The sequence below is a fragment of the Cervus canadensis genome, chromosome 10 (assembly GCF_019320065.1).
Source record: "Cervus canadensis isolate Bull #8, Minnesota chromosome 10, ASM1932006v1, whole genome shotgun sequence".
Lineage (NCBI taxonomy): Eukaryota > Metazoa > Chordata > Mammalia > Artiodactyla > Cervidae > Cervus > Cervus canadensis.
The window spans coordinates 77506719-77726994 of NC_057395.1; the positions used below are offsets into that span (position 1 = coordinate 77506719).

The 220276-nt window shown below is 51.5% G+C and overlaps 1 protein-coding gene and 3 long non-coding RNA genes across 11 annotated transcripts; 1 reads left to right on the forward strand and 3 right to left on the reverse strand.

Moving 5' to 3' along the window:
• The first annotated feature begins 10633 nt into the window (after positions 1-10633).
• On the forward strand, positions 10634-19949 carry LOC122448616. Of its 2 annotated transcripts, none has more exons than XR_006271692.1 (5): positions 10634-11277; positions 11389-12073; positions 12204-12440; positions 13116-13951; positions 15923-19949. It is a non-coding gene; the product is annotated as an uncharacterized LOC122448616 (long non-coding RNA). The 2 variants fall into 2 exon arrangements; XR_006271691.1 differs by lacking the exon at positions 15923-19949 and adding an exon at positions 14177-14495.
• Positions 14781-16188, reverse strand: LOC122448617. 2 transcript variants are annotated; one of them, XR_006271694.1, is made up of 4 exons: positions 16146-16188; positions 15893-16042; positions 15653-15731; positions 14781-14905 (listed from the first exon to the last, which is right to left on the reverse strand). It is a non-coding gene; the product is annotated as an uncharacterized LOC122448617 (long non-coding RNA). The 2 variants fall into 2 exon arrangements; XR_006271693.1 differs by having other exon boundaries at positions 14785-14905; positions 15617-15731.
• A 13473-nt stretch (positions 19950-33422) lies between the features above and the next one.
• On the reverse strand, positions 33423-192144 carry NFATC2 (nuclear factor of activated T cells 2). 6 transcript variants are annotated; one of them, XM_043480067.1, is made up of 11 exons: positions 191631-192144; positions 155256-155753; positions 150945-151116; positions 110932-111134; positions 109883-110055; positions 95263-95403; positions 81510-81565; positions 80726-80852; positions 78810-79499; positions 45244-45331; positions 33423-37816 (listed from the first exon to the last, which is right to left on the reverse strand). In XM_043480067.1, the coding sequence occupies exons 1-10, from the start codon at positions 192011-192013 to the stop codon at positions 45288-45290; spliced, it is 2487 nt and encodes an 828-aa protein (XP_043336002.1). In that variant the 5' UTR covers positions 192014-192144; the 3' UTR covers positions 33423-37816; positions 45244-45287. The 6 variants fall into 6 exon arrangements, with proteins under 6 accessions (XP_043336002.1, XP_043335999.1, XP_043335997.1 ...); XM_043480064.1 differs by having other exon boundaries at positions 155256-156264; positions 191631-191921; XM_043480062.1 differs by lacking the exon at positions 191631-192144 and adding an exon at positions 174826-175192 and having other exon boundaries at positions 155256-156264.
• Positions 134391-142760, reverse strand: LOC122448618. Its single transcript, XR_006271695.1, has 3 exons — positions 137785-142760; positions 137749-137753; positions 134391-134400 (listed from the first exon to the last, which is right to left on the reverse strand). It is a non-coding gene; the product is annotated as an uncharacterized LOC122448618 (long non-coding RNA).
• Positions 192145-220276: the final 28132 nt, after the last annotated feature.

Here is a 220276-nt window from a genome sequence, read left to right on the forward strand (position 1 = left end):
ACAGTGCAGTGCCCTTAGCCAGTCCGTCCGTATGACCACGTCATAGTGCGAGACACCTTGAATCAGATTCCCTACTGGGCCACCAACAGGCTGTGCAACCTTGAGTGAGTGGGTGTGCACCTCTGGACTTCCATTTCCTTGGGGTAAAAGGGCAGCAAGAGAGCCAGCCTTCCAGGTGCACCATGAGGCTGCGGTGACGCCCACGAGGCCCCTCCACCAGCGTCAGCCAGTCTGCACAGACATCCTTCCACCCGCCTTGCAGCAGGGGGCCAGACTTCCACCTCCCACCCACCCTGGAAGGTGACGGAGGATGGTGCCAGAGAGGTTCAGGCCCATTACTGCGACCACCCAGCTAGGTCAGAAGAAGCAGGCGGGGTTCCAGGGATGTACACGGACCAGAGCATGTGGCAGTGGTGTTTTTGATGATGAAGATGCAGAAGCAGTCTGGATGCCACTTCTTGTGAGATTCACTGAACAAGTCACAGCGCTGCCACAAAGGGGAACGCACTGTCTGTTGACGCCTGCCTTTACGGGAACTGTGGGTTGATCGCTCAGCTTTCACCCCCGCTTCCCCTTTCTTCTTGGCAGCTCCACCGCGTTAGGTGGATGCAGGCTTCCCAGGTGCGCTCGTGGTAAAGAATCTGCCTGCCAATGTGGGAGACACAAGAGGCAAGGATTTGATCCCTGGGTTGGGAAGATCCCCTGGAGGAGGAACTGGCAACCCACTCCAGTATTCTTGCCTGGAAAATTCCATGGACAGAGGAGCCTAACGGGCTACAGTCTATGGGGTCACAACGTTCATGGGGCTGCAGAGAGTCAGACGTGACTGAGCTCACTTGCACCCATGCCTTTCTAATGTAGCCTTGAGACCCCAGAGAAGCCGACCCCACCCCTGGGTCCAGCAGAAAGCTCTAGTTAATTGAGCTCAGGGATCAGCAAACACATTCAGTAAAGGACCGGATAGTAAATACTTAAGTTTTCTCAGGTCACACCAGGTCACAGCTAACTCTGGTCTGGTAGGAAAACAATGCAGACGACACATGAAGAAGCTGGTCTGTGTTCCAGAACTCTTTACTAACAAAGCCAGTGGGGCAGATGCGGCCCGTGGGCAGTAGCTGCCCACACGGCCTAAGCCAGTGGTGAATGTCTAACCCACCACTGTGACGGGTTCAGTAACAAGCTGGTCCCGCAGGACCAAGCCTGGCCCTGGTGGGAGTTAAGGGTCTGGTCTTGGATGAAGGACGCCTAGGCGACCCTCTGTGGTCAGAGCAGGGCTCTCAGAGGCGGTGACCATGGATCTGGGACCTGAAGGCCGAAGAGGCAGTCACTCAGAGCGGGGGCTGGGATCCCAGGTGCAGGCGATGACAGGTGGAAAAGCAGAAAGGCTTTGTTCTCAGGAAGAGGCTGGGTACCTGGCGTAGAGTGAGGGAAGGCGGGAGAAAAGGCCAGTTCTGGACCCGCTGGCCTGGCAGGGGCATGTGCTGTGGTCTAGTGGGCCAGGAAGCCACTGGAGAATTCATCGAAGGGTTTCAGTAAGGGGGGTGTCATAGGCCCCGAGAAACACCCAGAAAGTTACAGGACCGATGTTAATGGTTCTTACTGCTAGGAGATAACTATTCACTTGCTGGTGTCCCAGCTGGTAAAGAATCCCCCTGCAATGCAGGGGACTCGGGTTCGATCCCTGGGTCTCAAAGATCCTCTGGAGAAGGGAATGGCAACCCACTCAAGTATGCTTGCCTGGGAAATCCCATGGAAAGAGGAGCCTGGCAAGGTCCATGGGGTCACAGAAGTCCCTAATTGGGAACACTGGAATGTCCATCAACAAGGGTACGAAGCAACCAGATGTGGCATGTCAGTACAGTGGAATATTTGTGTGTTGTTGTTTAGCCACTAAGTCGGGGCCCACTCTTTGCAACCCCATGATTTGTAGGCTCCTCTGTCCGTACATGTTGGCTGTTCCCGGTGACATCAGAATCCCTGGGTACCCACCATGGAGGGCAGCTCAGTGAGATTCAAAGTGAGTCCAAGGTGGGCGTGTTACCTTCATAACTGAACCTTACTGGGAACGCTGTCAGCCCCCAGGGACGGGCTTTCTGCCAGAACCAGAGTTTGCTCTGAATGCAGTAAGAAGACACAGGCAGAAAGAAACCCAAACGACCGCGGGACCCCTTCTAATGTGAGTTACTTTCCCGGATTAGCCAGCCGTTTACCCTGAAAATGGTGACTCGGAAGGAAAGGGGAAGGTGGTGCAAAGCCTGCAGTTCCTTCTCCTGTCGGTGCTTCCTCACTCACCAGTGAGCAGAAGGTGAGGAGTGTGTGCAGACGTGCCAAGCAAGGAGTGAGGGACACGCGCGCAGGATCCAGGGCCCACGGGCTCCAGGACCCGCTGTGGATTCCCAAACCCGGTCGAGGTCAAGTCCTGCAGTCAGCTGTTCTAGCCTTGCTTCTGCTTCGGCAGATTCAACCAACGGGGGATGGTGGGGTTTTTTTTTTTTTCCTAATTGAAAAAAAGATCCATCTAGTCGAAGCTGTGGTTTTTCCAATAGTCATGTATAGGATGTGAGAGTTGGACCATAAAGAAAGCTGAGTGCCGAAGAATTGATGCTTTTGAACTGTGGTGTTGGAGAAGATTCTTGAGAGTCCTTTGGACTCCAAGGAGATCCAACCAGTCCATCCTAAATGAGATCAGTCCTGGATGTTCATTGGAAGGCTTGATACTGAAACTGAAGCTCCAATATTTTGGCCACCTGATGCAAAGGACTGACTCATTGGAAAATACCCCGATGCTGGTAAAGATTGAAGGCAGGAGGAGAAGGGGATGGCAGAGGATGAGATGGTTGGATGGCATCACCGACTCAATGGACATGAGTTTGCGCAAAGTCCCAGAGATAGTGAAGGACAGGGGAACCTGGTGGGCTGCAGTCCATGGCATCACAGAGTCGGACACCACTTAGCAACTGGACAGCAATACGTGGACTTGTGCAGTTCAAACCCATGTTGTTCAAGGGTCAACTCTGAAAGAGCTGAGTTTGTTTTGTATGATTTTCACACTTCCGGTCTGGGTGGAATACACGTGCTTGTACGGGCCAGGAAATAGAAGCTGTGTGGCTTTGGTGATTCTGCTTATAGGGTAAATGCTCTCTGTTTGTGTTTAGAATTGGGATTGTACCATGTTGAGATTGATGGCAAAAATACATGCCATCTGTGAATTTAATATCATACGAATTTAATATGATTTAATACAATCAATCAAATTAAAATGCTTCCCTATACTGAGAACGTTAAATAGCAAATATAAAACACTCTAACACTTCAGGACCACAGAAGAAAGGCAAAAGCTTTCTATCTTAGTACCTTTAATACCTGTAGCCGCATTCTTTTCCTGCTTTTTGAACACGGGCCCCGCATTTTCACCTTGCTCTGGGCCCCGCATGTTGGGCAGCGAGTCCTGTGTATTGTGGAGAAAGAAACAAGAGAAGAAGTGGTCAGGGGCACCGAGCCCTGCTTGGCCGGCAAAGGACTGGCTCTGAGCCCAGGCCTGGCCTCCCCCCACCCACGTTTGCAGAGAGGAAGGAGCTGGGAGATTTGTTTGCACTCAACTCACTTAATCAAGTGGCCGGGCAGGCATCAGCAGTAACTTAGACTTTATCACAATATTTTCTTTGGCTCCTGGCTTCACCTTGAAGGTGAAGTTTGGGGAGGGGGGTGGCGGCTGCTCTGAGCTCACTCCCTGGGGTCCTTCTGGAGACGTGTGAGCACAAAGAAAGCTCATTCTTCTGCTCTTAAAAACAATCAGGCCCTTTCCCTCTTTTATTTATTTTTTCATTTTAAGTCCAGTTTAGAAAGAGCTGGGGGCCGTGACTCAGTCCTTCCCCGCCACCCCTTGGAGAGGCTGCCGTCGGGAGCTCAGGGCCCAGCTAATCTCCGGGAGCGGTATTTACGACCCTCGGGGAGGTGGAAGGCAGACACTGCAGCGTCACAGTAGCCAGGAGTTGTGGCCCTGGGGTGGCCCGCACCCTCCTGGAGGGTCAGCCTTGCCAGCGCCAGCTCAGCTTCCCCAGAAGGCTCCTCAGCTTCTGGGCCTGGCAGGGCTGGGGAGCTTGGGCGGCAGGTGTCCAGGCGAGGGGTGATGCCAACAGCACCCTCCAGCGCCTTCTGTGATGCTCCCTCTCCCAGGACCACGTGGGAGCAAGCACACTCTGGAAGGAAGCCTCGTGCCTGGAGAGTCCTCAAGGATCAGCAGGAAAGGAACTCAAAGCAAGAACACTGTCCACTCCAGACGGTGGGATGATGTCACCCTCTAGGAAGTGGGGCTGTGGCATTTACTCCTTGGGCCATTCTGAAGCTTTCTCCAACATGGCCATCCAGCACAGACAGGGTAGAGGAGGGAACTTAGCTTTGCCATCCCTAGCAGTGAGCTTGAATGCCAGCCCACAGTCTCAGGAGGCCACGTAGAGGTGCTCCATGCATGTAAGTTACACTTATGATCAAGGTGCCCCAATAAATGTCCTCATTTTTAAATGTCAGGGTGTCAGAGACAGTTGTTTGCCCCCCCCCCCCAGAGTGATTTTCTCCTTCTTCGATAATGGCATTTCTGGATTTTAGCTGGGCTCGTGACTGTCCTGAATAAACTACACCTTCAGCAGCTTGGCCAAATGACCAAGCTCAGGCAAGTGGGCTGGCTCTGAGCTGAAGTGATGTGGGAAGCTGCCAAGCCTTGCCCTCAAAAACAGAACAAGCCGTCCCCTGCCCACTTGCTGCTGGCTGAATGCAGGCCCAGGTGACGTGATGGTGAGCCATGGTGGACCTTCTGCAGGGTGACACTCTGGAATGGAGACAGAGAAACAAGAGGGAGGGAGCCTGGGTCCCCTGGCTCCATGCAACCTCCATAGCCATCTGCTTATCCTTGAACTGTTTTCAGAGAGACAGAGGAAATGAGCTCTTCTTTAAGATGCTATTATTTGCAGTCTCCAGTCTAGCATCTGGACCTGTATCCTAAGCAATTCCTTTGGCAACTATCTCAAGTTTTAAAACAACTTGTGTGGGCTGACACATAACACATCCATGTGTTGGATACTACTGGTGGGACCACTATAGTACAACCTCTGCCTTAGATTTGGAAATCTGACCTGGGTGGATAGGACAAGAAAAAACATCAGTTTGGTTAGAGAGGATGAATTCATAAGAATAATAATTAGAAGCTCAATAATCTATTGGGAGCTATCTATTCCAAGACTGGGCTAGGTCCTTACCTTGCCTTATAAGTTTGTTTTCTATGTCTGTGAGTCTTTTTCTGTTTTGTAAAAATAAGTTCATTTGTATCATCTTTTTAGATTCCACATATAAGTGGTATATGTCTTTCTCTTTCTGGCTTACTTCACTTAGTATGATCATGTTGCAGTTTTTGTCAAAGAGCTTCATCCATGTTGCTGTAAATGGTATTATTTCATTACTTTTTTGTAGCTGAGTAATATTCCTCTGTATGTTCATCTTTTTTATCCATTCATCTGTTGATGGACATCTCGGTTGTTTCCATGTCTTGGCTATTGTAAGTAGTGCTGCAATGAACACTGGGATGCGTGTATCTTTTCAAATTATAGTTTTTGTCTTTTCCAGAATACGCCCAGGAGAGGGATCACATGGATCACATGGTAACTCTATTTTTTTATTTTTTAAAGGAATATCCACACTGTTCTCCATAGTGGCTGCAGCAAATTACATTCCCACCTTTGGTATGGGGGAGTTCCTTTTCTCCACACCTTCTCTAGTATTTGTTGTCTGTAGACTTTTTACTGATGGCCATTCTGACCGGAGTGCAATGATACCTCATTGTAGTTTTGATTTGCATTTCTTTAATAATTATGATGTTGAGCATTTTTTCATGTGCCTGTAGGCCATCTGTATGTCTTCTTTGCAGAAATATCTGTTTAGGTCTTCTGCCCATTTTTTGAGTGGGCAGTTTGTTTTTTGATACTCAGATATATGAGCTGTTTGTATATTTTGAAAATTAATGCCTTATTGGTAGCTTTGTTTGCAAGTATTTTCTTCCATTCTGTAGATTCTCTTTTCATTTTGTTTATGATTTTCTTTGTTGTGCAAAATCTTTTAAGTTTAATTAGGTCCCATTTGTTTATTTTTGTTTTTATATCCATTACTCTAGGAGATGGACCTGAAAAGATATTGCTGCACCTTATGTCAAAGAGTGTTCTGCCCATGTTTTCCTCTAGGAATTTTATAGTAGCCAGTCTTACATCTAGGTCTTTAATCCGTTTTGAGTTTGCTTTTGTATAGGTGTTAGAGACTATTCTAATTTCATTCTCTTACGTGTAGTTGTCCAGTTTTTCAGCACCACTTATTGAGGAGACTGTCTTGTCTCCATTGTATATTCTTGCCTTCTTTGTCATAGTTAAATTGACTATACACGTATGGATTTATTTCTGGACAAGGTGGGCCCTTTTAAAGATGAGGGTTTATGACGTTGAGTATGAAGTAAGACATGCTTCACCTGGGGCCAACAGGAGGCATGGTGACCTCCCACACAATACAGTCTAACCACCTACCTCCTGTGCCAGAGACGGCAGAGAGGCTGGGATACAGAGGGGGAAGGGGGTCTGCCCCCTGAGCAGACGCACAGGTAGTGGCGGCACCGGGCTTCAAGAGAAGTGTCACTGTAGGCAAAGCAACAGAAAGAACAAGTCTGCAGAGGGCCCAGGGATCCCCGCACTCGTGGGCTGGATATCAGAACTCCCCCAGCTCCTCTGTAAGCAGCTGTGATGGGGGAGATGCCCAAAGGGTCCCCAGGCGTGCTGTGATTGGGAGAGGAGCCTGGTCGCCAGGGCAGAGGGAAGGGGAAAGCACACACCCTCTTCCTTCCGCGGCTGCACCCAGAAGTGGGAGCCTTTGCTGCCACCACCATCCCGTTGGCTGGAATTTGGCCACACGGGCGACCCTAGCTGCAAGGAGGGTTGGGTCATGTGGTCCTTCTAGGCGGCCACGTACCCCGTAAAAGTGGGAGTCCGAGCGCCAGAAAGGAAGGCAAGTGTTAATATCAGGCGATCAATACCAGTTCTGCCACAAGGCTAGGAGAGAAGAGAAAATGGAGACCTCTGTCACAGACATGGGTTTGGGGGTAGAAATAAACCGCCCCTTCTGGGGGAAAGATATGAAAACATCCATCACACACATGGTTAATAGCTTCATCAGTATCTCATCTCCTTCCTCCTTCCTAAGAGGAACACTTCTTTGGTCAAGATCACAAGGTACTGGGCTATAAACGTCAATCTCCCAGTCTCCCCTTGAGACCATGGATTTGAGCAGAAATCTGCTGGGGATTTCTGGAAGAGCTTTCAACCTTCTGATAGAAATGCTCTCCCTTCTCGCTTCTCCGGTCGTCGTCGTCTTCCTCCTGGAAGCTCAGGAGTTTCTGCAAGTGCAGCGGCATCTGTCAACTAGGACGAGCAGGTATCCAGGGGGAGCCTGAGTCTTAATCATGACACTGAGCCCCTACCATCTGTGGACCGCCTACTGCAGACCTCCTTCTAGACGAAAAAGCAAACCCTTTGTTTACTCCCCTTTGCTCCGGCAGTTTGGGGTCTCCCTGGCCTGCCTGTTTGCTCTCTGCCCTTATAGGGAGGCTTGCTGGTAGGTGTGCTTTGCCCACATGTACACCGTTCATGGCTGATCCCACCATCCCAAGAAAAGGCCCCTTAGGGAAGGAAGAAGAAACCCGTGTTTCTGACAGTCTTTATCTTGATCCTTTGTTGTAAACGCAAAACAACTTTCAGGGGATCTCAGGACATTTGGAGAAAACAAACATCACAAAAGGGAAGGATCAAAATTGATAAACTGATTACTTTGAAGTAAGGAGAGAGTATTCAAAGAGGTGAAGAGGAAGTATTTTCATTCTACTCTGAATCTTAGGAGGATTCAAGAGACTGTTGCATCCACGAGAGCAGGTTGTTATGAAAATGGAGCAATCAGAGAAGCAGGAATCAAGTTTGAGAATGAAAAAGAGGGTTACATTTAAAAATTTCCATGAGTGGACTGAGAAATAAGACACAGCCAATGATGAAGTTAGTGATCTGGAGTACGGAATTGAAAAAAATCTCCCAGAACATAAAGAGACAAAGTTGGAAAATGTAAGAGAAAATTTGAGACAAGGAGGATAAATCCAGGAGTTTCAGCTGCTGTAAAATGGGATTTTCAAAATAAGAGAGAGAGTGGAGGGAGCAAATAATAAAAGAAGTGAAAGGAACATTTCTGGGCACTCCCGGAAAGACTTGAGTCCTTAGGTTACATGTTTCACCTGGTTCCATTTACGATGCATACCCACAGACATCCAGGGAAATTTAAAAACATTAAGAATAAAAAAGCTACTCTACAGGCTTTTGGAAATCATAATTTTTAAAGTGATAAGTTACCAAAGATTGAGAACCAGATTAACACCAGATTTGTCATCTACCTGGATGCCAGAAGATGATGGGGATATGAATTCCATGTTCTGAGGGTAAAAGATTCTCAAAACATGTATATTACCATATGTGAAATAGATGACCAGTCCAAGTTCGATGCATGAAACAGGGCACTCAAAGCCAGTACACTGGGACGTCCCAGGGGGATGGGATGGGGAGGGGGTGGGAGGGGGTTTCAGGACAGGAGGACACATGAGCACCCGTGGCTGATTCATGTCGACGTGTGGCAAAAGCCACCACAATACTGTAAAGTAATTAGCACCCAATTAAAATAGATAAATTTTAAAAAAAGAATATTTCATGAAAAAAAGTCTCAATCTAGGGTTCTTTATGTAGCCAAACCAAATAAAGATATTCTTAGGCATTCAAGAATTTAAAAATTCACCATCCATGTACTCTATTTGAAAAAGTTATCCAAGGATTTATATCAACCTCCTGAAAAAAAAATCTAAGAAAGAGGAGAGCATATATATTATTTAAAAGTGTTAGTTGACAGTTATACAGAAGAGTCAAAAAGAATACTAGAAAGAAACTAGAAGACTGTGGGTTAGAACTGACACTTGGAAAATTCTCTTTTGAGCGGTAAACTTTCAGTGACTCGGAATCACATTTCGTTTTTCATGGATCCCTTCACACTTAATACTGTTTACTGGGTGATGTTTCAGTGTTGCTTATTGGTTCACAGTTTGTAGAGTCAGCCTATTGGAAATTCTATATTTTTTCCAGCTATGGTTTTCCCAGTAGTCATGTACGGATGTGAGTGTTGGACCATAAGGAAGGCTGAGTGCCAAAAAATTGATGCTTTTGAATTGTGGTGCTGGAGAAGACTCTTGAGAGTCCCTTGAACATCAAGGAGATCAAACCAGTCAATCCTAAAGGAAATCAACCCTGAATATTCATTGGAAGGACTGATGCTGAAGCTGAAGCTCCAATACTTTGGCCACCTGATGCAAAGAGCTGAGTCACTGGAAAAGACCCCGACGCTAGGAAAGACTGAGGGAAGGAGAAGGGGGCAGCAGAGGATGAGATGGTTAGATAGCATCATTGACTCCATGGACATGAGTTTGAGGAAACTTCGGCAGATAGTGAAGGACAGGGAAGCCTGGTGTGCTGTAGTCCATAGGACTGCAAAGAGTCAGACACTGCTTAGCGACTGAACAACAACTGACAGTTCAAAGAAGACTTGGTTCTAAATTCTAGAACAGAATAATGAGGAATAATAGTAACACTGAGACAGTTTATAGCAGGTACTATTCCAAGCACTTAGCATGAATTAACACTTTTTATCTGCATGAAAACTTTGTGAAGCAGAGACTATCAATATCCTCATTTTTACTGATAAGGAACGTGGAACACAGAGAGGTTAAGTAACTTGTCCAAAGTCATCCAGCAAAAAGTGGCAGAGGTGGGATTTGAATTCAGATATACTGACCTCAGGGTCTGCGAAGTAAAACTAAGGTAACTAACACGCTTAGGAGGCAAGAGGTAACAACAGACTGAAGTCAGAATAACTGCACTAATTTCTTTATCTTTCAATGGAAGGAACTGTTCAATACCATCTAAAAGAATCCGTCTGCAATGCGGGAGACCTGGGTTCAATCCCTGGGTTGGGAAGATCTCCTGGAGAAGGGAATGGCAACCCACTCCAGCCTTCTTGCCTGGAGAATCCCCAGTGGAGCCTGGCGGGCTGCAGTCCATGGGGTCGCCAAGAGTCAGACATGACTGAGTGACTAAGCGCAGCAAGGATGAATAATCCAGAAGGAGAAGTAGACATGTTGTTAAAGGAAAACTACCATCAGAAAAACTAGAAAACCTGAGCCAAAAATTGACGCCCCTGGGGAGGGGGCGGGAGGGGCCTCTGGTGGAAGAAGACTTCTCGTGTTACACTTTACTTTTTGCGCTCCGCCCCCTCCCCTCAACCCCGCGCAGATATTTATATCCTGAGGTATTACAGTTGTCTTCATGTTTGCACCTAATACTTCTTTTTTATTGTTGAAAAAAAAAGTTTTATTATGTATTATTGCTATCGTTTTAGAAACAAGTTCAATTTCCCCCAAATTAATTCTCTCAAAGTGTTGCATCATCTTGACAACCCCGAGCGGAAGCCGCGCCTTTTGGAGTAACGCTCACGGTTGGGGGGCGGGAGGCGGTCTGGAGCCCACCTCTGGCAGCCAGCTCAGCCTGTCCGCTCAGTTGTGTCCCGTCAAGCCTCCCTCCCACTCTCCCACTCCCGGGAAAAGTCTGTCTGGCAAAGTCTTCCAAGTTCAGAACCTTGGCAGACGCAGTTTTCCAGAAGGAAGCCCACGACCCCCGGGAAATGGCTGTTTGTCCCTTCCCCACAGGGCAAGGGTGTTGGATGGCAGGCCCTGGGAGAAGCTTGGCCCAGGAGGAGGACTTGCTGACACTGCGACTCGAGCCATCAGCGGGGTGTTGGGGACATTTGTGACCCCCACCGCCCCCCCCCCCCGCCCCGCCTAGGTCTGGCAGCGTCCTCCCGCGCCCTGGAAGGCCTTGGGGGGTGGCGGTCCCTGCAATGTCGGGGTCTCTTCACGCCCCCCCGCCCCGACTGCTCCCTGGGTCTGCAACCTCTTGGCCTCCTGTGTCCCCCACTCATCAGCGCCCGGCTCCCAGAGCCCCCTCTGGAGCCGCGGATCCAGCCGCAGGCCCGTGGAGGGTTCCAGATTCTGACCGAAGCGACTGCATCGCTGTGGTTCTCGCCGTGAGTCATGGCGGGTCTGCACCGCCTTCCTATCTGGGGAGCCGGAGATGCCTTTAATTCCCTCCAGCTGGGCCCTGCAGGGCTGAGGTAATCTGTTCTGGCGCAAGAGGAAAGCAGAGAGTTTGTTGTGTCTTTGTTTCATTCAAATGGTTTGGATGATGACTCACTCAATTTCTTCTCTCTTTCTTTTTAAACCAGGGCACCGTCTAGAAGTCGTTTCTGATTAGACGTTGACCTCAGAAGTATGCGCGCATCATTTTGAAAACATCCGCCAGCACCACAGAAACCGACCCTGGAGGAGAAGGGACGCGGCGGACGCAGGCCAGGCCCGGGGCCCTCCCACACGGCCTCGGGGGCTGGGGGGCCGCCGGCCTCAGTCAGAGTCGGGGTGCCGTCCCCCATCGGCTTCCCGGAGGCCCGCACGGACCTGGGGCCAGCCGGGGGCGACAGGGACGATCGTCGTGGTCGTGGTCGTTCTCATGTGACGCCGGCCGATATTACTGAGTCATTGCAGACCACGGCGTTCTCACGGAGCTGTCTGTCCTAGCAGCGTCCTGTCAGGCAGGCACCCCTGGAGTTTGTGGTCTGAGTGGCGCTGTCAGTACGTCTCAGGAGCTGGGAGGTCAGAGTGGAAGGTCAAAGCTCCTGACCCACTTGGGCGGGACTATCTGGTGGCAGAATCGGAGGTCCCATTAGGAACACAAAGCCCGAAGCAAAGCCTGCTGAGCCCCGTGGGAGAAGCTGTGAACCGGAGAGGTGGCAAAGGGCGGTCCGAGGTGGTGAGCAGGCCCTGAGTGGGGTTCAAGGTCAGCGGTGATAGGAACGGGGAGCAGCAGGTTGGCTACACGGGCTGGAGAGCAGCAGAAAGCTGAGGTTGACCGAGGTCAGTTGTGTGCATGCGTGCTCAGTCGTGTCTGACTGAGACTCCATAGACTGTAGCCCGCCAGGCTCCTCTGTCCATGGGATTTCTCCATGGTAAAAATACTGGAGTGGGTGGCCGTTTCCTTCTACAGGGGATCTTCCTGACCCAGGGATCGAACCTGTGTCTCCTGCATTGGAAGGCAGATTCTTTACCCCTGAACCCCCTGGGAAGCCCGACCACAGTCTTGGTTCTGATTATCTGCTGTCCACTCTGTGGTCTGCGAAGACAGGTGGGAATGAAACTTTCATTTCCCCGAGGGCCTGCAGGCTGTTGGAAGGGACCAGACTGGGAGCAGTCGCCTCCAACCAGAGGACTCTGGGAAGCTCCGGTGAGGGGCGGCTGTGGCCTCGGGCAGGGTGGGGTGGGGCCTGCACGGGAGGGAAGCGAGCACCTGTGTGTTTAGCTGAGAGCCACGCCTGTGGGGAGGACGGTGGCTGCATTTGGCAGGGGTGTGGGCTGGGGGAAAGGGGGACTCCAGGGACTCCAAAAGGTGGGATAGAAGATACTGTGAAGGTCTGCTCATGGTAGCAACGATGACTGACACAGCCAGAGGGGCCTGTGCCTCAGGGAGAGGCAAGTGCCCCAGAGGCCTGGAGGGCCGAGCTGACCGCTCCACCTGTTGGAGCAGCTCCTTGGATGGCGCCCCTACTGTCCGCATCTTGTGAGCCCCCCTGTGAGGCGTTTGAGTATTGATGAACCAGTGGCTAGTGGTCAAGAATCCTCCTGCCAGTGCAGGAGACACAAGAGACGCGGGTTCGATCCCTAGGTCAGTAAGGTCCCCTAGAGGAGGAGATGGCAACCCACCCCAGTCTTCTTGCCTGGGCAGTCCCATGGACGGTGGGACCTGGCAGGCTTCAGTCCGTGGGCAAAGCATCAGGCATGATTTAGCATCTAAACAACAACAAACCACCTGTGAGTGGCCAATGTGTTTCTTTCTGGGGTGGCTATAAAAAATTGCCACAAACTGTCAAGCTTAAAACAACCAAAATTTGTTTTCTTTCAGACCTGGAGGCTGGAAGTCCAAAATCAAAGTGTCCACCAGGCCACGGTCCCTCTGATGGCTCCAGCTAGGGAGGCTCCCTCATTGCTTTTTCTAGCTTCTGGATGCTCCAGAGATTCCTTGGTTCGTAGCAGCCCAACCCTAGTCTCTGCCCCTGTCTTCACGAGGCCGTCTCTGGGTCTCTCTGCCTTTTCCTCCTCTCAGACGGACACTGGGCACTGGGTTGAGGCCCCACCCCCACCCCCAGATAATCCAGGATGATCTTGAGGTCACTGATAATGCCAAGGACGCTTTTTCCAAATAAGGTAACTTTCACAGGTTCCTGGTGGACACTCATGGGGTCTGAGGCGTGCATGCATGCTAAAGTCACTTCAGTCGTGTCTCACTCTTTGTGACCCCATGGACTGTAGCCCGCCAGGCTCCTCTCTCCATGGGATTCCCCAGGCAAGAACACTGGAGTGGGTTGCCTTGCCCTCCTCCAGGAGGTCTTCCCAACCCAGGGATTGAACCCGCGACTCTTACATCTCCTGCATTGGCAGGTGGGTTCTCTACCTCTAGCACTGCCGGGAGGCCCCATTTAACCTGTGACGGTCAGTAATGCCTAATTCCCCCCATTAAGTGGGAGCTTCCTGAGAGTGGAAACTGCACCTCCCTTCCTTCCCAACTTCCTCCCTCCCTCCCCTCCTTCCTTCCAGAAATGTCGAGGGAGCACCAGGCACAGTGCTGGGCCCCGAGGAGACTGAAGCAATGCAAACATGGATATGTTAGCTGCCTTCACAGAGCTGACTTTGCAGTGGGGGAGACAGACCCAGCAGACACAGACACTACACAGGTTGCAGGTATTTCTGCAAAGGAAAGCAGGGAAGGGCAAGACCAGCAGGGCTGGGGCCTGACTAGGGCAGGATGGGTGGACCAGCTGCAACCAGGAAGGGCAGGGAAGGCTTCCCGGGAGATGTGACCCTTGGGCTGGACCCCAGATGCTGAGACGGACCAGGCTGGAACCTCCCCCACACTTCCGGGCCTAGTGTGATCTTGGCCAGTTGCTGCACCCCTCTGTGCCTCAGTTTCCTCGTAGGTAAAGTGCTGGCAGCAACGACACGGTTTCCTGGAACCATCCCGAGGGCTCAGGGAGTGAACCGTGAGGTTCCTTCACAACCACAGCGTTCCTAGAACTTGCTTCATAAGCCACAGCTAATCCCGAGGAATACTTAAATGTTAACGTTCTTACACACAAGCAGAGCCGTGCACCAAAAAATTTTGTTAATAATCTGAGAAATATTTATTAAAAAAAAACAAAGACCCTAAAAGTAGTGATCATGCGACATCCTGAAACATCTTAGAGCTCCTTGTGTGCGTGCTCAGCTGCTTCAGCCGTGTCCGACTCTGCCACCCCGTGGACTGTAGCCCATTAGGTTCCTCTGTCCATGGGATTCTCCAGGCAAAAACACTGGAGTGGGTTGCCATTTCCTTCTCCAGGGGATCTTCCCGACCCAGGGATCTAACTGGAGTCTCTTAGGTCTCCCGTGCTGGCCACTGGAGCCGCCTGGGAAGCCCCTGAGAGCGCCCTCCTTGTTTGAATCAGGTTGGAGGCTGGCATAGAAACCCTATTTTCTTTAGGGTTTGGGGCTTTAAAATCTTCAGAGAGGCCTGGCAGATGTCCTGGGGGATGTTGGCCAGTGTTTTGGGCAGAGCGAGCTGCGTCCTTGGGAGCTCGGGACCGGCTAGCAGAGCTGGGGGCTCCTCCTACATCGTGTTGACGCGGCAGATGGACGGAGGTCAGGCGGAAGGTGGTCCTGGAGGGAGATGCAGAGGACGGGCAGAGAGGGGCCTTACAGGAGGCCCAGGGGGAGCCCCGGGCCCAGGGCCAGCATCGCCTCCCGCCTGGGCCTCCGGGACGCGTCCCTCTAGGGGGCAGCAGGGCTCCACCCAGCGTCTCTGCCTCGGGAAACGCTCCTCGTCTTACTAACAGAATGTGCCCCAGTATCCGCATCAGGGAAATTTCTGCACAGACTTGGCCTTGGCTGGGCTCAGAGGATGTCTCTCTTCACCTTCGGATGTTTAAGGGGGAAATGCTCATTAGGAAGAAAAGCATTTAATGTCACGGTAACACGTGAATGGTTCCGAAACACAGAAGCCGACAGCTGTACCCACTTAGGGAGCACGTTGGGGTTCCAGCTGGCAGGAGCTCACCCCCCTCCAGCCTGGCCTGGGAAGGAAGCTGGATTTCTAAGACTCATAACATTCACAGGGAGAAGACGTGCGTTTCCGCACTAGTGCTCGTGGCCAGGTTCGGGTTTTTAGACCCTCCAAACAAACCTCCTTGAGCGGATCTCCCCCACCCATCTTAGGGGGCACCTCGTCCTCGTCCTCTTGCTGGGGGAACCAGGACAGCCCCCGGCTGTGTTCTGATGTAACCCTGTGACACTGTTGATCTGAGGTTCCTGGGCAGCACCCCCTCACGGTGTGGCCTCGTGGTCCCCTCTGGGGGCAGGGGTTACGGGTACCTGCATGGGGCACACACGGACCTGTTCAGGTCCTACCTCTGCCACTTCACGCTGTGTGGGCATCATCGGGGGCCCTCCTGGAGCCTCGCACCTGGCCTGAAAAACAAGGAGAGACCTGGCCCGCAGGGTGACTGTGATCAGGGCTTCGTGGGGTGCCAGGCACGCCCTGACACTCACCATCATGCCACCAGCCACCCTACCAGCTCCCACCCACCTGCCTATCCAGCCTCCTTGCCTGACCAACCGCTTCCCTCCTCCGTGGCTCTTGTCGCTTACCTCCATCCCTTCTGTGTCCACGGTTTACAGTCTGTCTCCTGCCGGAATGTGCGCTCTCCCCTGCTGTGTCCAGAACACACCCCCAGCGTCACTGAGGAGTACACGTGGAGCGAGCAGGCGCTCTCACCCAGCTACCCGGCCTCGGTTTCCCTGGATGTGCAGTGAGGGTGGAGCGACTGAGCCAGGCATCCAGGTGCTTCTGGGTGGATCCTGCGAGCAGACCCGAGTAGAAGCACCTGGCCCAAGCACTCACCAGATACACGCTCACATCCCTGGCTGTCGGATTTCCAATGTTGTGTGTGGCTTTTGTGAAAAATCCTTACCGATGGTTCATTTTGTCCAAGCCAGTAATTTTCTATTTTTTTAATTTATTTGTTCATTTTCAGCTGTGCTGTCTCCTCACTGCCGCACGGGGGCTTTCCCCTTGTGGTGGCGTGCGGGGGCTGCTGAGTTGCGGTGCGCAGGCTTTGCATTGCGGCGGCTTCTCCTGTCTCAGAGCACGGGCTCTCGGGCTCATGGGCTCAGTCGTTGCGTCTGCCAGACTCCAGAGCACAGGCTGGGTAGTCACGGCATGCGGCTTGGTGGCTCCACTGCATGTGGGATCTTCCCGGATCAGGGCTTGAACCCCTGTCTCCTGCCTTGGCAGGCGGAGTCTTTGCCGCTGAGCCACCAGGGAAGAAGCCCTGGCTGGGGCTTTATAAACAGTCAGGAGAAGCACCACCCCCAGCTCCCAAGGGCAGCCACCATTTATAGAGACTCACCTGGTAAGGCCTGTGTGGGGTCTTTGCACGTCGAGTGTTTCTGCACAACAGCTGGGGGAGGCCCAGGGAGGAGAACCCTGAGGGCCAGGGAAGTGGGCTCATGGGCCTGTGGAAGTGACGCGTGGAGCTTAGGACTGTGTCCGCTCTCCTGAGCGAAGCAGGTGGGGGCGCTTACTGGGGGAGGAGCTGATCCGTGGTGGGTTACAGGCACCCCCACATGGTGGCCAAGAGCCTGGGCTCCCGAGGCACCCGCGTGGAGGTGGCCATGAGCCCCAGCTGGGCTGCTTTCCCGCTGGGCGGCCTCAGCAGGCGACTTCACACCTCTGAGCCTCGGTTTCCTGTCAGGAGGGGTGACGGGCGCCCGTGGTGAGAGCGTCACAGGCACAGCCCTGAGCGCTGTTACTGTGCCGAGTTCAGAGCTGAGTAGAGGAGGCGAGGGCAGCACAGTAACAGCCCCTGAAGACATCCACCTAGACCCTGGAACCCGTGAATGGATGCCACCTGGAGAGCGGGGTTAAGGTTGCAGCTGGAATTAAGCTTGCTAGTCAGCTGACCTCACGGTCAGGAGACTGGCCTGGGGGACACGGGTGGGTCCAGTGGAATCATAAGAGCCCGTAAACGTGGACGAGGGAGGCAGCGAGGAAGGCTGGACCTGCCTCTGCTGGTGATAGACGGAGGAAGGGGCCGTGAGCCAAGGAGTGTGGGTGGCCCCCAGAAGCTGGAAAAGGCAGGAAAAAGCCTTGAGCTTCCAGAAGGAATGCAGCCCTGCCATCACCTTGACTGTAGGCTTCTGACCTCCCAGACTGTAAGGCGATAACGCTCAGCTGTTTTAAGGCATAAGTTTGTGGCAATTTGTCAGTGCGGTGACAGGAAACTCAGAGGAGGGGAAGGACCCATCTCAGGAGGCAGGCTACAGCCGGGCTTCCCTGGGGGGCTCAGTGGCAGACTCAACCTGGGTCTCCCTCCTCGGAGCAGAACTTAGCAGTATTAGCATCAGTTTAAGACCGCTGATGGGTGTGTGTGTATATGTGTGTGTGTGTGTGTGTGTGTGTAAAAGCTTGTAGAACCCAGGCCCTTTGTAAATGAAAAGACTGTCCAGATCATCAGTATTTCAGAGTGAGGTGTCCCCAGAATTAGTCCTGAGCAATGTTCTGCTCCACATGGCCCCATGGGTCAGCCAGGTAAGAAATGCTTTGTTTCCACCTTTTAAACAGCTGTGGTACTCTTCGTCTCTGAGAGATTCTGAGGCCTGCAGCAAAAAGCAAGAAAAGCTTTCTAACTCCAATTCAGCACTTCCAAAGATATCATACCATAAACCTGCTTCCCCCAGTCTCCTCCCTATGGAACATCTGCTAACAGCTCACAAAGTTTGTGTTTGGTGGACGGGCTAATCTAATCAAATCGATTCATGAGATAAATGGAGAAATCGAAGCCCAACAAGGTGGAGGGGCACTGGAGAAGCAGTGCGGCTCAGAGCGCAGAACGTGGGTTTCGGAGTCAAAGAGCCAGGGCTGTGCAGCTGGGCTCTGCTGGAGTGAGTTGCATGGACCTGGGGAAGTCATGCCACCTCTCAGGGCCTCTGATTCCTGATGAGTAAAATGTAGGTAAGAGAGCCTGCGTGGCAGAATACTGGGAATGACTGTCACCATCTATTTGGGCTGTTATAACCAAATACCATGGTGGCGGGGGTGGGGAGGGGTGCTTGCGAGCAATAGCAATTTATTTCTCACAGTTCCAGAGGTTGGGAGTCTGAGAGCAGGATGCCAACATGGGCAGGTCCTGGTGAGGGCCCTCTTGTAGACTGCAGACTGCCCACATCTTGTGTCCTCATGGGGTGGAAGGAGAGCTCTCTGGGGCCTCTTTTGTAAGGGCACTAATCCCCTTCATGAGGGCTCCACCCTTAAGACCTAATTACTCCCAAAGGCACCTCCTAACACCATTACATTGAGGGCCAGGATTTTAGCCTGAGTTTTCAGTCCATATTCATGGCCTACTGAAGTGGCTGGCACCCAGCTGGTAGGTTGTTAGGGAAGAGTAGGTACTACTATTTCTTACAAGTTTCCTGTTGTTGCCACAAGTCACCACAAACTTAATGGCTCATGGGACAAATTAATTATCTTACATTTCTGGAGATAAGAGTCCTAAAGGCAAGATGTCAGCCGGGCTGTTCCTTTTGGAGGCTCCAGAGCAGAATCTGGCCTTTTCCAGTTTCTAGAAGCTTCCTGTGTTCCTTGGCTCATATCACTCAGCGTGGGGGTGACGGCTTTCTCTGTTTTTATTTCTGGTTTAGGTAGACAGGGGACACCCAGCTAGTTTAAATGCTGATGCCCAGGACCCAGGAGAGGGGGGCGTGAGGATAAAGGGGAGCAGTTGACCAGGTGCTCAGTGGGCGGGAGGAGGCTCCCCCAGAATCCCCACGTGGGGGTGGACAGCCGCCTGGGAGGAAGGACCCAGCGTGGGGAGGCCTGTGGCCCGTGACCAGGACGGGTGTGCAGCGAACATGTGGGCACCAGCTCTGGGTGGGACCGGCGGCAGCCTGGGGACCCCTGGATGGGTCATATGGGGCTTTACATTTATGAGTGATGCGGTCCGTTTGGCACCTCAGAACCAACGTCTGGCAGCTGAGTGAGTGGGGAGGAGCAGCACAGAGACCAGTAAGGAGGCCGCTGTTCAGACCCATCAAGCTGTTAGGGACAGCGCTGACAAGCATCCTCCTGCTTTGCGGAGGTGCTGGGGGAAACTTGCGTTGTGACTCAAGATGGGGAATGTTCTGAGATGTATGCTTTGAGGTTTATTTTTGTAAAACTTTTTTTTTTTCTGGATGTGGGCCCTTTATTGAATTTATTACAAAACTGCTTCTGTTTTATGTTTTAGTCTATAGGGGCCACAAGGCATGTGGGATCTGAGCTCCCTGACCAGGGATTGAACCCATACCCTCTGCATTGGAAGGCGAAGTCCCAACCACTGGATCACCAGTGAAGTCCGTTTTGAAATTTAAAAACACAAGATCTAGGGTGGGTGTCCACAGCCTCCGGGCCGAGGACCGTACCTCCTGTCAGATCAGTAGTGGCATTAGATTTAGAAATAAAGTGAACAATAAATAAAATGTGCTTGAATCATCCTGAAACCATCCCTCCAAATCCCATTTTTCTGTGGAAAAATGGTCTTCCATGAAATTGGTCTCTGGTGCCAAAAAGGTTGTTGTTCAGTCGCTAAGTCACGTCCAACTCTTTTGCAACCCCATGGACTACAGCACGCCAGGCTTCTCTGTCCTTCACTGACTCCTGGAGTTTGCTCAGACTCATGTCCATTGAGCCAGTGATGCCATCCAATGATCTCGTCCTCTGTCATCTCCTTCTCCTGTCCTCAATCTATCCCAGCCTCAGAGTCTTTTCTAATCAGTTGACCGAAAAGGTTGGGGACCACTGATGTAGAGGACAGACTGGGCTTGGATCCTGACTCCCTCCCAACAAACTATGACCTCGGGCTGGTTACTTGACCTCTCTCTAATAGTTAATTGCCTGTAGCTGTGTAACAGATTACCTTGAAATTTAGCAGCTGAAAAGAACACATCATCTCACAGTCTCTCTGAGTTGGGAAGCCAGGAGCAGCTTAACTGGGGCCTCTGCTCAGGGTTACTCATGGGGCTGTGATCAAATAGGAGGCAGGGCCAGAGGCTGCTGAAGGCCTGACGGAGTGGGATCCACTTCCAGGCAAAATCAGCGGCTGTTGGCAGGGTTTGGTTCTCCCTGGGCTGTGGACTGAGGGCCTCAGTTCCTCACTGTCTGAGGCCAGATGCCACCTTGAGTTCCAAATGGAGTTTGTCAAGCAGGCTGGTGGAAAATTGAGTCTGGAATTCAGGGGTAGGATCCAGGCAGGTGATATAAATGTGGGCGTCCTGGTCACATGGATAGTATTTAAGTGATTGGATATGGTCATCAAGGAAACCAGGGCAGATGGAAGAGAGGTCCAAGAGCTGAGCCTGGGTGTATCCCAATGTTGGGAAGATGAGGAGGAACCAGCGATAGATGGTGAGGAGAGGCCAGTGGAAAAGAGGTGACTCAGGGGCCTGGGGCCAGTGAAGGAAGCATGTCAGGAAAGTAGGAGGGCTTAACCCGCTGGTGCTGCTAACCATTCCAGTGAGATGACCGTAGATGTTGAACACTGATTTAATAATGACCTGGGGTCACTGATGACTTTGACAAGGTACCATCACCGGATGGAAGGTGATGGAAGTAAGTTGAAGAGAGAATGGGAGAGGAAAGGCATGGGAGAAAGTGGACACATACAGCATTTCAAAGAGTTTCACTGTAAAGGAAAACAGAAATAAGACAATTGCTGAAGGGGGAATTGTAGGATTCACAATTTTGAGATAGGAGAAACAATTGCGTGTTTGTATTTTGATCAGAATTGTCTAGTAGAGAAGGAGGCTGGGTGATGTCTTGAGAAGGTGAGAGGGAATGGAGGAGGGCATCTAAGAAAGGAACGGGGTGGTTTTCCAAGTATCTGCAAGGCAAAGCCAAGCAAGCACAGGGGCCCTGATGCTGGTGGGGCAGGTGTGGTGGTAAAGAGTTCATGGCAGCTCCTTCTGCTTCCGTGTTCCTCCCCAAATAGGAAGAAAGGCTGGGAGAAGAGAGGGAGGGTGGCCGCAAGCGGCCCTGGGAGTTCATGGAGAGAGAGGGCATGTGGAAGAGTCTAGAGTGGAGGACAAGGAGAAATGGACTCTGGTGTCCAGGCAGTGATGGTCATGGGTCTGCAGTGCGTTTATGTTTTTCTGTGGCCACGTTCCTGGGCATGGAGGAAACAGAGCATTGGATTTAACCAGCTTGGGCGGGTGGGGGCGATGCTGGGCTGTGGGATTTAAGCTGGGGAGGGGGAGGCGGGGGCACGTCAAGGGAAAGGCAGAAGTGGGGAAAAAAAGGTCGGAAGGCAAAGGATTGTGGGTGGCAGGTGGGATGTGGGGTGACTGGAGTCGGAGTTAGAGAAGACAGTGTGAAAAGGAGGGGTGCTTGAGACTGAGACGGTGTCGGGTGGGAGGCGGGGCTACAGTTATCAGCATTCCGAGCGCTATGGGCCATCGACGTTCCAGGACTGGGCATCACCTGGGCCTCGGCGGACATGCGGGGTCTCTGGCCCCACCCGAGACCTGCTGAGTCAGACTCTCTGGGGATGGAGCCAGCAATCTGCGTTCCCGTCAGCCCTGCCCCCAGCCTTCTGATGAGCACGCAGGTTTGAGAACCACTGCTCTAGGGTAGAATGGCCCATGGAGGAGGACAGTATCACAGGACCAGAGTTGGAGAAAGTCAGGAGGGTGAGAGCATCGTTTGAGGGAGATGAAATTGCTGAAAATTAAGACGGGGTACAGCAGAAGTAAGTGCCCAGACTCAGGACCTGCAGTTACTAAGAAATGAGGACAGTGGCTGGGTGGCGAACAGTCTAGAAGTGGCAAAAAGAAATCGTAAGGAAGCCACCTACCCTGGAGCCCAGTGATATAAGGGTGGTGGAAGACAGGCAGCCCCTCTGAGGGGCATCGAGGGCAGGACCGCGGCTCCCCACAGACGTCCACTGACCCCTGGCACTTGTGCGCATGTTACCCTACACGGCAGTGGGGGACTTGCAGGTGTGGTCGCTAATCTCCGGGTGGAGTGACTAACGTGGGTTATCCAGGTGGGCCCAATGTAGTCAGGAGCGCCCTTATAAAAGGGAAGCCGGAGCCGCAGCCTCAGGGAGGACGGCCGGGCGAGGCGGCTCTAAGATGGCGGCTGCCGGCTCTAAGATGGCGGCAGGCCCACAGGCCGGAAAGCGGACCCTCACCACGAGACCTCAGGAGGGACACGGCCCCGCGGGCATCTCGAGTTGAGCCCAGTGACACCATTTTGGATCTCTGACCTCCAGAACCGTAAGATAGCGAATTTGAATCACTTTAAACCACTGCGTTTGTGATCATATGCCATGGACGTCTGTGAGAGAAGCGGGGGGCCTTGGGAGGCGGGTGGGTTTCCAAGCAAAAACACCAGGCATTCGGGCGGGAAGGGCTGACTGTGTGGGGTTTTGTTCACTGTGGGCCATGAGGTGTGGCGAGCAGAGAAGCCGCGGCCATGTTTTGGGAGCTGGGGTGGGGCGCAGGAGGGGGGAGATGCGGGGCGTTTGAGAGCCTGACATCAGCAGGGTTAAAGGACGAAACGCGCTGAGGGTGCTGAGTGACGGGAAGGGGCGGGATCTGGGGCCCCCGCTTCTGGGCGCTCAGAGGGGCCCGGGCCCACTCTGGGAGCCTGGGTCCCCGTCGGAGTAGCCGAGGTGTCCGTGGTGCAGAGGTCAGAAGGACCCTCCGCGAGGCCGGGGTGGGAGGCAGCAGCGCCCACGGCCTGCCCTGGCCCGCTTCGCGTCGTCTGGAGAATCAACGGGAAGGTTGGTCTGGGAGCGGCGGGGCCGCAGGTGTGTCTGCGGAGGACCAGATGGAGGCGAGCTGCCGCCCAAGCGCGTCCACAGCATGACGGGCAGGCAGGAGCGCCTTACCCGCCGCAGGTTCATCTTGTCAAGCAGACTCCCCGGGGAGGTCGCGGTTCGCCTTCGGCCGGCCGCCCCGCTCTTACCTGTCCCCAGGGAGCCGTGGAGCCAAAGCAGCCAGCTTTTTACAGGCGGCAGGGCCACGGGGAGGGGGGGGGCGGCAGGATGCCAGAAGGCAGAAAAGAGCCTGGCGGGCTTGGGTTCCAAGGAAGGATGGTCTTTACTGCCGTCCGCAGCAAAGGGAGCTGGCTCGCTCTAGGAGCCAGCCTGGAATCGTCCACGGATGTGTAATTAGAAGTGAATAAAGAGAGACATATGCGACAGGAGAAAGGTCTCTCTTGAGTCAGATGTTTGGCTTTTTAAAATGTGTTAAATATTAGGAAATGATGAATTTTCCATGCATTCCGGATGAATCCATTGTTCCTAGTGTCACTTGCGTGTGTGAAATGTGGACGTGTTTGTTCATTCTGCACACACTTCCGGAGGGCCTCCTGAGGGCAGGGTCTGGGCACATGGCACTGAACCAAAACAGACTGTCCTCGCCCTCATGGAATTTACAGGTGTAGGAGGCAGACTGTAAACAAGCAGATGGTTGGAACAGTCGGCGGGGTGGCAAAGAGTCGGACAAGACTGAGCAGACACGCACTCAATATCAACTCCAGTCCATTTCTGCATCTGTCGTGGTGGGGGTGCGTGTGTGGACTGGGAAGGGTAGATCCCACATTCTGTGAGGCCAGGGAAGCCTTCTGAGGGTGAGATGTTTGACTGAGGACCCAAGAGATGAGGGCAAGCAAGTCCACGAACCTCGGGGTCAGAGAGTTTTGGCTCTTAGCAAAGCCGAGACAGAGGTGAGATGGGTTGGGACAGGGTGAGGAACTCGGGACGGGCTGATGTGTGGCCAGAGGTGAGTCTGGTGAAGTGGTGAGCAGGGAAGGTTATCGTAAGTCTTGACAGAATTCCAGATCATTCTAAACGTGAAGGGAAGGTCTTGGTCCTGTGACTGGTGGCTGCTAAGCCTCTCAGACCTAAGTGACTGAGCTGGCTGTTATTTTGAAATTTAAAAAGTGATACCAGCGAGATGACAGAGTAGGAGTCTTCTATTGTCGTCCTCCCACGGAACCCCGATGTCTTCTTCAGCTTTACTGAGGTGTGACAAATGAAATTGTAAGATATTTAAAGTGTACCTCATGACGAGATGATAAAAACTGTGAAAGGATCTCCCATTAAATAACACATCCATTACCATTATTTATTTATCCATTACTTTTATTTATCTATCTTTGATTGCACTCTGGGTCTTCATGGCTGCATGCGGTTTTCTCCAGTTGCAACGAGCAGGGACTACTGTCTAGTCGCAGTATACAGCTTTCTCTTGTTACGGAGCACAGCTCTAGGCGCCCAGGCTTCAGTACTTGCAGCTCTTGGACTTAGTTTCTGTGAAGCATGTGGGATCTTCCTGGCCCAGAGATCAAACCCATGTCCCCTGCATTAAGAGGCAGATTCTTTACCATTGGACCACTCAGGAAGTCCCATCTACTACTTTTTTGGACTGCTGTATCGTTAGCTTATTTCAGTGATACAATGGCGATATGCTCTTGGGGCTTCCCAGGTGACTTAGTGGTAAAGAATATGCCTGCCAGTGCAGGAGAAGAAGGAGACTTGGGTTCAGTTCCTGGGTTGGGAAGATACCTTGTAGCAGGAACTGGCAACCTGCTCCCGTATTCTCGCCTGAAAAATTCCATGGACAGAGGAGCCTGGCGGGCTCCAGTCCATGGGGCTGCAAAGAGTCAGACACGACTGAGCACACATGGACTCAGTAGCAACTTCAGTCACTGTGTTACATTAGCTCCTCAGAACTTGATTATCTTGCAGTTGAAATTCTGTACCCTTTTACCAACCCCTCACTATTTCCCTCACCCCCGGAAACCACTTTTTCTGTTCCTAAGATTTTGACTTTATTTTCTGTCATAGATTCCATATGTAAGTAAAACCATGCAGTGTTTGTGTCTCTGTGTCTGTCTTATTTCATTAGCACAATGTCCTCCAGTTTCATAGTTGTTTTTTATTTTATTTTTATTATTTTTTTTAACACCAAAAACATTTTGTATTGAGGTGTAGCCGATTAACAATGTTCTAATAGCTTCAGGTGAACAGTGAAGGGACTCAGCCGTACATACACCATACGTGCATCCATTCTTCTCCAAACCCCCTCCAGTACAGGCTGGCATGTAACATCAAGCAGAGTTCCACATGCTATACAATAGGTTTTTGTTATCACTTTAAATATAGCACTGTGTACATACATGATCTTCCCAAAGTCCTTAACTATCTCTTCCCATCCTCCCCACCCCCGCAACCATGAGTTCGTTTTCTAAGTCTATAAGTCCCTTTCTGTTTTGTAAGTAAGTTCATTTGTATCATTTCTTTCTAGATTCACTTATAAAAGATGTCATATATTTTTCTTCTCTGACTTACTTCACACAGTATGGCACTCTCTAGATCCATCCACATTGCTGCAGATGGCCTTATTTCATTCTTTTTGATGGCCGAGTAATATTCCATCGTGTATATATGTGCATATGCATACATATATACATATATATGTACCACATCTTCTCTATCCATTCCTCTGCTGATGGAGATTTAGGTTGTTTCCATGTTTCGACTATTGTAAACAGTGCTGCGATGAACATTGGAGTGCATGGATCTTTTCAGGCCATGTTTTTCTCTGGATATATGCCCAGGAGTGGGATTTCAGGGTCATATGGTAGCTATATTTTTAGTTTTTCTAAGGAAACTCTATACTGTCCTTCATAGCGGTTGTACCAATTTACATTCCCAGTGACATACAGGAGGGTTCCCTTCTCTCCACACCCTCTCCAGGATTTATTTTTTGTGGATATTTTGATGATAGCCATTCTGACTGGTGTGAGGTGATAATCTCATTGTAGTTTTGATTTGCATTTCTGTAATTAGTGGTTTTGAACATCTTTTCATGTGCCTATTTGCCATCTGTATCTCCTCTTTAGAGAAATGTCTATTCAGGTTCTTCTGCCCATTTTTTTGAGTGGGTTGTTTTGATGCTATTAAGTGTCATAAGCTGTAAATTTTAGAGACTAATCCCTTATCAGTCACATCATTTGCAGATATTTTCTTGCAGTCTGTAGGTTGTATTTTTATTTATGGTTTCCTTTGCTGTGCAGTAGCTTCTAAGTAGGTCCCATTTGTTAGTTTTTGCTTTTATTTCCATTATTCTGGGAGATGGATTAAAAATGATGTTGCTGTGATTTATGTCAGAGAGTAGTACTCTGCCTATATTTTCCTCTAAGAGTTTTATAGCGTCCAGTCTAACATTTAGGTCATTAGCCCAATTTGAGCTTGCTTTTGTGTATGGAGTTAAGGAATGATCTAATTTCATTTTTTTACATGTGGCTGTCCAGTTTTCCCAGCACCATTTGTTAAAGAGACTGTCTTTCCAACATTGTGTAGTCTTGTCTCCTTTGTCATAGATTAATTGACTAGGTTAATGGGCTTATTTCTGGGTTTTCTATCCTATTCCATTGGTCTATATTTCGATTTTTGTGCCAGCACCATACTGTTTTGATGACTGTAGATTTGTAGTATAGTCTGGGAGCCTGATTCTTCCAGCTCCCTTTTTTTTTTTTTTCCTTTTTCAAGATTCCTTTGGCCATTTGGGGTCTTTTATGTCTTCATACAAATATTGAGATTTTTTTGTTCTAATTCTATGAAAGATGCTATTGGTAATTTGATAGGGATTGCACTGAATCTGTAGATTACCTTGGGTAGCATAGCCATTCTGACAACATTGATTTTTTTCAGTCTACGAATGTGGTATATCTTTCCATCTGTTTGTTGTCTTCAATTTCTTTCATCAGCATCTTATAGTTTTTGGAGTACAGGTCTTTTGTCTCCTTAGGTAGGTTTATTCCTAGGTATTTTATTCTTTTTGATGCAATGGTAAATGGAATTGCATCTTGAATTTCTTTCTGATCTTTCATTGTTAATGTATAGAAATGCATTAAACTTCTGTGTATTAACTTTGTAACCTGCAACTTTAACTTTACCAAATTCATTGAGTTCTGTCTTCCAGGTTACTTACCCATTCTTCTCGTGTATTGTTCACCTCTGTTTGTTTGTTCTTTAGTTCTTCTAGGTCCTTGGTAAACATTTCTTGCATCTTCTCAATCTTTGCCTTCATTCTTTTTCCGAGATCCTGATTTATTTTCACTGTCATTCTGAATTCTTTTTCTGGGGGGTTGCCTATCTCCACTTCATTTAGTTGTTTTTCTGGGCATTTATCTTGTTCCTTCATCTGGGACATAATCCTACTTCTTTTCATTTTGGGTCGCTTTCTGTGATTGTGGTATTTGTTCTGGAGGCTGATGGGATTGTAGTTCTTATTCCTTCTGTCTGACCTTTGGTGGATGAGGCTTGTGCAAGCTTCCTGATGGTAGGGATTGGCTGTGGGGAAAGCTGGGTCTTGCTGTGGTGGGCAGGCCATGCTCAGTAAAACTTTTAATTCAGTCCTGCTGATGGTGGAGGCTCTGCTCCCTCCCTGTTTGGCCTGAGGTGACCCAGTCCTGGAGTCTGTCGGCTTCTATAGTAGGGCTGTTGGTACCCCCAAGAGGACTTTGCTGAGACGCATCTCCCACGACTGCCACCGCCAGTGCCCCCACTGCCGTGGCAGGCCACTTCCGGCCCACCCTTCTGCAGGAGACCCCCAGACACTCACAGGTAGGTCTGGCTCAGTCTCCTGTGGGGTCGCTGCTCCTCTCCCCTGGGTCCTGGTGTGCACAAGACCCTGTTTGTGCCCTCCACGAGTCTGTTTCCCCTCGTCCCATGGAAGCTCTGCAGTCAAATCCCACTGGCCCTCAGTCAGATTCCCTGGGAATTCCTGGTCCCCAGGCTGGGGAGCCTGAGGTGGGGCTAAAACCTTCACGGCGGTGCCAGAACTTCTCTGGTATTACTCTTCTCCGGTTTGTGAGTTGCCCACCCAGCGGGTATAGGATTTGATTTTATTATAATTGTTCCCCTCCTACGGTTTCGGTGTGGCTTCTCCTTTGTCCTTGGATGTGAGGTATCTTTTTTTGGTAGGTTCCAGTGTCCCTGTCGATGGTTGTTCAACAGCTAGTTGTGATTTTGGTGCTCTGGCAGGAGAAGATTGAGTGCACATCCTTCTACTCTGCCATCTTAATCTCCTCCAGTTTCACAGTTTTTAACGTATCAAGATAACCATGTTGTACGTCTTAACTATACACACTTTGTCAATCATGCCTTCATAAATTTGGGGAAAGAAAAAAATGCAAAGGGAAGTCAGTGTGCAGACAGGGCGGGTGGGTATGAGCCAGGGTGGCCAGGGCATGAAGGTAAAGGTGGTCCAGCAGGCCCGAGACAGAGAGGTGGGATTCCAGAGATGGAGCCACCAAAGCTTGCTGATGTGTGGAGGCCCAGGGACATGAAAGATCCAGCTGCTTAGATGGTGTTGTCATAAACACGTGTCATAAAACAGGGTGTGCTAGAGGATTGGGGCTAGGCAGTGGAGAGAGGAGATTGAAAATTAGGGAGGTTGGGGGCGTGTTGAGCTAGAGATGCCTCCTGATTGTCAGAATGGAGAAGTCACACAGACAGTGTGAATCCAGAGCAGGTATGTGAGGGAGGGTGTATGTAAAATCCAGTGCCATTACGGTCCTATGAATGCTTTTCCTCAGGAACTGTCCTGAAGGTATTAATTGCAGAGAGCTCTTGATCAGATCTCCATGGCAGCCCTGATGTTTTGAGAACCAGCGGATACCAGCAACCTTATGATCTGGGGTGTTTCATCAGTAGCTCATAGAAAGCCCTCAGCTGCTCCCTCTGACCTCCACTTAAAAAAAAAAAAAAAAAGCTAAGATTCGATTGCCGCCATACTTTGTGTCTGGAGTTCAACGCAGAATTTTATTTCTTGGCTGTGCTGGTACCAGGTTGCTGCACGCGGGCTTTCTCGTGTGGTGAGTGGGGGCTGCTGTCCTTCTCTGGCCCGTGGGCTTCTCTTGCTGCGAGCATGGGCGCTAAGGCATGCAGGTTTCGGTAGCTGTGGCATGCCAGTTTAGTCATCCCTAGGCATGTGGAGTCTTCCAGACCAGGGGTCGAATCTGTGTCCTCTGCGTTGGCAGGTGGATTCTGCTTTAAAAAATCTGTGAGTGTGGCTATGTCTGTGTCAGTCGCTCAGTCGTGTCCGACTCTGCGACCCCGTGGACTGTAGCCCGCCAGGCTCCTCTGTGCATGGAATTCTCCAGGCAAGAATACTGGAGTGGTTTTCCATTCCCTTCTGCAGGGGATCTTCCTGACCAGGGATCAAACCTGAGTCTCCTGCACTGCAGGCGGATTTACTGTCTGAGTCACCGGGGGAGCCCGTTTATTTTTAACTGGAGGAGAATGACTTTACAGTTTTGTGGTGGTTTCTGCCATATATTAACGTGAATCAGCCATAGTTACACATATGTTCCCTCCCTCTTGAACCTACCTCCTGCCTCCCACCCCATCCTACTCCTTTCAGTTGTCACAGAGCACCAGGTTGAGTTCCTGTGTGGTATAGCAACTTCCCACTAGCCATCTATTTTACACATGGTAATGTGTATATTTCAACGCTACTCTCTCAATTCGTCCCACCCTCTCCTGGCAGGCAGATTCTTAGCCACTGGACCACTAGGAAAGTCCCAGTGCAGAATTTGAGTTTAAAAACTCTAGTAAACCAAGAGTTCCCAAAAAGTCCTGCGGTGAAGCAAGGGTTTCCATCTCTTTGGTGATAACTCTGTATTAAGCCACTTACCAGGCTGGACTTGTGAATTTTATTGGGAGAGTGGAAGCAGAGACAGTTTAGAGTGGGAGCCCTCTTTGCAGGAAGCTTGGTCCAGCTCATCGCAGCTCCCAGGGCTCCTCAAGCAAAAGAAGCTGCTCTGCTCTCATCTCCTAGTGGTGCCTGTGGTCTGTGCCTCCATCACCGGGTTATTTCACAGTCAACCTGCCCTCGCCAGGAAACCCGTTTCCTTCCCTTCTGTGAACCTGAGAAGGTTGTGTAGGAGTCAGCGTTGTGTTTTCTCCTGGAAGCTCTGTTTCTTCTTTAATTTCCCACGTGTTATAAGCCAGTGTTACACTTCTCCTCAGCACAGACGTGTACACCTCTCTGCTTCAGGGAGCAAGGGACATCAGCAGAATGTAAAGTCTCCCCAGGGAGGGGAGGTTGGATGCCCCAGGGTGTGTTTCCCTTTTGTTTCAGGATTTGAAAGTTGGATAAGTTCAAGTTTGGGGCTTTAACTAGTTAACTAGTTGGTTAACTAGCTATCCAGTTAGAAAAATTTAAGACCTATCATCAAAGCTCTGAATGCTTCCTTCCAGATATTGGGGAATTGAAACCCACCTTTGACTATTAAGTTTCCCAACATTTTAACTAGTAGATGTATTAATAGTTAACATGCATTAAGCTCTGCCTGTGAAACAGGGACTATTCTTAGCTTCATTTTACATCTGGGGAAACTGAGGCACAAGCTGAATTTGTTTACCAAGCGTAGCTCACATAAATGTAGAACAAATTTATTTTTTAAACGGTCATATAGTTTTATCTATATAGGTTTATATTTTGTTTTCTGCTTCAGATGATTCTGGGTCCTATTCAGGAAAAGGGACATGAGGTTTTCAGAAGGTGAGTGAATTTAAAGAGAACCAGATGTATACAGGTACAGCAAAAATCGTGAAGGGGCAGAGCTGCTGCTAGGGTGAATGTGGGGGTGGGTTCCTGGAAAATATTTCTGGTGGGACTCTTGTATTTATAAGTGATTTGAGTCATACTCAAATCAACATTTCATGGGCTTCTCCGGTGGCTCAGTGGTAAAGAACCTGCCTGCAATGCGGGAGAAGATGCGGGTTTGATCCTTGGGTCGGGAAGATCCCCTGGAGGAAGGCGTGGCAACTCACTTCAGTATTCTCACTGGGAAAATGCCATGGACAGAGGAGCCTGGCAGGCTGTGGTCCATGGGGTTGCAAAGAGTCGAACACAACTGAAGCGGCTGAGCATGTGCACATGCAAATCAATATTTCAGCCCCGTTCTGTTGGCCCAGCCCCACACGATCCCATGAAAGTGAAAATCCTGTGCTGACCATTAGGAGCAATCTGCTCACCAGGAAGCTCTTCTGGAAGCTGGCTGGGCCCCATAGGTGTGGGTCCTGGAGCTCTTTGGGATGTCTGGCTGACCTTGTGCCCTGAAGGAAATGGATGAGATGGCCCCATTAGAGGGGGGACCAGGGGCATTTCAAGCCAGCAGTCATGCAAGACCCTGTGTATGCTTGGGATGCCCTAGCCACATGGAACAGCTGGTTCCAGGCACTGGCAGGGGCTTGGGAAGTCCCCAAGAAGGTATCCCAAATGCAGGCTATGGTGGGGTGGAGTGGGTCCCTGAAGCACAGGGCCTGGGACAGGGACCCTGCTTCCCTGGGGTTTAGGGGATGCACTGAAGAGTGGGATGACCTTTGAACTGTATTACTTTAAGACTTTTAATAGCAACCTTTTCCCAAACCTCATAGATGCTTTAGCTATAAGGAGAAAAAACTGTTATAAAGAGGAAGCCATCCGGAAAATTCTAGTCTTTATAATATCCAATTCTGCTTGTGGGTTTGATGGTAAAAGATAATTTGGGGGAACTTGGGGATTTTGTAAAACATTCCAGCCAGGAGACTGTTTCGCCTTCCAAGTGACCAGCGTAGCCCAGTTCCCTGTAAGAGCTCTGGGGCCCCCTGCGAGCTGGCCCAAGGTGGCCACCATGCTACTTCTAAAGGGGTCTAGAGACACGTCACAGCTGAGCTGCAGTGGGGGAGCAGGGAGGGGATAGGGCAAATCCAGACCGAGCTCACGGCTGTCACCTTGGGATTCTGATGTCAGAGGTCGTGGTTCCTTCCACACAGCCTCCTGAGCATTGGAGGTGGTGGTTTAGTCTCCAGGTCGTGTCTGATTCTTGTGACTCCATGGACTGTAGCCCACCATCTGAACCGCCAGGGAGGTCCTCTGCAGAGTATTAGGAGTGTCTTTTGTATGCTAATGAGATGGTTGGTGGTTGGGCCCCTAGAGAGCTGCCAGAGGGGACTGGCTGCTGAAAGAGGCATGATGGAGGGTTGAAATCTTCGGCCCCGGAACCTCCAGAGGGCAGAGAAGGGCTCTGGTCACCTGTGGCCTGTGATTTAATCAGTCACACATACATAATGAAACCATGGTAAAAATCTCTAATGACTAGGCTTGGAGAGCTTCTGAGTTGGTGAATCGAGGTGCTGGACGGGGAGGGTGATGAGCCCAGAGACGGCAGAGAAGCTTTGAGCCCCTTCTCCAGATCTTGCCCTATGCATCTCTTCCATCTCTTCCAGAGCTGTATCCTTTATAATAAATCTGTAAATATAAAGTGATGAGGAGTTCCCTCTTCCATCATAGCTCAGTTGGTAAAGAATTTGCCTGCGACGCAGGAGACCCTGGTTCGATTCCTGGATCGGGAAGATCCCCTGGAGAAGGGAAAGGCTACCCACTCCAGTATACTGGCCTGGAGAATTCCATGGCCTGTACAGTCCATGGGGTTGCAAAGAGGCAGACACGACTGAGCGACTTTCCCTTTCAACACATGCAAACTACCTTTTGGGCTTCCCTTCTAGCTCAGTCAGTAAAGAATCTGCCTGCAGTACAGGAGATACGGGTTCGATTCCTGGGTTAGGAAGATCCCCTGGAGAAGGAAATGGCAACCCACTCCAGTATTCTTGACTGGAAAATCCCATGCACAGAGGAACCTGGTAGATTCCCAGTCCATGGGGTCGCAAGAGTCTGACACGACTTAGCGACTAAACCAACCACCACTAGTGATTAAGAAAGTGCCTTGCAGTGCAGGGGACTCAGGTTCGATCCCTGGTCAGGGAACCAAGGTCCCCCTGCCGTGGCATGCATGCAGCTGCGGAGCCCATGAACCACAGCAGAAGGTCCCGCCTGATGTGACAGAACCCTGCGTGCGGCAGCGAAGACCCGACGCAGCCTAATGGATACTTTTCTGAAAGTGATAATAAGCATCAGGTCAGAAGTAAAATGGGTAAGTGCCGGTCTCATAGGGCTGAGACGAGCAGGAGAGCCACGCATGGTTCATGCACACAAAAAAAACAGTCCCTGCTGTATGAACTCAGAATGGAAGGGGGTATTTGAACAGCATCTCTATAGAAGAAGAGATACACCCAAGGAGCCATTGCTTTCAACAGTTTTATTGCTAAACTATCATGATACAAGCCGTATAAAAATACTTTACATATAGCAAAAATAAACTACATTAAACTGGAGATTAAAAACATTTTGCATAGGAATGTGATGTATTCAAACTCCTTTTTAACAGTCAAGATTTTCAAAATCTTTAAGCCTTCCAGCACCACCCCGGGAGAGAGACTTTTTATCTGTTGGAGAGTTAACAAGGACATTCTTAACATCTTCTCCCCTCTGAGGGCTCAAGAGGCAACAGCGGTGAGTGAGGTTCTTTGACAAGATGTGTGTCAAGGTGCTCAGCTTGTCCCAGCCACGGCCTCCATCAGTTCAGGCCAATCAGCGTGCTGAAAGCACCTGCTAATGGCATCATTTGCATCTAAAGCCCGAACTGGCAGGCAGAGTTTACTCTAATTGGCCAGCAGCTGCTTAAGGGCAGGGTTTTAATCCTTTCTTCCGGCACTCAACACCCCAGCTTGTATTTTTGAGAGGGGAGCTGGCTTAGGGAGCACAGCTAGCTCACCAACCACCAGAAAAGTTCGTATTCAAACAGAATTAAGACAGTGGTGTTGGCTATAACTCAAGACACTCATGAAAACTGAAAGAAGTTGATGTTTGGGATCAGTTTCATGTGATGCTTCTTTTCCTTAGGCAGTCACTGGAATGCAGGAAAACCGTTTGCATCGGCTGGTTTGGCTCCATGAGATTTAGTGCCCAAGACCCAGGGTTAAGATGTGTTGGGGACCCACTAAGGGGCTGGCCCTCCGAGAGTGAGCTCAGGAAGGCTTACCCCAGCTTGTCAAAAATGTCACAACCCCTGTGCCTCTTGTGAATGTTAAGCAAACAGTTGTTAACCAGACCCTGACATTCTTTCAATTCTGAACAAATAAAAAGCACTTGGAAGGGGTTTGACATGAAAATAAACACACCCAAGCCTCCCTTTAGTTCAGAGTGACAGATGAGAACACATCGGCTTCCGATCTGTGTGCATGTGACAGCTCCCACGCCGGCCAAGGCTGGCTTCCTGGGAGGGATGGCTTGACCACTGGATGCAAACAAGAAAGGCTGCGTCCACGCGTCCCCGACCTTGGAAGGAGTCGCTGGGATTCGCCAGCGTGGTGTCTCTGGGTTCCCCAGAGTTCTCACGCCCCTTGGGTGACGTGTCTGTCTGCCCGGATTGAGTCGGCTCAGTCAGCCTCAGCCTGCGCTCGTGTTCTGTGGATAGGAGCCTTTTTAGACTCCCCACTACAACACGGGCAGTTCCGTCACCTCAGAATCACCTCCTGGTCACTTCCTGGGGCCCGAGACACTGCCCAGTGCCCAGTGACAGAAGGCGGCTCAGAGCCGAAGCTGGCAGCATCCGCAGGCAGCACCCAGGGCCGCCGCCTCCCACGAAGCCATCCCGCCCCTGCCTCTGGATGTGGCCTCTCCCAGGACGGGAGACACGGGCTCTGAGGTGGGCTGCTTTTGTTTTGTTCTCCTGGAATGAGTAACACGTCTTCAGGAATACATCCTCTCTCTCAAGGAAAACAATCCTCAACAGGTATGCAAAAAGAGACATTTAAAAAAGATTTTTAACCACTTATAAATATTTTCTAATTCCAACAAGGATGTGATATTTTGAGGACAGATACAAAGCATAAAAATACAGATAAGAAAATAAAATTTAATACCATACTCATTAATTTGGGGTTGCCATTATATATTATCAAGCAGCAGTTTTTTGTACAATACAGGAAGACTCGCAAACTTTGGAAATATACTACATTCAGCAACAGGGCAGATTGCTGTTGGAAGGGTTATCTATTTACATGACCTTGGATGTAGCAAGTGCAAACCTCCACCTAACAGATCCTTCTAACACACGTGCAACACACCCATCTTGACAGTTTAGACATCCTTTTTCTCTCTCTTTGAGGCCCTATTGCCTCTTCCCATACTGAAAATATTTCACGAACAGTTTACTTGGCGAAACGTCCCCCTGGCCTCTGTCACTGACAAAACTTTCTTGATTGCTGTCACATCCTATTACACGTTCTCTTGCCTGTTTATGTCTCAAATCTAATGCTTCTGTTTCCCTTGTTATTTGGTATAGCTGTTTATGAAAGTGCTTCCTATAATACCCAGCTAGGATGTCTTCGGAAAAAAGTGTGTGTCTCACAGACACAAGCACATACACCTATACGTACAGAATTCTGAGCTACTAGGAGGCCCTTTGCACTAACATGGTTAGAACAGTGACGGAAAACGCATTAGTCCTTTTTCACCTCATGCACAATGCAGCTGAGCGACTTTGCTACAATAGCAGGAAGGCACTTGGGTAAAACATTCAGATAACCGAGGAAAGGCCAAGTTCCCTCATGTGCAAAAAAAGAAAAATGGCTCCCAGCCAGGTCAAGTGAGAATAGACTGCTTACCAAACGCTTGAGCCCCTTCCCCGTGAAGTCACTATTGCTGGAGAGTTCTTTGGGTAAAGCTGCTTAGATAAGGAACTCTTTACCAGTGAGGAAGAATTTTGCATCCCAGAAAGTCTGCATCTCGCAATGGCGGTCAGCTTCTTACTGATACTGTTTGTTGAAAAGAATTTTGCTAAACTCTGCCTGGGGTGGGTGGGAAAAGTCCCCGTCCTTGGGGGAAAAGAAATGCAAGGTCCTGACCGAAAGGGGACAGACACGGCTGCAAAGGCATTGTGTTCTCTCTCTGGAGCCCCAAAGACAGCAGCCCAGGTCACCAGGTCCTGGGTTCTGGTCCAGCTGTCAAAAGGTTTTCCCTCTCTGGGGAGACTTGACAACAAAGCCAGGACTTAGAAAACCCATGGGGAACCCTAAGTGCTACCCATCTCAACTCTACAAGGCGGCAGGCCTGATCAAAGCCTTTTGAAGACTGCTAGGAATATTTACACTCCAAGCCGATTAGGGGAGAAGCAATTAACATCTGAAAAGGAATCCCTGGCCTGTCCTGGGTTTCTGCAATTAGTGTAAACAAACATCTGTGTGATTAAAAACTCACCTGCCAAGAACTTGGAGTGTTTTATTTGTTTGCAAAAGTTGCCCTAAGGGAGACAGACTCTTGTGGGTGCACTCCACAGAAACAGGATGGGGGCGTACACTGCGTACCCCTTCTGAGTGGTCTGAGCCGAGAGCCTTCAGATTGAGGGCTGTGCAGGGAGTGGGTTTGCTTCTATTTAGGTCACTTTTGTGCTGGATGAAGCAGGTGATGTAGATGTGTCTTTGGGGGTGGGGGAGAGGGGCAGGTTTCAATGGTCCAGGTAAAGGTAACCAGCGAACTCTGGAGTCAGATCCCTAGCTGGTGTGTCCCACTTTGAGTCTAGGCCGGACAGGGGATTCAGCGTTCTTCCTGGAGGAACCCACCCACTGAAACACTTGGACCTGCCAATGACCACACTTCACTTAACAAAGATACCTGCGTGGTTTTGGGTTTTTGTTTGTGGGTTGGGGGTTGCTTCAGCCCTTCTGCCATTCCTTCTCAAAATTCAATGCACATGCTTGAGATTCTTCTTAACTATATTATGGAAAAGCGCTTGGGCTGTTGGAGAAAAGTACGTGGGGAGAGCAGAGAGTTGTGAAGCTTGTCCGGCTGCAGTGGACGGCGCTCTCCCCGCAGCTGGGGTGAGGCCCACCAGTCCGATGCAGGGGGCAGGGCAGCTGGCCGAGAAGCCCCCCCTCCACCTCCAGCCAGCTTTTTGAAAGCAGAGAAGGTGGGGGGAGGGGGACATACACATGTCATAACTTAAGGCCAAGAAGTTTTAACAGGTAAACTTGTATAAGCCAGATCGGGTTTGTTTTTTGCTTCAGAAGCAGAAAATCTAAAAACCAAGCTTGAGCTGTGGCCCATCCACGGTGAGGCCCATGCGACCACTAGGTGAGGATGGGCCGCTTCTCTGTTTCTCTCCAGCCTGTCAGCTAAGTCACGTTCCTTTGGTTGCTCTGTTGAAGAACCTCCTTTGCTTCAAAAGGTACAAGAGTTGTATTGGTGACCCAAGAAAGTGAAGGCGAGGGCTGGGGTTCAGTTGCCACACCCTCATCTTCTGTTCCAGCGGCCGGTCTTGTTCAGAATGTATCTGGGGTCAGCAGGCACTTAAGGCTTGGATGGGACACCATCAAAGTCAACGGAGATGCTCTTTGGGGGTTAGAGCAGGACCCGGGATGCAGAGAGAAAGGCGGCGAGCTCAGGGATGAAGGTTAGCTTTCGGCGGGTACTTGGCCCTGCCCGCAGCCCCGGGGCAGGGTGGACGCTGGGGCGGAGGGCCAGGGGCCATGGGAGGCTCCAGGGTCAGCCTTGTGGATGGACGGTGTCCTGCTAATGACTTCTACGTCTGATTTCGGGCGGGAGGTCCTGAAAACTCCTTCCTGATAATTTCATTGACTACAAAAGAAAGAGAAGGGGCAAGTGAGATGGCAGGAAAAACACGAATGTGGTCAGCTTTCTAGAACCTAATTCAAGCGGGCTGTTTTATAAAACAGGTTTTTGTGCTTTGCGATAATACATTCGACAACTTTTAACATAAGAAATGCCTTCCCACATTGTGACACCCCCCCCCCCCAAAATGATGCTGTTTTGTGGTATGGGTTTGTTAGTGAAAATTGCCCACATGGTGACATTTAAAACTTGTGATGGCAGGAATGGAGCTGGGCCACAGGGAAACACAGTCTCCTTTTTTATTGAATGCACTGAGGTGCTTTACTTATACCAAACTCTGTCTGTTACTGGGACGTCCAGAAAACACCCACTGTGTGACCAAAACACAGCTTGACCCACAAAACCTACAGCTCTCAAGAGGGGCCTTTAAAAGGGGAGTGGGCGGAGCCACCACAAGGACTAAGCCGGCAGTGCAGACAAAATCTCCCATCTCTTCCAGCACAGGCGGGAATTCCACCCCTCACCCCTCCTCCTTGGTCAAACTATGAGCCTTCTCAAGTACCAGCGTCCTCCAGGGACTCTGCAAAGTTCCATCACCCGCTGCCCCAGGAGACACTGGGGAATCCGCAGGGAACCAACAAGGCGATGCCAGCCACTGGCGTCAGGGAACTAGCCCTCCTCTCCCCTCCTCCCCCTCCTCTCCTCTCCTCTCCCCTCCCCTCCTCCCCCTCCTCCCCCTTCTCTTTCCTCCTCCCCCCTTCTCACCACCTCTCTGAGGCACCGGCTCTCAGAGTCAGGACCAGGACGGGAAGGTCCTGGGAGAATGGCAATCACAAAAAGCCTGCCCTCAGCGTTCTTGGGGAAAGCTGCCGTCATCGGCAGCCGGACGCCAGGCAGGCTTGTGCACCGCCCTCAAGGGTGTGTGTGCACCTTGGTTATTGCAGCTGATTGTGGGGACTGGCCCCAGGGGCAGAAGCGGGGGGCAGACCCCCTGGGACCCCTTCAACGGTAGATGGATCCCCCCTCCCCGTTCCAGCACTCAATGTCTTCCCACAGGCTCCTCCTCCTGTGTTTTCTCATCTCAATCTCATCCTGGAACTGCAGAGAGGTGAGCAGCAAGGGCTGTCAGGTGTGTGCAGAGCCCCCTCGTGGTCACGCCAGGCCCCCCTTGGGTTCAGGGTGCTTTCCCTTGAAAACCCCCGCCAGGATGAGTCTGCAGCGCCCAGAATAAGGAGAGAGCAAACAGCTCCCTCACTGAATGGGCTGTGACCTCACCTCCCCGCACCTGTGTTCTCGTGTGCAGAGTGAGACTCCTTATGGTGTGTACGTCTCGGGAGTGTGAGGATGTTGGGCTCCTCGCATGATGCCAGGTACCCGGCCCTGTGTAGCGGTCAGCTCTGATGGGTAGTGATGCCCCCATGCTTCGTGCTGGACAGTAAACCCAGTGCTTTGCATCAGCGGGCTCCGTTTGGGGCAGAAATGAATTGGGCATCCTTCCTGTTCTTCAGATGCCTGCCGAAAGCAGGTGCAGGGACAGGTCAAGAGTTCAGGGTCCAGAGCCAGGCGGCCGGGACTGGACACCCACCTCTGCCACTTCCTCACTGTGTGAGCCTTGCCTTAGTGATGGAACTGCTCTGTGCCTCAGTTTCCCCCTCTGCACATTGTATAAAGACATGCCCTTCTGTCTACAGTTGTTGAGGTGCTTAAGTGAGAACACAGAAAATTATCCCAGTCCCCAGCGTATAGCAGATGTTGGTGTGCAGACTAGTATGTGCAGATGTATATACATATGAGAAAGTGACACAGGATCGATACATTAGAGTGACGGCCGGTTCTCACGTGCAGGAATGGGTCCATTGACAGGGACTCAGAGGATGACTACATGCATTCAGCTAACCAGCTCTGTCTGGGCACTGTGTACCAGCTGCCAATGCCTCCCAGGGGCCCCGAACCAGGAGCTGGCTGCAGAAGCCCCACCCTCCACCCTCCTCCCCGGCCTCTGGGAAAGCATGCGGGGCTGGGGGCCCTGGGCGGGGGCGCCAGGCAGGAGTGAAAGCGCGGTGCCAGGGGCGGAGGTGGGGCTCGGTGCGGCTTCACGCGAAGCTTTTCAAAGCCCGGATTCTGAAGGGCTTCCTGTTTTCTCAACCTAGGAAACCGAGAGGAGTCAATCCTCAATGGAAACTCTCCATGGCCTCAGTTTTCTAAAAATAACGGCTGGGCAAAACCGCCGGCAGAGCTGTGCTCACCAGAAGGGTCTGGGGGCCGGCTTAGGAGCTGGGGGGCGGCCAAGCCCCCCGCCCGGTGGACAGGGGCCACCCCCGCTCTCTGAGAGCGTGCGCAGCTCTCAGCCTGGCGGGCGCTGTGCCCCGGGCCCCGCGGGGCGGGTGGGGGCGTGCAGGCGGGCCCCTCGCGCCCACGCCGCCTCTCTGGGGAGCAGAGCCTTTCTTTTCTGAAACCTCAGCGCTCCGCCCCTGCCATGGATGAGGACGTTCTCTCGAAGAGGCGGTGGGGGTGGTGCCCACGGCTTTGTCCTCACGGGGGTCTGGCTAAAGCGTGGACTCCACGTGCCTCGAGGGGGGTCTCGCCTGGACCACCTCACCCCGACTTGAGAGGCCCCACCTCTGCGACTTCGAGCCCTGGGGTGGAAAGGAAGAGGGGCTGCTGCGCTGCGCTGCCTCTGGATGGATCTCATGTCAGCAGGGAGCCTCCCCCTTGTATCCCCAGGCCTTGCCGCCTTTATCTGTCCCATCTCAGCCCACCACGCGCTTTGCTGTCGCTATTCAGTTGCTAAGTCGTACCCAAGTCTTTATGACCCCATGGACTGCAGCCCGCCAGGCTCCTCTGTCCGTGGGACTCACCAGTCAGGAATACTGGGGTGGGCTGCCATTCTCTTCTCCAGGGGATCTTCCAGACCCAGGGATCGAACCCACGTCTCCTGCATTACAGGCGGATTCTTTACCCCTGAGCCCCCAGGGAAGCCCCCACTACGTGCGGAAGGTCCCCTTTACCCCAGAACCCTGCCCTGGGCCCCCGTTTCCCCTGGTCTAGTCCCCACTGTGACCTCGCCTCCTGTCGCCCTCGCCCACGCCCCAGCCAACCACAGGCTTCCACTCTGCATGCTCCCCAGGCCCTTGCGTGCCTCCTGCCTCTGCCCGTTTGCGGGTCTCCCCGCCTCTTCTACGGCTTTTCCTCTTCACTTCACTTCACTCAAGGCTCTGCTTGGCCCCCAACCCTGGGGACAGTCGGCAGCGACCCCACCCTGCTTGTTGCTCAGTCTCCTCCATATACCAGTTCCCGGCAGTTCACTATCCTTGTTCTTTAGTTTTCTTGTTCCCTCACAGCACCCTGGGCTCCTGAAGATGCCATGGCACGTGGGAAGCACTCAGTAACCTATCAGTGAGAAAGCGGAGCTTAGCAAGAGGCTCAGTAGCCTCAGGACACTGTCCACACTGGGATTTGGCTCCAGGTCTGACTCTGAGATCTGAGTGTGGAAACCACTCTCCCCGGTCGCTGCCATCAGCACGTCCTTCATCCCGCGGACGTCCTGAGCACCCACCACACGCCACCTCTTCTCCCGCCTCTTCCCAAATCGGCCGTAGGCAGTTCTCCAAACGGCCCCTCTCCCTGCCATATCCTGCCTTCCCTCCTGCCCGTCTTCCTGCCTATCACCTTTGCCCGGAAGCCGCCATACGTGCCTAGGTCCTGACTCCCTCCCAGAAGCAAACACTGAGTCCTCCAGGCACTCTGCCCCTCCTGGGCCACCTCACCCCGTCGCCTGTCTGCTCGCTGAACTGTGCGCAGCACCGCGCACCTTAGCCCACCACGGGGCCTGCACCATCAGCCTAGGCCACTTGGTTTCTCTCTCAGCCAGCTGACAAACGGGTTGTTGGTAGGTTGTTTGCCTGGAGCTGCTTCTCCATGAAAGAGTATAAGCCATTCACTTTTTTTCAGAGCTACACGCCAGGCACTGTACCAAGGCCTCGGTTACTTCTCAGACTACACCCAGCAATACACTCATCCTCATTTTATAGATGGAAAAAGACAGGTGGTTACCCGGCAGAGCAGGTGAGGGGGGAGGGATCAGGGTTTGAACCCACAGTCCATTTTATTAACCTGTACATTAATTACATGGCTCCACCATATGGGTAAAGAGACTGTGCTGTGAAGTTTGCTAGCCATCACCTTTCTTCTGGGGCCCTGGAATCCTTAGCATCATTTCTATGAGTCAGAAAAGACCAGGGCAGCCTCTGCGAGGTGAATGAGCAGAGGCGTGTGTGCTGAGTGGTTAGGTGGTCACTGAGAATCACTTTCTTGGAACAGAATTGAGGCCAGCAGTGTTCAGTCTGCCGCAAGCACCCCTGACCTTTTGTTACCCTTACAGAGAGGGGCCGTGATGAAAACACAGATGTCGAACATGGCTACAGCCTCAGGGTGACCTCTAACCTGACACCCAGGGCTGAAACCAGACAGAAAAGACAGACAGATGTAAGTTTATAAAAATTATATGTTTTTCTTTAAAAGTCCATAAAAGAAATCTGTAATGTTTTCAGGTTACATGACAAAGGTCATTCATATGTAAAGAGATATTACAAATCAATAACAATCCTAATAGCTACAGACATAAAAAGAATATAGCAGGGGTTAATGAACTCTTTCTGTAAAGGGCCAGATAAAAATATTTTCAGTTTTATTATAGCCCCTTACTCAACACCTCAGCTCTGCTTTAAAAAAAAAATGTAAAGCAGCCAGATAATATGTGAGCAAATGGGCATGGCTGTGTGCCAATAAAACTTTAATGAAACAGGCCGGGGGCCGCATTTGGCCTGAGAGATAGTTTCCCAGCTTTAGTATACACACCAACGGTAAAGAAAAAAAGGAAAGCACTGTATGTTTTCTTTCCCTACTTTTCAGGGGTACCACTCGGGGTAATCAGTGCCTTTTACTAGTATTGTTCATCAAACAACTCTGGGTTGATCAGTGTTAAATTTCTTGAAACTGATTTCTGCTAGCATCCCACTCTGCCCCAGGAATTTTCCGGTTCACTTGGGGCCCGGACACCTGCATGCTGAGTTCCTTCTCCTAACCAAGCTCGGAGGTGCTCCAGCTTCAGCCTGCTGGAGAGTGGCCACTCAGAGTCCCACACAGAAACCCACACAGATATAGTGGAGGTGCCACTTAAGACTTTCCAGGGAATTTTGACTATTCTAGGCTTTCTTTCCTTTAACTGCTGACTTTGGAACTTAATCCCCTGAGAAAGAAGCACCGGGAAGGAGGGGACGGGCCTCATCCTGTTTCTCTCCCAAACCTCAGGCATGTTTTCCCAAGTCTGGTCAGACCGTGTGCGGGCCCTCGAGAGCCCGGGGCAGCCAGAGAGTGGCTCCCAGAGCAGGGAGGCAGCGCGCTCGAGCCCAGAGGCCGAGTCTGTGCACTTCGCTCTGGAGCAGGGAGGCAGCGCTCGAGCCCAGGGGCCGCGTCTGCGTGCTGACGGGGCCCACGTGGGGCCAGGTGAGGTGGCTGGACTCCAGAAGGCCCATGATGTGCCCTCTGGATGCTTTTCCCCCTCTTGCCCTAGCTGCACTCAGGGAAAGCCACTCTGAAGGCCAGGTGTGACCTCCAGAGCTGGCCTGCTGTGTCCTGAGCACCCGGCCTGACTGCCCCACGAGCCAGGGGAAAGGGGGCCGTTGGCAGCGTGGGGTGTTGCACCCCTCGGCTTGCCTGTGACTCGGGGTTCACACAGCTTTTCACTTGCTAAGCGCCTCCGTGGCCTTTTCTCCCCCCCACCCCCGGCCATCCCCACGGGCTCTGGGGTAACTGAGAACTGGAGAAGAGCTTTCTAGAAGGGCCAGGCTTAGAGGTTCAGTGGAAAGGACAAAAACCCCCTTGACGAGGCCTGTAGCCCAAAGCCGTGGGTGGGGTCTGAAGAGTTACGTGATGGTAAGTCCCCTCTGAGGCCATGCAGAGCAAAGGCAGCCTGCCAGCGTTCCCAGGCCCCTGCGAGGTCACAAGCATTGCCAAGTTCTAACATCAGGGAGGGAAGAAGCACATTCAAGAGGCTCTTTGACAACTGGCCGAGTCTGAACACTGATCATTGAGCTGCATTTTTGTCATCCTGGCCCCCGGATGCCAGGGGGGCCCAGACTTCACGGATGGGACTCCTGGTTCCCGCTGGGCATCCAGGCAAGGGTGACTGGTGTTAATGCTGCCTTCTCACTGTCGATGGTGTTTGAGAGTCCCTGGTGGGGAATGTGCTGGGGAAACCCTCCCCCTGCTAAGGCTCCTGCTGCTGTTGGGAAGTGTTGGTGCATCTTGGCGGGCACTGTCCTCTGGGAAACAGGGCTTGGGATGTCAGCTCCGCTGTGTGTGCTGACAGAGGTGACATCGGATGGTCATTTTCACTGGGTTTTCACCATGGGACGTGTGCTGCTACCGAGGCCTCTGGGTCTGGCCTGTGATGGAGTGAACCCACTTTCACCGACAAATGGACAATTAACACATCGTTGACCACAAGATTTCTACAGAAACTAATGCCTGTGGCTGTAATACGTCTCTGGTCAATAATGTATTTAAAAAGTCACGGCCCAGTAGAACGGCAAGAGGCTGATGAGCCAGAAATACTGGCACTGGCTGGCCTCTGGCAAGTGCTCCCCGTGTGCTGGTACGGCATGCCTGCCTGAGTCTAAGCACCTGCCGGGCAGTAAATGACAGCAGCTGAGGCACAGGCAGGCGAAGGCGCCGTCCCGGGCGGCTCTCCCCCCCCAGGGCCGCCTGCTCCCATGCAGTCACCTGGGCTCCTCTGCACAGGCCCAGAGCCCAGGGTTGATGAGGGCCCCCCTGAGCCCAGGGGGAAAGCCACACCCAGCTCCAGCCTACTTCCAGAGCCGGGTGTCACATCCAGAAGTCGAGTGGTGGGTTAACCCCTTCCAAAGCAGGTAAGAAGGCCCCTGGGGGGAGGTGGAGCTTTGCGTTGACGACATCAAGATTGGAGAGGACCCAAGTACTGGGCTCTTCCAGAGGCTTCTGATCTACCTGCCCCCCTCGCATTCCCCAGCGTGGGACGCCCCGCCACTGCCGGAGAACACCTTCCCTCCCTGGGCATTGAGCACAGCGTACAGAGCCGCCAGGGAGCCGGCGCAGGGTGGGAGCAGAGCCCCCGAAGGCTGGGCCCGGCTCTGCCGCCTCCGCCCTGGAAGAGGGTGCTGGGTCCCCTGGGAGAGCATGCAGGCACCCCACACCTCGGAGCCACCCCCTACGCCCCGGCCTCCGAGAAGCTCAGCTATGTCCCCTGGGGGTGGTGGGGTCTAGCCCTCGAGTAGGAAATGTTGGAAAATGAGAGGGCTTTCAGGTGGTAGAGTCTTCCTTTAATTAAAAAAAAAAATCAAGTTAAGGAAACACACAGCTGGAAAACAAAAGGAAAGGCAGAAGATATCAATTACCTTTAACTTTGATTTCTCGGATCAAAGATCACAGTCATTCTGTTTCATAATATGTTTTGTATCCAGCTAAGGTGTGTGTCTATCAGCTCTGAAAAAGATTTGCAAAACCATTTTTGAGAAGAAAAAAAATCACCTTCAACCTCTATTACGCTTCCAACTCATGATAATATTATCCATGTAATGAGTAGCTGTTGACCCAGCGCCTCTGAGAACCCAGAATAGAACTCAACCCTCTGGCCATAGTTTAAGCCCCAATTCTGTATGGTGCCAGAATTCACCCCAAACCAGGGTAGTATCACTGCGATGAGGGACTTTATACAAAGAAACAGGGATCTCTGAAATCAAAGTTGATCAGCAAAGATAATGGTAGTTTGTTTTTTTTCTCTAAAGCAAGACAAAAGGACTGTACTGCTGGTATGCCATGCAGACTCAAATCATGGCCAACCAAAGAGATAAAATAACACTAGCAGATCAGAAAATCAGAATCTGATGATGCAGCTACTCAAAATGTAACCAGCCTCCTTCAGGCTTTTCTGTCTATGCTACATTTGACCCCTGCTTCCTCCGCAAGAGAGAGACAACCTCAGTGGGCATGCAAATTCTTATAATTGTACACTCTCTTCCTGTTTTTGTCTGGTTGACAAGTTACTATTTTTATAGCCCCTGCCCAGCTGAAGGTGCTCAGCGAGGAGAGGACAGCTATGTATCTTACAGGCATTCAATTATATCACATGCTCACTCCATTTTAAATAACCCCGCTCTGTAGCTATAGCATGCCTACAGCTTTCAAAGCACCAGTTTTCTCAATTCCTCTTGAAAGTGGCTGAGTTAGAAGACCAGAGTGCGTTTTGAGTGCTTGATTCAGAAGTATTTTCTGGGATTAGTTTCTTGCAGGGAATGACCTCGCCTTTCTCTAGATGCAGCCTTATTTCATCCTTAGGTAAACCAGGATAGTCTCTCAAAAAGGCATGAGCGCCCTGAATGCTCATCTGCAAGGCAGAGGACACACAATAGTGAGATCTCGTCTGCAGTTCCCGGCCTGGATGCCCACGTGATGGGCTCCAGGCAGGGCTGGTCTGATTGGGACTGGCTGGGTGAGGCACGGGCTGCTGCTCATCTGCCCTCTCCTCCTCCGCAGTGGCTGTGAACACAGTTTGGACCATGCGTTTCAGGCCCTCTCCTGGAGTGGAAAAGCCCACAGGCGGCTCCCTCACCATATCTTTTCTCTCTACTGCTACACACTGGCTGGTTTCAAATCCAAGGCAGAGAGCTGTCTGACCATTCCCGGCTCAGGGCCCTAAAATGACCAAAGGACTGTTTTCAGCCCAGACCTCACCCCTGAACGTCAGACTTAGATATCAGACTGCCCATGAGGCATTCAAAACTTCACAGTCAAAACCCAACTCCCGATCGTCACCATCATCGCCCCCAGCACCCCACTCCACTCCTTCCATCGTAGGAAACATACCCGCCCTCCTTCCGGTCGTTCAGGTCAATCTTGGTCACAGCCCACATCCTCTCCATGGCAGATGCTCCTGGATCTACCCTCAAAGTCTACCCAGAAACTAACAGCCTCCCCCACCTCGTCTGGCCCCCGGCACTGGCCCTCCCCCTTCCTTGTGCCTCTGTGCGGGGCTCCTGGCCCTCCCCCCAGCTGCAGCTGGTCCTGCTGGCACTTCAGGCACAAGTGGCCTTAGTGGTTGCTCCTGGGAAAAAGCGGCTCCAAGGTGCTAACATGGCCGAGATGTGTGCACTTTATCCATCCATTCAAGTGGGCTTCCCTGGTGGCCCAGCTGTAAAGAATCCACCTGCCAATGCAGGAGACACGGGTTTCATCCCTGGGTCGGGAAGATTCCTAGAGAAGGAAATGGTAACCCACTCCAGTATCCTTGCCTGGAGAATCCCATGGACAGAGGAGCCTGGTGAGCTACAGTACATGGGGTCGCAAAAGAATTGGACACAACCAGTCCATCCTAAAGGAGATCAGTCCTGGGTGTTCACTGGAAGGACTGATGTTGAAGCTGAAACTCCAATACTCTGGCCACCTCATGCGAAGAGCTGACTCACTGGAAAAGACCCTGATGCTGGCAAGGATTGGGGGCAGGAGGAGAAGGGGATGACAAAGGATGAGATGGTTGGATGGCATCACCAACTCGATGGACATGGGTTTGGGTGAACTCCGGGAGTTTGTGACGGACAGGGAGGCCTGGCGTGCTGTGGTTCATGGGGTTGCAAAGAGTTGGACATGACTGAGCAACTGAACTGAGCGACTAAACAACAGCTACCTGTTCAAGTTGCATTTAGCGGGGATCAGGTACCATGTACATGTCCAAGGTCACACCCTTGGAGCCGCACTTTTGAATCAAGGTGAAACCCCCGCACCAGTGGCGGGTCCCCCGGGAGCCCAGGGGTGCTCCAGCTCCATGCCCTGTCCCCCTGACAGGGGTTGAGAGAGTTCATAAAGCATCACACTGATTGGTTTGATTGCAGACTTTTGAGGTGCAGCTTCCTGCTCAGTTATGAATTTTCACCTTGGATCGTCTGCTTATTGGTGTAAGGCAGGCACCAGGAGCCAGAGGTAGGGCCTGTTTCAATTCAGCCAAGACCTTGACCACAACCCCCCCCCCCCACTTTGCAGGGGGCTGCCCGCGCCCCTTCCTTCCTCCTCAGTTATCTCTGGGGCTGGGGCTCTGATGCCCACTTCTCAGGTCAGGTTACTGAGGCAGAGAAGGATGGAGTGGGCCATCCAGGAACCGTCCCGGCTCCGTGGGTGCTAGTCCTAGATCAGGACTTTTCACACGCGTGAGATCATCGGGCTGCCCTGGGGACGGGGTGAAAATGCAGTTCTGTAGCAGTGTGACGCGAAGTCTCACAACCTCTGCCTGAGCCTCCGTCTCCCACGCAGCGAGGATCAGAACGCCTCCTGGGAGACACTGCTGTGAGGGTGGAGATGACGGAGCTGCCTCAGTCACAGGCAGCTGTTTATCAGCTCAGCCATACAGACCGTAAAGAAGAAAGACGGAAGGACGAGAAAAAGCTGTGGAGGGAGACAGATCAGCCCAGTCCGTCCTCCCCAGTAACCAAGAACACAGCTGTTTCCCTACATGTCTAAAGATGAAGTTCACGCCACTAGTCAGCGGTTAGTACCGTGGCCACTGGGAGAGAAGGCAGCATTTATGACACGCCCCCTCGGTGACAGCTAGAAACCGGCCCAGACTCGGGGAAAGAGGCCTCTGGCCCCGGAACCTGTGAGGCTACCGCTGAGGACCAATAGGGTGATGGGGCATTTTTCCAGTCCTCAGCATGAATCAGTGAATTGTCCTGCTGGTCTCGTGGATTTAGGATATGGGTTAGGAGTGGTTCACTGATTATCACAGATAATTAACACAAAAGTGCAAGGTGTCAGCAGACAAAACACAAACTCAGTCTGTCACCCTGACAAGTTCTACAACAAGCTTCCAGCCTCCTGAGAGCACAGGCGCACCTCTGAAGGGCATGGCATTCAGTGGGAAGTCCCGTATACCTCTGCGTCGGAGGAGGTAGGCTGCTGTTTGTGGCGGCTGAGTCACGTGAGTCGTGTCCAACTCTGCGACCCCAGGGACTGTAGGCCTCCAGGCTCCTCTGTCCAGGGAAGTTCCCAGGCAAGAATACCAGAGTGGGTTGCTAATTCCTTCTCCAGGGATCTTTCCAACCCAGGGATTGAAGCCATGTCTTCTGCATTGGCAGGTGGGTTCTTCATCACTGGGCCACCAGGGAAGCCCAGACTGGTCTTGGTGGTGGTGGTGACTTCGTCGTTAAGTTGTGTCCGACTCTGCGACCCCACGGACTGTAGCCTGCCAGGCTCCTCTGTCCATGGGATTCTCGAGGCAGACTGGTCTTAGGAACGTTCAGTTTAATGATTTTGTCATGGAAACTCTAGGGTCCCTCCCAACCAGTACAGAATGCGCTACCATTTTCTCCATATCCCGCTTTTTCCATGATCACACATCAACTTGCCATCTAGGGAGAAACTTTCTCTAAGCTTCTCTCAGCCACGCTGCCTACCAGGGAGGAACCAACTCTATCAACCTGAGACCCAAGCTGAGCTCATCTGCCCCGTCCTTTCCTCCAACTCAGCAGAATTTCTTCCGATTACATGTAGCTAAAGAGGCACCTCTCCTATCAAGCAACCGCACGGCTTCTAAGGCAGCAACCACAGGCAGGAAAGCATTCTGAACAAACCACGCGCGCCGCCTCGTCCCCTGCCACCTCATCACAGCCCTGGCCCCAGAGCTCTGCCGAGCGGCATCAGCCACAAAGCAAGCATTGCACCGTGGGCCATTGCCTTTAAAACAAAAACAGAAGCAAAAGAGAAGCACTTGTTACTCCATCCAGTTGAGATTCGGGAGAGAGTGATCCAAACCCACAGCTCAGCCTGCAACCACAAATGAGATGATAAAATAAATACCTAATTGTTTGGGAAGCCAGCTTTGTCTTTGGAGGTTAGAGGGATTAACCAAGCGTTTCTGTGAGCGTGCGTGTCTCCTTCGCCTTGCCTGTGTGGGAGAGGGGACTGAGGTGGGCCAGACAGGCTCGGTGGGGAAGAGGGGAACGCGGGGCGAGAAGAGACCGCACCATCCTGAGCTGCGGTCCTCGCGTCACAGAAGCGCACAGAAGTCCCCTGAGGCCTCTCAGACAGAGTCCAAAACCGCAGGCCTGCCTCACGGCTCCTGCTACTCAGAAAGGCTTCACTGGCTATTTGCTGAATCACCTAGTCTCATCTCCACCTTATCCATCAATTCACCTTCCAGATTGTTCTGTGTCCTGCCACACGTGTCATGACCAGCTGACCACACCCCCCACCCCCCCAACAAGGAGGACACCTTACATTTATCCATGTGTTTGCAAAGCCTGACTTAAGCCCACCTCCCCCAAGGAGGCATCCTGACCACTTCATGCTCCCTCAGGATTAGGCATTTGGTCCTGAAATTGGCCCCCGAGAGTTTTCAGTCACATCTGTCTCCCTCTCGAGGCCCTCAGCCCAGCTTGGTGTGAGAACTGACGGCCCTCACTGTCCGTCCAGCAAGTGCTGTCGCCACATGCATCTGGCAAGCCCACACCGTGGAGCCCCCGTGACAGGCAGCGCCGGGCGGCTGGGCGACCGCGAGACACACCTGGGCCCGGGTCCCCAGCCGCCCCGTCCAGGCCACGGAGCCACTGGCCGCCTGGAGGGGAATGCCGGCAGCCCAAGGGGGACCCGACCCTGCCCCTCTCCCAGCGAGAGTCACAGGCCGGGCCTGGCACAGACGGCCCGCACCTCCCAGACCTCCTGGAGTGCCCGGCGAGAACTGTGTGTGTGACATCACAGCGGGCGCCCCTCAGATACCGCAGCTCTCCCAGGACACGCGAACAGAAGCCTAACTCCTGACTCAGGCCCCGCGATCAAACCTTCACCTTGCTCGGGACAGCACAGTCCGCGCTAGGGACGCAGCTGTGTCCCCCGGCTCGCCATGGGGAAGCCAGGACCCCCAGTGTGGTGCTGTTTGGAGGTGGGCCTTTCCAGTCTCTGGAATTCTGTTGCAACAGCTGCTCTGCCCAAGACTACTGCTCTCTGACACCTCTGAGTGTGCCCCCAGGGCGGGCGTCCGCCAGCATGGCACCCAGGGTCACAGTCGGGGCAGGGTGTGAGCAAGAAGCAGGCGCGATCGCGGCCCCAGCGTGCTCCCCAGTGCCATACACACACCCCAGCGAAGCCGCCTCTCCTCCCTGCCACGCACCCAGCGTCTCTGCGCACAGCCAGCCTCGACTGCGGCCCGGCTCCTCTGGCCAGAGGCGCCCCTACCCCTCCCACCCTGACCTCACCCGTGTGGCCTTTCTGTGTCTGGCGGGGTCATACGTGTGGAGGGTGGTGACCACGGCCGGCCTGGTGCAGGGGCTGAGCGCGGCGGGCAGGGACCTACACCCGGGACAGAGCCGCAGGGAAGCATGCAGCGGGGAGCCAGGCTGCCGGGGCCCAAGGCCGGCCAGCTCGGCCCTGCCGCAGACTCGAGGCAAGCCTTGACCCACTCTGCACCTGCCCTGCAGAAAGTGGGCGATGCTGGTTCTTGATCCGAGAGGGAGTTTTACCAGTTTTAGAGGGAATCAGTGAGTTGACACAGGTGCTGTAAACAGCATCCAGCATGTCGCGAGCGCCCCCCACACACATTCACCAATGGAATGGGAGCCCATTGGTTTCACGTCTTGGACCTCGGTTTCCTCATCTGTGAAACAGGTGCCTCTTAGAAAGATGTTGGCCAATGCATACAGTCAGAGCAACGCAAGTTAACAGAAAACCCCGTGATGGCCTCCGTTCCCATGAACGTGGTTAGTGTGTACTAGTCTACCTCACAGAAAATATTTGGTTAACAGATTGAATTGATGGGTGACCAGGCCACCTTCTCTCACCAAAGCACTTTCACCTTGGAAGCCGCTTCTGAGTTTGCAGCGTGGGTGGGTCTGAGGTCAGGCCCCCAGAGATGCATTTTCACATCCTGCCGAGAGGTCCCTCCCACCCCCACCCAGGCCGCCCTCCACGGTGCGCTGGCTGACTGGGCCAGCGGCACGCACGGCGGCCTCTGAGTCACCAACCTTCTGCAAGCCAGAGGCCCCGGAAGCTGAGCTCCCAGCAGCCCCAGCATCTTAACAGCAAGACCGCACGGCCCACGAGAAAAGTGCTCCACCTGGTCCCAAACTGTCCTCAGCTCTCGGGATGAGTAAACATGGCACTTCTGAGGCTCCAGTTTCGAGTAAGAAGCTGAGGTGCTAACTGGGAGGAGGGCAGGTCGGTGGCTGGCAGCCAAGAAGGTGCCAAGCACTGAGGCGGGGGAGGTGCCCTGAGCCGAGCCAGCCTCCGGGGACACGTGCCCGCGTTCACAGAAGCGTAGCGTTAGCTGGGCCAGGGTGAAGCCTGCCCTTCCCTTGCACATGGTTACCATGGTGATGGCTCCTGGTTGGCCAGGAGGGTTAGCATGGCGCAGGCTAGAAGGACCCTGTATCTTGAAGCTCAAGACATGGCAACATCAAACCCTCAGTGGGTTGTCGTCACCCCGTGAGCAGGGGCCTCGTCTGCCTCTCACTGCCATAACCCCAGCACCAAGGAGAGCCCGGCACACAGTAGGTGCTCAGTAAATGTTCAGGGCGAGACAGCTGAGTCAACGAATGAAACACAAACTCCTGACGTTTGGATTCAACCAGACTTTGCCCAGTTAGTTCTGGTTTCTGATGTCCTCCAGAGGCTGGTCTGAAGCTCCAGTTAATAGGAAGGTTGGAGGTCAGCTGTTCTGGTTAGCTGCAGGTGAAACCTTCTGAAGTGAGAGATGGCAGGACGTCCCTGGTGGTCCCAGGGTTAAGAATTTGCCTTTCAATGCAGGGGAGTAGAATAATAATTTTACGCAGTAGAATAATAATTACCATTGTTTTTAAAATTTGTATCACACTTTCTACAAAGCACTCCACATATAATTATTTAATCCTCACTGTAATCCTACAGAGTAGGTATTAACTGTCCCCATTTCACAGGTGATGAAACTGAAGCACGGAGAGATTAAGATAGAAGGGTCATGCGGAGCTTATACAGATGCTAAGTCACAAAGTCAGAATTCAAACCTACCCAGTCTGCCTCAAGCTACTGGAGATGGGAATTCTTTTGTAATTATCATCCGGCAGTCAGAACTTGCTTCTTTGAATGCACCTCTGAGCAGAAACTGGTCCTTGGGAGACCCCAGCTTTTATCAGGGTTACACAGTGGAAGTCACTCATCTAGTATTCAAGGAAAACAGAGTGCACCAACATAGCATGTTTACTGTAGTTAATCTAGGGGATGAGATTTAATCAAAGAGTGGCTTGGCCCCTTTGGGACCACAAGGCCAAGCCTGGGGTACAAATCTAAAAGCTGAGATGGTGCTAGATATTCCTAAGACTGAATGTACAGCCAAGGCCTGGGGTTCAGTGAGAGATGGCAGGACTTCCCTGGTGGTCCAGGGGTTAAGAATCTGCCTTCCAAGGCAGGGGATGCAAGTTCGATCTCTGGTCGAGGAACTAAGATCCCGCGTGCCATGGGGCAGCTAAGGCAGCGTATCGCAACTACTGAGCCCACGCGCTCTAGAGCCCATACTCCACAACAGGAGATGCCCACGAGCCGCAATGAAGAACCCTGCAGCCAAAACAGAGAGAGATGGCAGCCCCCCAGGTGTGAGTAGCGCCATCCCCGCTTGCTTCTGTTGGCAGTAATCAGCAGAAGAGGGAAGCTGAAGCCCGCTCCCTACAAAACCACCACCGACCTGTGTATCCAGACCTGAGAGAACCTGAGCCTCCCCGTGGTGTCAGAACTCTGGTCCTGGCTTTGGCTCTGGCGGCATAGGAGGTGCCCTGTCTCCATCTCAGTCTCCACAGGCAGGGGCCCGTCTGACGAGATCAGGCGATCCCAGAAGGTGACAGAGATGAGTGGCTGCCCGGCTGCAACTACCCACAGCTGGACGCCCGCTGGCCCTCTGTAAGAATTCCATTTGGATGAACTCTCACCAGCCAGCAGCAACCCACTGCTGTGACCCACGGATCCCACTTGGCCTCCCATCCCTTTAAGGTCGAAGGATGCCTTTCCCTTCCTCACTGTCCTCGGCACCCCCGTCCCAGCCTGCCTCCTACACTCCAGACGCACCAAGCGTACTCCTACCCCAGGGCCCTTGCACTTGCTGTTCCCGCTCCAAGGATGCTCTTCCCTTAGATATCCGCAGGCCTCCCTCAGCAGGGTCTGTGCTCGCGTCACCTCTGGGACGCTTCCCTTCTGGAACAGCAGGCCCCCCTCCACCATGCTCCATGCCCCTCGGCCCTGCCTCACCTTTTGTCATAGCACTGGTTCTACCTCGTGTTATCATCGGGGTTGAGACCATGAGCTCAAGGAGAGCAGCATGTATTCCCTGCAGCATCCCCAGCAGTGAACAATAAACAGCTGTTGGATGAATGTACGAATGAAAGAAGGAACAAACGAATGGACAAACTGTGGCTTCTGAGTATTGGTGACCCAGTGTTGACTTCATCGTGGTCAAACGTGGGGTGCTGTAATACCCGTCTCTGCAGAGCAGATGCCAAGAGAAACTGAGAAGTCATGTTTTGCTGTCCTAGGGAAGAGCCGGCGGCTCTGAGCCGTGGGCCGCTCTCTCTGTCCCCCGTGGGCTCCTTGTCTGACCGGTGGAGTCCTGGCTCCAGAGCCCCACACGGACCACGACCCCCAGAGCACCTCGCCCTGAGCTCTGTACGCAGTCAGCATGTGAGACGCCGCCGCGAACAGGCTTAAGACACGACCGTGGGACCTGGGACCCTCAACCTTTGTTTTCCACTCTGTCCAGCTTTGAGGAGGAGAAACTGTTTCTCCATTCGTGAGCGTCTCTCTTTGGAGCGCATTTCATATGCCAGCTGGGATGTGGCTACAAACTGCCCATGAAAAGACCTTAGCAGGAGGCGGGTTTTTAAGAGCAGCCTAGCCTCAGGAAACTGGAGACACTTAAGATACGAGGGTCAGCTTTCCAGCTACAGCCCTCGTCATCCCAACCCTGGGGACGCGTCCCCTGGGGCCGCTGAGCTTCGAGGGGAGGAGGCGGGTGTGGGGACCGTGGTGATGAGCTTGTGAAGTGCAGCGCAGCCCATATGGCAGGGCCAGGGGCCAGAATGACAGCAAGCCCCTGCGAGAGGGCGCGCGCTTACTTCTAACAGATGCCCTTGAGCAGGTGTGAGAAGGACCCCATAACCACAGAATCCTGTACCGCATCCATTTCCCCAACTTGAACGAAGAATTTCATCTAAAGTTGACATCAGGATTCAATGCCATTCTGTCAAGCCTGACAAGCTGACCCTCTTAACATGTCTGCAGAAAAGCCAAAGACACTTACTGGGGAACGACCAGCTGGTGACTAAACCTACCAGAAATCAAGACTATTACAAGGCAGCTGTGATTAAGAACTGTCACCGGGGACAAACTCCTCTATGGAGCAAAGCTGAGACACCAGGAAGGCGCCGGCACTCACTTGAAAACGCTGTTTACAACACCAATGGGGTAGAGGCCCGCAGGGAAAGGATGGGCTGCTCAACGGATGAGCTGGGACCACCCCTCATCCACACAGAAAGCAAGGAAATGAGAACCTTACTTTGTTTTGGGCACAACAATTGAATTCAGGTGGATCACAAACTTAAGTGTGAAAGGTTAAGACCGTGATGTAAGTGGAAGACAATACAGAAGCGTCACTTTCTGTCATCCAGAGAGAAAGGGACTTCCTAGACCAGTTCTTCCGGCTCGAGGAGCTTGACAATCGATGGCAGGCTGGGAAAAGTGCTGACTGCTGGGCCCAACACTCGTGTTTCTGACTCAGCAGGTCTGGGGGTGGGCGGGGCCCAAGAATTTGCACTTCTGACACACTCCCGAGTCACACAGATGCTATCGGTCCCGTGACACATTTTCGGTAGCACCATCCCAAACGATGCTCAGAAAGCGCAAACCTTTTCAAAGATAAATGTAACTACAAGTTGCTGTTCGTGGAGAGATAGCATCTCACCCACACGAGTTTTGCAAACACTTGAGTAATTGTACAGTATCAAACGGTGGGAGGATGCGGAGCCAGGGAATGACTTCTCTGAGGCTGATGGGAGTATAAACTGGTACAACCGCTTCTGAAGACACTTTGGTGTTGTCGACTACATGGCAGAAGTGTACGCCCAGTGACCAAGCAATTCCACTTGTAAGTACAACCCAACAAACTCTTCTGTATGCAGAGAAAGGACATTCTGGAAAGCACTGTTTCTACCAGCATAGAGGGGGGAACAAAAAACCAGAAACAACCAAACGTCCACAATCAGTAAGTGGATTGATGAGCTCTACGCTGGACGACCACACGGCAGAGAAAAGGAAAGAAGTGCAGCTGCAAAACCAGCACCTGTGAATGCCGCAGACGTCATGTTGAAGGAAAAAGCAAGTTGCAGAAAACCAGTTGCAGCGCCACTGCGTTTATGTAAAGTTCACGAGCATGAAGGCTTGTGCAGCTCAACATCTTGCTGAGAGAGTCAGAGAAGTGGTGAAATTAATTTTTTTTAAAGCAAAGAGACAAACACAAAATTGAGTGCGGATAGCAGTAAATCTAAGGTGGGAGGGAAGAAAAAACATTCAAAATTCTGTGCTCCAGGGAGCGCAACCTGGTGGTGTGTGACCACCTAGGACGAGGCGCGTGGGGGGAGTTCAAGAGGGACGGGACACGTGTGTCCTTAGGGCTGATTCTCACTATTGTCTGGCGGAAGCCAACACAATATTGCAAAGCAATTATCCTCCAATTCAACATTTAAAAAAAAAAAAATAGTGAAAAGAAAAGCCTCTGTGCTCAGTCCAGGCTTGGAGCATCGTGGACATGGGCACTGCAGGAGAGAGACGGCAGACCCAGGCCCGTCTGACGGAGGAGCACCCCACAGCTCAGGGGGGAGCCTCGCCCAGGGCCAGACCCAGCCTGGTCCGCGCTCGCTTCCCTGCTGATCTACAGGAAACGCCGAGGACAGAGCAGCAACAATCGAGGGGACCCAGGAGCTGCAGCCAGCAAAACCCAGGCTGCGTGCCAGCCGCCTGTTTCTCCAGGGCAAGGACAGCAAGGGGAGCAGATGATGGGCATGCTGCGTGCCAGCCGCCTGTTTCTCCAAGGCAAGGACAGCAAGGGGAGCAGATGACGGGCACCCGGACAGTGAGAGGGACAGAAAACACATTGCAATGGTCAAGACAAACCGTGGGGAAAGGGCGTTGATGAGGCAGTGGAGAATCTGAGCATTGAGTTTGACAGTGAAGAATTACTTCAACAAACTATATACATCATAGGCTTTCCAGGTGGCACAGTGGTAAAGAATCCTCCTGCCAGCGCAGGAGACGTGGGCTCAACCCCTGGGCGGGGAAGGTCCCCTGGAGGAGGACATGGCAACCCACTCCAGTGTTCTTGCCTGGAGAAGCCCATGTCAGAGGGCTCTGATGGGCTGTAGTCCATGGGTCACAAAGAGCTGGACTTGACTGAGTACACACACACATATGTGTATAATAGAATATATGTCTGTGTGTGTATAATTAAATCACTTTGTTGTATATCTGCAGCTAACACAACATTGTAAATGAACGATACTACAATTTAAAATTTTTTTAATAAAAAAATTTAGCCAAAAAAAGAGGTTCACTGTGAGAATGAAAATCAGAGAAAAGTTTTTAAAAAAGACTCCTCTTGATGCAAATACAAAATATTTTAGAAGGCAGCAGAGTACAAAGATAATGGTTATGCTCTTTTTCTTTATACTTGGGGTAGGTACACAGTATTTACCTGTATTATTTTTTTATATCTTACGTGTATTTAATGAAGGCCGTCTGGCATTTAAAGGATGGGAGGGACAGGAAGTGGGAGACGCGCGGAAGAGGAGGGAGGCGGTGGGAGACACGCAGAGGAGGAGGAGGTGATGGGACGGGAATGCAGCGAAACCGAGAAGGAAGAGGAGACAGACTGCCGTGTGCCTCCGACCCAAGAAGCAGCCCGGGGAACAGCGGCGGCGTGCCTGTGGGGGAGCAGAGGAGGGGCTTCTGGCACTCATGGGACAAGGGAAGGTCACCTCCTCTGAGAGGCCCTCCCAGATGGCCCTGTCCGAAGTCTCCTCTCACGGCGTCTGTGTCTCTCCTTCAAGGCGTGTCTCACCATCAGAAACACATTTCTGTCGTATTTACTATCCCTCTTCCCCGTTAGACCGTAAGATCCATCGGGCAGGGACCGCCCTCAATCACCCGGCACCTGTCAACTGGCCTCAGCTGTCGAGGAGTCGTCCTCTAAGCTGGCACCTTCTGAGCGCTTGCTCGGTGCGGGGTCCTGGCCTAAGGAATCTACATGCATTAACCAGTCAGCATTCACAAGGCTCCCTGAGTGGGTGGTGGTATTATTATTACTCCCATTTTGCAGTTCAGTAAACCAAGAACTCAGCTGAGGGGCCTTGCTCAGAGTGACGGCCCGCAGGTAGCCGAGCCAGGACTTAAATGCAGGCAGGAGTCCAGGGCTCAGACTTGGAACCGCTCTGCCCTGCCTGCCTGCCTTGCCAGTAAACGTTGGTTTAATGGTAAAGACAGAAGCTTTTTGTTCAGACCTGAAATGACCAGAGTTAACCGTTGAGGTCCAGGGAGGCCCTGGCTGGATCAGCTTGGTTCTCCTGCGGCCACTGCAGACCTTGGGCTGTCCCTCGGCAGGCCTGATTTTGGACGTGTGGCCGCGTTAAAACCACAACGCGAGTTACCAAGGCAGTGCCCCCCGATGTATCCTCTGCCTGCTGCAAAGTAGCAGTAGGTGCTCAGCAAAAGCCTGGAGTAGAACTGACTGTATTTCAAGAATTGAGGCCAGAATATGCCAAACCTTCCAACGCAGAAACTGGAGGTGCCAGTGTCTACGTGGAAACATCCCATCCTCTTTCTCCCCGAGAGATCCATCGGCCTGAATGAGCCCCCATGGGAATTCGGGGCACCCAGGGGTGGGGGCCCTTGTCCTACCAGTCACCCCTATTTGAGCACCTTTCCTTCCTGCTTCCCTGCCATCAGCCAAACAGACGGGCCCCTGAAAGTCCAGCAGATCCCTCAAGGCAGCCAGTACCCTGGTACCCCAGGGCTGCGATTTAGAGTTTGAATTTAGAAAGCTTCCCAGGGTGGTCCTAGCCATGGACAGGTGCCAAGAGCCCATGGCCAGGTGACCCCCATGACCTGCACTCTGACATCAGACAGCTAGGGGCTGGGGTGGCAGACAGCCGGGGCCGAAGTCCTTCCCCAGACCCTTCCCCCTCGTCAGAGGAGAACAGGAGGCGGGCGGGGGTGGGGGGGCGGGTACCCTCTTCTCTGAAAGAGGCCAGGGCTGAGCGGGAGAAGGGGTTTCTGGGCTGAGGCGTGAATTTCTCAGAAGCCTGGCAGCCTGGAAAACACAGGGCTGGTTTCTGTCTTCTGTCCCCAGAAACGCCTGGAGCCCCGGTGGGGAGGGAGAGCCCGGCCAGGCCTGGGTGCAAACACGGCGCCGCTCACACAGGGAAGGCCCAGGCCAGCTCGGATGCCCACTGAGGGGCGTCCCCGGCCACCAGCTCACGCGCTCCGCCTCGCGCCTCCGGGAGGACGGGCGCTGGGAGGCAGCAGGGCTGCCTGTTGGCCATGAAAAGGGGGAGCGAGCCTGTGGGTGTCTCTGCTACAAGAGGGCTCCAGAGTCCAGAGGGCGCCCCGGCCGAGCTCCGCAGGCCCCCGTGTGGACGGAGGGCAGGTCGAAGCTGCGCCGGCCCGGCGGAGAGCAGTTGCCCAGCCCGCTCCTGCGGTTGCACAATCGTTTCCATGGCACTCGGTTTTGCTGTCACAACAACCCCGGGATGGCCCAGCGCTGGGCAGCGCTGCCGGCTGGAGGCGAGCAGTGGATTTTCTCGCAGGCCCCGAAGCCAGCACATATTTGAAGGCCTGCCCCGGCCCACTCTCTGGACTCGACCTCTGTCAAGTCCGTGGGGCGGTCGGAGGCCTGGAGAGCGTGGCATCGGGGGGAGCAGGGGCCTGGGGGCCTGCTGGAGCCCCCCTGTGTCATCCCCACAGGGATGGGGCCCCTCACTGCCTCCCCACCAAGGGCCAGTGGGACGCCCAGGGCCTCAAACTCCAAGCTGGCCTTGCGATGCCAAGTGAGTGAGATGCCCCCACTGCTCCCAATAAACATAAATACTGCTGTGAAGGTTGAAGCTGGGTGCATGCTAAGTCACTTCAGTTGTGTCGAACTCTGTGTGACCCCATGGACTGCAGCCCACCAGGCTCCGCTTTCCGTGGGATTCTCCAGGCAAGAATACTGGAGTGGGCTGCCATGTCCTCCTCCAGGGGATCTTCCCAATCCAGAGACTGAACCTGTGTTTCAGGACTCCTGCATTGGCAGGCGGGTTCTTTACCACTATGCCACCTGGGAAGGTGACTGACAGATATCTTAGGCTTACAGGCATTTGATTAAACATCTACCACTTCAGTTCTGTGGTTCTTCCCCCTCATCTCTCAAACCTTTTTAAAGGACTTTTGCAAAGCTCAGAGCCCTTGGTTCCAAAGCTGGAGCGATAAGACCTGATTCTAGAACTTGGGCACAGGTCCTCGCCCCAGATTTTATATGCTGTCACACCTTGCTAGCAGTTGCTCTGGACTTTATTTGTACTCCTGAACTCCCAAAGAAATGTATGGCATCTTTCCTCCAAAAAAAACTAGATAAAGAATATCTATATTCTTTACTCACTGTTATTCAGTTATTCACTGGCTGTGTGATCTTGGGCCAGATACGTAACCTCTCTGGACTAGTTTCTTCATTTATAAAGCAAGAATAATTATAGTCCATGCCTCATGAGGCTGTTGTGAAGATTAAATGAGTTAATGATGTCTTAGAAGAGTGCCTGGAATATAATAAGTGATATCTAAATATTAGCTTCTATTATTATTAAAAAGTAGTAGTACCATTGTGGTTTTATGATGAATAGTTTTAAGCCATTTAAGACCCAGGCAGTATATAATCTCCATTTCATTCTGGGATATTCATTCAGTTCCACAAACATGTGGTGAATATCTTATGCGCAGGGGGCTGGGCTGGACTACACAAAGTGGACTTTAGAAAATGCTGGGAGGGGCTTACCTACTGTGTGCAAAGTCAGCCCAAGGGCAGCTGGGGTACAGACAAGTTAGAGACATTGGTCCTCACCACCCAGAGCCTTAAACTTGAGCGGGAGAGAAAAAATACACAGAAACACCTGAAAGGTATACGTAATAAACAGCAAATGCAAGGGACCAGGTGTGTCTCCAGGACTCACATGAAGAGGAAAACCCCATGGCTGCAGGGAGCAGAGAGCTTGTCAGTCTCGAAATGCTGGTCAGGTTTCAAAAAGCATCAGAGAGAGGGGAGGACGTTCTAGGCAGAGGCGATGGCTTGGGCACAGGTTCAGAGGCAAGAAAACCTCAACACAGCGACGCGTTCTCCACTCAAAGCCAAGCGGGGTGGACGAGGATGGTAACACGTCCCAACACTGGGAGATGCATCTGCAGGCATAACTAAGCTTTCTATTTCTATATCCCCATTTAAAAATATTTAATAGCTTTTAGGGTCATTGCTAGGACCTGAAATGTGTCCCTTCCTTTTATTTTTTCCCTTAATTTTTTAAAAGTAAACACATGCATACGGCAAAGACGAAAAAAATTCCAAACCATAAAAAACAAACAAGAAAAGGTCCCTCTTCTACTCTTGTTTCCAGCCGCTCAGTACCCCCTCTCTCATTATCAGATATTGAGGTTGCTTCTGCTGGCACGGACAGGACTGCATCGACCTCTCGCACCCTACATGCAGCACAGTGTCCAGAGGGCCCGGGCCAGCATCCCCGACCACGAGGCTCACTGTGAGGCCTGCACAGATGGCCTCAGCCGGAAGTACTGATCAGCCAGTAGAGGAGGGTCGGCACGACCCTGGAGAGAGCAAGCTGCCGAAGCCGACAGGTACTCGGGAGTATCAGCGATGTGGCTGACCCTCCTACATGCACTCTTCATACATCACTTCATTTAAACCTGAAGTACTGCTACTACTCCCATTTTACAGATGGGGAAATTGAGGTCACGGACATTAAGTCACTTGCCTACGGCAACATCTCAAATTCCTTAGGACAGATAGGGGAGAGGGGGCAGGAACAGAGTAGGGTCAGGGAGTGAGCTCACTTGAGCACTGGCCAAGTCTGGGTTTCCCGCCGGGTGTCCACACACAGTGTCCAGGAGGCAGTCAGATCCACGGGTCTGGAGGGAAAGCTACTTTTCTGATGTCTCATCAGATACACGGAGTGAAAGGCCCAAGATCAAGGCTCCATTCTGTTTATGAATGGAATCGAGATCACTCTCTTGCACGCTTCCAACAGCTCATCCCCTGAGCCTCAAGCTTTGAGACCTGAGACCAATCACAGCCTCGCTTCTCAGGCTGGTCTCACAGCCCTGATTTCGGAGATAATTAGTCTCTGCCTTCCAAAGGTGCTTATTAACTGGGAGGGCTTGTTGTTACATTATAATTATTTCCTATACTTGCCAGTCTGTCAAACACATATCCAGACTGCAACCTTCCACCTGCCAGCAGCTTCCCTTCCCTCTAAGAATCAAATCCGAACCTCTTGCTATGGCCTCAGAGGCCCTCCGAGGTCTGGCCTGCCCTCAAAATCTCATCTCCTGGTCGTGAATCTCAACTACCCCAGGCCTCTCTTCTCTCCTCCACACGAACCAGCACTCAGACAGGCTGTTCCCTCTTCTGGAATTCCCTGCCCCTCCGCCAGGTCTCAACTCAAGGTCCTGAAGGAGGCTGTCCCTGATGGCTCCGTCTGAAGATACACCCTCCTCTATCTTCACTTTTGAGTTTTACTCAGAGCACTGAGCCCATCTGAAATTCGTATTGGTTGTTGTTCAGTCGCGTCCAACTCTTTGCAACCCCATGGACTGCACCACGCCAGGCTGCCCTGTCCTTCACCATCTCCCGGAGCTTGCTCAAACTCATGTCCAATGAGTCGGCGATGCCATCCAACCATCTCATCCTGTCATTCCCTTTTCCTCCTGCCATCAATCTTTCCCATCATCAGCGTCTTCCAATGAGTCAGTTCTTCGCAGCAGGTGGCCAAAGTATTGGAGTTTCAGCTTCAGCCCCAGTCCTTCCAATGAATATTCAGGACTAACTGCCTTTAGGCTGGACTGGTTGGATCTCCTTGCTGTCCAAGGGACTCTCAAGAGTCTTCTCCAACACCACAGTTCAAAAGCATCAATTCTTTGGCTCTCAGCCTTCTTTATGGCCCAGCTCTCACATCTGGCTTCTGATTAACATCTCCCCGAGAGACTTGGTCCCAGGAGGGCCTTTGTCTACTGCAGTCACTATTTCAGCCCAGCTCCTGGCACAAAGCCCAGAAGACAGTGGGTGCACAGTGAATGTCCATTCAGAGAAGGAATGAATGAATGGGCAGCAGTTGATTAAAGGTAAACCAAGAAAACAAATGCCCCAGGGAGACGCTTCCTGGCAGTTCCCTGAGGCAGCAGCCTGCCAGCTCCATGCTAGAGGAGGCCTTCCCCTGTAACTGTGGGGCACACAACAGTCTATAACTTGCTTTTCACACATGCCTCGCCCAAGGCCATAAGCAAGGAAGAGGCCACGTGGGGCTCCGAGTCAAGCTTCCTCTGGTAACAGCTCTGATCAACATCTTCTGATCCTGAAGCCACTGTCCTGGGCACTCACCAGGGAAAACACTGAACGCGGCCAGGAAGGAGGTCCCGGGGGCTTCCCACACCCTGCGGGAGCCCAGAGCTCTCCAGTCTATGAAACAGAGCTTTAGGGTCAACACTCAACATTATGAGGCAATTGTTTCCACCAGAATCAAGCACTGACTTCTGACTGGTGGTTCTTAACTGGGGGCAGTTCTCCTCCCAGAGAATATCTGGCAGTTACAGAGTCACTGCTGGTTGTCACAGCTGGGGTGTGTGGGGGCTGGGGTGCTACCGGAATCTGGTGAGTGGAGCCCAGGGCTGCTGCCAAATGTCCTGTGGGGCACGGGACAGGCCCCAGGACAAATGAGCGGGCCCCCAGTGTCAACAGCAAGCTAAGAGACCCAGGTTCAGGGAAAACAGTAATAAATGTTCTGGGGTTCCTGGACTGATGAAGAGAAGCCTCCCGGAATTTGAGGAGAATCAGCAATAACTGGACGTGTAAGGCCTCTTCCCTCTTCTGCTTTAGATTTTCTTCATAGACTATAACCGCCTGACATTATTATACACAGCCCTCCCCATCCATGGTTCCACAGCCACAGAGTAAACCAACCATGGATTGAAATACTGGGGGGGGGAAATTCAGATAGTTCTAAAAGCTAGGCAGCTGTTTACATAGCATTTACCTTGTATCAGATATTACAGTTAATCTAAAGGTGGTTTAAAGCATCTGTGAGGAAATGTATAGATTCCATGCAAATACAACACCATTTTATATAAGAGACTTGAGGAGGTGTGGATTTTGGTATCTGCGGGGGGGGCGGGGGGCGGTCCTGGGACCAAGTCCCTATAGATACAGAGAGAAAACTGCATCTTTATTTAGCTATTTGTTTTGGTTCCCTAACTGGGAGGTAAGCTTCTTAAAAGCAGGGACCTTTATTATGCACTGCTCTGTCCCCAGGAGCTAAAAATTGCACTTGGCATATAGGAAGCATTCAATAAATGTTTGTGGAATAGATGAAGATAACTCCTAAGAATATTAAACAAAACAAAACATCCAGCCTCCTTTTGTATCTTTTTTCCCTGAAATCCATTCTCCCCGTCGTCCACTAGCTCTCTACACGTGGTTGTGAAGGTGCTCAGTCAAGTCTGGCTCTTTGCGACCCTGTGGACCGCAGCCAGGCTCCTCCGTCCATGGGACTCTCCAGGCAAGAGTACTGGAGTATTCCTGTTGTTGCCTTTTCCTTTTCCAGGGGATCTTCCCCACCCAGGGATCAAACCCCGGTCTCCCGCGTTGCAGGCAGACGCTTTACCCTCTGAGCCACATGCACCACCCTCTGCACGTGGTTGGGTAAATATAAAAACTACATTTCCCAGCCTCCTTTGCAGCTCACTGTGGTCATGTGACAAGACTCTGGCCAATGAGGCACCAGATACAGGGCTAAATGCAATTTCCAGGTCATGACCTTAAAGGGACAGGACATGCTTTTCTTTCCCCCCTCCCCACTTTCCTGCATCCAGGAGCCATCTCAGACAGTGCAGATGAGGGTACCACCCTAAAAATGGCAGAGTGATAAGAAAGAGCCTAGTCTTGGCACCAGGGGACCAGAATACCAGCCCTGGATTGCTTATGTCTGTGCTGTTACATGAGAAAGAAATCATCTATCTAGTTTAAGCTACTGTTCCTTTGGGTTTCACTTACAGAAGCCCTCTACATTCTCATCAATACATGTTTCCCCTGCCCTGCAAACGACTTAAACCACACAGTGCTGCAAGGAATATCTCAGCCAGCTGGCACTCAAGAGCTATTTTATGATTTTCCCCTTCACACACATAGGGAATACAACTCTCAGTTTACATATAGAATTCTTTCTTTCCTGATGCCTCAGAATATCTGAGCACACTGCTTCATAAGCCAGGGGGAGAAAGGAGAGGAAGTCATTTAGATCCATCAAATAATAAGGACAAAAGAAACAAGAAAAAAAGCCCATTAAAATCTTAAAACATCAATTATGTTTCAATTTATGAGTCCATAATGGTACTTTTAAAAAAAAGTCCTTAATTGATCACCACTGGAGGATGTTAATGAACCAAACCATTATTTTAAAAACTGGTAAATAGAGGGAAAGAATCCAGCATTCATCCTGCTCTTCCTATATGAATTCTACCATTGTTGATGAAGGAAAGTTTCTCTTTATAGAACTTTTCCAGCTAACAGAGAGGAAGGGAAGACAGAATTAGAACAGAATATGACCACTTTACGGATGTGAGACTTGGACCATAAATTAGGCTGAGAATCAAAGAATTGATGCTTTTCGAACTGTGGTGCTGGAGAAGACTCTTGAGAGTCCCTTGGACTGCAAGGAGATCCAACCAGTCCATCCTAAAGGAAATCAGTCTTGAAAATTCATTGAAAGGACTGATGCTGAAGCTGAAGCTCCAATACTTTGGCCACCTGAGATGAAGAGCTGACTCACTGGAAAAGATGCTAATGCTGGGAAAGACAGAAGGCAGGAGGAGAAGGGGACGACAGAGGATGAGATGGTTGGATGGCATCACTGACTCAATGGACATGAGTTTGAGCAAACTCTGGGAGATAGTGAAGGACAGGGAAGCCTGGCGTGCTGCAGTTCATGGGGTCGCAAAGAGTTGGACAGGACTTGGCAACTGAGCAACAACAATCACCACTTTGCAATCACTGCACCACTGAATCCACGCAGTTCAGTACTGACCATCGTCAGCTGGTAACACGACCGAGAAGAGGGCAGCTGATACCCTGCACTTCCCGACAGAGAGATGCCCCCACTACGAAGCAGTCTTGCCCAAAACAACTAAACCCAAATCCATGAAAGCACTGGAACTGACTGCCAACTTACAGAAAATACAGAGGACAGAGGGGCAGGCTAAACCTCACCATGGGGACATAACTGGTAAAAGCTGGACTGTGAGAAATTTTACAGGATGAACAATCCAGTCTTATTCAACAAATAAATTGCTAAATAATAATAATGATGATGATAAAATGAAAAAAAAGGTCCTGCCATTTAATCTACAGGGGAAACCTCTGAATGACAACAGTCTTAGACACCAAAGGTATCCACGGGCACCGTGTGGGCCTGGGCCGAATCCTGATTCAAACTATAGAGTAATAAAACAAGGAGAAAACCTTTACGCTATGGGTGAGATGACTGAAACTTTATGCACCAGGTATTTCCTGATTTTAAGAAATTTTCATTAAGTTTCATGCACATTAGTGGTATATTATGAGTATTTTCAGAACCCTTTTCTTTTAGATACACACACTGAATCTTTACACATGAAATTATATGGTTTTAGTATCCAGGATTTTTGATGTAGAGAATTTGCTTCAAATTATTATTGTGAAATGGAGGTCGTTGAAGCTGGAGGTGTAGAACAAACCAGATTGGCCATGAGTTGGCCACAGTTGAAGCTGAGGGGTGGGTAAGTAGGTACATTGTGCTACTCTATATCTATATATATGTATTTATAGCATTTTCATCCAAAAAAGTGTGTTTAAATCTTACCTCCAGCCACAAGGAGGGGGAGGAAAGAAAGAGGGAGCTGACACCTCCAAAGCCCCGCTGCGCACCAGGTGCTAGGCTAGGCAGCCACAGATCTGAGTGGCACTTCCCAGGGGACTGGTAACAAAGGCAAACGCCAAACAGGTCTGATGGAGACCCTGTCTGAGCGAGGTCAGCCAAGTGTAAGAGGAACGGCAGTACTGACGTGCTGGTAAAGAACGAGGGACGCTCCATCCATCGTCAGGAGACAGGAGGGGGTGGGGCGGCTATGGACAAGTGTGTCCTCTGTCTAGAGGAGGGGGTCTCTACTTAGCACCAGCCTTGACTTTGACTCCAGGTAGCCGCCATGCAGAATGTGGGGCTTAGGGCAGCCAGATCTTTGGATTTTCCAAGGAAAGCCGGAAATCTGTATTTTTATGTGCAATCTCCTGGTTTTTAAACGTTGGCATCTAATCCAAATATTTTTTTAAACACTGCGTGGGCCAAACAAAATATGTGCAGGCTCAATCCGGCCCATGGAGCACCAGTGGGCCGTCCCTGTGCCAAGCCCTGAAGAGACCACAACTCAGTCCAGCTGTGAGACGTGGAAAGGGTGCATTCATCAACGTTGGGTCAATTCTTTTTTAGGCTTCCAATAAAGCTGAGCATTCAAAAGACACCATCTGCTTCCAGAAATCTATAAGAACCGGCTGCGGAACATTTCAAAGGCGTTCCCCACGTAGTCAGCTTATGCAACAGAACCTCCACTCTGCCCAGGGTTTTGGAAACTTAACAACCAGGGAGCGGCCTTTCAACTTTCCCGGGATGGTGGAACTAACGGGCTTCAGATGAAACCCATTTGTTGGTCTGCAGCATGCCTGGGACTTAAGTCCAAACCGCCTGCAACAGACAATCTCGTCATAAAATCGGGTCGGGGTACATGGTGCTCGTTGTAAAATGACCGCGGCACACACTGTTTCGCTTGCCTGGCTGGAGATCTGATTTCATGGCAGCTGAAAGGGATGCCGCCGATGTCATCCTGCCGCCAGGAAGGGGCAGGGCTGGATCTGAGGACCTGCCCAGACTCCTTCTTCACACTCCACTCTCAGGGTGCCTTGACTTCCCCTCGAGAGAGAGACACCTGACATCGTGGATGAGCAAAACAGGCCCCAGCCCTGCCCTTACAGTCACAGTCTCAGCTAACCAGATCCCAGGGTCAATAACAAATTAAAGAGGTGTCAGGAATGTGGTGGAGAAGAGCCAGAGAAATGGTTTCATCATTTCCCAAGAACAAAGCCTTTCTCTTCTTGCTTTTGGAAAGGAATGAAAAGTAAAAGAAAAATGGTGCTAAAATAAAAGTTGAGTCGGTCCACAGCAAGAAAAGAGAGTCCAGAACTAGGCTTGGGGATGAGAAAAGACAAAATGCACCCAAATCTCAACTCTGTGGAGTTGAACAAAACCAGGGCTATTTCATTAAAGAAAGGTGACTTTTTTTTTTTTCCTATGAAGATAAACTTTACTGTTTATCTGAAATGGCTCTATTGATACAGGATAAGGTAGGGAGTACAAAGTAGAAATTTAGTATGAAAATAAGATTTGATGGACTGTCCCCCTCCCATATAGTTCATAGCCTCAAATAACTAAATCACTTTTCAAGGTCTAACTTTGCTAGAGACAAATGAATTACAGCTCAAGCTGATACTGGGGAGTTCTGTGTTTTTTAAGACAGACACGCGTTCTGGATGATCTTAGATGATGGCCTGGGATGAGGCAAGATCCATCACAAGTACAGTCCTGCATGAAATGATGTTACAGTAATTACCCAGTTGCTCATAATCCTGAAACAAGCCACGTCTCCAGCCTGCCCGGCACTTACACCAAGGGAGGAAGTGAGCCTTAGCAGTTTCTGCAGGCTGTGCTGTACGAATGAAAGTCTAGAAGAGCCTTGGAAAGAAGGTCTGGATGCTCACCTCCTCGTGTATCTTGCTTAACTGATCACCTTATTCCTTCACCAGGATGTTCACCTGTTACCACCAGACCATAACCTCATTTTGAAGGTGGCAACTGAACGCAGCACAGTTAAAACTGGGGGTCTTGGTGGCTGACGGGGGGGCCCTCAAATGACACCAAATAATATCCTTGGTCCTCTTTCTGGGGCCTGGTCTGCTCTTTGTGGGTCAGAGGCTGCTCTGGAATGCGGGCTGAGTGGACAGCAAGTCTGAGAATGGACTTTCTTGTGGTTTGGTAGCATCTGACCTCAAAATGCAAGAGTACATTCCTTTGAAAACATCTGCTTTGCAGAATCTCAAAAAGATGGCTGAGCACTTCTGGGTCTGGAGTCAGCTGGAAGGTGGCCTCTTAAATTTTCATAAGGCAGCAATGCAAAGTAGGCGTGATTTGGGATGAAAGGACAGCTAAGAGCCACAGCTAGAAGCTAGAGGTTCTCTGAAGGTGAGAAAACATCAGGAGGGGCGAAATCACAGTGCCCCTGGGACAGAAGCCTCTCCTGGGGGAGAGGGAGGCAGGCCTGCCACCGGCTCAGGGATCGTCAACCATGAGTTCTCACAAACTGTGTGGGCGTGTCTCTCTGTTGATGTTGTTCAGACCCTGAGTCGTGTCCAACTCTCTGCGACCCCATGGACTACAGCACACCAGGCTTCCCTGTCTGTCACTATCTCCTGGAGCTTGCTCAAATCGTGCCATTGAGTCAGTGATGCCACCCAACCATCTCATCCTCTGTAACCCTATTCTCCTCCTGCCTTCAACATTTCCCAGCATCGGAGTCTTTTTTAATGAGTTGGCTCTTTGCATCAGTAGCCAAAGTATTAGAGCTCCGGGGTTGAATATTCATTGGAAGGACTTCTCTCTAGGCAAGCAGTTTTCTGGACTTGGGCCCTCTCCAGTGAGACTCTGAATTCCCTCTGCTGAATTAACAAGAAGTAGCCCAGCCGGGTGACAAGGACCCAGGCTGAGAGTCAGCCTCGGGGCTCTTCTCCAGAGCCAGCTCTGCCCCTCCTGCTACATCTGTCCTCGTCCAGTCGGGCGGCTAGAACAAAACAGTCACGTGGGGGCTTATAAACAACAAATATTTGTTTCTCACAGTTCCAGAGGAAGAGAAGTCCAAGACCAAAGTGCCGGCTGATACGGCCTACTTCCTCCAAGATGACAGCTTTCTCATCCCCGCCTCACACGGTGGAAGGGAACTAGAGGTCTCTTCTCTAAGGGCAGCGACCCCAGTCATGGGGCTCCATCCTCGAGACCTGAGCACTTCCCAAAGGGCCCACGGCCTAAAGCCATCATACCGGGGGATACGCCTCAACCTATAAACTGAGGGGGACGCAAACGCGGAGCCCACAGCAACGGCCCAGAATGGATGACGGTGGTGGCAGAAAAGAATACGAACCACTGGGCGCCCCACGCACACTCAGGGGCCACAGTGCTGTCCTTACAGGGATGCTCCCATTGCCATGCAGTCACGCTCAGAGTCGGGGGCCACTGTCATCAGCCTGAGGTCACAAAGGAGGGAAGCACTGAGGCCAGCCTGAAAGCCAGGGAAGACAGTTCCAGAAGCTCTATAGCCAGCAGGCCCCGAGTCAAAGCTGGACCCTCGGAGCAGACATCCCATTCCTGAGGGCGGACCCCAGCCTGCCCGCCCGTTCCCTGCGGGACGGTGTGTAAGCTCTGCTTGCGATAGCGAGACACCCATCCCCGACCGCGGGGGCCTGTGGGCAGGTTTCGCTCCCTTTGGTAGAACCAACGGGGAAGAGAAGAAGATACATCTGCATGTGCTCACGATTACAAACGGAAACCATGGCGCGCACTCCCAGTCGGGATGATACATCCCCAAGGCGGAGGATGGTCTTCCATCACAACGCCTGTGGTCCTGCAAAGGGCCTGGAACAAAACAGGTATTGCGATTGACAGTTCATGGGGGTGGTGATTAGGAAAAAAATTATTTTAAAAGGGGCCTAAGTGGAAAGGATGGCATTAATGATTAAAAAAAAAAATAATAAGAAACACTACTCTAGAAGGCTTGAGAAAACTGGTGTCAAGGAGCAGAGCAAAAATGGAAGAAGACTTCGCTGGATATCTTTTTGTATCTTTTTTCAAGCGTGTGGACATACTGCCTTTATAAAATACAGGTATCTTTTAATGAACTTTAAGAAAGACGGCTGACCGAAGCCTTCAGCAGAAGCCTGGACTCCGTTGTTGCCCACAAAAGGTGTGTGAATTCAACCTGGCATTGGTGCTTTCTGGTGCCCTGCCCAGCCCGAGGCTACAACACCCAGATCACACTCTCCGTGGTGCCATCAGCCAGGCAACCACTTTGCTCAGCTGTCATCGAGGCAGAGAATCCCTGCATGTCAGCCTCCATCAGCGCCGCCGCCCCCAGGGACACTGCCCGGAAGCCCAGCCCTCCTGGGCCAACGCGGCAGCCGGACACACGGTCGTCTTCAGCGGCGGGCGGGTTGTGGCAAGGACAGCCTTGCCGTGGGCACTAAGCAGCCTCAGTGGAAGCCCCCCGACCTGCCAGACAAAGCCGTGCCGGGCACGTGCGCTTCCCCACTTCCCGCACGGCTGGAGGGCGTGCCTGTCTGTCCGTCCACCCTTCCCTGGCCTGGTTCTCAGGCTCTGGCACATTGAGCCTCTGGGTAAAAGGCTGGGACCCTCGGCCAATGGCACAACCAGGAAAACTTGGGCCTGACGTTCGTGCTCCACTAGGCATGCAGAGCAGGGGGCACGGGAACGGGGACTTCCCTGCTGGCCCTCGGCCCAGGGCATCGGCCCCTTGTGCAGGAAGATGTCCTGCGGCCCCCGAAAGCCGCTTGGGAAGGAAACCTTGAACCCGTGCACTGGGGCTCTGTCCCCCCTACTCCACGTGGAAGAGACAGGGCCTAAGGGCACATGGGCTCATCACCAAAGACCAGAAGAGCCGATTTTTATTCTCTTACGCAGACGTATGGTAAAAATTTTGAACCCTGTCCTCCGAGAAGTCAATTAAATTCACAAACAGAAAGAGCAGCTAACATTTATCAGGGAGTACACTCTGGGCCAAGCCCTGTTCCTAAGATATGACATGCCTTAACTCAATACACTCTCACTACCGCCTTATGAGGGAGGAGCTGGGATCATGCCCATTCCATGTATGGGGAAACTGAGGCACAGCTAAGCTAGTTGCTTGCCCAAGGTCACAAGTAAGTATGAAGCCTACTATTCAAAGCTCCATTCAATGTGTCTTACAGAGATGGTAAGTAAGTCCTGAGAACCAGGAACAAGGGAAGGCGAAGATTCAAACAAGGCCAAATGGAGGTCAGAGCACTGCGGGCAGACTCCTGTCCCACAAACATTTCGTGTGGCCGGCTGCACCTCTGGCTCTACTGCCTGGCAGCCCCAGGCAAGCACCTCCACGGAGAATCACGCAAGATGTGGCCAGCTCCTTCCCGTGCACCCATGCCATGCCCAAGTTTCAAGAAAAAGCTCCTGGGGGCTGCCTTACCGCCATGGGCCGGTTTGGGGCTCACTCTAACCTGTCCAGCTCTCTCGCGGGGCAGGAAGAGAGCAGGCACCAGGGAACTGAACCTGAGCTGTGTCTGGGCCCCAAGGTGAACAGTGCGTAGACCCTCCGCTTCTGGGGGCCGGAAGGGCAGCCACTGAGAGTCACAGATCAGCGCCTTCTCTGGGGCTTTTTCCTACCTTCTGTCCACGTGGAGGAGTCTCATCAAACAAAAAAGCATTAAAGTGACCAAAATAAAGGCCAGGCTGCAGAAGGCACCACAAGAAACCTGAAGGGAAGCAGGCTCTTAGGATGACCACTGTTACTATCATGGGAGCAAGTGATAACTGCTGAACGTCTTTTAGGAACCATATTTACAAGCACAGACCTTAACGTGTGTTTGGCAGCCTGAGTATCTGAGCGGGAGATGTAGTTTTCAGGGGGAGAAAATAGAGTCCCAGAGAGTTTAAGTACCTGGTCCAAGCAGGGGTCAGAGCTGCTATACCTACATAGCCTGCTGCCCCTGGGTCTGCAGTCCCCCGTAACTGGGCCTCTTCATCAGAAATGAGAGCTGGTCCCAGAGTCAGAAGATGCAAAGTGAACTACCCTTCAAACCGCTCCACCCTGCACTGTGGTGGGCGTCGCAACCGGTATGACCACTTTGGAAAACCATCTGGCAAGGGCTCCACTCCCGACCCTCTGTGTGGAGGGCAAAAGAAGAGTTTGAGAGTGTTCATACCGCTTCTCCGTAAAATGAGAAACAGCCTGGTCCTCTCTATCAACAGGAACAAGGACTCAGAGGCTGTAGAAAATTCCCTCCATGGACAACAGAGTGAATGAACCTCAACTACCCCCAGGATTGCTGGATCTCGGCTGACGGAAGGGAGCCAGACACAGGGGAGCGTTGCTGCGTGACTTCTGTTTCTGCAAGAAGGCAAAACGAACTCCCAGGGTCGGAAGGCAGGGTCACGGCGCCTTTGTGGAGAAGGCAGAAGACTCCTTGTGGGGGGCTCCTGGGCTCTAACCAGATCTGGTGGCCTGGTAGTCCAGGTGGTTTAACTACATGTCGGCCCACCTGGTAAAATTCAGCATACACCACTGATTTCCGAGTGTGCCTGTATTTCAATATGTAGAAATAATTAATGTATTTCGAGAAATGATTTTTTAGTTCCTACGAAGAATAGAAAAGTGGATTCACAACCGGACAGAATGATGTGCTCTTCTGACATCTATAAACACACACACACACACACCATCTGCCATCCTTAAAAGCCACTGGCAGAGGCTCTGGCCATCACTGAGACCTCATCCTTCTCCCTAAGATAAGGGGACGGAGGATCTCCTTTGAGTCCAAGCCTCCCCACCGTCCCTGGCGTTCTTGTCTGCGGCAGCGTCTCGAGGCTGCCGGCGCAGGCTCACCACCCTGCCCGTGGCAGGACAGCCTGAGGACCTGCAAACCCGCCGCTCTTTGGAGACCCTGCTTCCCGGAGCCTCTCCCGCCAGCCTGCCCCCAGCACGCACACACACTGCCGCATGCAGGTGCCCTGGGGGTGAGCGTGCAGCCGCCCCTCAGTTCTGGGCAGGGAGCGGGGCTCAGAACTCCCTGTAAACTCACCCCGTTCTGGCAGTTATAGTTCCGTCTCAAACCACCGCACTACGGAGAGGACGCGCAAGGCAGCATTTTGTAAAATGTGCCCCACCCCGCCCCTGCACACTCCCCCCAACACTTGCCACGGGGCTCACTGCCTTTGTATCGGGGTTTGTCTAAAAGGAAGCAAACCCCTTGTTTTCCATCTCTCGCCTCCCTACTGTCCACTGTCCTAAAGGCAGCCAGTGACGTCTTCAAAAGGGAAATCAGTTCACAGTGCCCTCTGGATGAAAACCCACACCTCTGAGCTCACAGCCTCCGCCTGCGGCCTCCGTTCCCTGAAACAGCCTCCCTCAGACCTTCCCTGTAGCCCACCTCTCAGGGCCAGCACCGCCCCCAGCCGGCCACACTCTGGCTCCTGGCCTTGCGTGCGCTCCCTCGTGGCTTTCTACCGCCGTCCGCAAGACGCTTGCCTGTTACCTTCTGTGCTAACGTCTGCCTCCTTTACCCAGAAAACACCCCATGAGAGCAAGGACTTTTGACTTGTCACTAGCGCACCCCTGAGTCCCAGGACCATGCCTGCTACAGAAAAAGAAAGAAAGTGAGGTCACTCAGTCGTGTCCGACTCTTGCGACCCCATGGACTGCAGCCTGCCAGGTTCCTCTGTCCATGGGATTTTCCAGGCAAGAGTACTGGAGTGGGCTGCCATTTCCTTCTCCAGGGGATCTTCCTGACCCAGGGATAGAACCCGCATCTCCCGCATTGCAGGCAGACTCTTGACCATCTGAGCCAGCAGGGTACAGTGAAGATGACCAGTTAAATCAGGATGGAGGAGAGGGGAGAGGAAGTCAGGAGGAGAGGAGCCGGACGGGTAGGGGCAGGAAAGGAGGGAGGGAAGGATTTGCTCAGGGCTCAGATCAGGCTACTGTTTTGAGCTGAAGGTATTTCCCAGGTACAGCCCGGGGCTTTAGAGCAAGAAGTCAGTTACAGAAGGGGACAAGTGAGACAGAGAGAGGGAAAAAAAAAAAAAAAAACCAACAGTGAATGTGTGTGCAAAGCATGCATTTCAGAAGAATGGTGAAAGAAAGTCTGGGTCCAGGCAGGCACACAGCAGAGGAGTGAGGATACATTGGCCCTGGAATATCACTTATTTTGCTAGCTCAGAAAGAGACTTTTGGAAAACGCCTCGAGTCCTTGGAGTGGAGAAAGCAGAAGCTGCCTTTTGGAGTTCCAAGGGAAAAAAACGGGGGCCAAGACAGACAGCGTCTGTGTGCAGGAATGCAGTTTGGGAAGGAGAGCAGTGGGACCAGGTGGGACGCAGACCAGATGCGCCAGGGTCGGGAGCCAAGGGTCGGGGAGAGAGCGCCAAGGGTCGGGGCTTCCTGGGACCACGCGAGGCGGTGCGGCCACTGCTACGGTGACGCGTCTGCATTTGGACCCGAGTCCTCCGTGGTGACCCCTTCCCTTTCCAGCTGCGGAACCTTCCATTGACCCTCAAAGCACATCAGCCCAGCTCTCACAAAACGATCGAGGAAAGTCAAGTCTGCCAAAATCCCAAGGCAGAGGAATGGCATCTGAGAAACAGCCCCCCACCCCCGCCCCCAGGAGCACCTTCTGCTGGAGTTCGGGCAGCCAGAGTGTATTCTGTGTGGGGATCTCCACGGGGGAGTTGATCAAAGGGATGAAAAGGACTGAGCAGGCCTTCCAGACAGACTAGAGAGATGACCCCGGGATTTCCAGTTTACCGGTCAGGAAGAAACGTCAGAGAGCTGACCGGTCTGAACCCCACCTTCACGAAGTCAACGGCAGAGCCTGAGAACGTTCTGTGAGTACACCAGCCAGAAGGCGTCTGCGAGAGGGGCGTCAAAGCCAGCAGTTGGCAGACAATGCTATAGCCCTCTTCCTGGCGGCTACCGCGGCGGGGCAGGCTGGGCTCAGCCCTGAGCACATGACGGCCACACGGGCGCCTTCCCGTTGAAGGGCCCGGGGCTGGGCAGGGCCCTGGGGACGCCACCAGTCAGGCAGAGCATCTCACCAGCGGTCACGGGGCTGCCTTCTGGGGCCACAGGGGTGGAGATCGTCCCCGGCCCTGTGCCCCACTCTGGCCCCAGGAATGTGAAGCCTGAATACGGCACACGGGACGGGGCAGGGCTGGCTCTGAACTCAGAGGCCTCCGCGTTACTCTTCCCGAACGTCAGGGGACGGGGTCCCAGGCCCACCAGGCTGTACACTCAAACCCAGTGGGAGCAGCACCCCTGGAGCTGTCCAGGTGATGGAGCAATTCTCTCTTGGCTTAGAAAATAAGAATGTCCACGAGGCCAGCAAAGGCTCTGAGAAGCCCTGCAGTAAACAAGTGCCATAAAAACTTGGTTTTATCAAGTGCTTCTCCCCTTTTCCAGACACGGAACCTCGTTTCAGAGAATATCTCCTAAAATTCCAGGGAACTGGGCTTATGGTTTGTTGTTTAGTTGCTCAGTCGTGTCCAACTCCTTTGCAACCACATGGACTGTACCCCGCCAGGCTCCTCTGTCCGTGGGATTTCCCAGGCAAGAATACTGGAGAGGGTTGCCATTTCCTTCTCCGGGGCATCTTCCGGGACCAGGGATTGAACCTGTGTCTCCTGCATTGGCAGGCGGATTCTTTACCACTGAGCCAGCAGGGAAGCCTGGGCTTATGGAGGCTGTACTTAAGAAAAGGCTCCACCCGGAGAAGCAGGTTCACTGTATTTGGTTCTCCAAGACAGCCCTAGAGCTGACTCGTGTTACTGACCCTCTGGGAGGCCATCCTCACCCTGACCTTGAACCTGCCTGTGTTCAGAAAGACACTCAGGAGGGCCCAAAGGGTCTCCACGCTCAGCTGCTTCCTCCATAACACAAGCCTCCGTCTGGGGCAACAAGAGGTGCTCAGAGCTTACTCGTGACCCTGGGTCCTGATACATGACAGAGAACCAGCGACTAACCCCCTTCTCTTTCCAAGATGCTCGCACTGGTCTGTGTGGGGGGAGGACGGGCAGGGTGGGAGGGGCCGGCACATTTCCTGCTCCAGAGACCGAAGCAGCACGGAAAGAGTCAGGGGAGGACAGCTCCAGCCCCTGCTCCGGCATCACTTATTCATGGAGCGCCTCTGCCTGACCCAGCCCCGAGCAGACGCGAGGAATGCGGTCGGGTTACAGCCCACTTTGTCCATCTCAGGAGGGAAGGCACTCCACACCAGTGCAGCTTCCTACACGATAGCCCCCATGCAGCTAAGCGCAACGCTTGACCTTCGCCATTTCGGGTATACATCGTTTTGAGAATGGATGGCGCCTGGGTCTCTCTTCTTAAAACAGCACAGCGCCCCTAAGTCAACCTGTGTTTGAACGCTCAGGACCAGACAGACAGCTCAGTGACTAACTCAGCAGTATTCTGAGGTCACCTTTGTAAGGCGCTTGGGGCAGGCTGACTCTAAACTAAGAGGTTCTCAGGACTTTTGCCGGATACATTTGGGGGGAAGTTTTTGAAAGATAGTTTTACTAGAGAGGGGACGTGGAAACTACAAGACATCGCAGATTGTCAAAACTTTGCATAAAGTCAGTCAACAGTCTCTGAGTGAGCGTCCTGCACTCACTGTGTCTGACATCTAGCACCCGGTCTTTATGATAACTGTTGTGGCTATTTCGACGCTTTTTGCCTTACTTCCTACGCCTTGGGTGCATTCCCGAGAGTAAATTTTCCAGAACAACTGACATTTCAGGGTGTCTCAGATGCTGTTGCCACTCAAGGGTGAGCTGCAGATGCCAGCCAGTGGGATAGGCTTCCCTTCTCTCATGCAGAAATCCAAGCCACCTGTTTCCGTCCTTCCCCAGGGAAAGGCCGCTCTGCCCACCCCGCCCTCTCTGCCCCTGCAGTGGCACCTGGCTGGTCCTAGGTGAGTCTTGCCAACACAGCTTGCTCTTCCTCGCTGCGATCATAGACCAACATCACCCACACTGCCACCCCCAACACATCTGCCCCCCGGCTGGGCCCTTCCACCCGACTCGGGCACCTACAGACACATAAAGCTGCCTCTGCATCTGTCCTTTGGCCCCCCCAGCCCCTCAGCTGGGCTCACCACAGCGGAAGCTCGCTGCTTCCCCGCATCAATGCGCGGCTCTGTTCCACGGGCACGTGGTGGAGACCGCCTGCAGCCTGCCCACGAGCCCCCATTCATGCGCCCTTCCGAGGCAGCCACCCTTCAAGATCTCCCCTTCCCTCCACCCAACCCCTCCCCTAAATACACAACAGAAGACTATATAGTGGGAGGTGTTTTTTTTTTTCTTCTTTCTCTCCAGGAATAAAAGCTTAGCTTTCCTTCCTTTCTGTTGCCCTATCCTCGGTCTAAAATTAGCAGATGGAAAGAGAGTGGAAGCAGTTAAAGGACCCGGTTTGTGACCCGGGGCACACTCCTGGGGTCAAAAGTGCCCTCATTTGCTCTTTCTGTTGCCATGGTTGTGGGAGGGGGGCAACTAAACCCCTAACGCCCACCCCAAACTCCTGCTGGGCAAGGATTCATGCACAGACTTGGGTGAGGCCTTAAAGGTCATCTTATTCAACTCCCTTCATTTAAAGAGGGGGACACCGAGGCCCCAGACAGGTAAAGGCGGCTACCCCGGCCATACAGTCAGCTTGCTGGGCAGGGGGGTTGGCTACAGGGCACGGAACTCACGCACAACGAGGAAGACAAGCCCCTTACCGTCATCCAAGTAGGTCTGGTCCAAGTTCTGCTCCTGTTTGATCGTCACGCCCGCGGGTAACACTTCCTTTTGGTCAGTGACCGGGGGTCCGTTTTTGGCGGCTCTCTGGCTGGGGGCGTTCTGCTGCTGGATGACGGTGGGGTAGGAGCCGGGGCTCAGCCTCTGGCCCTGACTGCCGGGGGGCGGGCCGGGCCTGGCGGGGCCAGGCGCGAAGTTCTCGCAGTACACGATGTGCTGGAACTCCTGGTGGCTTCCGCAGCGCAGCGGCTGGTTGGTGGGCGAGTAGTGGATGACGGGCGAGGCCTGCTGGTTGGCCGGGCCGGAGTGCAGCAGCGCCGCGCCCTGGCCCTGCGCGCCGGCGTGCACCAGCACGGAGCGGTGGGCGTCCGCCAGCGCCAGCGGGGCGGCCATGAGGGCGGGCTGCTGGTAGCCCAGCAGCCCGGGGCTCAGGCTCTTGCCCCGCTGGTAGAGGACGGCCGCCGGGTTCTGCTGCTGGTAGCGCGCGTCGGGGGACGAGAGCCCCGAGCGGAACTGCTGGCAGGGAGCCATGGTGGCCACGAGGCAGGAGGGGGGCTCGGCCACCATCGGGTGCTGCGGGTAGTACGGCTGGCTCCCCAGGCCCCCGTGGGCGGGGCTGCAGATCAAGGCGGGGTCGTACTCATCAGTGGGCTCCGTCTTGATGGCCGGGACTGCGAGAAGAGCACACGGGGCAACCTCTCTTAGCGCCACCAGCGGGGGGCACGGAGGATGGACGGGGGGCGGGTGGGAGCACAGCCTTGGGAGGCCAGACGGGCGGGATCCAAGACCTGGGCTCGGGCAAGAGGCTCCCCCTGTGCAACTGTCTTAGGTTAGAAATTTTACCTTGGATGGCCTTGAACTATAGGTCTTTCTCTTAGGGGAAGGCGGCTGGTGGCTTCCCACCAGCCCTGGGATGTGTGCTGTCTTTTCCCCCAAAGGGGAGAGCTCAGACAAGAGCCTGATGTAAAATTATGCCTCTGCCTCCTCCGTCTGCCCTGGCAGCTCCCATCCCTTCTCTGCCTGCCATCCTTCACCACACTCAGCATCCTCTGAAATGTCTGTGCACTCCACGTGCTGTTATTATCTCAACCCCCCACTAGAGGATTCTTGGGTCTTTTTTGTTCAATGCTGTGACCCCAGCACCCTGAATAGTTGTTAATGTTTAGCTGCTAAGTCGTGTCCGACTCTTTGGCGACCCCATGGGCTGTAGCCCGCCAGGCTGCTCTGTCCATGGGATTCTCCAGGCAAGAATACTGCAGTGGGTTGCCATTTCCTTCTCCAGGGGATCTTCCCCGCCCAGGGATCGAAGCTGGGTCTTCTGGATCCCAGGCAGATTCTTTGCCGTCTGAGCCACCAGGGAAGCCCACCCTAAACAGTACCTGGCACTGAGTGGGCAAAGGGGTGAATGAAACATGGCTCTCGTTGCCCATCTGGGGATGGCGGTGCTCAGTGGGAATGAGGCCTCCTGGCCTGGTCATCCGCCCAGTAACTGTTTATCTGTCAAGTGACCACCTACTGTGGGGTCCCTAAGGATCTGGATTTTACAGCATATTCACTTTCTGCCTCTATTATGGTCAGATCTACGATAGAGGAGTCAGCAACCTTGCCATCTTCCAGTAAACAAGCCTGCATGTGCCCCATTCTTATTCTGCCCTTGCAAAGAAAAATAGTAACAACAACAGCTAATATCATGGATGTAGACGGTCCCAAGCACTTTACGTGCATTTGATTTCTATAGCTCTCATAAGGAAGGTGCCATCTGACAGATGAGGAAGCTGAGGCTCAGAGAGGGTGAGTCACTTGCCCAAAGTCGCCCAGCAGATCACAGGCGTCCTCACCCGCACACAGGCAGTGCCGCCTCTTCACGCCCAAGGGGCCTCCAGAGAGAACTCCTTACCTGGGTGGTAGGTAAAGTGCTGAGGCTGGCTTCGTTTTCTTTTCCCGTTGATGACATAGAAGTTCACCTTCACCGAAGTCCGAATGTGCTTGTTCCGATACTCAGGAATCTCAACAAAAAGCATGTTCTGAAAGAAAGTTGTCAGTAATTTAACTGCAACCGCAAGTAAATTCCTATCCAAGGTCCTAAGCACAGTAAGCCAGCCCATCTAAAAGGACTGGTCGGGAGGGGTACATTGGGAGTGTGGGGTTAACAGATGCACAGGACTCTACATAAAACAGACAAATAGGATTTGCTCTATAGCACATGGAACTGTATTCAATCTCTTGTAATAATCTATAATGGACAAGAAGTTTTTAAAAGAAGAATATGGGTATATGTGTATACACGTACATAACCAAATCACTTTGTTGTGCACCCAAAACCAACAGCATATTGTAAACCAACTATACTTCAATAAAAATAAATAAAAGTAAAAAGGCTCAGGACATTTCCTGCAGGCTTACAGGCAAAATTCTAATTAAAGGGAACTTGACTTTTCAGCTGCAGCAAAGATGACTTACTACTTACTCTATCAAAGTATATTTAAGATGTCACTGTTACAAATCAGAGGGTCTGACGCTCAGGAAACATGCAATTCACTCGTCAAGTCAATACCCACTAAATGCCTATTTGGTCCACAGCACTGGGACGTTGATGCAGGAAGGAGAGAAAAGAGGGAAAGAGAACACCAGGGTGTGGGGTGGACAGGACATCCATCTGGTCAGCATGTCTGGGTGCTTACAGGCTGGCTCTTGTCTTTATCCACCGTGGCCTCCATCTCCCAAATTTGCTGCCCATCTGGAAAAATTTAGAAATGACAGACTTTGAAGGAATTCTTAGCAACCGAAGATTTAAGACAAAAACTCACCAACTTATACCGATCTTGGCTTCTAAGTTTGATCACTTCAGTAAAGTACACCTGCATGTCTGCATTAGGTGTGCATGTATGTACATATACGTATTTTTGTTTCTATAAACGCACATTTCATTTTGCAAAGAGAAGGCACATGGACAATAGAAAACTGGGCAACGCTACAAAATCAGGGAAAAAATAGAAATTGTCCATCATCCCAAAACCATTATCTTTTTTTCTCTACATTTAAATATCTTCATCTTTCTTTAAAATACAAGGATTATTATATGCTTTACTTTATAATATGCTTTGTTCAACCAAAGACTATTTCCAAAATGTTCTGCATATGCCAAGACTTGGTCACAGGGGCCCCATTACAGACCCGTGGCTGTCCCAGACATGACTTCTCCATCGTCTGAGAACACAGGTGGCTCACATATTCTGTCCTTGGAGGTTTAAACAATGTCCTGGCTCGCGAGGCCTGGGAGAGGGAGGGAACACAGGCGCCCACCCTCCACCTTTTAGTCAACAGAGAGCCTGGCTCTCACGTGACTCATCACAAGAGGCGCGGAGAGGTTTCGGTGGTAAACCCTCCTTCCCTGGAGCAGGGCACTGGCTCCCCAGTTTGAGGCCAACAAGTTGGGCCAAACAAAACTCTGCGTTTGCAAATAATAGATTTCTTTTGCTGACCACCTACATCAGCCAGAGGGCAGTTTGGGGCTGAAACAAATCATTTCCACAAGTGTTTCCAGGGTGTTTTGTGGAGCACTGGCTCTGAAGAATATTAACTGGGTTTATGAGAAAGGAAAGCAAGCTCTACCAGCTAGTAAGCATTTGGCAAAGGCAGAGTCAGGCAAGTGGATTTCTTTACTGCAGGACTGCTCAGAGCCTTTAATCTGCTCAGGTGTAGCATTAACTCGCCAAGGTGGGCTGGGTATGTACCGTGTCCCGACATTTGGCCAAAGGACCCCCACCTCTCTTTGCAAGCACGGTGATTAGCAGCTTCTGTGATAGGTTAGATTTGAACCATGTAGTCTTGGACCAGCAGGTTTACCCAAAGAAACCGAGTTTCCAAGCATTATTTCAACTTGTAGAGGACCTATTTCCCAACATAATAAGTAATAAAAACTTGTGATTGCCACCAAAGCTGATGCAATCAAGATGATCTGCAGAAAGAACAAGCACTAAGCCGACTTGAGCCCTCTCCAACAAGTCAGCCTGCATGTCCTGAAATGATGAGGGGAGACACAGGTTTATGCCCAAAGGGAAGAGATCCCTGCGGAGGGAACCAAGTTAGAGTTGCCACCGTCTCACCAACACCCAGCACATGATAGGTGCCTAGTAAACATTTCATGTCTGAATGTATTAAAGTGTCAGCAGCTCCAAAGGCTGCTGACGGGGGCAGGGAAAAACCAGGAGCTGACATCAGCTGCTGCTCAAAAGGAAGCAAGAGAGGACGGATGGATAGACGTCAAGGAATCTGAAGTCAAGTCATCAAGATAGGGTACATCCAGTGTGTGAAGCCCTGGACAGAGCTCTTCTGAGAAAATCCTCACTTTTTTAAAATCAGAGACAGGTCACAGGTCATTGAAGAGACACGTGTCCACCTCTCAGATGGCAGTTTGAGCTAAGCACAGGTCCTCATCAAAAACCACGTCCTCACTAGCTGCAGTGTGAGCTGTGTCAGAAGATCAAGCAGCAAATTAATCCAGGAAAGGAACAATGTTGATGTCTGGTGTGTCGCCCTCCTCCTTAGCCTCTCACTGGCTGAACTGAGTTCTTGTATCACGTGGTTCCAGATTCCTGAGCCCATGCAGCTCCTCCACCAAGTTAATGGAGGGAAGTAGGCACTGGTGGTGGCTTGGCCTTCAAGACTCAGCTGAAGTCTCCTGTTTTGGACCAAGTTTATCCCCTCTGGGTACCCCCACCATCACCTGTCCTACCGCCTCCCCCATCCTACAGGACACCCTCAGGGGCCATGACTTCATTTCATGCCCCAGGACTCAGTCATTTGTTGACATGATCAGAGTTTATTACATCGCTGCAGTAAGTAACAGTTATAACCTAAGTGGTGGCTGAAGCAGAAAAGTGCTTCTTCAAAGAAAACAGAGGTCCATGGGATGGAAACAACCCAAGTGACCATCTGTGGATAAGGGGAAAAACAAAATGTGGTCTATACATATGGTACGGATGTGAGACTTGGACCATAAAGAAGGCTGAAAGCCGAAGAATTGATGCTTTTGAACTGTGGTATTGGAAAAGACTCTTGAGAGTCCCTTGGACTGCAAGGAGATCCAACCAGTCCATTCTAAAGGAAATCAGTCCTGAATATTCATTGGAAGGACTGATGCTGAAGCTGAAACTCCAAAACTTTGACCACCTGATGCGAAGAACTGACTCACTGCAAAAGACCCTGATGCTGGGAAAGACTGAAGGCAGGAGAAGAAGGGACGACAGAGGATGAGATGGTTGGATGACATCACCGAATCAGTGGACATGAGTTTGAGCAAGCTCCAGGAGTTGGTGATGGACAAGGAGGCCTGGTATGTTGCAGTCTGTGGGGTGGCAGAGAGTCAGACATGACTGAGTGACTGAACTGAACTGATACATACAGTGGAATATTATTTAGCCTTAAAGGGGAGCAAATTTTGATATGTGTTATACGCTTAGACCTTAAAAACATGAAATACACCAGACACAGAAGGACAAATATGGTTTGGTCCCACTCATATGAGGCACACAGAACAGGCCAATTCATAGAGACAGAAAAGGGACTGCAAGTTACCAGGGCCTGGGGAAGGAGAGACTTATTATTTAACAGGCACAGATCTCCTGTTTCAGAAACGGGAGATGTCCTGAAAGCAGTGCTGTGTTACTCAGCATTGTGAATGCATTTTCATACTGAATGACACGCCTACAAATGGTTAAAACGATCAGTATTATGTTATGTGTAGTTTGTGTGTTAGTCACTCAGTCATGTCTGACTCTTTTGAGACCCCGTGGACTGTAGCCTGCTAGGCTCCTCTGCCCATGGAATTCTCCAGGCAAGAACATTGGAGTAGGTTGCCATTCCCTTCTCCAGGCGATCTTTCTGACCCAAGGATGAAACCAGGTCTCTCCTGCATTGCAGGCAGATTGTTTACGGTCTGAGCCACCCGGGAAGCCCAGGGTGTAGTTTACCACAGCCCCCCTTTTTTTTTGAAAGCCAACTGGCCTATAGGATGGCTTAGTGGCTTTTTAATTAGCTGCTGACATTTCAAGATGAAATTTCACCTAGAAACGAAGATTTTGCTCTTGAAAAAATAATTCTGAGAGGTGGCACGGTGCCTGATTTTTCCTTCCTTTCAAATATGGGTCTTTTCACCATTATTTCCATTTTTTAAGGCCCCAAAGGCAGTTTTAGACATTTGGCCCGGCTGCCTGAATGGAGGGTGGGGAAGTGCTCCCAGAGAGCAGGGCCCCATCGCTGTCTCGTTCTCTGCTTTCTCCCCGGGACGACGTGTCTGGCGCTCAATAGATGCTCAATAAACACAGGTGGACTAAATGCACAAACCAACCTCGGGATTCCCCGGCACTCAGCCCATCGCCAGAGCTCGGGAAATGGCCAGCTACTGGCCACTCTGCAAAAAGACCCCACAAAGAGAAATCACTGCGTGTCAGTGAAGAATCCTTTGAGGGAACTGACTGAAGGAAGGAGCCTGTTATTACAGGTGCAGACAAGGAATCAAACTCAACCAGAGCCACTCAGCCCGAGTTCTAGATAATTTTAGGTAATCCACCTCCGGGTTGCTACCCTAGGTCCGGGACTCGGAAAACCTGCCCAGAACAGAAGAGGCTCGAGAAGACCAAGTCTGCTTCTACTGCGCTGGGCTGAGATGAAATAAAGGACTTCGGTCTCTCGAGCAGATGTTTGGGCAAACTTCCCCTGTCCTAAATTAACAGGGGCTGGCAGCCAGCACAAAATAGGCTCTTCCAAGTCTTTACTCAGAGGCTAAAAGAGCCAGCTCCTTTGGGCAAAGAGGTTGGGTCTACAGAAGCCTCAGCAAGGCTCTGTAAGACAGAAACAATGGGGTGGGAAGCACACAGCTCAAGAAACATCCCAGCCTCTGCTCTAACTTGGCCGTGGTGCCAGGAGCGCACGCGGCCCCGGGCCAGGGGGTCTGTGGGTGGATGGCCCCGACGGTTGGTTTAGTGGAGTTCTTGCAGGCAGCTCTTGAACCCTCTGATGGAGCAGTGCGTCTGGAAGCGGCGAGCAGGGCAGCGTCGGGTCCAGGCTGGAGTCTCCGCAGTCAGCCTCGTGTCAGTGGTGGGCTCGCGTCAGCACCCCCCGCAGAAAGGAGCACGCTCTCAGAAGAAGGGAAGCAAGCTCGTCCTCACTGGGGCCGGCGAGCGTGCCACTGGGCTCCAGGCGAACCGGGAGGAAATCAAAGTGTCAGTTTGGGTTAGGAAACCGCGTGTGATGCTTCCCAGGCCTGGCTCTGCTTTTTAAAATTAGCTCCCTTCTCCATGAAGATGGCTGAAGTCATTTCGGTCTGCTCTTTACGATTGCTTAACAAGCAGAAAAACTCACGCTCTCTGGATGCACGGGCTTAATGAGCCGAGCAGATGAGAGGTGGGGGGTCAGGAATGGACCCTTAGGATTTCATCCACCCAGAATGGAACCACTGGGCTCTCAGGCGGCTCAGTGGTAAAGATCTGCCTGCCAATGCAGAAGACGCAAGTCCGATCCCTGGGTCGGGAAGATCCCCTGGAGAAGGAAATGGCAACACACTCCAGTATTCTTGCTGGGAAATCCCATGGACAGAGGGGCCTGGAGAGCTACAGTCCACGGGGTCACAGAGTCAGCCACGACTGAGTGGACTAAACCACCACAAAAATGGTGCCACTGCCCTGGATGCGTTTCCCGAGAGCTGGAGAGGAAGGGCCTGATTCCTACACCTCCCCTCTTTCCTTCCGCCTCACCCCTTCCTCGGTAGGCTTACCCCCCGCCCCCCGCCCCGGGTCCCCATCTGCACAACTGCAGTGAGTGCTCAGTGACCCCCCTCCCCCGCCTCCACTCCGAGCTCATTCTCCAAAACAGTCTTAAAAACGTAAATTCAATCATGACATCTGCCTGCTTAAAAGCCTCCGACAGCTACTCACTTCTGGAAGGAAATGCAAACTCCTCGCCACGTCCACAGGGCGCAGCTGACCTGACCCCCGCCCCCCGCGACCTCCGCAGGCTTGACTGCTGTCCCACGCGCCTTCACCCTGCACCAGCGGCCTGGGTCTGCTTTCAGTTCCCTGAACACCCCAGGCTCAGCCCCAGGCTGGGACCCTGGCCCGGGGCAGTTCCTCCTGCCCCGGACACTCTTCCGACCGCCCATCTGGCTCCCTCTTTCCCACCTTTAGGGCTCCGCGCAAAGCCACCTCCTCAGAGAAGCCCTCCCTGACTACACAGCCCATGGTTACCAGATATAAGAAACAAAAATACAGACTGTCAAGTTAAATGTGAATCTCAGAAAACAAGGAATACTTTTTTAACTATCAGTATGTCCCAAGCTCTGTGCCACTGCGTGGGACACACTCAAACTAAGAAATCTGGATTTAAGTTAGCATCCTGTACTTTTCTCTTAACCTCCAGACCCTTTGGTCTTGCTCCTAGGACTGGTTCCTGTCCTCACAGCACTCCTCCCATCTCAAGGTGACCTGCTTGTAGGCAAGTTTGAAACTAGCCACGCCCTGAGGGCAGGGACCTCCTTGGTCATATGCCCCCAGGGCCTGGCACAGAACCTGTGCACACTAGGTTTCTAATAAATATCTAGGGAGCAGCCACAGAGACCCTGGGGGCCGAGTGCGTGGAGGAGCGAGGCTAGAAGAGCATGAGCCCGTCGTCTGCATGGAGGCCAGATTTCAGCTCAGCTCTCGCCCCAGCCCAGGGGCACCTCTTCTCCACGATGGGCTGTCATCCCTAGGTGCCCTCCACCAGCTCACACGGCCACTCAGGGAACCGGGAAGTGGGGGTGTGGGACCCAGCCTTCCTCTGACGGGTGCTGTCAACTCAAGGAAGTCTGCCCACCTCGGTGAGCTGGCTTCCCATCTGTAAGATGGGGAGGGGGCGGGCCTTTCGTCAGTCTCCCTCCATCGCATCAGGCGTGACAGCAGCGTCTGACGGTTGGGAGCTGAGAGGAGGGGAAAGGCTCACCTGTGCCGGCAAGGACCCTTCTCCCAGACAAGACGACAACCCGGGCCTTACTCAGGTAAGAAAACCGAGCTCCCAGGGGACACGCGCACAGTCAGCTGACATCTTCTGGGCACCTACCATGGCCCAGCACTTTCAGATCCTCGACCTCCTTTTACGACCCAGATGCCACCAAACCCCCTTTTACAGATGGGGAAACCAAGTTCCAAAGCACATAAGATGAGGTCTGTCCAGGCTTCAAGCCAAATCTGCTGGATGATCCAAAATTCAGCCTGCTTACCCTTAAACACATACCACTCTTACTTTTTAAAAAAGTATGCAACCAAAACTACAGGGGGAAAAAAAAAATAACGCAAGAGGGTGTCAGACAGTTCGTTAATAAAAGATATGATTTTCTCGACGGGGGTGGAAATTCCAGCCTGCTAATTGCAAATTACAGAAAGTCTGTGGGCGCCAAGAACAATTTCTGATGGTGAAAACACTAGGGCCCATGTTAATTAGAAAACTCATGTCCTCTTTTTAAGGCATTGAAATAGCACGATCCTTCAAAGTCTGTTCTTGCACACGAGAAGGTTGGAGTTTGGGCAAACACTCAGCCCTCTGAAAAGAAGACCATTTTCTCTATCTCCGGCGGGGTGAGGGGCTCCAGAGCTGCGATCTGACTTCTGTTGTTGGGGGAACGCTCAAAGCCCCAGCCAGCTGTGGGTAAGTGGTGGGCTCCGGCCCAAGGGACCTGGGACACCGCCAACATGAGTCACTGAGGGCAAAGGTCTACAGAGCCTTAGTCATGGTCAAGCCCAGCTTGAAGGCTGACCTTTCCCAGAGGCAAGTCCAAGACAGAGAGACTCCCAGACCAAGTCAATTGTTTCAGAAGACACCAGATGGGGTGAAGCCAAACCCATGGAGAAAAACAGGTGGGAAGAGGAGGTGTCTTCTCTCAGTGAGTTCCAATGTTTCCAGGGGACGAATCCATGGAAAAGTACTTAATTTAGCAAAAAATTTTTATTTTAAGCATATGCATTTATATTTATTAAACAAAGCTCAAAATACAACCTTTGGGAACCTCCAAGTCATAAAATGACTCACATTAGGATGTGATGACTCAGTGGGAAAGAGGGAATTCCAATTCCACCACCCACGCCTTCTTTCTAAAAAATCAATTTGCCCTCTCAACAGGTGATAGGAGCCTCTGCCATCAGACTGGTCCAAGAAACCGTCCAGCAAAACAAAACACAAGTTCTCTTCAAACAATTTAAGTTTCAAAGCTGAGTAATCCGACACAGGCACGCTTCCAGCCTACGCCCCCGCGGGACACAGAGGGCCACGGAGCTACTTGGCTAGGGCCAGGGGGAGGGAGGGGGGCTGAATTAAGAAAGATTTACCAGCTGAAAAATTCCAAAACTCTGTGTCATGTGGAGGAACCTTCCAAAACATTGGATCCCACCCAGGCGCGGCGAGTCGCGCGGAGCCATGGCAACCCCGTTTCCGCTGCCACATCACTTTTATTTTTGTGTCCTTAGATTTTTTCCTGTTTTGCAATGTTTTGCTGGGACCCCCGACTCCGCCTGAGGCCTGGGTGGCCGGGGGCCAGGGTTACCAGCTGAAGTCAGGAACAGCCTGGACTTCCCAGAGTGAACTTTGCCTGGGGAGGTTACACATTTCTTACATTTCAGAGAATATAAGAAAGGCTTTTCAGCAATTACTGAAAATGGTCAATAGGAAGCTATGGACCATTCTGTGGGGTTCCTCTTTGTCCTCATGGATGTGACTCGAGAGATTCCTCTGGGGTTGATGACAAATGTTCCCGGGATTCCAGCTCTGTCACCAGCTGGGAACTGACCTGGGGCCCATGGCTTGACCTTTGTGAGCCTCAGTGACCTCATCTGTAAAATCGGATTAATGCTGCCTGCCTCTCCAGGCCGGTGTGACAATTAAATATATTCACTCAGCAACATGTATAAGCACCTGCTTAGCAACTAAACCACAACCACCATAAGCACCTACTGAGGGCCAGGGTTGTTCCAGATGCTGCAGACTCAGCAGCAAACACCACGTTCCAGCCCTCAAGGAACTCTAAATGTGAGTCTAGATAATAAATGAGCAAAAAAAAAAACAACAATAGACAAGATCTCTCCAGCAGATAGAACTTCCCTGGTGGTCTGGGGGCTAAGACCCTGCACTCCCAATGCAGAATTCAATCCCTGGTCGGGGAAGTAGATCCCACATGCTGCACATAAGGATCTCAGACGCCACAACGAAGATTAAAGATCTCATAAGACCGCGTGCAGCCAAAATATTAATGGTTTAAGTATCTAAGCATATTAAGCATAGATCTAAGCATCTATGCATATTAATATTAATATGGTTTTTTAGAAAGGTGATTCTCATAGAGCTAAGAACTTCAGAGAAGGCAGGGCAGGGCAAGGGGGGGAGGTCTAGCACCTTTGGAGCAGATGGTCAAGAAGGGGCACCTTAAGGACGTCACCTCTGAGCTGAACCTTATAGAAATGGGAGGATGCAACCCATTGGGAAACAGCAAAAGCAAAGCTCCTATGATGGAAAGGAGAGTGGGGTGTCTGAGGACAGAGCGAAGACAATATAGCTATGGCCCAGGAGCCAGGGGGCAAGTCCAAAGGGCTGAAATTGGACAGACGGGCCAGGGCCAGCTCACGCGGGCCCCTAGAAGTCCTGCAAATCATTAAAAATAGTAATAAAAACAATATAATAATCATTATTATTACTGCTGCTATAAATAAGATGCCACTTTCCAAAACACTGAGCTTTTCTAACTTAAGAAACACCACGCTCCCCTTCTCCTACTGTTTTTCCACCATCCTCCAATTTGTCATCCTGCTGGAGTGGAAACTGCCAATTCCATTTCAGTCGACGGCTATAAAAAGCACACTGGAGCTGGTGGTGCGGATGACCCAACGTGGGGGCTAAGATTAGCCCAGGAGGCTGTCACCTTTCCTTAATGTGAGAACCAGCTGGGGTTCCCCTTCCTTGGAAAACTTCAGCTGTTCCACTCCGCCCCACCCCGCAGCGGCCCGGCCGGCCAAACTGTCCATGGAGATGGGAACGCGGAGCCGTTTTGGAAAAAAGAAGTTGAGCAACAGGGATTCCCCCTGCAGAAGGCGGTCCCGGGCTGGGCGGCAAGTGCTTGGGGTCAAAAGAGCAAGACCAGCTCCCTGCGAATACAAGGGCATCCCCCCACAACCTGTCGGAGCCTCTGGGGGCCAGACATCCCGCCAGGGAAGCCCTCCACTCCTCCGGGCCCAGGGGCACCTCGCGCACCGCAGCCTGTCGTTGGCATCGGTCCAGGGACCACATCCACTCAGGAGTCTTTTCAGTTAGACATCGGACAGTCCTAAAAGGACCCCCTGCCCTCAGTGACCCGCTGCAGAACTCAAGAGGCTATCTCACCACAAAATGGCTCAAGTCAGTGGCTCAGAGCAGCTGAAGGATCTCCAGGCAGACTCACCTGGTTCTGACCTTTTTCAGAGTAGAATAGCTAATGATCAGGCTCCCGAGGGGCCAACCCAGCACTGCCATTCACCAGGTGTGTGATCTTTACTCAGTTATTTAACCCCTCTGTGCTCAGTTCCTCAGCAAAAAGGGGGAAAAAAAGAAAAGAACAGTAGCTATCTTCTAGAGCTGTCATGAGGAATCAGATTGTTAATATTAATACCTATCAAGGGCTCAGAATAAGGCTTGGCACCTAGTTTATTATCACTCATTCTTGTTTTTCAACGTCTCCTGGTTCCATGAGATAAAATCATACTCAGCCTTGTCCTTCCACAGTCTAAATATAATAACAACTGCTAATATTTAACAAGCATCTATGCAAGATGCTAATAATAGAGCCTAAAATGCCAAGCTCCATGCAAAGAGCCTAATCTGTATCATCTCATTTAATTTCCCCATCTATCAAGTGAAGTAAATCATCTGTATTTTACAAAAGAGGAAATGCTGGCTTACAGGAGGTGAAATGACTTACCCAGGATGGCAAAGCCACCAAACGCACAGATCACAGATTCGAACTCAGGCCATCTGACCTCACAGCTACAATGGTAATAACCACCGCAGCTGACGAACCTCCCAAAGTTTGCCCATGAGGCCTATGCCTGGGGCAGTATGTGACCGATAAGTAACCCATGGCCTGAACAAGGAAAATGCTGGAGAGACCGTAAAAGTAACAAGGAACACTCCTGATGCACTGCGTGCCCACTGCTTGCTGATGCGTTTAACTCTGGGAGGGAAAACTGGTAACTCACTGCCTGGAATCAGAAGTCCAGGGAAGCTGAATAACAAGATGATGCTGGATATCATCTGCAGGAAAGTTCCCCAACTTCTCCAGGCTCAGCCACCTGCTTGTCTGGTTAGATGGGACAAGATGCAGAAAGCAGCGGGCTAAGGGCACACCCACAGAGAGGAAACGTCATCACTCCTCTTATTCACACGCAGCTTTTCAAAGCTGAAAGAGACTCTGATTTTTCTCCCTTCAAGAGGTAAACAAATTTCTTCTGAAACCAAGAGAAGGAAAGCAGGAGAGTAAATGTCTGCCTGCCTGCCTTCCATCCTTCCATCCATCCAGCAAATACCCATCTGAGGCCCTTGAGTAGCCTCACAAGTACGTGAGCTCCCAGGACAGTTGAAAGCTGTCTGGCTCCTAGCTCCACAAGGAACTGGGTAGCACCTGGTCCCCGAGCCATCCCTCCGTACTTCCAGCAGCCCCCCAAGGAGACTGCTCACCTGGACATGAAGAACAGGCTGTCTATATATTCTCAGCATTTTCCGCTCTGCCAGTAAGGTGCCTTGAAGCCACACACTTCTTGTGGAAGTCAGCACAAGACCAGCAGGATGATTTCCTGGTCCTAGAGACCCATCCAAGCTGGGGAGGCTAATACTAACTTGGCTATTTACATTTCATGCCACTCTCCTGCTCGAGAACCCACCACGATTCCCTATTACCTTACTCAGGTGCAGACTAAGTCAAGGCCGTGTCTCTACCTGGCATCAGGAGACCGCTCTGCTCTGGGCTCTGCTCATCAAAACACTTCCTGGTGATAACCAGCCTCTACTCCAGACACACAGGTCTGCTCTGTCTCATGAGAGCCCAGAAACTTTTTGCCATAGAGAATTTGTACACTGTTTCACTGCCTGAAAAATAAAGCCTCCTCCAAAATATATTAAGATGTGCAATGCCTTTAAACCCAAGACACCACATGTCCACCTCAACCTTAGGAAATAACAGTAACAAACATCATAAGCTAATACATGTGGAACACTTACTAGATACAGTTGGCTCTCTGTATCCGTAGGTTCCACATCCATGGAGTCAACCAACCACAGACAAAAATATTCAAAACAAAAAAAAGTTAAGAAAGTTCCAAAAGGCAAAACTTGAACATGCCACTCACTGGCAACTATCTGCATAGCATTTTCCTAGAATTAGGGCTTCTAAGTAATCTAGAGTGATTTAAAATACATGAGAGGATGTACACAGGTCCCACCAAATACTACACCACTGTACACAAAGGACTTATGCATTTTATGAGTTTAGTATCTATCAGGGTCCTGATACCACCAATCCATTGCAGACTCTGAGGGACAAGTGAACCAAGCATTTATGCTCTTAATCTCATGACCATCCTATAAGGTGTGACTGTCACCATCCTCATTATACAGAGAAGGAAAGTGCTGCCCAGTGAGGTTAAGCAACTTGTCCAAGGTCCCCCAGCCAGGAAGGAGGAGGACTGGGCTTTGAGCGCAAGCTGTCTGGCTGGAGCGCGTGAGCCCTTACCTAGCTGACCAAAGGCACGAACAGGAGGCTCGTCACAGAGTCACTTACAACAGCACAAAGTTGGAAGCAGCCTCATGCCCAGTGAGAGGAGGACGGTTAAATAAAGGATTGGCAACCACAGGACAGATGCAACGCACCCACCTACATGTCCGTGTTCCTCCTCACGACACCATCACAGCCCCTCGCACCCGCAGGGCCTGACCACGCGCCCTCTGAACCGCTCAAACCCATCCATCCGTCTCCCCACACCACGGCCCTATTTCATGTCATTTTTCTATTGCAACGGCATCAGCAAGCCTCTTTAAAATCATCTGCCTTCTACCGTGCTCCCATGATGTGAGGAAGCAGTTCTCACACCCTGGACACGGGGCCAGCCCATCCCAAGAGCAGGCTCTGTGTGGACAGGGGAAGGCACACCCCTTTCAGTGACACTCAGACCCACGATGACCCCGTGTCAATGGCGACCCCCAGAAGAGGCGCCCTGGTGCAAACCCCACAGTGGACAGCCTGCCTGTTATCTTCTGTGGGTCATGCTGAGGGCAGCAGACAGACAGACATCAACTCACCTTTGATCTGACCTGAAATCATGTCCATAGGCAAGAAGAAAAAAAAAAAACTCAGCCTAGCACCCGTAACTATCAAGCAAATTATATAACCTGATATTTTTCCTACTTCAGACCATGGTCTTTTTACCACGTCCTCATTGGTAAACACATGAACAGACGGCCCAAATTAAGAAAGGATACACATGTCCATTAAACCTCTCATAGCAAAGGGAGCAAAATTCAAGTACTAATTCAGCACGATTTTTTAAATTAAAAAACAGGGCATTTCCGGGATGGGTGGAAACCACTACCGGCCCAGTATTGGTGGAAGTTTCCAATTTGTAAGTTTCCGGAAGGTAATTTGAATTCTACAAAGCAATATGTATTTAAAGCTCTCAAAATGACTACCCAAAATCCCACATGGGAATAAACCCAACATAAACAAAAAAGATACGCGTGGAGTTTCATGTGTAAGAAGACTAATTAATTAGTCCTACAAGTATAACCAGATTAACCGCAGTATTAGTTACAATAAAAATATAAGCTGCCAATGTTTATTGACTTACAACATACCTGGTGTTGTCATAATTACCTGACACGTATTAACTCGTTTAACTGACAACCCTATGGGGTAATAACTCTTGTTATAGTCATTCTATTCATAAAGAAACAGAGGCACAGAAAAGTCAGGTATTTTGTCTAAGATCACAGAGTGAGTAAGTAGCAAAGGCAGGATGTGAACCCAGGAAACCCAGGGCCTGGATGTACGATATCCAGCATGTAGGATTAATCATTGTGCTGTGGCTACTCCTGTTTGATAACCGTCTAAAATCTGAAAGAAAAAAAAAGGTGTCTCTTTATGTGTAAAAAATAATTTTAAAACAAGAGTTGGGGGTGGGAAAAGCCTTCTCATCCAACCAAACAAGCCAGGGTGAGTTAAGATACGCCATGGGACATTCACACAACAGTGGACCGTGTCGATATCAAGATCGCTGGAGACCAGGGAACTTCTCCCGAGTGAGTAAGGAAAACGCTACACGATGGGCTCTAACCCCCCCACATCAAGAAGAAAACGATGGCCACTTTCGCATGGCGCGCGGAAGGCGGTCTGACCTGTGGTCTTCTCCGTGAACACGACTTTGGACTCAGCTGTGAAGTTCTGTCCCGTGAGAATCATCTGCTGGCCGCCGTACACCAGGCAGCCGTCGGTGTCCTGTCTCTCCACCATGGGCAGCTCGTGGGCGGACCGCTGGGCTGTGGGCGAGAGAAAATGACCCGCTGTGATGACGGGAGACGCCCACTCGGAACCGTCCCGAGGTCTCACGGGGCACGGGGCACTCTGCCCACCTCTGTCACTGCCAACGCGGAACCCTCACCCCAGCAACCGGTGACGCTGCAAATGCTATGTTCTTGTCAACGTGCCCGAAGTCTTTGGGGCTAATTTTCTCCTAACAACAAGTTAGGAGAGTTCATCTTCATGACTCAAGAGACCGATGCCTGTTCTCCTTTTAAGAAGGAGAGGAGAATAAGAATTTGATTTTTTAAATAAAAGGATAGGCAAATCAACCTTTCTGTAAGAGGTTTCCTTTGCTAGAGGGCACTCTCCTCTGCACTTGACGGCAACCACACACAACAGCTCATGCACGTAAACTTGAGGGCCTGATTCCCGAGAGTTGAGATGCCTTGGCCTCGGAACTCATTCGCCATTCTGAACACAGTTCACCACCATCACGTCTCTGACCACATTTTCTCACACTCCCCTCGCTCACTCCCCCCCAGTCACCTTCCAGAATGTTCCCACCGTCTCTGAAACACACAGCACACTGCTATCGTTGAAGGCTGGCACTTTCAGGCCCTCCTCTCTGGAAGGTTCTTCCGCACTTGCCTGCACGGCTGCCTTCCCCACTTCTCCCAGGCTTCTACACAGATGTCACCTCCTCAGGAGAGGCTTCCTTGCCCCACCCTTCCACCCTCCCCCTCACAGCTAACAGCAGGGCCACCTGACCATCTGTCTGACGGTGCCTCCCCCTTCTCTTTCCTCTTTATCCTGCTCCATCCTGCTTAGTTCACCTCCAGAGAACTTTCCACTTTCAGAAATGCTACCTGCAGCATTCTTGGTTCATCTGCATTTCATCTCTTCCCCGAGAGAAGTAAGCCCAGAAGAGAGGAGCATTGCTTTGCGTGTGTTGTGAGCCCAGGGCTGGGCCCAGTGCCTAGGACTTAGCAGGGGGTGCTTGAGATGGATGTAGGGATGGGTGGGTAGATGGGAGGGAGGGAGACAGGGAATGAAGGAGGAGGGAGGATGGATAGAAGGTAAGAAGGAAAGACTGATGAGTGAACAGAGATGGATGGGTAGAAGGGGTGGAAGGATTGGTGGATGGATGGATGGAAGCAAGGATGGATGGTTGGATGGATGGATGGATGGATACAGATGTATCTCAATATATCTTGACACATATTTATCTCAATATCTCTACATGGCTATCTCTATATCCTCATCTGTATCTGCAATGAGGAATGGGACAGGCTGAGTGTGTAACTACAATGATATACTTGAACGCTCATCGTAACCTTCTAAGGAAAGAAGTATAATGAAATTATATGCCTCTGGGGAGAAAACGGAAGCCTAGAAGTCAGCTATGGTGATGCTGAGATTTGACCTGAGCCCTCAAGAGCTGGCCTGTCCAGCTTCAGAGACCCCTCCCTTTACCCCTCCGTCCAGCCAGTTCTTCTGGAGGGCAGGCTGCAGGAAAGAGTGAAGACCCTCTCCGGATGCCTGCCCTGGGCAGCGTGAGAAATGGCTCCAGCCGACACGAGGGACCGTCTCCTGGGCCTCGCCTCGGCAGCGTGGGCCGCGAAAGCCGGCCCGCCCCCTGGGTGAGTCAGCTGAGCTCCTGGCGTCCCTCCCAGAGCCGGAGGACTGGGCAGAGGGCCAGCCCTCTCTGTGCCAGGGGCCGGCGGACCGCCCCCTCCGGGAGCCGGGGACACAGCTGCGTGAGGCCCGAGGCGCAGGCCTAACCCTGCCCTCCCGGCCGGCCTGGACCTCCAGGTCCAGCACCCTGTCCCTTCTGCCCTGGAGCCATGTTGAAACCCATGCCTTCAGCAGCAACCATGCACGTGACAACCTTTAAGGAGTCTGCTGTGGATAAGACGCTCCCAGACACTGTACGCTGAAAACATAGCCCAGCGACTCTCAGTGACCTCCCGGCCAGTATCTCCCCATCCCAGGCCCAGCCCAGGCTCTCTGTTCCCAAGGCCCAGCCAGCCAGCGTGGTTCTAAGGGGCTCCCAGTTATGGGCACATATTAAAAAGGCCTCTCGGCAGGAGCTGCTAATTTCTCCCACATGGGCTGGGTTATTAATCCTTTCTTTCAATAGAGGAGTTGTGTGTGACTTCCTAATTGAGCTGCCATCAATGGAGATTTATTAGCAGTGAAAACAGCAGTCACACCACCTAGAAAAGCAGGGCCCAGTTTTTCGGATCGGCCTTGGATGCGTTTGGGGGGCGAGGAGGGGCTTTTGGTCCCAGGGATGAAGGGGTGGGAAGGCTGCAAGACCCATGCCGCCCATTCTGCAGGTGGAACGCCTGAGTCATCGCTCCTGGGCGAGCCGGCCAAGGGCTCGCGTCCAGCCAGGCCGGGGACTGGACGTGGCCATGAGCTCTCAGCGCTGGGCGGGAGGCTGGCCCGGCCAGCTGCTCCGTGAATCACCAAGCACTGCTGTGAACACAGCTTGGCTACTTCCTGAAGCAACCTCATCGCTTCTCTCTCCAAAGCCTCATAGGTTCAGGCAACCAACTGATTCTCCCTTGACCGAATCTTCATTTCCCACCCCTTCTCCATGATGCTTCGTCACTCAGTCGTGTCAGACTCTTCACAACCCCATGGCCTGTGGCCCACCAGGCTCCTCTGTCCATGGAATTCTCCAGACCAGAATACTGGAGTGGCTGGCCATGCCCCTCTCCATGGGGATCTTCCCGACTCAGGGATTGAAACCAGGTCTCCCACATTGCGGGCAGATTCTTTACCATCTGAGCCACCAAGGAAACCCCTGCTTCTCACTACCTGAACGAAAACCATCTTTTCTAATGAAAATGTAAAGACAAAAGTCCAGTCTCGCTTCCTATAAGCTTTTATCTGAACTGTGGTCTTGCAACTCAAAGTGTGGCCTGCATCCCAGGGACGGGACCGGGGGTGAAGGGTGATATTAGAGATGTAGAACCTTGGGCCCCACCCCAGACCTAGCGAACCTTGTTAAGACTCTGCAGCTTAACAAGGAACCCAGCTGACTCTTATGAGCTGTCCAGGGGGAGAAGTACTGCTTAACCCTGGCTACACATGAGCATCAGCTGGACAGTCGAAACAAACATGATTTTCCAGCCCTAGTTCTACCATTTTACAGACAGACAGATGCTCAGAACTCAGCTCCACGGAGGGGCAGCCCCTTCCCTCATGAGAATGTCGCTTGGGACCGTTCAAGTCAAGTCCCCACCAGGTGATCCTGTAGGGGGCTTCCCAGCTCGAAACCTCACTTTGCCCATCTGAAAAACAGGGCCACCAGCAGACCCATCTCACAGGCTGTTGTGGGGGTTAAATGGGAGAATTCACAGAAAGCATATTTGATCTAATAAATCCCGGCCGGTAAAGCAAACACCACGATGCGCCGCAGTTCCTGCAGCGGCTGCCCCGTGCCACCCAACACCTGCGACTGTCCACGTGTTTACACACGGCACCGCGCTCATCGGCGCTGCTCCTGCTGGATCCCGACCCCAAACCCAGGTGTCTTGGCCCTGAGCCCCAGCATTTTTCAAAGTGGGGTTCCCAAGTCCCCTGGTTGGGGGAGGCACTTCATAAGAATGCAGCCGCCCAGGTCACGCCCCTAACCCTGGGCCCTGGCATCTCTTGGAGGAGGCTGGACATTTGCATTTTTACAATCTTTCCAGGCGACCTGTTGCACACACTCTGCATGAGAGCCAAGCCCCACACTTAAGAGGCCACCTGAGGACTAGGGGACCTCCTCCAGGGGAGGCCCTGCGCCCGCAGAGAGCCCAGAGGCAAAGCAAACGAATCCAATTAGCCTCTGAAAGAGGAACTGAGGAGACGCAAACAGCAACCAAAAGTACCCCCGGGTCCGCTTCCTCCTCCCTCCCTGATGCAAACCCTCTGACACCGAGGGCTACTCACTGGGGTGACACCGTCACGGAGGCAGGGCTCCCCGCAAGCCCACTGGTCCTCCCAGGCCTGCGACACCGTCCCCGACGGCCCCCACCGAGTCCCGTTCGGCTCTTCAACCATTAGCAGGGCCAGCCCCTCCAAGCCCCCCAGCCCTAGAGCGGTCTAAGCAAGCCCAAGCTGCCGCGGGTCAGCAGCTTAAAGCTAAGCCCACAGCCCACGCCTCACCTGTGGGCGGAGGCCAGCCCCTCCGCTCCTGCTTAAGCATCAAGGTGGCCCTCAAAGCCAGGAGATTTCCCCCAGGCTTCCCTCCTGCCCCTGGATTCTGGCACATCATAAAGTGGCTTGGGGCTCCTGGGTTTTACAAGCTCTGAATCAACAGGGCGCTGTTGGTTTAGCCCGTTTGGGTGTTTACTTTCACTAGCAACAGTGGTTGATGGGGAGTCGAGCTGCGGCAGCAAAGACTAAGTGAAGGAAATTCACCCCAGGAGGGTCCTCCGGGTCGGCCTGGACAGGGGACACTGCTGACTGTCTGCCTGCCTGCCATTCTCCGTCACGGGGCTGCCTGGCCAAGGATGCCCGAGAACCACAGGGGAGAGGAGGAGAGGCTGGCCAGGGAGATCAGGTACGCAGGGTAGGTGCGTTCTGTTAACAGCTGCAAATGGTCACAGCTGCCCAAGGGAGTGCGTTGGATCCCAGAGACTTCTCAAACACGTTTTTCTTTACTTTATAAAGCACACACATAATGAGGCAATTCATGGTCATGGGTCAAAGGAAGGATGCCAACAGGTGACTGCCTGAGTCTGAAGCCCAGCTCGCTGATATCTTAGCTTGGGGAACCTTGGGCAAGTCATTTCAACTCTCCCTGCCTCTGTTTTCTCATCTATAAGATGGGAATGCATCACACGGTGCTGACCTCAGAGGGCTGTTTGCAGATTAAATGAGCTGGCGCACAGGAAGTGTGTGGCACCTCGTCAGAGCTCTGTGAGCGTCAGTTCTGTTTATTTTTATGGCTGAACTTCATGAGACCACAGAGCAGGAACGATTCCCATTCTGGAGCTGAGGGCGCTGAGCCTCCCGGAGGAGGAGCTCCACCCCCCTGGGAGCTCACAGCTACGGAAGGCGGAAGGCGGGCTGGCAGAACTTGACCCCAGACTGTGAGATTCCCCCACCCGGAGGGACTCCTTTTCAGCAAAATAGGGGAGACTCAGTGGGAAAGCAGCCAGCCAGCCTGAACCTCGAGGGCCCCCGGCCCGCCACGTCAGTCTCACCCGGGCTCCAGCACTGACCATCCCCCAGCCACAGAGCCCTTCTCGCCTGATCTCCGGGCCCCTGGCCTTGGCCGTGAGCCTGGCCTGGCCCAGAACGCGGTGCTGTGGCCTCGCCCAGGAGAGGCGGGGAGCAGGCCCGGCAGACGGCCCCTTAGGCCCCCGCCCTGGCTGCTGCTGGGTCTTCCCTGGGAAGCGGGAGATGGTGACAGGGGAGCCCAATTCTCCCTGAGTCGCGGGTTCACCTGTGTGAGCGAACTGTGAGCACCCACAGCACAGGAGTGGGGTACAACGTCTGCAAATATAGGGGGTCCGCGGCGCTGAAGACCGCCCTCCAGCTCTGGACCTCAGGGGGTCTCAGCGTCCTCATACGGAAAATGGAACACGAACCCCGGGCCCTGCAGGACTGGGACCTCCCCCCCAGTCCCCACGGCACTGGGTCCATGGGGGGACCCACGCCACTGGACTCACAAGGAGCCCCGAAGAATAGTCCCATGGGTGTCCAGTAACCAAGACCCTTCCAGGCGGCTCCGTGAGTCTCCACCTGAGTTGTGAGCTCCCTGGCCACTGGGGGACCCAGGCAACCAGGGCAGAGAACTGGACAAGAGCTTTAACCCCTAGCTTCGCCCTTGCCCTTGCCAACCATGTGATGAGCAAATCAGTTAGCCCTTCTGAACCTCAGCTCGCCAAATACAAGCTTAGTCTTTAAGATGAGTCTACGAGGCTGGGGGACTTCCCTGGTGGCCCAGCCCAGTGGCTAAGACTCCATGCTCCCAACGCAGGGGCATTGGCCTGATCCCTGGTCAAGGAACCAGGAGCCCACATGCCGCATGGTGTGGCCAAAATTTTTTTTAATGATAAAACTTTTAAAAACTAGAAGCATGGGAGAAAATCTTTGTGCCCTTGAATCAGACCCAAAAAAAAGTGTTCTGAGGCTATGATGAGGATGGAAATGAGTTAACATACATGGCAGCTGGGGGCACAGAGCAACTCTTCAATGAAGGGGAGTTTTGCCTGCCACACCCCTGCAAAATGAGCTCGGTAAAAGGCCACAATCCCAGAGTCAGGTAACCCTATCAATCAGCGGAGACGCCACCCCAATCCTGGGCTCCCCAAAACCCAGCTTTCCTGTAATTGCCACCCAGCCAACCCACAGCAGATAACCATCTGAGCTCCGCTGAGCAGCAGGGTTGCGACTTGCTGCCAGCTCACCTAAGGCAAAGAGTGTTTTTGAGCCCCCAGACCTGCTGCCACCTGGGCTGTGTGCTCTTGGCAGCGACACAGGGGCAGAGAGAGGTAGGCAGCACGTGCTTTGCAGAGCATCGGGGACAGCGACCGTGGGGGCAGGACGAGCCATACCGCAAGGGAGACACTGGGGTTATTCTACTGAAACAGATGTTAACATTCTTACCAGCCCCACTTTACAGATGAGAAGGCTGAGGCACAGAGCGCTAAGTAACTTCCCTGGGACTAAACAGTTAGTGGCAGAAGCAGGATGTGAGCCCAGGGCCCGAGTCCTAACCAGCACCCTGCTGCTGCCTCCCATCATGTTGGTTTCTGATGTTTCTGACACGTGGCTCCTTGGTCATTGCTTAAAAGCCACCTCAGGGCAGAGGCCTGGCCCACCTGCCCTCTGCTCCACGCCCCGATGTCCTCCCAGATCTGCAGCTATACCCTCTCGAGGGCGGCGATCCAGCGTGGAGCGGCGGGGGGAGGGCGCCCACAGCCCCCTGAGGGTCGCCAAGCTGGTCTCCAACTTCTGTGAGATGATTAATCAACCATCGTCACGCCTGATGGAGCTCAGCCTGGGTGTCCTGGGATTTAGCAGGACATGGATGTCACAGTTGGCCTGGCTGCTTACTAGCGGTGGGACCACAGAGCTATTAGCCTGACCCCTCTGTGCTCTGGTCTTCCCATCTGTAAAATGGGGACGGATGCTGAGCTCCTAGGGTTCTCACAGGGATTCAGGAGCAACGGAGAAAGTGCTCGACACGCAGGGTGACTAATAATTGTTGCCTGTCCTTTACCACTTCCCTGTCTCCCTCCTCTCCTCTCTCCCTCTGGTCTTCAAGTATATATCAGCATCTGCTCTGTGCCAGGCATGGTGCTAAACAGATTTTCCCCAGCGGTCCAGTGGCTAAGACTCCATGCTTCCACTGCCGGGGCTGCAGGTTCGACTCCTGGTCGGGAACTAAGACCCCACATGCGGCAGTGTGCGGCCATAGATAAATAGGTATGTGTCTGCTCAATTACTCAGTCAAGTCTGACTCTGTGACCCCATGGACTGTAGCTCACCAGGCTCTTCTGTCCGTAGAATTTTCCAGGCAGAATGGAGTGGGTTGCCATTTCCTACTCCAGAGGATCTTCCCGACCCAGGGATCAAACCCACATCTCCCGCATTAGCGGACAGATTCTTTACCACTGAGCCACCAGGGAAGCCCATCGTGACATTCAGTTTTGTTTGAAATAATGTCTTTGCCAGCTTGTTGACTGTGGATTTTCCCCACTAGAATGTGACCTCTGGGATATCCAGGACTTTGTTTTGTTCACTGCTGGATCCCTAGTTGCTAGCACTATATGATATACTCCCAAAGGAGAAGGGGGCCGCAGAGGATGAGATGCCTAAATAGCATCACCAACTCAAAGGACATGAATTTGAGCAAAGTCCAAGAGAGAGTGAAGGACAGGGCAGCCTGGTGTCTGCAGTTAATGGGGTCACGAAGAGTCAGATGTGACTTAGCGACTGAACAACAGAAAGAGCAAAGTATGCTTTTAATTTGCAAGAATCACGTTAAGGAGCCCGTAAGAGTCATGTGGGTCATTCTGGCTGCTGGCAGGGGCAGACGGACAAGAGAGCATCTCTGATTTATGAAGAGAAGTGCGATCAGTTTGCCCGTCTGGTCTTCCTCATTCTAAGGATTTCCACAAAGCTCTGCCGTGCGATCACCCACCTCCCACACCAGACTTCGGGAGTGAGGTGGAGCGGTGAGGGAGAGCTGGTGAGGGAGGGACAGGCAGGTTGTCTACGCTCTCACTTTCAGAGAACAGCATATGAAATAATTGCATTTCCACATGGGAAACGATGGGACTGGACCTTACCTCCCACCACACACAAAAATGGATCTGAGATGGTTTTATCTGTAAATCTCCTAATAAAAGCCAGAATCAAAAAACTTTTAGAAGAAAACAGAAGAGAGTATGTCTGCTATCATCAAATGGGCAGAGATTTCTTAGGGGAATGTAAAGAATAATAATCCCCAAAGAAGAGAATAAATTAGACTTCATAAAGATAAAATATTGATGCTCTTAATATGGCACAATTGAGAAAATAAATGGGCGAGCAACAGACTGGGGGAAAATATTCATAATACATAACTCTGACAATGCATAAATGACTACTGCATATTAACAATAAAAATACAAGGGACTTCTCTGGAGGTCCAGTGGTTAAGACTCCACTTCCAATGCAGGGGGCATGGGTCCAATCCCTGGTCAGGGAAGTAAGATCCCGCAAGCCACGCATTGTGGCACAGCCAGAAATTAAAAAAGAAAAAATATGAGTAACCCAATAAAAAATGTAAAATCTTTGCACTAACACTTTAGCAAAGAAGACATATGATATCCAATAAGTATACAGACTACGGGGTCAGCAGCACTAGTCTTCAGGGAGATGCAAATGATGGGTTATGCACAACAAGGCACCATCCCACACTCACTGGCAAGACTGTGATTCGAAAGAGGGACAGAGCCAAGTACTGGTGAGCACGTGGAGCAAGAGGAATTCCCAGATGCCCTGGTACGGAGTGTAGAATGATTTGGAAAACACATACATTGAAACATACACTTTCCCCTGTGACCCAGCAATTCCATTTCTGGGTATTCATTCACCCAAAAGAAAAGAAAGCATTTGTCCACAAGGGCCTTGAAGGAGAATGTTCATAGCTGCCTTTTTCATGATCCCCAAACCCCGGAAACAACCCAAATGTCTATCAGTGGTAAATAAACAATTGTTATATTCATACAACTGAATACTGTTCAGCAATTAAAAAAATAGAGAGAGAACCACCAAATCACACAATAACAGCCCTGGATCTCAAAAAACATCATGCTAAGTGGAACCAACCAGACACAAGAGTCCATGCCGTACCAGCCCGTGACATGAAGTTCTGGAAGAAGGGAAGCTCCCCCAGGTGACAGAAACCACACGAGTGGTTACCTGTGTGGGGGGCTGGGGAGGGGGCGGTGGGGGAGGAGGAAGCGTCAGGAGTGGAGGAAAACGCCCTTGGTCTTGCTTTGAGTGGTGGTCACATGGGTGTACACAAGTGTCAAAAACCACTGCGTCTGTGCCATCTCGGCTATCGTAATTACAGCTCGGTGAAACATATTTGTGCCACAAAAGAGACACTGCAAACAGCATATGAGAAAAGCCATTTTCTAGCCCACACCTCGTCCCCACACCCCCAATTCCTGCAGAAAGAGCAAAGGGAACTTGCACTGCATGCGGAGCGGGCACGGCTCAGCAGGAACCGCTGTAGGTGTTTTCTGAAATGCGATGACCAGACAGGCCCCCTGGCCAGGCAGGGAGAAAACCCAGGGGAGGCTCTCATGGGGTGAGGGACACGTCCACACTGTCTTTCTACCCCACCAGGCAGCCTGGAGATGCTTGTCTTCATGCTTTCATTTTTTTTCAACAAACATTCTAGAGTCAGCGGCTGTGTGCCAGGCCCTGGCGAACACCCCACTGGCCCCTAATCCTAACGAAGAGACTGACAGGTAAATTAGGTGTCAGCAAATAGAGAGGGGCACGCTGAACCCTGTGCAGGGTGGGCAAGCTTCCCCCTTATGGGGGCCCGTCTAAACAGGGGCTTTGGATAAGGAGGGCTTAACTGAGCAATGGAAGGATGGTGGACGGGCACGGCGGTGGGTGTCTAACTTCGTCGGGGGACGGGGGGGCAGTCAGAATCACCAGGCCCCTCTAAAAGTCTCCAGGCCCAGACCTCCTTGCAGACCAACTGAATCAGACTCTCTGATTCAGAGGTGGACATCGCATTTTATCTTGTAAGTTCCCAGGTGATTCCAACACTCAGCTAAGATGAGAACTAGCATTCTGGATGGAGGGGACAGTGCAGGCAGAAGCCCAGGAGCCACAGGAAGATCCCAGCAGATCTGGGAACTGCGGAGCAGAGAGGAGAGGGAAGCCAAGAAATTCCACTGAGCAGGTGCGGCGGGCTGAACCGGGCCGCCATCAAGGCTTCCCGTCCCCCCAGAAGTCAGAACGCGCCCTCTGTTTGAAAACAGAGCCTTTGATGACATAAACGAGGATGCAGACGAAGTCATCCTGGAGTGGGGGTGCTGACCCCCAATGACAGTGACCTCAGAGGGGTCAGAAAGGCGCACACAGAGGACATCCTGTGAAGACGGAGGCAGAGATGCAGTGTCGCGTGTACAAGCCAAAGAACAAGAGCGACCACCAGCCCCCACCGGAAGCCAGGAGAGGGGCCTGGAACTGTCTCCCCAGAGCCTCCAAGAAGGGACCACCCCTGCCGACACGCTGATCTCAGGCTTGTGCGCTCCGGATCTCTGAGAGTCGATATCTGTTGCTGGAAGGCTCCCCAGCGGTGGTATCTGGCTTCACCCGTCCTGGGAATTTGCACAAGAGGGACAGCATGGATTGCTCTGTCACAGGGGACTTGCAGCTGAAGCTGAGAGCTCGGAGCAACCCAAGGGTAAGAACTGTCCCACGTCCAGGGGCTTGGATGCGGAGAGGCTGCCCACAGCTGCGATCGTGTGGAGGCTGACTGTTGGGCAAGGCAGGGTGTTCCCTTCTGACCTCGTCCACGTTCTCCTACGAGTAGGAGGAGGGTTATCTGCCTGGCGAGGGTGGGGGTGGCCTTCAGAATTGGGAGGCCTGAGAAGGTTCAAAACAGTCTCTCTGCTGCGAAGAGGGGAGGAAACTCAAAAGACCTCCTTGGCAACACTGAGGAGCGAGTGGAAACGAGGCTAGGAAACAGCACGGGGCGTCTCTCCGGGCACAAATGAGATGGGACCTCAGCCGTGCCGGCCAGAAAAGAAACAGAAGGGATCTGCCTTTCCAGCAAGTAACCCCGCTTTCCAAAGAGTGGCCTCCAGGGCCTTGTTCGAGATTTTTCCACTAGATTCTGAGAAATCACCCTTGATCCCTGAGACATCGTGTAGTAAGGATTCCTCCAAAGTCAATAAGTTAACCCTGCAAATCAGCAGCAGCCCACCCACTAAGTGTTTTTCTTACCAGCTCACCTTCCCCGAAGGGAGTACGTGAAATCAATTCGTGAACAAGTATTTATAGTACACATACTCTGTCGATACGGGGCTTTGCAGGTGGTGCCGGTGGTGAAGAACTTGCCTGCCAATGCAGGAGACGTGAGAGATGTGGGTTGGATCCCTGGATCAGGAAGATCCCCTGGAGGAGGGTACGGCAACCCACTCCAGTATTCTTGCCTGGACAATCCCACGGACAGAAGAGCCTGGTGGGCTACAGTCCCTGGGGTCGCAAAGAGTCGGACACGACTCTTTGGCATGCACGCACGGTGTCAGGGACTGTTGTGTCGACAAGTATTGTATGCATCCCTAAGAACCAAATGAACGGGGAGCCGATTAGCCCATAAATGCTTGTGAAATTGCCAGGTGCTGACCCAGGAAAACAGAGCAAAGGAGGAGACGGAACGGCAGAGGATTCTGACGTCCCCCTGTGAGACGGGACAGTGGTCCATCAGTAGCTCTGCTCTTGCCAGAAAGGCAGGGTGTCATAGAAACCAAACGCAGGTATTTCATGGAACTTGAAAGTTGGAGACTCTACCTCAGCTCCCTACCAAGTAAAAACGAGTGAATCACCTTACCAAGAACGTTTCGGTTTCCTTATCTGTCAAAGCACAGTAGTTGAATCAGCCAAATGCTTTTTTATGAGAAGGGAAAAAAAAAATGCTCTGTTCAGAGTTCAAACTACTTTTTAACACCCTGGGGAAATGCGTGCAGTCAGTGAGGATCCTTAAAAATCTCAGGCTGATGGGAGATAAAGGGGCTGGAAGGACCCAGAGATGGAGAGGGATGGGGCTCCTGTCAAGGGTCCCTCCGGCTCCCCACCTTGCTGCAAACCACAGCCCCATCCTGAAGACTGAGTCATCTGCCAGAAAGGGGAGACCTTATCTTCTCAAAATCCCCCAGTCACCGAGGAAGAGCCTGAGTTTCCTTCCCCAAACATCTTGAGATGTTCAAAACCAAGAGCAGGGCGGGGCAGCCACCATGACTAGCACTCGGGGGCCCAGGGCAGGCTCTGCTGGGTAGAGGAGGGGAATTCCAGGGCTTCTGAGATGATGTTTTTCAAACACTTGTTTTCCCTTGTTGTCTGTGTTGGGTCTTTTTTCTCTCACATCAGAGCACAGACTCACCACCAGATCCAGCCTGACCCCTACCCTGACTCAATGGCCTGGGGAAAGACCACAGGCGTCCTTCCTCCTCTTCCGAGGACCAATCGAGACCAAGTCCCACCTTCTCTCTCAAAGTGGGTCCGGGTCCCCTTGCTGAAGGAAGGCCAGTCTTCCTCGACCCGTTTTGCATAAAATATTCATGCTTTCCCTTCGCTCATGGGTGTCTGATTAAGACTACTTCTGATGAGTCTAAGACATGTGCAGTCCTCAGCTGACCCACAGAGTGTTTTAATTTGTTGCGGCTTTTTAAAAATCAGGGATGAATTGGGAGTGTAGGACTAGCGTACATACAGTACTGTGTGTAACAAAGATGGCTAGTGGGAAGATACCGCATAACACAGGGAACTCGGCCCCGAGCTCTGTGATGACCTTGAGGGGTGGGAGGAAGCCGGGGATGGGAGGGAGGTTCAAGAAGAGGGGATATATGTATACCTAAAGCTGGTTCCCTTTGTTGTTCATCAGAAATTAACACATTGTAAAACAATTATGCTCCAGTAATAAAACAAAAATCATGAAATTATTGGTTTATCTTTTCTTAAAAAAAAAAAAAATCAGAAGATTTGGCCACTTGAGTCGACACTCTCACATGAAAAGGCCGGCTGGGTTTGAGCAACAGCAGCCGACTGAGACGGGGAACATGCCATCCTGGCCCCCAGTCTCCACCACACCTACTGTTGCCCCCACACACCACCACACTCATGTCCATCACCTCCCCGCTCTCTGTAGGTAGCTGATTTTGTGACACCTAATTATGGTAAAATGTCCAGTAAAAAGGGGGGAAAAAAACCCTGAAACATAACTGAATATGGAACATTACTCTAACATAAAAAAAAAAATTCTCAGAAGAACAAGACTTCAAAAGTTATATAAACAGCTTTTGTTTCTGTAACAATGCTTACTTCTTTCCCTCTTTATGCTTTTTAAAATGACTTCTAAACTCTCAAAATCTGAGCTGACAATAAGTTTTGTCAGGCCTAACTACAAAATCCAACAACAAACTTGCCCAAAGTACCTAGGAAAGAGCTCAGAACAGTTTCATCTTTTGAAGCCTGGGGGAGCTGGGCCAGGTCTCTGCTCAGAGCCTTGTCAAATGGCAGATCTTGGCCCCCCGTCCCCATACAGGATTCTGAAAATCTTCTGCATCTTTGTTTGGGTATCTTTATCTCTACCAGACCACAGACTCATGAAGGACAGAGAAAACATCACGCTCATCTGCAGGCCCTCCGCACCGCACAAGACAGTGAGCAGATTCTCAGGAAACACACAGATGCGCTGAGGGTGATGGGGACGCCTGGCTCCTGCATGCCAAAACCCCTGCTCAAAGCCCACTCTGCTAGGACAAGTCACTCAGCCCCTCATCTCCATCCTTCTCTAAAAGGGCATGATGACAAGAATACTGCACATTGAGCACTCAGCCTAGTGACTGCAGGAGTCACCATTCTGTAAGCGAGAGCCACTGTGATGTTATTGTTATTCCATTGAAAGAAGAGAAGAGGACCAGCGACAGAGGACGCTCAGCACAGCCAACTGACTCCAGCTGCATCTGCCCTTCTTGAGACCAGCCCAACACGCAGACACTTCAAATCTTCTCAACCAAGCTGCGGGCTGCTTCTCAGCCATATTATTTTTTACTGAAACCCTCCACAAGTAAAACAGAGAGAAACCCTGAAATGTGCTCGGTCTCTGGCCCCGTTGGTCAACTTGGACCGCCGTTCGTCCCTGTGGGCCCTGCACAATCTTGCAGGGCACCCTGCCCGGGCGACAAGGCCCGGCGTGGAAGGTCGTGTCCCCTGCACTCGGCACAGACCCGCCCCGCCCAGAACCGCACTTACAGCACTCGATGGGGTTGGACGCGGTCTGCAGGGAGACGATCCTGCCGCTGGCCTCGGGGATGTGCACGCGGAACACCAGCCTCACACGCGTGTTCTTCCGCCCGATGTCCGTCTCGCCTTTCCGCAGCTCGATGTCCGCGTTCCTCAGCTTCAGGATCCCCGCGCAGTCGATGCTGCCGCAGAGGAGAGAAGCCACTGACAACCGACCATCTCGGGGAGCTGGAGGTCCCCCACAGTGGGCGGTTGCAATATACGGATACATTGTTCCGCTAGGAATTGAGACCGCAATGGGGGTGGGGTGGGGGTAAAGGCAATCAGGGAAACTCCCCAGTGGAAGTTACTTCTCTAGGGAGATTCTGCCTCCAGCTGTTCTACTCTCAAAAGTATCTGAAAAAACTCAAACACACAACTGGGGGAAATTGCTTATGGACTATGCGATAGCAAGAATAGTGTATCGACAGTAAACACCTTGAATCTGATACATGTACCGTGGTGTAAAAAAGGCATAATGTTTGCTGCTAACTCTCAGTGGGTTCAGGAAAAAAACAGAGGGATGGGGAGAAAGAGTCATAAAGCAAACGTGGAAAAGGTGAACAATTGGGGAACCTGAGCGGACGGTGTAACAGAGGAGTTCTTTGTACGCTGCTCACAGTTCTCAAGTTTGAGATTATTCTCTAATAAAGTTGTTTGTACTCCAACACACGGGTGCAATGTTTCCCACATTAGGCCCGTGAGGTTACATCTACCTGCATTATTATTTAATGATTTTTAAGTCAAATAAATACTTGTCATAAAAATAAGCTTAGCCTCATTCCAAACAACATAAGCTAAAGGTGCATAAGCAGCCTTCCTCTCAACACGTGAAAAATATCAGGGTCTAGAACTTTTCACATGGAAGCTTTTAAACCAGCAGTCTCTGTAGGTCCATCACAGACTGGGTCCCCCATCAAGCTGCTCCCATCAATTCCAAGGAGTCAAGCCCACACCTCCACCACACGGCCCCACCCCCTTCCCTGTGAGGACCCCCCACCCTCACCCCCCAGCCTTACGTCGCCCTCATGTTGTTTTTCGGCTCCAGCGGAATCTCCAAGACTTTGGTGTTGCCCACAATCTTCTCATAGCTGGTGGTGGTGACGGTTTTCCCTGTGATTCGATGTACCTGGTAGAAGGCATGGGGCTTGAGGATCCGCTCGTCGGCTGTCCCAATGAAGATCTGAAGCCCCAGGGGCTTATTCTCCATGTAGCCGTGGAGCTGAGGGTGAGAAAACAAAGCAACTTGTTACAGCACCATTAACACACAGGGCATTGAGCTTCCCCGGGGGAAAGAATCCGCCTGCCAGTGCAGGAGATGCAGGTTCGATCCCTGGGCTGGGAAGATCCCCCAGAGAAGGAAATGGCAAGCCACTCTAGTATTCTTGCCTGGAGAATCCCCTGGACAGAGGAGCCTGGCGGGCTACAGTCCGTGGGGTCACAAAGAGTCAGACACGACTTAGTGACTGAGCAAAGACAATGGAGGCTGTAGTCCCAACAAAGGAAGACCAGACAAGCGCCTGAGCGGCAGAAGGGATGCAGGACTGCTGCAGAGTCCAGAGTGACGGAGAGCTGGACGCCACCTGGATGCCAGCCAGAGGGGACGCTTGGATAAATTACAGGGAGCCTCTCTAAAAATGAATATTAAGCAGCTTGAGAAAGAATCTGATAGATCAGAGCTGCATTTATGGAGAAACAGCCAAAAACTATGCTTCACTGGTGACTGGGGTCACGGAGATGGTAGTGAGAATAGAAAATAATTGGAAAAGATAAACCAGAGCTCTTGACAGTGGTTGCCTGGAAAGATCAGAAAAAGGCACTTTCAATTTTTATATGACTATATTTCAATTAACAAGTCAAGTTTTATAATTTTAAAAAAGAGCAAGGCAAAAGTACTGTCATCGAGGTTAAAAGAAAATGAAAGACTGGAAGAAATTACATGTAATATATAATGGCAAAGGATTAATACGTAGAATACGTAAAGTATGCCTACAGAGGGGACTTCTCTGGTGAGAAGGTCACCAGAGGTGAACCCACACCTCCTTTTTCCCCCAGGAATAAGAACACTGAGCCTCTCTAGTAGGTGTTAGGGATAAAACAAGGAATAGAGACCTGGTCCCTGTGTTTTGGAACTTAGAATCTAGTGCGGAGTGGGGAATAGGAGAAGAAAGAAGAAAACCTAAAACAAGCAAATAAATGAAATCATTAAACACTGTATTAACTCTTAGATGGCAACAAACATTCCCGCTAGATTAATTTGGCTCAGGGGACAGCAGCGGTTCCACAGGAATGCAGAAGATTAAACTGCAAACTGTTTTAAGAAGTGGGTACTGGACACTTGCAAAACACCAATATCTCGTATAGATGTTAATTTTTACAAACACACCAAAAGGCATGATCATAGCCAGGAGTTTCCATAGCCACCTTAGGATGCTAGAGAACTCCCCTCTAGGAAAGCTTAGCGCCGAACAAACAAACAAACAAAAGTTCTAAGTTCCAACACACAGGGACCAGGTTTATGTTCCTTGTTTATCCCTAACACCTACCAGAGAGGCTCAGTGTTCTTATTCCTGGGGAAAAGGGGGTGGGGCCATTCACCTCTGGTGACCTTCTCACCAGAGAAGTCTCCTCTGTAGGGGGTTCACTGGCAGTCCAGTAGTTAAGAGTCTGCCTTGCAATGCAGGGGAAACCAGTTCAGTCCCTGGTCCAGGATGATCCCGGGTGCTATGGAGCAACTGAGCCCACCCGCTCTGCAACAAGAGGAGCCCCACGGGGAGGAGCCCCACGGGGAGGAGCCCCCACGGGGAGGAGCTCCACGGGGAGGAGGCCCCACGGGGAGGAGCCCCCACGGGGAGGAGGCCCCACGGGGAGGAAGCCCCACGGGGAGGAGCCCCCACGGGGAGGAAGCCCCACGGGGAGGAGCCCCATGATGAGGAGCCCCATGATGAGGAGCCCCACGGGGAGGAGCCCCCACGGGGAGGAGCCCCACGCGCCACAGCTAGAGGGCGGCCCCCGCCCGCCGCAATCAAAGAAACCCGTGAGCAGCAGCGGAGACCCAACAGAGCCATAAACAAATAAGTAAATATTCTTAAAAAAAAAAAAAAGAATGACTTCCAAATGAATAAGTAAAGGACAAGATTCCTGGCCATCCTATTTAAAATCGAGTCCTACCCTCCATGACTCTCCCTAACTCCTTCCCCTCCTTTTCATCCCATAAAACATCCTATATATTTTCTCAGTTCCTTTTGCTCAGGTCTTTCTTTTGCAACTAGACTATCACCTCCTTGCAGGCACGGATGTCTACTGATTTAACTTGCCACGGAATCCCTAGCACCTAGAATAATGCTTGGCACATGGCAGGCATTCTAATACGATTTGCTAAATAAGTTAATAAAAAGAACCCAACAGCAAAACAGACAACAGGTTTGAACAGGCGATTCACAGAAAAACGAATAACCATTAGCATAGAAAAGATCTCCACTTGCCTTGTAAACAGGAAAGTTAAACAACTATGGGATACCATGTTTCACCCACTAGAGAAGCACCCATGTAGATATTTGATAATATTAGGTATTCTGGAGGCTGTGAGAACACAGACACTCTCCTGAAGCTGATAAGAATATAAATGGTATAACTATTTTTCGAGTAGCAGCTATTAAAATTAAAAATACAGGGAGGGGGGATCGGGATGGGGAACACATGTAAATCCATGGCTGATTCATGTCAATGTATGGCAAAAACCACTATAATATTGTAAAGTAATTAGCCTCGAGCTAATAAAAATAAATGAAATAATAAAATAAAATAAAAATAAAAATACATATTCCCTATGACCTAATAAATCCACTTCTCAGTATGTACCCCAGATGAAATCTGCATACAAGAGATAAGCACAAAAATGGTTGATGAACACAGTTCCATCAATTAGGCTTATGAGTAATATAACACGTCCTGGCTATGAAAGACTGCAACAGTTTAAAAAAAACAGTATGGTAGAGATCTATGACCTTGCCCATGAAGATCGAAGACGTAATTATTGAGAGAGAAAAGCAACTTGTAAAAACAAATTTTGTTATATGGATAGCAGGATACAACTTATTATTCTTAATAATAATGCTGCAAGTTTTTGATCCGTTCATTTATACTCATGTAAATACAACAGCAAAAGGTGTGGAAGGATGTGCTCCAAACTGACCATACCATGATCACTTACAGGGATGGAGGAGGAGATCAAGGTTGAGGTCAAGGTCAAAGAGGACTTCAACTCAACCTGCAAAGTTACAGGCAGAAGAGCTGCCTGGAAACCTGTGAAATTTAACACTGGTTTTTGAAAATTACACATCAGAAAAGAGAAAAGGATGCTGAGCTAAGAGTTAGAAGCTGGGTTCCTATCTGGCCACTCCACAGCTGAGAGACGCTGGGAAAATCCCGTACTCTTTCTGTGACCCTGCTCCTTTCTCTGCAACTGGGAGGAAGCAGGGTTATGACAAGTGACAACTCACTTGAGATCCCACCCTTCCACAGAGTTCTACAAGAGTTCAGGAGGCTCTCCAGTCAACCATGAACCCAAGGCTCCAGGGCAATAGATGATCACGTGTGGTCTAGAATTCCGCTGTGCAAGACAACAGCTTATACAAAAACTGAACTGAGAAGTCAGCTTCCCAGCCACACGAGCCACAGATGACTGGAGGCTACCACGATGGATGGCAAGATACAGGACGTTTTCATCCTCGAGAAAGTTCTACCAGACAACGCCAGTCCAGAAAGATGGCATCTCTCGTGCCCCTCTAAGCCCTAGACCAAGAGGCAAGCTCAGGGTGGAGCAGGGCCAGATGGCAACCTTCTTCATAACCTGACAAGCTGACACCCACAACATTTACATAGGTGTCCGATACACACCCGAGGAGCACCCTTGGGCAAAGGTGGAAATGCAGTCAGTCTTATCTTTCCACCCCCCATGCAAATTGCAGAACAAGGTACTGATGGAGACAAAATCACAGGAGGAAGGGCAGCGTGGAGAAGAGGTTTTGTTTTTGTTGATCTTGCCTTGCCTTTGGACCCAAGATAAACATCTCTCCTCACCTGCTATTCTGGCTTTCTCAGGAGGTGGCAATTACAGAATCGGTCAGAATCAAGGAGGAAAGTAGGTGGCATAGATAGTGACCCTAATGGTCTGAGGCTCCTTCTGCCTCCCTGTAACCTAAGAGCAGAAATGGCGGGCTGCGTGCATTCAGGGTAAACAGCCAGAGAGCAGCTGAGACGGAACCTGTCACAGCTCCACGGCTCTGCCTGAGTGCCGCCGCCTCCGGCTCCCCCTCCCCAGCGGCGCATCAATCAATCAGGCCACCGCTGCCTCCCCCCACCAGTGACATGTCAATCAAGTCACTGATGCCTCCCCCACCAGTGACATGTCAATCAGGTCACTGCTGCCTCACCCCACCCCCAATGACATGTCAATCAGGTCACCGCTGCCTCCCCCCCCCCCAGTGACATGTCAATCAAGTCACTGCTGCCTCCCCCACCCAGTGACATGTCAATCAGGACACCGCTGCCTCGCCCCCCCCCCCAGTGACATGTCAATCAAGTCACGCTGCCTCCCCACCCCCCCAGTGACATGTCAATCAGGACACCGCTGCCTCCCCCAGTGATGGCCCTGCTCTCTCGCTGACCTCCTGCTGGTGTAACAGAACCGCCCACTGAGCCTTAAAAAAATGCAAATCGGACCCAGACATCCCCCTTCCCCCTGCCCCCCCTTACAACCCTCCAAAGACTTCTTGTGGCCAGAGAATAAAATTCAAACTTGATGCCATGGTCTATCTGTGAGGCTGCCAACAGCCCAGCCTCTGTCTCCCCATCCACCCCCCATTATGCTCCTGCCGACACCAGCCAAGCTTCTGGTCCCTGAGCGCACCAAGCTCTCTCCAACCTCAGGGCCTTTGCACAGCCACCTTCTCTGCTTGCATACTCTTCTTCCACTGGTACTTTTGGCCCTCAGATCTTCAGGTCTCTCCCAAACCACCATTATTTACATAGGCCCAGTGCTGGAGCCAGCTCTTTCAGACTGGCAAGAGTCAGTTGGTTAAACTTCCAGGAGTTCTGAAGAGCTGTCAGACATCATTTTGATAGCCTGAAATCAACCACGGTGAGGATATTCACACCACAGAGATTAGCAAATGCTAAAAATCGGGGCTCTTTTTTCCAGAAGAGTGGATCTTAAAGATTCACTCACACACCACTGGAATAGTCCCTTCGTTACCATCTGACATTGTCTTGCTAGTTGTTAATTTGCTCAGTATCTCCTTCCCACTTGAACAGGAAGCCCCTGGTGGAAGGAAGTGTGCTTGTTTTGTTCGGCGTGATCACTAAGTCAGTGGCCACCATCAACAGCAGTGCGGTGACTAAGCATACGCTGCCCTCAGGTCAGGGACCACGCTCCACGTTTCACACGTGCGGCCACGGTTCTAGGCAGGATGGGCCCATTCCACACATGAGGACACTGAGGCTGGCGCGGTCCTGGCAGGGTGCACCAGACCTTCGGGCTCTGAGTCCGTTTCCACAGTGAGCTGTGTCCTGGCCATCTGGGGGGCTCACAGCTGCTCTATGACCTACAGCTACGGGTCAGAAAGAGCAGACTGGGTTCTCACAGGAGACACAAGCCAGTGCTAAATGATAAGATCCAGAGAGTTCTTCCTGCTGAACAAGAAGCGGGGGAGGCAGGCGGAGGGAGCGAAGCAGAGAAACGGGCAACAGCAACCAAAACAAACAAGGCTGCCTCTTGAGAGAGGAACCTGCTGCTCTCAGCAGGAACTCTCTGGGTCTCAGGGCAGCCCCTGGCAAAGCTGGGCTAGCTGATGCCATGTCGCAGACGGATCCCACCTCACCCGTGTGAGCTCCTCCTCCCAGAGGGTGGGGGAGTAGGCATTTCACGTTTGGTCAGACACCCCCAGCTCTGCACCCAGGCCCTGCTTCTTACGAGCAGCTGTGCGGCCCCAGAGCAGTGACCCCGCCTCGCTGAGCCTCCATGTGCTCCTGTGAGACAGGGACACCACCCCCCACTTCCCTGGGCTCTTTGAAGCCTAAACAAGATGACCTCTGCAGGGCCCCGGAGCCCGGCACACAGGAGGTGCCCACGAAACAAGACTTCTTGTCATCAGAGGATGATGCAACTCAAAACACGGAGGCGGTAAGACAGAACTGCATGGAGGAGTGAAGAATGAATGCGAAAGACTCAAAGTGTGAAAAATGACCCGAAACACACTCGTGTGTAGTGAAACCCAGGCACTCACCTCCATCCTCTGTGGGCGGCTGGAAAGCCCCTGATGTGGAGGGCGGGGAGGACCACAACACCTAAGCTGGAAAGACAGCCTCCCCTCCCCTCTCCACACCACCCCCTCCCCAGAAGGTGGCAGAAGGTGCTCAGAGCATGTGCATTCTGGGGGAGCCTTGCCGGCTCTCTGGAGGTTTGATAAGAGCATATAGCGATTCACTTGCTTCTCCAAAAACTGAGTGATTGGGTCTTGCACACAGGGCTTGATGTCTTGGGAAGGCATGACCCACTCCTGAGGTCCCAAACACCCTGTGGTCCCCTATTAGAGGAAGACCAGGGTCTTAAGGCCTCTTTCCAGGCTTCTCCAAAGATACGGTCATCTCAGGGGTGCTTGGCAAGCAGGGTGGCCTCCCAGCCATAGCAGACGCCTGCCTGCTCTCCCGTGGCAACCTAGAAGCTCAGAGTCAGCCAGCTTCCAAAGCAGAAGAGGCTCCACTTGCTGCAGCCACGTGAGAGTGAACGTGTTCCGCGTCTTGTAATTTCCCAGGCAGTCGACAAGATTCCAGGAAGAAGGGGGTGCTTCTGACCACGAGGGTCTGCTGCACAGGCAGGCGGGTGTCAGAGCTGACTGCACCTGCACAACAACGTCCAGACAGAAAGGCGGGCCCATCCCTTTCGGGATGAGAAGGCCGAGGCTTAGCGGGGTTAAGCCACTTGCTCATGACCCTACAGCTCCAAAGCCATCAGTGGAACTGCAGGGACACGGCTAGACCTGCCTCTTCTCTGTCAGCTGCCTCCAGATGCTCCCAGATCTCAGACTGTGTCTATTAAGACAGGCAGGTCCATCCCACCTACTCAGCCAAAGGAACAAGGAATACAAGGAATGGTGTCCGCATCTCAGAGACCCCCAGGTTCCCAGAGAAAGCTCATAAGACCCACCCTCACCCCCAAATTCAAGCTCTGCCCACTCTTAGAAGCAACTTAACTGCCCTAACGCACAGATCAAAGAGCATTGGTACATGATAATACTTGCTTTCCCTTGGTCTTGTTATGAAAGTAATAAGCACTCATCATACACTGTAGAAAAAATGGACAATATAAAAATATATGAATTATAGAAGATGCTTGAGAGTCGCTTGGACAGCAAGGAGATCCAACCAGTCCATCCTAAAGGAAATCAGTCCTGAATGTTCATTGGAAGGACTGATGCTGAAGCTGAAGCTCCAATACTTTGGCCACCTGATGCGAAGAACTGACTCATTGGAAAAGACCCTGATGCTGGGAAAGACTGAAGGTGAGAGAAGGGGACGACAGAGGATGAGATGGTTGGATGGCATCACCAACTTGATGGACATGAGTTTGAGTAAGCTCCAGGAGATAGTGAAGGACAGGGGAACCTAGCGTGCTGCAGTCCATGGGGTCACAAAGAGTAGTTCATGACTTAGCAATAGAACAACGCAGAGAAAAATACTCCCGCAAAATAAATACGCATTTTGGTGTACATCTTTCCACACTCTTCTTCTACGCACTTAGGGAAGCATTTTAGAGATAGTGTGACCACCGTCCTTTGCTGCTAAATGCTGTTTAATGGGACAATCTCAAATGACTGTATAGAATCTCCCTGGGCTTAGACAGGAACAAGACTAGTGAGGCGCCCAGGCACACGATTTAAGGAGGCACTGGCTCTCAGGGCTGTGCAAATGCAAACTGGGTACCTGAGAGTGAGTGCTACCTTAAAGTTTGCCCTCCCCTGCACCCCTCGTGTTCATCGTCTGTTTGGACCCACAGCTTTAACCCCCCTGCAGTTGGGCATGCAGGTTGTTCAAGCATCCCCTCTTATATAACGTTGCAATGAGGACTCAGAAATGACACTTCCCTGAAAACCATTCTTCTATCAACTCTGTTCAGAGTTTTTAAATACTCTCAGATGCATGAGGCTGCCATCAAATCTAAAATGTGGGATTGATTTTCAAAATGGCAACCTGCCAAGGAAACTGTTTTGAATTTTACTAAAATCAAATTTTAACGATGTTAAGTAGCTTTTTTTTTTTTTTTTGTCAAATTTGGAATATTAGGAAACTGGTATCATCCTCAAACATTACATTGTGAAAGAAGGAAAAAGCCCATGGGGACATATCACTGTAATTCCCAACTGCCACACAGCACGCGGGGCGAAGGTCTGTTACAAACGCACATGGATCCCAAATTCTGCCTTTATTTTTAGATGCAAAAAACTGCAGAACATAGCTGCTACCCCAGCTGCACTCCCATCACACACACACACACACACACACACACACCACACACACACACACACATACACACACACCAGGAAAACTAGTCCACGAGCGTGCTCTGGTCTCAGTGGTCCCAACAAGCATTACATAGCCACCTAATGAGCACATATTAAAGACACCGTTAAAATTCCTAACTCATCCCGCCTCCCTAATCCTCCCTGTGCCTCACCTCCACAGTGGATCCGTCTCAAAGTCCTATCAATGTGATTTTAGTCCTAAAGGGCACTCAAATCCATCACCATTTCCCCATCCATCACTTCCATCCGAAACACCACTATCTCTCTCCTAAGGAGTCTCCCTGCATTCCCCCAGTCCTCACGCATCATCCTCTCTCCTGAGGCCAGAAGGACTTTTTCTAAACTCCCAGCTCCCACTGTGTGATCTGGCCCCACTCAACATCACGCCCCCACCCCTTACCATGGGCTCCCTGCGTCTGACCTTTCAGAAACACCCTCTCCCCGAGTTAATTCCTAGTCATACTGCAGAGTGTGGCTCAAATATTATTTCCCAAGAAAGTCTGTCCTTGCTCGCTGGATGAGGCGGGGGCTCCCAGTAATAGTTTTCTTTGTTGTGTTTCTCATAATTGCAGGATATAATTAGGTACCAAATTAATTGTTGCCTGTCTGGTCCATTTCCATCCTCCTGAAGTTCCATGAGCAACTCAACTGCCCTTTTATGAAAGAAGAAATGGAGGCTCAGAGATGTGAGGTGCCCAACCAAGCAAGCTGCAGTGCAGAGATTTGAACCCAGGTCTGTGGCAGGAAGGATATTTCCTTCATCTGCTCTATGTCCGACTGATGCAAAAGACAGAACAAGCGCATCACCCAGGTGGAAGTTAACCTGATGGAAATGTATGAACACAAGAGCAGAGTCTGCAGAAACAGGGTGTGCCCAAATCTGTGGCAGACAATTTTGCGGTTATCTGTGAAAATTACAAATTACTACAGTCCCTTGGCTGCAGTAATTCTGCTCCTAGTGAGTGGGTTAGCCCATGAATGTACAACAAAAAATTAATGACAAGGTTATTCAATGCAGCGCTCTTTAAAACAGCAAAAGATTGGAAACAACATAAAGGTCCATCGAAAGAGTATGAGTTACATCAGCGGTGGTGTATTATGGTCTATAATACTGTTATTAAAAAATAAGAATGAGGATGCTGGGGACCAGCATGACAGCGAATATGAATGACAACCCCTGGAGTTGTGCAGTGCACAGTCTGGGCAACCATACGGGGCACCCTAAGGAAGCTTTTTATATACTGACATAGAATAATCTCCAAAATAAAACATGACTGTGAGAACAAATGTATCTGTTGTGTTTCTAAGGTGGAAAAGGGACATGTGTTATGTGTGTAGTGTGTAAGTGTATATCCAAAATAAAAGTAGAAAAGAAATCAGGCCTTATTTTACAACGTCTACTGGGCTTCAATCACTCCCAGGAAGGAGCTCTGTTGTCCCAGGACCCCATGGTTGAAGCTCCCCTGAACCCAACAGGTGGGTTACAGTTCAACACAAATGAAGGTGTAACATAAAATGAGTAAAACCAAAATATCCATTCAGACAGCGTGAGCCCCTCTGCTTTTCCCTTTAAACCCTGACATTTCTTTTAAAAGCCACAAAGAAGGAAAACAAAAGCGATGGAGGCAGAAAAGCATGTGCCATGTCCGGTCCCATCCTGTAAGACGAGTGAAGACCCAGCACCCACCCAGGGAAACCTCAGGAGCAGGAGTCCAAGGTGGGGCCCCCCAGCAAAAGAAGAGGTGGGCAGAGGTGCCAGGAGGCCCCCCTCGAGTCCAGGGGGGGGCCCACACCAGCAGAGAAGCAACCACACACCACCCGCAGGGCAGCGGCAAGCCTTGGTGGCCCAACGTTGGAGACCCAGTGACGCGCAAGTCCGGTTACCACCACTGGTCCAAGCTACCACCACCTTTTGCCCGACCGCTGCAGGAGACTCTTCACTGGGCCCATCTCCTGCCTGGACTGTTACCTTAGCCTCCCTCCTGGTCTCTTTGCTTCCATCCTTGCCCGTCTCTTCCCTTTTCACACGATCTCCTGCACAACGCAGCTAGGATGTACTTTAAAACGGTACATGAGGGACTTCCCTGGCGGTCCAGTGGTTAAGAATTCCCTTTGCGAAGCGGGGGACAGGGTTCGATCCCCGATCCGGGAACTAAGATCCCACAAGCTGCGGAGCAACGAAGCCCGCCCTCTGCAACTACCGAGCCCGAGCACCGGAACTAGAGAGTCTGTGCGCCTGGGACGCAAGACCCCGCGGGACGCGACAAAGGCCCGACGCAGCCAAGTAAATAAATATCTGGGGGAAATAAACAACCTTCTATCTATCTATCTAACCTGTACATTCTATCCTGTCGCTCCTCTGCTCAGCTCACCCCTACCCCCGCCCAGAGCAAACATCTCATTCAGGTCACAAAGCCAATGCCTTTAACGTGGCTCAGAAGACCCTCCACCTCCGGCCCACCCTCCCGGCTCCCTCCGCTGCAGCCACAGGGGTCTTGCTGCCCCCCAACAAGCCGGGCACCGCGGGCACACTCCGGCCTCCGGGTCTGGGCACGCAGTGTTCCCTCTGCCTGGGGCACTCATCCCCGTCCTCACCCAAGCCTCTCCCCAGATGATCTCCCATCAGAGAGGCTCTGCCTGACGGCTCGTCCCAACACGGCAGCCCACACCCATCTCGCTCTTCATCCACCCACCCGTGGCTTTGTGTTGCAACAGAGATTCATCATCGCCGGGCGCTCCGAGATGTATTTATGTGATTTTCTTCCCTCCCCTGCTGGGACATCAGCAAGTTCCCGGTGTCGCTGGCGGAGGCCTCTGCAGTGCCTAGAGCAGCCCAGGAGCTGGACCCCGCACGGCCCGGGAGGGAGGGGAGCCCCGTGCGAGGAGTTTGAGCGGCTGTCATCCTTCCAGACCTGCCCGCCTCCTCCAGGACACAGGGCGGTTCCGCTGCCCACGCGGGCACCACAATTATCTTCCCGGCCCGCAGAGACCATCCTGTCCGCTCAGTGTGGGCAGGACTCGGCTGGTGGGACAACTGGCACGGACTCCCCCTGCTCTGAAAAGAGGTGGCAGCATCTCCAGGGTGTGGCGGGGGACGAGCCCTCTGTCTGCGTTCTCAGCCAAGCGGGGGAGCCCCCTGCCGGGCCGCCTTCAGTCTGGCAGGAGACCTCTGGGGCCAGAGGCCTCTCTGCCAGAGCCACATTCTATTTTATTTTACTTTATTTCCATCAAGGCATCGTCGATGTACCATGTTACATAAGTCTGAGGTGTACAACGTAGTGATTCACAATTTTTAAAGGTTATATTCCATTTATAGTTATAAAATATTGGCTCTGCTCCCTGTGCTGTAGAATCTATCCGTGTAGCTTACTTATTTTATACGGAGTACTTTGTACCTCTTAATCCCCCGATCCCTATCTGGCCCCTCCCCACTTCCACAGGGCCACGTTTTAAAGAATCGCACGGCGAGCCATAAAAAGAGAATGAGACATTGCACGGGCTCGAAAACAAAACCAGTCAGTCTCTCTCCGTATTCTAAATTAAGAATCAAGTCATTCTATATTTCTCGCATCACTGGAAATTAAAAACAGACATATCTACCGCACAGCGAGCATGCTGACTAAATAGACAGGCTCGATGGCCTGGCACATGCTAAATTTGCTTCCAATTACCATGTCCACATTTGAAACTCCGAGGAAGCCGGGGAACACAGTGTGGCGAGATCAGAGGCAGGCACGTGAGCCTAATGGGATTCAGGATCCAGTGCTCTCCCCCACGGCCCTCTCCCCAGAGCCCCCCAGCGGTCTCTGAACAAAGAAACTGGATCGCTGTGCCCCCCGCCCACCCAGACGCCAGCTTTCCCTTCTCTGGCCCCACCCGCCCCTCTGGTGAGCTCAGCCCCCAGCTTCTGGTCCACCCAACAGAAACGTCAGCTCAGCCACGGCTCCCCACGGGCACCCCATCCTGAGCAGCTCTCTCTTCTGGCCAAGGAGTGACTGAGTCACCTAGGAGATGAGTCTGCAAGTGCTGGACTGAAATATGTAAGCCTTTTCGGAGTCGACCTTTGGAAGGAGCTTTGGGTTTTTTTCTTTTTCTTTCTTTCTTTTTTTTTTGCTGCTTTAAGAAGCCAAGCGAGTACTCGTCATATCTCTCTGTTCTCCCCTCTGGGTAGAACCAGCATAACCCTGAGATGAAGAGCAGGAACCCTGGAGAAGCCAGACTGTCTGGGGTTACACCCCAGCATGGGTCCCTGACTCCATCACAGCAGAGAAGGACATTTACGTCTCAGGGCCTCAGTTTCCTCATCTGTCGATGGGACTAATGATAACATAGCCTCACTGGGTTGCTGGGAGGTTTCAGTGAGAAACACACAAAGCATGCTGCAAGCACTCAATAAAAGTCAACTCGCATGAATATCCCTTCACCTATGGCTGGGTGACTTTGGACAATGAAATTCTTCCTTCTAGTCTAAGGTCTTGGAAGAAACCACCTTGAAAAGTTTTCTTTGGTCTCTAAAAGGTAATAATCCTCAGGTGCATTTAGAAAATCCAAAAGCTTCGTCACAGTCTACAAAACCCTACATCATCTGGCCCTTGCCCATGTCACCAACCTCATCTCCCTGCTCTGGTCCAGCCACATGGGCCTCCATGCTGCTCCCAAAAACAAGCTAAGTTTGCTCCTACCCCAGGGCCTTTGCACTTACACTCCTCCAACCTAGAACGCTCTTCCCCCAGGTCTTCCCATGGCTGGCAAGCCCCGGATTCTTTCAGTCTCAGCCTAAATCCAGGACCTTCTCCGAGCAGCCTGACTAAAGCAGAGCCTCCCCACCGTCACTCCACCAATTCTGCTGATTTCCTTCGATAAGCGTTATCTTACGCATTGGCTCATTGCTGATTGTCTGTCTGCTAAATGAAAGCTTATTCATTGCTATGTCCCAACATCTTGAACAGTACCTGGCATATAGCAGATGTTCAATAAATATTTGCTGAGTAAATAAATGAACAGATTAATTCTTAGGTTCCTATGTGGCTCCACATACTGCCAAGTGATTCATCCTCCAGTGACCCTGAGAAAGGAGACTTATTCATGTCTAGAAGAGAATCCCCATGTTTGGAGTCTGCCTGAATTCACTACCACTTGAGCCAGTCTGCAGGAATGTGTCTCACCATGAAAGAGACATATTATACCAGGCCAATTCCATTGGAAGTCAAAGAGGAGACAAACTCAGGCTGGAAAAATTAAGTGTACAATCTCTTTTCCAGCAGCATTTAGAGATGACCATAGGGAGAAACTGAGTTGAAAGGGCATTGACTTGGCAACCTCTTGGAGATGGTGAGGAAAGGTGAGACACAGGCCTTTGTGTTCACCCGAAGAGCAGACAAAAGCAAGAGCAAGCTTCAAAAACATTTCTCCATGAGCCTCTGGCCCAGGGCATCGACCTGATATTGAGGAACGAAGTCTGCAGGGTACCTGGGCTCTGGGAGAAGCAGGGAAGGGGGAGAAATTGAGTGCCCCCTGGAAGGGGCAATGGAGGACTGAAAGTAGCTCATGAAGACACAAGGTGTGCACCCATCTGACCCTGAGAGTGGTACCCAACACGGCTGCGTGAACACCAAAGGATGCTGAGATGGGAATCCGCAGCCAGCTCCAAGGGCTGCCCCTCTGAACACTTCGGTGAAACATCCCAAAGAAAATGCAGCTCAGCTCACATAAATGTTCCACTAAAGACAGTGCCATCTGGGCGAGGCATAAACTCAGGCCCCTCCTCTTCCCCTTGGGCCAAAAGCTGAAAAAGAACCCAGAGATGGTGGGGTGGGAAAAGGCAGAACTTGTGAAATGCAAGACAGGCAGCTGAGCCAGTCAAGGCATTAAAACAGTGAGTTATTCCCAATCAAACGACACCCTCCTGCCCCCACCCCAAAGGCCACGCAGGTCTCTCTGGATCCAGACCAAAAACTCTGAGTCACTTTTGCCACAAAGGGGAAAAAAGGAGAAGGCAGACGTGATGTGTACCTTTCCGCACTCTATTTTGGGATTTTAAAGATCCAATTTCTTTCGTTTCAAAGGGTGAGTTTTTGGAGGGCTCTGCATAACCCTCGCACCGTGTGCACGGCGAGACGGCGCGGAGACGGGCCTCTGTCAGTGACCTGGGGAGAGGCAGGGCCCCTTTGGCAGATCAACAGATCGCATCATCCAGGAACAAGGAGCCCGTTCTTGTGCAGAGCCGCTCAGGGCTGGCTTTCACAACATGATGGAAGCATGTGGGCCGATCCGGCCTGACTCACCTCTTTCTGGAGGCAGCCCCGCGCTCATTCACTCATTCATTCATTCAGCAGACAGCCTCTCAGGGCAGGGCTGCAAAGCTGAAAGCTGTTCTCAGAAGACTGACCGACCACACATGCCCTGGGTGGAGAATCAGGTACCTTTCCGGATGGACGGTGACATCCGAGATTATCACTGTCCCACAATTTACTGAAGATGTGGGGTTTTGAAAAACTAGTGAATCGGGATTTTTCAGCCTCAGCACGATTGACTGAGGCTGGTTTAGGGGTCAGCTCATTCTCCGTGGGGCTCAGCTGGTAAAGAATCCACCTGCAATAAAGGAGGCCCTAGTTCGATCCCTGGGTCGGGAAGATCCGCTGGAGAAGGGATCGGCTGCCCACTCCAGTATTCTTGGGCTTCCCCGGTGACTCAGCTGGTAAAGAATCCACCCAAAATGTGGGAGCTCTGGGTTCGATTCCTGGGTTGGGTAGACACCCTGGAGCAGGCAACAGGTACCCACTCCAGTATTCTGGCCTGGAGAATCCCATGGACAGAGGAGCCTGGTGGGCCACAGTCCATGAGGTCACAAAGAGTCAGATACAACTGAGCAACTTTCACTTTCACTTTCCAGTCTGGGCGTGGGGCGGGGGTGGGGCGCCAGGCAGAACTGTCCTGTGCATTATGAAGGTTTAGCAGCATCTCTGGCTCCGCCCACAGGATGCTCCCCTGTCCCACTCAGTTGTGATGACCAAAAATTGTCTCTGGACACTGTCAAATGCCCTCTGAGAACAAAATCAGCCCCCTGGGATCATCCATCATAGACCTTTCCTGCCCTCTCATCAGGAAGCGTCCTCCATGGACCCCTCCCAAAGCCCTGTTACATCTGCAAGGTTAATATTGACCTCTCTAGGCGTCCTAGGATAGTGCTAGTGGTAAAGAACCCGTCTGCCAGTGCAGGAGATGTAAGAGACGCAGGTTCATTCCCTCCGTTGGAAAGATTCACTGAGCTAGAAAATGGCAACCTATTCCGGTACTCTTGCCTGGAGAATATCACGGACAGGGGAGCCTGGCGGGCTACAGTCCATGGGGTCGCAAAGAGTCAGACCCGACTGAACAACATCCAGTAGCACTGTCTAGCCCACAGGCTATGGAAAGTCAGATAATCCAGGAAGGACTCATATCTCTCAAAATTTTAAATTGCATTGTAAAGGCAGTGTTATAATGTCTTTCTTCAAGGTCATCTGTTGGGGCAGAGACCACTTGCTCTCCACCCATTATCCCTTTCCCTCTTCAGTAACAGAATCTGTTACCTCAGGTGGCAACAAGCCCACCTGAGACCCACACTTCCCAACCCTTTGCAGATGAACGCAGCCACGTTACTAGGTGTGAGTCAATGAGAAGTAAACAAAAGTGTGGAGAGGACTTGCACAAAGCTTCCCAAGAGGAAGCTAATGGGGGAGAGGGCCCCTTTCGTCCTGCCTTCTTTCTTCTTGGAATTATACTGCTTGGGATGTGGATGCAATGGCAGGAGCTCCGACAATCATTTTGGGTTCTGAGGTGATCCTGAGCGGAACAGGAAGAGAGGAGGAGCCTGGATTCCTGATAACCTTGTAGTACTTTGGAGGACCCATCTCTAGACTGTCCCCATAAGAACATAAGCTTTTGCGTGTTTAAAGCAGCTATTTTGGGTTTCCGGCAGATGTAACCTAAGCCTAACTGAAAGACCCATCATCCCACCACTCCATCATTTCCTCCACACCTTCACGTCCCCTCGACTGCCTCTCAGTGGGAATAAGATGACCATGCTTAGGTGAACCTCAATTTAAAAAATACTCAGTGTTCAAAGAGTAGATGTATGGCTGCACAAGGCTTCATAAAAATTGATTTCTCTTAAGAGCCAGTACTGAAGTCAATCTGAAAGTGCCACAGAGAGTCAAAACATCCAACCGCTCAGAAACATTTCAGGCAACGACACTGCAGGCAGTCTGCTCGCCCTCTTAGGCACAATTGGAATGAGTGTCTAGAGAGGCTGTCTGTCTGACACATGCAGGAGTGACGATGGTGCTCGCTAGAAATAAAATCGCTGCTTACTTTCTGTCTGGTTTCCGAATTGCTTTTTCCTGGTTGAAAGGTGCCAGGCCTGGCACTTTTCTAAAAATTTAAAACTCAAGTCAACAAATATTTGTTGAGTACTCTCTATTCACACACACAAAAAAAAGCCATGCTGGGGAAAATTTGTATAATGGGGGATGCTATAATTAATCATCATCATAAAACAACAGAACCAGCTAATGATGTACTGACTGCTTGTTACATATTGGGCATTGTTCAACAGCTATCAACTCATTCAATCCTCGTGGCAACCCTGCGAGGCAGACACTATTATTTTATGAGGGAACTGAGGCGCAGAGAGGTTAGGCACACAAGGTCACACTGCCAGGAAGGGAGAAGTGAGTGTTCCAAGCAGACGGGTCTGCCTCCGAGGTCCACTCTCCTGACCCTAGAGTGACACTCTGCTCCTGCTGCCTCAGAGCGGGGGAGACCCACCAGGGGCCACACGATGTCCCCAGACCTCGATCATTCTCTAGCCATGTTCCTAAGCTGTTACTGGGCCATTAGTTACCAAATCTTTCTGTTTTAAAATGTAACTTGTATTTTTACTTGTAGAAACATTTTAAAATAAACTACATTTTTTGCATAATATGTAGCTATACAAATATTTATAGAATGCTGTTGTTATTGAGTCCCTAAGTTGTGTCCGACTCTCTGCGACCCCAGGGACTGCAGCATGCCAGGCTCCCCTGTCCTTCACTATCTCCTGGAGTTTGCTCATACGATATGTATACCATAAATAGTTATACAAACTATTATGTATAAGAATAAATAAACCAAAAGGCTATATTGTACAACACAGAGAATAGAGCCAATATTTTATAATAACTATAAGTGGAATATAACCTTTAAAAATTATTAATCACTATATTCCTATATACTATTATATATATATACAATATTATATACTTTATAGGTATATAATATTGTACATCAAATATACCTCAATTTTAAAATGTCAAAAAAGAATTAATAAACTTGAGTTAAAGCTACTAGAAATATTTGGATATACAATAATGTTCTTCAAAATTCTTCAGTAGAAAATGCTGACAAAACGTTGATAGTTGTCAAGTGATAAGTATATAGGGGGTTCATTGTACCACTCTCTCTAATTTTATATATGTTTGAAATTTTCCATAATTAAAAATTTTTAAAGAATAAAAATTATTAATTAAACTTTATGTCTCTACCACAAATAGGAAAGCAGGATCACCAGTCAGCAATCAAAGGTGCACATAAATGCCCAGCAAAATAAAGGTGCCAAGAAAACAATTAGAAATGCTTTTTTAAATGCTGATTAAGTACCACAGAATTCGTTGACTAGGAAGGCCCAGGGAACCCCAGTTTGAAGAACACTAACTGACGGAGAAGTCCGTTAGAGGCAGTGCTAGGGAAAGACAGGCAGACTTGGGAGCCAGGCGATCATCAGGGGACTGGCTGAAAATCTACCTGGATCAGCGCCGGACACAGGAGAGGCTCAGCAAACCTTTTGCTCAAGGAGCTGAGAAGCTCTGCAAGAAGAAAAGGTACCACGGCCCGGCCTGTGTGCTAGCAGAGGGGTCCTGTGTGCGGAGAAGGAAGTGGAGAAAGGAAACCCACAGAGGTGTAACACTGATGCATGTTCCTGTAACCAAAAGTGCCCGTTTTTTCAGGGAGCCATCTGCCAGCCTGCCCGTCTTCCTTACTCTGCGTGTGCACCTGCGAGGTCTCCAGGGTGGGCCAGTTCTCCATGGGAAACACCTCAGTTTGTAGGGTTTGCCAGTTTCCATGGTGTAAATATTCCCACCATGGTTGATTTCAGTTGGTAAAGAATCCGCCTGCAGTGCAGGAGACCCCACTTCGATTCTGGGTTGGGAAGATCCCCTGGAGAAGGGATAGGCTTCCCACTCCAGTATTCTGGGGCTTCCCTTGTGGCTCAGCTGGTAAAGAATCCTCCTGCAATGCGGGAGACCTGGGTTCAGTCCCTGGATTGGGAAGATCCCCTGGAGAAGGGAAAGGCTACCCACTCCAGTATTCTGGCCTGGAGAATTCCATGGAATTGCAAAGAGCCAGACACGACTGAGTGACTTTCACTTAATGGAAAGTTACCGGGTTTGGGAAGGGATGTTCAGTGGTGGACCCTACCCATGATTTCCATGGTAGGGAGACAATGGATGTAAATAACCTCAGGGGTATACGTTATAGGAAAACATAGCAGAATCCTGAAAACTTAACAGTGGACTCCCATAAACCAGTACAAATCAGCAGGGGCACCCCTGGGTACACACGGGTCTCTACACACATCTGTGCACACGCATAGCTGCTTATGCATCCATCTATCCACTTCTCATTCTTGTCCCACCAACGGGCAGCACGCACACAGGCTCGCCCCGCCCATCTCTCCAAGAACGACCTAAGGATCTCTCTAGGTCTAGCCCTGTCTCCCCGCGGCCCGCCCTCCACACGCAGCTCCACAAACGTCCTGCTACACCAGCCTGGGCTCCGCTCGGGCCGGATCCGGGACCCCGATGCTCCGGGCTCCTTCTCACCCAGCAGGAGCCTGGTCTTTCAATCCGATCACACACGTCTTCCTGTCTAGACAAGGCCGCTGGCTGCCAGGGCCTGGAAGTGAATGAATTCACAGCCCTCCGCACCCTGGCACCGCCGGGTGCTGGCGGAGCTCCGGGGGCTAACCCCGGGAGCCCAGGGACCCCCGTTCAGACCCGGCACAGCCCCCCGGGCTCGTCCAGGAGCCACAGCGGAGACTCCGGCTTTGGCCAGGGGCGGGTTCGCGTGAGCGCAGCCGGGCGGGTGGCGTGCCACCCCCGGAGAACCGGGCGCCAGCACCGCCAAGGGCCATCCATCATCCTCGCGCTGAAAAGTGGGAAAACAAACAACAAAACCCGACCCCGCCTCATTTAATGTGAACCAAACACAAAAGCCACAGGAGAAAGGCTTTCCTCTTTGCGCTTCCCTTTTCCGGCCCAGAAACACCAACAGGCCAAGATAAGGGCGGCGTGGGCCGCCCCCTGGATGGTTTCAAAGGGTTGGCAGCCACCCACCCCCAGGCCCACTCCCATGGCTAATGGCCTCCCCCGCCCGCCAGAGCCCCGGGGGGGAGGGGGAGGCGGCCGAGGCCCCATGCCAGGGGCTTGGAAGAGGTTTAAGGCTCGCGCTGCAGAAGGGAGGAAGCGCGGCCTGTCAAGAGGCCTGATAAAGCGTCTCCTTATCGGGAACTCTGCTTTTAACTGCATCCAGCGAGCGCTGGGGCTGGGCCCCTGTCAAGGTCAAGCGCCTTCCTTTCATGTCGCCCCGTGTCCTCCGGTCACCACCGTGTCCGCGGGGGCACCGAGTTGGACCATCGCGTGCTGGCGCCCTCAGTTTGGGGCCAGGGTGCTGAGCCTGCAAGCCGGGGCGTCCGGTGGACTGCGTGGCATTTGCAAAGTCACCCAAAGCTTCTGGGCCCTGGATTTGTCATCAGGAAACCAGAAGAAGGGATTTCAAAGCAGTGGAAGCCAGCAGTGTTGACCAGGGGCGGGGTTGGGAGCTGGCAGACCCAAGCTCGAGTCTTGGCTGTTGAACTTGCTGGCTGGTGACCTGGGACCAGCCACTCAGACCCTCCAAAATCCTGTCTGCCTTGTAACGTGTGTAAACGTGTGTAAAATGGAAACAGCGCCTGCCTATTTCATAGACTCTTGAGGAGGAAATATGTTGTTACACACACGGACAACTTACAGCCGTGTCAGTACAGAGTTAAGTGCTCAATGCACATTAGGCATCCTCTTCACTGTGTTTTCACGGGGCTGTGGTGGACACGGGGTGAGGTTTAGTGGCATCATGTCATGTCTGAATGATGGGAAGTTAATGATGTACCAGAGAACCTGCGTCCGTCTCACAGACCATTCTGCTCACCTTTCCACTCGGGGGTGCCGCCCCAAGTGGACACGGTGACCACCCTCTCGCAGCAGGAGAGAACCTCCCATCATGGCTCTGGACGCAAGCCAGCTCCTCCATCCCAGGCAGCTCTGCAGAAAGAGCCACCTGGCCCAACGCCCCGAGAAGACCCGGCCGAGCCGGCCCCCCGAGAGGTCAGCGTGCAGAGGCAGCACCGAGTCCAGCTCGGTCCACGCACGGCCCCTTCACCCGTGCTGACGTCGGCACCAGGATGCTCTCCTACCGGGACGGGCAGAAAGACCGAACAAAGAGCCTGGCCCGGAACCCAGCAGCTCTGACTGTCAGCCTTCTCAGGCCCCATCTGTGTCTCGGATCTGAGATTCACTGGGGCTACAGAGCACCGCCCCGTCTGTACAAGGGGAGAACAGACACCCGCCTCAGGTGTCCCCACTGCCTCGGGGATTAAATAACACACGCAGAGAGCTTCAGAACAGCTCCCCGCACACAGTGAGTGCTCCGTAAACGTCAGTTACCATCGCCCATTTCAAGTCTTTCTCTAAGGCAGCTCAGCGTCATCATTCATTCATTCGGCTCCTGAGTCCTCAGAACAGAGAGGAAGGGATGGGGCCCACGCTGCCGCCCAGGCCAAGCCTGGCACCGGGCACTGTGACGCCCCCGGACGGCAGCTCAGAGAGGCGAAGTAAGCCGCCCAAGTCACCCAGCTCGGAGGGGTTACAGCCAGGAACCAAAGGCGAGTCCAGAGGCGTCCCCAGCCAGCTGCTCTTCTGCTGCACCGGCTCCTCCCATTTCCTCTTTGTTGAAAAATCGTCCTTTTACTTTCAAGTGGAAACGCAGCACACACCAGTGATTCCCCTCCACTTCACTCTTAAGAGATTTGTTATTTCAGGCCCCAGAGCCCTTTCCTTTGCTACCATTTTCAGACCTCTGCTCGCTCCGGCAGCAGCCCGCCCCAGCCAAGAGCTGAACACCGCTCCATCTGCGTCCAGAGACTGGGGGGACCGTGAAGGGTGAGGGGCTGGAACTCGGCCGCCAGCGGAGAGCCCCCCGGGCCCCCAGCCCGGTCCCCTCACAGCAAGGAGGAGATTCTCACCTCCCGCGGCAGGGAGGCGAGAGGCCGAGAAGCCAGAGTTTGCCAAGAGGACTTCTGGAAGGAAAGGGAAATGAAGTCTGTTGAAAGAAGGAAACGCTCACTCTGACTCCTCAAGGACGAGTGAGGCCCGGGAGGACGCCCGGACGCCCAAGGCCTCTGTTAGTGGAGAGAGACGATGGGCGAGAAGACAGCCACTCGCTGGACCGAACGCGATTGCGAACGGGGGCGCCCACCGCCCACGAGCGAGCCACGCGGGGACAGGAGGCTGCACGGGGACCCGAATGCACCCCGTGACCCAGCAGCAAGTCCAGAGGCTTCCCCGGCCTCCTGTCCGGGCACCGGGGTCTCGGAGCTGACCTCCTGGCAGGCAGAACGAGCGCCCGCCCAAGTCTGCAGGGCCAGAGCCCCACCAGCCCCAAAGCCTCCTTTCTGATGGGGCTTTGAGTGTGCCTCTCATATGCCGCTCAAAGCGAATGCAGCTTCTCCATCATTTCAGGGGTGAGGAGACACAAATCCCATCTTCAACGCGCAAGATTAAGCTGGGCGCTGGGTCAGAACCGTAGGGCGCATGGGTCCTGTCGGGTTCAGCTTCATCCGGTTCTGAGCTGGGATTTCCTCTGCTCACTGGCAGACTGCAGATAAAGTCTGCAGCCCTTGTTTTTAGCAAGCGTGGGATTTGGAGGGGCCGAGGGAAGCAAACTGGCTCCCTGTCCTCAATCCTTGGGGTTCAATTCCGTTACTTTCTGTTACTTTCTGAGCTTGAAACCCATGATAAACACACTCATCCCAGCTCCCACGTGCAGGAACTCATATCAACCACGCTGGCCAGGCTGACACCCCAGAGTGTCACCTGATGAAGAATTTAATTCACATCTCAATTATCCTTCCTTGAGCCCCATGAAAAATCTGTGCAACAGAACAGACCCCAACCCCTCGCTACTGAAATGAAAGACAACACTGTCATTTTTATTGAGGGCAAGTTCAACTTTATAATTCAAAGTCTCACTTCTATCTATATTTAAAAAAAAAAAAAAAAGACTTTAACTAAATCCAAAGTCTTTTTTCCCTGAATATTCATGGAAGGACTGACCCTAAAGCTGAAGCTCCAAAAATTTGGCCACCTATTCTTGGAGCTGACTCATTGGAAAAGACCCTGATGCTGGGAAAGACTGAGGGCAGGAGGAGAAGGAGATGACAGAAGATGAGATGGTTGGATGGCATCACTGACTCAATGGACATGGGTTTGAGCAATCTCCAAGAGATGGTGAAGGACAGGGGAGCCTGGCGTGCTGCAGTCCACGGGGTTGCAAAGAGTCGGACACAACTGAGGGATTGAACAACAAAAATGCTTAGACATGAAAATCAGTGAGACCTGGGAACTTCTTTCCAAGCATTCCCCACAACCAGTAACAAATCCCTGCCCAGGGTCACCAACAAGGTGCCCAGAGGAACCAGGCAAGGACTTGAACAAACACATTGGACCTGGTTACAACTGGGGGCACCCAGGAGCCCAGCTCTGACCTCAGTGGAGGGCAGCCACCCCCCAACTCCTGAGCACTCTGACCACACAGAACGTGGGCCCAGTGTTGCCACATCATCTGATTATTAACACCAGCCGGAGATCCAACCTTTTCAGAGAAATCTCCGGATCTGTAAATGTTGGTAACTGGTGTCAGCTTGACGTCCTGAGCTGCTAAAACCATCCGCGGACAGACTCGGGCCACGAGCTCCAGGACCATGTGCTGTCAGTTCTGCACACTTTCTAGGCTGTTCCTGAAGCCTGGAACATTCTTCCCTCACATCTCTCAACACCCCGCTCAAATGTCACCTCCTCCCAGAAGCTGCCCCAGATTTTCTGAGCAGAGTGAGTCATTCAAACCAGACCCTCACCACCTCCTCCCTCTAGTACATCCATATCTGCTTTACCCTTACCTCCATAAAAAAAAGCAATAATAATAATAATAATAACTAACATCCATGGGACTCATTCTACCAGGCGTTCTGCCTAATGCTTTACAGTCACCGTCTCTTTTCCGAGCACCGTCACCATTCCACTTTAGCCACAGAGAGGTTAAGTCACTGGCCCAGCGTCACACAGCCAGTAACTGGCAGACTCAGGGTGCGCACCCAGGGCTCTGGGCTCTGTCCCTCCCCCTATTAACGCTTCATTCAACGGCCTCCCTCAGACCTCCCGTTTTCCCAAGTCCAGTTCTCCCAGCAGACTGAGCGCTCCCTGAAGGCAGAGACTGATCGATTCCTCTCTCCACCCCGAGTGCAGAGCTGACACGTGGTCAATATTTGCTGACTGAATGAAGGATGCTGCCCGACCTGACCTTCCAGATACCCCTGGAAGGTTCCGGGGGCGGGCGTTATGATGTCGTCCCCTAAGACGTACGTTGTTCTCAGCAGCTAGCTGGGGGCTGGCAGATGGGCCCAAGAGGTAAGGAACCCACCCCTCAACTGAAAAATGTCACTCCTGTCCCGGCCCAGAGACGGGACTCAGGTTGTGCCTCCGCCCGAGGAGAGGGCGACAACCCGCCCCCAACCTCATGCCCCACTGGGGATCGAACGTCAAGGAGCGATTCTGCTTCCCCGACAAGAGAAACAAGTCCACCAAAAAATCAGACACACACCAGCAAAATGCGTGGGAGCAGGGCACACGGGTGCAGGCCCAACAGGAAGGGTACACGGACTCTCTAGACACACTCTGGCGGCTCCCGGTCTGATCCCCTTTCTGTACAACCAGTCCTCAGTAGAGACGCCTGGCTGAGCCTGAAACCAGCTTTAACCCGAGCCCAGGAGCCCACATTCGACGCCTCCCGCACTGGGCAGCCACGCCGAGCTTCCTGCAGCTCCTTCCATCCGGCCGGACCCCTCCCCCTGCAGGACGGGCTGCGGAGGGGTCATCGGAACAGGAAGAAGATGGGGTGAGATCTGGGAGGCGGCCTGCGTGGACAGGGCCCTCGAGGCACAGTAGAGAAGCCTGCTGCCTTGTTCGGAGCCGGAGCCCAGGAGGCCCGATCCTAGCACAGCCCTGAAAGCACGCGTTCAAAGTTAAAGTTAGACTCACGCAAAGCTGCAGCCCCCAGGGGCACTCGGGCTCCACAACAATCCTCCCTTTGACTAAAAACCACAAGGAAACACCCACGGCATACTTCTCGATTAAAAAAGGAAAGTGAAAAATAAGGTTTTTCTTCTTCTTCTTCTTCATTATAAAACTAACTTGTGCCCATTCTATCAAGTCCGCACTTCTGTTCGCCTCCGGGGAGCCCCAGTCACGCTGGGCAGGGAGACCAGGGGCGGCGGAAGCCTGGGCACGTCCCAGGGCTCTGAATGGGTCCTTCTTCATTATGGTCACTTCCTTCCTCCGCTTCCTTCAGCACAGCAAAGCCACCAAGGGACCGCCCGGGCCAGCACCCCTGCCCCCCGGGCATCGTCTGTCCACAGGGCTGAGGCCAGCTGGGGCTCACCAAGGCCCCCGAGGGGCAGCGGGGATGGTCCCTCAACTGACGCCCATGCCCATTAGGTGCCTCTGAGTGACAGGCACGGTGCCCAGGCCTGGGATGGACCTGTGATGGAGGGTGGGCGGATGGGAGGGAGCGGTGGGAGGAGAGGAGGGAGGAAGACTATCTCAGGCTATTAAACCATCAAGAGAAAGGGAGCGGACGGCAGAGGAAAGGAAGAAAGTGAAGTCGCTCAGTCGTGTCCGACTCTTTGCCACCCCGTGGACGGTAGCCCACCAGGCTCCTCCATCCGGGGATTCTCCAGGCAAGAGTACTGGAGTGGGTTTCCACTTCCTTCTCCAGGGGATCTTCCTGACCCAGGGATCAAACCGAGGTCTCCCGCCTTGCAGGCAGAGGCTTTACCCGCTGAGCCACCAGGGGTGGCAGAGGAAGAGGGTAGCTGTCCTGACAGAGGAATCAGGGAAAGCTTCTTAGTGGTGCCCAGCAAAGTGAGACTGGAGTGAAGCAGAGAGAAGGGCCGTGTGGACATCTGGGAACGTGGAGAGCAAGTGCAGAGGCCCTGCGGCAGGACGTGCAGAAGAGCGAGGGGCCAGGAGGGTGAGCGTGGCAGGCGTCAGGACGAGCAGAGAGGCAGGCAGGGAGCCGGGGACACAGGGCCCCGCAGGCCATGGTAGGGAGCCCATGTGACCGGGGCGGGAGGGGACACAGCATGACTCAGAGCCGGGGAGGGCTGCGGACCCATGCACGCCTCAAGCAGCCCCTCTGGCCGCTGTGTGGGGAGCAGACTGGCCGAGGGGCACACGCGGAGGGCGGGAAGCAGTCAGGAAGCCGTAGCTGCCACCCAGACGAGGAAGGGTGAGCGCCCCGGGGGGCAGAGGGGAGGTGGGGAGTGTGGCGGGGCCGGGGGCCCTGAAGTACCAGCATCACCCTCCCTGGCACAGACACAAAGGCCTGTGACGGATGCCGACAGGCGAGCAGGGTGCTGAGAGATGCGCACGAGAAGGAGAGAAAGATCAGAAATCGGAAACAGTTCCACGTTCTCTCGGCATAAGGCTTACCCTGGGCAAGCCACACGTTTCTTAGGGCTCAGCTTTCTCATTATAGTACCCAATTTATAGGGGACTATGGGTAAGGCAAGGTGATGCTTACTGCCTGGCATGGTGTACATGCTTGATAAAAAATACATTCCCAACTTCTGCTTTTAACACTCCAAGTGGTGGCTCTGCCGATTTAGTCACTGAATAATCTTTATAATTCATATCATCTCTCTGAGCCTCCATCTGATAAACACAAGCCAGTGATGACGGTACCGATCCCAAGTACACAGTGTGAGATGGAATGAGACATTAACTGAGCAAAATGTTTGGCCTTCAGTAAAACAGCAACTGAGGCCCTCAGTGAAATGGTAGCTGAGGCCCTCAGTGAAATGGTAACTAAACCTCTCAGTAAAATGGCATGAAGCCGACACACCAGTCATTCAGCTAGATGATTTCTAAGTCTCCTTCTAGCTCAAGGATCCCCAAACTCTAAACCAGTCAGCTTCAAGTCCATGAATGAGTCAACTCTGGAGGTAGGAAATGATGCAAGTGATGCAGGCCAAGGTGACAAAAAGCTGGAGCTCCCACCTTCCACCTCAAAGCGAACAGAACTAAACGCAGGCACTTCTTACTCAGGTGACACCTACTGATCTGAGTCACAGACTCATGGAAGTGTAGGGGTGGGAGGGTGCTTCCAGAGCAGCGCCCCCTGGTTCAGAGCCAAGGCGCCCACGGCTCAGAGAGGAGAAGCGTGCGGGCGGGCTGCACACTCAGCCTCGGGCAGAGGTGGAAGCTGACGAGGCTCCCCGCCGGCTGGTGAGAGGGCAGAAGGAGAAAGCAACAAAACCCCCACGGGAGAAAGAAAGGACCGGAGAAGGGAGGCCTTTCAGACGAGCAGAAATGCCCTTCTTGCCACCAACAGGTAAAGTCAAATGTCTTAAAGGACCAGGTAGTATATCAAAGGCTGATGAATGTCCCTAACTGAAACATACTCACACTCAGATTTTTCCTCTTCTTAAGAATTATATCACCAGGGCCATTGCTAGGTTGCCTGGCGTTCTTGTACAAATTAGGAAAAGACACCTCTCCACGTGCACCCTTAGAAGGCATGTGTCAGGACACTGTCTTGACAAATATGCAAATGTGAATGGGTGCCCTTGTGCAGTGCACAGCCTGTGCAACTGTGCCCAATGACACAGAAGACTTCCCTGGGCCGTGACTTGGGGACCTCTGTCTACATCCCATGGTCATATAAAAGGCACTCAAATACCACAGCAAAGGTCATATGCGGGGGGGGGGGGGGGGGGACATGTTCACTATTAATACTTAATTCCTGATCAGAACCCACCTCTGAACTAATGTCCAAAGTGGATACCAAGAAGGCTCCTGCCTCAGGGCCTTTGCACTCACCGTTCCCTTCCTCCAGCACTTTCCCTCAAGACAGTGACACAATTTATTCTCTCCCTGACTCGAAAATCTGGTTAAATCTCACCTCTTCAGAAAGTTCTTCCCTAGACAGCATCTTCACCAACTCACAATCATCTTCCATCTCCCATCCTGCCTTATTTTTCTTCTTATTGCTTTTTTTTTATCACTAGATTTATTTGTTTTGCTGTGTGTCTCGCTTCATCAGAACACCAACTCTGTGAGAACATGGGATTTTGTCTGCTCTGTTCACTAATCTATCCCCATCTCCAGTCAGCAAAGTTTTGCCAAAAGGACATGAATCTTCAGGGGATCTTATACAAGGCAGGTTCCAACTTGGCAGACTGTGGAGAAACCTGGGACTCTGCATTTTGAACAAACTCCCAGGGTAAGTCTGTGCTATTGGTCCATGGACTGAACTGAGTGAGGAGAATCCAGCATGGAGCCTGGCGTGTGGTGAAAGCCCTATCAATGTTTGTTGAATAAATAAGAGAGGCTGGAAAACCACTCAATCCTACTCCATGCTTTTCTCGCTACTTTTTAACCAGGCTATCCTGCCCACACTGATACCATCCATAGCTTTTACTGTCAATGTATCATTTTTGGATGGAGAGAGAAAGGATACAGGCATAGATGTGGGATACAGCCAGTGTAGGCTGATGGAGTCTTTTACATCACTATTCCTAGTGACAGGTAAAGCCAAGGCTTAACAAACATTTACTTGAGGCAGCTTCCAAAACTTGTATTCATCAGGGAAGTATTTACAGTTTGACAATAAATGTTAAACTAGGGAGATGTAATTCCCTTAACAGCAACCTAAGTTTGAATGAGAGAGGTCTATTTGGCTAAATAAATGATGCCAAGAAGATCTACTCAGTTTCACCTCCTAGTCGGAAAATCAAAATGTGATGCCTTCTTAAGCTCCACAGTAATAATGGCCTTAATCGAATCGTTTATTGGCAATTTTAAATATGCAGGGCATTCTGCCAAACCCTTTATAAATTACAACACCGGTGATGATGGCAATGACAACACGGATGGACTCAAACCGCCTCCTGAAGGACTCAAGAAACTGGCGACGTTGGCGCCTCAGGGAGATGAGGTGCCCCGCCCCCCGGGTCTGAGCAGGGAGGTAAGTCTTGTCCTGTGCGTCTCTTGTATCTTTTGAATTCTGCATCATGTGAATGCACTTCCTTCCCCAAAAGTGAGTGATACAGGAAACCAGAGGTGGCTGTATTCAGCACTGTCTCACACATGCTCATCTCCTCTAGATCCTGACAGAGAAGTAACACGCTGCCCAACTCGCCGTGAGGGACCCTGAGGCCCCAGGGGTCAGCTGATCCTTGTTCAGTCACACCAACTAGTGTGATGAGAACAACCCACGGTGGGCAGGAACCCAGGTGCGAGGAGGGGCGATGCGCTGCCTGAGACCAAGCGCCCTGGCAAGGGGAAAATGTGTCTTCATGTGCAAACAGACTAGATTTATTTCCTGATTTTTTTTTTCTCCAAAATACCTAGGCAACAACAGAAGCCCCTAGGAGCAACCTGGAAAATTATCTCAGGATCATCAGAGATTTCTAAGGGTGCAGGCTTTGGAGCTAGAGCCTCCAGGCTCAGTTCAAGCTTTACCCACTTTCTGTGTGACCTTAGGTAAGTGACTTAACCTCTCTGTGCCTTCAGGTCTTGCCTGGAAATCATGGCGGCACTGTACCCACTTACACACGGAAGGCGCGTAAAGCAGTCCCCAACCTTACTTGGCTCTTAGCTGTTTTCCCCCAGATAGCATGAAAATAAACAGAGACTCAACAAAGGAGGGGGCAAGGCAGGAGCTAGGTGCTACGCGCTTAAGTGTGCAAGCGTGGGGAAAACTTTACTGGGAGGAAAACACCAAAGCAATGAGACTGGTTCTCTCCAGGTGACAAGGGGGCTGTCTGCTTTCTTTTTTATATATTTTTCAAATGCTGAATACATACTAAGATAAGAAAAATAACAGAACAAAAATTACATATATATGACTACACATTACACATACCTGATGCACATAAACACATATATACATATAGTATACATATGTGTATTTATACATTTACATAAAAATATTATATCTATGTACATACACACACACACATACCCCCACAAAAACTTTTTCAAACCTGAGTCAGAATGCTCAGAATCAGCCACGCCTAAGCAGTGAGCCTGAGGACCATACACAGCAGGGGAAATAGTTTGGCCAAGGAGCCCGACAGGTATGCTTTCAGATTCAGCTCCAGGACTTCCCTGGTGGTCCAGCGGTTAAGAATCCAGCTGCCAGTGCAGGGGACACAGGTTCGATCCCCAGTCTGGGCAGATGCCACGTGCCGTGGGGCAACGAAGCCCATGGGCCACAACTACTGAGCCCGCGTGCCCTAGAACCTGTGCTTGGCAACAAGAGAAGCCCCCTCAGGGAGACGCCCACGCCCCACAACCAGATGGAGGCCTCCGCTCACTGCAACTGGAGAAAGCCCAAACAGCGCAACAAAGACCCAGCACAGCCACAAATAAACTTTAATATAAATTCAGCTCCACCATATCTCAGCTACGCAACCCTGAGCGAGTCCTCTGACCTCACCCAGGGCCCCTGCCAGCAAATGACGAGCACGCGTGTCATCGTATCATCAGTATCGAGTTCATGAAACCAAACTTCCACGCGAGAAAAAAAGGCTCCCTTCTTTATCCTAACAGGATGGCCCAGAGGAAGATAAATAATAACAGGAAACACGGATGATGCACACACGGGGAGTGCTCGGTGCATGCCAGGCCCCGTTATATGCATCTTCCCATCTTAAGTCATTTATCTTTGCAAAAACCCTAGGAAGCAGGCATTAGTATCGCCCTCTCTGCTAAGTGGTGTGACCTTCGGCCTCAGTTTCCTCATCTGTAAAGGGGGTTAATAGTACCTCCTGCAGGTGGCACACAGGGGAAGCTTGGTCAGAGTCACTAGTGACCGTCTGCTCCCTGGGGAAGGCACTCAACACCTCCAAGCTTTGTTCACAGGGTAGGGACAGCATGCCTGCCTGAGCCGCTCCATGCGACGTGCCTGTTACATAGTAAGTGCTCAATAAACAGACACGATTATGGGCAGAACCAGCCCACAGTCTTCTGGGAGGCTCAGAACAAGCAGCTCTAACCTCCACGCCATCTCCCAGGATTCAGAGGATGGTTCTCCTTCCAAAAGGCAGCACGGACCAGGGGCTCAGCGCGGGTTCCGCCTGTATACCTCCTGTGTCCACATCAGAGCCGCCACTCACCGGCTGGGTGACATCAGCCAAGTTGCCTGCCCTCTCTGTGACCCAATGTCCTTGTCTGCAAAACGAGAGTCATCCTACCACCCACACTCCACGGCGTGGCTACAAAGATTAAGCAGCTCACTCGCAGGAGAGTCCCCAGAAGATGCTCAGCACACGTAGCCGCTATTGTTCTATCCCCCGCCCGGCCCTCAACAGGGACCCACAGATTTGTTCCTGAACAAATGAAGCTTCCTCTCTGTGTTCCCACTGGTTGCCAGACGCACTGCAAGCACCGTTCTCTTTCTGGAACAGTTAGTCCTTCAAGATCTGAGAAGCCTCTGTTCTCTGCTTACACTGGGGCGAGGGGTGGGCGAGGTCTGCTGCTCACCCATGATCATTTCTATCATCACGTGAGCACCTCGTGCTTCCCTCGGTGTTTCCCGTCTGCAGTCGGGGGGCTCCCCGCACCGTCCAACCCCACGCCGCCCGCCTCCAGGACCCTCTGCTCCCCACCTGGCTCATCTTGGAGGCCAGCACCTGTCTCCCTGCTTTTACAAGGCCTACAGGAGCACTCCAGCCCCCGCCAAGGTCACCAGGAGGGCTACATCTGGTCCACAGATACACTTGGTTTGGTCTGTACTCTTTTATTAAAAAAAAAAAAAAAAAAAGGCTTTAATTAACGGCCAGTGTTACAATCAAGAGCCTGGTACACAGACAAAGGCGGGGTGGTGAGGAAGGCTCCTCCTAAAGCTGGCCTCAGCATCCCCACCCCACCCCACCCTCACCTTTAAAGGAAAAGGCCGGGTCAAGCCAGCCCCAGAAGGTCACTCCCCTCTGAAGTCAGGAGCATCACAGTGGCGGGGGCAGGCCTGCTCAACCGTTGGGGCTCCAGCCTTCCCCAAGACTACAGCCGCACCGTGCCTCCTGCCTGTGACCCGTGTCTCAAAAAAAAAAAAAAAGAAGAAATCCGACTAGCCTGACTTTCACAACACACCCGAGAATCCAACCACTTCCCAGGTCTCCCACCCCGCAGTGCTGGTCCCGCTGTGTCGCGTGGACCCAGAGGCGTCTCCCTGCTCCTCTCCCAGCCCCGCGACGGACGGACGAGCCAGAGGGACCCCGCGTCCCCCCGGCCCCCACCTTCCGGCGCCTGAGTTCGCAGAGCCCCAGGCCCAAGTCTGCGCATCCTCTGGGCCCCGCCCTCTCCTCGCGGGCCCTGACTGGCCTGGCCTGCCCTCCCCACGCAGGCCTCCTCTCTGCCCCCAGGCCGCACCCAGCGCGGCCCTGGTCCCCTGGAGCGCGCATCCCCGGAAACCTGCGCCTTTCAGTATCAGGGCTCAGATGCTGCCTTCTCAGGAAGGCCTATCTGACCACGCCCACTTCCCCACCCCCACCCCGGCAGTTTTTCCCACAGCACTTATCACCTTCCAACACACTACTGAATTTTCCTATTTATTAGATGTATTGTTTATCTCACTGCAGACAGAAAGTCAACGCCACGGGGGCAGGAATTTGTCTCTGTTTCGGTCACGGCCGTATTCCCAGCGCCTGGAACGGGGCCGGGCACCTGGAAGGGGCCTAGTGATGAATTCCGAGCGAAGGCATGAGCAAGATGAGCCCCTCCCCTGAAGCTGGAGCATTGGTTTCCCTCCGCGCCTTTCCTTCCCCAGAAGGTCTGACGGAACCTCCGTCAAGCAAATGCAGCAGCCCTGACCGAGACAAATTAGCCTCAGCAAGCCCTGCTTCCTGTTCCCCAAGCCAGCCTCGCTGAGCACAGAGTTTTATGAGTCAACAGAAGCCAATACGCCCAGCCGAATGCCAGAGAAGCGAGGCTCCCTGTCACGACTCCAGTTTCGCCCGGTGAGGAAACCCCGTCTGGCTTCTTTCTCCCCTGTCTCAGATGTAATTTAAAGTGAGTCGCAGCGAGGACAAAAGCCCGAATCCAACAGGATGAAAATCACTGTCCTGTAATCTGTTTTACGAGATGAAAGCTCGGAGACTTGACTGGCCTCCTCTGGGCTGGGAAGGCGGCAACTGGGACAGGTGCGGCCCGGCCTGCGAAGCTCGGTCCTGTTACCCAGGACAAAACTGAGATCAGGTTTCTGCATCTGCAAGGAATTTCTCCTAAAGGAACTGCCCATGTTGTTTCCATGTGTCTGAACATCTGTTGGAAAGAATCAAGAGTATTGTCTGTGGAGGTGTGTGGTGTGTTTAAACAGCCTCGGATTTTGATTACTTTCTAACAAAAAGGATGGCTTTCCAATCCTTCTTCCAGTTGAAAGCACGTCCCAGAGAGTGGTGAAAATAACATTTATCGAAAGCCCCCACATGAGGATGGATGAAGAAACTAACTGAGTGTCCTCTACGGGGAATTTCTAACACAGGATTATGGCGAAAGGGTTTGGAAGCAGGCAGGGAAAGGATTACGTGACAATGGCATTATACAGGCAGCTCTCAACTGGGGTATTATGAGCTCCCATCAGCTAAAGAGCCAGGGGAACACTTAAAGCCCAACCTTACAAAGCTGCCTTTGAATGCCAGTTTTGTCCACCCAAGGACCACTGCTTCCTGTCCTGAAATAGAACGAGGAAATGATGGCCAGGTTCTACCAAAAGGCATGTGGCTCTTTCGAGGTGAATTGAGTGGTTCCCTTTCTCTGATCCCTACAGGTCAAAGTCAAGTCAAAGAGCTAAGATACCCAGACTCCTCAGAAAGAACCATAAACTGGCTCTAGTTCCATGGGATTTAGAGCTTTCTAGGTGAAACTTCGAGGCTCATACACCCAACCGCAGACTTGCCATCACTGCCTGGATGCCTCAACAAGCCCTTCCTAATTCCCTCACCCCACAATGAACTTGTAATCTTCCCCTAAGAAAATGACTTTCACCCCAAGTCTTCCGGAGTGGCAGATGACACTTCCCCTCCACCCACAGCTAAGCCAGCACTGAGTCCTGAACCTCACGCCATGGAACCCATTCTGTCCCCTCCCAAGGCCACCTCCCCATCCTCACCACCTCGGCCTTCCAGCTGGCACCGCCAGAGCCTGTGAAATTCGCCTCCCTGCTTCCTCCCTTAGAGGAACCCACTCCTTAGAGGGAAGCCCAAGCGATCCCAAAGTATTCAATCAGAATCGCCTTCCTTCCCTGCTCGGAACTCGCCACTCCCTTCCCCTTGCCCTGAAATAAAACCCCAGTTCCTCCTCTTGGCTTATGAGTCCTGCCAACAATCACCCTCTAGGCTAGTCAAGTGACACTGGCCTTCCCGCGGGTCCTCAGAAGCTCTTCCCTGCCTCAGGACCTTTGCATGCGCTGTGTCTTGTACGTGGAACACTCCCCCCGCCCACCACACCAAAAGAGACAGAGAGAGGATGGGCAATACTCCCCTCTTTGCTGGCTCAATCACCTGCTCCAGGCCCCAGGTGGTAAGTCACCTCCGTAGGGAGATCTTCCATCTAACGCAGGTCATCCAAGTAGTGGTTGCTTGGCACAGCTCATTCTGCCTCAGCAGTCACCCCCAACTTGCACATCCAGCAGATGAACTTCCAATCAGCTATCACCATCCACCTTGGGGTCCATGGTATAATCCCAGATGGCCTCATCTGGCCTGCCTGACCCACCCACATCTCCGCAACAGTCACACCAAACCATCCTGGTCTGCTTGGCACGTCCTGCCCACCCCCCCGAGTTCCACCAGGGCACAGACCTCATCCATCTCACACCCGTCGGTACTTTATCAGCGCCTGGCACACTGCAGGTCCTCAACAAAATATTCACCGAATGAATGAGTCATGAGATCTGAAAAGCATTTAAAGTTTGGAGCAGACTTTCTTCCCAGACCAACTGACATTCAAGAGAGAGAAAAGACAAAAGAAAAAGAGAAAACAGCGGAACAGGGCATGTGCTTAAGATTTGCAATTTTATATTTAAAGAAAGCGAAAGAAATGGTCGTGTACTCATTTCATTTTCATATAAAGAGGCGCATAAAACCACTAGGCGTACAGAAAAAGTGATTCTATCGTGTGGCAAATAAAGAGAAGGGTGGGAACCAATCATTGAGAGGGAGGAAAGGGAGCCAGGGCACAGTACAGAAATAGACACGGATGGAAGGAGAGACACAGGCAGAGACCAAGAGAGAGGCCGGCAGAAGTACCTAGGCAAGGGACGAGACAGGGCTCTCCTGGGACTGGAAGGGTGAGCCTCCAGGGTTTGACAGAGGTTTTCACACCTCCTTAAAGGTTAAGAGTCCTTGTCTTCTTAAAGCCCCTCTTTTTTTCATTTTTCAAAGAGGTTATTAAAAAAAAGAGAATGACTTCCTATGCTAAAACAAATCAGGGGTTAGCACATTTCATTTTGAAGAAAACCCAATCTATTCAAATGATTAAAAAAAAAAAAAAGCTTCACTTTGTGTCTTTTGAGGATATGGCTATAAATTTTTAAGTCATACTTTGGGTTTCCAAAGTAAGGAACCAAAGAGGGGCAGAGGGCCTTCCCTGGCGGAGCAGTGGCCCCACTGTGGGAGGTGGGGTGGGGGGCGCAGGTTTGATCCCTGGTCATGGAACTTACTATCCTGCCTGTTGCATGTGTGGCCAAAAAAGAGGGGAAAAAAATATGGATCCTGGGGAGCTGCTGGAAGGAGAAGCGTGAATGCCAGGCATGGTGTAGAGGACATCTTCAGAACTGCATCTACAGTCCACTTCCTTTTCTGGAACTTCCCACGGCCCCAGCCCTTGATGAATGGGTGAGCAGAGCCTTGCACTGCATATGGTCTGACCTCTCTGGCCAAGCTAACTGGACCAGCGGGTGGCACCCTCCCTAATCAGAGCCAATCAGAATATCCCTAAAGGTCAGGATTTGGACTCCAACAAGCTGGTGAGGGACTAGAATTAAGACAGCATAGAAAATGTGACAGGCAGGAGGTGCGGGCATCTTTCCACCAGGTCTTCTCTGTCTGGTGAGAACGAGGAGGCAGGGAAAGTTGGTCTGCAGAGATATGTGGAAGATGAGAAAAGCTGTCTAGCAGGCAAAGCCAGACACCAGAGTCCAAATTCTGAGTCCACCATTCAAGAGCTAAGACCTTGAGTAAGGTCCTTGACATCTCCTTGACCTAACTGTAACTACTTCCTAGGGCTTTTCTGAGGATTAAATAAGTTTAGTTTAACTTAACACAGACATCACTTGGAAAAGGGTCTGACACGCGGTAAGTGCTCGCTAAGTGTTAACTATTATTTGCATCATCTTGCTAAACTGTAAGCTCATGGGGGTGAGGGTTTCTGGCTGTTTCGTTCATACCACATCCCAGAATCTAGAACCATGCCTGGAACAGAGCAGTGCTCCACAAACACTTGTTGAATAATCAGAGTGCAAAGATACCACACGGCCCCTTGAGGACAGACACCGTGGGCAGAGCCTCCCAACTCTTCTTCTTGTTTCTTCCCTGCTTTTTCTGCGCCAGGCTGAAAGCCAGAGCCTCCCCCTGGTTGACCAGGCTGCCCACGCTCCAGCCCCCCGCTCCCTCCCCCTGGCCCTTTACAATCCAGCTACCTTGGCTTCCTCATGTTCCTCTGCCGCAGCTTGCTTCCTTCTGCCCCCGGGCATTTGCACCCGCTGTTCCCACCATGCATCCTCAGCCCTGGTCTCATCTTCAAGGACATCTTACCAGGGAAACTTTCCCCTGTCTACACTGACTTCTCCATCTTACGCGCCCAGAGCCTCCTGCACGCTTCCTTCCTGCCACTTGCCACAGTTTGCAATGTTATTGTTTGCATGATTATTTAAGTCAGCAACTTTATACCCCCAGATCGTGAGCTCCATAGAGAAGAAGACCATAGCTTCTCTCTCAGTCTTTACTGAACCTCAGCATTAAGCAGATGGCAAAGGGCAGGTGCTCGGCAAATTCCTGCAGATTGTGTCCACCTGTTACTGGACTGACTGAGCAGAGAAATAAACCTCAGACTCGTGACCATGAGCCCAGGTTCTTCTTGAGCTGAATCTCCTGACCTGACTGTATGTAACTCCAGTAGGCTCCTTATACCTCCCCCCTTGCTCACTGGCTTGGAATGAGTTTCTCTGTCCGTTACAACCAAAGGCTTTGACTCCAACATACCCTTCCACTGCCTCCAGGCCAGGAGGTTCTCGTCCTAGAGCAGATAAGCCTCACTTGATAATGATATGAAGATTTTATTTTCCAAAATTCACTTTTCAAGCATGATGGAGCAAATAATACCAGACCAGCCCTACCATCATAAACAACTATAAAATACAACAAAAGTTTATAAGTCAACTGCTTTCGGGGTGGGGGGAGGCAGTTAGGAGAGAATGGGTATGTATGGCTGAGTCCCTTCACTGTCCACTGAAACTATCACAACATTGTTAATCGGCTACATTCCAATATAAAATAAAAAGTTAAAACAATGCTGAGTATATTTGAGATCGAAGGTCATGAAAGGATAAAGACGGATGTGCCTTTTCAACCCAGAGAAAAGATAAGCCAACTGCTTTCAGGCATCAGACAGCAGGCAGCATACGACCGTGGTCCATGAGGGAAAGGAAACACGCGAGGTGAACCCATCTTCCCTGCAGCTCTCTGCCTGGGGACACTTTCCTTCCCACATCCAGAGCGTGGAGTTCAAACAGAACACGGTGGTCCTGCTGAGCAAGGGGTGGGGGCAGGGTTCAGAGTCCCAGGCTGTGGAAGCAGCTAGAAACCGTGGGTAGAGCATCAGAGAGGAGGAAGGGGGTGGGGGGTTCCCCAAGTCCATGACCAAGGGCTGGGCTGGGCAATCACAGGGGAAATGTGCAGGGTTTATCAGAAAGAGGAAGCCATAGGGTAAAAAGGGAAACAGAGAAGCTAGAGGTTCGGCGGAGCTGGAGGATCGGAAATCTAGCCCATCAGAGAGGAGTGACCTCCCCAAAAAGCATCCGAGAAGACTAGGCCTTAAGAATGAGGTCATGTCTTAGAGGAAAGCCTACTTTGGACCTGCCTTCACACAGTCTAAAACCAAGTCTGTGACTTCCCTGGCTGTCCAATGGTGGAGAATCTGCCTTTCAATGAAGAGGACACAGGTTCGATCCCTGGTCTGGGAAGATCCCGCATGCCTCGGGGCAACTAGCCCATCCCACAACTACTGAGCCCACACTCGAGAACGCTGGAGCCCCAGCTACTGAGCCCACACGCCTCGCCTAATGAAACCCACGTGCCAGCGAACCCACGCTCCACCACAAGAGAAGCCACAGAAATGAGACGCCCGCGCACCGCAACTCGAGAGGAGCCCCCGCTCTCTGCAACTAGAGAAAAAAGCCGGCACGCAGCAACGAAGGCCTAGTGTAGCCAAAAATAGATAAATAAACAAAAACTTTTAAGTAAAAATTCAAAACCAAGCCTCAACTAGATCCACAAAAGAAGGACTTCAGTGGCTAACCCTATGAAGTTGAAGGGTATGGGGAACACCTCGGGCTTTGCGCAGGTCCACCATAACAGAGTAAAATCAAACCTGTGAAAGTTCAAAGTGACTGGCCAGCAGCTGAACTACCTTTAGAGGAAGACAGCAAAAGCAAGAGTCTCTACAACGCCCAGGACACATCACCATCCCAGTATCACTACACAGTTACTACACTTATCAATTATCAATTACTACAATTATCACTACTACAGTTACACTACAGTCAACAATTACTAGACGTGCAAAGAAAGAGGAAAACGTACCAGGTGGTAAATGAAAAGAAGCAGTGAACAAAACAAATCCCCCCGCAACTGTGATGTTAGATTCCGAACAAACAGCCACCAGGATGTGGAAGTTCCAACTGGTATCACCAAGTCCTTACCCAGGCATACACACTCAAAGCTGCCTGTGGAAATTTTAGGGTTTAAGCTTTGTACGTTTGCTTTCTGTCTGAACTGTATTCATATCCTACAGCTCCAGGAGATGCTCGAGAATCTGCATTTTTAACAACTAGTCTCAAAGGTTCTGATGCCCCGTCAGATTCTTAAAACAGAACACTTGGATAAGTATTTTGCCTTCACTTAACACTTTGCCCTCACTTTATACTTTTAAATACTTTGCCTTCACTTTAAGGCAAGTTAAAAAAAAAAAGAGTCAAATTAATTTAGATGTATTAGGCTTCCCCCGTGGCTCAGAGGCTGTGTTAAATGTATGAGTTGGCAGGCAGGCATCAGTCAGCAGTTGCTGGTTAACCAGACTATACAATTAAGAATATTTTAACTCTGATCATTTTGGAGGGAAATGAAAAAACAAAACAAAACAATTCTCTACTTATTTTGAAAAAAATATCTGAGGTTAAATCAAAAGCCACAGACATAAAAGATAATGATTAAGGAAAAAACAGTAGGACATGCTCTGGGTATAATGTAAAGAGAAAAAAAAAATCAGAAGTACAAGCTACTGTAACATCAAGTATATGAATGTACAGTGACAGACATTGTTATGTTTGTGAATAGAAAACAGCCAACAGGAAACATATCAAAATGGTAAAAAAAAAAAATTATTCTAGGTAGTTGGACTGTGTGTAGTTTTAACTTTTCCCCACTTTTCAATATGCTGATTTTCCTTAATGGACTCTCACCTAAAATTTAAACACAAAATGATGGCTTCAGAAACCTTCAATCCAGACACCTCTACTCAACTATAGTAGTTTCTCAATCAGAAAGAGAAGGAAGAAGACAGCATGAATATCACTTCGATCCTTATGCAGGCCAGGAAGACTTTTTTCCTGGCTCCTGAGTGGCTTTATTAGCTTCCGACACTCAATCTCAGACTTCCCATCCCTTGGAGGAATAGGAAGCTGAGACGCGCTCCGCAGTCTCACCAGCACCAAACAACAGCCCAGCAGAAGCGAGCGGCCCGGTGACCCAGGAGGACACCAGAGAAGGGAACGTGAGCCCATACCTGGACGACAGGGTGGCCGCCCGTCGGAGCCTTCACGGCCCCGCGGCTGCCTTCCGTCTCGTAGTGCGCCCGGTGGTGTGGCTTGGGCTGCACCTCGATCCGCAGCTCGTAGGCGCCAGACTGGTGGGAGAGCGGCCACTCGAGCGGAGGGAGGGAGGCCGTCACTGGGATGCTGGAAGGAAGAGCAGACAGAAGCGGTCAGGTGCGCGGGGAGCCACACCCGCTCACCCTGCACAATAAACCTGAACGGCCCCTTTCCTGAAAACCATCCAGCAGGCCCACGGTAAAATGCTGGCTGCTGGGAGACACCTTCCTGAGACATGATGGGCCGGGCGCTTCACAAGGTACAGATCTTTCTCCTGTTTTCTCTTCCGTTTTGATGAAGACGGAATGACTGACGTCTCCATTTCTGAAGCTAATTTCATGACATGTTAGTTCTAGCATGTTTCTAACTGCTGCAACTTCTTTTCCTCTGGGAATTTTGAAAAATATCACCTCCCACCTCTAAAGAATAACCCTTAGTCAGGATGCTTTTTTTTTCCCCAAAGGAGTAAGTGTGGGACAAGGAACTCTCTAACAGAAATCAGGGGTCCCACTGGGTCACTCACCTGCCGTATGACTTTAAGTAAGCAACTTCAACTCTTTTATTCTCAATCTCCTATAACCAAAAATGAACTAGATGGCATCTGAAGTGCTTTTCCAGCTCTTATTTCTATGTCTGATTATCTCAGTAAAAATAAATTTTGAAAGAGGCCATTCCCAGTCATAGTCATTACTTCTCGGGTCAAGTGTAGAACATCTGACCACAGAGAGGTGTCCGGTTTTGGCATGGATGAGCCAAACCACTCCGACTCCCTACAATTAAATGAGGACTAGAGGTCAAGAGCAAGGCTAGAGTTACACACCCAATCTCAAGTCCCAGCTCCATCTCCAAATACCTGTGTGGCTTTGAGCAAATACCTCTATCTCCCTAGGCCTTAGCTTCCTCTACTAAGAAGTGGGGACATTGAGATCATAGAAAGGGCTTATGCACAATAAATGCTCAGTAAATATCAGCTATAATTATTTTTCATGTCATACATTGTATATTTCAAATAAATGTTACTGTTGACAATCTGTATTAATGGTATTGGTAGTGTCAGACAATCTGACTATAGTATTAATCGTATTGAAAGTTGTAAGATCTTTGAGTTCAAGCCATTAAGTTTAATTTTACTGTAAAATCTCAACCCTACCCAGCACACACAACAGGTACTTGATATGAGCTTGGAATTATGTCATTGAAGAGATGTGACTGAAGGCTTGACAATCTACATCTAGAGCATGCACTCAGAGTCCCAGAGACTCTAAAAACATTTTCCCAAGATCACAGAGGAAGACACAGTCAAAGCTCCAGTTTAAGCCTCTTCCTTCTTCCACACCTCTACCTTATGTCTTATCTTACTAATTTATTTAAAATAGGGTCAAGAAAATATTTAATTCATGGAATGAGTCTAGAGCAGTGCCTGGTCTTCCATGAATATTCAGTGGGTGGGCGGATGAACAAGTGGAAGGATAAATGAAAGAATGAACAAGGAGTTTTATTTCAAAGAACCCTCGTATGTTCAAAGTAGCTTTGAAGCTGCAAATGCATGATTTGGGTCACTGTGTCCTGATTTTTCACATGCAGGAGGAAACATTAATCTAATCAGGATAGTCTTTCCTGCTAAGTCCAGAACTGCTAGAAGCTAACATTATCAACTGGACTTAATTAAGCATTTGCAATGAGGTCAATTCTAATCCTTCTCTATTAGAGCAGTTCCGAGGGGAGAGGGGGACAACCCCACAAACTCCATAAGTGCTACAGCTTAACCTGAACATACAACTCAACTTATACTTACATCCTCACTATGCAAGCAAATCTCTAGCCATTCTTTATAATGACATTGCCCCCTGAAGTCCCTCTAACCCTGTAATCTCGGGGTGTCCAAAGTGCCTTTATTTCTACCTTGGCTACAGTTCCAAGATGCCTTCAAGCTTCTGCCTACAACCAGGGTTCCCTCTGTGTTACATATTCTTATTCTCATATTCTCAGTTTAAAATGGTTTAAAGTTAGAAAAATAAGGCTTATTGAAAAATCACTCCACCCCTGTATTAATCAAAAAATAGTGAGTAGAAGATTCAATGCAATACCCCTAAGTACCAACTTCTAACTTTGCTTGCTTCTAGAACAATTAGAATACACTCTTAAGACTCAGACCACTGGAATGAACCTGACATTCTGCACTTGAATTTCAGCCCCTGTGGAGTTATCCACACTCCCTGAGATAAATATCATCATGAGACTTCTTTGAATGACCCATCCTCTCAATCTAATAGAAAACTCTTGGAAATATCTCACTGGCGGGCACAGATTGGCACTTGCAAGGGGCGGAAGGACTCTAACCCATCAGAACCTCTCAGATCAAGCCACATAATAGAGAGGAAAGGGTTTCATATACAAAAAAGTCTCAGCTAAATGCCTCACAATCATATCTTACATTAATGTTCCTCCTCACTCCCAATCATGACACAAGTCATGTTTTGGAGATGGATCCAGGAGTTGATTAGAAAGAACAAGGGGGTCAGGAATCTCAAATTCTGGTTTCCAACTTGGTCATGATCTAGCTGGGTACTGACGGGCGTGTCTCTTCACCTCTCTGAGCCCCGATTTCTCACCCTGCAGCAGGTGGTGTTCTTGATTGGCAGCCCTAAGGTGGCTCCAGGAAACTTGAGCCTCAGAGCTCCATGGCCAGAAGGCCTTTGAAATGACCGCACATTCTGTCCACAGCTGGGAGTAGCCCCTACACAGAGGCAGTCATTGAACATATGAAACCCAGAAACTCCTTTTCTTACGGGACACTGACTGACCTACGATGGCACTAGTGTTCTCAGAACCTGCCCTGAAGACCAGAAGCTCCGTTCAGCCCATTTCGGTCTGGGGTGCAGGGGAGTAGGGGGATTTTGGCATTCAACATTTTACTTGGAAAAAAAAAAAAAAGGCTTGCACTTGCTAAAAGCAAATAACACTTTAAAAACCACTGGAGTAATGGTAACAGCAAAAGGCTTTGATTCTTCACCTGATAAAATAGTATCTGCTCCCAATTGCTGTGCACCTCATTTTCCTTATCATTGAAATGAAGACAAATATATAAACAAACCAGGTTTGGGGGGGGATTGCCTGACACAATCCAGAGAGAGAGCGTATTAGAAGCGTGCCAGGCACACAGCAAGCCTCCTAGCATGCTGGTGACGAGGACCGCCAGTATCATCAAACATCTACTGGGAGCTCAGTCTCCTAGCAGCCAGCTCATCAACCAGGAAGCAACAAAGTGCTTCCTCTACAATGATAAGATTCCCCTGATAACCATAACAGCTGTCTCTTTCATGAGCAACTTATGTAGGTTCTTTGTTGAGTTTGCTATATATTCTCTCACCTAATCCTTAAAAAAAATAAATGAGGTAGGTACTGTTATTATCCTCACCTCACAGGTAATGAACCCAGGAGCAGAGAGGTGCTCAATGAGAATGAAGATTCTGATTGATTGGCAATGTCTGCCTTGGGCATAGCATCAAAAACGTGCTCAACGAGAGAGAACCCTGCGTGACTAGTGATGCCTGATCTGGGCACAGCAGGATGGTAGCCACTCACACGCCCAGGATCACACGGCCTGTGAGCCAGGACTCAGGTCCAGACCGGGAGACCCCCACGTCTACACACTTCAGTTTGCCGAGATTTGAAGCTCCTTGAAGATTCCGGCTCCCACATTTTCAAAGGGCCTCTGTATCACTGATTGCAATATCCAAACACCCAGCAGATGCCCACCAACATCAGTTCTTATAAAAAGATAGTAAACATCATGTGTTGAGGCTACCTTTGTGCTTACTAGAATGTCAGCTCCACGAAGGCAGACTGTCTTTGCCATTTTGTTCACCCTTTTCTCCCCAACACCTGTTGATAGTACCTGGCACACAGTGGGTGTTGGATAAATACTTGTTAAATAAGTGAATGAGTGAACATGCCAGGTGCCTTAGGAGCAATCACAGGCACCCCAGGACTGCATCCTCCTAACAGCCATCTAGGAAATCAGGTACCCTTATACCCACTTTACGGATGGGAAAACTGCCACCCAGAGATTCTTTTCCCCAGAGAATTTCGAGATCTGGCAGCCAGGAACAGAGATAGCCGGGACTGAAAATCAGCCCAGCCCCCCCCGAGTCCCATGCTCATCACCAGAAAACCTCCTCTGAAAAGTGGACCGCGGAGTAAATCCTTTCCAAAGCCAGACTTACCCGCAGATGGGAATGGCGGGCACCAGCTGCTTGGGCCAGGTTGGCGGCACCAGCAAGATGGACTCGGGGGCCGAGTTCCTCCTCTCCTCCTGGTCGCAGGGGCCCAGGAACTCCACGGCCGGGTAGAGGTGGCGGGGCAGGCCAGCCTTGGGCGGGGCGGCGGACACCGGCGACGGGTCGGGGCTGGTCTTCCACATCTTGGGGGGGATCCCACAGGGCGAGTCGCTGGCGAGGCTGTTCAGGGCATCCATGAGGACGGCAGGGCCGGCCGAGGGGGGGTACCCGGCGGGGGCGCCGTCGTCCCGGGGCTGCGGCGAGGGGCTCCGCGAGCGCTGGGGTGAGGCTCCGGGCAGTGGGGCAACCGAGGCCCCGGCGCACGAATGCCGCCGCTTGGTGCCAGGCGACGAGGAGCGGGAGGCCGGACGGGGCACGGGCGAGTGGCGGCCCAGGCAGCTGTCCTCAGCGAGGCCGGTTCGAGGTGACATTATTGGCGAGGTTCTGGGGGAATAATGAGCAGGGATGTTTTGAAACTGGGGGCACAGGTCGTCGGGCCCGCCGTTGTTGGGCGAGACGCAGGGCGAGGTGTAGGGGGAGAAGGTGTCGGAAATGAAGCTGGCAGAGGAGCCGCTGCTAGCGGGGCTCAAGCAAAGCGGCTCGCGGTACCCCTCGAAGCCCGGCACGGGCAGCGTGAACCTCGGGGTGGCCGCCACCCCCGGCAGGGGCGGCTGCTCGCCCAGGAGGCCAGTGTCTCTCACGCGGAAGGGCCCCCCTGCCTGTATCAGTTCGTGGGATGGAGTGATCTCGATCCGAGGGCTCAGGCCCGAGGCCCCCGGTGGCTTGGCCGGGCTCAGAAAGTTCTGGGGCCCCACTCTATCCGGCTCTCGCAGCCGGCCGGGGGGCTCGCCAGAGAGACTGGCCAGGGGGCTGTATGGCTTGAGGCCATAGTCCAGGACATCATCGGGGTAGAGTCCGGAGGGTGGGCTGGCCACCTTATGTGCGCTCGGTTCTTCTGGAAAGAGAAGGAGGGAAGGAGGGGTCTTTTTAAGCCTCTAAAACACAACTCCCCGTGCAGAGCAATCACAGGTTGGGTTTTGCCTCCTGTTTTCTTTTTTTTTTTTTAAATCCCCACCGCACCAAACCCCAAAGCTAGAACCTCCTTCTCTCACAGAAGGAAATTGAGGTGACTTGATCCCAGGTTCCCTGAACAGAGACCAAAGCGGGGAGAGTTTAGCACAGGAGCACGGCCGGCCCAGCGTGCAGCCTCAGCCAGAGACCTGGAAGGCCGGCCGCCCGAAGGCTTCCAAACTTCTGTCCCTTAGAGGAGGTGCCCTTTTATTTCACAATTCAGTTCACGCCATCATATTCACTGGCCACTGAAACAAAAGCTTCCCCAAACAATACTTACCCTGATGCACTCTTATCTATCCTCCTGTCTGGGGTTACTTTGTTTAAATGCTGGTCATAACTCATTAAACAGATTTCCTGTCCCATTGGTGGGTCGTGACCCACAGTTCGAAAAACACTGACCGAGGCCGGTCTGATCATCCTCCCCGTGTGATGCAGCGGCAGGAATGCAAGGGGGAGGCCACACCAGCTCTGGAGCCCTCTCCGGGCTCAAATCCTAGATGTTTGTGCCCACGTGTAAAACGCGGCTTCATTTCCAGCCCAGACTCCCGAGCCATCTCTCATCTCATGCCATTTTACAGATGAGGAAACTGAGGTCCAGGGAGGGGAAGGGAGTCACCCAAATACAGAACAAACAGGACTGGAAATTCCACAGATGAGCTACTCGGCCCCCAAAAGACAGCCATAACTACAGAGCTCCCAAACTAGTAAAATCAGTGGATACAAAATGATCCAATTTTTTCTCTAATTGTGGCCACCTAACTCAGGCTTCTGCTGCCATCTTGAAAGAACCCACTGGCTGGAGGATGAAATTAGCAAAGGAACTACTATTTGTTTCCACCCCCCCATCCTTCCCCTCCTTCAAGCTCGGAGAGTCAACAGAGACCGCCCCCCCCCCCCAACACACACACACACCCTCTCCTTCTACTGGGGTCAGCCTCCACTCTTTCATGCCCTTAAACCCAATCCATCAGCTAAGTCTGACTCCTCTATTAAAAGAGAAACAAGTTAAGTCACCTGCCGCCCCCTCCTGCCACCCTCGCCCACTGAGCCAGTCGCCTCCTCCCTGGTCTGCCCGTTTCCACACTCCCCTTCTCTGCTCTGCTCTCCATGCAGCCGTCTATTGAAATGTCCACTGGAAAGTGAAACCCAGCTCAAAGGCTGTCCCCGAGATGTCCCCAGGACAGCCCTCAGCACGGGCTGGCCCCGGCCTGTCTCCCCACCCGCCTCTCCCCAGGCTGACCCCGCACCAGCCCTGCTGACTTCGTCGCCGGTTCTTCAAGCAGCTCCTGCTGCGGAATCCCCTCTCCCTGGAAACTCTCTGCCATGGCGACCTCCACCTGGCTGCTGCCCTTCCACTCCTTCACACGCCTGCTCAGTCATCAGCTCCCGTGACCGGCCCATCAAAAAGATCATTCTCCACCCCGTTTCCCGGCCACCTTTTCTCCACTAACCCCTGTTAGCAGCTCATGTCACATCAGACCTTATCTGTTTAGAGATCGCATCCTGCTAAAGGGCAGGCAAACACCAGCCCGTGGACCGAAGCTGGTTGTGTGTGTTCATAAAGTTTTATCGGAACGAAGGCGGCCCTGCTCGTGCACACGGAGCCCGTGGCTGGCGTTTGCGCTGTAGCAGCAGCATCGGTGGCCGTGCACAGAGATGCTCCTCTTCCTCTCCGCACTTTCTGGGCCGGCCGCCCTGGAGGAGGTGCTGTCTGGTTGAGCTGAGCTGATCTTACAGGGTTTGCGTGGTGCCCCTCCTCAGCTGGGAGCCCAGAAATGACTTTCCACAGCTCCCGGGGTCAGGATAACCTCAACTAGGCCGGCCAGGCGGAGCCTCTGCTGCCCCTCCGGCCTCTCCTCTCTCTCTGGACTCTGGCCGAGCTGGCTGGTCTTCTCAGAAAGTGCCAAGCTCTTTTCTGCCTCAGGACCTTTGCACTTGCTGTTCCCTTGGCTCAACAGCTCCTTCCCCAACCCCACCCAGCCCTCTTCTCTGGGTAACTAAGGCCACTCCTTCATTGGAGTTTTGCTGAAGTGTCACACGCTCCCAGAAGTCTTTCCGACCTTCTAGACGAGATCAGACCCCACGCACACGTCCCTGCTCTGCTCCACTGCACTCCTCACAATTCTAGTTCAGTAATTCTCCAGCTACTTGCTTATACCGTTGGCCTCTCACCCAGCTCCCTCAGCCCCCACTGCACCCCTAACACCTGGACAGGATCTCCCACAAAGCAGGCCCTCCAAGAATATTGTCAGTCTGCTGAATAAATGAATAAAGCACGAAATATTTAAATTGCTACTCAAAGATGCCAACATCGAAACCAAAAGGTAGACAGACAGAACTTCAAGAGGGGGTGATTTGGTAATATCAAAATTCCAAATACATGTACACTTTAAACCATGCAATGGCACTTTCAGAAATCTCTCCTGCAGGTATACTCCTGTGTGCAATGTGATGTGTTCATAAGTTTAATTAGTCCAGCCCTGTTCTTAATCCCCCTGAACTGGAAGTAACTTTCTATCCATTGGCTGGGGATGGGTTAAATTCTGTCGTTCATACAGTGAGATATAATGCAGCTATAAAAGGGTGGAAAAGGTTCTTTTTGCATTGATATATAATGACCAGCAGATAGTGTTAAAGATGCACACAGTATGCATGAGATAGAAACAGAGGGTGAGTGTGTACACACACTCACACACACACACATACACACAATGCTGATGGGTACATAGGTTTTTCTCTGGAAGTCTCAGGTAACAGGGACCTCCTCCAAGGAGAAGAACTAAGTAGTAATAATGGGGCAGAGGCAGGAAGGAGACTATGATTTCTGTATTATGTTGAGAGTAGAAATACAATTTTCAACGGACATGTTTTTATTTTATTCCGTTCCAAGGGGAGCAGAGTGACGTGAGATGATCTCGAGTAATGACACCTGGTTTGGGAAGCAGGGAATTGAGTCCCAGTCCTCCTCTGCCACAAACTAGCTGTGTGACCTTGGAAAAGTCCCCCACTCTCTCTAGGTCTTGACCTCCTCATTTGGAACAGGACAATGTTAAACCCAACCTGTCTCCTTGGCTGCTTCTGGCTCTGAAATCTTTTCATTTTTCTAGCTAGAGTCTATAGGGTCTAAGATTCTCGTAAAGCTGCAGTTCATTATCAACTTGCATTTGGGCCTGCAAACACACACACACACACACCCCTTCCTGAGGGGTAAGAGAGCACAGATTTTTAATCTAGGAAGAGATCCAGGTCAAATCCATGTTTGACAACAGTCTGCAAAACAAAACACAGAAAGCCTCTTAGCAAAAATTCCAGCCTTATCAGAAAAACTGAGCTGCATCTTAGCAGAAACACCCTCCTCGGGCTGATGTGAAAGTCACAGAAAACTTAAAAACACACATCACTCACACTCTTAGGCAGCAATGAAAAACAGAAAGGCCAGTCTCTGCTGAGCAAAAGCATTTAAAGTATTTACATTGGTTTTAATTAATCCAAGCAGTAGAGTGTCTTTTTCTTTTCTCTCCCGGGGATTTTGAAAGTTTACCCACAAGCAAGGAATATGGAGGTAATTTATAATTATTTAATTCTCAGTCGCCTGGGCATTTGACAGTAATTCTCACAGACAAAAGGCTCCTCGTTCAGCTATCCCTGTGAGTAGCGAGGGTTCCTCGCTGGGTCTGTAAATCGCTGCCACCCTTGCAGACAGCTCCCCTGCAGCCCACGCCATGCCCACGCAGCCCTGGGCCAAGTTTCTTTCATTTCAGAAGCACCCGGTTCTCTCAGAAGGGTTTCCAAAGAGCTTGCTTTTCTTACCACTTGCATGATCTTTGCTATATTCATGTACCACCAGTGAATATTATTTACTTAATATTTCTATTTAAATTCATTCACATATGACTTCTTTTTTTTTTTTTCAAGGAAACTTCACACTGCTGCCACAAATGGAAAATCAGTGTCACCTCCATAAATAGAAGGGAGGGTAAAAATACAATCAAAATAAAAGTTACTAACTTCAAGTGAGACACCGTTGCTAGCCCAAGTCTCCCAGCCTCAGGCCCACTTTTTCTTCCTCCTCGATGCTCATTTTTTTTAAGTAAGGCATTATTTCTACATACAGATTTTGAGTGTACAGTTCAATAAGTTTTGCCCAATGTTCTATTCCCTGGTATCCATTACCACAATCAAGATGTAGGACATTTCCACTACCCCAGAAAGTCTACATTTTTTCAAAGCTGGAAGTGGGAGGAAGAAATGGCAAATGTCAGGAAAGAAAGGCATTAAAGATACAATGACGCCTGATGGAGGCCTCACTCCTAAGGAGATTAAAGGGAAGCAGCTTTGCCAAGAGGATGGCCCTCTTATGTAATGTGCCCATAGGAGAGCATAAAACCATCTCACGTGCCGTGGGAGGCACCTGGCCCACACTTGATGCCTCAGTGTTCAGAAAGAGATGGAGTGGAGCAGAGATGGGGGATTCAGAGGTTGCTGCTCTCGGTCCTCTGTGCCTCCATGCCTTTGCGCATGCTGTTCCCGTGGCTCAGAACACCCTTCCATACCTCTTGTCCTCACTTCTCCTAGCAAGCCACTATTTGTTCATTAAGATTTCACTTGGGCCACCTCCTCTTGAAAGCCCTCCCTGATTTTCCCTGGCTGGCTCAGACACTACAGACTCTGCAGGGTGGCCAGAACTTACAGAGTCATGTAGGGAAGTCTATCAAGTACAGACTCACTTCTCCGTCTCCCTACTAGACTGTGAGCTTTCTGAAGACAGGCTAAGGTCAATGATAATAACTGTAATAACAACCGTAGCAGCGGCTAACATTTATTGAGAATTTATATGGCAGGCTCTGATGTAAGCACATTACATGTAGTCCATTCCTTAATTCTCACAACCTATGAGATGGGCGCTGTTTACTCCCCTTTCACAGATAAGTTAACTGAGGTACAAACAGATGAATTAACTTGCCTGAGGCCTTGCAACTTGAACCCAGCAGACCTGAGACCAGGGATTCTCAACCTCTAGACTACCGATATTTAAGTGAAGTGAAAGTCGTTCAGTCGTGTCCGACTCTTTGCCACCCCATGGACTATACAGTCCATGCCCTTCTCCAGGCCAGAATACTGACATTTGGGGCTAGAAAATTCCTTGCTGTGGAGGCTCTAGGATGTTTAGCGGCATGCTGGCCTCCGCCCACTAGACGTCTGTAGCATCCGCAGTCCTTGCTCAGTTTGAACAAGCAGAAGCATCCCCGGCTTGCCAAGCTTCTCCTGCCAGGCAGAACCGCCTCCAGCTGGGAACCACTGCTCCAGGCCTGACAGCTCCAGGGCCTCCCCCGGGGCCTGCACACGGCCAAGGCCCCAAACACTGCTGGGAACATCAGCCCATGAGTCACACCTGAACTGACTCAGAAACGGGACGTCGGCTCCCTGGGAGCCCTGGCAGGTAAATCGCTTCTGCAACAGACATCTGAGAGTCCGCGTAGAGAGAGACCACCGCCCTCCCTTTTCCATCAGGTTCTCAGGGGCTCACCCCACATCCAGGCACCATGAATGTTTGGGGGAACCTCTGGCCACTCTCTAAAACCGGAAGACGAGAAGGCTGGAGCGGCCACTCCAGCCCCACCACAGCAGGGCGTCTGCATGGAGATCCGGGTCTCGGTCAATACACGGGGATAGAGGCCCCCCACTCCACGGCCTTGCCCCCCGGCTGTGTGACCTGGGGGACCTCTGAGTCCTCATGTATAATACGGGGCTGAGGTTGGTGACAGTACCCACCTGACACTTCATCTCATGCACATGAAGCCCAAAACACACAAAATAAACACTCAATAAATAAGGCCTTTTGGTATATTATTATTATTATTATATTTGGTATATTATATTATTATTATGGAAAGAATTTTCATTTAAGTTTCTCTGCTTTCATTTGGCTTCCCTGGTGACTCAGGTGGTAAAGTATCTGCCCGCGATGCAGGAGACCTGGTTTGATCCCTGGGTCAGGAAGATCCTCTGGAGAAGGGAATTGCAACCCACTCCTGTATCCTGGCGAATTTCATGGACAGAGGAGCCTCGTGGGCTACAGTCCCTGGGGTCACAAAGAGTCAGACACGACTGAGTGACCAACACTTTCTGTTTTCATTCCCTTATTTTACAACTTAAAGTGTGATACACACCAGCCCCCCAGGGACTTCTTTTAAAAAAGAAAAAGGGAAGAAACCTTTATAAAAATAAAATGGATCGGTCAGCACTTTGAATTCTCTTTTTCTGCTAGCCTTCAGGAAATATGTGGGGTAGGTAAAGAATGCCTCCGACACTCCTTCCATTCCAGGCTTTGCCCTTCTTCTGGGCTACCTGGGAGCTGATCAACTAAATCTTACTAAAGTGTTAGCGTCACACTAAGTTCAATGGACATGAGTTTGAGCAAGCTCCAGGAGATGGTGAAGGACGGGGAAGCCTGGCGTGCTGCAGTCCATGGGGTTGTAAAGAGTCGGATATAACTGAGCGACTAAACAACAAAGCTAACTGCAACAACAAAAGTGATTCTCCGTAACACATCTCTACCGCTCACTGGACACCAAGAACCACTCTATGAATTTAACAGAAACTGGTGTTTGTCTTACAGGAGCCCTTCGAAGCAGGCGATAGTGTCCTCATTTTCTAAATGGGGAAAGTGAGGCTCAGAGAGGGTGATTAATTTGCCCAAGATCACACAGCTGCTAAGTAGCAAAACCAGATTTGGTCTCAGGCAGCCCAGCTCCTCCAGCCCCGTAACTCACAAAAGGGAATATTTCCTGGATCGTGAGGCCTTCACCCCAACACAGAAAACTGAGGTGTCCCCAGGACAGGAACTGCTCCCGAGCCCCATGAGGAGGTAGGCTGCCCTAGACAACGGAAGACACAGATTCCTTTCTTCTGGAATACTCATAATCCCTCCGTTTGCCCCAGGATTGAGTCAACGATTATTTAAAAACCTCACTCTGGCCACACGGAGCTCTCTGCCAGCTCCTGCCCTCCTGAGCCTCCGGCGGGCCTGTTGCTCACCCTGAAGGACACACGGCCAAGTCTGAGACCGCCGCCAGCGCCAACCCACCGGCCAACAGATCGCTTTTGAAAAAAGGAACAGCAAGAGAACATCTTCTCTCCGCAGAGGACAAGCGGGTGGAATTTTCAGGAAGCAGAATAGAATGACCAAAATAGAAAGCCAGCTCAGGAAGCTCCAGGAGGCGTCTGCCCTCAGGAGGGGGAGGGGCCGCGCAAGCTGGGGCGCTTGGGCTTCAACATTTAACAGGAGAGGAGCCAGGATACGGCCCGGCATGGAGACCAGACGCCCCTCGGGCCAGCGGCCGAGCCCCAGAGCCACGGTCCACCCCAGTCTTAAGCGACAGACCCACCGCTCACACCCCGAGGTGGTGGGAGGCCCGGGCCCCGGGTTTGAGACATCACAGTCTGTTGCCATGGCAACAGCGTGAAGATGCCACAAACTGGCGGCTCACGCGTGCAGCAGGAGGGCGGGGAGAAGGGGGAGGCAGGGGGTCCCGGGGTCCCGCCCCTCCCCTCCATCCCTCTGCTCTCATAACCCCCTGTGTGTTCGGGCCTGCAGGAAACGTCAAGAGGAGCCGAAGCTGGATGGACTTCGCATCTGGCGGCTTGCACCACCTATAGGAAAGACCTTCTTTGAAAAGTTACAGATTGCGCTTTGAGCAACACATTCAGCACCTAGCAAACTTTCCAACAGGCCCCCCATGCCCCTACGGCCCCCAGCAGATACACATGCGGGCGGTAATTGGATTCCCGATCAATGAATCGTGTGTGTTAATGATGACGGGGAGAATCAGGTGGTCACACCCGTCATTCAGAGATGACACACACAGACGCAGGGCGTGAGAGGTGAGAAATTCCATCCAGCTAAGTCAGGTCCAGAGATGCCAGCAAGGGAAAGAAGGCAGTTTACCATCCTGTCTCGTTCAACGTGGAACCACTGGAAAAAGCCACCGTGACTGCCGTGCTCTTCGCTGACCCCGCCCCGGCTAAGACAGCTGTCTACCTTCACCAGACAGCACAGAAAGCAGCACTCAGCCCTGCCTCCCAGGCAGCCTGCCACGAGGCCAAGCGCCCGAGACCCAGGACCCAGGACAGTGTGCAAGCTCCAAGTCTTACAGACTGGCCACTGGCATGGCTGTCTGCAAAAACACACGCACCCGCGTGTCTTCCTTTTGGAGAGAAGTGGAGAGGTGTGTGGAGTCTGCCAGCCTCAAGTGCAGCTTCTGGATGGGAGGGCAGGGCCCAGGCATCTGATAGACATGAAACCCCACCTCGTCCTCAAATTGGGAATGGAAAGAACCGAGTGGAATCATTCCATGGGGCCCTCATGTTTTCAAGAACTTCAGAGACCTTCCCATCTTCCTTCATTCACTGCGCCTCGAGGTCTCCCGTGTACTATGTGGCTGACAAGCACCTGGAAGGCAGGTACCATCTACTCTGTGTCACCGAGGGGGCCAGGGAGGCTGAGCGGGGTGGGGATTCAGCCCCAGTCACAAGAACAGTCAGGTCAGGGACTCTTCTGGCGGTCTAGAAGACTTCGCCTTCCAGTGCAGAGGCGTGGCTTCCATCCCTGGTTGGGAAGCAGAGATCCCACGTGCCTTGCGGCCAAAAAACCAAAACATAAAACAGAAGCAAGATTGTAACAAATTCAATAAAGGCTTTTAAGAAATGATCCACATCAAAAAAAAAAAAAAAAATCTTTTTAAAGAAACCAGGGGCAGAGCTAGGGTTCAAACTGAGACATCATTTAGATGCCATAAGATATTGGAAGTACACCTTTTTACAAATGTGCATCCACCATTCAAGACACAGAGTGTTTCCATCCTGCCAGATGGTTCCCTAGTGGCCCCACCCAGCCAATAACCCTCATTCAGGGGGACCCACTCGCCTCCCTTCCCTCACTATGGCCTGGGTTTGCCTGCTTTGACCATCACATAAACAAAACCGTATGGAATGTACATGTACATGATGTAAATCTCAACCTTATGTCTGAGATTTAACCATGTGGTATGCAGGTATGGTTTCTTTTTCATGGCCGTGTAATAGTCCATAAGATGCCGACATCAGACTTGGCTTATCAGTCACCATGCCGCACCGCCTCCGTTTTTCAGGAAGACAGCCCTTTGAGATGGAATTTGTGCCTCAGAGAGGTCCCTGTCTAAGAGCAGACAGTCTCTCCGCATTTGTCACACGGCACACAGCAGAGTGTGACTTCCGGCGACTTCCTTGCCAAAAGGAGAAGAAAAGATCTGGTCAGAAGAATCAACCAGAAACAGACCTCAGATGACCCTCCCTCCGAAACAGGGTGCTTGCGGCTAAGCCAACTCTCTGTCCAGGTCCTGCACAAGGAGACGCGGGCAGGGGCCCGGCTGCCTTCTCTGCTTTGATTCCTCCAACTCACTCAGCAAAGACCCCCTCACCTTTATACCAGTGCCTCAAAGAGCTGTGCCCCTCACTGAGCCCCACAACCCCTGACACAGCGTGCAAAGCTGGTTTCCACTTTTCTTTCAGCCAACTTGAAATCCAAGTGCAAACTTCCCCTTGAAGACAGTGGGGGCCCCTGGAACCCCTGGCCAGGGGCAGAGACTTAAAATTAATACCTGATTGACAGATGGCTTCTTTATTTACACTCATCCCCAGGAGCTTTCACTTCAGTCCCCTATTCCCGGGGGCGGGACCACGTCATCAGAGGCTCCTGCCAACCCCGGGCATTAATGACCTCCTCCTTTCTCCATGGCAACAGAGATGAGGTCACGGGTTGTGGATTTCACACCCGGAGCCCACCTTCTCGGGATCACGCAGGTAAACAACCCCTTTCTGTGGTCTTTACAATAACTTTGGCAAGCACTGCAGACGTCAAGGCTCCCCCCACCCCGCCCCACACTCATTTAACAGGCCACCTTTCTCAGCACGCCCAAGCAGGTTTGTTTTGATAAGGACCTTTATAAATCCTGAGCTTTTTCAGGCAACTTTCTTACCTTCAGAAAGCTCACTCAGGCGTGGCTCAATTAAAATTCACATAGAAGCACTGGCTTTTAGAAACGCATCTTATTAACTGAAACAGGCCCAAGTGGGAAAATGCTCTTTTTTCTCAAAACCTCAGGTCAGGACGCACAGAGGGTCCCAAACGCCAACTCAGGGAAAGCAATCTCTCTGCTGTTCCTGCAGCATCCTCTCTACCTTGGATATATTTCTCTGCAGAAGAAAACAGAACTAAAAGTCTAAGGCATAGAACTTCAGACCTAAATGCCAGTTTGTAAGGGACGCAAAGGACCAAAGGACACAAAACACCACCACAGGGACCCCACTGGCAAAATAGAGGCCAGTACAAGAAAAATGACCCTGCTTCTTCAACAAAGGCAAGAAAACAGACTGGTGGGGATTTTTATAAAATAAAAGAGATCTAATGGCCATGTCAATGAATTCCAGTGTTAGGATCTTGTCTGGATCTTGGTTCAAACAAATTAACCATGAAAAGACACTTGTGAGACAAGCAGGAATTTTAAACACTGGACATTTGAAATTAAATATTATGGCTTTTTGGGGCTTCCCAGGTGGCACTAGCGGTAAAGAACCCGCCTGCCAATGCAGGAGACTTAAGAGACGTGGGTTTGATCCCTGGGTCAGGAAGATCTCCTGGAGAAGGTCATGGCAACCCATATTCCAGTATTCTTGCTTGGAGAACCCCATGAACAGGATCCTGGCGGGCTACACAGTCCATAGGGTCTCAAAGAGTAGGACATGACTGAGTCAACTTAGCATGCAATACAGCTTTTCAGGTTTGGTAATGGTATTGGATTTTTCTCAGGAGCCCTTATATGTGAGAGCTACATTCTATTTATTAGTAAAATACTCTATCGTCTGCAATGTGATTTAAAGCAAGCAGCAGCAGAGATGCAGAGAGCGTGTGGAGGTGGGGGAGAAATAAGACTGGCCTTCAGAGGGTAACCGTCAAAGCTGGGTGCTGGGAACAGGGGAGCTGATGATACCATTGTCTCTACTTTTCCACATTCTGGACAAAGTTCAGGAAAATGTCACAGGCCGTTCCTCTTGCTCTGGGGGGACCCGCGGCGGGCTCTCCTCCAGGTGGGAAAGCTGACACACCCCAGAAAGAGCCCCAGGGCGAGTCCTGCCTTCTGCCCGGAGCTCGGTTTGGGACCAGTAAGTAAAACCCAACCTCGCACCAGCCCAGCGAAGCCCGGTCTGGCCGGAGCTCCGTGGAGCCTGTGGCTGTTTCCTGTGCTGGGGAGGGAGGAAAGAGGAAGTCCCTTCGTGGTGGGAAGCCACAAGACATCCATCACGCTGCCTTCCCAAGGCTGCCTCGTCCTGGCCCAGGCTCGGGGTCCCGCAGCCGGGGCAGGACACCTGAGAGGGCCCCGCCTCTCTGGGAAGCAGCCTCAGGGAACCTTGCAGCCTGAGAGTCTGGACAACTGAGAAAGCTTTTGCAGCCGGCCTAGTTCTGGGGCTGAGGCAGGGGCCCATGCCCAGGCAAGCTTTTCATCAGAACGGATCCCTACACAGGGCTGCCCCGTGGCTCAGTGGTAAAGGATTCACCTGCCAATGCAGGAGGCAAGGGTTCGATCCCTGGGCCGGGAAGATCCCCTAGAGGAGAGCACGGCAACCGACTCCAGTATTCTCACCTGGGAAATCCCATGGACAGAGGAGCCTGGCAGGCTACAGTCCATGGGGTCGCAAAGAGTCAGACATGACTGAGCATGCATGCAGATCGCACATAAGTTAGATATCATGCTATGATGCTGACTGAAGCCCCGCGGCCAGCGACTCATCCCCAAAAACCGTCTTCTCTTAAGGCTCAGGATTCCTCAAAGGCCAAGGCAGGGACTCTCCCCTCCAAGGACCCAGTGCTCTCAAGAAGTTGGGTGAGCCAGACGGTGTCTCAGAGCCCACCCCCCCTGCTCCCACCCTGCCGTCCGACCTTCACACAGCCTGGCTGCCCACACTCAGTCACACCGCCTTGTGGGACCCTGCCATCACCACCCCCATTTCACAGATGAGAAAACACAAGCGGAGAGGATCAAAATCACCTGCCCGGAGGCAAACCACTAAGAAGGGATTATGCAACTTCTCATCCATTTATAAGGCAATGATTTATTGCTTGCTTGTTAATGCCAGGTACTTCAGCTGGCCAAGGTCAAGCAAGTAAGAGACAACTAAGTCAGAATTTCAAGCCAGGATTTCCTGACTTCAGTCCTGTTGCTGTGGCTTATTGAGCCAATGGCCGTGGAGCTGGGGGGGGACACGTGCCCCGGGAGGCATGCTCGACAATCCACTGGGACGTAGAAAGAAATTTAGAAACAGCAGAACTCCAGTTTATATTCTGTCCTTCCCCACTTGGGTTTTTGTCGCATATTTTATGAGTATAACCCCATTAGGATAGCAGCGAACATACCATTGATAATTATATAGATATCAAAACACCATGGGTGAATGCACCCCATGTTGGCATTAAGGGTACCCAGGAAAGCTGGGGTCAGTAAGATCCGGGCTGAGCTGTAGTGCTGACGGCAGGGACGTAGGACCCCAGCTGCCTGGGCTCGAGCCTGTCTTGCCATGTACTTCTCATGACTCAGCAAAAGTGAACTGACCCCCAAGAATTCTGACTTCATGGTTCCTGGGTATGCCTGAAAGATTCTACTCTGTAGCCAGGATTAAGGACCACTGGCCACCAATGCAAGTGTATTCAATCCCATCGTCCTACAGGACTAAAAAGCCTTGGGAGCCAACTCAAATAACACAGCATTAAGATTTTAAGAGCCTCTACTTCTGATCAAGGGCTTCCCTGGGAGGTCAGTGGTAAAGAATCCGCCTGCCAAATGCAAGAGACACGAATTCTATCCCTGGGTCGGGAAGATCCCCTGGAGAAGGAAATGGCAACCCACTTCAGTACTCTTGCCTGGGAAATCCCATGAACAGAGGAGCCTGGCGGGCTACAGTCCCTGGGCTCACAGAGAGTCAGACACGACTGAGTGACGAAAACAACTTCTGATCAAAAGCCGAGGGCACCTGAAGAACAGACGGCCTTTAATCTGGGAAAACATATGTTCCACAGTAAAGAATGATTCGGGCAACTTTCTCCCTCGTTCTTTCACCTCCCTTGACAAGGCCACTGCTCAACTCAGCCCTCATTTCACCTCTCCAGCTGCACCTGGAGACACTATTTGTACAAAGCAGGCTTATTAAGGCTTGTCCTTAACTCGACACAGACGGCAACGTCTCTGAATGTCACATGTGTTTAGCGAACTTGCTTGCTTAGGGTAGAGCTCTATTTTTAGTCAGCACCAAAAAAAAAAAAAAAAAAGCCACGATACTATATATCAGAACCTCATTTGTCCCTATTTGTTTACCAGGCTGTGTCCCACGCTGGCCTGGGGGCCAGACAAGGGCAAGACCACATTTCATTCATCTCTGTACTCCCACAGGGCCTGGCACAAAACCAGCATTCAATGAGTGTTTGCTTGAAAGAATGAGGCTTTAATTGTGCCCTGTGAACGGGCGGAGAGCAGGTGGCCCTGAGGTGAAGTGCAGGTGACATTAGAGAATGGGCTGCAGCAGGGTCTGTGACTCTGCCTGAAAATGGTGTAAAAGGTGAAGCATGGGCAAGAGGGGATAGGCGGTGGGCACAGTATGAGTGGTGGGGCCGGGGGCTTCCCTCATAGCTCAGTTGGTAAAGAATCAGCCTGCAGTGCAGGAGACCCCAGTTCAATTCCTGGGTTGAGAAGATCCCCTGGAGAAGGGATAGGCTACCCACTGCAGTATTCTTGGGCTTCCCTTGTGGCTCAGCTGGTAAAGAATCCACCTGCAATGCGGGAGACCTGGGTTCAGTCCCTGGATTGGGAAGATCCCCGGAGAAGGGAAAGGCTACCCACTCCAGTCTTCTGTCCTGGAGAATCCCATGGACTGTTTGGTCCTTGAGGTCGCAAAGAGTCAGACACGACTGAGCGCCTTCCGATTCCGGTTTGTCCGGTGCCGAAGGTACGCACATGTGTAGAGTGCTCCTGCAGTATACGGGACCTGAGGCTTTCATCAGCCTTTCAAAGGTCTGTGACCCAAAGACTTCGAGGATCAGCAGAACAAACTATAAGCAATGGTCAGGAGTCCATTTTCCTTTCTGAAAGGTCAAAGTTAACGCCACATGCATCAGCTTACCAGAGGAGGGACACGCTAGACCCACCGAGGCAGACTAGAAGCAAGCCCTCCCACCGCGGCCCAGAGAAGATCTGGCACCTCTGGAGGTGACCGGGGACCCCCGGGGTCCATCCATCTTTCCCAGGGTATTACAAGTTGGAAGAAGTAAGAATGCATTGAATTCACGTGCACATGCAAAGAAATTAAACTTCTGATCTGTCTACCGACAGCCAGCATGCCTCTCCCCTCCAAGGTGGTCTCAGTAGCCCTGGTCAGGGCTCCCATAGCCCTGTCTGCCTTCTTTCTATTACTACGTATTTAGCTCTTTCCCTCAAAAGAAAATAAGAGTTTACTTTGCATGCCTCTAAGCAAATAAATCTGGAAACTCAGAAAGGTGAAATGGATGATTTCCTAGGAAGATAAAGTTTACCAAAACGGACTCCAGTAGAAAGAGAAAATGTATACAGCCCAATTCCCATAGACACAATCGAGAAAGTTATCACAGACCACCACCATAAAAGGCACCAGGTCCAGATGGCTTCACAGGGGAATCCTATCAGAATTCGAGAAACTGGATAGTCCCAATAATACACACATTGTTCCTGAACATAGAGGAGAAATTTAAACTTGACAGCACACCAAAAAGGACATTACAAGTATCACTCATGGTTTAATTGCTAAGCTATGTCCAACTCTTGCGATGCCATGGACTATAGCCACGGACCAAACCCAGGTCTCCTGCATTGCAGGCAGATTCTTTACCGACTGAGCCACCAGGTGAATACTGCTAAAAGAAATCTTAAAAAAATATTATCCAGTAGATGCCAGGCCCACCACTATAAGAAAATAATACACAGTGACCATGTGGGGTTAATGCCAGGAACGTCTCAACATTAGGAAATCTATTAACATAAATGATCTTAGAATAAAATCATATTTTTCCATAGATGCTAAAAAGTCTGTGGCCTAACTCAACTCCCATCCCTAATCAAAACGCTCATGAAAATAGAAATGGATAGATACATCCCGAACATAAACACACATGACTCAATTCTAAAGCTAACGCTAAAGATTCTCCTGCCTGGGTCGGGAACAAGGCAAAGGATGCCTACTTTCCACTACCATGTAGATGCTACTGGAGATGTTAGTCAATGCAATTAGACAAGAAAAACAATTAGAGGGACTGACTTGCTGAGGGCAGGGATTGGGTCTCATTTTCTATTACATCCCCAGGATCTAACACCACAGGAGCTCAATAATTAGATGGATGAGTAAATGACTAGTGACTCACGTGAATTGAGCACCTCTATTAACGAAATCAAAGGTTTAATAAAAAGCTAGTGACAAAAAAAAAAAAAAAGCTAGTGACAAATCACACCGTGTTAACTGATTTGAATGGGTTAAGCCATCAAGGCAAACAGCTCTATGGGGTAAGTACCATCATTCAATCACGCGACAGCTGAGCAAACCGAGGTCCAGAGAGATTAAAGGACTTACCCAAGATCATCTTGCCAGTGTTTTACATTCCAGTCTTGCATGGTGCTAGGCCCCTAACTGCTCTGTATGTGTCTCTCATCAAGTGAGGGGACGAGAAGCTCACACAGTAGATCAGAAAGCAGGCTCTGGAGGAGGACTCCCAGGTTCACATTTCAGCTCTGCCGTTTACCAGCTCTGCTTTCTGGGGAAAGTTCCTTCACCCCTCTGTGCCTCATCAACCCCCTCTACAAAATGAAGATGACAACCTTCTACCAAGTGTGTACCTTCTATGCTTGGAGGAGTACTACACGGGCTGATAACAGCTGCCACACGCTCAAGTTCCATAAAATAAGCATCTGACTTCCCCCAGCTCCCTACATGCCATCACCAGTTCCTGACAATGTCTGTCCCCAGAGCAATCCTCTTCCTTCCTTGGTCTTTTGCCAAGCCCATTGTCCAGAGTTAAAGAGAACACCCCACCAACATATTGTCACGTGGGACAAAGCCCATTAGCAAGACACGGGCTAGTGTTGACCCTTGGGGAGTTCCATCATTCGGAAGCAGAGAAAAGTGACTGCTATTAGCATCTGGGTGAGCCTGAGCCCGACCCACATGTGGGACAGCTCGCTTCAGCCTCTCAAGGCTCGTGACATCCCTTCTCTTCCTGAGCCCCGATGTTTCTGTCCTGGTGCCGTCCCAGCAAGGAGTGATTCCAGATTCCAGAGCATAATTCCTTATCTTTAAGTTGGGCTGCATGTTTGGCAAGGAGTAACTTTATGGTGGAGGAACCTGCCAAAGCTTACCTCAGCCAGGAGATCAAGGCTATCATCAATAATGACAAATCATGTTGATGGTAGGTACCCATGATAGGATGTGATGGAAATGGTCACTTTACCTCTGTGGTCTTCCTCCCCCAAAACCCATAGCCCTGTCTAACCACGAGAAAAACATAAGACCCCACTGAAAGGACATTCTACAATGTACCTAGTCAGTAGTCCTCAAAACTGTCAAGCTCATTAAAAAAAAAAAAAAAAAGACAATCTGAACAAAGTATGGACTTAGCTTCATAAAACTGTATCATAATATTGGCTAATTATAACACATGCGTTACTAACGAAGGATGTTCCTCCTATGGGGAGCTGGGTGTTGTGTATACAACAGCTCACTGTACTCTTTACAATTTTTCTGTAAATTTAAGACTGTTTCCAAAAATAAAGTTTATTTTTTTAAAAGATAGATTCTGGGGCCTTCACCGTGGTCATTTAGACACCCATCTGGCGGCCACCAAGCACCCCTTTGCCAAGAAAAACTATAAAAAGCGCCTCCCATCAGATTTGGCTTGGAAACTATTTCCCCGGAAATCTCCCCGCTGCAGGGAAAAAAAAAAAAAAAATCCGTTGATTGTGAATCTGGGAGGGGTGTAAGTATTCCCTCCAAACATGACTTTAATCTTAACGAAGAGCAAGACCACTGATGCTAGAGGGATCATTTGCAGATTCTTAATTGTATCTTTTCAAAGCAAAGGATGGCCTCCAGGTTGCAACTCAAGACGACTGGTCTCTTTGGCTGGCTAATTATTTCCATCTCCAGCCAAAATAGAGAATAATTACTAAGTACCATCTTCACTTGGTATCCGAGTGAAGGGCATCTCTGAAGTCAAAGCAAGCCCCTCACCTAAGGAGTTTCACCTGAAGACGCTGCGGAGGGCAAGTTAAAACTTCTCTGCCTCCGCAGCATCTCTGGGAAACAGCAAACCCGGGCGAGTCCGGAAGGGCCTCCTCCACACACCAGCCAGCACAACCCCTTCCTGCTCCCCCGATGCAGCCAAGCCCAAGTGCATCTGGAAGTCACCAGCAGGCCTGCCCCCAAGGCTTCAAGAAGCACTGTCTGGGCTAGGCTGTCAAAATCAGGAAGCCTGGTTGGGTTCTTCTGTTTTTTTCCAAGACAACCTGCTAACCAGAAAAATACAGTGAGGCTGGGTGTGCGACCGACCGCCTCGTCTGACCAAGGCTCCTGTGAAACACGTGAAATGATGGCCCAGCCCGGGGAAATCCCCAGCCCCCAGCGCGGAGCGCACTTGCAGGTAGAGACTGACAGGTCGCTGAGGCAGGAATAAGCCTGCACCTTCCTGAGACCACAGGCGGGCACCCTCCAAACCCCCACGCTCTGGATGCCTGTGGGGCGGCGGGGGGCCCACTTAATAAAGCTCAGACTGAAGCATGTGAGGTGATGTGCAAACGGCAGCGGCAGAACTCAGGGAGGAAATGGGCCAGCCGCCTGAGAGGAGGGCAAACCACCCTCCAGCATTAGACAGACAACCTCTTCCTTAGAGTCAGCGCACAGTCCCCAACAACGGCTCGCACACGGTGGGGCTCGGAGGTGGGCGGATCCGCTTCACCGGCCCTCTTTCTGCACCAGTCCCTGCCCAAAAACTCCATTCTTTGGCTTCCTCACCTCCTCCCTCCAAAGGCAAAAGCCATAGCTTCCACCGCGCACTGATGACCAGCCGCGGGCAAGAGACCCGCTGAGACCCCTGCTCCCCTTTGCTCACTACCGGGGACCCTCAGGGAGAGCGAGCCTAGTGCCCCCTGAAGGCGGCTGCAGCCTCCGACGTCTCCCGCCCTCCCTCTCACCTGGGGAGAAGCCACCTCCCCCCACCCCCGCAACTTCAGGCCCCCAGGAAATGTGACGCGTGGGGCAAAGGGGCCCCACCCGTGGCCACTGCCCAGGCCCCAGCCCCAGCCCGGGCTCGGGGGCCAGGCCGGGGCGAGCCTCCACCGACCTTCGATAGGATTCAAATAGTCATAATCGAAGAGGATGGAGAAGTCGAACTCATCTTGGGGGCTGCCTCCAGGCTCGTGGCCTGGGGCGTCCCCGCCGTCGGGGTCGGGCTGCGGCTCCGGGGCGTCCATGGCGCGCGGAGCGGCGGGAGGGCGGCGGGCCGGGGGCGGAGGCGGGCTCGGTGGACTCCCGGGCCCCTCGCCGGGGAGGGCGAAGGGAGCAGGAAGCGGGGCGGAGAGGCGGGCGGAGCGGCGGGGTCACTGATCTCGTGGGGACACACGCGGGGTCCCGGGATGGCGCGCCCGGGGGAGCTGAGCGGCGGCGGCGCGCGCTTCCTGCTCCGGAGGCACCTGTTGCAGCCCGGGGAGGGGAGGCGGGGACAGCGCGGCCCGGCCGGCGGGGCGGGGCGACACCCCGGACCGGGGAGGGCGGGGACGGCCGGGAGGAAGCAGGCCGTCCCTGGTCCTGGCCTCACCGCCCGGCGCCGCGCGTAGCCACCGGCCAGGCGCTCGGCGCGGCCGCCGCTCCCACCTTCCCAGCCTAAGCGCTGCGCCCCTGCCGGCCCCAGGATCCGGATGAGACAGCCTCTTGTCTTTTTGGCCTGGGTGACCGGCTGATACCAACAAGAGGGGTGGGGGTGGGGCGCGGGGCACCCACTGCCTTCTCTTGCAGACCTGAGCCTCTGTGACCCCACAGCTGTGGCTCGATTGTCACCTCCATCAGTCACATCCAGGACTTGGCAAACTATCCCAGATACGGGCAAGGCGCAAGTCCTACCTGCCTTTCCATCCACACCTCTTGGCCGCCTGACATCTGCAGGAGCCAGCAGGCACCAGACACTCTCGCCTGGGGACGCTTAGGTCCTGGTGGGGGAAGAGTCAGGACCCGGATAAACTCCTGAACAAAGAGCATCCCCCTGGGCTGTCTGGAGGGCGCTCACCAGAGATGTAGGGGAAAGGCTGGGGGCGGGGGCGGCTTTGGTCCCCTCAGCGGTCGAGGGGTGGGGGGCCTCTCTGGCAAGATGGCATTGGGACGACCTGCCTGCTGGGCAGACCTGGAGGAAGAGTGCTTCAGAGGGGGGACCAAAACCGAGAGATGGAAGAGGCTCACTGTGGCAGAGCAGGTCAGAGGGCGGTGCAGGCAGAAAGGGCAGCTGGGGACAAGTACACCTGGATGCTTGATCAAAGCACAGATCCCCAGGCCCCGCGCTGGAGCTTGAGTCCGTAAGTCTGGAGTAGAGTCTGGAGTGTATTTTTAAGCACGCATCCAAGGTGAATGCTATGAACAGGTGCACTTAGGGAACAATGCATGAGAACCAACTCCCAACACACACCCCCCATGAAACACTTCCAGGGGTCTTGCACCAGCTTAGCTCAAGTCAGAAAACAGACACAGAGGTAGAGGACACACGACCAGCGGCCTTGACCTTGACCTTTACAGAACATTAGCATCACCTGAGACGCTTTTCAAAAATGCCTGTTCCCAGGTTCCAATCCAAACCCACTGAAGGTGTTTTTTTTTTTTAATGACCTCAGATGACTCTAAAGGGAGGCCAGGGTTGAGAATTATTGGATCAGAAAAGGAGGTAGGAGAGGTTCGGGGGTTCCCTGAGAGCCACCGCTTGACCAGAATCGGGGACTGACTCGGATCCTTCCCCACGTGCCAGAGGGATGGAGAAGATGCCCTCTTTCCCGGGGAGCCATCTCGGTTCCATTAAGGGATTCGTGTGAGGCTGTCAATCATTATGCATTCCCCAGACCTTTATTGGGCACCTGCTAGGTACCAGGTACTACTGCAGATCCTGGGGGTGCAGCCATTGGCAGGACCAGGTCTCTACTACCCGCATCATGTTTATATCCTGTTGGTAAAGAGATATAGCAATGAATAGGGTTTTCCAGATTGTACTTAGACCAGTGACTCCTAGCCCAAGTTACACATTAGCCTCACCTGGAGAGCTGTTAAAAATAATTCAAGTGGCTGGGCCCCAGGAGGGGCCAGTTACAATCAGAATGTTTGGGACTCAGGCATCAGTATTTTGTAAAAGCTCCCCAGATGCTTCCACTGTGTGGCCTGGGGTAAGATCACTGGTTTAGACACGAACTCCATTCCAGGGTCCTGGGCCTGGATCAAGACTCATGCATTTTCAGTCTTGGGAAGCTCTTTCTGGTTGTCAGAACATTAAAAAAAAATTTCCTTCTTGGTTTCTTAGGCATAAACATACACTTACCAGGTGTATCCAGCAAGTATCCTAGGGGTGGCTGATAAATTTAGGTGGAGGAGGGGAGAGGACCCAGGCTAGGACTACTTATAGCCCAAGTATCCAGAAGGAGGGGCCACCCAGGTGGCAAAAGAATCTACCTGCCAATGCAGGAGACACGGGTTCGATCCCTGGGTGGGGAAGATTCCCTGGAGAAGGAAATGGCAACCCACTCCAGTATTCTTGCCTGGAGAATCTCATGGACAGAGGAACCTGGCGGGCTACAGCCCATGGGGTTGCAAAAGAGTCAGACATGACTGAGCGACTAAACAACACAATGATCCAGAAAGAGATGGATGCTCTTGGGACCCTGTGGCAGGACTCAAAATCCAAACCCTGAAATTTGGCCAGAGAAAATCAAGGGAACCAACCTGTCTGTGTGCTACAGATGAGGAGAGGCTAGTGTCATCCTCACAGGCCCCTTTTCATCCCTCCAGCCATGATGATTAAATGCCTCTAATCTAGTGGCCATCTGTTGAATCTACCTACCTGGTGTCTTTCCCCGCTTCTTCTGATAACAACACCCCAGTGTGTACCTTTGAGAAACTACTCTTAATGATGCAACTTTGGTAAAATTATCAACCCAGTCGTCCCACACTACCCTGTCAAAGAAGTGTACAAATAACCCAGGCTTGGCCAATCAGAGAATTTTATCTCCATTAGCCTGTGAGATCCACTCAGGCAGGGGTCATGATTGATTCATTCACAGCTTTATGTACAATGGGTGTGTGGATATGCAGATAGACAAATGAATGGACGGATGAGTGGATATTTGGATGACAGATGGATGGATGGATGAAATGGAAGAGTGGGTGGATGGATGGATGATGAAAGAGTGGATGGATGGATGATGGATGAATGGATGGGTGGGTGGAAGAGTGAATGGATGGATGGATGATGGATGGGTGGGTGGAAGAGTGAATGGATGGATGGATGGATGGGTGAATGATTGGAGTCTGACTGTCCTTGTGTGTGTGTGAAATCCTTATATTTGTCTTTAAGGACCCTCCTCTCTAAGACTTAATCTGACCACCCCAATTGTTTAGGCAAGAATCTAAACTCTTACCCCCAACTGACATCCTCTTGAGATACCCAATAATAAGATGAGATAGTAAAGGTAAATCACCTTCCATTTGATGAACTGCCTTCTGAGACGGTTCAGGACATGGCAAATAACACTCTAATTGCCTCAGTTGTTCCTCTGAACAGGAGAAATATTTTTTAAGTTTCTAGAATCTGGAATCTGCACCAAATCAGAGCTCTTAAGGGGAAGGTGTTCAGACTAGGTCCTGACCCATAACAGAGTTTCTGCTAGAGCACTGGGAAGTGAGAGAGTCTTCTTCTCTAAAGGCCACTCTGAAGGTTGGGGGATGGCATATTTTCAATTCCAAAATAGTTTGTGCTGTTAGGAGCAAGGAGCAGAATGCATGACCTTTGTGCATTCAGAGTCCACTCCAGGAGGGTGGGGGTGGGATGGAGGCCGCGACAGTAAGCTCTGTCAACCTGCCTTCCGCCCTGCCGCTGACCTCTTGGAGGCCCTGGCCTTTGAGCTTCCCTCCAGGCTCCCCAACACTAGCCTCCCCAACAGGCTAGTGAGGCCGCTGAGGGTCTGAAAATCCCAGCACACGTCTGATCCTGGCCCAGGATTTCAGCTCCTTTCAAAAGCATTGACTCTAGTATATAATCACAGACTGAGACAAGTGCCATGCAAGGAGAGCAGGCGCTGGGACAGAGGCTACAACAACGTCAACACGGGATTCAGGAGAGGCTTCCTGGGGGAGGTGATACTTGAGCTGAGGACAGAAGGCTGAGCAGAAGGTAGCCAGCCAAGAGTCAGGGGAAGAACTAACAGCCAGCTGGGAAAGCATGTGCAAAGGCCCGGGGCAGGAGGAGGCAGGACGCACTGGAGGACCTGACAAGAGACTGGAGGGGCAGGTGCTTGGGGACCGACAAGAAGATGGTGTGAGGTGAGGCTGGGGGTGAGGGGGGCCTTCGTGGAGAATTTTGGACCTAAGACCAACGAGGAATGGCTGAAGTGTATTTAGGCAGGTACGTGACAAGATCATATTTGGGGTTTTAAGCAGTTGCTCTGGGTTCTGGGTGGAGAAGAAACTGCAGGTGAGGAGGTTTACAGTAGGAAGACCAATTAGGAGGTTCACGCAGCCATCCAGGCAAGAGACAATGGGAGTGTGGGCGGTGGTGAGGACAGGAAACAGTGGGCTCACACAAAGGCGTCCGTATTCATCCTCTAGTCTGTCCTTGAGCTCTCTCTTCCTCTTCCAGGCTACGTCTTTAAAAAGGCAGCATGATCTGATTGCATGTGAATACAAACACTCCGAGTTTACTGTTCCTCCCACCACAACCCACCCCAGGTGAGTCTGAGTGCTGAGGCCCCTTCAAGCTGGCCCTGGAAGGACCACCACCCCCCCAACACATAGCTCTGCCCTCCTTTCCCCCTCTGGTATGAAGCTCATTTTTTGCCTCAGTTTCCACATCTCCCGGGGCTCAGCCGGTAAAAAAGATACGCCTGTGATGCAAGAGACACAGGAGATGTGGGTTTGATCCCTGGGTCGGGAAGACCCCTTGGAAAGGAAATGGCAACCCACTCCAGTATTCTTGCCTGGAGAATCCCACGGACGGAGGAGCCTGGTGGGCTACAGTCCAAAGCATCGCAATGAGTTGGACACGACAGAGTGACTAAGCAGTGGACCTGTCCCACCCTCCACTCAACATCTCCATCTGGGCACCCAGCAGGCGCCTTGGAGCGCACCTGTCCAAACCAACCTACTTATCATCCAAAACTTCTCCTCTCCCACAGTTCCCAGCCAGATCACCCTCCCATCCATCACATTCTCCCACCGAAAACCAAAGAGTAAGTCCTTTATTTCTCTCTGCTCACACCCACAGGCAAACCCTCAGCAAACCAAAAAACCCCAAATCCCATCGCATTTCACCAGCTTCACTGTTCCGCCTCCAACCCCGGCAACCCTAGCACAGGTCATCTCTCCCTCTGATGACGATCCTCCCTGGTCTCCCTACTTCCACGCTGGCCCTGACATGGAGCAGCCAAAGGGATATTTTGAAAGGGATCCCTGTAAGGGCCAACATGGAAGTAACAAGACGAGGGAGGAGGCTCCCATAGGTGTCAGGGAATTAAACACAAGCCCCGTGACCTACAAGGTCCTAGATAAGGTGCCCCACGCCAGCCCCCTTTAGGCATCATCTCCAGCCAGGTTCCCCTCTCTGACTTCCTTCTGCCACCCCTCCTCAATCGTCCAGCTGTCCCTTGAAAATGCCGAGCATGGCCCCACCCCGGGGCCTATGCACCTACTATTCCCACTGATAAATGTCACCTCCTTGCTTCATTCATTACTCAGCTCAAATGTCAGCTCCTCAGAGAGAACTTCCACGATCATCCCAATAAAAATAGCACCCCCGGCCTCCTCTGTCCCCTGACCCTGCTGTGTGTTCCTCGAAGCGCTTATCTTGGCAGTGTGTTTTATTCATAAGTACATTTGCTCATCTTTTTCTGCCTCTTCTCAATTGACTATAAGCCTCACAAGACCAAGAATGTTTGTTTCATTGACTGGTGTCTCTAAGGCTGTCAGATGTAGTGAATAAAAGCACAGGACACCCAGTTAAATTTGAATTTTGGACAAAACAATGCTTATGTTTTTTTAGTCCAAGTAGGTCCCCCAACATCTTATGGGACATACTGAAACTAAAAAGGCATTCGCCGTTTGCCTGAAATTCAAAGTTCACCGGACATTCTGTATTTGAATCTGGCGAGTCCGGCTGCAGCCCCAGACCCTGGAAGCCTTCCCAGGGCACGGCGGGCACTCACTGTATAGGAGCTGAAGGACTGGATAAAAGAACCGCAGCCAGCAGCGCTCAGGCTGGGAGGCCACGCGGAACTCGGGGTGACATCAAGGGGCGAACCCGAGTCCCTGGGTGCCTCAATTTACTGGGATTCGTCAGGGAGGTCCGGAAATGTGGTGTTTTGCACAACTGGTGGCCCAGCCTCTAGCATGGTTATGACACCTGTAATCATTTTTATGTAAATAACATTTCATCTGACTCAGTGGCTTCAGGGAAATTCTGCCTGTACATGCTTTTTTTTCTTTTTCAAAAGGAAAAAAAAAAAAAAAGACTTGTAAAAAAATATGCTGTGGTATAGGAAATAGATTCTTGGGGTCCATTCTAACAAAACTGATGGCTCTGAATCCAGTCGCTGCCTCCTCTTCCAAGCTGAACTTCCTGGAGGTCAATGGCACCTCCACTGACCTCAGGCATGAAGACATCCTTGTTTGGCCAAGGATGGGGTGACCCTATGGTACCATCAGGAAGATCAACAGAATGGGGCCCAGGATCCAATCCGAGTGCTTCCTCTGAATCACTCTGTGACTTTTCAGCAAGTCAACTGGCCTTTCTACGCCTCAGTTCTTCTATCTGTAAAATGGGGGCAGTGAATTCACGCATACCCGAGGCCCCTTTCCAGCTGAGAGTCAAGGATGCTCTAACGCTAACCTGAGCAGCAGCCGACAGGGGCCCGCACCCAGAGGACCCCACACCAGGCCTAACACTCTGCCGTCACCATCTTAAAATTATCAGTAATATTTGAACCAGCGGCCGAGGATTTTCTTTTACGCCGGGCCCTGCGGACTACACAGCCAGCCTGGATGGCAGCATGTAACAACTTAGTCACGTGTTCTCAGCCCAAACCCCACCATCCCAACGACCCCATCGTAATAACAGCCTCACTGTAAGATGTAGGCACTGAAATGTGTTCAATCGGAAAAGTAGGAACTCTGTCCCAGATTCCAGAAAGGAGTTCCCCTCAATTTAAGTACATCAGGGATTATCACCCTAGATGCTAATATTTTAATTTACAGATGGATGCATTTGACTCCTCCAGGACTGGAACCAGAGTGAGGCAAGTGAGGCAAAATTCAAGAGGGTACCAAAAACCTCAATAATCAAATACACTATGCTTTCATAAAACATTTTTAAAAAATAAAAATAAACACAAAGAAAATCTATGTTAAGTAAATCATTATACTTGGAATAAAGACAGGATTAGTATCAGCGCTCTGTGGGCCCATACTAGACCCCGAGGTAAAAGGAAAAATAAGTAATACAGACCTTGTGTGTTTTTTTTTTTTTTTTTTTCTATTTTTTGTTCATCGTAGATTTTTGCATCTATTTTTTTGTATTTATTTATTTATTATTTTGCCCTGCAGCACATGGGAATCTTAGTTCCCCAACCAGGAATCAAACCCATGCCCCCTGCAGTGGAAGGCAGATTTCTAACCACAAAGTCCCTTTGCATCAATTTCGATTTCTAAAACATCTCGACCACTGAATATGCTGGCATCCCCTTCCACATTGCCTCCCCTCAAAGCCAGTTTTCAGGAATGAGCGCCTCATGATTTGGGGGAACCACAAGACAGTTTCAAACTTGACTTTCACTCCAATCTATGATCAATGTCATCTTTTAAAGCCTGGACAGGACTTTTCTGCTGTAAGAAAGATAACTTCCAGGAGAAGATGGCAGCTGAAGGCAGTTTGTTGAAATTGGCACCCCTCCTCTGCCGCCCCTTCCTCGCCCCCACCCCGCCCCACTACCAGCAGACAGGCAGAGAGGGTTAAAGCTCCAGGAAAACAGGGGTCTACCAAAAGCCGGAACCCAGATCGAGGTGTGGACTGTCAGGAGACGCCCCACCGCCCAGCAGCAGTGGTCACAGGCCTGCAGTAGCTTAGCCAAACCCATCCTGCAGGCATATTATGCTTGGCCTGCCCTGTACTTTTTTTTTAATCTGAACTATTTTTTTTTAATTGAGAGGTTTCATTTAAAACGTCAAGTGCCCGATGGCTCCCCAAAATGGGGAGATCAGGCCACATCGGACCTGTATTTGCAGGTGGCCCCGTCACCTAGGGCTGGGTAGAAGCCGCCTCTCCCAGGTGATTCTATTGCTCTCAGGTCATCACCACCCCACCTGCTGCCCCCGTCCACCCCTGTGGGCATGTGAGCGCCAGGCCCTGGTCTCCAGGCCCTCGACCCCTTCCCCCTGGCCCCTGCTCACCTACTTTGTCCTGGCTTTGTCTGTCCTCTTCATCCCTTGCTTCCGTGGCACATTCCCTCACCTTATGGAACTGACATTTCACAGGAGAGCCCAGTCAGCACACTCGCTGAGGCCTTAAACTGTGCTTCTTGCCTTTAATTAAGCAGGAGGTGTCACCATCCCTCTGCCAGGGGAGCTTCGCCTTCCACTGAATCAGAGCCTTAATGGCAGGAAGCAGAGGGCTGGTTAGCTAGGGGATGGGGCATTGGTTAGTCTCTGCCCAACCCCAGGACTATTTCCTAACCGCCTGCCGTTTCCCTCCGTCCACCGCCACCCTTCTGTCACCCGGCCGTCTCCCCAGATGACTGCACCCCCAGGGTCCGGGCTCCCATATCCATCCTCTCTCCCGCCCTAGTCGTGCAGACTCGAGCATCCATGTCGAGTTCATAATCTTTGAAGTCAGAGAGGGATGCGGACAAGCAAGCTGACCTCAGGGATCTCGAAGCCACCAGGCTCCCTCCAGCACAACCATACCCCAGAGCATCTCCCACCCGCCCCCTCCCAAAAAACCATATGGCCTCGGCTCTTGCCCTCTCTCTCTTAAATTCCTCTATCAACACAATCAGTAGACTTCATCGAAACTTTTAGTTCCTTTGCATGTAAATGGTTTCACACACGATTGTGCCCCTATGTGACTTTACAACAAAACAAAACAATTTTTCAATCTTTATCTGACTTTCAAATGTAAATGAGTACATCTTATATATCTTGGATATTCTGCATACCACCTAGCCCATGCCTTGTAATAGCAGGTCCTCCACAAACTCCTCTGAACTCACTGGTTGAGTGACTGAACTAGGTCATCCAGAAGAGACCCCAAAGACTTGGTAGAAAGTCGATTTATCCCCGTCAGAAAGGACTCTTGTAGGTTAGTTGTTATTGTTTAGTTGCTAAGTCGAGTCTAACTCTGCAACTGCAGCCCACCAGGCTCCTCTGCCCATAGGATTCCCCAGGCAAGAATACCAGAGTGGGTTGCCATTTCCTTCTCCAGGGGATCTTCCCGATCCAAGGATCCAACCCGAGTCTCTGGCATTGGCAGGCAAATTCTTTCCCACTGGCCCACCAGGGAAGGCCTTGCAGGTTAGTAGGCTGAAGAAAATGAACACTAAAATAACAGTGAAAATGGCAGCTACCAGGAACTGATCACCGTGTATGCACTGAGACAGCACAGACCTGGTCCGCAAACCTCCGAGCTTCCGCCGTGTGTAACGATTACCGTCACCCACGCTGCTCAGTTAAAGAAACTAAGGCAGGGAGCAGGTTGTGATGTTACTTTCCAAGTCACACATGCCACCACGGAAGTGGTTTTGTCCCACACCAGTCTGATACTCATTACTGAGTCACACTGTTCCTGGGTTATTAGCCAGGGTGGATGCACTAAAGGATGTTTTTGGACCAAGATGAAACACCGAGAGAAGCCTTCTGACTCCCGGTGATAGCAGAGAGGGAGGGAGAAGCTGCCTTGGGGGGAATCCAGGCCAGGCCTAGAGGAAGACCCACTGGAAGTGGTTCATATTATTCACAAAATTAATGCCAAGTGCCCTTGAGGGCCAGAGATGGGGCCCAGCCCTGTGCAGACCCAAGGCTCAAGGGAGCACAGTTGGGAACCAAGAAGGAGAGCTCCCTGCAGACAGGGAAACACCAGCTCCTTCCCACCCCCTGCTCCCCACACTGGTCCCAGCCCCTGTCATCCCCGCCCAGGCCACCGCATGTTCAGTCGCCTCCCACCTGTATTCTAAGCATCCCCTGTTACCTGGGAGAGGTTCCCACTTATGGTCAGTGTTATTCTCTGAAAAGACTCAGCAACTCACACCCTCAGTGACTTCTGATTTCCCCAGGGCCTCCCCTTTACCACGAGAATGAACTGCAAACTGCTCAGAGAATCCTGCTGGGTCCCGCCCTGGCCTGCTTCCCCCATCTTTCTGTTCAGATCACACTTCCCCTCCCTTCCTTTCTGTTTCAGCCACAAGGGGCTGGCTGCTCCTTGACGATCACAAGCACAGGTCTTTCCTCTGGGCCTTGGGGCTCACTGTTCCTTCCGTCTGAGATTCTGTAGAGACAGATCCCTCACTGTTCAGAGGTCAATGGATAAGACATCTTTAGAGAGGAAGGGACCCATGAGTGTGTGTTGAATTACATCCTCTCCCCAAATACGCTCAAGTCCTAACCTCAAGAACTGGTGCCTGTGGTCTGATTTGGCGAGGGGGTCTTTGCAGACATGATCAAGTCCAGATGAGGTCCTCAAATCCAACGACTGGCATCCTTGTAAGAGGAGGAGAGGACACACAGACACAGAGGCAGACGGCCACGTGAAGACAGAGGCGGAGAGTGGAGACAGGCAGCTAGGACCAGGGACACCAAGGACCGCCGGGGACCAGTGGGAGCTAAAAGACACAGGGAGGGGTCGTGCCCCAGCGCCTCCGGCGAGAACACAGCCCTGACACCTTGATTTCACACATTCAGTCTCTGAAACTGTGAGAGAATAGATCTCTGTGTTTGAAGCCACCCGGTTTGCGGTAATTTGTGATGGAGCCGCAGGAAACTCAAACACCCACGCACCACACACACGTATAAACCGAGTGCGTCGCTCCTGTTATGGTCTCTAGCCCTTAACACCGTTCCTCATTTGTCTTGGACGTTCCTGCGTGGCTCCCCTGAGGTTTGCCTCGTGAGGACAGACACCCTCAGTCTTGTTCACTTTATCCCCAGCCTGTTGAAGGGCAACCGGTACATCGGAGATGCTTGAAAGGATGAAAATGAATTCAGTGGTCAAGGCAGCTTCTAAGAGGAGATGAACATGAGTTGGGCCTTGAAGAAAAATGTGGAAAAAAAAAAAAAAAGGGAGCAGGGATCCCAGGGTGGAAAGACTGACCCAGGCCAAGCCGAGGGAAGGACTGGAGGGTGCCAAGGGGCGAGTGGGCAGCCCGGGCCTGCTCCAACGGCAGCCGCGGCGCCGGACACGGGCACCCTGGCGGCTCAGGGCGAAGAAGTGAGAGGCAGAGGTGTGGCCAACGAGAGGGACTTTGAGGAAATGGGTGCCTACTGGCAGGTCCCAGCTGGAGAGGGAAGGGATGGGGCCGCCAGAAGCTCCTCAGCGGCCCGGAGAGGCAGGTGGAAGGCAGGAGAGAGCCCCACCGTGAGCCCGCATAGCTCACCGACTGGCTGGGCGACGGGGCTGCAGGAAGCAGGGGAGGCAGGACCGGGCAACCCTTAAAAGCAGGGCGCTCAGCGTCAGCGCCGCCCTCTGAACGCCCTGACCGGGCCGTCCTGGTTGCCTCTTCTTGAAATGGGAGGATCATACTCAACTGCAACCGGTCAGGTTATTTTGGGAGACTCTGCTAAGATAATATCCGTCACGTGCTCGGCCCTACAATATATACAGTCTGGTGGGGAAAACAGATGCCCTCCCTGCGATGGCTGTTCAGCCTCACGGGGAGCAACGTGGTGGAAGGGGGTTGCTTCCCAGCTTTGCCAGCAGCGATGTGACCCGGGCGCAGCGGGCACCCTCCCAGTGCAAGACGGGCCCGTGGAGAAGCCCTGGGGTGGTGCCTGGCAGGTACGGGGCGCTCGGGAAGCGGTGGCAGCTGTCACGGTCGTCGTTGCTGTTGTTGTTGGGAACTGACTCATTCCAGACAACAGCGTGAAAGCGTGGGCCTGTTGGATGACCCACAAGGAAGCCTGCTTAGGTCACCAGCGTGTGGTGGGAAAACGCACAAGTCAAAACCACCGTCATGGTCAAAAAGAGGTGGAACGAGTGAGCCAGAGGATGGCGCGGTGCCTCAGCTTTTAGGTCTTAGTTCTGTGGCCCAAACAGGTCAAGCGCCCCTATGGTGCACCATTCATTCATTCCTCCATCCATGGAACAAAAAATGTACGGAAACCTGCTGAGTATCAGAAACGTTCCAGGCACTAGGGCCCCCGGAGTGAATAAGACAGCTGAGGTTTTTGGTTCCCGGAGTTCAGTTCTGGAGGAGGACACGGACGTGGCATATGGACAACGACCATCAGCGTGAGGCACATAGGATAGGAGACGGCGTGGTGGGGGTCTGGGGGGGCACAGGAGGGCCCCACCCAGTCTGGGCGGTCAGAGTCTCAAATTTCTGATCTAGCAAGGGAATAGAAAGAGTAACCTGCTGCGCTTCTTTGAGGTAAGAGCCGAAATCCTCAATGACACGTGTGTAGTGAGAGCTAGCCAGTGAGAATATGTGTGGGAAACACTCGGTAACTGTTGTGGTTTATTTTAGGTTGGACTTGGGGTGTATAAGTACTGAGTTAATGAATTATACGACAATAATAGCAGCACTTATTGAGTAGTTTGAGGATCAGGCTGCTTGCTGAAAGATTGAAACTCTCTGTAGGTTGGTAGATGACGGCTGTCTTTCCCTCCAAGGGACTCTGCTGCCTTGAGATCCTCCCTGTTATCGTTTGTGTTGTTTAGTCGCTAAGTCGTGTCCGATTCTTTTTGCAACCCCATGGACGGTAGCCCACCAGGCTCCTCTGTCCATGGGATATTCTAGGCAAGCATACCGGAATAGGTCGCCATTTCCTTCTCCAAGAGATCTTCCCGACCCGGGAACTGAACCCGCATCTCCTGCATCTGCAGGCGGATTCTTTACTGCTGGGCCACCAGGAAAGCCTGAGACCTTCCCTTATTGCTGTTGTTCAGTCTTAAGTCATGTCCAACCCTTTGCAACCCCGTGAACTGCAGCACGCCAGCCTCCCATCCTTCACTATCTTAGACCCTCCCTACAATTGGGCAAATGAAGAGTTAAAGTCTGGTCCAGCAGGGGAGTCTCCTGGGACACTGCTCCTGCCATTCTGATTGGTTGCTACCCAGTTGCTACAGTAACCAATACTCCAGAGAGCATTACTAACCCTTTTCTAAATATGGGGAAACTGAGACACAGGAGAGTGAGTTACTTGCAGAGGTCACGCGGCCAGCAAGTGGCAGAACCAAGGTTTGAACCTCTCACTCAGATCCTAAGCTGCTGATGACTTGAATATAGAAACCTGGGAGGATATCCTGGGATCCACCAGAGATTGGTACCATCTGCCAATCACAGAAACGGACGACCTGGCCCTGTCCTCAGCTGACTTAAGAAAAGTTCTTAATAAAGGCAGGAGCATCTGGGAAAATGAGTGCTTCTCTCTGGACTTCTGGGAAGAAAAGGCAAAGCCCAGAGGTCTTCCTGGAGGAGGCGCGGACTGGGTAGCCAGGGAGGGGCTTCAGCCAGGAGGCGGGGCTCTCGGAGCGGGTGTGGGTTCTGTGGGAAGGCAGCAGTGCTGGCTTTACAGCCCCCTGGCCGTCCAGGGAGTTTTATTCCTCTGGTGGAAGTGGAAAGGCGGTGCTCCTGAGGCAAGGCGAGGCACTCTTCCTGATTCACCCTCCACTCTGGACAAATCAGAGGCTGCCTCAGTTTCCCCGTCTCCAACAAGGATGCTTGTCCCTTCCACACCACCCTCCTCATACCGACTTCTTTCTCTTCCAGGATGTGGCAAGGCCCAACGTAATGTTGGCAGAAGAGGCCAGGACAAGGGTCTGGCCTGCCTCAGTTTCCTCAACCCTCAAACGGTGTGATACAATGATAACAAGAGCAGACGTTCCAGAGACAGCAGAGAGCGTGGCCCGGGGCCTGGGTCTGAGTCCCAGCCTCCCCCGCGGCCCGCCGGCTCCCGCCTCTCTGCGCCGCTCCCTCCCCCAGCACGAACTGAACAGTGGCCCTGACAATGGACGACTTCACACGTGTCAAACCCTCAGCCCTGCCGTCCCAGTCTGCGCTCATAACACTCCCCCACCCCCTTGCCATGTGCCGGGCTTTGTGCTACAAACTTACTTTGTGATCCTGGGCAAAGCTGGTTCTCTTTGTCCTCAACTGTCAGAAAATAATAACATGCAGTGTGTGTTAAGTACATGTCAAACACAGGGGTGAGTGTTTTATATGCATGATTTCACACGATGCTCATGAGTCCCCTGTGAGGTCATCACTGTCATTATTCCCTTTTACAGACGAGGAAATGGAGGCTCGACAAGCCATAATCTTAGCCCAACCTGTGTCACTGTGAAGCTCCAAGAAGTCACAAAGTCTCTTGAGAGGTTTAAGGTACTGCGACGCTTCAAAGGATTTTTGCCGTGAAATCCAGTTTCTTTATCAATATAAGGTACTGTTTTGCATTTTAGTAGGAACCACAGGGTATTTATTCAGTGTTGGCTATAAGCACAGCAGCATTTTAGATGCTTTACGTGTGCTACCTCACTGACTCTCACAACCTTCTTTAAGGGAGACATTATTATCGGTTCCATTTTACAGATGTGGAGACTGAGGCCCAGAGAGTTTAAGTCACTCACCCAAGATCACACAGCTGCAATGCAGCGAGGCAGAAATTCTAAGCCAGGCAGAAGGCAGGGAATTTGGGTCTGGGAGTGAGCAGAACTCACCCTGAGTTTGTTTATTCCTGAAATAGTTTCCATCGTCCCACTGCAGATAAAACTGAACACACCTCTTTCAGATCTTCAGTTTTTCCCAGGGCCTCGGCCCAAAGCTGCACAGCGAGGTCAGTATTTTCTTACCATGCAAATAGTGCTATTTGCTGTTTAAGGACCCCGCCCATCTGCGCGCACCCTGCGCTCTGCCCCTCTGCTCCTGGCCGCGTTTGAGTGTGAAGGGCCGTTTGGGTTTCCCTCGGGAGAGCTCGATGCGGGCACAGTCGAAGCGCCTCTCATGCCAACTGTCTCTGAAGCCTGGAACTGCAGTCTGTGTGCCCAGCTGCTCTGGCATGCCAAGAGTCGTTTGCCGGGAACAACGCGGTGCCCTGTCTCCCACATGTGGACACACACTAGCACGCATGCTCTACAGTCCCTGGACACACGAGCGTGGGCTGGGGAGCTTAGGCAATGCACGTGCACACACAAAATACACTCCCAAACCGTGAGAGAGACCAAGTTCACAAACCTGGAGCAGAAGGTGAGGCTCCTGTGAGATCGCACTCTGAAAGAGAAGTCTCTTCCCAACTCTCTTTTTCCAAACAGACTTCATTTTGGCATTGGCCTGCCCCCCACCCCCACGTCACAACATCAAACACTGCCTTTCAGTATACAAGGCGTGGCATTAAAAGCCCATTCCCGCCCTTAATATACCTGTCGCCTGTCTCAAAGCACCCGCTTTACAGGTGATGCGATATTAATAATGATTTTGGTCATTATGTCATAGGCTTGACCACCAGCCGAGGACAGGATAAACTGGTACCAGTTAAAATGTCCAGAGTGCTGGCAGGGTCCTGCTTTCAAAAGTGCAACTCAGCTAAAAATATGTCATTGAGGGCCGCTGTGGCAAAGCACACCATTTACCTAACCCAAGGCATCTGGCCCCACTCCGGTTTTAAAAAAAAAAAAAAAAAATAGCCCCTCAGGTTTATTTACAGAAATTGTCATTTCTTCCCCCCCAGAACTTTAATCAGCCACGCAGAGCACAAAACCTACATTCAACTCTGATTTTATGACACGAAGCTAACTCCTCCTACGCATATTTATTTCATTTAACTCTTGCAGCCCTGCCCTCTCGGCCATGCCCCCCACTATTCTCGAGACTGGCCTCCGAAAAACACATCCCATCGCCTAGTTTCCAGTTTTCAAGTCCAGTCTGATAGGGTATAACCGAAACCCCTCCGCAATCCCAAACCAGATGGGACATTTTCATATCATATTCGTATAGGTTAAGCCCCTCCCGTAAGATCTAAGTAGTATGATTCCAGGGCGAACTCCAAGAGGAGGGGAAAAAGGAGACAGAAACACGGAAAGGAGAGTGTAATCAGATCGCGAAACAAACTGATGGTACAGTGCACTTTAAAGGGGGAACTGGAGAACTGAATCCACCAGGCACATCGGAAAGAAAGAAAAAAAAAAAAAAAACGGGAAAGAAAATTGTTTAAATGTCCCAGAGCATCTACGGCTCTGTTAAAAAGTAAATCCTTCATTACTAGATAGTAAAGTACCAAGCCTGTTATCCTAAAAAAAAAAAAAAAAGCTAAATAATGATGATGATGATAATACCGCTGAATGACATCTGCTCTCCAAAGCCCAGCGCGGAAATGGTTAAGCAGCCCGCGGTTAGTAGCGAGAATCCCTCCGGGTGTCCCACGGAAGGGACCATCCTTCTGACAGGCTGGCCCGGGGAAGGAATCCCGCCCGGGGACGCTTCGCTGCCCCCGCGCGAGGTGGTCCCAAGTCGGCGCCCCCGACCCCCCTCCTTGGCCAGGGCGGGGGCGCCCGTCCTCCCGGCCACGCTACCTGTGCGCCCTGGGAAAGCGGAGTCCCCGGGCCTGCCCGCGACCTCCGCCGGGAGCCGAAAGCGCTGGCCGGGGAAAGCAGAAGGGAAAGTGCCGAGAGGCGGGAGGAGGAAGCGGCCGGAGCGCGGGGCGGGGGGCAGTTACCTTGGTCCACAGACCCCATGGCGCGGAGGGGCTGGCAGTGCCCCCGTCTCAGCGCAGCCTCTCTCTGCATCTGGAGGGGAAGGGGGCTCGGCGCGCGGGCTGAGAGGGCTCCGCGGGGGCAGACCGGGAGCCAGGGGGGCGCCGTCCTCTCTAAAGCATGCTCGGGGTCTGCCCTGGCCGAGGCGCCTGCGAGCGGCCCGGGAGCTGCGCGCCTCCCGCCTCCCGGCTCCCGGCTCCCGGCGCGGCGGAGTCGGCGCGGCTCGGCGCTCGGGCTTACTCGAGAGGGAACGCGACTTCCTTCCCCGCGCTCCGTGTTTATAGGCTTTCAATGCAGTAAAATAACGGGATTCCCTCACTGTTTCCTCCTGTTTATCCAGCGCCATGGAAACCACTGGATCCCGTCCATCTCCAAAACTAAGGGCTTTCCTGCAAACTTCACACTCAGGAATCCATGACGTCGCCCGCTCCGCGGCCAGCCAGCTCCGTGGCTCCCTCGGCCGCCAGCACAAGTCCCTGATTGTTCGCGGAGAAAAGTCAGGGAGACGGAGCGATGCGGGCGACGGCGAGGGGAAGGGGGTGGGGGCGTGGGAGTGTCCAAGTCGGTCTTGCCCGAGCTCCAGGCTGCCGTTCGCAAGGATCGCCCCGGCCACCGCCTCCCTCGCCCGCTGCAGCTTTGCATAAACCCTGCCCAAGGCTCCCAAGCGCCCCCCAGACCCGCGACCCCCGTCTTCCAAGCGGGGGTCTCTCAGAGCAAGTCTCCCAGGGCTCACATGGACATCTCAGGGGGTCCAGGGCCCCTGGACACTGACCTAAGGGGCCCTTCCCTGTCCCTGGGGGCCTCCGGCTGCCCAGAATTTTTGTGCTCAGGACTGATGGGGAGGAAGAGGGAGGTGTGGGAAGGGGGGGGGGGGGGGGGGAGGAGGGAAAAGAAATAAATAACGGTGCCTTGTGTCAACTCTCCAAGATTTTTTTTTAAAGAGGTCTATTTTTAGATTCATTTAGAAAACCCAAGGTTTCCAGTGATGCTCAGAGGCTCCAGCAATAATGAAATGGCCAAAGAGACGCCGAAACCAGGCAACCCATGTGTTTACACATGCTCTGAATAAACAGGAAAATAAAGGGAAGGGATGTCATGAACTCTGCACAGCCTCCAGAGGATGGTCCATGGGATGCCACGCGTGGCCCCCATCAACGGGCCACAGACCCCAGAAGGCAGGCGGGGCAGGAGAGGTGCTGCTCTCAGAATGCTCTTTCTGAACTCAGCCTGGTTTTCCCTCTTCACCTGTGCGCAGGGTGGGAAATTGGGGGCCCCCAGATAAAGCCGACTTTGCACATGGCCACTTCAGACCCTGTTGTGGGCACTGATAAAAACTGCAGGTAGCACCAGGCTGGAGACTCATCAGCGCCTCCCCACTTTCCTGCGGACCTTGAAGGGCTCCATTGGTGGGATCACTCTCTGTTCCACGCCTGGACCCACTGGAGCCTCACTGGGCTCTCAGACGTGATCACCCCTGCTGGAGACGTGGTCCCACAAAGACCCCCACGCTCACCCAGCTCCCTTCAAAGCCTGCTTCAGGCAGGGTGGCCTCCAGCTTAAGTAACACTATTTCCCCCCCCTCCAAAAAAAACAGCTGTATCTGCCCACCTACCATGCAACCCTGCCTCGAACTCCTTGCAGCAAGCCTCCCAGCAGGGGAGGCTTCTCCCCCACTTTCTACATGGGAAACCGAGGCCCAGAGAAGACAGATGACAGGCCTGCTGGTCTCCCCAGCAGATACCGCAGGGCAGCCAGGGAGGTCAGGAAAGAGATTCTTTTCAGGGAACCCTACTGAGGAAGACCCATCCTCTGAGGTCCCGGCACCCCATTATCTGGGGGCAAGAATAGGATGACCACTGGCCCCCGGTTTGCCTGGGGTTGAGGTGGTTCCTGGGATGCAGGACTTTGAGCTTTTAAGCCAGGAAAGTTTGGGGCATGCTGAGACAAGTGGATCATCCTGACCATGAATGAACCTCCGCCTCAGCTTCCTTTCATGGGCCCAGGCCTCTGGGGTAAGGCGGCAAGTCTCCGCGTGCAGCCTCTGAAGAGCAACCCAGCTCCGCCAGGGTCCTCAGGAAATACCTGCCCCTGGGTCCCCTGCAGAGTAACGCAGACACTGGGAGGGGTGAGCCCAGGCTAGTAGCGTCGCCACTAGCCACATATGGCTCTTAAAATTTAATTAACAATGAAATAGAAAGCTGACAGTTCTTTGATGCAGAAGCCACATCTCCAGCGCTCAGAAAGCCACCTGTGGTTGGTGGCTACTGGGTTGAACAGAGCAGAAGAGAAGAGCTCCATCCCTGCAGAAAGTCCTATAGGGCTGTGGGCACTTAGGCAGCCTGAGAGGCAGCGCACAGGCTCTAGAATCAGAGGCTTGGCTCTGCTACAGAGCCACTTACCGAGTCTGTAAAATGGGAGCATTATGAGCGCCTTCCTCGGGGTTGATGTCAGGATGTGATGCTAAGAACATTTAGGTGTACAATAAATGCTTAAAATGTATATAATGTATGTCTGTATACATATACTGTTTATATATATGGATGTGTGTGTGTGTGTGTGTGTGTAGGTTTTCTTTACGCCTGCCTACACTCAAGGACTGAGCGGTCATTAAGCCAGGATGACTGACCCTGCTTTCCATGGCCTTTGCCTCCACTGAAAGTGAAGTGAAAGGCGCTCAGTCGTGTAGGACTCTTTGTGACCCCATGGACTATATACAGCCCATGGAATTCTCTGGGCTAGCATACTGGAGTGGGTAGCCTCTCCCTTCTCCAGGGGAATCTTCCCAACCCAGGGATCGAACCCAGGTCTCCAGCATTGCAGGCGGATTCTCTAGCAACTGAGCCACCAGGGAAGTCCCTTGCCTCCAGACTTCCCTTTATTAAACACAGCTGCATCCAGGGCCTAACTCATCCTCTCTGCAACATCTAGCCGGTCTCACACTCCCACTGAACTTGACGCTGGAAGCCCTGTTTACAGATGAGCCAATCGAGGCTCTGGGCACCGATGTCCACACAGCCCGTCCAGATCGGAGCCCTACGCTGTTTGGCCAGAACGCCTGTGTTCTTGGCACCACTGCCCCTGCCTCCCAGAGGCCTCCCTGGAAGCCGAGGTCTCAGAGGCCAGCAGGGAGGCAGGAAACGGGCACGCTGGGCCCTCCTCTGCCAGACTCATTATCGGGGATAATTTTAGACTTCGTCCCACCCAGGCTCAGGCCTCGGAGGCGGGCCTGGTCTCCGCAGGTGCCCTGCGCTGCTGAGAGGGGGACGCCTTTTGGAACTCGACAGAGTTGGCACTCAGCACAGTTTTATAGAGCCCACTCTTTGTCACAGTTAAGCATTTTTCCCTTTTAAAGCACATTAATACTACAAGGAGTGGAGCCGGGGGAGTCGCAGCTGAGTCACCTAATTTGCCCTTATGGGCTGCAGCTTTCAGCTTCTTAGTTTAGCTGCTCTTCGGTTCCTCAGACAATTTCTTTCCTCTCCCAGTGCCAGGGCAAGAAATATTTTGTCCTTTTGAACTGAACCACCCACTGTTTTTCACTTCTCTCTAGCACTCTCCCTTTTTTTTTTTTTTTAAGGGATGCTCCGAGGGGGGTGGGTGGGGAGCTTCCGCCCACTAAATTATCCACGAAAACTCCCAAAAATAGAAGCTCTCAGCTGGGGTGGGAACGCGCCAGCAGATGGGGAAAAAGCAAGAGAGAAGCTGAATCAAAGCAAATAGAAGGCGTCCAGGTGGCCGTGGGGAGAAAGGCCCAGGGAGACTGTCAGGCATACGGGCTGAAGGAGACCTTGAATCACCGGGGAAGCCTTTTATTAGAATCTCTCCCCTCCAACAGCCTCCTAAATAAGAAACACAGGTATTTCTGCTGAGACATCACTTGCTGATGCTGCCCAGACAACTGATTCAACACCAGGAATATTTAAGAGGGCTTGGGCAGCTTCGAGGCGAGCACCCACGGGTCCTCTCGCTGCGTTTATAGCCCGTGTCATCCTCACCCGTCGGTCACCTTGGCTGCTAACCCCTTCCTGGCTGGAAGGCAGAGAGCAGTTAGAATGGGTCTGGGCTCCCATGTGTCTCAAGCACAGAACGTGGGAGCCACCCCGATACACGGAAGCCAGAATGATGAGGGACACAGATCTCTTATCGCATGACCATTGCCTGAGTACTTGCTGTGGGGCGGGTGGAAACTCAGTGCCTCCTCTCCGCAACCCTTGGACTGTCATTCTGCGGGGGAGGAAACCACAGCACAGAGAGGTTGTGCAATTTGCTCCAGGCAGCACAGCAAGGACGTGGCAGAGACGGGGCTGGAAGCCCAGCTGCCCGGTTCTAGAGCCCAGGTTCTGAGACAGCAAGCAATGCTGCCTCTCAAGTGTTGCTCCACTGAATACATATAATTTTATATATATATGTATATATAATTACCTCCAGCAGAAAGTCCAGCATCCCATATGCAGCCTACAAAGGTCTATGACATTTATCCCCATCCCTTCCAGCCTCATCGCTCACCTCTCACACCTCTGAACTCCATGCTCCTGCCTCCAGAAGTGCTCAGAACCCCCGAACCATCTGAGCTTAACTTCCTCTCCCTCCTGTTTCCACTCTGCTCTCTTGGGTAATTCCACTGGCCTCCAGGGCTTGCCCTGGATAGTGTTTCTTTGAGGTCTCAGCTTCCTCTGGCTTCCCTGGGGGCTCAGCAGTAAAGAATCTACCCGCAATGCAGGAGGCGCAGGTCTGATCCCTGGGTCGGGAAGATCCCCTGGAGGAGGAAATGGCAAGCCACTCCAGTATTCTTGCCTGGAAAATCCCACAGACAGAGGAGCCTGGTGGGTTACTGTCCATGGAGTCGGGAAAGAGTCAGACACCACTGAGCAACTAAACAACAGCTTCCTCCCCTGTAAAATGGAGCCACAGAAACCTCTTAGGGAGACGTGAGGACCTGAGATGTGGTATCTAATGAAGCACTAAGGACGGTGCCTGGTACGCAGGAAGCACTCGGTAAATATATAGGCATTAAAATTGCTCTCATCTTGCCACCACACGCAGCAGTTATGCAACACCCACATCCACCAAAGATACAGTTTCAGAGATCTCTCATCCCTCCCGGAATATAATCCAGGAACCTCACCATGGCTGTCAGAGCCAGCCCCCGAGAACATCCTGGTGGTTCCCACCTGGGTCCTCCTGTTCTTGTCCCGTCCGCTCCCACCCTGTGTGTGAACAGTAGGACATCCCCAGACGGCAGCGAGTGACCACGAAGCTAGGTTATAGAAGAAGTGTGGCTTCTGTCTTGAGATCTTGGCTGGCTCCCTCAGGAGCAGCCGGCCACTACGCTGTGACGACCCTCAAGCAGCCCTTGGGCAAGATCACGCGGTGGAGGACGCAGGCATGCCAGCCACGGAAGCTGCTCCAGGCCCACAGAGACATCACACGCGTGTTCCTTTAAGACTGCAGGTGAGGCTGCCACGCCAACCACAGAAGCTGCCCCAGGCCCACAGAGACATCACACGCGTGTTCCTGTAAACCTATGGAACCGAGACTGGAGGGAACATCAGCGAACCAGCATGGCGGCCTCCAAGACCCTCCCTGACCCCCGCGTCCCCTCTCACCTGCCTCCCCCACTCACTACCCGCCGCAGCCTCTGTCCTGTCCTGCCGGGCCCACCTGGTGACTTCTGTGCTTCCTTACCCCTCACCTGGAACCCTCTGTCCCATGACCTCTCATGGCTGGCTTCTTTGATCCTCCCAGTCTCAGTTCAAACGCCACCCTGTGAACACATTCTTCTATGACCCTCATCTTCCAAACTGGCTCCTCTGCCCTGGAGCCCAACCCCTCCAAACAAATCTCCATCACAGTGCCTGTTGTGCTTCGGTAGAACATTGACCACTTGCCGCAGATAAATGACATGTTCACTATTCTATCAGAGGGCTCCCCTGCTTCCCAACAAAATATAAATGCTACAAGCGCGGGACTTTGCTTTATTCTCAGCACCAAGAATGATGCCTGGCATACGGTGGGACCTCCAAAAGTTTTGTTGAGTGAATAAAAGAATGTAAAAATTGTCTCATCGGTTCGTTTACTTGGTTATGACTCATCTCCCCACTAGATTAGGAAAAGAGGACCATGCCCGCCTTACTTGGGGTTTGGAATGATGTCCGGAATTGGTGGGTACTCAGTAAAGAATCCTATCGCATGTCTCCCGAGGGATGTCTGTGTGCCAGGCCCTCCCAAGCCTCCTTAGGTACTAATTCATTTGGTTCTCACAACGCGGTAGGAGGAAGACCACTATTCTCCCCATTTTGCAGGTGAGGAGACCGAGTCCAGAGACCCAAGGTCCTCAAACAGTAAGGAGCAGACAGAGCGTGAGTTTGGACGGTGGCAGCCTGGCTCTGGAACCACGCTCCCGGGTCCTCTCGAGGCTTGTCGAATGACTGGCAGGCCGGCCTGAGCATCTGGCCACCTTCTCAGCCGGCTGGGGAGGACCCTCGCTCGGTCACATGGCCGAGGGGGTGGCTGGGATGCTCGGCCCGGGTTGGCAGGGAAGCAGGAATGGGGAGGCGGCTGGGCAGCTGGAGAGGCTTTCCCCGTTTCCAGGCGATGGAAAGGTTCGCCTCATGCGGAAAGAACGCCCGGTTCCGTGGCTGTGGCGAGGAGCGAGGTGTCTCCCCGGCCTGGTTCATTTCAAAATACATTGTCTTGCTTCTCATGGCCTGCCTGATCTGCTTTTGGAGGTTCTCATGACGGACTGTTCCCAAAATAATACCCGGCGCCGCTTTTTCCAACTCAGAAGTGCTGAATCTTGCTACCTCCCAATCAGCCGCTGGCTGCCTCCCAGAACCCTGGTAATCCCAGGGTCCCCCAAGCCGGAATGTGACCCAACAGGGAGATTTCCGAGGCATTTGGAGAGAACCCCGGACGCTCCCTGCCAGCTCATCGGGCTGCTGACGGCGAGTTTCCAAAGAGAGCCTGCCCCCGCGGCGGGGCGCCCTCCGCCGCTGCACCGGGGATGGAGCAGAGGCCAGGGGCAGCCCTCGGGATGCCCCGGGCCCGCGGGCATGGGGAAGATTTTCCTAGAAGCTGGAGAGCTGACGTGGAGAGAGAGGGAACGGGGCTCGGCCTGCCTCCCTGCCGCTGCGGGCAGAAGGAAAGGAAAGGCGGGCAGAAGGGAAGATTTATCTGCTTTGCATTCTTCTGAGAGCCCAGGCTGAGACATTCTGGCTTTCTCTTGTTTAAAAAATAAATAAATCAAGGGACTGAGGTGCCCACATCTAGAGTTTTTCTGGTGTTTTACTTTTTACATTATTTATTCGTTTATTTATTTCTGGCCATGCTGGGGCTTCCACGCCGCGCATGCGCTTTTCTCTCGCTGTGGCGAGCAGGGGCTTCTCGTCGCCGAGGCTTCTCCTGTTGCCGAGCCCGGCTCCAGGGTGCTTGGGCTCAGTAGTTGTGGCTCCCCGGCTCTAGATCACAGGCTCAGTACTTGTGATGCCCGGGCTTAGTTGCTCCGTGGCGTGTGGGGTCCTCCCGGATCAGGGATAGAACCCGTGTCTGCACTGGCAGGCGGATTCTTTACCACCGAGCAACCAGGGAAGCCCCTCTCCTCATATTTTAAAAATCAACTGGGGACTTCCCTGGTGGTCCAGCGGTCCCAGAAAGGGTTCACATCTTCCACTACAGGGGGCGTGGTCCAATCCCTGGTTGGGGAACTAAGATCCCACCTGCCCCACAGTGCAGACAAAAAAAATTTTTTTAATTAAAAAAACAAAAAAAATCAATCCGCCTGTCTTGTTGCTTTATTGATTGATTCCACCAGATGGTCACACACCTGCACTTATTCTGGGCACAGGGGGCTACAGCCATGAGAAAAACAGGTGCAGAGCACCGTCCTCCTGGGCCTACAGTCTGGGGGGAGGTCAGGGAGAAGGCACAAACGGAGATGACAGGGGTGGGTGGTGATGCACGCCGGAGAGGAAACGGAAAGTGCAGCAAGAAGGTAGAAAAGGACGGGGAAATGGGCCAGTTTAACCAGGGTGGTCAGGGCGGGCCTCACCGAAGAGGTGACGTGAGCAGAACTGAATGAAGTATGAGAACCAGCTACACAGATGGTTGGGGAAAGGCCTTGAGAGCAGAGGGAACGGCAAGTTCAAAGGCCCTGGGGAAGTCTCCTTTATGGTAGTGAACCTACTGTCACTGGAAATATTCACTCTTCCACACGCTCCACAAGTTTTCTGGACATCTGCCGTGTGGCCCTGAACTTGCTGGTGGAGATACAGTGGGAAAGCCAGACAGAGAGCATGTCTTCTGGAAACTCTCCATCCAGAGCGGCAAGAAAGCTCAACACCCATTACAAAGCGGGGCTCTGGGCTGCAATGCGAGAGGCTTGGGGCACACGTGAGAGCAACATAGCCTAGTCAAGGGGAGTGGGGTGGGGACCACCAGAAACCGTGTTGTCTAAATGGCATCAATAATAATAGTCACTAAAAATTATTGAATGTTTATACTTTGCCCTTTTCCAAGTGTTTGACATGCATTAACTCATCTAACCATCATAACCTTTGAAAGAAATTCACATTTTTTTCAAAGATGATGAAAGAGGTTAAATGACTTGCCATAGGTCACTAGGCAGAAGAGCCTAGAATCAAACCCTTAAAGAGACAGGACATACAGTCCACTTTCCCTTCTCTTCTTGCTGCTAAAATGGGGACTTGATGGTAGGAGCTCAAGCAGCCATTTTAGGCCACGAGGAAGAAACTGGGTTAAAGAAGACAAAGCTGCCGGATGGAAGAAGCTCAGGTCCCTAAGGATCATGGCACCTCCATATCAACCCTGGCCCTCCCACCCAGGTTCTTTTGTAAGAGAAAAACATCTAACTTGTTAGATCTCCTACTATTTGTGGATCTTCTGTACAACAGCTAAACTTTCTCCCTAGTCAATGTGGATTTTACTTTAAAAGAATAGAGATACCAAGTACAGAGACACTGAGGAGCGTGATCAGATACGCACTTCAGAAAGATAGCCGTGGGTGGAGTTAAGAGTCAGGCTTCAGAGCCAGCTGGGCTCAAGGCAAATCCCAGCTCCACCTCTTCTCAACTCTACGACCACGCAACTTCATTTCTCTGTACCTTGGTTTCCTCTTCTGCAAAATGGGAGTACTGTTAGCCAGCTGGAGAGCTGTTGTGAGGAGTCAGCACCTAGGGAGCCTTAGGCTCTGGGAGTGCAGCTGTGGGAAGACACCCCTCACCTGAGCCCGTGGGTCTCCACGAACCTCTCTCCCAGGAGGCACCGCTCGGCACCGGGGGGTCCGGAAAGCTGTCTAGAAGCAGCTCCAACCCTCCATGTGCAGTCAGAGGGAACAGGCCACAGAGGGGAATGCCCGGACGGGGCAGTCACCCAGGATGAGCCAGGGCCACTGAGCCCTGGGGAGCTGCATCTCTGCCGGGGGTGGACCCGGCCGTGTTGCAGGAGCCACCTCAGCACAATCCAGCCCAGGAAGCCGAGCCTGAGGGCCCGGCGCGGAAACGCGGCCGGAGAATCGTGCTGCCCTCCCCCGGCGGGCTCCCGAGAAGATAAGGAGCCCCGGCTTCCTGAGGATGTGCTCTGAGCCTTCCCGCTGGCTCCTCCGGGCTTGTCAAAATATTTCTCTGTTGAGCCATCCCTGTTTTTCCATTAATAAAGGTATTTTTGGGCTCCTGGCAACAATGAGTGAATGTTACAAAAGAGGTTGGGCCTTCCAGGATAAACACTACTCATCCCAGACCCCAGTTGGCTGGCTGTGGGCTGCCAAGTGTGGGGAGCAGGGTTCTTATTCCGGGGCTCTCTGTGTTCCAAGCCGTGATCTGGCCCAGGAGAGCGGGCTCTGGGCCATCTGCCTCCATGGGGAGGACAGGGTCACGCCTGAGCAGGACAGTGCCACTGCCATTCAGGACCCCCGGTCTTTCCCAGTGCAACGTGGGCCACGTCCATCCATCCCCGCCCCAGCCAATCAGTCAGGCGGGCAAAGCACACTTGTTGATGTCCTGCTTTGGGTCCAGCACCACACAGACAGAAAAGGCACGGTACTGCGGTGCTGGAAAAGACTCTTGAGAGTCTCTTGGACTGTAAGGAGATCCAACCAGTCCATCCTAGAGGAAATCAACCCTGAATATTCATTGGAAGGAATGGGCTGAAGCTGAAGCTCCAATACTTAGGCCACCTGATGTGAAGAGTCAACTCACTGAAAAAGACCCTGATGCTGGGAAAGATTGAGGGCAGGAAGAGAAGGGGACGACAGAGGATGAGATGGCTGGATGGCGTCACCGACTCGATGGGCATGAGTCTGAGGAGGTTCAGGGAGATGGTGACAGACAGACAGGAGACCCTGGTGTGCTGCAGCTCATGGGGTCGCAGAGGGTAGGACACGACTGAGCGACTGAACCCCAACAAGCGGCCTGGAAGACCACAAGCCTTGCAGAGTGACAGACGGGGAAGCAGGTAGACCCCCAGGTGCGTGGGGGGCTTCTCCCTGGAGACAGGCAAAGCGGGGCAGGGCACGTTCAGCACAGTGATGAGGACCGGGGGGGCCTGGGCTCTGACTCCGCTCCACCATGGACCGACCACGGGGCCTGGGGAGAGTGACTCAGCCTTTCAGGGAGCCAGTTTCCTCATCTGCAAAACGGGGAAGCAGCGCAAGTTAATATTAAAAATGTGCTCACAAGAGGGCCGTTCACAGGGCAGGGTTGGCTATTAGAACGTTGTTGTTAGAGCGGCCCACATGTCCATCGGCAGGGAAGTGGTGTACGTGCACGCTGGGACACAGAGAGAGAATGGAGGAATACCAGCGGCAGCAACATGGATGGGCCTAGAGATTATCACAGGTCAGAGAAAAACAAGCACTATAGGATATCACCTTTATGTGGAATGTAAACCATGACACAAATCAACTTATTTCCCTATGAACCAAAACAGACTCACAGACAGGGGAAAGAAACTCACAGCTACCAGAGAAAAGGGGCGGGGGGATAAATCAGCAGATACAAACTACTACATATAAAACGATAGACAACACAGTCCTACCATGTCACATTGGGAACTATAGTCAATATCTTGTAATAAACCATCATGGAAAAGAATACGTATATAAATGTATAACTGAACCACTTTGCTCTACACCAGAAACTAACACAACATTGTAAATCAGTTATCCTTCAATAAAAAAAAATAAATCCAAAGAAATCATTGTTGCTAGATATCAGAAGCATACTCTGTAAAGTGAGCGTTTCCCCTCAAAAATATTTTAACAATTTTTATAGAAATCTTTCTAAATTTCATTAAACTTTATACGTTGTTTAAAATTTATTAAAGATCGGTGTTTGTTGAATGAATAACAGAGGGGTGGGTGGATAGATGGACAACGCAATGTGTCGGTGACTGTGTTAGTAATCTAGGAAGGCATAAGAAATTTAACACCTTCAAACAACAGTAAATATTCACTCATAGAGTGAGTGAGAAATTCGAGAGCAGCTTGTTCGGGGTCAGGGTCCTTTATTGCCCTGAAGTCAGGATGCCGCCAGGGCTGCAGTCATTCGGAGGCCTGGCTGGGGCTGGGGGATCTGGTTCAAGGAAGCTGGCTGGGACACGGGTTATAGGCGCCAGCGGGCGGCCTCAGTTCCCCCATGTGGGCCTCTTCTCAGGCCGCTGAGCATCCTCAGAGAGACCAGAGAACCAGAAGTCCAAAGACCCAATCGCAGAAGTCACTCCATCACCCCACCACACCTGCTCCTCCATGCACTCGGCGAGTTCAGCCCACATTCCAGGGCTAAGGGGCTAGGCCCCACCTTCGCCTTTTGAAGGGCAGTGTCAGAGAACTCAGATACCCTTGAAAATCCTGACAAAAAGATGCCTGAAACAGACCGGAAGGACTCCAAATACCAGCTTCTGCAGACCAAATGAGAACACACTGCAGAAGTCCCTTTCTATGAAATGCTGAAAGCAGTCCAGACCAGCCTATAGGGGGGCGGTCAGAGCAACAGCTGGCTGCACGGAGGGTGGGGTCACCAGCAAAGGGCAGCAGAGGTGGTCTGTGTCTCGATGGGGTGGCGGGGGAGGGGGGAGGTGGAAGCACACTGTTTGAGCTGTATACTTAAAATGTGCATTTCACTGTATGTAAATTAGGACTTAGCAAAATCGACTTGGAAAAAAACACCAGCTCCCGGACTTGGACAGCTAACTGTTGCAACAATTGCTTTGGTCTAGCCCAGGGGTTGACAAACTGTTACCAAATCTGGCTCACCGCCTATTTTTATAAAGTTTTATTGAAACATAGCCATGTATGTGTATGTATGGATCTTCTCTGGCTTCTTCCCTGACAAAACGGTGAGTGAAGTGAAAAGTCGCTCAGTCGTGTCCGACTCTTTGCGACCCCATGGACTGTAGCCCACTAGGGTCCTCCATCCATGGAATTTTCTAGGTAAGAGTACTGGAGTGGGTTGCCATTTCCTTCTCCAGGGGATCTTCCCAACCCGGGGATCAAACCCGGGTCTCCCACATTGCGGGCAGACGCTTTACTGTCTGAGCCACGAGGGAATCCCAACATAAGATGGTAGAGGGACACAACTGTTTTACAACAGAGACCAGACGGCCTACAAAGCGGAAAATATCAACTATCTTGCCTTTTACAAACCAAGTTTGCAGACCTCAGCCCTAGAGGCAAATTAGAGACTTAATACTACTTTAGATGTATTCGTTTTCAGGGCCAAATGGATCCAATGTCCCAATTTTTTTACCCCAAAACTACCCGGCTCCCATGTGTGCGTGGCATCTTCTCCCAGAGGCAGGCAGATGTGGGAAGATCCACGCCCTCCGGAAGATCCCTCCATTTGCCCCATTTGGGAACCATCTGATGCTGCCTTGGAAGCGCCTTCTGCAGCCCACTCTTGTCTAGCAGCTCTGCCTTGGCTGGAGAGTCAAGAAGAGGGTCGTCCAATAGAACTTGGCCTCACAGAGCAGGAGCCAAAGGCATCACTCCTGGGGGAGTGTTTATATTCCATGAACTATGCTCATTGACCTGGTGGCTCAGATGGTAAAGGATCTGTCTGCAATGGGACACCCAGGTTCAACCCCTAGGTCAGGAAGATCCCCTGCAGAAGGGCATGGCAACCCACTCCAGCATCCTTGCCTGGAAAATCCCATGGACAGAGGAGCCTGGCTGGCTACAGGCCATGGGGTCGCCAAGAGTCAGACATGACTGAGCAATCACACTTGCTTTCTTTCATGCTTACTGACGTTCAGCCTGCCTTCTCTTCCTTCCCTCGCTCCTTCCTTCCTCCCTTCCTTTCTGCGAAGACATGTCAGTCCACTGGATTAGTCATGGGCCAGGTTCTCCCAAAGTGAGTCTTTCGCATGATGCTGACTCAGTTTGCAGTCAGGTAGGCAGTATAAAATCACACACTATAATCAGCTTTAAAAGCAAAACTCATTAAAAACCAAAATGGGAGCAATGATGGAAAGAAGGCTGCAAGAAGGCCCACCAGCTCTCTGCCACAAGCTTTTCTTCTCAGGCCTGAGAAGTCAGAGCCCAGGACACAGCCAACCATCTCCAGGTCCCAGTCCTGACTGACCTTAAACCCTGACTGGGCCGGAGGGTGCTTTGGGTGAGAGGGACCTCATGCCACCGCCTGCTGGGAGCATCCTAGGGACTCCTGGGCTTTGCCCCCGCCCCCAACACCCCTGCCTTCTTCTTCTGGAAACAGTGCCCCCATTCCTATTTGGGGCTCAAACCTCTCAGTTCATGCTGTTCAGAAGGGTTGTGTCCATCCCAGCTTTGGGGATGGTCATTGTGACCTGGGTGCAGCTTACCAGCATCTACAATGATTGGCTCAGGCCAATAAGAACCAGTTCTGGGACTTCAGTTCGAACCATTAGAGAAGAGACTCTCACCCACACATACACTGTCTCTCTTTCCTCCTGAAATAGAAGGACATAAGCCCGGAATTGCTGTCAGCAACATCGGTGCATTGCACTTTAAATAATAAACTCCTTTCTTTTTACTTAAATCAGTGTGTACATTTGCACGGGTCATGGGTTGAATTTGAATTTCAGATAATTTCTTAGTATAGGTATGCCCTATGCAATATTTTGGAAAACCTTAGGCAAGAAACCTATTTGCTGCTTACCTGAAATTGCAGTTTAACTGGGCATCTTGTCCTTTATCTGGCAAACTTACCAGCTTGGGCCAGGTTTAAATTCAGGTTACTTGAATCCAAGCATGTCTCAACTGATGTCCAGCCTCACAAGGGCTCAGAGGTACCCACTGGCCCTGCCTCCTTGCACAGACCAGCCCCGCGGCCTGAGAGAGGAATCTGCACTGAGACTCCCCTGCCCTCCTTCAGACACTGACTTCTTCTGTTGGCAAGGACACCACGCCAGGAAGTAAAGACCCACTGCCAACCTCCTGTTTAGAAATGCCTCCTAGAGGTCAGGGCTTGCTGGGCGTCCTCTGGCTTCCTCCTTAGGACGTGGTTCTAGGAGGTAACCAAGCCACAGTCCTCATTTTACAAACGAGCAAACAGGCGTAGGCTTCCCTGGTGGCTCAGTGATAAAGAACCCGCCTGCCAAGGCAGGAGACTGCGGGCGGGTTTGAGCCCTGGGCCGGGAAGATCCCCTGGAGAAGGAAGTGGCAACCCTCTCCAGTATTCTTGCCTGGAGAATCCCAAGGACGCAGGAGCCTGGTGGGCTATGGTGCATGGGGTCGCAGAGTCGGACGTGACTTAGTGACTTAACACCACCACACTGAGGCACACAAGCTCTGCGCGTCCCACCAGACCAGCCGTGTTTCCCACCAGGCCCGGGTTCGGGGTGACGCGTCTCAGCGGGAGGTGGCGGCTCCCCGAAGACCTCTTGGAAGAAGCCTCGTGGCTGCTCTCTGGACGGAGACGAGAGGCCTGGGGCGTCTGAGTCACTGTGGCTGGAAAACCCAGTGGCTTCCTCCCCTGACAGACTGCAAGGGTCTGGAGAGAAGGGACAGTGAGCAAGCCGACCCAGACGGCAGGGCAGGGAGGGCCCCCAGCGGGTCCCGGCCAGGCGGCAGGGTCCCCACACTTCCACCCATCCTCCCCAGTGTTTGCCAGGCCCCTCTCCTCTAGGGCTCTTCCATGTCAGCGCCGGTTTTGCTTCTTTTTTTTTTTTTCCTTTGTTTCCTTCTCTCTGTTGTTACCACTTTAAAAATAAATAAATAAAGCAAACCAACAAAGCAAAACATCTGGGAAGTTTTGTGGAAAATGGCATCTCGCTCTGACAGCCACCCCCTCCCTGGAGTCAGAACGCAAATGCCTGCGGGGCTCACAAGTGGCCCCCAAATGCTCTCAGAGGAGAGCCCGGGCCCCTCTGTTCTCCGACCAAAGCCCTGTCTTCGCCTGGGGTCATGTCCTTCCAGGCACGCCACCATCTCCCAGCGGGTGGTTCCCAGCTCCCTGCCCTGCACAAGCGCTCCGCAGGCTTCCGGGCCTCCTGGCCCACGCCCCGCACGGCCCGATCCCACCCAGCCGCCTCCTCCCACTGGGGCTCCTTCCCCACTCAGCCAGTCCCTGCCACACCTTGGGCTTCCATCGCACTCCTGACCCATCACCAAAGCCTCTCCTCCCACCATCTCATCTCTTCTCCTTCACTCCATCCCACCCCCTCCCACCATCCCTGTCAAGGGTGTCTTCCCAAAGAAGAGCTCAGGTGATAATATCACTCCCCTGCTCAACAACCCTCTATGGCTCCCCACTGCCTCCTGAGATAAAAACCGGATTTCCTCACTGTGGTGTTAAACCTTCCTGTGGTGGATGTCCATTGTTCTGGTTTTCCATCATTCCCCTTCTTTTCTCTGGGTAACTCAACTCTCAGTTTTCTCGGGGGAAGAGAGAGGAGTCACACATTCCCTACTCTGAGTCCATGTGGTCTGGGGGCTGCCCCCAGTCCCGCATCCAGGAGGGGACTGTGAGACCCAGGCTGGGCTGATGCATGTGCTACATTCCCCTGAACACAGGACTTGGTTCAGGGGCGGGCACGTGAACTAGTTTTCTGGCTGGAACTACTGAGAAGGAAGGGCTTTCTCTTTCTCTGTCTCTCTCTCTCTGTTTGTGTTGCCGGGCTAAAATGACACAGGCCAGAAGCTGCAGGGGGCCCAGTGAAGGCCACCAGGAGGAGAGGTTCTGCCTGAGAAAGAAGCAAACATCCTATCAAATAAAACCAGGAGACAGAAGCAGACGCTTGGTATCAATTTCATCCTAGATCCAGCCATGCCTGAAGCTGACACTACTCTACTTTTTAGATATGTGAGTCAAGAAATTCCCAGGCTTCTGTCACTTACAACTGTTAAGTCTTAGCTGATACAAGTTCCGCATCTTTCTCTCCAACATAATGACTAACCAAGAGTACAGGTGGTCCACAAATATTTAGTCATTGATTAAATGAGGGCGGGACACACTGTCTGCCCGGCCACCACCTCCTCTCCCTCCATTCCACATCCCCTACTCTGAGTCTCCTAAGATCTACCCATCCGTTAAGTCCCAGGTGAACTATGATTCTTAGAAAGGCCTTTCCGGGGCTTCCCCGGTGGTCCAGTAGTTAGGAGTCCAGCTTACAATGCAGGGGACACCGGTTCCATCCCTGGTGCAGGAAGACCCCACATGCTGCAGAGCACCTAGGCCTGGGCACCACAGCTACCAAGGCCGCGCCCTGGAGCCTGCACTCTGCAACAAGAGAAGCCACCGCAACAAGAGAAGCCACCGCAACAGAGAACAGCCCCTGCTCGCCACAACCAGAGAAACCCTGCACACGGCACCGGAGACCTGGCCCAGCCAAAAATAACTAAGTAAATAAATAACCTTATAAGAAAGGCTTTTCCTAATAATCTCAGGAAAAAAAAAAAAGTCTCCCTATTAGGGGAAGACGTGAATCTCTTCTGGCCCCCATAACACCCCAGTCTTTTCCTTCATAACACTTCTTGCAGTTGGTGCTTCCTAATTATTGGGGAAAGTAGTTAATTATTATATGCTCATTTCCCCTCCAAACTGCAAACTCCACCATGTAAGACATTGTTTATTTTACCTCCACATCTCCAGAGCCAACATGAAGCCTGGCACAGAGTAGGTGTCTAGTAAATGGTCAGTGAATTAACAAATGCCTCGACACCACTCCGAAATCAATTAAAAGAACATGGGACTCATGTTTCTCAATTTGAATAAAGATGGAGGAACCACATCGCCTTTTAAGACCCGATCCAATGAAGGGAGGTTCGAGGGAGAATCAGGCTGGGGAAGGCTTGGAAAGAAATTGCCTCTTTGTGCAACTCTGCAGGGGTTTTAGCATCTTGAACTTGATCAGAAAGCCCGACACAATTTGTGATTCATTACTAGGGACCCTAGCCACGCCCTGAAGCAAATGTCAAATTTCACACATTTAATGAACTCCATACTTGAAATATGTGGCCTGTAAAATCTGATTTACACTGCTGTTAAAATCCATGGTGCCTAAAAAGGAATGCGAAAAGTATATATTTGTGCTTAGAGAAGGGCCTTTTTTCCCCGAGACATTAATTCACTCCAAGGCGCATAAATGTTCCCTAAAGCATTATTTCAATTGCAATATTTCTTTCAGCACCTCAAATTTGGTTACCAACTTTTGAGAAGAGTGGCTGTGTTAGGTCACACATGAGTGGAAAAGTGCCACCATGTAATTGTCAGCTCTCTGGAAGGTAAGCGGAGTTGACAGCTGAGCTGGGGACAGCCCCCAACCTGCATAGCCAAGCTTACTTGGCACCATAATTAAAACCTGCCTTAAGTCAACACCAGTGCAGCCACGGTGCTTGGCAAGGTGGATGTGTTTTTCAGCTCAGCCCAAATCCTTATTTATTGGATGCCACCACCTGGTGTTTCTTTCTTCTCCAGGTTCGCCACTGGCTCTGGCACATTTTAGCTAGGTTTGATACCTGGGGAGGCTGAGCTACCTGGCAGGTGACAGATGGCATCCCTCTGGGCTGTTCCATGGAGCAGTAAGGACACAACTTTTACAGCTACTTCCGGACTGAGGAGGACACCAGGACCACCACCCAAGTTTCACTGGTTCAAAAAGTCCGTCCAACAAAAGAGAGAGAAGGCATTGCAGACCATGCTGGGGTCAGTCAACTGCCTCTCCCACGTTGGCTTTGGAGAAAGTGAAAAAGTGGTAGTCATTCAGTCCTGTCTGACTCTCTCTGACCCCATGGACTGCAGCCCGCCAGGCTCCTCTGTGGGATTCTCCGGGCAAGAATTCTGGAGTGGGTCCCATTTCCTTCTCCAGGGGATCTTCCCGACCCACAGATCAAACCTGGGTCTCCTGCACTGCAAGCAGATTCTTAACCTTCTGAGCCACGTGAACAATGGAAGGCAGGGGTCAAATCTGATTGGTCAGCCTGCGTTCCTCTCTCAACAGTGATTGGTTAGGGGTGGGCGTTTATCTTGGTACTGGCCAATGAGATGTAAGAGGGACTTCCGGGAGACGTTTACAAAGCTGATGGAAAGAACGTGTCTTCATTTTTCTAAAATTCTACCAGAGATCCTGAGGGCCACCCTGGTGTGGAACTTAATGCCTTCATTTCAGAGTGGGAACTGAAACCTGGAGAGGGAACATGTTGATCAGGGAGTTCAGGGACGAAGCCAGCATTATTACTGTAAGGAACACAGTTATTCTTTGAACACCAAGCGTCCATTTGCCTTTTCTTCTTGGTGAAACAAAAACAATCCCTTTTAAAACTTACCTCTTCCCCACAGTAGACCATCTGGAGGAACTGTGAGTCAAAATACCTGGCCGTGCAACCCAAACTAGATTCATCAGATTCTCGCACCAGGACTTTGACTCTGGTGTGATATGAGATTCAGTTCAGTTCACTCAGTCGTGTCCGACTCTTTGCGACTCCATGGACTGCAGCACTCCAGGCTTCCCTGTCCATCACTAACTCCCAGAACCTGCTCAAACTCATGTCCATTGATGGATTAAATAAAGCCAGAGGTGATAAAACAAGCTGCAGTAACCTGACTGTAGGTGGATTAGCTCTTGCTAGCTGTATCCGCAGCATATCCTGGTTCTGTCTGTTCCAAGCCCAAGCTCCAGTCTGACAATAAATTCTCCCTCCCCCAGTTCTTGGCTAAGCGTTGCCACTGCTGATTTTGGTTGTATGCAAACATGGAGCTGTAACTGATACAGAATGGCTTTATGTGTTCATGCACTATGCTGGCCATCTCCTATATGTCAACACATTTATTTCTCCCAACAATTATTATCAATTAGGGAGCAGGCACACATAACACTCAGGTTTCCAAGGTGGCTCAGTGGTAAAAAAAAAAAAATCCACCTGCCAATGCAGGAAATGTGGGTTTGATCCCTGGGTCAGGAAGATCCCTTGAAGAAGGAAATGGCAACCCACTCCAGTATTCTTGTCTGGGAAATCCTATGGACAAAGGAACCTGGTGGGCTAGTCCATGGGGTTGCAAAAGAGTAGGACATGACTTAGAGACTGAAAAAACAGCATGCACACACCCAGATGAAAAACCTCAGGCTCAGAGGTTTCGCCCAGCATTTCATAGTGAGTTAATAAGCCAGGTCTGGAATGTAAGTGCGTCTTGCTTTCCTTATCTGTCAGATGAGTTTAATTCCACGTAAACCACACGGTTACTGTGAGGACTCAAGGAGACAATACAGGTGGAAGACACAGCACACTTAGCCCTATTTGAAAGCCATGTGGTTCACAGACGCTTCTTTCATGAAAGGCACCTCCTGGGCCCAGTGGATATTCTCTCAAGAATCAAGAGCTTTCTCGTGGGTTGATCCAGCTACCAAAAGCCACAACCCTGGACCTGGAGGAAAAAAAAATCAGTCATACCTGGGGCAAGCAATGAGGTCTGGGGCATGAGCCACATCCTTGACATTTCTGTCTACGGAAATTTCAGCAGGTCCATTGTCTAAGTTGGCCAGGAAAGGTCAGAAGGCCGAGAGCTCGGGCATGGTGGAGACAGCCCCAGGGCGGTGAACGGATGCCTTCCTACCAGATAACAATACTCACTTCCTGCCACTCATCAGCGCTGGGGGCCATGGCTCTTCTTTCTCGTCCTCAATACCCTGAGAACTTCCTGCCACAGGGCATTTGCACATGCTTTCCCTCTGCCTCTTATTTCTCATATCTACGAATTCTGGTTCCTGTCAATTTTCAGATTCAAGCTCAAAATTCATCTTTTCAAGAACACCACCCCTGGCCACCAAGTCGGAAATAGCTATATACAGTCCTTATCCCTCACCCCTGCCCCACTCCAGCCAGCCTCCCTAATGATACCCTGATTGAACTTCATCACAGTCATCATTGCAAAATGCAACTACCTTATTTGCTGACTTCACTTATTCACTCCACATTTATTGAACACTCACTGTGTGCGACCTTTTTCTAGGTACTCAGAATAGCAAGTAAGTCAAGCGCATACATTTTAGTGGGCAATACTGGAAAAAAAAAAACAAAGAAAACAACAAAAGGCTCTAATAGTCCTAAGTGACTGCAGACAAATACAGCAGGGTAGGGGTAAGGAGGGGCTTCCCAGGTGGCTCAATGGGTAAAGAATCTGCCTGCCAATGCAGGAGACACAGGTTCGATCCCTGGGTCAGGAAGATCCCCTGGAGGAGGACATGGCAACCCACTCTGGTGTTCTTGCCTGGAGTATCCCATGGACAGAGGAGCTTGGCAGGCTACAGTCCATGGGGTCACACGCCTGAGCTACTGAGCATGGCAAAGTGTTAGGGAGCACAGGGCAAGTTAGATACGGTGGTCAGGAAAGGCCTCTCTGAGAGGGATATGATCAAAGATTTAATGATGCTTGCTTCTCCTCCAACTAAGACAAAAGCTCCTTCAGAGTGGGGGCCATGAATGTCACATCCCCAGTGCCCAGAAGCTGCCTGGTATCCAATAGATGTTGAATGGTACCCCCAGACACCCCAGGGGATCTCTTCCTTATGACAACATCCCTGAGATGACTCATGACTTGAGGCCTCTACCCCATCTCAGGGCTGACTCTGCTCATAATTAGAAGGTGGGAACAGCCACGATGACAGCAGCCAGAGAATGTGGCAATTTCCTGGGAGCTGCTATGTCAGGGATGGAGGTGAGGAGGGTCCCTGGGAATGATGGGAGTCAGATAAACAGGGCATGCGTCATCTTCATGGGCATTTCTCAACCTCTCATGACAAGCATTACAGAATGCAGCTTGTTGGACAGAAGTCAGGCTGTTCCTTTTACCAGGAGCCAGCCTAAAGTTGAGGGTTTGAAGGGATTATAGCTTCAAACAGGCAGCTGTCTTTAAGACAACAGACCTGAGTTCCTACCCTTCCCCATCTATTAACTAGGACCTGTGTGACCTTGAGCCAGTCACGGAATCTCTTCAAACCTTGCTGGTAGAAAAGATAATGACAGCCTCTCCCTCTTCAGAAAGATTCTGTATACAAAGCACTTTGCACAAAACCAGAGCTACTGTTGAACCAAGACCCCACACACCAGGCTAAGAAATGATCTGATGCAAATTAGAACCACAATGAGATACCACCATGCACCACCACCCCCCGCCCCACCCCCAGAGTGGCTAGGATGAGAAATATTGACAACAAAGACAATGGATTGACAAGCTCCAGGTGGGGGAAAATTTTTTTGCAAATCACATAATCAACAATATACTTCCATACAGAACACACAAAGAATTCTCAGCATTCAACAAGAAGAAAACAGGAACGTTTCACCAAAGAAGATGTGGGTGGCAACCAAGAAGATGATAAGATGTTCAGTGTCATCAACCGTTAGGAACATACAGTTAAAAGTCATGAAGAGAGACCACCACGCGTCTATCAGAATGACAAAACGAAAGGACTGACAACAGCAAGTGCTGACGAAGATACGGAGCAACTGGAACCCTTGTGTTCCTGCCGTGGGAAGTAAAGCCGGTGCAGCCACTCTGGACACAGCTCGGCAGGGCTTTTTATCTTTCCCCCCCAGAATTGACATACGTTATATACTAGAGAATATAATAAAAGTTATATACCCCTACATGGTGTGTAATTAAATGTGTTTTAGTGGACATACAGTGGTGCAACCATCATCACAATCGAATTTTAGAACATTTTCATCACGCCCCAAAGATACCCATTAGAAGTCACCCCTATCTTCTGATAGTCTACTTTCTGTCTTTATAGATTCGCCTCTTCTGAACTTTTCATATAACTATGGACTCACACAATATGTGGCCTATGAAAGTGAAAGTCGCTCAGTCGTGTCTGACTGTGACCCCATGGACTTTACAGTCCATGGAATTCTCCAGGGCAGAATATTGGAGTGGGTAGCCCTTCCCTTTTCCAGGGATCTTCCCAACCTATGGATCGAACCCAGGTCTCCCGCATTGCAGGCAGATTCTTAACCAGTTGAGCCACAAGGGAAGCCCAAGAATACTGGAGTGGGACCCTATCCTTTTGAGAGGGTAACAGGCAGGAAGGCCAGGGGTCTCCAAATGGAGGAAATAGGCTGCAAGTGCCAGACATTTTTCTCTCTCTTAAGCAGCAGGAGGAAACAAACTAGCGATATTTTTTCCTTCTCTAGACAAATTTAAAAGGAGGTTTCTCTTAAAATACTGTGTTGCCATGACACCTGGTTTCACCTGAAGCTAACTATTCTCAAACCTTGAGTTAACCAATACATTTTTCTTATGGAAATGTTTGTCTTAAACTATGTTAATGTACTATGCATTTACCCCAGCCTCTGTCTTCAAGTCGGTTCCACCAAATGGCCCAGAACCTACTTGACAAACCAGTGTGTTATACTCAGATATTGTTGCCCTAATCTATGTAAGTGAAACTATTTGTAGGTAATCTGCCCTTCCACAAGATTCAAGTCAATCATTTCATGGCCTGGGATGAATCATCCGGTGCTAAGATTATCACAAAATGCATCTTATGGATGAGGGGCCTGGTGCCATTCTGAGTTTTAAGACATTCCTTTCTTTTCATTATCAGACTGCCAGTGACTATATAACATATAGCTGAAGACTAGCAGGGGGGTACTCTTTCTGCCCCCTTCTGATGCCTAGGTCAGAAGCTTTCTCTATCTCCTTTATACTTTAATAAAACTTTATTACACAAAAGCTCTGAGCGACCCAGCCTTGTCTCTGGCCCCAGATTGAATTCGTCTCCTCCGGAGGCCAAGAATCCCAGCGTCTTATCATTCAGCAACAACCTTTCACCTTCTCCAGGGGATCTTCCTGACCCAGGAATCAAACCAGGGTCTCCTGCATTGCAGGTGGATTCGTGACCAACTGAGCTATCAGGGAAGCCCTAGGTGGCCTATAGTGACTGGTTATCCCAGTCAGCATAGTGTTTTCAAGGCCCACCCACGCTGTACCATATGGCAGAGCCTCAGTCCTTTTTAAGGCTGGACAGCATTCCCTAGCGATGGACCGACCACATTTTCTTCATCCGTTCATCAGCTGGTGGACGACTGGAGTGCTTCCCCTTTATGGCAACTGTGAACAGTGCCATGAATGTTTACGTTGTTCGGTGGCCCTGCTTCAACCTTAGTCTCTCTCAACCACACTTCTCATCAGCAAAATGAGGATAACAACACCTCCTAACGACAGGAGCAGGGACCAGTGGGAAAGCACTCTGCAGCCATAAATGACACCACACAGCAAGGCCCGCTTTTTTCCACGCCAGGTTCCTGGTCTTCCAGAGCCCACTCTCAAAACTCAGCGACCACAACATCGTAAATCAACTACATTCCAATAAAAATAAAAACAGCAACTCAATGACTTTATGCCACCGAACCGTACACTTTAAAAGGTTCAAAACGGTATACTTTGTGTATGTTTTACCACCATAAAAAAGCAATCTCAAAGTCCCGAAGGTTTATGGAACCCTCGCCACGGGCCAGGTCCCGGGCTGGCTGAGGACGAAACCGGAAGTCAGTCCCTCCCGAGCCGCCCCTCCACGACCCCCAAGAGCCCAGCCCAGGAGGAAGCACCCCCAGCACGGGCTCCCATCACCCAGTCCCCCTTCACTTCTCTCAAGTCTCCTGGTTCATTTTTTCAAACTCAAGCAGATTTTGCCTTCTGCTCTATTAATCTGTTTTCATGTTAAAAAAAAACAAAACAAAATGTGTTAAATGACTTGCCAATCCAACAACTGATTCACTCTCGTTCTCCACCCCAAGTTGCTGAGCCTGTAGAGCCTGGGGGACGGCCTCTTCGGCTCCATCTACCCCCAGTCCTGCAGGGCTGTGAGCCCTGGGCAGGGATGCCCAGGTCAACCCCATGCAAGGTGGGCAGGTGGGCGTCCTACTCAGTTACCAGCATGGAAGGAGGGGCTGGGGAAGACGGGCCGCTCAGAGCAGGGCCTTCTAAAGGGAAAGCACCTGCAAAGTCAAGAAAGGCGTGGAGAGAGTCAAGGTGGGATAGGACCTCTGTGCCCAAAGTCTGAAATCTTTCAAAACCTCTATCCACACAGGGGACCTCAGGGTTAGGAAAAAACCATGCACATTAGCCCATTTCTATGAAGGACTTGGAGCTTGGACGAGATGCCCGACCCCGTCTGTAGCCTGCCCTCCGCTTGGAATGAAGACCACATCTGTGTCCTGAGTTGGGCGGCAGGCCTCACAGGTGGGGCTCCCATTCCTAATAGCAGGTGAGGAGCTGAAGCTCAGAGAACTTAAGGCATCAGCCCCAGATCACTCAGTAGATGTGGGGACGGGTATTCAGGTCTGTCTCAGTCCCAGCTGGGTCCAGGTCATGGTGCCCTTTGCTGCCCGCCCCCCCACCAAATTCCAGCCCATCCGCTAAAAGATCACTGCGTTCATTTCTCCTCCTGCCCACCATCAGGCCCAGAAGAAAGGTGGCGTTTCTCCTGGTGTCTCCCTCAAGCATGAAGCCGTCTTGGAGCGAGAGTCTCCACGTCTGCATCAGGCTGCCTGGCTAGCAGATTTTTTTTTTTTTCTGGCTTGATTTTCTTTAATTCTGGTGGTGATGAGCTGCCTAATAAAATTATGCTAAGTTATGTGCATAGCGAGCAGCATCTTACACTCTAATTACTGGCCGTGTCTTTGAAGAATTCCTGTGCAATTTCCAGGCTAATCAACTCACCTCTTTTCTTGGGTCTGATTAGTCGTTTGGGCCAAGGGGAGCCCCCACCCTCAGCCCCACTCGAATCAGCAGGGCTCTGGATGTTGTTAGCTACTCCAATTGCCTTTTAAAAAATCTGTTTCACATAAAAGGACAAATGAGAATGAATATTTGCCCATCTTTAAGACACTAACTACATTCTTTTCCACAGCCTGTTTCTCGTTATTATTTCTTTCTTCAGGAGGAATTTGAACACAGCCTGGGTTCCCGCACGCAGTTCATGACTGCAAAGGGTTTCCTCTTCGAAATCCAGCCCAAATGGGCATACTCTGGAAATGTGGCAGCTTCAGAGAACGTGACCCAGTTAAGTATCTTTTACTGGTTCTTCCTTGAGACTCACCTTCTCAATCAGGGGTGGCCGGCTTTCCAGGGCTTGCCTGAGAACAATCAGCTCTGCCCACAGCACCCCAGGCAGGGCTGAACAGAGACCCTTTGTAGTATGTGCTGGAAAAGCAAGAGGAAACTTCAGCCAAGGACCAGCTTTTTCTCCCCTTTATATAATAGTTTAAAGTCATGCAGAAAGACTGGGCAGGGGAGAGGACTGACTCCAATGGGAACGGTCTCACCGGAACCCCCTGGGAACACAGAGGTGGAGACAGAGACGGGCAGGGATGGGTCAGTGAGTAGGGAAGAAAGAACATGATGGGCCCCTGGACATAGTTGAGGTTCTGACACACTCATGAGCCAGCTTTAACATGCTTGCTTGGTTCTCATGGCACTCAGTCTGGATGCCACAGATGGGGGGGTTGGCATTCCTGCCTCCCCGCCCTCATCTCAGCACTCCGGCCATGTGCCCTCCTTTCTGCTCCTCCAAAACACCCAGCCTTTCCAACCCCAGGGCCTTTGCACACCCTGCTACTTGAACACCACTTCTCCCAGTTTCCTTTCCTCTCATCCTTCAGGCTTCTGTCCCAGCGGTCCACCCCGAAGGGCTCTTCTCTGACCCCATCACTTCCTCTATCCTTACTTACATCAAATCATCCCTCTCCGTCTCCTCTTCACCCTGCTTTCTTTGGAGGACATCGGAGTCTGTATCTGCATGTGCCCCGTCTCTCCCACACAGAAGAAGAGAATCATTACGAGGGCAGGGACTGTGTATTTTGTTCTCCCCTCCAGCCCAAAGAACAGTATCCAGCACATAGTAGGTGCTCAATAAATATTTAGCAAATGAATGAATGAAAATATCAGCATATTCCATACACCTCGGATCCCTCTTTTTTTTGGATTCTGTAATCGTTCTGGAAGGAAATAAAATAACATATATTCCTGGGTTTATCTAAACCCAATAAAGGGGGGGAGGGAGTTCTTAAATCTCTTGGGAATGAACAGCAGACATTTGGGAACACCAAACCCCCAATGTAAGTAAAAGAACCTGCAGGTTGAGTTCTAAGATGTGAGACCTGGCTGGTCACTGGGCGTAGGTTGTGGGGCTGGGGACCTCACATATGACTCAGTCACCCCACATTTTCAGGCAAATCCATTTCAAAATCAAAACCTCAATATGGAAAGCGGAGTGTGGCTTTACTCCGGCATTCCTGCGAGAAGGCAGGCTTTCTGAAAAGATGCTACGTTGTAGATAACTCATCCACAAAAGGGGGAGCGGGAGGGAAGGGGAAAAACCCCAGGATCGGGTGTCTTTCTCTGCTAACGCTTCAGATGAAAACCGATCTGGGAGTGCGTGACCCTCCAAAAATCTGCCAGCCCCCAAAGTACTTAAGTTACCCCTCCGACCACAGCCACATGGAGAACGAAATTAAATCCCACGGAAAAAAATTTTTTTTAACATTATGCAATGTTTGGATGAGAAAAGGGAAGGGGGGACTATAAGAAGAAAAAGAAGAAGAAAAAAAAAAAACTCATCTTTTTCCCAGAGTTTAGCAAAGCTATTTCTAGCTTTTAACGATACATCTCACCATCACTTCATGGGCAGTTTTGAGAGGCGAGAAGGCGGGACCGTTCTGTTATGTAACCCATTTAAAGTAGGAAATTAGCAAGTCCTGAATGAATTCTGTTACTGTGCTCCGACTTGTGGAAAGTCTGGAGCGAATACAGTTCTATTTTGAGGTGAGCAAATCCATCATTTACAGATCAGCTCACAAATACCGCAAGCTTTCATGTCGCCCTGAAAAGTTTCATAACAAAAACAGCTAAAGTACTTGGGGTGATGGAACATTTCGTCTCTAAACCTTATTAGCCCGAAGAGCCGCGAGGAGGGCAAGGCTTCCCAGTTGCCAATTATTCAAAAATGCAAATATCCGAGATCAAATAAATATTCATCTCACCCTGCCCCCATCTTGCTGGGTTGTTTTTTTTTTTAATCCAAGCTAAGTCCAGCAAAACAGTCCGGTCAACAACATAAAAAGAAATGTCTGTTTTTAACAGAGCCGTTGGCCATGATATAAAATTCTGAAGCTATGAAAGCAGCATCTGAAACAGAACGGGCGGGCATGGAGGGCCCGGCGGGCTGGTGAAAACAGGAAACAGAAAGGTCTTTTGATCCTCAGGTGCCCCCTAGCGGCACGGAGGGAGCAGTGCGGGCACGGTCATGGAATTTCACAGCAGGCAAATGTGGTCTGAAGCCTTTACATCGACCGCATGCGGTTAGGAAAAGTACCGTCCCTCTGCCCTGGAGCGCATGCGTCCCACATGGGCCCAGGGACCCGCTGTTGATGGGGGCACGGCTTAATGTACAATCCGCTCTCTAATCCGTAAACTGAGAATGGCCCTTTCAGCTGACAGCCAGCGAGAGGATACCAGCAGCCCGCACTGCAGAGCTGCTAATTAAAACTTCTGGCCCGGGGGATGCTAACTGGCTTCTTGAGACAAGGAGTTTATGCTGCTGGGAAATGAAGGCTTTGGAAATGAAGGCTCCTACGAAGGGCAAAACTGCCGTGTGCAGGTTGTGCCGTGTGGGCTTCTCAGCCTCAACACTTCGGACGCTGGGCTGGGTGCTCCTCTGTGGGGGGTGGGCTTGCCCGGTGACATGCAGGGTGCCCTGCGGCATCCCCGCACGGTCCTCACGGGGTCCCAGCGGAGCACACCCCCCACGCTGTGCCAATCAAAACGGACCTCAGACATCGCCCATGTCCCCTGCAGGACAAGATCGCCCCTGACTGACAAACATATTGAAGGAAACACAATGTCCTCTGCATTCTACACAATAGCTTCAAAACCTTTTTTCCCTAAAACTTAAGTGACCGTGTTCCTGAGTCTTCTATCACTTGACTTAATAAAAGGTTGTTGTTGTGTAGCTACTCAGTTGTGTCCGACTTCTTTGTTACTCCATGGACTGTATGTAGCCCCGCCAGGCTCCTCTGTCCATGGGATGTCCCAAGCAAGAATACTGGAGGGGGTTGCCATTTTCTCCTCCAGGGGATCTTCCCAACTCAGGGATCGAACTGTGTCTCCCGCATTGGCCAGGC

Excerpts from the sequence above, each read along its gene's own strand:
- NFATC2 (XM_043480061.1), bottom strand. The coding sequence starts at position 174,955 with ATGGACGCCCCGGAGCCGCAGCCCGACCCCGACGGCGGGGACGCCCCA. Across the intron at positions 95,404-109,882 it reads GTCCAACCCCATCGAGTGCT|CCCAGCGGTCCGCCCACGAG; the intron begins GTAAGTGCGGTT and ends TCTCGCCCACAG. Across the intron at positions 37,817-78,809 it reads CCAGACCTACTTGGATGACG|TCAATGAAATTATCAGGAAG; the intron begins GTAAGGGGCTTG and ends TTTCTTTTGTAG.